This window comes from Ambystoma mexicanum, chromosome 11, assembly GCF_040938575.1.
Source record: "Ambystoma mexicanum isolate Mex_15411 chromosome 11, UKY_AmexF1_1, whole genome shotgun sequence".
Taxonomy (NCBI): Eukaryota; Metazoa; Chordata; class Amphibia; order Caudata; family Ambystomatidae; genus Ambystoma; species Ambystoma mexicanum.
The window spans coordinates 453,062,166-453,350,523 of NC_090934.1; the positions used below are offsets into that span (position 1 = coordinate 453,062,166).

At 45.4% G+C, this 288,358-nt stretch overlaps 1 protein-coding gene and 1 long non-coding RNA gene across 2 annotated transcripts; both read right to left on the reverse strand.

The window, feature by feature from the left end:
- Positions 1-45,568: 45,568 nt before the first annotated feature.
- LOC138505001 (tolloid-like protein 2) lies at positions 45,569-205,718 on the reverse strand. The gene is made up of 22 exons (XM_069625360.1): positions 205,613-205,718; positions 205,331-205,432; positions 195,644-195,745; positions 178,893-178,946; positions 176,731-176,784; positions 175,494-175,547; positions 169,308-169,448; positions 168,004-168,118; positions 155,897-156,075; positions 148,638-148,722; positions 147,486-147,613; positions 120,554-120,669; positions 103,449-103,674; positions 98,554-98,672; positions 97,017-97,236; positions 92,137-92,255; positions 91,692-91,917; positions 77,360-77,475; positions 69,504-69,726; positions 52,680-52,798; positions 52,155-52,377; positions 45,569-47,197 (listed from the first exon to the last, which is right to left on the reverse strand). Exons 1-22 carry the CDS (start codon positions 205,716-205,718, stop codon positions 47,184-47,186), a joined length of 2,841 nt encoding a protein of 946 aa, XP_069481461.1. The 3' UTR covers positions 45,569-47,183.
- Positions 205,719-232,413: 26,695 nt separating this feature from the next.
- On the reverse strand, positions 232,414-260,239 carry LOC138504726 (uncharacterized). Its single transcript, XR_011279929.1, has 3 exons — positions 260,155-260,239; positions 259,723-259,750; positions 232,414-232,518 (listed from the first exon to the last, which is right to left on the reverse strand). It is a non-coding gene; the product is annotated as an uncharacterized lncRNA (long non-coding RNA).
- Positions 260,240-288,358: the final 28,119 nt, after the last annotated feature.

The window sequence follows — 288,358 nt, forward strand, 5'->3', positions numbered from 1 at the left end:
GTGAAACCACTTACTCAGCCCTCACACCTCTACAAACTAACAGTGAGATCAATCATAAAGATAAAACAAACACAGTTAAGAGCTATACCTCCTTTGCCTTTTCAGGTAACGTGGGCCGAAGGAAGGCTATATGGGCTCCTGGAACTTACATTTTCTTCTTAAACATTATCCTCAAAAGCTGTTTTTGGGTTCAGTCTATTAAAGCAACCTTAGTTAATAACTTAAACATTTTCTATAGTCAATCAAACTGTGAAACCTCTTAAATATTTTCTTTTTTTACAAAACTCACTTAAATGAACCAAAGCATGTTCCATTAGTCATTCATCCCATTTTGCAGTACTGAGCCCAATTTATCTATCCCAAAGTCGTCACATTGTTGCAAGAGACAAGGTACATATGCACAATGGTGATCTGGCCTAATCACTTCTAGGAGCTGGAACTTCATTTGAGAAATTTGGTGTCTGTGTTCCACGAAATGATGTACCACTGATGATATCAAGTGTTGAGCTTATAGATTTGTACGTTGTTCGTTGCAGCGAATATTGTCTTTTCTGGGTGTACCCACATAATATTTGCCACATGGGCAACCAATATTAAAAACAATGCTAGTCGAATTACACTTGGCATAATCTCGTTGTTTGATTTGTTTGTCCTGAAATGTTGTCAGACCCTACATTGTTCCATCCCCTTGCAATGAAATTCCTTCAGGGGAGTTTCGGGTGGAGCTGGTAGTATCTACTCTGAGGGCTCAGTGGACAGTCCATTAAGGTCTTTAGAGACTCCTTGGGCTAAGACACCCAGGTCCTGGTAACTAAATTACTGAGGTTTTTTGTTTTCGAAACACAGGGAGTACCCAGGAATTCTTCAGAAGGGCTTGCCCGAGATGCTAAGGGAATTGCAAGCCCCCACCCTTTCAGCTCAGTTTATTAGTTGAAACATCTGACGGGAGAACTTTATTCTTGGTTGCAATTACTTGCGTGTAGGCTTCGGTACATTGGTGAATGGTTATTTTCAGCACCTTTTCGTTGAGGCACTTGCATTCTCAGGTGTGACCCAACGCGCGGAAGGTCTGACAGGCAGGGAACACGCGAGGAAATATTGCAAGTGCGTGCTGGTTGGGAATATGTGACAAGGTCGCAGGTGTGTTTGCCAGCGAGAAACTCCGCTGAGTTGAAGGTCTCGTGCTGTGGCGTTCATTTAGTCCTGGGAGTTAATCGCAGCACTGCATTGCTCGTGAGGGGCTGTCGTTTTGTTAATTCGATGAATAGCTCTCAACTCGTCCTGCAATCATTCGATTCTCCCACCAATCCCACTCTACGCCCATTCACTTCAATGGACTTTCAACCTCCCAAAATGAAATCGTATGAAAAAAACGAAAAAAATAAATCGGGTGTTTTCGCCTTCTTTGGAGAAACACAAGGTTGGGAGCTATGTCAATGTTAGGATGGGAGGCTTCATATTATGCAATATCTTCTTTATTTGCTGGCCAAGCAACAAACAAAAATAACGTTTAAACCGCTTTTTGTGTAACATTTACAGTCCAGTTGGAGACATCTGCATTAGAAACTCTTTAAGGAGCTAGCGTTATGACCACCCAGAACAGCCAATCACAGAAAGACCCAGCACATAAAAGGGCCTAGAAAACAGACCTTCTTCCTTCCTTCTTCTTTTGCTGCTTGTCAGAGGAGATTAGCACTGGCACATTTTTGTCCCTCATCACTTCGTGTGCGTTTTTGTGCTTTGGTAATTTAAGTTAGTTTTATCCTTGAATATACAGGTTATTTTTCTGTCTTACTGCCCCAGAGGGATGCAGAAGCGCCCTGGCACGTGTCTTTCCTTTGAATTTGAAGCAGGTGACCTCAGTTCAATCCACGCACCTGGTCAACATTTATTTAACAAGCGTGAGCCTCCAGCTAAGTGAAAGTTTATGTTTGGTAGCGCAACAAATGAACGAGACCAGTCCTCTTAGTGCTTTAGTCAGCAAGGTTCTGCTTTATTCAACATGTGCCGTTTCTGGTGAACCCTTCATGGGTTGAAATAAACCGCTGCCTAAACCCCCCCCTCCCCACCCGCTGAAATGGCGTGTGGCTGTTTTTGTGTTTTGTTTTACCTCTGTTAAGCAGATGGTAATGTATGTTTATGCTCCTTCTAAACGCATTTTGGAACTGTTTTATAGGGATAGAATGTATTTATTTGGTCATGAAATTAGGTTTATTTTTGTTATATCCTCATACCTTTAGACCCTGTACATTCAGGGTTCCACTGGGATCCTCTTCCTCACCACCGAGCCTTTCTTCCTCCGCTCTCAATGTTTTTGGCTCGCGCTCTGCTTCACTCTTTTCTTCCCCTTACCTTTGGTGAAAGTGTGATGCATTCCTTGTCACTTCTTTGTCCTCTAGTGCTACTGTCACCATGGACTCCTTCTATCCCACCACCTTGGCAGGGTCAGTCAGGTATCAGGGATCTATCTTTCTTATATGTCTTTGCTATACCAGCACCTCATCTCGGATCTCAATGTTTTTGAGGGTTGCCCCTCTTTGCTGACCTGTATATGTTTTGCCACCACCTTCTTCTGGTGATCCTTCTGCCTTATTTCATCATCACTCACATTTGTGGGTCTGATGCAACTTGGTAGCCTTGCTTTGAGAGGTCTTGCCATCATGAATTAAGCAATGCATCTCCTATTGATTCGTGTGGTGTCCTCCTGTATTGTCTCTGTACTTTGCAGAGAGCTTGTTGCAACATTACATTATCAACTTTCACCTCTTGGTCTGTCCTCTTAATTGTCCCCATGGACCTCTCTGCCATTGCATTCACTTGTGGCCACAGCAGCGTGATCATATGAGGTTGAAACCCCAGGTGTACTGCCAGCCTCGCAAACTCATGTCCGTGTAATGGGGACCCATTGTCTGACTTGATGATTACCGGGGTGCCCCACTCACTGAGCAACTCATCCATGGTTTGGGCTGTCAACTTAAATTTCGTAGATGACACGACTCTTGTGATGGGGAATCTGGAGTAATCATCGTTGAATTGTATGACATACAAGGTCTCTTGTGTCGCCCTGTAGAAATCAACTGCTACAGTGCGGCACATGCTGTCTGATAGGTCTATTATTGCTAACAGCACTGGTGTATTTGACCTTGCTGTCCCCTGACAGGCTCTGCAACCTTAGATCATTGACTGCACCATTTCAGCAGTGCCGGGGATCCAAAGGTGATGTCTTAGCCAACTCTCTGTGTTGACTATACCCCTATGGCCCTCATGTGCCATTTCAATGACTGCTTTGCTCGGCGCCACTGGGATGACCAACCGTGTGCCTTTCAGGAGTATTCAGACTGCAGACACACGTATCTCTGTGTAAGCTGCCACTATTTTTTTAAGATCTGCTTCATGAACCCCCTATAGTTGACAACTCTGTTGCTCATATCCTATCCACTTGCCATCCTTCATGAACACAATTACTGCTTGTATGGTGGGCTCATTCCTGAGTTCTATAGAGCCATCCTTCACCGACACAGCAGGCAGTAGGACTTATTCCACTAGATAGCTGACATACGCCTCCCCCACCCTGCCATTTTATGATATGGTATGGCTAATCAGGTTCCTGGAGATGTAACCCACAGGGTCGAGGTATTTCCCCAGCCACTGTATGATGTCATAGTTGTACTCTTGGAGCATTGTGCCCCACCATTCTATTTGAGGGGGCATGCGTGTTCTGGGATTGCCAAACAGCGACATAATGCCTCATGGTCGGCGACAAGCCTAAATCATTTGCCTATAAGGGAATGGTGGACATGCTCAAATTGAGTATTTGTATCTATTCAGCCCTTCATGAGTTGAAAAAGTAGTGATTTGCCTGGAAATGGGTGGAAAGGGAGCTGGTGATACCCCTGATTGAGGTCTAGTTTGGTGAACATTTCCACACTTTTGAGCCAGATGATCATGTCTCTGATATTTTGGCCTCAATGACGTTTGCGTTCAATGGCTGTGTTTGCACGTCGACACAGAGTGTGATGTGCCACCCTCCTTGTTTACCACTACTACTGGTGAAGCCCACGGTGTGAGTCCCGTCACCCTTTTGATGATGCCATCTACTAGGAGGCATCCTAATTCTTCTGACACCATGTGTTGTTACTGAAATCCAACCCTCCTACGGTGTTGTGGCACTGGCCGTACGGCCTCATTGATATGTAGAATAATTGGAAGACCTTTGAGGAGTCCCAGACTTGTCAGCATTTGTGGGAACAACTTTTGGATAGTATCATTCGACAGTCCCTCAGGACATGTCAGTGTTGGCTGATGCTCTTCCATGTGGCATGTAATTTTGATGAGTCCTAGTCGTTTGACCATTTTGAAACACAGAAGGCACCTGCTGAGCCCAGGTGTTCGGGGGATATGGAATACCATATGGAGTTCCATATTTCCATGGTGAAGCACATGAGAGGATTGGCCCATGCATGGCAGTGGCTTTTGGGCGCCCCATTGAATGATGTGGGCAGTGGACGGAGTTAGGCTTTGCCCCACATTGAAGAGACACAATTGTTGTTCATTGATAATATTAACAGTAGCTCCTGTGTCAATCACAAATTGAATATCTTTTACTAGCATCCATAGTGTTATTTCCGGGGAAGTTGTGAGGAATTCGACCATCTGCACGGGGTGAGTGCACTCACCTGGGCTTTTTGATAAATGAAAATGAATGATGGGAGATCAACCTCCAAGGACTGTGTGGGCCATTCCTCACACAGTCCATCTTCTACCCACACAAAACGCATAGTCACATGTACTCTGGGAAGACACAGCCTACAGGTGCTGTCTTCCCCTGTCATATTCAGCTGGAATGTGACAGCCCCGGGTACATCCAAGCATCTCAAGGAGGGGGAAGGCACACCTTCCTCAAGCATGGGCAAATTAATTTAAATTTCAAAGGCTCCATGGATCTCCTTTCCTTTTGCTGGAATAGGCAACCGGAAAGGCGGGGCTAACACCCCTTTGGTATGCAATGTGTCAACTTGAAGCTAATTCCCACCCCTCTGTATGAAAGACAGTGAAATGCATGTCTGGGTCCAATATTTACGGTAGGCAAACACCTGCAGAGCTGACCCCTTTCAGAGGGGAGATGGATGTGGTTTGGGGGCGACAGGAAGTCTGCTCCCAGCACAAACATCAAGGGAAACCTGCACTTTAATCAAGAGTCACAGAGGTGTCAGTTAACCAGATAGACACTTTGATCTACAACAGAAAGGGAGATGGGTGGGACTTAGTTATATGTTGTCACGCCCTTTTCTGTCCTGTTACAGAGCACTCTGGTCCTGACTTCATGCAGAACAGAAGATTTCTGTGGGGACCCAGGATTGGTTCATTAAGGGAGGCTTAGCCTGCACCAATCACTGGGGCCCATTTGGCTTTCACAGAGGGCTGAACCCCTCACTTAGTGGATCATATGAAGACTTCGAAAGGAGTACAAAGAAGTACTTGGACCTGAGCTGAAGGTACAGTCTACCTTACATCATCTGCCAGTAAAGGAAGGCCAGGAGTTCCAAGAGGGAAGCAATATCCCTCCCCTAAACATTTCCCAGGGAACAGAGGGAGATACTGGACTCAGAGGACCCATCCAGCACACAGGGTGCCCTGCTAGGTTCTGCCAGCAAGCTTCCTAGGTGGGAAGTGCCAGAGAGTCTCTGGACAAAGGACAAGGTTGTTGTCTGCAATCACTCTCCTGAGCTTTGGGGTGTCTGCCTTGAAAGGACAAAAGCCCTGTGAAGGAGCTAGGAGGAGTGCCACACAAGCATCATCCACCATCCATCTTTTAAGGACATTTTTGAGACAGTCGAGACGTCGAACTGCATCTGGATGCACTGCTGACTGTTGTCACGCCACAGTCACAAGAGCCATCCGAGCTGCCTCGACCAGCATTCCAGATCCACCAACCAGCACAGAGGCATTGATTCTTGGCCCCAAGCCGGGCGCCGGACAGCCTGCAGGCTTCCGTCCAGCCTTGCCTGACAAACTGCCTGCCGCCTGGTACCAGCAGTTGTCTTCTACCACTAACTCTGTCTCAAGGTCTGAAAAGTTCTCTGGAACCACTTTGATGAAGTCGTGCACCAATAACTTCTTCAGTACCAGGTACATTTTGGTTCTGCTCCTCTGGTCCTTCTCCAAAGGCCCCTAGAGACAGTGATCACCCTTTGCCCCCTTGGTGCTGGACCTGAATAACCTTGAACTGTAAGACTGATTACTTTACCAACTACCCTCCTCTTATTATCCAGAGTGCACCCCTTTCCCATGTGAAACTGTCCTCTGTGTTCCTTTACAGGGTGGGTCATAACTGTAGTGTGCTAGAACTGTCTGTTGTAGTAATAATAAAGTAGATATTTGTATATAACCTTGACTGGACAGTCCCGTTTCTCATTGGGTAATAATTGTGTTTACGCTGTGTTGCAACTAACCAATGATCCATGAACTTGCTGTTCCATCCACCTTACCAACATTGGACAAGGATGTCTTATAATTCACTTGTATTCCAATCTGTTCAGATCCCTTCTTGTTTACTAGAGTTGTGGGGTTGATTGATGGTTTAGAAACCGATATTCATCCCTGGACCACTGGTGCACTGGAGGTTGATTTGTCACATTGGTGGCAAGCGATCAGAGTAGTTGAGCCTTGCGCACAGCTTAGTCACCCAACGATAAAAGTACTGTTGCAAGCAACGTTTAGTCACTGCTCGGTAAGAGTAATAGTCATGGAGCTTTAAAAGCTATAAAAGGCATGACCAAGGATGTATTGCATGTCTTATGGCAAGAGAGGGGACTTCCCATAGCACTAAGGTTAATAAACCTGAGTTGCTGACCAGCCTCCAAGCTTGGGTAGAAGTGAGTGCGGTTGGGGAGAAGACCCCATGGGTCAGGCTACGCCCCATGTACCCGAACAGACAAGACCTTCCAGAGGGGGAAAATGACAAGAACGACTGCATGAGCACTGCCTCTCAACAATCATCCTGACTGGGGGCAAGTGTGCTTTCTCTACACTCAAGAGTGTCAGTGAGGACATGGGTTAGTGCGGCATCCTGCAGGTCCCAGGCCTCAGCACTGTCTCTAATTGGCCCAGTTATTATTCTGGCTGTAAATTAGGTAGTGCCTAGGAAGCTTCTGCTCGAGGAGAGGAGACTAGTGCTAGAAGAACAGAAACAGCAGTACAAGGCCACCACAGAGATGCGCAAGCTGGCGCTTGAAGAGCAGAAATATGCCAACAGGTCCGCCTCTAGCAAGAACAGAAGTAGTGGCTCAAATCAGAGTGCCCGGGATAAGCCCCGACAGCACATCCCAAAAGATTTAGTACAGACTTGTGAGGTGGGGAAGGATATTTTCGACTGGTTTGAAGTGCTCAAGCTGGCATTCCAGCTGTAAGGAGGTGGATGAGGTATTGTGGGGTGCAGCCCTGATGAGTCGCTTACCGACACCAGGGACTGATGCAATTCTTCAGTTAACTCCTGAGGACAGGCCTGTTTATGAGAGCATGAAGGCATCCCTCCCCAGGAAGTTCTGTAAAACCCCAGAACAGTATCCCAAGAGCTTCAGAGTGCTTGGATAGAAAAGTGGGCAGACATTTGAAGCGTTCACACTCTTGTTGTTGAAACTTCTGAGCGGGTGCGTGACAGGTAACAAAGTTGACACATTTAAAGGAATGTCCAATTTGATTGCGGGTGAGCATGTATTGAAAAATTGTGAGGTTGACCTACATCAGCATCTTGTGGACAAGACTATCACAAACCCTAGGGAGCTTGTAAAGGCTGCCGACAGGTTTGTGAGTACTCAAGTCCAGAAAAAGGCTCTGGCCAGAACACCCAAACCGGAAGCGAAATCGACAGACAAAAAAGTAAACATGGGTGGGAAGAAAACATGTCTGGCCCAATCCTTTTCAAAGTCAGGTCCCCAAAAGAACAAAGGGAAACCCCCAAACTCTAGTTCAGCTGTGCACACCAAAAAGAAGAGCGCAGGCGCCCCTAACACTTGGACACCTGCATTCTCACCACCCAAAGGTTGTTTTGTGTGTAAAGAGCTGGGCCATAGGAAAGGGGATCCTGTTTGCAAGGGCTTACCCAAGCAAGCCATAGTGAATGTTGGACTCATGGAGGAGGCCATCATTAGTGTGGGCCTCTCAGAGGGGGATTTCCCGCTATACCAGGGAGTGGCCGAATGTGGATTGGTTACACTGAGTGGGAACGTTACCGGATCTCCAGAGGGGACCCCAGTTCCCAATAATACTCAACTCTATCTAGAGTACATGTACATCAATGGACACCAAACTCCTGCGGCCCGAGACACTGCGGATAGCGTCACCTCTGTCACCCGGCAGTGGGTACAGCCAGTTCAATATATTGATGGGCCTGAGTTGTACGTAGGAGGATTTGATGGTAAAATTAAGTGCCCCTTGGCGATAGTAGAGTTCAGCAGATGAGCTGTAACGACCCAGCACTGTGTAGCAGTGAAAGACTCCATCCCTGTCCCATGTTTGTTGGGTAATGAACTTCCTGATCTCAAAATAGTTGCAGCGGCTACACAATCCAGGGCCAAAGAGAACGCCAGACTGAATGCTCTGAAAGCCATAGGGTCTTCAGTGCTTCCAGAAGGCTTGTTGGAAGGACCGGCATGGACGGAAGTCCCTAGTCCAGTTCCACCCACTACTGAGTTGCCTACATATGCGGGAGAGGGGCTAGTAGCCACGGAGAACCCTAGTTTGGTAGCACGGGACCCAGTGACTTCAGAGTTGCCTGGCGCAGTGAAAGAACCTGAGGTGGAGGACCACGTGGGTGCAGATCTGAATGGTCTACCCAAGCTGGATGAGTTCGCATCAGCTGGGGCCCAGATCAGACTGACTTCTACACAGCACAGAAAGAGTGTCGCACACTGGCGGGTCCATGGAAACAGGCGGAAAAACAGGCTGAAGGCGAGGCCCCTGGACTGTTCGAAGTGAACTGGGAGGATGGACTCCTGCACAGTGAGCAAAAGATTCTGATGGCGAGGACACCAGAAGGTTGGTGGTTCCCCAATGCCACAGAAAAGTCCTATTGGATTTGGCTCACTAAAATCCTTTAGCGGGTCACTTGGGAGTGACTAAGACATCGGACCGGTTGTCTGCGCACTTTTACTGGCCGCAGTTTGGCATAAAAGTTAAGGAATTTGTCTGGTGTTGCCTGACTTGTCAAGCTTCTGGCAAATCAGGAGGTGCCACAAAGGCCCCCTTAATTCCACTACCCATGGTTGGGCAGCCTTTAGAGAGACGAGGCGTGGATATTGTGGATCCTTTGTATCCTCAAACCAGCTCAGGGAACCGATATATGTTAGTGGTGGTGGATCACACCACAAGATACTCTGAGGCTGTCCCTCTGAGGAGCATCAAAGCCCCTGTGGTTGAAAAGGCTCTGATTGGGATATTCTTCCATGTTGGATGCCCAAAGAAAGTTGTTTCTAACAAGGGATCAATCTTCATATCAGCGTATATGAAAGCTATGTGGGAAGAGTGTGGACTCACCTGCCGGTTCTCTGCCTTCTTCCATCCACAAACCAATGGGCTTGTTGAGTGGTCAATAAGACACTGAAAGGCATAATAAGTGGCTTGGAAGAGCACCTGAGGAGAAAATTGTATATTCTCCTGCCATGCCTACAGTTCGCATTCAGGGAGGTGTCACAGAAAGGAGTATGGTTTAGCCCCTTTGAACTTCTGTTTGGACACCCTGTACGAGGTCCCCTCAGTCTAGTGAAGGAGGATGGGAAAGCAAACCCTCATCCCCATCACGAGATGCGGTGGACTATGTACTCGGCCTTCGGTTTACAGTGGCAAAGTACATTGAACAGTCAACAAAGAAGCTAAAGGCCAATCAGAAGCTGATGAGGCACTGGCACGACCAGAAGGCCACGGTGACAGTCTATTTTCCAGGCCAGTGGGTGTGGATTATGGACCCTGCCAAACCCAGTGCCCTTCAGGACAAGCGGACTGGGCCTTACTGTGTGCTGGAAAATGTCATTGAAGTGAATTATCTAAGTGATGTGAAAGGACCTAAACAGATGTGCATGGGCAGGGTCTTTCACGCCAACGGACTAAAACCCCATTATAACCGGGATGACTTGGTCATAGCGTTAGTGGCTGACGGAGAGACTGAGGAGGAGACTGATCACCTCCCAGTCCTCCTGCGCACTGAAGTCACAGAGGGGTCAGTTGAAGGTGTAAACCTTGCAGCAGACCTGTCAGAACAGCAACTGACAGACTGTCGCTGGTTACTGGGACAGTTTGCTGGTCTGTTTTTTCTGACTCCTGGTCATGCAGACTGGTGCACCCGTAATGTGGACCCTGGAGACAGTAAGCCAGTGAAGAGTAGAATCCACTGGATGTCCGATAAGGTCAGGGACACCATTAAGGAGGAAGTTTCCAAGATGTTGTTTCCAAGATGTTGTCCCTAGGAGTGATGGAGCCATCCCACAGCCGCTGGGCTAGCCAGTGGTTGGAAGACTGAAGTTCACTTTTGTGTGGACTAAAGGGGGCTCAATTCTATCATGAAGACAGATGCTCACCCCCTTCCTCGGGCAAATGAGCTCATTGACATGCTTGGCGCTGCCAAGTACATGAGTACTTTTGACCTCACAGCAGGGTATTGGCAGGTTGGTTTGACAGTTTGAGCGAAAGGGAGGTCAGCATTCTCAACACTGGTACGACATTATCAGCACACTGTGATGCCCTTTGGATTGAAGAATGCCCCAGCCACGTTTCAGAGGATGGTTAGCCAGGTTTTGTCTGGACTGGAAAAATTCAGTGTCATCTATTTAGACGACATTGCTATGTTCAGCCAAACCTAGGAGAATTCTGTATCTCACCTGAAACAAGTGTTTCAGGCACAGCAGAATGCAGGCCTGACTATCAATACCACAGAGTGGCAGATAGTGCAGGGTACAGTGACTTACCAAGGACACCTGGTTGGTGGAGGTAAGAAACAACATCTCAAAGTGAAGGTACATGCTGTGAAGGATTGGGACATACCCACCACGCAGGCGCAGTTGATTGCCTTTCCAGGTCTCACCGGGTATTACCAGTCATTCATCAGAGGGAATGGGATCATTGCCATGCTTCTGAAAGATGTAACATCCAAAAATATGCCAAAGAAGGTAACTTGGGCCCCTGCATGTCAAACCTCATTTCAGGATTTAAAGGATGGATTGTGCAGCACCCCAGTTCTGAAAGTGCCAGACTATGGTCAGGAGTTCATTATTCAGATGGACACCTGTGATTTTGGGATTGGAGTAGTGTTAGCGCAGCTGAACTCTGACGGGGTAGAGCAACATGTTGTCTACATTAGCAGGTGGTTGACAAAAAGGGAAAGGAACTGGGCTGTTTTAGAAAAAGAGGCATATGTGGTCGTGTGGGCCGTAAAGAAGCTGAAACCCTACATCTTTGAGTCTCACTTTACGATCCAAATGGACCACAGGGCTCTGAGATGGTTAATGGCCATACGAGGGGAGAACACTAAGCCTTTGTGGTGGGCCATAACCCTACAGGGATTATATATGGACACCAAGCACATGCCGGCCTCCAAGCATGGAAATGCAGATGGCTAAGCCAGCACTTCACCTTGAGGTTGAACCTGATCCTCCGGACAAAGGACAAAGGCAAAGGATAAGGCCATTGCCTGCAATCACTCTCCCGATCTTTGGAGCCTTGAAAGGACACAAGCCACGTAAAGAAGCTTGGAATGCCACACAAGCATCATCCAGTGTCCATCTTTTAAGGACATTTTTGAGACAGTTCAGTCCTCAAACCGCATCCAGCTGCCCTGCTGACTGTTGTCATGCCACTGTCACAAGAGCTATCCATGCCGCATTGACCATCATTCTAGATCTGCCAACGAGTGCAAATACAATGATTCTTGGCCCCAAGCCACTGCGTCGGACAGCCTGCAGACAGCCATCCAGCCTCGCTTACCGAACTGCCTACCGACTGGTACCTGCATTAGTCTCCCACCACTAACTCTGTCTCAAGGGCTGCAAAGCACCTTGGAACCACCTCAACACTGTCGAGCACCAAGAACCTCTTCAGTACCAGGTACATTGGGGTTATGCCCTCCTGGTCCTTCTCTGAAGGCCCCTAGAGACAGTCATGACCCTTTGCCCCCTTGCTGCTGGAACCAAATAACCTTGAACTGTTAGAATGATTAATTTACCAACTACCCTTCTGTCAGTATCCAGAGTGCACCACTTTCCTTCGTGAAACTCTCTGTCCTCGGTGTTCCTTTACAGGGCGGGTCATAATTGTAGTATGCTAGAACTGTCTAGTGTAGTAATAATAAAGTAAATATTTGTATACAACCTTGACTGGACAGTACTGTTAATCATTGGGTAATAATTGTATTTTCGCGCTGCTGCAACTAACCAACAATCCACGACCTTGCAGAGATAAGCCTGCCGTTCCGTCCACATTACCAAAATTGGACAAGGATGTCTTACAATTCACTTTTTTTTAATTGTTGCATTGTTAGTTTACATAAAACATTTTGCACACAATACAAATATACAAATATACAATTCATTTTATAAAACAGCATATAAGATTAAGAAGAAATTTCATTACAATCACAAGCATTATCATAAAATGTTCCTAAAATATCTCTCCCAGCCCTTAATTAATAATGTAATAGTATTCCATTTCGTTTCCATTTTCTGTCCCTTCCTGTTATTCCTCTGTAGAGACCTTACATATAAAGTTCATTTTTCCAATTCCTCCATTATATTTTGAAGCAATACATTTAATGCAAGAATTAAAGAAATATTTAAACCCCACATACAACGACTACAAAACAGATGGATAGACATTTCAAGATCCCTGTTAAGTCTGTCTTTAAGATAGAGCGCTCGTTTAGACTCAAAGTGGGTACAAGTTAAGACCAGGTGCATAAGTGTTTCTAGCATGTCCGTTCCTCCACAGAAGCGACATGTGAAGCTGATTTAATTTTGATTAGGCACCTCTTCTTTATGTCCCCAGTGCCGAATCCTTTCTAAAGTCGGCATCTGATTGAGTCTAAAACGCATATATGTTAATCTTGCCCTATAACAAGGGAATCATTGTATATAAAGGGGAATACATTCCCTTGCATGTCCAAAGTTAGCATACTCCTTATAGTAGAAGTAAGACTCTATGCCATTTACTGTGTCCACCCAATCTGCCTTAAATAGAAGTCTCTTGACTAATCCCGGTCGTTGTACCAGGTCTTCTAAACGAAGACCTAGGGTATCTAATAGAAGATTCATTTTATCACAGAATCCTCTAATAGATTTTACTGACCTGGATTTGATGACCTTATTTAGCAACTCAGATAGGGTGGATCATTCATCTTTCTAAACAAAGATAATTGTCTCCACAGGAATCTTGCTTTCAGAGAGATAAGACATAACTCATGACGGATAATGGCGTTGGGGGCTGCAATGGATAGGCCCAATAATTCTTTCCACATTTTCCCCTGAACCACATTCAGGTATGAGCTCATATCATGGGTACAAATGTCCAGACCATACAAAAGAACCGGCTCACATTTCGCAAGATAAAAGCATCTGATCGGTAAGAGCGAAAATTTACATACCTTAACCTTCAAAGATTTCATTTGAATCTTTAGTTTAGACGCTTTTTCTACTAGGCTCAGTTTCCACATCTTGAGGCTAGATTTATTAGTAAAGTTATAGCCTAAATATGTTATTTTTTTATTTTTTATTTTATTGTTGTTTTGGTCACGAAAATTAATCAGACCTTTCAACATATTTATAGAAAAAAGCATTAAAAGTAGAAAAATAATAGAAAACAGATTATTCTCATAAAAGTTGAATTATACATATAATAACTTCATTTCAATTATATATACATTCATTCAATTAATCTACAAGAAAGATTTATGTCCAGCAATATGAATCACCGTAGTATCACTGTCAACTTCTACATTATTGCCATGGACCTTAATTTTTAAATGATTCAAATAATTCACAACTGCATATCTCATGGACTTTAAATTCCCATTAAACATTTTTGACCATAGTTCTTCAGTACATAACCGTTGTTCAGCTTCAAACAGTGGCTTAAAATAAAAAATTTGCAAAGGCAACAAAATTTGACACTCCACCATAAGATGTTTCAAAGTCTCAAGCATTTGATTACAAAATGGACATGTATTATCATTTTCAGAGATTTTCCCCATTTATACATTATTTCCTTAGTAGGCCATATGTTTAGTCTGAACCTCATAAAATCCTGACGGTGACTCGAATTGGGAGATTGCTGTACGTATTTTTCAACCTGTCCATAAACTTTATGTACAAACAGATTTCCATTGAATTTCTGTAGATTCATACATACTGCCCTTGTCTTTATTCAATCCGATTGCCATAATTCGATTTTAGCCTTGTTTGGGATTTGTATCAACAATGATTCAGGTATGTCTGCGCCTTTTAAAATTTTTCTTGCAAACGCACACCAAGATTTTGCAAATGTTTCATTAGATGTTAGTAGATAATTGGATAGAATCAAGAGTAAGCCATTATTGTTTTCTCTCAGAATACATTTTCTATACAATGTACATATTTTTCATTTGTAAATTGCAAATACTGAGATGACACCCAACTTGTGCCTAATTACCAGCATGGATTCAGACAATGGAAGCAGTAAAGACTTCTTCCAGTATTGATTTTCGTATTTCACCCAATAGGTATAATTTCGACATTTTTTCGATTCAGAACCATACAGGATAGTTGGAATGTACTTCTGTTTATAATATACAATTAGTGGTTCAATGGAGAATTTGCAATATTTGGCTCGAATAAGTCTCATTTGGGATAAAGCTGTATTCTGTTTCAGGTGAAGATAATCTTCATATGGCTTATTCAATTTGCAATTATTCACACATATTCTCAAATAGATACAAGAGTGAACTACTTGCAAATTGGTATTTTGCAAACTCCACTGATTGCATTTTTGTCTGTTTTTTAAATCAAATTGCAATACTTGGTTTTTTTTTAGATTAATGCTAATACAATTTTTAAAGGCATACACATCCAATGCATTCAGCATGTGCTGCAATCCAATTGTCGTTTTTGATATGAGAACGATATCATCTGCATAAAGAAGCTAATTAATTGCTGACCCTTTTAATTTAATTGCATCTGTTATGAGGTTATGAAAGCCAGGGCCAATGTCAAGAATGAAGAAATTAAACAAGGCAGAGGCCAACAAACATCCTTGTTTAAGACCACGTGTGGTTTCAATCGGGTCTGTTAAATATCCATCATTACTCAAGCGAATTTGGATAGAAGTATTAGAATGAAATTCCAGAATCCATTTTAGAATGTGCCAGGGGTAAGCCAAATCAGTTAGTTTTTTTTAATAGTAGTTCCCTAGGGACCAGGTCAAACGCTGCTCTAAAATCAACAAAAGCCATGTATATAGGTTTTTTAGTTTGTCTGCTCTGAGCAATAATCACATTCAGAGCAGTTAAATTGATCGCCGTACCCAGCCCTGGAATAAAACCCGTTTGAAACGGGTCACAATGATTTGATTTATTAAGCCAATTATTAAATTAATTTAGAATCAAACGTGCAAAGATCTTTCCCGGACAATCCAGGAGGGTGATAGGTCTATAAAATATTGGATTGGCACGATCCCCTTTCTTGAAAATCGGAAGAATCACATAGGTTTTCCAAGATTGAGGCAGTTTCCCAGATCTCATAATTTCAGAAAAAATTATATATAATATCTCTGCCCATAGAACTGAATCCTGCTTGATTAATGCATTATGGAGCCCATCGGGGCCAGAGGCGCGAGAGGTACTTAATTTAGCTATACCATGAATGATGTCATCTAGATCAAAATTAACCATATGATCGGCAACAATAACATTCCAATCAAGGCTCAGATCTGGAAAAGGGGTACGGTAGATGTTATCAAAGTGAATTATCCAATCGCGCTCCAAAATGGGATTAATCTGAAAAGATGACTGATATTTGCAACATGCAGAATTCAAAAGTGCCCAGATGCCCCCTGATGATTTGGCAAGGATCTGTTTCAGCATGGCTTCGCCATCACGCTGATATTGTAAGGCACGCCGAACCAAAAGCCATCTTTTGTACGTATACTTTAGCTGTTTTATCTGATCATAATTATCACTCAAATTCGTGGGATGCCTAGACAACATCTTTATATATTCCATTTGAATCACGCTTTTTACCTCCAAGTCAAAACAGTGAAGCTGATTAAGGAAACTAACAAGAGCTTCCATACCTCCAGAAGAAAACATTTGCATTGCATCTATAAAGCAAGTGCTGTCAGACAGATTGGCTCCCCTGTAGCTATCACTCAAAATTTGCTTCTAACAGAGTAGTTTAGCCCTCGACCATTTTATACGACTACCCGCATTATTTACAATTAAGTTTGTTGAATGATAATTTACAGGTCTCGGTTGAGACAGGGGCCAATGACAGGTCAAAGTTACTTGACTGTGGTCACTCATTACTGTAGATTTTACATTAAAAGATAAAATCTTTGAGAAATAGTGGCTATTGACATAAATGTAGTCCAACGTGGAATGACAGCCCTCGCTATGCCATGTACATCTAGGGGGAACATCTCCCTGAATTGCCCCATTCAACATCACATAATCTCTGTTAGCCATTAGCTTAATCCAGCGATGTTCGTCCATAGTTCTAGAAAACACAGATTCAGACAATAAATGTAGATTCAGGTCACCCATAATGAAGGAGTCCACAATAGTTTTGTCCAGTAAAAGCTGATCCAATATACCATTGAATTGATCAAAAAAGTAATCTGAGGTTAGATGTTTCTTACCCCAATAAACATTTACAATGGCACAACAAGTTACACTTCTTCGTATTTTTATAATTTGAAAACATGGCGATGGAGACTTATGCCAAACCACATCGAAATGTGTATCCTTGCGGAATGCCATCATTAGGCCTACCATTGGCCTCGCTATACAAGCTACGATGGCAGGAACTAAGTATGTATCATAGGCATCCCATTCTGGGGTAGTACGCAGTCACGTCTCCTGGAGGACTATAATATCATACTGTAGAAGATCTCTACTTTTGGTGTTAATAAGGTGTTGGAAGCCCCTAGTGTTCCAGGAGATGAGGCTGATAGAGGTAACTACCCGGGATTGTTACGAACTACCACCATAATTATGGTGCATCCAAGCATTGTTGCTGTTTGAACCAACATTTGAAAGTAAGACATTTTTGTCCCCAAAAATACAGATTGAGATACCCTCAATTTTTCCACCAATTGTTCTGGCTCATGCGCATCTTGACTTAAAATAAAGCCCAGATTGTAAAAAGCAGTATGCGCTAGCCATAATGTATTGATTATCACCCCAGATTGAATATACAACCTCACCTCAGATAAATCAGGTGGGTTAACAAATTCCACTAAGTCAATGTCCGTGGAGGTTAGATCTTCTAAGGCCGTTATTCCGGCACAGATGTTGAGAACACTAGCATGATTCATATCATATCTGGCAAAGGGGTGACCACAACATTTAATCAACAATCGATGATGTCTTTTATATTGTGAATGGCTCTTGGTGGTGGAGGGAAAGGAACTAGGTTCACTGTTTTGTCGTAGTATTGACCTACCTTCAGATTTTTGAAGATCAGGTCTAGTAGGATTCATTGATGCCAAGGCGTCGTTATCACCACTAGGCAGCCCCGGTCCTTTCAAAAGCAAATTGGCTTTCGGATTGGCAGTTTGGAGCATCTGACTGACTTTGTTGGATGTCTCTTTCTTAGAGACCAACATCAACTGTTTATTTTATCGTTCTCCTTGTTGTAATTTATAAAGGAGGCACGAATCCCAACACGTAACTCTTGTAGCATGCAGTCTTTAGATGTCACCGAACCTTCAACTATATGAAGACTCTCAGCACGCAAGTTACATTGCAATGGCTCAATTGCAGCCATGACCATAGGTATTGTTAGATTGACTGGGACCATTTGTACTTGTGGATATTTCATTAGGTTTGAGGCTAGAATACAGTCTAACGACTTTGACATTGGAACAGATTTTGCTAGCGATGTTGATGCTGCTGTCGCTACTAGGTCATCAAGAGGTTGATATACTAAAGATGCCTTATTTTGAGACTGAGATTAATGATTTGAAGACAAACGCCTTTTTTTCTTTGCTGCTGTAAGTAGTCTGTTTGCTTTCTTTTTGGCATTAGACCTCTTGTTCACTTCACTAGAAAGCTGATTTACAGTGATAGGGTCAGACTGACCTGGAACACCAAACGAGGCTAGTTTAATGTTAGTAAACAGCTGGGCTAAAGTTGTTATCGGATCTTTCTTAGGTGGTTCTTTGGTCATAGAAGAAGCCTCCATCGAACACACTTGTGGAACTACAGCAGCACCGTCATCAACAACAAGGTTAGAACAGGTAAATGATTTGGGCACATCTGAAGCAGGCTGAATAGAGATAACCTTATCAGATAAACAAGTCTGAGTCCCTTGACTAAAAGCATTAGTCAAGAGTTTAGGTTGTTGATAAAACTTTGTACTAATCTCATGCATGATGTTTGCATGGGATTGCTGAGTAATTTCAATCTGATTTTTTATTTTGTCGTCCAGCATCTCATATAACTTGGCCAAGGAAAGAAGCGCCGTATTCATTGCTGTAAGCGTGTTATTAAGAGCCGGCGCTTCAGGAAAGGAAAATCTATTGTTATTAAATGTCGCCTGGGGGCCCCGAATGAAATATGGATGATTATCCATGGGTGCCTGAAATTGTGTATGCCTAGGTGTAGATGCTAAAAAAGAGAGGGACCTATTGGACATATTGGGTGAAGATTTGTCAAAAAGAACGGGCGATTTATACAGCTCTTGCTTATCTTGATCCTTGTGTTTGTGCTGTTGAGCAGAGGGGCCTTCACTAATTGGCAAACTCTGCCCTCTAGTTCCATCATTGAGGTGTATAAAATCGCCTGAGTTGGAGCAAATATATTGTACCTCAGCGGCAATATGTTCATGATCACTTGATGAGTTCATGAACTCAATTGCTTTATCATCAATTTCACCCATCAATGTCAATTTGTCATGGGCCATTCTTAGCAAATGCTGAGCCTGAACTGAACATAAGGGCAGATTTCCAGGCTCTATGCCGTTTAAGCCTGACAGTAAGCCAATCGTGGCTTCAGGTATTTGAGTTATGCATATATCACCTGATCCACAAGCTAAAGCAATAGAGGCATCAGCTATTTCTTTATTAAGAATGATTGCTGGTGTTTTGTTCTGCTCTGGTGGGTTCCCTTTCACCCGAGCTTCTTGTGTCTGAGCGTCAACTGACAGAGAGCACAATCATTTTAAATCAGGCACACTGGTTGTATCCTTAATAGGAACATTTTTCATGTTGGAGCCGTCTACTTTACAAAAATTACGAATGTCAACATTTAAAGAAATAGAGCGTTGAGTTTTCTTTTCAAGATTCTCTTTAACTCTTTTTGCTAAGAATACCTTTCGAGATTCCAAAGGAGAAAACATTATATAAATCAGCATTCATTTTTGGCATACCAGCGTTTAAAGACATACTGGATTTAGACATAATATGCAGTACTGCTTTATCAAAATGAAGAGAATAAGAGTCAGGTTATCAGTAATCAGACTAGAATGCCACCACTGAAGCGTTGATGAAGTAAATAACACTTTTACCTCTAGGCTTACCCGTGTACATCAACAGCAAGGGGCACGCTAAGAAGATTATTTTGCAGAGCACACCCCACTCCCCGTTCACCGTTAACAGTGTACTTAAATGTACTTCGATGTGCGTGTGCAGGTGTGCTGCACACTGGGTAAAAGTACAAGATGGGAGGAGGGCCAAGGGGCGGGAATTACCCACACACCAATCAGTATGGCTCTACAAAAAGAAAAAGAGAAGGGAGTGTCAGTTTAAACACACGAGATTCAAATATGCAAATTTCAATTAAAAAGACTACAGCTACGGAGTAAGACATAAATAAGGCACACGTGGCCGTAATGAAAAAATGTCTGTGATGAGGAGGTGGCCGTAATGAGGAGGTAGTCACAATGAAAGAGTCTCCAGTTCAAAGTTTCCTAGGTCAGGAAAACACTGGTGCAGCACTTAATGACGTCCTCCTTCAGTGTAGCAGTCCTCTGCTTATTGCAGGTTCACAAGAAAACACACAGAAGTCCTCGCGCGGCGAAAATGCACAACGCGGTAAAGCAGCTCGAACACACTGTCCCCAGTGAACAGTGTACTTAAATGTACTTCGATGTGTGATGTTATAGCCTGGACCTGTTCCACCAAATCATCTCCCATCACCCATCTTCCAAATATATGATTTGCTAGTTCTTTTCTTAGTGACCACAATTGTTCGGGATTTGGAAGCATTAGGGAAGAGATTGTTCACCATTGCATATTGAAAGAAAATATCCATCTTTCTACGTAGGCCACGTGGAGTGCGGTCAAATAAAATAAAATCATCAGCAAAGGCCACCAGTCAATAGTCAAACTCCCCAACCTAACCAGGGAAATGGAAGGACCCTGCCACATGTCCGCCACATCGCTAATGTATAGGTTGAAGAGCGTGGATGCAAGTGAACAGCCCTGCTTGACCCCAACCTTAGTGTAAAAGGCATCGGAAAGCAAGCCTTCCTGAGTCAAGCGGACCCTGACCGAGGTGTTCGTGTGCAACAGAGCCAAGAGTTGGACAATCTTTCGCTGAAAGTTAATTGCTAACATTTTAGTCCACAATCTTGCTCTTACAATTCACTTGTATTCCAATCGGTTCAGATCCCTTCTGGTGTACTAGATGTTTGGGGTTGATTGATGGTTTAAAAACTGATATTCACTGGCCACCAGGGTGTGCAAGGATGAGCAGCTCCTCCATGTGTGCACCGTTCAGCAGCCCCGGAAGGCGGCTTGAGCCCTGTTAGGCAGAATCATATGCAGTACCCTTTGGGAACACTACAGATTAAGATTACAAGTGTCAGTACAAATTCACCTTTGGTACAAGCCTGTACTACACAGTAAAGTGGTAGCGATGGCTGAGCAGCCAGACTTATCTCAAGAGTAAAGTGAGCCGTACAACAGGTTACACAAAGGACTAGAAATTACAGTGATTCAAACAAACACTTACTCAAGGTTTCTTGGTAAAATAATATACATTTATTTACACAATCATTTGGAAAACATTCCACTAGCAAAAGCAGCTCAATATCACAATATGATACACTACAACACACAACCAATCAGTTTCTGAACATGTTCAGCTCCCCTGAAGTGGGAGCAAAATGGCACTTAATTTACTTTAAAAAGTGGTAAAAAGACAAGGTTATAAGAATCAACAGCACAAATACTTTCATAGGCAGGGCAAAGGGGTTTCAGCTCACTACAACCAGCAATTCAACTCAATAGGCCTGTGCCAAAGTCAATGGTTCAGAGTCTTGTATAGGATAGCACAGTTCTGGTGGTAATCTTTGCCACAGATCTTAGAAGAATTTGGTCAGACAAAAGTTAGATGTTGGTTTAGGGAAGGACAAGCCTTCAAAGTCAGGAAAGTTTCACAAACTTTCACCGTGGCCGACCAGAATTCTGCAACACACTTGCACAGTACCTTGGAAGTGAAGAAAAGCTGTTGCTGAGGCAGTTGTTCCTGGCAGTTCCTGAAGATCTTGCTGTTCCTGAGCTTCAGTCATGGGAACAAGAAGGATGACATCGGGAGGTTCCTGCGCTGCCCAGGGAAGAGCCACAATCTTGGCAAAACTTCGGTTTAAGGTGCGAGTGCCTTAAAGACCACAAACTGGTATCCTTCCCACTGGCTATCTGGTTTTCCACCGCACTCTGCAGAAAAATCGACCAGTATGGGGACGGTGTCAAGGCGGTTTATGGGTTGGTTCTTCCCACCAAACTCAAGGGAAGAAGTTAACCTAGAAGGGATTCTCTGTTGATGGAGTTTCAGGCAATTCAGACCTGCAGCAGGGCTTCACCAGTGGAGCAGGAGTTGCAGCAGTCATCTTCCTTCAGCTCTCCTTCCATTCTTTCGTTCCTGTGGTCGACTCTGCTTTCCAAGTCCCAGAGGCCTGTTTTTAAACAGTTTTCCCCCCATTCATTCCAGCCCGTCTGTCACTCACCCAGCAGGGTGGCTGTCCTTGGTGGACAGCCAGCCGGCTAATTATGCCAGAGTGCATTCAGGTCTCCTTGGAGACTAAGCACAGGGAGTTTTGGGCACCTCCCTCACCTCCTGTCCACCCCAGACACTCAGGCACCAGAGGAGGGCTTCAGCACTGAAGCCTGCCAAAGGCCAATGAACAAAGGGACCAAACCTGGTTTGGCACGCAGAGACAAACACAAGAAGGACCTTTCCAAAAAGAAATGGCTAAAAAAGTTGACTGGAGTCTGTTTTTACAGATAGGTCTGGGGCGCCATATTGGAAAACATGGCTGACCCGATTTTTAGCTACCGGTGTTCACGGTTGGGAAAAGAGGGCTGGGCCCAGTGACATCTGCATCCTGTGAGTACAATAGCCCATCATTCCAGACAGTGGGCAGCCTGGCGCACATCAGGGGCTCCTGCCTGTTCGGATCCCCTACTCATACGAGGCTAGAACCATCGAGGGTGGAGCGCCCTGGGGCCGTCCCATAATTGACTGATGTAAAACCTTGGACCCTCTAATATCTAATGGCCAGCTTTGCGGGACAACTGCCCATCTCACTGGACCCCCCCCTCCGTTTGGCCACACCGACCAGGAAGGAACAAGCAGATCCCAGATGAAGGCACCCCGGCGAGGGGAGGTATATTAAAGGACACAAGACAACAAGCAGGTTTTTACCCTCCGAGATGACGCCTGCTCCCCCCTGACTCATGAGGCTGCTCTCCACCCTGCAGCGAACAAGAACATTACGAGCTGAGGTTATTTCACAAGCCGTGAAAGTCAAAACACATGATAATCTCACAGAGCTAAGTTGAAAGTGAGGCAAAAGGTGCCTGTGAATCCCTGCATAAAGAGCACAACAGCAGAGGAAGTGCTTACAGGAAACTACACTATGTGGCGACGAGTTGCAACATAAGAGCTACCCACTGTGACATCCCTAAGTATCATATACCCGGGCTCCTCATAAATAGAAACAAAGGCAGAGGGGCCCCCCGTGACGCATGAAGAGGTGGGATTGAACCCAGAATGGAAAAAGGGAGGTTACCGTAAGATTGCCGTCTGACGAATTTAATGCTTCCAGCGAAAGAACACTAGAAGGACAGGCCTCTGCATAGCAAGCCTCATAGGACTAAGACCTCCTGGAGGGCGGAACACTTCCCTTGCAACACTGACTGCTGTGCATCACCCTGGAGAAGCTTGGGCCCCCGATCCCGGGCCGTGTGCCCTCTTCTCCAGCTGAAGGGACGGCACAAACCCCTTCACCAATGCAGGGTCCACAAAAAGGTAGTAATAGAGGGGTATACTCGAATGAAAGAGCAGTTGCCGCGACTGTATGGACATCAGGGAGAGACTGGCCCCATGCAGGTTCTCCCCACAAGACACCCACGTGGCCAACTCCCCGGACTCCAGAATGACGACTCAGGGAGCAGAGGCAACTGCAACCAAGGCGGATTTGGCAGATCTCCTGAACGAGATGAAAAGCATGAGAGCCAACATAGGAGGGAAAATCGACAAAATAACACAATGAATAGATAAACTGGAGGAGAGACTCGAAGAGGTTGAGCACAATCAATCCTCATTGAGCACCCTGGAAAACCCAAATGGACCAGAGAATAGCAGACAGTGAGGCGAGAGAAGAGGAGTTCCGGCTGAAAATGGATGACCTGGAAAACCATGAGCGACTCAACAACATACGCATCTTCGGCATTCCAGAACGGGAAGAGGAGACCGACATCGACCTGAAAAGAATGCTACACACACTCATGGAGCACCTGTTCCAAGATGACCCTATTGCTGAGCCCAAAATAGACCGCATACATAGAGTGGAGGAGCTGCAGCTGGACCAAAGACAGTGTTGGCTCAGTTCCATAACTACGCGGACAAAGGCAGGGTGCTAGAGAAGTCCAAACACAACCAACAGATCACCATGGAAACGGCGAGGATATCAATATATCAGGACCTGTCAACACTGATGTTAGCCATGAGAAGAAAGTGCGGCCCGCTCACCAGGAGGCTGAAGGAGAGGAGCATACGCTATCGTTGGAGATAGCCCTTCTCGCTAACATTCGAATGGGAGGAGAGTATGATCAGGCTCAAATCTGAAAGAGACATTCAGGGCTGTACGACCAACCTGCTTGATGAGCAAGGAGAAGAAGCGAGTTGGGAGGGAAAAGGGGCAGAAGATAGGGAATGGCGGATCAAAGGCCCGAGATGGAGGCGAATACCTGGATCCAGGAAATTCAGGAGAATGAACGCTCCTCGGACATGGAACATTGAAATCTATAACGGCATGGACACCCAGACCATATGGATGCACATGCACAGATTGGAGTACGTGAAACACTGCATGTTCTTGAAGAAAAACTATGCGACACGCGAGGAAACATACCCAAGATGTCAAAGTGCACGCTCCTCGTGTGAGAGACGATTGACAATGGACACTTGTGACCTCGTTAGATGCTCTTCAGAGATTGGGTCTTGGAGGAGGGAAGTGAGAGCGCTTCCGATCGGAAAATCTGGACGCGGAGATGTATGTGGACAGTGAGACATTTTTATAGCTGAGTGAATTGTTGGGAGATTGTAGTTGAGGGTAGGTGTAACTAGGAGCTCAAGGTTATGATGTATATCATGGGGTGCAAGAAGGGCGGACTCCTCTGGTGGTCTGAGATCTACCGGGCACAGATAACCAGGTGGGATCAGATGCTGGTTTTGGAACACACCTTCTTAATACTAGCGGGTGCGCAGCGAGAAACATTGAACATGATAACAGCATGAGCGCAAGGTCTGAAGGGTATCGGAATCATATAAAGAATGGCGACAATATCAGAACTCTTCGGTGATAGGCCTCTCAGGGTGAGGACACTCAACGTATAGTGCTGGTCTGCAGGGAGTTCAAGAGGGCTCAATTGGATGTGCTTATTCTGCAAGAGACCAAATATATGTGAGGAGAAGAGCGTAGGGCCATGCACCCCAGACTAGGAACAGGATATTGGGGCCCTAGCCCTCTGAGGAAAGCGGGAGTGGGAATATTGGTGAGAAAGGGATTAAAGCTGTTTGTAGCAGCAGTGATGAGACATTGGTACTGTCATCTACGTTTTGCAGCAGCACTTCTGGGAAATGCCGACCGACCAATTTGAGGCCTTAGGGTGTAGCTTTGTTAATGGCTTTGCTCTGAGAAGGTACCCAGAAGACCTGCTTGCTACCCAATTTCCTGGCATGACAACTAATGCCATGGGAAGTGAAGCTCGTGACTGACTTGAAATCGACACCTTGTAGCATTCTGTGCCAAGAGAGAGAAAGAGAGTGAAAGATGTTCAGAAAAAGGAGAAATCGTTTTGTGGGCTGTTTTGTAATCTGCAGCGAGAATAGAATCCATTTGGAAGCCTTACCTTGTGAACCAGAACCAGACACAAGTTTGGGCCTGAGGAAAAGAGAGAAAGGAGAATTATCAGGAAGACACGCTCTGAAAGCATTTGAATTCCTGGTGCTAACCACGTTTGAAAAGCAGTGAAGCTTTGTCTCTTGTGAGAGAGAGAGATCATTGATCTGACACCATTGTGCTTTGAAATCTGCACTTGCATCCAACGTTGGCTGGTCCCTCATGAGAAGAGCAGTGACTAGCATGGCATGAACTGGAATACTGGCAACAACTGGCAACAGCATGACCTGGCAAGGAAGAAGTGAATTTGAATCTGGAGTTTAGCCTATGTGAAGGGCCTATGTGAATTGCATGGTCTAGGGAGCATTATGGGTGTCATACTCTCTTCGAGTGTTCAGCTGAAAATGCATGTGTGTGCGGGCATATTTATATGTTTTCATATATTGTTGAAAGACGGTAGAATATGTTTATTTTCTTGTTTTACCTCAGTCTGAGCCCTATTCTGGAATTGACGGTTGCTTGCGGCCTTGGAAATTTTAACATTTCCTGTTAAGTTATTTATTTGAATTCCATTTACAGAAGCAATGGCTCAGGTGTGGAGCTGCAACAAATCTACCTGGGGGTGGGGGAGGTGAATCACTATGCCCCCCCCCTGCTCTTATATCTCAGGTTCTTTGTGCACTGTGTTACTCCTAGATTACTCCTATGGACACACTAACATAAGACACAAAGAAAACACATGAATCGATTCAACAATAGAAACACTTTTATTCATACATAGCAATGCATGATGCAAATGCTACTATAATGAAAATCTCAAATGTGCACCTTTTATGCTTTTGGTGCAAATCTGCCAGCAATGAAATAACTATAAGCCTTATAGTGTTCTAATGCAAGCAATCTGACAGCAACTCAATTCCAAACCATACTTCACACTCTCTCTCTAAGACAAACAGTGGGCCCCATTACGAGGTATGCCGGTAAGGGAAAAATTATGCCGGAATGTAAATACCAGCATCATTTAACGTTCCGTAGCATTCTGACCCACAAACCCGGTATTAACGGTACCGTTATTTACTGTGCCGCAAATAGCGGCATAGGCGCGTACACGCGCCTCTTCAGGCAGGAAATATCGGCATGCCGGTTATAGGTGCCAATTACAACCCACGCAAACATGCAAATACCGGCATCGCGAACCCGGTAATAACGGGCTGCATGATGCGGCAAAACAAGCATCGCGGACCACCTGCAAACAGCAACCAAGATACAAGGCAGCTGCCACAGGTGCACACAATCACCACAGGTGGAGTCAAAGGAGGCTGTGCCAGTATGAACTGAGCACACTCACACACCACAACCCTCCCCCCACAGGTGTAGGCAATGTAGAGTGGCCCAGTACAAAAGGAGCACACCTACACACCACACCCCTTCCTACACCAAAATGCTACCTCTAGCATTTGCAATCATGGCACAGGAGGACATGCCTATACTGCTACAACTACAGCAACAACAGCAACAACAACAACAACTACATGAGCAAGAACAGGCAGCACAGAGGAGACGCAGGAGGAGAAGGAGGGTGAGACAGGCCCAGCAATTACCACCAGCGCAGCCACCAGCGCCTCGTAGGCAGCCACCAATCCCTCGTACCAGACCCAGCCCATTCAACCTAACCCCTGAGCAGATCCACACCCTGTGCCGGTTGGACCGTGACACCATCACCACCATAGTGGACATGATACAGAACGACATTGCCAGACACATACAAATACGCACTCCCATCCCCCCACTACTAAAGGTGGTGTCTGTGCTACACTTCCTGGCCACAGGCACCTACCAACACACAGTGGGCCAGCTGCACGGCATTTCACAACCACTATTCTCATGCATGCTGAATCAAGTGCTGGATGCCCTCCTGAAGCACGCAAGCACCCACTTATCCCTACCACGGACTGCCCAGGAGATAGCCGAAACCAAAGTGTTGGTGCCATCGACTGCACCCATGTGGAATTGGTAGTCCCCCATGCCATATAGGCGGTATACCGCAATCGCAAGCAATACCACTCCTTCAATGTGCAAATGGTATGTGACTCCAGCAAGATCATCACCCATTGCTGTGCCCGATTTCCTGGATCCACACATGATGCCATGGTACTGCGCAACTCCACGCTACCCCGTCACATGGAGCGACATGCTGGACCATGTGCCTGGCTGCTCGGTGAGTTGCACAACAGGCCCATGGCCATGCTGTGGAGTACTCATGTGTGCGAATGCAAAAGGGGGGGCTACTGCACCCAGGTGGGAAAGGGGGGGATACTTCACCAGGGTGAGAAAGGGGGGGGTTAATAGTACACCTGGGTGGCAATAGCCAGTGAGTGGAGAATGAATGCAGAGCTAAACACTCCTCACCTGACCCAGCCAAACGGAAAATGACACATCACTGGGCCACATATCACAAATAATGCATATGGATGACAACAAGTAAGAGGCAGAACCGGGGCACCATGGTGATGGCAAGCAATGCATGACTGAATAGGATGGCAACTGTGGCAATGCGGCTAGTGTGACCATGCATAGTGAAGAGTATACAGCATGAATTGGAGGCTAAACATTGTCGCACTGCCACAGCACATCTGCCTCAGCCTGCATGAATACACCCTGCATCATCTATTCAACCCCATCCAGTGTTCCGCGTCTCTTTACAGTATACATTCCATATAGGTGACTATTTGGTACACGTACAGGGACATGTGCATGCCCACGCCAAATAGCTGCTGCCATGAACATGCTCCCTGAAGGTGGCAGTTCAGAGTGACACACACCTATTTGTATCTGCTTGCAGGTGATGGTGGATATCCCTTGAGGCCGTGGCTACTTACCCCTGTGCGGAACCCGCAGAACAGCCATGAAGAGGAGTACAATCATGTGCACACTCGTACCCGTGTTGTGATTGAGCAGACCTTTGGCCTGTTGAAGGTGCGGTTCCGCTGCCTAAGCAGGTCTGGGGGGGGCACTCCTATATAGGCCTGAGAAGTTGGCAAAGATCACCATGGCCTGTGTCATGCTGCACAACATGTGCGTCCGAAGGAATGTACCACTGCCACCTGACATTGACATGCATGGGCTGGGTGAGGATGAAGGGGATGGAGACGGAGGCGTAGGATCCCCCCTGCCAGTACATGATGCACGGGACGGCCATGCTGTACGTCAAGCATTAATTGACAAATACTTTTGAAACACAGGGATGATGAATGACTTGTGTCAGTCAGACACTGGGCCAATGTAAACATGCACAAAGGGAATGTTGGTAGTTGGGCACTGAACACCATAACACATTAAATGGATGAACACGAAAAATAACAATGTCCAGCCATGGATTTTTCTCATCACAACTTGTGTATTATTTGTAACAGCAAAACTGTGCCCACTCCCCCCTCCCAGAACCCCCCAACAAACTCCCTCACCCACCCCACATACCCCAGTGAATAGGCCAACAAACTCCCTCACCCACCCCGCAGATCCCAAATGTCCCCATGCGTGCAACAAACAGTGTTGCCTTCACCATTGTAGTTCCTCACATTTTGTCATTTACCATAATGTCATTTCTTTGCGACTTTTAGGTCTGGGGGTGCAATGGCCATGCGCCGTGCGCTCCTTCGCGTTAAGCGCACAGGGCTTGATTGCACCGAGGTGGAAGGGCTTGACGTGGTGGAGGTGTCTATTGTCAGTCCCCTGGCTGGGCCATGGTGTGGCTGCTGCACTTGCGTGATGTTCGCAAGAAGGGCCTGGGTCAGTGACCCCATGCACTCCCTGAATGCACACGTGGATGCCTCCACGGCAGCTGTATTGGCAGCAATGGCCGTGGCTATGGCCTTTATGGCCTCACCACCAGCGACAACCTGTTGTTGCATTATCTGGAACATTTCTTCTTGGCGGGCCTCTACCCTTGCCAGACGGACCTCGAAGGGGGTTTCAGCCGCAGGTGTACTGGTGGCTGGCAGGGTGGTGGAAGGCAGGGTGGTGGAAGGCAGGGTGGTGGCTGGCGGGGTGGTGGAAGGCACCTGTGTGGGGTCGTTGACCTGGGCACTGTCCTCCTCGAAGATGCCAATGTCCGAATCTCCAAGGTCGGAGTCATGGAGACATGGGTCATCCTGGCTCTCAGTCTCCGCAGGTAGGGGGGTGCTGGCAATGGGCGTTGGGCTGGGCGTTCCGGATATTACCTCTGCCTCTTCAGCCACCTCTGTGGACACGACATCCGTGGTGGCCGTTGGAACAGCTACCACTGTTGCAGCAGGTGCCCCCTGCAGGGTTGATGCCTTGCGTGGCACATGGGTGTGGCTGCAGGCAATTTCTTGGACGAGGGGGTGGCGGTGGCCCTGGTCCCCTTGCGTGCACTGGATGTGCTCGCACCCCTGTCCTGTGTTCCACCTTCCTCATCGGTGCCTGGGAGATAGAAGAGATGCAGGTCATCAGTGATGTTGCAAATGGCAGCTGTGATGTTTTGCGGTGTGATATTTTCATACATTCAGGCACAATTTAATTTCTGTTGTGTGGCATTTGGTGTACTGAGGGGACATGTTGGCAATCATTGCATGGCTGGTGGCATTGGATTGTTTTGGTGTCTCTAGGGGGGGCCATGGGCATGGTTGGGTCATGTTGCACCTCTGTTGGGATTGGAATTTTCACTCATCATGCATGTGGTGCAAGGGGTGGCACTCATTATTCTATTGATGTGTTGATGTCGCCTTGGGACATGTATTGGCCAGCCTAATCTGACTTCAACATCACTTGTGTCACATCATGTTTTGTTATACGTGGATGTGATGGTTCACTCACCTTCCTCTGTTGTAGTTGCTGCGCCAAACTCCTGGTCTCCTATCCCCTCTATGGATTCCGGGTCAATATATCCACTTGTGGTCTCCTCCCATGCGGTGAGCTTTACAGGGGAGTGTGTGCCACCGCCTGTCGCCATTGCGGCCCTCCGGTTCTCCGCCTGGATCTTCCGGACCCGGAGGCAGAGGTCGTCCCAGCGCTTTCGGCAATCCCGTACGCTCCTTGGGGTGCTCCCCACTGCCGACACCTTCGTAGCAACCTCGTGCCACACCTCTTTTTTTCGGGTTTGGGCCACGTGCTTAAGGTCTGTGCTTCTGATGATGTCAGCATGCTGTTCTAGGGTGTTTGCCAGCATTGTCAGTTCAGCATCATAAAAACGCTGCTTCCTCTTCCTTTGGGTGCTTTTTCTGGTGGCCTTCGACATCCTGATTGAGTTGTGGTACTCAACAACACGGGTGTAGTGGTGTTTATGGAGGATGGCAATGGATTGTGTTTTTAAAGATGGCCGGCGGCCCATTTCCCCTTCCTGCGCGATGACGTAATTTCCGGATCTGGTTTTTACATACACGGTGATACCATGCCGGCATTACCGTGCCGGTATTCAGGTGTTGGTATGAAGCGGTAACGCTATGGGCGGACCGCGCAATGCCGGTATAAGGGGGTTGGTGGCACTTTACCGGCATGGCGGGATTGCCACTACCGGCATTGGGGAACGCGCATGCTTGCGCACTCGTAATCACCCGCTGTTAGCAGGTTCATACGTGCACGGACACGCTCATTCCGGCATGCCGGAAATGGACCCGCTATTACCGGGCAACTCGTAATGAGGCCCCCTGTCTGATTACCCCATCTATCATGTCAGCCAAAGCTCTGTTTGAGAGTCTGTTCTAATTCCCCATGCACGTGTCTTATTCAGCAATACTCTCCTTTTCTCTGTTTTGCTCTGTCTCTCCTCTCCTGCTAACTCTGCAACCAGCCAGTCAGTCAGGGCCAGGCCTCTCTCTGACAAATCCCTGCCAGATCAATCTCATCAGCTCAGCTCAGAATGTTTCCCCATCTGCATATGAGCCAAAACCGCTTCCGAATTACATCCAATCACTCCCAAATGCCTTTCCAAGTCATCTCTCGATCTCTCAGAGTGTCAGTGTGCCATCTCCAACTTCAACTAGCATCTCAAACTACCAACTCCCTCTCTCCTCAGAGAGCAGACCAGCAGAGAGCAGCAACTGAAATCTCAGAGAACAGCTCTATCCAAAACTCCATCTCCAACAACTACAAACTCCCAAAAGCCTCACCTTTCATTTTACTGGTCAATGACGTATACATATTCATGGTTACATTTGTTCTCCAAGCTAAAATGCCTCTCTTTCTATCCGTCAGCATTTTTAAATGTGAGCAGTGCCTAAATGTCTGTGATGCATGTCTTGTACTTTTCAATCACGGCATGTTCTGGTCATTGTGACATTTTCTACATATCTATGCAATATCTATCTTCTGTCTGCGGTCCATCTTACCATCTACCCATATTTCTCCATTCAAATCCCTCTCTCGTCATGCATGTCTCTGTCTACGCAAGCTCTTCTCTCTCCATGGCGCTGCCTGCCCCACCTTCTCTCTGTCTGCGAAGCACAACCAAGGCTGATAAACCCTCCTTCTCTGTGTCTCTACAAAGGGAAAGGTGACCTCTTATCAACCAAACTGTTTACACATTCCAATCTTTCACAGTGTACCATAACAACGTCTCTGTGGAACGAACAACTTCTGTGTGTGTCTCAATGGAATGGCTTCATGCTTTCTCTATTCTCAAATGTAGTGCCTAAAACATTAATTCATACAGACACTATACTAAAGCTCAATGCATATACTAAGTGCACACTCAATGCGTGTCTCTCTACATGCATACATAATACATAACAACATATCTCTACAAATATAACGTGTCTCTACAAATATAACATGTGTCTCTACATGGCACTTCAAATATAACAGGCCTCATTCTATAGCAAATTGCAAATGCATACAAAGTGGCAGAATAATGTGGATAGTCTAATGTCACTACTTCCTGTCACTACTAAGAATGTATAATGGATAACTGAACAGGATGCAATGATGGATAGCTAATCCCTAAATGGGTAATGATTCTCTGACAATGGGCAATTATTCTGTAATAATGGGTAATGATTCCATAATAATGGGTAATGATTCTATAATGATAACAAACCTAGCTTCTCCATACTATCAGGTTTCACACAGGGGGCTGCTCGCAACACTCTAATACATTTGAATATTTGCTTCCCACAAAGGGAAGGGAGAAGCTCCTTTCACTTGCAGAACACTGTTTTCTCTCTGTGCTCGGGCAAGGTTTATCTGTGCAACAGGGGATAATGACACCATTTCTTAAAAAGGAGGACCTCCTTCTATTTGCTGCTCCCAAATACTATTACTGGAGGGGAAGATGTCTCCTATTATGGTGTCAGGGGCGATATAGTAGTTAGGCACAGCCCAGGTCCAATACTCTGCTCAATCGTTTTTCTCTTGGAAATGTATATACTTCATATGCCTGGTAAAGACTTCACATAGTGTTTTCCAGTGGGGATTTGCCATTATAACGTGCTTCCATTAATGTGCTTGTGGTTGCCTATAGAGAATGTGTCTGAGTATTAATACATTTCCTTTCCTCCCCTTGACCACTCTCCTCTTATCCTGCTAGGGTTACAACCTGTGTTTACCTGTTGACTTCCCATTGGCTATGCTAGAAGTTGGGTTACTGAGGAGCTGTTCGTTTCCCATGAGTACGTGAATGTTGACAAATATCCCTTTGACCTCATAACGTTTTTAGTTTGTGCTATTAGGTGTCGCTTGTGACACCTATAAGCCAAAACTATTGCATTAAAGTACATTTAGGGAGAAATGGCATGTGTGGAGGAACAGAGCTTGTAGGTGTATGGTTATTTGCCTACCCAATGACTGCCCAAGGCATGCTAATCCCTATGGGTATTCCCACCGAGTTCTTGCCCATCGCCACTCAAAACAACTCCTCCTGGGAACTCAATGAGCTCAGTTTACAAACCTTACCATCAAACTTTGTGCTCAAAGTGCCCACCAAAGTTTCTTCAAAGCATTCTTCTGAGAGTAAATGTCTTAATTCGAGTTGTAAACCTACTGCTGGTGTAATAACAATGTCTAACCAGATCTGCCTACAGCCACTCGATTTGTAAGCACTCTGTCTGTCCTTCACTGAAGTCCTGTTAACAATAAGAATTGGTAAAGCCAACAGATTTAGCTTGTGAATAAATATTAGGCCTTTGCCAGGTGCTGCTATTAGATGTCCAGATACTTGCACCATTTTGCACCCGCTACCATCAGTGGCTAGTTATTACCACTAAGGCTGTGCCTGGCTAGTGCCATACCCATGCCTACACAAGAGTCCAGATTATTGGCATTTGCAATTATTTTTTTCTTTTTACAAACAACGTTTACAGACCCATGTCCAGGGCTATTTGGCTTTTACTTGTCATTGTTTGCCCGTGGTCTCTTTCCCATGCGGTAATGCTTCCACTGCACTAGTAACAGGTGCTTTATATATTGGGGTCAGGTTAATAATATCCATGGTGTAACCAGCCACTCAGATGTTGTCCTGGACCTTTTGGACTCCCTTCATGTTTAATTTTACAGATGCTTTACCAGTTTACCAATACTCTTAGTGGCATTACTAACCCAATATTTTTTTAAAGAACTCAAACTACTAATAGTGAGTGTAAATGGAAATCTTTACAAACAATACTCTTGCCCCTTTAATTCTTTCTAGGAGAGGAGTGCGTATGGGGTTTGTCCTTCAAATAGAGTAATGCATGTCCTCAGTGTGCAGGTAACAACTACAAGGAATGTCACCAACGGGGCCTAGTTGTCCAGTAGGAGTATTTAATTCATTTGTTCAAATAGTTTCCAGGAAGGATGTTGGCAGATTATTTGCCTTTGTTTTTTCCTCTGAGAGGGGTTCTCTTACAGCCTGATTTTCCCTTGGCTCTGTTGTTGCCAAACACAAACAAATGTAGTTTTTCGCTATCCTCTCTTGGACAATGGTTAAGTGATGCATGCTGGAAAAAGAATAGTTTGTGGCCCCCTTTTGTAGTTTGGTCCTCAGTAGCAATCCAAAGGGCATAAGACATGTCAAAACCCATGGGTTTTTACTAATACACTTCACTCTCCTCAACCCGTCATTCCTCTCTATTCCCCTTCCCTTTAGATTGTTATTGAACAGAGAGTTTATAATCCGATAATGCATCTTGTCAAGATGGGCAGAAGAACATGAATGTTTTAGATATTACATTTGTGGTGTTTAGTTGTCTGATGTTTATGTTAACTTGGTTTCAAGCATGTCCTTTTAGTAGGCCACAATACACACTCCTCATGTGGCAGGTCAAAGTATTTTCCTATGTTTTAAACGTACATAAAATGAAGCCTCCGGTCTTGACACAGAATGGCTAATCCCCTTCACTATCGCAAGTGGCGGTTTAGATTCAGTTAACTACACAGAGGTGAGTATTTTATCAATCACTCACTCCCTCTCAACCGCCTACTCATTCCATTAGGGATTGCTCCTGAGGAAGACGTGGTAATGTTATGATGGCTTCGAAGTCAAGAGCCTTGACAAAGTTGTGTTTAGGTTCTTTCTTCAGGGCTTCACATTTTCAAGTGAGCACGGCTCAGCTCATTTCAAAGTGTGTAAATTCCTTTCTCTACTTTCATTAAGTCAAATTTGCCTTTGCCTTACTAATATACCCCTGGTATCTGCAATATGGGTAAATTAAAAGGATACAAATGCTAATATGGTCGAATTCCCTCCACCCCACTGCTGTTCCTCTCCCAGATATCAGACACCATGTTTCCCTGTTCCTTACATTGCAAGGCTGGCAAATCCTCAGCATTTCTCAAAATGATTCTGTGGACTTTCCTCCAATGTGCCCTGATTCTGGGGTGTTCCACACTAATGTCTGGCAGAGGGACTCCCTGGATCCCCTTGTTAATTTGTATATTTAAGTAACTTTGGGTCTCACCCTGAGTTACTAGGGGAATCCAGACGTGGACCCCTTGCTCACTATTCTTAGAGAGGTACAGCTCCACCCTACTGATGAGGTCCAACCAGACTGAAACACGTGTCTGGGGTTGTCATTGGGACTTTTGTTCAGAGGAGAATTGCCTAGCATTTTGGAGCTGGACTGCCCCAGGGCAGGACAAAGACTGAGATGTTTGGGATATTTGTTCTCTGTGAAAGATAGTGAGCTAAAGACCCTGGGTAAGTCTCTCATAACCAGGACTAATGTTTGGCAGACAGACTCCCAGTACCCCCCTTGTTAATTTGCATATTGAAGTAACTTTGGGTCTCACCCTGAGTTACCAGGGGAATCCAGACATGCACCCCTTGCTCACTATTCTTAGAGAGGCACAGCTACACCCTACTGATGAGGTGCAACCAGACTGAACCACTTGTCTAGGGATGCTGTTGGTGCTAATGTTCAGCGGAGAATTTCCTAGCATTTTGGTGCTGGACTGCCCCAGGGCAGGACAAAGACTGATATATTGTGGATATTTCTTCTCTGTGAAAGATAGTAAGCTAAAGACTCTGGGTAAGTCTCTCGTAACCAGGACTAATGTCTGGTAGAGGGACTCCCAGGATCCCCCTGGTTAATTTGCATATTTAAGTAATTTTGGGTCTCACCCTAAGTTACTAGGGGAATCCAGATGTGGACCCCTTGCTCACTATTCATAGAGAGGCACAGCTCCACCCTACCGATGTGGTCCAAACAGACCAAAACATATGTCTGTTGTTGCTGTTGGTACTCTTGTTCAGAGGAGAATTGCCTAGCATTTCGGTGCTGGACTGCCCCAGGGCAGGACAAAGACTTATATGTTTGGGATATTTTTTCTCTGTGAAAGATAGTGAGCTAAAGACTCTGTGTAAGCCTCTCATAATCAGGACTAATGTCTGGCAGAGGGACTCCATGGACCCCTCCTTGTTAATTCACTTTTGCATAAGAAACCCCACAGTACTAATGTACACTCACTTGTGTGAGGTTAAGACAATATAATTGCTTGTATCCTTTGAAACTCCCATTAACTTATCTTGTTTTTTCTTGTTTTCAGTTAACAGCAGATGAGATGGATCCAAGTCGTTGGGGACACTTCGAGGAATTCTTACAGGAGATTGTGATTTTTGTCCACCTGATCCCATTTTAATGGGAAGTTCAAGTTGTTTTCGAGTGCCACAGAACAGGAAGAAGGACTGTTTGTAGGACCTTTTATGTGCTGGGCCTTTCTGCGATTGGCTGTTCTGGAGGGTCATGACCCTAGCTCCTTATGGAGCTTCCATTGCAGATTTCTCCTAGCAGAATGTAAATGCTGCTTGACCAGTAAATAATGAAGATAATCCATAATACTAACCTCTGTATCTTTATTAGAATCTAAACCCCAACTCATGATAGTGAGGGTGATTAGCCATTTGTTCTTACCTCTCTAGAGACATCGTTCAAATGGGGTAATATGTATGTGTTAAACTTTTCCACGTGTTACGTAGTGTCATGAACAGAGGGTACACTTTGCAAATTGGTCTTGCTGAAATGGCGGTATTGATAACCAGGGGTCAAAATGGGGGGGGGGGGGGTGGGGGAGCGGTTGTTCCTCTACTTTTTTTAAATTAAGTTTCACTGTTCCTATATTTTTATTTTAAAAAGAAACAATTCCGGAATGGATTAGTTTTAAAAAAAAATTGTAGGAAGAAGTTGAAACTTGCACTTTCAGTTCACTGCAATGAACGTTCCCTTAAATAGCAGGCGCATGTGTTTGGGAGTTTGTATTGTGCGTGTGAGTGGGTATGAAAATGTGTTTTGTGGAGAGTGGGGGCAGGCAATTAGGAAAATAGTTCCTCTACTTCTTTTCGTACACTTCAACAACTGCCGATAACGTAAGTGAGCAAGATTAGTCATTCAGAATAACCATCATATTGTTTACCTACATCATACAAGCCACTGAAGCGGTACTTCCACATTAGATTCAGAAGCAGGGGATTCGCCCACCAATTGAAAGCATTTTATGCTAAGGGGACTTCCAGGCTAGATACCCTATATATATGCTGCCAGCCCCTACACATGGGCTTGCTGTGGTTGCAGTTGCTGAGATCCTGCAAGGGGTACAGGGGGTGTGAGCTATCTGCTGCCCCTGAAATACTCTTTAAAATGCAATGGGTGATAGCTTGACTGAATAGTGTGGAATTCTGGTCTTTGGTCCTTTGATGCTGTATTTTGTGCTTTCAATTGAATATGGTCATTTATGGAAATGCATATGATTGCTTCATTGATTTAATTTGGATTAGAATATGTTTGAATGCCTATACATTGTATTGCTTTTTAGAGACTTGAGCATTGTGATTTTCCTTTAGAAATGTGATGACACTTTATACAATATTGCTCTAGTGAATTTAGTGTGATGTTGACTTTAGCAGAGTTGTGACTTTTCCTTGAGAGAAAGGCTAAGACTGGACAGCATTTGTTTTCGAAATGTGAATTATGCCCCACACTGGGAGGCTGGACAGGGCTTTTGGTATTGGAAACGTGAATGAAGCCCCATGAAGAGGGTATTGATATTAATTGGTGTGGTTAATGAAAGGTGACTTGTTACTTGCCAAAAAGATGAGTTCGATCATTATGTTGAGCAATTAGCGAGATTACTTGAGGATTCATGAATGTAATTATACACTTGTTTTACACATCAGTGGTCATTCTTAACTCTGAGATGTATTGCTACAGTGATTTATAAACAGAACTGCGTTTAGTGTTGCATTTATTGTCTCTCTCCGAAGTCTATCTGTTTGGCATCTCTCTATCTCTATGTGTGCATTAGAGAGCGGCACTAGAATTGATGTGGAACAGTTTCAGAACCCGTGAGTAAGCTATCAGGTTTGAGGGTTGTAAGTAAATGACTGACAGTGAGTTGGGATGGGAAAGATCATTTGAGACCTGAATATTCTAAATATAATCATTGTACCAAGAGCACTAAATCAGCGTTTTACTCGTCCTATGTGATCAGACCAGTTGCTGATAGCTTCGTTCATTGATTTAGAAGAAAACAAGACTTTTCTATGAGCTGAGCTCAGAGAAATGGCAGAGTTTTTACTGGCCAGGTGTGATTGTTAAATATGACAAGTGACACGTCTGGTCAGCACCAGGAGCTGGAGCTCCGTCCATGACTCAGTATGGACTTACCCGACAGTGCTAGAAAAACCTTTGGAGAGGCAACTAAATTAATAGCATATATCTGTGGGATAGCAATGCACTGCGCTTTAGGTCCATGCAGTTTGTTTCCCTTGTATAGTGGTACATGAGCTTTCCATAAAGCATCGAAACTGGCAGAAAACTTGTCATGTAAATACTGCTTAGCTGGCGAGCCCAGTAGGTGTAGGAATGCAATGCAATACGAATAGTTCCAAAGCTGCTGTAATATTATTTTAGAAGGTAATCCTCCTTTTACTATTACGTGTATCCAAAAAGCAGATATCATTTTGCACTGCCCTCTGCTCTAAACCTGTGTGTAAATGTACCCAGGAAAATAATAAAGCTGTCGTATTTACAAGATTTTCATGCATAAAAAGACCTATTACCCACCTTATCTGGAGGCCTGGGTGGACAGGCACCTGGTGCAGGCCTGGAATGGGGTGAAATAGGTGATTGAACATCTGACACATGTGGAGAAGATCTGGAAAGGAATGGGTACCTGGCTGATGGAGTGACATTGGGGGACCTGTCGCCCCAAGCTTACCCTAGGGTATACACTGGCATAGCAGGGTAGGTGTTTTTTATGGGGCTGGTCTGGACAGACTGATTCACACCAGTGATGTGCTGCTAGCATAACAGGCTAGTCGGAGAGTGCTGGTGGATGGTGCGGGCTGGAGATGGGACCATGCTGGCCATCTTGGGCAGCTGACCCGGTAGGTCTGGGGGAGCAGTCCATGGGGGAGTGGGGCAATGGAGTGGCACCATGGGCCAAGTCATGCTAGACTAACTCCGGAGTACACCCTGGTGAGCAGGAACAGGGATGTTTTGGTGTTTGGTCGGGCACACCAGTGGTTGATGTCCAACAGGGAGGTTGCAATATGGTGTGGTGCAGTGGGCTCCTGGGGGCATGCCGGTGGTAGGTGTGGGCTGGGAAGGTGACCAGGCCAGCGTTCCTTGGCAACTGACCTTGTAGTTGCACTGGAGCGCACCATGTTGGGGGATTGGGACTGGGCGACATGAGTAGCATCATGGGTTATGTCACGCAGGATAACCCCCAAGGCAATCCCACAGAAGAGGTTCCCTGGTGGTGTTTGGAGCTTTCTTTGGCACAACAGTGTTTGGTGTGGGCCAGAGAGGTCATCATGAGGGCTGTCTTCCTTTGGGCTTCTAGTTGCATGTCGGTGGTTGGTGCAAGCAGGTGATATGGCCACTCTGGCAGCTGACTTGGTAGGTGCGTGGGAGCAGTCCATGGGTGGGTGGGGACCGGGCGATTGAGTGGCATCATGGGCCAAGTCATGCAGGACCCCCTTTTGCCCCCAGGGTACACCTGGATGAGCAGGTACAGGATGTTTGGTCAGTCACACCATTGGTTGGTGTGGGCCAGTAAGGTCGTCATAAGGCTTGGAGCGGTGGGCTCCTTATTTCATAGAGGTGGTTGGTGCAGGCTGGTGAGGAGTCCATACCAGTGCTCTTTGGCAACTGTACACGGTAGGTGTAGTAGAGCACACTATTGTGGGGGCTGGGCCTGCGTGATAAGAATAGCATCAGGATAATTTCCCTAGTTACAGACGAGAGAACTCAAAATGTTGTATCTCTGAGCATTGCCGCTATTCACAAATATTTGCCTTTTATGTTAAGTTCTTCAACAGTGCTTCATAAGAATCCTCAGTAAGGCTCTTGTTTATTTTTGTGTAGGCTGTGGCGAGGAATGGTGGGTAAAACTATAGGCTGTATTATGTCCCCTTGTATTTCACTTCCTATGTCATGACTACAAGCAGGGCCTTGATAAGGTTTTACCCCCTACTTGGAATCAAATGATTTTTGATGGAGTAAAAAAGTTATTATCTTTACCAATAGGAATTCTTTATGCTTGTTAAAAGATGTTCGTTCTCCTTAAAATTCCTATTGAGATCAAGCAGTAATATTATTAGAGTTTCTTCCTATGCCACTGCTCTGCTGGTCACTGATTCAGAAATATCAATGGAAAATTGTGGATAGAAACGGGTGGTGTTCTTATATGTTCATTGTTTCTCATATTGTTTGGGTACATGTTCCTATTTTAGGGAGCACACATGGGTGGCGTGTATGCCTCTTAGCTGAAAGGCCGGTTTTGAGTTAGTGTTGTCATAGCTCTGTTCGCAGGACAATGTAATATGGATATTAAGTAGAGACATGGAAATTCTGATCATCACATTCTTTCGTGCAGTTATTCTGATGCAATTATCATCCTTACACACATTAAGAGGCATGTTCTCCAGGCCTTGAATTACTTCATTAAAGTGGCAGTTTTCTGACATACTCCTTTTAGTTGCCATTATTCCATACGCAAATATTGCATCCTGTCAGAATTTGTTGCCAGCCACATCATTTATGATAAATGATGTTTGACTACCCACAACTAAACCTTTTGTTTATACAAAGAATGCAGTGCTTCTTTGAAAATACAGGTATTTTTCTCTGCACAGAAGTGCTTGTGCTAGATACTGTGGTAGATCTTGGCGTCTTGGAATGGTTGACGAGTTTTCTTTATAATCACATATCTTTTGTAGCCTTTATCTTTGGAAAAAGTGCTGTAGGAAGCACCTTTTACACTGATTTGTAAAGAATTGCATTGGTTGGGAAAAGGGAAGTTGCCTACCAAACTATTTTGGGGAAGATAGCTCACTAAATATGCATGCTCAGAAGTGGCTAACTTTGTTAGTCAGTTGTGCACTTAGATGTTTTTTTAGAGGGAGCATAAGTAAGTGTGAGGTGGAGTAGTTGAGGACTGTGATGAAAAAGAGTGAGGTGGAACTAATGGGGACTTAAGTGGAAGAGTGAGGAGGGTGTGGTGGGAGACTGTGATGAAGGAAAGTCAGGTGGGAGAAGTGGGGAATTGTGATAAAGAAGAGTGAGTGCGGCTAATGGGGTTTGTGACAAGGAATAGTAAGGTAAGAGTAATGTGGGACTGTGTTGCGGAAGAGTGAAGTGGGGGGAGTGAGGGACTGTGATGTGGAAGAGTGTGTTGGGAGAAATGAGAAACTGTGATGAGGAAGAGTGAGGTGGGAGTAGTGGGTAACTGTGACCACAAAGAGTGATGTGGGAGTAGTGGAGGTCTGTGATCATGGATGAGTGAGCAGGGGTTAATGGGGGCTATGAACAGGAACAGTGAGGAGGGGTAGTGAGGGACTATGCCAAGGATGGGAGAGGTGGAAGTAATGGGGACTGAAGTGGAAGAGTGAGGAGGGTGTGGTGGGAGACTCTGATAAGGAAAAGTCACGTGGGAGTAGTGGTGAATTGTGATAAAAAAAATAGTGAGTGCGGGTAATGGGGTCTGTGAGGAGGAAGAGTAAGGTGAGAGCAGTGAGGGACTGTGTTGAGGAAGAGTGAGGTGGGAGAAGAGAGGAAATATGATGAGGAAGAGTGTGGTGGGTTATTTGGGGACTGCTATTAGGATGAGTGGAGTGGGAGTAAGTGGGGGTTGTGATGAGGAAGAATGAGCTGGGAATAATGGGGGACTATGATGAGGATGTGTGAGGTAGGAGCAATGGGAGACTGTGGCAAGGAAGACTGTGATGGTGATAGGGTGGTGCTGTGGCCAGGCAGAATAAGGTGGGAGTAGTGGGGGACTGTGAAGAGGAAGAGTGATGTGAGGTTTGTGGGGATTGTGATGAGAAAGAGTGATGTGGGCTAGTGGGGGACTATGCCAAGGAAGCATCAGGTAGGGTTAGTGGGAGGCTGTGATGAAGAAGAGTGATGTGGGAATAGTGGGGTACTGTGATGAGAAAGAGAGAGGTGGGTTTGTGGGTGGCTGTGACAAGGAAGAGTGAGGTGGGGGACTGTGATGCAGAAGAGTGAGGTGGGGATAGTGGGGTATTTTTTTGAGTAAATGTGAATTGTTTAGTTGGGTACTGTGACAATGAAGGAGGTGTGAGCAGTGGTAGAGTGTGATGAGCAAGAGTCAGGTGGGGGAGTGGGAGACTGACATTGAAAAGTGAATTGGTGGTGGTAGTAGGTGACTGTGATGAGAGAGTGAGGTGGTAGTAATTATGGGCTGTGGCTAGGAAGTGTGAGTCGGGAATAGTGGGGGATGTAATGAGGAAGAATGGGTTGGGAGAAATGAGGAACTGTGATGAGGAAGAGTGAAGTGGGAGTAATGGGAACTATGACCAGAAAGAGTGATGTGAGAGTAGTGGGGTTTTGTGATCATGGAAGAGTGGGGAGGGGCTTATGGGGGCTATGAACAGGAACAGTGAGGAGGGGTAGTGAGGAACTGTGAAGGTGAAGAGTGAGATGGGGTAATGAGAGACTGTGATGAGCAAACATGAGGTGGGGTTAGTGGGAGAGTGTGACAAGGAAGAGTGAGGTGGGGTAGTGGGGGACAATGACAAGGATGTGTGAGGTGGGGATAGTGGCACATTGTTACGTGGAAGAGTGATGTGTGGGCAGTGGGAGACTGTAATGAAGAAGAATGAGGTTGGGGTAGTTAGGTACTTGAGATGAAGGTGTGGGTAGTGTAGGTCTATGAAAAGGAAGAGTGAGGTGGGGTCAATAAGGGACTGTTAGGTGGATGAGTGATGTGTTGGTAGTGGGGGGCTGTGATGTGGACGAATTAGGTGGTGGTAGTGGGGGTACAGTGATGAGGAAGAGTGAGGTGGGGTAATGGGGACTGTGATGAGGAAGAGTAAGGTGGGAGTAGTTAGACACTGTCACAAAGAAAAGTGAGGTCTGGGTAGTGGGGGACTGTCACAAGGAAGAGTGAGCTGGGGCTATGTGGGACTGTCATGAGAAAATCTCAGGTGCAATAGTAGGACTCTGATGAGGATGAATCAGAAGGGGTTTGTGGGGACTGTGATGAGGAAGAGTATGGTGGGTATAGTGGGAAACTGTCATGAGGAAGAGTGAATTCTAGGTTTATGGGGACTGTTGTGTAAAACGGGGGTTGGGACAGTGGTAGCGTGTGACATGGAAGAGTCCGGTTGGATAATCTGCGAAGGGGAAGAATGATATGGAGATTGAGGAAGACTGTGATGAGGAAGCGTGTTATGCAAATAGTGAAGGATTGTGACTTGAATAGTGAGGTGGGGTAGTGTGGGACTTGGATGAGAGAGTTATGTGGGGGTAGCAATGGACTGTAAGGAGGATGAGGGAAATGGGGGTTAAGGTAAGATTATCATTAGGTACCAAGGCAAGGAAAAGGAAGGTGGGGGAACAGGTAAGATTACCATTGGGTACAGGAACGAGGAAGAGGGATGGGGGCGGTAAAAGTAAGATTACTATTGGGTACTGGCACAAGGAAGATGGATGTAGAGAAAAAGGTGAGATTACTATAGTTTACTGTGATGAGGATGAGGGATCTGGGGGTATAGTTAAGAATACTATTGAGTAATGGGATGGGTAAGAGGGATGTAGTAGTTAGGGTAAGATTACTAATTAGGTATCTTGATGAGGAAAAGCGATGTATGGGCTAAGGTAGGATTGCTAAATAGTTACTCTGACAATGAAGAGGGATGTTGGGAATGTAATAATGTTGCCTAATGACGTATGCTGAAGATCAAGATCTTCAATTTTAAATCACATGACAAGCTTAGCCAATCCAAACAAAGTCTAATGTAAACCTACATCGGCACCACTCATGTTTCAGTTATGCACTTTTATTAAATTTAATTAGGCTTATTAAAGTTTTTAAGTCCCCCAAACACTAATAGCCCTCTAATACCCCCTCCAATACATTTTAGGTTAATTTAAGAAGTGATCCCTGTAATATATTTTATATTAAAAACAGATTGCTTCCTAAATTAACTTAAAATACTCCTCGTCCCTTAACTAGCAATCCCTGTGTATTGCTACATCTGAATATATCCGTTTTGAAGTATTTACTGTTTCTTTTTGCCACTCGATATTCAGATCTCAATCTCAGCAGAACACTAGAGAAAAGAAAAAGAAACAACACTATCCCCAAGCCTAAACCTTCACAAATCATCTATTTTCGTATCCTGTGCTTATGCTCCCCTCATTATAGGGCAGTTAACGAATTTCAAACTGCATAATGACAGAATTTCAGAAATGAAAAGCCTTGGCACCAGCAATGCATCGTGGGAGATAAAGATAACTTTTTGGGTACAGGGGCACCCTGTTCTATGCCAATTTAAAAACAGTACTGGACGGCTTTATGGCAAAATAACAGAGGGTTACCTATGAGTGCTTTGTGCCCAACTTGTTTCTTATTTGGCACAAATCCATCCAGCGTTTTTGGGTTTGGGCTGTGCATTAGAGCATAGAGTGGACATTTTCCTTATGGGAAAAAGAATGGAAAAGTGAAAAACAGCTTTATTTGGCCATTTAAATCTTTTGAAACTTTACACAGATTTGCACAAACATTTGCCTGGACTGCAAATCTTGTTTGTAAAATGTTGTGCTGGTCGGTTCAATGGGCCAAAAGTTATTAGACATAGAATGGATGAAAGGCTCCACCTTAATTATAGGGTGACTAGAATCACCTTTTAATGGGGAGGGAGGGAGGGTGTATGTGTGTGTGTGTGTGTGTGTGTGTGTGTGTTTATCAATTGCTTTAGAAATGTTTACTTTACAATGCTTAGAGATTACAGGCCTAATATACTGTTTATTGTACTTCTGTGTTGCTTGCCATATGTAAGCGCTGTATGTGTGCACTATTATACTACTCTCGTATCTTCTAAGGTCTGCTTTATTGCTCAGTCCTCATTTACCTTGATATCGTTTGTCTAGATTACGCTGTTCATCGACTAGTGTGTCCTACTCTAACCTTCGATAGAGCTGGTTTTGAAAATGTATCTTAACAGCCACTATTATCAGCTTCAATGTTCTAAAATTATTCCCAGTATTAACACCGTACCCTTCTTCTGGTAGAATTTGCAAAAACATTCAAAGTGCTTTAAGTAAATTTTATTTTTTAGTAAAAGGTTTATTCCAAAATGCAGTACACGTGCAGAGGACAAAAATACATTAAATGTGGGTCTAGTTTACCCTTATAAATACATATAGTACAATCACTAGGCATTTCATCACTCTCCATTAGCGCGTGCGCGCACACACACACACAGACACAAACGCACACACGCGATTACCTGTTAAAACTGCATGTAAACGTATAGATGTACTCTTACTGCCTATGGCCCTCATTACGACCCTGGCGGAAAGGGGTTTACGCCGGCGGGAAGCATGGCGTACCTTTCCGCCTGACTACGAGTTCCCGTAGCGCCATGGTGATTTTTACGCCTGCTTTTTGCAGGCGGAAAAATCCATGGCGCTACGGGACTTGTTGTTAATTACGCCACCGTAATTTACGGTGGCGTAATTAACGCCTTCCCCACTCCCATTATACCCTATGGAGCAAAAATGGGAATGGGGAAGGGTAAATGGGGATTGGGGACTTACCGCCCCGCCAAGGTCGGAATGGGCCGGTAAGTCCGCCAACCACCATGGCGGAGTTGGCAGCTTAGCGCCATGGACCATGGTGCAAATTGCACCATGGTCCTCCGCCAGGGTCGTAATGAGGGCCTATGTGTTTACTTTATAATGACTGATATCTTAATTCTCACTGTGGTAACATGCATCATTTCTAAATTAATCCATGATATGGGGGTCACAATTGACCAGCTGTAAGATTTCCTTTAACATTTTCATTGTAATTTGGGCCTTGTAGCATTCCTATACATCAAGTGAAACAATTTGGCAACACTACACGATTGCAATGCTTTACAAAGGGAAACTTTGGGCCTCATTACCAATATGGAGGTAGCCATGCCCTTAATAAGGGCATGGCTGCCTCCATACCGGGTTCCAGTACCGGGATCTGTGAATGAGGAATTACCAGGTCATTCCGACCTTGGAGGTCCCGGTAATTCCCCATGCACAAAACCATTCCCCATTCCCATTTGAGCCCCCATAGGGCTCAATGGGAATGGGGATGGAGCTAATAAAGGGCCCGTTAATAACAGGCACGTTATTAGCTCCTTGGTTTTACCAGATGTCTGTTCCGGGTCCCGATAGGGGATCTCGTAATAATGCATCCCGTAATGAACGGTGCCGGTCCTGTATCAGCACCCTTCATTACGGGAGCGCCTGCCTCGTAATGTGGCCCTTTGTAATTAGATCATCAAATCCCTGGTTTATGAAATCCTATGTTCTTCAGGTTGTAACTTCCTTTTGATACCTTAAGTCACAGAATTTAAGTATATGTACCAGGAGCGTAGTATGAAATGCTCTCCTGAACAGGATTTGACAGTAACCTAGAAAGTCGTATCCATGACCTGTACGCAGCACAGAGATACATAAGTAATATTGTCATCTTTAAGTACTACAGCATGGAGCTGTGCAAGGTCATTTCTCATAACATCCATTTTAAATGTAAAATGTAGGAGTCTTCACGTTATATCCATTCCTGAATGATATACTGAGTCCTCCAGATCAGTGTTTCTTGGAATCATTGCACATTTTTTCACAGGTGGGATTTCATGTCTGTTTTCATTCATTGTGGCTCATATCAGGATGCTAACACTGAAAAAAGTCAAAATAGAATAATTAAAAAGACAAATTGTAACAGTACATTTTCATAAAATAATGTATACTTTACTTAACTAGAACAAAGGTAGGATTTCTTGGGTTTATTAAACTCGTTGACAGTTAGAACGCACATGTTATGTAATGCTATTGTGATTTATACCACGCACCGCTGCCATTTTCTTGGTCACCAGGTGCTTTGGCGGATTTGAAAAGCAAGTGGGTTGGGAGGGGTTAGTGGGATTGAGAGGGAAAGCGCTAGAGAGCTTTCTGATGTGTGCTGTTGGTAGCTTCAGTTTGTGTGGTTTGTTCAGTGTTTGAGGGTGAGCATGCAGACTATTAGAGAGATTTTAGTAGGGTTAGTGGTCAAATGTCTGAGTCATTTTCTGCAGGTTAGGTTGATCCATCGACTTAACATCATTCTACAGTGATTTGCAGTAGTTTGCTTTTTTCTTATCCTTCGATGGCCCTGTTTCGGGCAATTAGTTTTTCATTGTTTCGCTGTTTCTGTTATGCTGGGTTGGCGGTTTCCTTCAATATTTCCCATTTAGCTTGGTGAGTTAAACAACCTTGTTTTTAACAATTTATTAAACTATCATATAATGAAGATGATCTCCATGCAGCATTTTAGATTGTGCTACAACTTTAAAGCAGACATGGTAAACAATAACTTTATTGCAGACATGCTGTTTGGTGAATCAGGGTAGAGTAGGTGGATTATTTCTGCTATGTGTACTATTAAAGCAGGTCAGACAAAAACTCAAATCAAAATGAGTGAAGAAGCGAGCATTTTGACCACTCTAGCACATCCCTTAACTTCTCCCTAAACTACGTACTGTGGCAGATTCGGAAAACCTTTTGGTGCAAATGATGAGATGTGTAAAAAAAAAAAGATGCTCCTCCAGCCTCATGGTCATTTGAAGGTGCGCATCATAGATGCTAAATCATAGATGCACACATTCAAATGCCCTAATGTATCCCCATTGCACATTTTAAAGCTCATCCAGTATCCTGAAAAGAGTTTCACTTTAAAATGCCCGGAAAATAGGACATCCTCCTGCGTCTGTTTGGAACATGCTTTGGGATGAACATTGTATGACATGATCAATCCTAACCTTGTTATGCATTTTCTAAGTGGCACAGTAGCGGGGTGAACCCCTGCTGTCGCACTTTCATTTCCATCCCGTAAGCAGGGACAGAAATGCTTTTATTTTTTGTTTCAGTATCAAATCAGCCCCCACTCCCAATACCTGCCTATAATCACTCTCTCCATCCACCAAGAGTACTGCATTACTGCATAAAATGCAAATCCCAATTCTGGCGCAATCCTGTTGTAAAGCGCTTAGATGCTCTTGATCTAGGTTCACGCTATAAGCAGAAAAAACAAAATATTTGCGCTGCTGCACAGCCCCCAAGCTATACACAGTTCACCATTATGAATAAGGTTATCTGCACATTTGTACAATGCTATGCATATAGGGGCCGATTCTCAAAAATAAATCAATTGAAAAAAGCACAGATGATGCACTTTTTACATTTGCATTCATTTTTGAGAATCAGCCCAGATATATATATATATATATTTCTCTAAGGCTTCATTTGCATACACATAGGCTGCCACATACAGACATCTTCATCGTAAGACCCAACACATCCTCTTCTAAAATTCTGCAAAGCTCCCAAAACCATACAAGAAGCTAGACGAGACCCCAATGGAGAGACAAATGACACAGCCATGTTATTCTCCCACCCAAATGCCAGTCTGCCTGAAAGAGTATACACATTTTATGGTTACAAAGATTATATTGTTTGGGTGAGTATTCTGGAAATGAAATGAGCACCAAGACCATAGTGCATTATATAAATAGTGGTTTAAGCGTATTGGAGACATATTTGTCAAATATAAAAATCTAGGGTCATTCTTATGTTGCCACAATGCTCATTGACTTTATGCAAAGCAGTCAGGGTGTAACATTGATTCTGTTTGTTCCCTTCTCCTTTCCAATAGGGATATTCTCTAAAATTAAAAGTGAATTGTACTAGACTGTCCATCTTGGAATTATTGCCTTCTATCAGAAAATAATTTATATGTTTATCCTGGGATTTTCTAATGTGCTTTGCACACCAAGACAAGTGTAATGTTCTTAATATGACTACAATAAATACTGGAAGTGATCATTAGAAATTAACAATGTAACGTTTGAAAAAGTGCCAGTACACCATGTGACTGCAATCATTTTTATTAAAGCTTCATTTGCAGAGAATACACATTATTGTCTCCCAAAAGCTTTTGAAACGGTCATGCCTTTATTCAAATCATTGGACCTTTCCTAGAACGAGTGCCAAGGGATGTTTGTTTAATTCTAACAATAGTATATCAGCACTCCCCCTCTTTAAAGATCTCTGTGGTTTTTTCTTTATTAATTTGTTTATGACTCGACGAGTCTTTACAAAAGCATAAAAATATCTACAAAACACATTATAAGTCAGTAAGAACAACATTTCAAACGTATCAAATTATAAACTAAAAATTACTTTTCTCTCAAATTGACAATTTAACACTTAACAAAATCTACCTTTTAATCCTCAACCCTTTTCCATTTTTATGGCTACAGATATTAGGCAATGATTTCACAGATTTTCAACACACGTACCACCGCAGATATTAGTGCAGCATTAGAGCCCGATACCAATCTATCCCAAAAAAATTCAGAGACAAGATTTTATTCATATCACACAAACCTCCTGAAGAGTACTAGACGTGGGTTCCATGTCCCTTCACAATCCATCTGCAGGTCCCAGGTCCCAGGTCCCAGAGTGTTTCTTTTGCTGGGTTAGTGCAGACTATATAGAGCTGCTTTGCTCTATCTCCTTGTTTTCTCTTTTCCAGCACTTCTCCACAGTATACCAGGCTTAACCTTATTCTTAAGAAATCATTGCGTATTGAGCTCTCAACAGATTTCATGAGATAACTAGAAAGGCAACCTAGTTTTTTCTCACCCTGTAAAAAGGGATTTGTGGGAGAGACCATTCTTACTTTCTCAACTGTTTCTATCCAATCAATGGATTCAAGCTTCTTCTTAATTTTTAAAGGGTTGCAAATGAGGGTGTCTATATCGAGGTCAATTTTAGAGAGGTATTCTCTGACCTTACTCTCTAATGATGCCAATATTGTGGATCTAGAATTTGACATATGACACCTAATGTCCCCGTAGAGAGTAGTCTTTTTTCCAGTAATGATCTCCCGATATAAGGAGATTAACCTCCAATTTGCCATACATCCCAGTGATTTTAGGCACAGTTCAAATCTAAGGCTTGCACTGGGTGTGCAGGCAGGGACACCTAGTACCCTCTTCCATAGCCTACCCTCGAATACACCCCAGTTAGTGAACCAAAGCCGGGGTCTAACCTCCAGCCCATAAAGAATTAATGGAACTATTTTTGCCAAATAGTATCTGATCAACAGAGAGATAGAGAACTTGCAGAACTTGTGGTTCAGTTTGAGCATTTGTGCTGTGCCCTGTGCTATTTTCACTGTGACCTTGGCCTCAACTTTGTATAGGGCAGGGGAGGCATGGATGTTATAGCCCAGATATTTGACCATCTCTACCCTTTGTATCCTTTGGACATCTAAATCCCAGTTTGAATATTTGACCTTTCTTTGAGGGGGCTTGAAAACCATGATATTTGATTTAGCAGGATTTATAGGAAGCCTATTAGTTCCTGCGTACTCACTTAGCCTGGTTAACAAACGCTGGAGCCCAATTGGTATTCTATGTAGCAGTACCATATCGTCTGCATAGGCCAGCCAGAAGATTTTCCTTCCATTCAACATAGGGCTGGCCAATGCAGGCGATTCCAACGATATGCCTATGTCTGCCAGGAAGAGATTGAAGAATAGTGGGGCCCCTAAACACCCTTGTCTTACCCCCCTTTCTACCTCAATGGTATCTGAGAGGTGCCCCAACTCATCTGTGTTTTTTCTGTAACTGTGCTTCTTTCAGAAATGGCTGAGGTGGCTCTACCAAACACGCACCTGACAATGCAATCATCATCCACATCGAGGCAGAGGTATAGGCATAGGCAGAGCGAGACAGAAAGGGGGTGGCAGCTAGAAAAAGAGAATGAAGCGAGTGAGAGGCAGAGAGAGAGATTGTGAGATTGAAGTCATAGAGAGTGAGAAAGAGAGAGAGAGAGAGAGAGAGAGAGAGAGAGAGAAAGAAAGAGAGAGAGAGAGCATTATCTCAGCTCATGATACCTGGGAACAGCTAGTAGACTGATATTTCTTTTGCAATCCATTACTATTAGTCAAAAAGCTGATTAGAAATGTAAGTTGGTCCTGCTAATGTGCTTAGAGGGATATATTGTATTGCAAAATGTCACACTTCATCCCTATGTCTGTCTCCAAACAGATTGAAGCAGTGACGGGGTTCACACTATAGTGTAGAGAATCTGAGCCTCATCACCTTCCATTATCTTAAAATTACATAGGTCCTTCTAGCAAGGAGACAAACATCCATCTCCTGTAAACTACAAGACCTTGGTCATTGCATTATATTTTTCATTGTGAAAGACTATCTCCCTCCTTTTTTCTGAGCTCCAAAATCTGTTTTGAAAAAATGTGATGTGTCTGGATGGGTCTCCTTTATTTGCAGGATATACACACAACCAGTGATGTATCAGGCTATAAGGAGTTTTGGCAAAGAGTGGTTTGGAGGATGTAGAGTTTGACAATAATCCACTGTACACATTAAGAAGGCCTCTTGAAGAAGGGAGGACCCCCTAAGGAAGAGCCATCAAGAGGTGGACTGTGTGAGGGGGCTTTTTCCTTTTTAAATCTCACAGCAGACTGATTACAATCTGTAAATAGTGTTGTGTGCACAATGTTTGCTACTATAGATCACTCATGCCTTTCAATGATGTTTTCAGGATGAGTGGTGTGAACAATGCTTACCAAATGAGTACTGGGCCATGAAGCCAGACAATGAAACGTTCAAATCGCTGTGGAACTGGATCATCAAGGTGCTCCCAGTGGATGTAAATGCAGCTATCTGGGTAGCTCCACAAAATTTCCCAATCAGGGGGGCGATGGACGATCCTCCATTGTATATCATCAAGTAGTCGTAGATACACATTGGATGGCCCTCCAGGTTGAAAGAAGTCATAGTGAAGAAAATCTGCAGAAGACCAGAAAATGATTACTTTCGGCCTCACCATTATATACTTTTGTGACTTCCAAGTGATTTTTCAAAATACATTTCTGCGAGTGTGTGCATAAATTGACAAAGCATGCTCAGATCTTGGAATTACTTTGCAATTAGCTTGGAATGCCCATCCAGATGTAGTCCATAATTGAAAGAGCGAAAACTAAATAATTGAAGCCGGGACTTGGAAAGTCATGCTTGTGAAAAACTGTGGTCTGAGGAGCCATAATCAGTGACTGGTGCGGTCTTGAGCCATCAGAACAGTTTATTCTTACCTTGTATCTGACCGGGGCTATGATCATCCAGGTACAATCTGTAGAGGCGGGGTAATTGCCAGGAAAGCCTGGTGATGTCAGAGTGCCACTGGTACTGGTGAGTGTGGCACCACAAAGCACTAAAACACAAAAGAAAAACCTGTCAGTAGGTGAATATGGTGTGACCATTTAGCATCCTCATTAATTTTGCAGCATTTATTTTTAAAATTGTGTACATAGTTTATTGCAAACATTACACAAAAAAAGAAAACTAACATTTGAATCATTTACATCCCATCCCATATAACAATACAATATTCTACAATAAAATACATTTGACTCTAAAATCCTGATTTCATTTGGCACAACGTTTTGAGCCAATGTTATTGATGGAAGGACATACCTCTCTATTCCCTTATCCAGTGCCCCAAAAAAAATCCACTGCCTTTTAATCTATACATGAAGAGCATCACTGGTATTATGAGGTTTTTCTCTATGATTTACAATGTTTAGCCCCAGTACATTAAAATGAGATGTTAATGATTGTCCCTCTGATCACACTCATCCCCATTTAACACAATCTTCTAAGCCCACAGCTTACAAATGCAGAGTGAAAACCCACTTCCCCCCTTTACCTTATCAATTCTGAATACCTGAAACTGAAGGGAGTCTGGGTGAGTGCGCAATACATTGAAAGACAGTTGCCCTTATCATTCTGTTGCAATGAATGTCATTACATCCCTCTCACCCCCCTCCTCTCAGTCATTCAGTCCAAAAACATTTACTAGTAGGTGAAAGGTTGCCCATGTAACTATCCTTATTGAGTCGCAAACATTTATTAGTGGACGGGCAAAGCCTACCCCTGTAAGCATCCTTGTTCAATCCCCAAGCCTTTTACTGGCAGATTAAAGCCTGTCACATATTCATCCTTATTCATTCTTAAAGCATTTTACTAGCAGGTACAAGCATGCCTATGTAATATCTTTATAGAATCCCAAAGCCTTTTACTAACGGTTAAAGAAATTCATGTACTCATTCCAATTTAATCGCAAAGTGTTCAACTGGCAGGAGAAAGTTTGCTCCTCTGGCCAAACCAAACTAATCACAATTCCTTTTCCTATAAATGCAATCCTATCTCTTATTTATTTATTTACTGCATTTACATAGGCTTTTATACAAAGCACTTCACAGACTAAAGGAACAGTACAACAATAGAGAATAGTCACAAAACTGAGTTACCAAAAGAGTTCCAAAACATTATTCAGGGAAAAAGAGGTGAAGGAGATGTATTTTTATACATGTTTTGTAGTGTGAGAGATTAGAACAAGAGCTGATGTCCAAAGGTAAAGAATTCCACAGATTGGGAGCAAGCAGTTGAAAAGAATGAAAGCGGGATGCAGCACAAGGAGGATGGGCAACAGAAATAAGGAACCTAGATGCACAGCGAAGATTACTTGGTGAATGGTAAAGTGAAATCAAAGCTCACAGATAAGAGTAAGTACATGAATAGATTTAAAGACCAGACTGAGAAAATGAAATTCACAGTACTGCTGAACCGGTAGACACTTAAGGTGAGCCAAAAATTCACAAATGTGGGAAGACTGGGGAAGATTAAAAATAATCCGAACCTCAGAGTGAAGAAGCAAGCGTAATGTGCAAAAGCAGATTTTGGGAGACCAACATAAAGTGAACAACAATAGTACAATGGGTCAAAGCAAAGGTTTGAAGCAGCGTTTTTGCAGAAGAAAAGGGACACATTTTCTTAATGTTAAATAAATGAAAATGACAAGAGCGATCGGAAAGAGAAGGATCAAATAAGACACCAAGATTACATACCTGAGACGATAAGGGAAGAGACAGAGGAAGAAATAATATCGCCAGAGGCAGAGAGATTTTAGAAGAGAGAAAACATAAGATTTCAGTTTTCTTTTCTTTCAATTTAAACAAAGAAAATGTGAAGACATCCAGGAAGAAATGGCCGCAAGACAGAAAGACAGGTGAGAGTGGATAGAGTCATTAAATTAAGTAGAAGACAAGGAAATCTGGATATCGTCAACATGAAAAGTGCACCTGAAAACCAAAGTCAGTGATAAGAGAAAACAGTCATGCGATATTAAAGCGTGAATAAGAAAGGGTACCAAACGGAACCTTCAGGAACACCATGAGAGAGAGAGAGAAAGAGAGAGAGAGAGAGAGAGAGGAAAAGTAAGAGGTTACACTCATCTAGAAAACAGAAAAAGAATGATTTGCACGATCGGAGGAAAACCATTTTAGAAAAAAAACAGCAACCAAAGGGAAGAAAGAGTTGATAGTAAAGTAGACTGATCCACAGTGTCAAATGTGCCACTGAAGTCAATCAGAATCAGAATGGAAGAGAGTTTACAGTGATGAGCATAAATAATGTAATCAGATACAGAAAGAATAGCAGTTTCAGTAGAATACTGAAAACAGAATGCAGATTGAGTAGAAGGAAGAAGATTAGGTAATGGAAAGGCATCATGAAGCACGACACAGACAAAAGATTCAAGGTTCAAACAAGACACTGTTATTACTTGAATGTCCAGGATGGAGTAAGTCATAACTGTCCCTATGATAGGGTGGGATTTACCTACCTAAAGAAACTAAGTATAGCCTGAGTCAGTAAGTTCAGCTTAAAAGTCTGTGTCGAAAACCTATACTTGCCCTCACAACTAAAGCTAAGCAATGTGTAGGGATGTCAGCAACAAAAGAAACAGTGTTCCAAATAAAGTTGTGAGCTTCCTCCAGCTCCTCTTTCCCAAGTTCAAAGCCGTTCCAAATAACCCTGGGGTTTCTAAGTGTCTCGGAGTTCCCTTCCCCAAAAAGACAACACAGTTCCGAAAAGGCCTCAGGGTTCCATTCCCTAAGGCAATAGCATAACTCACATAGTCTTGGGTGTTTCCCTTACCAAGACGTCAGCTCTTCCACCTTGCAAACCCACAATCTGTTTGTCTCCTGATTCTCAAAACCAGTTCCAGGTCAACCTTTTTAATCCTGCAGGCTCTTCAATAGTTAATAAAGATTGCTATATTTCACATCTTCAGAAATCTAATTCACAAGTGGAGATTCTTTTTGTTTACTTCCTTGGCTTTTCCAGACAAGGTATTTGCGGTCTAGGTGTAGCTATCGGACCAAACTCTCCACCCATTACAGGTCATGCAACCAATAACATTAGGTTTTCTTGCCCACACAGGTTTCTTTCTCATTGCATCTGTGCTTTGGTTCACAGGCTCTGGATTCTCATTGCCAGGCTCTTGGCTTTGCCACAGTGTGTTCTTCCACACGACTCACTCTGTGGTGCTCACTTTCTTCCACCACCTTGCTTTCTCCTTGCCAGTCTCTTGGTTTTGCCACAGTGTGTTATTCCACACAACTCACAATCTTTGTAAGTGCACATCATTCATTCTTTGTCTTTAAATGTTCATTACAAATATTTCACACATGCTTTCATTTCATTCGTAGGCTTATCAAAGTTTTCCGTTAGTTTGGTATTCAATAATGCTTGTAAATCTTTCCTTTAGTTCACCATCAAATACACACAAATTTCAGTTCATCTGGCGTTACCATATGCCCAGTTGTAGCCTTAGGAGTGCCCCAGTATGAGTGTTCCCTTCAATTCACTCACCTGTCCTTGGCTGCCCCTCTGGACATCCTCTCTTGTCTTGTTTCTGAGGTTCTTCGGCTCCTTGCACAATTCTCTGGAGTGCTGCGAGCAGCGCTCGCCTCTTGAGAACCTCACTGGTGGTTGCCGGTAGCTCCGCTCTTCACCCGGGGATGCTACCGGTGGCCTGAAGCACCTGGAAGTCTTCCGTGCCCCACAGCTCCGGATGTGGGCACAAGGCAGTGGAGACTCTGGCATTTCTGCACCTCTCACGTCCTGGTCATGCCCGGCCTCACAGTCTCTCTTCTGCAATCACTGGCTCCCTGGCCTCCAGGCAGGACTCTCTTGGAAGTCCCCTTCTGGGCAGGAATTGTCCCTTCCCAGGCCCCTCTCTCCCAGCCCGGCATCTCTCCTGCTGGCTTCCCCTTCCTTACTGGTGGATCCACCTTGTATGCACCTGTGACCTGTTAACAGGTTGCAGGTGCAAGCCCTCAAGTTCAAGTTCAATTGCCTGACTACAATTACTGGTGTTTTCTGGACATGCTTGACCCTCACAATAGTTTCCAGGCATCCTCCTCATCCCAGTACCAGAGTGGTGTAACTGAATGTTAGTGTGTACCACTCCTAGTCGCCTCTTCCTCGTCACAGTACTAGAGTTGTATGACTGAGGGGAAATAAGAGGGAATGGCTGTCAATAACCTATGAAGGTAGGGAGAGCATAGGGTTTATTATTACAAGGGAAGGGGGTACCATGCCTCACCAAAATACATCCTCTCCCCAGTACTCCACCCAGGTGATCCTTCCTCTCATCTAAACCCCTAGGGTCAGGATCCAAGAGTGATGGCCTTTCCCTGGCCACCTGAGAAGAGGATTCAAGTGGATCAGGTATGCAGATGCCCTCAGGATTCTCACATAACCTTCCCCTTTGCGGGATGGACTGGGAGGTTTCACATGGAAACCTGGAGAGAAAATCCATGTTACCTTGCTCTTGACCCTTCTGTTGTTCCGCTGTGAAGCAATAGGGTTGAAGGTCCAAGAACAACAGCATAACCCGTGGATTGGATTATTTTCTCTGACTAATCCACACTAAACGGAATTCGTCTGTGATTAGTCAAAATCTATGACCCAAGATGTAGTATTTGAGATTTATCATCACCCATTTAATTACCAGTGCCTCAAGTTCGATCACTGAGTAGTTCTTCTCCCTGGCAAACAACTTCTGACTGATGTGCAATATAGGGTGCGCCAGTCCATCATGGTTTTGCGATAAGTCAGCCCCCAGTTTCATTAAGGAAGTGTCAGTTTTTAGGATGAACTCCTTAGAGAAGTCTGCTACTTTTAAAATGGGGCTCTGGCATAGGGCTTGTTTTAAAGTGGTGTAACAAATATAATCTGTCTTATCTCATCTGATCTTTTGAGGCTCAGCATTTTTCATTTTGTCTGTTAATCGAGAGGTTTTGCTTGAAAAGTTTGGAAGGAACCGACAGTAGTAGCCGCTTAATCCCAGAAAGTCTCTCAGGACTTTTTTGGTTTTGTTTGTGTCGGGGTATTGAGGACAGCTCTAACCTTTTCCTGTTGTGGTTGAACAGTACCATTACCCACAAAAAAACCCTAAATATTTAACTGCCGATTGAGCGAGTTTGCATTTTCTGGGGCTTGGGGTTAGCCCTGCTTTTCTTAACCCTCTCATGACTGTGTAAAGGTGATGCAGATGATCTTCCCATGTTTGACTGTGTATCACAATATCATCTATATAGCTTCAGCAAATGTTCAAGTAAGGATGTAAAATGTTATCTATCAATCTCTGAAATGTTGCAGGAGCTCCATACCGACCAAATGACAATACTTTAAACAGAAACAATCCTATGGGAGTAGCAAACACAGTTTTTTCTTTGTCAGGTCAATACAGTGGCATCAGCCAATAACCTTTGTTCACATCTGTTGTTGACAGGTAGACAGCATTACCCAACCAGTGAATAAGATTGTCAATGCATGGCATTGGGTAGGCGTCAAAGGCAGAGATGGCATTTACCTTTTTAAAGTCAATTCAAAACCATCTTCAATCAGGTTTTGCCACTAACATGATAGAGGAGGACCAAGGACTATTATACAGTTCAATGATATTGGCCACAAGCATTTGCTTAACTTCCTGGATAATGGTATCTTTTCGGGACTCGGTTGTTAGTAAGGTTTTAAATGTACCACTTTGCCTTCCAGAGTGCGTATGTGATGGTAAATATCCTACAGTTTTCCAAGCGCTTCTTTAAACACATCAGTGAACTGTCTTATACGATCTTGCTTCTGGTTAGTACTAATATCAGGGGAAATAAAGTCAATATTATCCAAATCCTCTGGTAACAGACAAGATAATTAGATGACATTGAACTCTGACAGGTTTTCCCTTCACTCCTTTGAAAGATTTATATGATAGACCTGTGTTTTTAGGTGACGATCACGCTGGGAATTGTATAGTTACACAGTCCCATTTGTTCCAACACCTCATATGGTCCATGCCACTTAAATATAAGTTTGTACTCAGAGGTGGGCAATACCACTAATACTTTCTGACTTATGGAAAAATATCTCAGAGACTTTTCTGTCATAAGAGGTTTTCTGTTGTTCTTGTGCTTTGGCCATATGGGTTTGTGCCAAAGATCTAACAGCCGACCAGTGTTCATTAAGCCTAGTTGCAGTTTGGGAGACTGGTATTGAGGCTTCTTCTCTCTCCTTCCAAGTTTCCCTCAACATATCCAGTACATCCTGGAGTCCCCCCCCCCCATAGAGTAATTCAAATGGGGAGAATCCTGTGGAGGCCTCAGGGTGTTTTCTAACTTCAAATAAAGCCCAGAGAATCATTTGATTCTAATTTCTGGCATCTTGTTCCACCCATTTTCGCAGGATGGTTTTCAGTGTCTTATTAAATCTTTCTACAAGGTCACCTGTGTGTGGATGATAAACTGATGTTTGGAGTGTGATAATATGCAACAGTTTTTTAACCCCCCCCATGAGTTTGCTCATAAAAATGCAGCCTTGGTCGGTCATTATTTTGGAGGGACTTTTCCTTTTTAATGGATACTGTAGCAGCCAGATCATGTATAAAAGAAGGAGGGTCCCATTATCCAACAAAAAATTGGACATGCAAGTCTTTTCGGGGGACCATCTAAGCGGTTCTTCTAGCAAATGATTGACCACTGACAATAGGGACGCAACATATCGTAGTGTCATAATTGTATTAAAAAGACACACCTATTAATATATTAGGAAGAGATTTGTTAAACAAATTGAATGCCACAGCTTAATTTTCATAGAAAGGGATGGTATGCACCACACCTTGGATGTACCAGCCAGAGAGGCAGTGTTGATAGAAGCTTACTATGCACACAGAACTTTGAGAGGGATACCCACGCACACAGAGATGTTCTTCCATGGAGTGCAAGTACTGCTAGGATGGGTCCAAGGAAAACAGGCAAAGGTCTTGGGACTGTCAAATGAATTTGTATTCAGAACATGGTGCCCCTCAACCATCACACCAGGCACACACACACATACACATACTGCTATACCTAGAGGAAGTAGTAGTGAGAAAAGATATGGTTATACTGGTTGCTACAGATGACAATAACATGGCGTGGTGATCAATACTATGCATCGATCCTATACTAACACTGACAGGAGTAACAGCCACAGATTTGTTTGCTACAAAAGATGAAGAGAAGGTGGAGATAGTGTTTCAGTTGAGCATGCCCTGTCCAGTACAGATAAAGGAAAGAGCAGTGCCCCAGATGACACAATTGGTGAAATAAGAGACATAAAACACACAGGAGGATTTTCCAAAGAATTTATGGACCAAAGGACCCCATGAGGTGGGAATATTTAAGGGGGCAGCAGGAGCAGTGCACGTTAAGATAAAGGAGGGAGCACTGCTGCAGTGAGTGTAGAAATACCCCCTTTTACGAGAAGCAGATGAGGCACTGCAGCCCTTATGGCAGAAAGGTATCATACAGGAATCTACATCACCATAGAATATGGCGATCTCTCAGAAGGACAGGTGGTAAATATATTTTCAGATTCTGCGTACGTAACATCTCCAGTACATTGATGACTAGCAAGATGGGAAAGGATATTGATATTTTATTTGTATTTCGCTCATACACAAGTCTTTCAGAGCGCGACGAGGCAACAGAGCGGAACAAGGGAGAACAAAAACAATGATCTTACTAGGTCCAGTGACATTGAGAATGCGCAAGTGCAGGGGAGAGGGAAGGGGGAAAGTGCAGGGGGGAGAAGTGGAAAGTGCTGAGCAAAGGATTGAAAAACAAGTGGTAGTGCAGCCAGCAAGTGGCAAGTGTTAGGTTTAAGGCACAGACTGATAAGTGCAGAACAAGGGAGGGACTGTAGGGTTACAGATACAGACCCAAGTGCAAGGGTTGCCAGGAGGCAGTGCCGGTGCGTGGCAGGGTGGGAAAGAACCTGGGCCCAAAATCAGAGGGTAACCAGGTGCATGATGCTGAAGCAGAACAGATCAGCAGGGAAGAGGAGGAGGGAAGGCAGAAGTAAAGAGGAAGGTCTTGAAGTGCTTCCGGAATCGGAGATGGTTCTCCTCAAGTTTCAGAGTGGAAGGGAGTCTGTTCTAGAGGGAAGTCCCAGCCAAAGACAGAGATCTACCCCCAGCTTGTTTCTTTAAGAATGACTGACCCTGAGGGAGTTGGAGGTGGAGGAGTGAAGAGCTCAAGAGGGAAGGTATTTACGGAGGGAGGGTTGAAGGTATTTTAGACCCAGGCCCCAGAAAGCCTTGTGGACAATGGAAAGGGTCTTGAATTGAATCCTTGTAGCCACTGGGAGCCAATGAAGAGATTTCAGGGCTGGAGAGATACAATCCCAGGGCTTGAGGCCAAGGACAAGTCTCGCAGTCAGTTCTGGATGAGTTGCAAAGTGTGAAGAGCAGAAGCAGGTAGATTTAGAAAGAGGCTGTCGCAATAATCCAACCTAGAGAGAACGAGGGCTTGAGAGACAGTGAACTTCTGGGGGAAGGAGAGGGAAGGCAGAATACCTCTGAGGAGGTGCAGTTGGAAGATTGACTTTTTAGAGACATCAGAGATGTGGGCAGAAAAACAAAGCGTGGAGTCAAAGATGACCCCAAGGTTCTTAGCCTCGCAGGTGGGGGTAGGAGGAGGGTGAAGGGAGGCCAGCCAGAGAGTGACAGGAAAGGAGGGTGAAGGTGTGCCAATGAGGAGGTTCTCTGCCTTGCTGGTATTAAGGCAGAGATCATTAAACACACCACTCCTGAATAGCAGACAGGCAATCAGAGATGATAGAAGGAGAAGAGGTGGCCGAGGGAAGCCTCAAAATGAGATGAGTGTCATCCGCATAGCAGTGAAAATTAGAGCAGAGAGCATTAATGTGAAAGGCGAGAGTTGCCAGGTATTGGTTGAAGAATCAGTTTGAGAGGTTAGAACCCTAGGGAACACTGCAGGTAGAGAGGGAGATAGAGTAAAGGACAGACCCAAGTTAGACCTGGGAGGGTCAATCAGAGAGGAAAGAAGTCAGCCAGGCCAGATCCTGATCAGTGATACCCAGGTTGTCACAGAGACGGTTGAGCAGGATGGTATGGTTGACTGTGTCGAAAGGCAGAATAGAGATCGAGTAGGATGAGGACAGAAGGGATGTTAGAGTCAAGGTAGGAGAGCAGGTCTTCACGGATGTTCATCAGAACAGGTTCCATGCTTCTGGCAGATATAAAGACAGACAGATGGTCGAGGGTTCAGGATAAGTGATGGCACTAGGTACAACATTCAGCATTTCTGAGTAAATTATTAGAAATGCTACCACACCCAGTAGAATTGGCAATAATAAAGTGTATGACCCATACTGGGGGGAAATATTTTATTTTATTTCATTGGGCAATGAAAGGGCAGACAGAGCAGCAAAAGAAGCAGCATATTTGCCAGAAGGATCACATGTGCTGTTCTCTGGGGAGAAGAAAGAAATACCACTAATAGCATTGATGAAAACAACTAGAGAACCAAATGCACCACCAGATGGCTTCAATGCAACTCCAATAGTGCAGACTAATAGAATTACAGGGAGAAGCACTGAATGATGAGAAAGAGCTTTTGAAGAAAAGGTGGTGCTGTCTGTCTTCAACAGATTTGATTTGGCGGCAAGACAGCACCGGCAAGGTTGTAATGCCAAGAAAGCTGTTGAATGTGGCTCTGGAACAGCTTCACTACCCTGCCCGCATATCCAAAGAGCATGTGGCCAGAGGGATAAGCGAGGATTGGTTTTTGCCAAATTTACATGAATGTGTGTCTGAATTTGTGAAAAATTGTATAATTTGGTAAAAAAAAAATGTCTTGTCACACTTTAATAGTGATACCAGGAACATTACTGTGGCTGGAAAGGCACTTCCGGCACTTCCATATCAACTATATCGATATGCAAGATAGATGTACCTCTTATAGACACATGCTTACTGTAGTGTGTCCGTTTTCACGTTGACTTGAGGCTGGTCCCTGTGCCCGTAATGACTCCTGATCAGTGGCAACATTTTTAGTGAGAGAAGTATATCCGAGGTGGGGGATCCCAGACGAAATTTGCTCCGACAATGATCAGCATTTTGCAAATGATTTGATTGAGGAAATAAGTGCCCTTCTGGGAATATGGCAACATCTACTTGTACCATTAACTGCCCACAGGCCAATGGTAGGACTGAGAAAATGAATGGCTTTCTTAAAGAGTGCTTTGCTAAGCTAGGAAATTGTTACTGGTCAGAGAATGCATGCGCCTATTTCACTGGCACGTACCATTTCTGATGCTAACTCTTCTCACATCTTAGGGGAGGAGTTTCATATGTACCTCACAGAACTTACAAGATTGCTTGCCTATATATCCGAACAGACAAATTCAAGAGTATGGATAGAGCAAGCAGGTGAAATAAACAGTAGCGAGCAGGCAAGGGAATTACCGCAAGCAGCACTTCTCTATCCAGGAGAGAAGATTTGTTTATAAAAAAAAAAACGCATCAGAAAGTGGAAAGAAGAACATTTTACTGGTCCACATACATTGATATACTCAACCCCAAGGTTGAAGGTCGCTGAGGATGGGTTCATCTCACTAATGTGTGCAGGGACAAGAGCACTAGCTCCCCCGGAGAAGAGGGGCAGAGCGCAACATGATGGGGAGCATACACTAGCTCTCATTAACTTTTTCCTCAGTAACGTATAAGTCTTCCAGATTTCCTCAAGGTTTAAATACCTTCTTTTGGATAAACTACTGTTTCCAAGAGCAGTAAAGTGAAATTGACTTTACTTACCTTTGTAACTTTCAAGACCCAGCACATATTATCTTACAATAGGGTGCTGGAGTGGTTACTTAGTATCCCCTCTGTCTAGTTTCTCATGTAACAATTTTATGTTATCCTTTCCATACAGAATGGTTGGTGGCAGTGGTTTAATTTTTACTACCATTATGGGATTTTACTGCGGGCTGCGTTCGCAGCCACGGTAAAGCACCCATGGGAGCCATTTCTGTCAAAATGGCCCGGTCTTCTTTTTTTGCCATTGCCTTGTGGATTGGTCCTTCTTGAGATTTACTCTGCACGTCAAACCAGGTTTGGTCCCTTTGTTCATTTTGTCTTTGCCGGGATTCACGAGTGAAACCCGCTTCTGGCTCCAGGGTGTCTGGCAGGGCAGGAAGCGAGGGAGGTGCTCGAAACTCCATGTGATTAGTCTCCTAGGAGACAGGAATGCACTCTTAGGTGATTGGCTGGCTTGCTCTCCGGTAAGGACAGCCACCCTGCTGGGTGACTGACAGCTACGCTGGAATGAATGGAAGCAAGCTGCATAAAATGCAAGTTTTTATTGGCTTTGAAGGCAGAGTCGACCACTGGATGAAGGAATCTGAAGAAGAACTCGAAGAAGACACCTGTTGCAACTCCTGGACAGTTGGTGTGCCCGGTGAAGCCCTGCTGCTGTGCTGAAACTCCAAATTTGTATCAACAGAGAATCTCCTGCAGGGATGACGTCTCCCTTTGAGTTGGTGGGATCAATCAACTCCAAAGTAAGCCACCTGGACATCCTCTCAACGCTAGTCGAGTATCCACTGCAGTCACTGCTGGAACAGGATCGCCATGGAGAGGAAAGCCAGTTCGTGTGCATTGCTTTTAAGTTGGCCAAGCGCTCCAGGAAGATCCTCCGGACTCCTAGGAAGCAGGACTGGCCGAGACTGAGCACCCTCAACAGAGTGTTGGTCGCAAGAAGCAAGGAAAGCCCATCTCAACAGCCAGGAACCGCGGTGGTGCTATTTGCAGTAGATGCAAGGAGCTGAAACAACAGCCACTTGTTTGAAGATAGCCTGTTGCGAGCAGTGACCATCCCATTGTAGTGCAGGAGTCCCCAGGCATCCTCCCTCTTGTCCCAAAGACAAAGGTCCAGGAACAACGAGATCTGCAGAGCTGCACAGGAACAGAAGCCATCTGCTGCACTTATTCTTTAACCTAAAGGTACTGTACAGTCAAAGAGAACTTACCTCTTGTTGTGTAAGCACTTGTCCTCGTTGGAGACTTGCTTGGTTGCATTTGTATAGTTGCTGCCAGCTTCTTTACCTCATAAGCCTAATCAGTGTGTGGCCCTACTTTGATTTTCTTCTATCCTACAAGACTTTTAAAACATTGGGAAAGACTTTCTACTTACCTGCAAGAAGTGCTTCAGTTCACCTAACTTTTGCTAACTTAACATTGGCTGGCCTGCCTCCCTGAATGACTTTTCTCTCCTCTGTTTAAGTATTTTCTGCCTTCCTCCCAAGAAAGGGTTCACTAACTTTGCATTAGGGGGTTATTGAAAGTACTTACCTAATTGAGAATAACTGTGTGGATATTTGCTTTATTCTAACCCCTCTTTTCTTTGACACTTCCTCTGAGAGCATTCTTAATACAAACAGTGATATATTAATGTCAACAGCACCCTAGCTATTGAAGTCACCTATGGGTGTAGGTAGTGCTTGTATGCCATTCCGAATGGGTATTTGCTGATTTAGAAAGTTAAGAGTGTGTATCTGTGAAGTGTATTTGTGTGGTGTTTTACAGTGTTCCCTCCTGAAGATGGCTTTCATTAACTGACTAGTAAATAAATTAATAATCGTTTTATTAAGAAACCCTGTGCGTAAGTGTTTACTTGAATACTTGTCACTGTGAATCTCTGTCTAACTCCCCTACAGCTCACATTAGCCCCTCTTGAGATAAGCCTGGCTACTCGTCCACACTACCAACCTGTGTAATACAGACTTATACCAAAGGTTAGGTTGCTATTGCCAGGAGGTCAGGATTGTTGTAGTGCACCCAAAGGGTACTGCAAACAGAAAAAGTGGTGCAGCAAATCAAGGAGCAAACAATGCAAGGAGTGCTAAACAGAAAAAGGAGAGCAAATACCTATTGATCTGAGAAAAGTATAGAAAATCTAGCAGCAATTCCTGCTGAGTTTCAACTATTTTTCAAGGAAGCCACTTTTTTCATTTCTTTACTGCTTCCAGGTGTGCAAACTGCAGCTAATGGCAAGTGGCTACAACTCACCAGGTACGAGTTACACCAGTCTGGCCAATTCAACAGCAAATGGCCTAAACACAGTAAAGGAAGAGCTGAGGGCACTACATTTGTTGACACTCTAGAATAGGTACATGTTGGACCTTCTCACTTCCATAGAGGGAGGAGTTTGTGCCAAGATAGGGAGCAGCTGTTGTACCATAGGGTCCGATGGAGAGGCATCAAATGGAACATTGGGTGCAGCCATCAATGAAATACAGATACTCCATGAGAAGATGACAAACAAAGCTAATGGAGTGCAATCGAACAATTGGCTGGACACCCTTTTAGCATGGGTGCCTGCTTGGCTCTCAGAAGTATTTCAAGTTACTGTCCCCACATTGGTCCTCTTGCTCGTCACCTTCTGCATTGGAAAAACTATTTTGAGACTCTGTAACAAAGGGACAGTTTATGTTGCCCCTGAATGTTGACAGGGTAAATGATAAAAATAAGCCCAATAACAAACTAAGGGTGAAAAATGTATGATGAAGTTGACTGGGTTACAATACCACCAGGAGATATAGAGAATTATGATGCCTATTGGATTTCATGTGGCAAATACCTCCCCTCTCGAGCTCTTCACTCCTCTACCTCCAACTCACTCAGGGTCAGTCGTTTTTCTAAGAAACGAGCCGGGGGTAGATCTCTGTCTTCGGCTGGGGCCTCCCTCTGGAACAGCCTCCCTGCCACTCTAAAACTTGAGGAGAACCATCTCCGGTTCCGGAAGCACCTCAAGACCCTCCTCTCTTCTTCTGCCTTCGCTCCCCCTCTCCTCTGCTGATCTGTTCTCTCTTGGCACTGTGCACCTTGCCACCCTCTGTCTTTTGGGCCCAGGCACCTGCTCATCCCGTCAATCTCCCGCACTGCCTCCGGGCCACCCCTTGCACTGGGGTCTGTATCTGTACCCATACAGCCCCCCTTTTTCTTCCTGCACTTATCGGACCTACCCTGTCTGCTGCCTTAAACCTACCACTTGCAAATTGCTGGCTGCATTACCACTGTTTGTCGCCTTTATTATTTATTTATTGTTATTCATCTCTTTCCACCTCTCCCCCCTTCCATGCACTTTTCCTCTCCCCCTTCTCTCATGCACTTGCACGTTCTCAATGTCACTGGGCCTAGTAAGATTGCTGTTTGTTCTCCCCTGTTCCCCTCCCTTGCCTTGTCGCAATCTGAAACACTTGTGTACGAGCGCGATAGAAATAAAATATCAATCAATCAAAAAGGATGGGTAGGGGCGTGTACTGATAGAGGGACCATTGGAAGACTAGGAAGAAGATGGAGGTGACATGAGTAGACTAAAAAGAATATGGATCCCTAAAAAGAAAGCAGCAGAGTGGGGACTGGGAGAAGGAAAAGAGTTAGTTATTGATGGATCAATAAAATGGCAGATAATGTGGTAAAAATGCAAGTTTAGTGTGGTATAAAGTCACAAACATATCAGCTGTGGGATTAGCCCACTAAGATGGGAGAGGGCTTCATTGATAGCCACACAGTTCTATGTACTAGTCTGGAAAATGCTTTAAATAAGCCTCACAGCATGCTTTTCACTAGAAACAAATTCACATTATAATAACTTGTTTAGTAGCCTGAGAGGCTGGCAACACATTGCAAATTATACATTACCAGGATCATAGGGTAAGAAATTAAAAGCCTTTGATCATTTCAACTTCAAGAAGCGAAGCTCATGGGTCCCGCAGAAAGGCAGCAAATGCATAACCATTTTATAATTTGGCATATTATTTATGAAACTGGTTTGCTGATGGTTTTAAAATGTCCCATGGCAGCTTCAAATTGCCCCTTTGCACATGTGTATCTGCAAAGAGGTTTGAAGAGTTCCTAAAATGCAACATTGAAATGGTAACTTGTCAATGGCTCACAGCTCCTCCAGTGTCATGATCAATTGTATTCCCATGAGAAATGGATGGAGATGACCGGCACCAGATGAATGAAGATCCGCTGGTCATCTCAAATGTCTCAATGTTTGCCACTAAGATGTGGGAATTAGCGGTTTTGACATCACAGAAGTGGTCGAGGGTGGTGTGGCAAGGTTTGCAGGACCCAATCATTTCAGGATAATGTATGTCCCACTATAGGGGAATGACATAGCTCTACCAACTAGCCTCACATGAAGGACTAACCAAATGTTTCAATGTGGTTTGATGCTAATTAGTTTGTATGATTATACAAGCTCTTTTCTTAGGGGCGTATCTTCGACAGCACCGTTCATGCAGTTCTGTTCCGCATTCTGTGTGAATTTTGCTTTCCCAGCTGTGCCTGGGCCCAGAATAAATTATGTTACTACTTGCTTGGTGTACACTCCTTTTTGGATTACTTTTGTAATTTGTATTGGTGAGTTCTGAGGCAATCTGCAGTACACTTTTGTCACTGAAGGAAAAAATATGGAATGATCTACCCCTACCATACATTAAAGGTCACAGAACTCTAAGGCGTCTTGCAATATCCTTCATATGTATGTTGGGAGATATTCTATTTCTTATAATACATGACCACACACTGTCATTCCATTTAACACCTTATCTCTTGCTTAATATAATGTAAGAGATTTTCTATTTGTTGATATAATCAATATAGAATCTGTTTGGATTTAAAAAAGCAAAAATGCAGCTCCTAATGTGCTGCAGAAAAATAGTTCAAGCAGTTTAATAAAGGAAGTGACAAAATGTTAATTTTGTGCTTTAAATTAAGTAATAACATGAAGTGTCTTGTTCACATGAGTAAAACTACAACAGTCCTTAAATTAAACATTCTACCATAAACAGTTCTTTGTCAATTACTGGCTGACATGTGTCACAGAAAATTGCTCATTCAGCAAGGAATGTGAAAAAGCTTTTCAAGGCTTTAATAATGTGCTTCATATATGTGCTGGCATTCTCTCTGCTGGCTCAAGGAGGCATAGTGACATCAAAACGAAGCGTGATAACTGATTACAGAGCAATTGTGATGTAATTTTCTTATTTCAGGTCAGTTGTGATGTCACAACTAGCCTGTAACAAGAACATTATTTGTAGGTTTGTATACAGATATTGCAGGCTGCCATGAATTATGAAATAAATACTTCTTACTCTTTTCATTCAATCCCAGAGATTTTCACACAAAAGAGGAGATAGTGCGACCACACCCACTTTACCCAAACACCTTCACTGAGAGGTGGCAAGGTCTCCTTCTCACTCTTAACAGTTAATCCTAGTAGTTTTCACTGGCAGGTGGCGATAATGTATCCTGCCCTCACCAATCAATCTCAGGGACTATCACTTAGTTTTCAATTTCAGTGCTTGTTATTCAATGTTTTAGAATTTTTTCTCTCATCCTTCTCCACGTTGTACAGAATTTAAATGTTTTCTCAATGTCATGGTCTTTACTAAATCTATGCCTAAAACAACAGGCAGCAAATATGGGTTAAATATCTATGCCTAAAACAACAGGTAGCAAATATGGGTTAAATAGAAACAAAAGCTTAAAAGTGAAAGCAATACTATTAGGTATTTTCAATAATTATGCATAGTACTTCTCTGCTGAGGAATCATGGGGTATGAGATATAGAAAGCACAATCCTAAAAGATAAACATTAACACTGTGAAGCTCCATGGGTGGCATGGCATGGATGGCACCGAAGAGGGTTCAGACGTACCTGTGCTGTAGCGAGGACTGAAGCCGAGGGGAAGGATTGGCCCTCTGTTGTTGAACTGCACCAGCATTGAATTCCCAGAAGACACCACTGAGGGGAGCTGTCCAGAGGCACAGGTCCTGTCCAATAAAACGGGTGAAAATGTGCTGCTCCCATCATACACTTTGATGGACTCGGAGATACACGTTAAGGTGGACAGGGCACCAACACTGAAATCTAGGAGTACCTGTAAGAGGCAAATAACAAGTTGCATCTCAATGTATATCTTCACAGCATTTAATTTGCAGATCTGCAAAAATCAGAGTATGAAGTAATGTATGGTTGGACATATTAGTCAAATAAATTGTGAAACAGAAGAACTATTATGGAGATTACGTCTAGTGACCAGCTCACAAATGTTTTTGTGACATAAACAAAGGAATGCACTGTGCCACTGTCGTCAATTGAGTATGAAATGATGTGAATATTCACAAATGTCTTCTGAATGTGCACATCACAGATGCATGCATTCCGATTAATCCAGTCTATTGGAATGCATACAACCCATGTGGTATAAGGGGACGTTTCTATGATTCACAAATAGACTGCACTTTAAAATTCATAACAATAGAACGCATTTGGAAGAGGCACAGAGGGGATGCTTGATGCATTTTTTTTTACCCTTCTCTGCAATCGTTTTTAACCAGGGGGGCAGCCGAAAGAATCACTGCTGTCCAACTAGCAGTTGTATCTCTAAAACAGGATAAGAAACAATGTTTTCTTTGTTTGATATTTCATGATCCTAGACCCTCTAAAAGCATGCCTCTAATTGTGTAAAGTGCTCGAAACACCCATGTGGGTGTCTCAGACACTTTAATACATTAAAGTCGGGCACCTTTGATCAGTGCTTTCTTTGTGCTGGAGCAAAGTGCCCAAGAAAAATGGTGGCACCTTTTTGCATACAGTGACCTGCTCATTTCTCACAAAAAACCAAACCACTCATTGTGAATAGTGTTAGCCATAGCTAGCAAATGTAGAATCAAATGTGTCTGATTAGGAACCATCAACTACCCTCCCTTTGCGTTGCTCACATTATTGTGCCAAGAAGATTATAGGTAATTTCAGATTTTTTTCTACATTGGTGAAGGCGGTAGAAGACATTGGGACTTGTTCCAAGTTTGGCAGTATTTCAGTGGTAAATCTGACAAAATACTGCTGTACAGAATTACTGTCACTGCGACTTGTTCCCAGAGTGTAAGTCCCCATTTCTGGAGTCTATAGGACTCCATGGAGATTTTGGCCGAATTTCTGATGGAAGTACTTTCCTGGTTTTTGCTATTTTTGGTGGTTCGGTGGAGGATTTACCTCCAGCATTTTGCAGGAGGAAAAACTTCCACCTAACCACCAAAGTTGTTGAACGGAGATCTGGTAATGCAGTGGTAACAGGATTGCTGCTGCATTACCACTGTTTTTTCCTGCACCCCCATACTCGTAATGAGCTCCAAGGAGTGGCAGTGTGGGCGACAAAAATATCTTTTGTGTACCCAACCTTGGGCCTGATTTACAAAGAGTTTTTTCAGTGCGATGTTCCCATTGAAAAACGCTTTTGTAATCAGTCCCCATATGACATACATGTGTATAAGTAAAAATCTACATTTGTGCCTAAAGTGAAAGTCCAGCTCTATAGATGCATGTTTTGGGAAGATTTCAAAATACACAAAACATTGGGTGCTTCACAGCGACTGGTATAATTTACTGCAGGCATTTCTGGCTTCAGTTTAATTCAAATGAATTGCTGCAATACAGTTTGCCAGCAAATTTGATTCGTTGCAGATGCAACCCATTGAAAAGTTGGAGTAAGAAAGAAAACATTGGTCTTGGTGCAAATTGATAACACAGTCATGAAACTTTGTAGTTTTACAAAGTAGGGATCAGGAATTAAGCATATATGTAGTAAATCTGTAAGTAAATCAATCTGATATTACTTTTTCGCAACAGTTTACTATGGGCCTCATTACACGGATGGCGGTGAACCATGGCGCTATTAGCGCCATGGTTCATGCCGGTAAAATACCGGCACCGCCTTGGTGGAAAGGGGAATTACCGCCCTATTCCAAGGTTGGCGGGGCGGTAATTCCCCCTTCCACCATTGCCCTTTCCCATTCCCATTTTTGCCCCATAGGGCTATATGGGAATGGGGAAGGCGCTAATTACGGTACCGTAATTAGCTCCCGGGTCCCTTTGCGGGTTGGTTTTTACCGCCTGCAAAAAGCAGGCGTTAAATTCCCCAACCCGCAAAGGGACCTCGTAGTAAGTCGGTAAGGATTTACCGGTACCGGTATTTTAAACCCTTACCGCCATCCGTGTAATGAGGCCCTATGTCTTTAACAATGATTACAGTTGGTCTCTATTTCATAATCAGTCTATAAAAAATATTTTCTATGAATAATTCTTAATTGTAGACATAATTGCCTAAAAACACTGGAACGGTCTGCTTGCCGCGTTTTCACGGAGAGGGCTGTGCACCGGCATCCATGCTTCACAAAGGGATGGGCTCAGAGATGCAGCAGGCCATCCGGCTGTTCTTCATAGAGCATGTTCTACCCCAGAGTAGGTCAGCTGAAGGGGAAAGCGCAATGATGGCTGAGTCTCCACTGAAAATGATGAACCTGGAGATGGTCCCCTAGTACCGTGTGCTCACCAATGGATCAACCAGATCCCTTAAACAATATTTTAAGAATTGTTCCTGGTATTGCATTAAGAGAATTCTTTGTGAACATTTAGTCAAAAAGAATAAATCCCACATAATATCCATGATGATTCAATCATTTAATTCAAAAGCACAGCAAGGACACAGATTGAAAACACAGCCTACCAGTGCATTTCTGACAATGTCCATCATCGGGGCTGAATCTGTGTCAGCATGCACCATGCTTATGAATCATCAAATATGTAATATGGTGACATACCTGTATCACCAGTGAATACTACTGAAGTACTCTCAACTGGTTAAGTGGGGCAAACAGCTCAAATGGCATCCGGCTTGGCCGTCTGGTTGGTTCCCAAACCACATTAAATGAAGGATGGCAATGGCATCCTCCATTTCTTTGTGAGCTTCTATCTTCACAAATAATTCTCTTAATTCAATACCAAAAATAATTCTTAAAATATTGTTCAGAGGGTCTGGTTGACCCAACAGTACTTGGCGGTGGGGGGATCCCAGGGTTCATCATATTCTGATCGGTTCATGTCCTGGTGCCGAGGGCGTTTTCACTGCAGTTTGTTGAGTATGGTGCCCATACTGACACATTGTTTTTGCATTGCTGCACCTGAAACAGGGGGGAAAGTGTCAATGTGCATTTGCAAGCATGGCTCATTTCAAGTCCCTCACTGAAAATACACTCACTGAACATGCATGAAGGTGTCTAGCTGATGGTGCCTGGCACATGCAACCAACCTCTCCCCCTGCACGCAAGTGCCTTCTGGGAATCAGGAGAATTGCATGCAGAGAATTACAACTGTACAATTCAAAGGTTGCTTTGTACATCACCAAATCTATGCCAAATGTATTTTGTGAATTGGCCCCATTGAGCTAAATGTTCAATTGAGGAAAATGTTCTGTGAACCTGCCCTCTCACCCGCTCCCTGGTAAGCCAGAAACCAAAAGGTCATCTGCTGAAAACATCTAAAATGTAAAAATGTAAAATTATGCAGAGATTTATAATTAGCTGAAAATACTCCAAGCTTCAGCACTATTAAGTGCATTGTGGTGTCATATGTTAGGCCCAAACCTCTTATCCGCAGTCTAACCTCATTTTTATGAATATTCAAATTTGTTGCTTGAAACCATATTCCCGTCCTGACGAGAGCAATTTTTTCTTCAGCACACACGCATCAATTAACAGAGTAAGCACAAGTCAACCTATTTAACATCACATACGGATATATTTGACACCACAGAAAGGCTTACTGAGCACAACCTGCACTTATCCCCTACATATTCATCATTCAGAATACACTCCAAAGGTCATGCCACTCTCCTTTATTGGAAATCCCCATTCCCTTCCCTTCCCATTGTTCCCCTGCTCTCTTATCTATCTATCTCCCTCCTAGACCTTGACACATTGTCTCCACCCTCAGTCCTCGTTTCCACTCTCTCTATTTATTGAAGCATATTGACTCTCTTCGGGTTGCTGGATCTTCTTGTCATGCTGTCTTTATAACTATTCACTTGCTTCAGCACCATTGTATGGGCCTGATCCCAACTATATTAGTGTTAGCGCCCATCGGTCTGGCAATATTAGATCACGGGTTGGGCGCTAACTGTTAATCCCCATCCCCCCTTGGGTCCATAGGACCCAATGGGGAATTTTCAGGGGGAATTACCGCACGGTAATACCGCTGGTGGGAATTGCACCGGAAATGGGCATTTCTATGGCAAATTTACACCCAGCTCAGAGCTGGGGGTAAATAAGCTAGACTCGTGATAGGGCCAGCCCTCAAATACGGCGTTAATACCATTACCTCCACATTTAAGGGCTACCTCCCAACTCGCGATGTGGCTCACTGCCCACAACTGCAACATCATCTGCAAAGACCCCCAACCTTTTGTATGGACTGACCATCTCCTCTTATCATTTGACATTCGCATTAACAACCCGAACCACAAACAGTGCCCCCCTGCACCAGCATGTCTGACCAGAAACAAGTGTAACATTACCGCGGAAGCCCTCACTCCACTGGTTCTGCCATCCTAAATACGATCCCCGACACTTCGGACCTTAACTTACAAGTAGACACCTACAATGACGCCATGACCAAAGCCATTGACGCCGTTGCCCCACTAAAATTACGTAAAGGTAAACACAGAGCCCATCTTAACTCCTGGTACACACCTGAACTCAAAATACTCAGAAATAAAAAAAAGAAGATGGAAACCCTATGGAAAACGACTCCATCAGTGGAAAATAAAATCAATCTTACAAATGCCTCCTCCCTTTATAAAAAATAAATAATCTGCACTAAGAAGGAAGCCTACAATGTAAGAATAAATAATGCAGGCTCCAGTGCTAAAGAACTCTTAACTATCATGAAGGAGTTAGAAAACCCTAACCCACCGACGGACATGTCCGTGAAAGACCAACCATGGTGCACGAGCATCCAAGAAGCCCTTACTAATAAAATCACTGGCCTGCAAATGAAAACTGAGAACAAAAGACTACAACTTTCCAGTAGTAACTCCCCTACCCCTAGCTTACCCACTACCCCTAACACCAACCCTGGCTTCACATTCAAAAAGGTCACTATACCAGAAGTCCAAAAAATCATAACCTCCCTCAAACCCTCAAACTGCAAAGGTTATCAAAGATGCAGAAAGAGACCTCTCCCCATTCATCTCCAAGCTAATAAATCTATCATTCTCCACCAACTCAGTACCCAACAATTTGAAACAATCATGGGTCCTCCCTCTTCTAAAAAAACAGCCCCTGGACCCAGCCATTCCTACTAATTACAGGTCTATCACCACTGTTCCCTTCCTGATAAAAATCCTTGACAGAGTTGCTTACCTGCAAATTCAGGATTACTTAGAGTTCAACCAATTACTAGGATTGCGTCAATCTGGCTTTCGACCTCAACATGGAACAGAAACCGCCCTTGTTGACCTCAAAAGTCAGATTGATGACATTAAAGATAAGGGTAAGGCTGCCATCCTACTTCTCGTAGACCTCTCAGCAGCCTTCGACCTGGTCGACCTAAAATACTCGGTAACCACCTCTCCTCTGCTGCCCATTTCTCCTCCTCTGCGGTCACGTGGATACAGTCCTTCTTGGCCAACGGAACCATGAGGGTTTTTTCCTCTGTGACAGCAGCAGACCTCATCCCCATCACCTGTGGTGTCCCACAAGGCTCATGTGTTTCCCCCACTCTATACAATGGGCCTCATTACAACCCAGGAGTTAAGGGTTTAACGGCGCCGTCGCCGCCGTTAACCCTTAACGCCTGATTACCATTTTAACGCCTGCTTTTAGCAGGCGTTAAAATGCAAGGCGCTAACCCGCCTTGGTGCTAATTACGGCACCGTAATTTACGGTGCCGTAATTAGCGCCTTCCCCACTCCCATTATGCCCTATGGGGCAAAAATGGGAATGGGGAAGGGTAAATGGGGAATGGGGATTTACCGACCCACTCACCTTGGAATGGGGCGGTAAATCCGCCATCCACCATGGTATAAACGGAATTTACACCATGGTGGTAAAGTAGGGAACTTACCGCCTGGGTTGTAATGAGGCCCAATATCTTTACAAAGCCTCTTTTTGACAAACTGGACCATCTGGGTGTCACCTACACAAACTACGCGGATGACACCCAGATACTCATCACCATCTCTGGCAACTACAATGCTGATGTCACTAGGATCAACGAAATCTTCTCCGTCATTCAGGCTTGGATGGCCACACATGGCCTCTGCCTGAATGACGAGAAGACTGAACTGCTCCTTGTTGGATCACCTAATAACCTACAAAAACTGAGCTCAGACTACTCCAACATCATCATCGATGGCAACACTATCCCTGTCGCTAAAAATGTGAAAACCCTCGGCTTTTATCTCGATGCCAATATTAATCTCACTAAACAACTCCACTCGACCGCCTCAGCTACCGCTTGCACAGGGAAATTAATTAGAGCCTGCAGACTAATAGCTGCCTCACGCTAGCTAGAACTCTCATACAATCTAAGCTAGACTATTGCAACAGCTTCTACCTAGGTGCCAACCAATCTGTAATCAGTAAACTCCAGGTTCTCCAAAACAATGAGCTACGAGCAGCACTAAACATTCCTAGGCGAGAGCATATATCCGCCACCAGAATCACATGCAAATGGCTCTCCATTCAACAGAAAATCGATTTAAAAACTCTCTGCCTCACTTACAAAGCCCTCAACCACCTAGCCCCTCCCTACCTTACTAACAAATTCACCATGAAACCGGCCATCAGAACCACCAGATCCTCCAACACTCTATGCCTCACGGTACCCAGATTTACTTCTAAAAGAGCCAGTGGCTTGAGCTTCACGATCCTCGCCTCCCAACTCTGGAACACCCTGCCCTTGAACATCAAATCGTCCAAATCCTTCCAGTTATTCAGGAAACTTGTCATTGGGTGGCTACTAACAAAAAAACAACCTTAAGCTAGACCTAGCTACAATCTGTATATATTGTACATGCCTCACCTATGCCATTACTGTAAGCATTAACTACCACTGTCTGTATACACTGTACATAACCTTGCTAATGTACTACTGCAAATTACTATGTACTGTGCCTTGTAACCTGTCCTTAGCGCCCTTTTACTCTCGGGTCCGGAGCGCTATATAAATAAAATAAACAAACAAACAAACAAACTGAAATGCTTGTGGGGCAGGTTTGTGTTATACAAAAGCCAAAAATACGTTCTCTTCTAGTAATACATGCAAAGTCAATTAACAGTCTAACGGGAACACCAAGCAAAGATGTTCTGCCACACAGAGCAATACAGCAATATAGCGATGACTAGACTTAGGGGAAACTGATTTTCAGACCCACCACAGTATTTGGAAGGGCTGACATGTAAAGATTGAAAAGCAGTGAGACAATGTGGCTCAAAAACCTATTTATTCACTTTTTAGTACGGATAAATGTCGCACTGCCTATGTTTGCCCAATCCTTTGCTACGTTATCAATTCAATAGATACATCAGAGAAATTGCAATCATTTTAAAACAAAATCATAATTCAGTTTGAGTAGTCACAAATCTGCTAGCCCTTCTTTGAAGAATCTTTGTCAGACACTAAGATTCGATCACAGCGCCAGAATTATTCTGGATGGAGGAGTGGCTGCTCACCTTATTTGATGGCACTCGGATCATCCAGAGTGAGCCATTGTTGTTCGGGTACAAAATTCGGTAGTTGGCTGGGAAAATATATCCAGTGGCATCAGAAAGTGTAATCCAGGGAACGGCTGAAAGGGAAAATGTATACTTTTGAGATTGGGAATGCAAGGGAGAGGCACAAGGGGTGCATGCCTTCATCAACCTGGTTCTGCTCAATGGCTCAGATCACTTTGCCAGTTTAGGTTCAGAAGTAGCTGTCTCTGTAATTTCCGGCTCAAATGGAGTGAGATAAGGAGTGATTAAGTGAGTAAACAAGGGAATGGAAAAAGAGAGACATAACGTGATGAGAGAAAGATAAAAGTGAGGCAAAGAAGAAGGCTGATTAGACTTATAATACCATCAACTTCAATGCACTTTGGTTTGGTCCTAAGCGTGTGGCCAATCAGTTGATCTGTCTACATGTAATAACTGATTCCTATTGCACAGTAATAGTAATGGGTTAAATAACCCACATAAAAGAGTACAATTGAAGAGATCTGGGTAATCCCTGAAAATGTGACTCCTGTGAGCAGGATCTTTCTTGGAGAATGGTGAGGGTTTTCTTTCTATAGGAAGACATGTGAAATTCATTTCTACAACTTCTCAATAACAATGCTAATTGCATTGAACTTGAACATATCTTCACTCATATTCTGATTTGAAGGCTCCGTTTGCAATGACATTTAAACAATTGGGGTTTGTTTTAATGGTATAAAGCTAGTAAGAAGTGTGAAAAATGTTGAAAATGCTAAACCGCCCATGCGTGCCCAATTAATATTTTCAAGTAATTACGGGGATGGCCTTCAACCCTGCACCTCATTCTTAACCATATGCACCCCAAAACATCCTGATCCTCTGGAACAGGCCGGCCACTGCTCCACATCGCCAGAAACACTGTGGTCATGTCCCCCATTCTGTTACTCTGAATCTCGTGCTTGGGGCCAGGTGTCAAGCATGCCATGTCTATGATAAAAATGATAAAACTCAAAGGTTTCTTATTATAGCACGTACAAGCAGTGATAGCAATATCAAATATGTGTTTCTATTTCTAGTGAAGTAGATTTGCATGCGCTGAAAATACAAAAACACATTTCTAGTGCCAGTGCAGGTGTCCCTGTTCACACACTAAATGGGAGAAGTGTTTTCTATGTTCTGGTATTATTAAATGTTTGTGCTAGAAAAAGAAAACACAAGGCCCTCGGTAGGATGTCATCAAGCTCTCTTCCTCAGGTCCTCTGTCTGCTTGAGCATTCAAACCATATCACCTGTAATGTTTCACATTTTCAGAAGTTTGAATAATTAGTTAACAGAAGGCTAGAAATGTGTAACAGGGTTTCCAACTTTTAAAGAGGAGCTTTTTAACATTTGGATTGTTTGCTAAAGGACAAAAACTTGTTTGCCTGCACATATCCAAAAGACAACTTTCAATATTAGTGATATTAGTAATTGTGAGAATGTTTTGGTTTGGCGATTCTCAAGACTAAGATTTCTTCATGGTGGAAATTACAACCCATATTTTGTATGACATTTGAATGAAGCCTATATATAAAGCTTTAGGCAACAAGCCACAAGGCCTAAAACGATGCCAAATATGAATAATAGATTTTAAAATAAAACTCTAGGTGTCTGTGACAAATCAACTTTCAGTGCAACAGAAGTCTAGGGATGAATATCAGTTTCTAAACATCAATCCGCCCCACACCTCTAGTACATCAGAAGGGATCCAAACAGATTGGAACACAAGTAAATTATAAACCTCCTTGTCCAATTTTTGGTAACGTGGACGGAACCGCAGGCTTATCTCTGAAAGGTTGTGGATCATTGGTTTGTTGCAACACAGCGAAAATACAAATATTTCCCAATGATAAAAATAACTGTCCAGTCAAGTTTGTATTAAAAAATCTACTTTATTATTATTACAACAGATAGATATAGCACACTACAAATTACAACCCACACTGTAGAGGAACATAGAGGACAGAAGTTTCACGAAGGAAAGGGATGCACTTTGGAAACTGACAGGAGGATAGTCGGTAAGGTAATCAGTCTTACTGTTCAAGGTTATTTGGTTTCAGCAGCAAGGGGCAGAGGGTTGTAACTGTGTCTAGGGGCCTTCACATGTACCTGGTGCTTAAGAAGTGCTTAATTCCTGACATCGGCAAGGCGGCTCCAGGGGGCCTGGCAGCTTCTGAGACAGAGTTCGAGGCGGGAGACAGCTGTGGGGATCAGGCGGCAGGCAGGTCAGCAAGCGAGGCTGGATGGATGGACGGCTTCGGGCTGTCCTACACAGCGGCTCGGGGCAAAGAATTGTTGTCTCTGTGCTGGTTTGCAGATCAGGACTGCTGGTCGAGTTGTCTCGGATGGCTCTGGTTACTGCAGCATTACAACAGTCAGCGGTGCAGCCAGTTGTAGTTCGAGGACTTTACTGTCCCGAAAATGTCCTTAAAAGGCAGACACTTGTTGATGATTGTGTGGCACTCCTAGCTTCTTCACATGGCTTCTGTTGTCCTTTCAAGATGGACAGCCAAAAGTTTAGGAGACTGTTTGCAGGCAATGGCCTTGTCCTTAGTTCAGATACTCTCTGGCACTTCCCACCTAGGATGCTTGCTGTCAGAACCTAGAAGAGCATGTTACGTCCTGGCTGGGTACAGTATTGGAACTTGTGGCCTTCCTTCACTGGCAATAGATGTAAGGTACACTGTACCTTCAGCCCAGGTCCAAATGAGTCCTTCTTAATACCTTTGAAGTCGTTGGATGATCTGCTATGTGAGGAGTTCAACCCTCTTTTAAAGTCAAATGGGCCCTAGTGATTGGTGCAAGATAAGCCTACCTTAATGAACCAAAACTGGGTCCCCACCAACAATCTTCTCTTATGCCTGAGGTCAGGACCAGAGTGCTCTGCAACAGGAGAGGTAAGTGGGGACAACATATACCTAAGTCCCACCCATCTTCCTGTCTGTTGTGGATCAAAGTGTCTCTCTGGTTAACCCTCTGTGACTCTTAATTAAAGCACGGGTCTCCCTTTAAGTTTGTGACAAGAGCAGACTTCCTGTCTCCCTCAAATCAAATATTTCTCCCCTCTGAAAGGGGTCCACTCTGCAGGGGTCCCTACGGTAACTGATGGACCCAGACATGTCATTCAATGCCTTTCATACAGAGGGGTGGGAACTAGTTTCAAGATGATACATTGCATACCAAAGGGGTGTTAGCCCCGTTTTCCTGTTGTTTGTCTGGCAACCAAGCCCCTTCCACGCTTGCCTCAATTATCTCTCATTAGCATGCACTGCCACCAGCCGAACTAAACCATACGAAAGCAGAACCATGGAGCCTTTGATATTTTAATTAGACTGCCCATGGCCGGAGGAAGGTGTCCCTTCCCCCTTCATGAGATACTTTGATGTACCCATGGCTGTCACATTCCATCTGCACATGACATGGGAGGATGGTGCCTGTAGGCTGTGTCCTCCCGGATTACACATGACTATGCATTTTGTACGGTGAGCGAAATATATGTGTGCGTAATGGCCTTACACATTTTCAGAGGTTGATATCCCACCAATCATTTTCATTATCAAAAAAACTAAAAAAAAAGCCCAGGCGAGCACACACTCCCAGTGCGGATGGTCGAATTCCTCACAGCAACCCAGAACTTGAGCTGATGTGAGAATATTGACAGTGAGCTGGAAACCCACCATTAGCGATAAACAGACCAGTGAACAGCATCAGTCAAAATATAAAGACTTCTCTCTTATTAGCAAATAGAGATTATTATTGACATCCTCTCAACCAATCAGAATGCTCAGAATGCAGTCAATAGCTAGTTGTAGCAGCTGTATTCTGACTTTAAAAGGAGGCAGGGAACAACAACGACATTTTCCCTGGAAGACTTCTTTCCTTTCTAAGAGGAAGTTTTACTTTACTGCAATATCCTATTTAACACACTAAGGAGAAGGCTAAAAACATGGGAACAGGTTTTCACTTTCTAATAGAGAAACTGTATACTTTGAATCCTAATGCATGCTCATGTTAAACTCACTCCAGTTTAACCAGGTTTGCAATTAAAATGCTTAACTTTTCAAGACAACCTTGTGTTAAGAAGGATTTCTGAACTCTGTCCAGGAGGGGAAGAGATTCTGAAGGCCAGCCTAGTTTCTTGGAACAGGGTAACCTCTGGACAAGCCAAACCAATCAGGGTAGCTATGGCAGGCGGTCAAGACTAAGTCTCAGGAGGGGTGAGGGTGACTGAAGGACCTCAATGAGCACACAGAGCAAGGATACTTACACATTACTCCAGACAGGTGTTATATTAAGGCCTTCGTAACATAGACCATAGCAAAGAATCACAGTAACATTAAGTAAACCAATATATCACACTCAATACAATATATATAAAAGACCAGGGGGATCTAAAAGGGTGACTGCACGAAATATGTTGACAACCTAGATGGGAAGGAAACAGGCAGTGCAGTTAATCTTTAGGCCCAGTTCAACATCAGTTATTCACCTAACTAAGAGGCAGTCCAAGCCCTAAGAAGAGGGGATCCTTGTGCTCAATAGTACATGTATGTAAACGCACGCGGTTGTTCCAATGGGCAAAACAGGGTCTCTTTAGGGGTCTCTAGCAGCTTGGGAAGGTGGATGAGGCGATGAAGAATAAGTTCCCACTATTCAAGAAGGACCTATACTTGAAGGCAGAGGTGGTTCGAGAGTTCGGGATGGAGTTGCTATTGCGTAATAGCAGTGGACAGAAGAGGGGCCGCCAGGGGCCACTTGCGTAAAAATGGGCCACCAGTTGGGGTATTGATTACTCACCGGTCCCTGATGCAAGGAGACCCAAACTTTGGCAGGTTAGTCTAATTTGGTTGCAGGTTCGAATGCGGCAAAAAGGACGTCTCGGCACCTTTTAGTTCCTGAGATCCAGCGATGATTCCCAAACGAGACAGTGGCAATTTCGCCAATCCGGGTGGATGAATCGCCCCAGTTTCACTGCAGCAGGCTTCAGGGGCAAGAGGGTCACAAATGCAGCGGACTAGGAAAGGACATCGCTGCAGCAGGGCAACACAGTAACCGCATTTACTCCGGTCCAGGCGCACTCGTCTCATTTCAGACCTGGGAATGCCAAGCGTACGAAATTCGGTGTGAGGGTGCCGTGGACACAGAGCTAGCAGTATACCAAGTTTCGAGGGCCTCCTCGAAAAGACGGCGGAGACAGAGCAAAAGAGCAAAAGTCCCGCATAAGCTGGTCAGCCCACTGGCTGCCCCAGGGAACCTTCCGAGAAAGCTTACTTACAGGTTTTGGTGAAGGTGCCGAGCATAGTTGGTCCCACTATTCCAATGGGTCGAAGCATCTTTGCAGACCTTCTAGGTCGACCGGATGCAGAGGGGTCCCACGGGACGACAGCGGTCTCAGGGTGCCAAACCTTCCAGCGGGTCACCAGCAGTTCCTCGACTCAACTTTGTAGTTGTAGGATACTTGGATCCTATCCTTTGTTCAGTGAGAACTCAGGAGATCGACCTGGTAGTTGTGTTTCCAGCCTCCTCTTATCCAAAGTTCCCCTTGTGCCAAAATGGAGAGGACCCAATGGAAAATCTGCTCACAAACACTCACTCCATACGTGGACCAATCACAGACCACGGTGGTCTCAGGCATTCAGGACACTCTAGACTCTCTGGCACCCAGGATGTGTATTGAGACCAGACATCCAAGCCCACATCCTGGAGGCACACACATAAGGCATGCAGAAGGCCGCAAAAGCATTGGGATTCACAGGAAAATGCATGACCAAATAAGGACTGGCCTGGATCGACTCGACCTGTAGAAGGTGAAGGGGCAAAATGGCCAAAGTACAGGACAAAGAACCTTGTGGCATGGCGATTTTGGAGCCTGGCCACCTATTTGTGCCAAATGCGGTTAACGCGTTTAATATGGTAGGAAAGGGTTAAAAAATAATGTGAAACGATAGCTGCCACCAGTCCTGTCCATGACACATCTGCGTTGAGGAAAAGCACTTGTGGATTCGTTTGCTGAAGGTGCAGGAGGCAGCTTTCTTCAGCCACATTTTCTTTTTTTTTTTGTTGCAGAACTTACCAGCCTGCTCCCCCTCCGTGTAGCACTGCGAGCACTGGGCTCTTGCTAGTATTGGGAGGCGGGGCCGCTGGGAATCACGTGTCGTGATCACGTGACTGACCTACGATCTTCAAAACTGCACTGCAGCCGCCCGAGCGGCGTTGAGGAAAAGCACTTGTGGATTCGTTTGCTGAAGGTGCAGGAGGCAGCTTTCTTCAGCCACATTTTTTTTTGTTTTTTGTTGCAGAACTTACCAGCCTGCTCCCCCTCCGTGTAGCACTGCGAGCACTGGGCTGTTGCTAGTATTGGGAGGCGGGGCCGCTGGGAATCACGTGTCGTGATCACGTGACTGACCTACGATCTTCAAAACTGCACTGCAGCCACCCTTGCGGCGTAAGCCCTGGTGGCAGAAGGGCTGGAGCCGCTGTTTTGCTGTTTGGCTGTGGCCGTGTACGTGTGCAGTGAGTACTCCAGTTTAGAGGTACTTTGTTCCGTTAGCTACATAAGCCTGCAATTGCCATAAGGGTAAGGGGGAGAGACGGACTCTGGCAGCTCCTTAAGCTGTCGGGCGTTCCTTACCCTGTGGCTGGATAAATTGTGAACCTTTGCTTGAATTCAGAGAACCAAGTGTCTGTTATATTCTATTTTTAAGCGTCCTACTCGAACTTTGAAAGCACCCAATCCAACCACTGTGTGTCTATTGTTGTGATAACATTTTTGTATTTCTTCTCATTTTTAATTTTGAATTGTTGGCTATTTCCAATTTGTTTCATATGGCCTATTTATTAACTTCTGGTATGCCTCAAAATTTACGTCAGAAGGGATTGACAATACCTGTGGCACGACTCCCTTGTCTCTCTCGTAGGATTGTCCATCTTCCTTCCGTTACTATGTTAGGTAGCTCCCATTGCACAAAGATTCCATCAACCCTTGATCACATTAGTGAAGTTCTTCCAGTTTTTGACACTCTGTCTCCCTATGAGCCCTTAACGAAGGAAAACACTAAAAGTGACGCCATGAGAGCGGCTCTTCCACTCTCAGACAACACAATGTTGCATACACCCTTGCCATGTATGACTACGAAAAGAAGAGGCACTAAGCACTTAGATAGACCTTTAACGTCCTCTCCATGTTTCGAGCCTGAACTCTCACTACATGCTAGACACTCTGATTCGAACAATTCGATATTGCAGGATTCTCAGAGCATAATTAATCTTATTTCAGCCAGTTCACGTTTGGAGTGTTCACCAAGTTCCCCTTCAATTTCCTTTGTCTATCCGACTCCTCGCAGAGTCCAAATACAAGTCCCACAGGGACTTTCTTTTCAAAGTGCTGTGGGAAAACTCACTTCTCAGAATCCATCTAACACTTCATTAGCTAATCTGGTGGACAAAACAAACATGCCATCTAAGAGCCCATCTCCTGTCACAACAACATCACCAGTGCGGACTATATTACCAGTTGATTCTCATCTCCCTTTGGCTACCCTCCCAATAGAAGCCAGGGTTGCTCTATCAACATCCGACATTACTTTGGCCGCTATGCAGTTAACTTTACAAAGTCTGTTTAAACTATTTGAATGTCTAGATGCCAAAGTTACTGCTCATTCAGTAGAAGCACACGAAACCTTAGTACTACTCAAGACTTTAGCTGATAATCTGTCATCAAATCCTCGCGATTCTTGTCGAACTAACAATACTCATGATGACGATATTTCAATTGTGACCATCGTATCTACAAGTCCCATGTCCCTTAAGTTTCCGCCTCCGCAGATTATACCGGCAATTGCGGATATTATTACTTCTGAAGGATGGCTGAATCCTGCCACCACTTATGATCTGGTGAATGATGCACATACCACTCTCCCAACTGATTCTTCTACCTTAGTGCTCTCACCCCCCCTATCCCCTATGTCTTCTGCGATTACTGAGAAAGGAAATGATATTCCGTCCTTACCAGCAAGAAGAAACAGAAAAAAGACCTCCAAAATTTCTCACAATACCCAGAAAAAAAACAAGAAAAATTCTAATCTGGTTACTTTGACATTACAGAAGCAAACTATGAAAACTTTCTTTCAAACTTTAATCCCGGTACCTGAGTCTTTGGTAGCACTACAAGCTCCTCAAGATCTAATACAAGCACCAGTGTCTAAACAACTTACACCTACGCTTTTTCCCGATTCAGTTCCTACTATTAGTAGTGCAAATTCTTGTCCCCTGACCCAAGCGACAACTGCTTCTTTGGCAAGTAAGCCAGTTCAAACTTTCAATCCTACACAATCGATAGCAATACCGTCTTCCTTAGTGCCTCCCATCTCTGGTCTGCAGAATCCTAAACCCATTTTAGGACTTCCTACTGTACCTCTGGGTAATATTGTAGCGTCTTCTCCAAACTTGATTTTAATTGCCCCACCTCCGTGTCAGAACCCTTTACAGTCCAATATTGGGTCCTCTATCCCAGTGTTGCCTCCAGTGTCAATTACTACCATGGCCTCTAGCCATCCTCCCTTAGATGCTTTGATTCGTGAACTTGAGTTAGCCTCCACTTGCCAACTTCCAAACAAATGTAAAGGCCAAACAAACTCAGCTGTTAAGTGACAAAATTGTGTCGTCAGCCACCAAAAAGAGCATTGACTCTTCCACCACAGTCTCGGCGGAACAAATACGTGAGGCTGTAGATGCATATTTGGTTTCATGCTCTCAGTCTATCCCTTCTAAGCTTTCCCAAAAACCAAGTGGTCCAAATTCGTCGCTGAGCCAATGGCTCTTACCGAGTTCTATGCCAACATCCATAGTAACTCAACAATCTTCTCTGCGTACTGACAATCGCCCTCACGCCACTCCAGCTCACGCTTCAGATCCATCTAAACCTAATCTAAAGGATCCTTTTCATTCTGTAACCCATAATTCCCGAAATAACATCCCAGTGGTACCCACTTCTCATCCCTTGGCACGGCGCAAATGCCATTCTTTAATTTTGAAGTGTTGAGGAGGAAACTTTGGCACCTATGATTTAAAACGCCGCAGTGTGCTCAACATCTTCTCTGAAGTGGTGGAGCTCGACGACATAAGCTCGAGTGACATTGAGCAGATTGAATTCATCTCTGAGAATACTTGTTCGGTGGTGCATTTGTGGATACCTTCGGGTATCGTTCTAAATACCATCTGGAAATCAAAATTGCAATTATTTTCGATGGGGTTCTTATTAGCACAAGACCCAGCAATTATAAATGGGGACTCTAATGTAAAGCAACCATCTTATCAATCTAGCGCAAGCCTCCCTTCGATGCAGAACATTGGTCGTGCCGAGTCGTATATGTCATAACCATTAGAAACATTTAAAGACCATCTCATTAATGTTGCTAGCTGGAACACTAGAGGTTATTCTCATCTACAAACCTCTATTGCTAACTTCCCAGCTGTCATGGACATAATAGCACTACAGGAAACTTGGCTCCTGCAAACACCTGTATGGAACAATTACGAGATCGTTCTGCTTCCAGCCATTGGGAGTCAAAGACGTCGACCATCATCAGGTTTATTGACAGGAGTAAACATATCCAGTGGTTTCGCCATTGAAGCCTGGGATTCCGTTTCTGCCTTTATCCAACTTGTTAAGATTACAGGTCCAGCACACACCATTGCATTGATCAATATCTATCGCAATCCTCTAGGGTTGACTGATACTGCTTTTTATACAGGTTTGTCTAGACTTTTAGATTTTGTATTCCTTTCCCAAGATATTACGGATACCCTCATCGTAGGTGATCTTAACTTGGACTGTATTAATCCTAAAGTAAAAATCACAATGGAGAAGGTTAAGCGATGGACCTCCTTTATGTCAAATCACCATTTTCACATGACCAATGGTGAAATTCAAGGCGATATTCCGGCTCAGCCCACATGGCATAGAGGTTCCATATCTACTACAATTGACTATATGTATACACATACCAACTTATCTGGACAAATAAGCACTTTTAAAATATTTCCACAAGTACATAGTGATCACCACCTACTAGTGCTTACAATTAAGTGGAATTATTTACCTATCAAAAGGTCATACTATACGAATGACCTAATAGTTAATAATGCTAAAACGCGCCTTCGTTGGTCAAATAGTAACTTGTCCTCTCTGGCTCGTTTAATCATCTTAAATGATAGTTCTACTTAGTTAGTATACTAACCTTCTCCTTACTTTTGATTCTCGTATGAAAAGTAATGAGCTTCTTCCACACAAACATACCTTCAATCCATTAATCAAGGCTAAAAAGACTGAATATCATAGTGAAAAAAGAATGATTCTTAAAACAAATTTGCCTAACTCCATTCAACAGTTGCAAATCGTTAAAAGCAAATTCCATAATTGGATGAAACAACATCGTGCACACATTTTACAATTAGATGGTGAACATATGCTCAAATTAATAGCAAATAAGAATACGGCCGAAACTTGGGCAATTTTCAACCAATGTGCTAATACATCTCAAGGTACTTTACAGGTCTCTAGTGTTACTGAGACCCAATGGATTGAACACTATTCTAGCCTATATGCAGACTCATCTTTTGTGCCTTTGGTCAAACTACCTAGCCACTCCGAGCGTTGGTCTCTTGCTTGTTCCCCACTTATACTAGAAGAATACATCAGACATATTAGCTCTTCTCGGGCTAAAGGCCCTGATGGCCTTAGTAATCATATGTTTAAATTGAACCCTACAAAGTGGGCTGAAATATTAAATAATCTCTTCCAATCTATCATCAGGACTCGCGAGATTCCCAACTCTTGGAAAACATCTATTATCGTCCCTATTCACAAAAAGGGCGACCGCACTTTACCGTGCAATTATAGACCCATTGCCCTTCTTGATGCCCCCGGAAAGCTTTTTTCAAAACTTATTTTGAGGGACTTTAACATCTGGACCAAAGCAGCCCATGCAAGAGACCCGTTTCAAACTGGTTTCCTTTCAGGGCTAGGCACAAACATTAACTTGTTCTGTCTTAACGCTCTCAAATCTCAAGCGCAAAATACCAAACAAGCACTTTATTTTGCCTTTGTGGATCTCCACACGGCATTTGATGCCATCTCTCGTCCGATTCTGTTTGCAAAACTTCCCAGAGATAAGTGTCCGCCCACTCTACAACAAATTATTCAGTTGTTGCATGGAGAAACCTCAGTGCGCATTAGACTGAACCTAGAAGGTATTCTATCTAGAGCAATTCCAACTGCTCGTGGCCTTAAACAAGGCTGCTTTCTTGCGTCAGCAATCTTCAACTACTATATGTATGATGTGCGCAAGGTTTTCGAGGAAATAACATCGGACTCCCCCAGGATAAACAATTGCCAGATCCAAACTTTAATGTATGCCGACGACTTGGTGTTAGTTTCCAAAACTCCAGTTGGATTACAAAAACTTCTTGATGGCTTTAATAGCTATATACTGGCCAATGATTTACATGTGAATACAACCAAAACCCAGGTTGTCGTCTACAGACCACGTAATACAATAAGATCTATTTCATCTTGGTCTATTAATCACATAAATCTGGCGATAGTATCAAGCTATGTTTACCTTGGTATGGTCTTTGATGCCAGTGTCACTACTAATGCTCACCTCGATGCTATTAAGTGTAAGCTTAACTCTGCCATCTCCCAAACCAAAATTATAATGCATCGATACAGTGCTTTTTCAATGCAACCAGCTGTCCTCTTTTGGAAACAAAAAGCCACCCCATGTATTCTATATGGTTTAGAGTCTCAATCACCATGGCTACCAAAAGTCTTTGATAAGCTCGAAGGCAAATTCTGGAAAGCAATTCTTCAGCTGCCTCAATGTATTCCGATTGTTTAGATACGGTATGAATTGGGTCTCACTTCTCTCTATGCCCAGTATCAGTGGAGAACATGTACCTTACTGCGAAAAACTCTCCTACCTCACAGTGAGCACAATCTTTTACAATTTTTATCAAATTATATTTTTCATACTGAACACCCTTTTGTCAAACAGTGGTTGCGGGCAATTTATCGCACTTTGGTAGAGGCAGATGCACCACTTAAATTGCTCTTGACCAATCCAAACAAAGTAAAACAATTAATTTACCGCAATGATTGGATTAACACTCGAAACAAATGCTTGCAATATAAGTCTGCAATTCCTGAAAAATTTCGACATAAGAGATTGGGATGTATTGAACCTTATCTCTTAAAATTTCCCTGTAAGAGAACGCGCTCAGCCATTCTCAGAATGCGCCTGAACTTATGGCACACTCGTGAACTTTTGGCCAAACGGAAGGGCAGTGTGGAGGTGGCCTCCTCTTGTAGATTTTGTGGTGATACTAAAGCCTTAGAAACCTTAGAGCATATACTTTCGCTTTGCCCCGAGCTAATTCAAAAACGCCTAAAATTTTTCTCATGGCATTGTAGCTACCTAGGGAACTTAGGATCAGTAGAAAGATGGTCCACATTATTGCTGACGACCAATGTTTCTCTTCAAATTGCCATTGTCAATTTTCTTTATGGAGTGAACTTAACCTGTTAAATAATTGTTGCTGTTTACTTGAGTCTCCGGTCATTTATCCAGGAATGGCATGTTGAATCTTCTCGTTTTTAGTCTTTCTAGTTAGACGTGTTTTATATGAACTGTATTGAATAACTTCTTTTTCTCCTTTTATTGTTCATGTGAATTGTACATTATCTTAATGCATCAATTGTAATGCCTTAATCAATTATAATGAATTCCTTCTTAATTTCTAAATCTTAATCTTATGTACTTTTTAAGATCAACTGTACGTAATATTTTGTATTGAAAAGTTGATTCATTTCAACTATATCAATAATAAATGAAGACACATCTGCACAGTTTATAAAAAGTCCAGCGAGAGTATCTAGGGCCTTTGGAAATGACTATAGACCCACGTGTGCTGTATGGTAAGATACATTGCTCACTTGTTACATGTTGCACAAAAGTTGCAACATGAGAAAAGGACTAAAGTAAACAAAGTCTCCCAGTACTGACTGTCTTAAGGGCATGTTAGTTTCCCCATAAAAAGTGAGCGAAAGCCCAGAGGAGTGCAGCTGAAGGCTGTGCTTCTCTGGCAAAGTCAGTCAATGGTGTCTAAACAGCAGCAACAAGTTTGGGGGTTGACACATGGAGGGAAAATTACATACACATGTGACATCTTTCCTAACACCTTGTTATATAAACATAGTAAAATTAAACACTTTTCATTTACTAACTCTGTCTCTCTATTTACTATAATACTATTACTAACTCTGTCTCTCTATTTACTATACTACTATTAAATTTGCATGTTTTACTTCACCAAACCTCCAATACAATATGGATTGGGATAATGATCCTTCCCCAACAAATAATTTTCAAATCAGGGGACTCAAAATAGTAATATATGCTGCATTTCAAGACAATACATTTGTAAATTAAATCCATGGCACAAGGTCTTGTCATTCAAGTCAAGTAGATGGACAATATTAATGTAATTTAATCAGAAAAGGAGTCCTAATATAGCCTGGTAGTATTTATTAACTTTGTGTGTAATGTTGAGTTACTAAACAAACTAAATACTCCAATAAACCCAAAGGTTAAAGTGTAAGGCATACGTCCATTCATATACAAAGAAAAAGGAACATTAAAAACAATCATCAGCATGCGTTTACATATTGGGCCTCATCTAGAGTTAGGCGGTAACTAATAGCCCTACCGTCAAACCCCCCGGCGCTATTAGCGCCGGATCACGGGTTTGGCAGAAGGGTTATTGCCCATTCCCCATTGGGCCCATTCGGGAATTCCTCATTCCCCATTGGGCCCAACGGGGAAAATTTGCGCTTTTACCACTGGCGGATTTCAGGCCGGCAGTAATCGTGCCGAAAATCAGCAATTTTGCCGCAGATTTCCACCCAGCTCAGAGCTGGGGGGAAATCCGCCACAGCCATGATCTGGCAGACCCTTAAATGTGGCGGTAATAGCGCTACCACCACATTTAAGGGTTACCACCAGACTCGTGATAAGGCCCATTATTTCCTCTGTGAAAATAGGAAGTAGCTAGAATTTTTTTTATTTAAAAAAGTTAGCACTTTTTAAATTGCTCTTTGTGCAGAGAGATCATTAATAGCGGAATGGATAAGTTAAGGATCATATCATTTGCTAAATAGTTACTTTAAAAGACACACTTCTTACAAGAGGTGAATCTATAGAATGAAATAATGAACAAGAAATATAATTACCGTTGCCATAAGAAGCCTGGAAACCATTTCCTGCAACAAATGAATTGGCGACAAACTCCACCAGCATCTGATTGGATGAGGATGTTATTGCAAGGGGGATGATTTGTCCACAAGTTTTATCCATAAGGACGGGGGCAGTCTGACTGCTTCCATCATAAACCTTGACATAATCTCTGGTGCATCCCGCTGAGGCCTGGATATTAAAGATATTGAACCACAGTGAAACCTGAAAGGGAAGTGTGCAAAAAGAGATTAGTTTACAAATAAAACTCTTTCCCATCATGCGTTTACAATTGTGTTTTATAATGAATAAGTATATAGAACATAAACATTCATTTTCTTCAATGTCTCAAAATGGGCTTTCCAATAGAGAGTACACTCATGCATTAAACTGAGTAAGCAACCATTGTGCCCACATAAATAAACCTGTCACCACCATGGTCACCTTGTTATTAGCTGGAAGTTGAATTTGCCAGAGGGAGGGTGCGTTGTTGTCATACGGGGTCGGGTATCTGGGAGTGGCAATGCTCCCTGTCAGGCTATTCAGTAGGATCGGAAAACGAACTGTAAGGTAATGAAGAACACAATTATATGGGGTGTCACATCATTTACGACATTGGAGCAGCGAGAAGATTAAATAACCCTGAACAGACATGAGCAAAACAGAGATTTATAACAAACTGCTGAGCATTACATGTGCCAGTTCCAGGAGATGTGAGAAGGAACAATGAATTACGTCTGCAAGTTTCAAGAGAAAGATGAAGGAACAATTCCTTACACCAGTTGCTGGTACCCAAAGGATCTGACAGAACTCTAAACAGTACAGCATCTTGCAGTCCCAACAGATGTGTAAAGGCACATTGACCTACCTAGCATCTAACAGGTCCAAGACCTATGAGAGACCAAGAACCTTCATTATTTAAAGTGCTTTGTTAGGTCTCAGGTGCTTCAACAAGGCTGGGACAAAGAATGATGGAATATTGTGGTGGGGGTCCATGTGCTGTAACCTTATCTCCTGTCTGGAAAGTCTGATGTCTGTGAGTTGTGAAAAGAGAGGTGTGGTGTAATAAGTGTGTGGTGTGTGGATGTGAGGAAAAAGGGAAGGGGAACTGGGAGTGAAGGCAGTATGGGAGGGTGGGGAAATCAGTACTACTTGATCAGTTTTTAGGAAACAAAAGATTATTGAGTGCATAACTAGACCTAACCATGAGTAGCCTTACCCAACTCAAATACATGTGTATCATGCTTCTACGCTACTAGGAAAAGATAGTGGGTCACTGACATGAGATGAGGGATGTATGAGCCTTGGCCCGAAGAAGATGAATTATAATCAAGGGTTGGGTCATATGTATACATATTTAGGCACAAAATATAAGCGGAAATAGTTGAAGAATAGGCTGAGCATTTTCGAGTTTTGAAGGATGGTTGAGGATTTGGTTAATGTCCCTGATGACCCTTAAGAAAGCGAAAATGTAATTCCAACACCCTGTGTCACCACTACATTTTATGTTACCCTGCATTTAAACCAATCCCGACTATGTGCTCCTTGCAGCACTGCAACAGGGAGCCCCCGCCATGTATGAAAACATCCCAGAGGCCCCAGCACTGAATATAGCGTGCGCCCCATTAGTGATGGAGACAGAGTACAGGGTGTGGAGGGAATTAGAAAGAGCGCTTCGAAGGACAGAGGCAGAGCTTGTGTGAGTAATGTTGAAACAGGGACGGAGGCGAGGAATGCCAATAGGTACCGATAAATGGAGAGCAGGTGATATTTTATTTCGGATTGATAGTAGAGTGATTGAGGATGTACACGTCCAAGTGAAGGATGATGGGCACAAAGATGAAGGGCATAGAGGGGGTTACCGTGTGCTGACAGTTTAGACTATGAGTCCATTAGAACAGACATAGAAGTGGGAGCAGCAGAGGCAGGGGAATCGACAACAGAGGAGGAGCAGGGGGAAGAGATACCACCTTGGGTGACACCAAGAATAGAGAGTTTATGATGTCCAAGACTTTGCATGCGACCAGGACTTATGGCGGTGGCGAAAGGGGAGAAATGGGGGAGAACGTTAGACATGGATAAAAACAATTTTGTGATGCTGTACGAAGACCCTGCCAAATAGTGCAACAATGATGGTGTTGATAAGAATGGGTAGAGTTCCTCCTCTCAAAAAACAAATGTATACCCAGACTGATAAATGGGATGGGGTCATAAAACCAAGAATGGCGAAAGTAGAGCAGGATTTCACACCACCAGGGACCTTTCCCTTCCCTCTACCTGACCCTGAGAATTATGTGGAGCACTAGGTTGACTTAGCAGGAGATGGGAGGTGTTGTTTAATGATGGGCTCTCCGGATAAATATGCTTGAGGAGAGGGGAGTTTATGCCATTTGTGTAGGGGACTAAGACTGCAAGTGTAAACTGTGGATGATTTAAAAAAAAAAAACGTACTGCTAGAAAACACTGTGGGGCACTAATACAATATTTTTCCATGGCTGTAAAACACAAGCATCCATGCTGGTGAAGACTCAGACTTAGAGGCTCACATGGAATTTCTTTTTTACAGTAAGCAAGTCATTAGCAGTCTAGCAAATATAACATTGCCAGCTGAATATATGTAGGCAATGAGAGTGATAATGGGGGTCATTACGAGTTTGGAGGTAGCCATGGCGCTATTAGCACCATGGCTGCCTCCAAACCCGGGTCTGGTCTGACTGAATGGAGACTTACCAGGTCATTCCGACCTTGGAGGACCCGGTAAGTCCCCATTCAGTAAACCATTACCCATTCCCATTTGAGCCCCTGTAGGGCTCAATGGGAATAGGTAAGGCGCTAATAACGGGCCCGCAAATTTCGGGCCCGTTATTAGCTCCAAGGTCCCTTAACCGAACCCGCAGAAAACGGCTGGTCAGATCAGCCGTTCCTGCTGGGACCCTCTAAGGGACCTCGGAATAGGGTGGTAAGGGTTTACCGGCACCGGCATCCTTACCGGTGCCCGTAAACCCTTACCGCCCAACTCGGAATGACCCCCAATATATTTGTTTGAAATTACCTTACAGGCAATAGACTGCTCTTGGAATGCTACAGTGAAGTGAAATGCATGCAGTAATTTGATAAGAAGTACCTCCCTCAATACATTTATTTATGTGTAGCTAAAAAAGTTGTATACTCCATTAGACAGACATATTGAGTCTGTGCACTGTCATGTCGATAGAATACATCTGTGTGGAGAGAGATAACCCATTAAAAACTATATTCAGCTGTGCAAAACACTAGGTGAGGAAGCACATTCTATTTTTGCCATTGATGGTTTTCAAATAAATGATCAACATATTAATTATGATTTACATTAATTTGGAGAGACCTAGCATGAATCTTTCGATTCTGTCTGGTCTATAGATACTTGAAGCACAGGAAGCCATATGTGTCAGACAAACAAAATGACATTTGTCCTGATGGAGGCCGTGGGAGTGAGACCACTCTACTAATTCATGAGGCCAAAACACATCTTTGTCAACATAGTTTGATAATAACAGTGTCAATATTCATACACTGCACAACGAGCCAAGTGATAAGGCGTAGAAAATTAAGTCAATCCTTTGATCAGTAGGAAGGGTTACAGTCATGGATGAGGAAAATGTTCAATAAGCGATATGTACAATGGTAAGCACTTTAGTCCTGTGTCTATGACAATGTTAAATATCTGTACTGTATATTGACCTGTGTAATGATTTAAAGGTTCTTGATATGTGAATTGAATGAAATAAAAGATGAGTTTTGTACTCAGACAAGTACAGTGGTTCCAGGTCTCTCCAAAATCACCCTGATCAATTTGCTGTTGTATAGATGATAAAATGGCCATCATATGACCAACCAGATTTCTATCTAAGCCCTAAGGTACACACCTATCCCTTTGTACTAGCAATTTACAGTTGGATGTGTATGCATGAATATCAAGCCGTAGACATTTTATTTCACTAACTGTCTGCAAAATGCAGTTGCTCAACCAAGGTTTAGTAATATTCGTTCCAGACTGTTTGCTTTTGTATTTGAGTATACCATTTCTTTTAAATGATGCATTCATCTTTAGGTGGTTCTTTACAGAGTAGAGTTTAATACAGTTAATGTGCAGTGTAGGTCAGTAGGCATCCAATCCAATAGTATTATATCGTCAGCATAAGAAACCGTTTGTATCAGATGATCATAAAATTTGAGGGGGAATGTGACCTGCATATGTGTGCAGTGGCACAAAGACTGTACCTTTTGTTATCCAGCCGAATCGTGATAGGTGTGCTGCGGTGGAGATTACTAAAGCATTTCAAGAAGTTTTTGGGAATAAACAAATGCTGTAGTTTAATCAGGAGACTGTGTCAGAAGGTCAGGAAAATTCAATGACTGCAACATATAAAGACAAGGAGCTCTTACTGTAGGGCATTTAATGTCAATAAACTATGCTTCATGGATCATGCTTTTCTTCAGCCTATCTGGGCATCTGTTAGTATATCATTTGATTTAATGCATGGATTCATTCTTCATAGTAGGATTTTGCAAAATACTTTTCCCAAGTTGTCTAGTAAAGCTATGTATCGATATGACACAGGGTCATCTCTATTTCCTTTTCCATGACGCCGGTATATATCCTGTACTCAACCTTTTGATAAATACGGAATCTGTATAATCAGCCCAAATACATTGTCACTGAATTCTACTTTCAACCATCATGAAATGTCCCAAAACATCAAAAGGTTTTAACTAGCACAACGATTTGAGACCTACCTTCCTAGCCTGTGATGTGCTCCTTGTGATGCCATTGTCCTAACACTATGTCAAGTGATAGTGTCAAGCCACAGACAAGCCAGAGACTCCACTGAGCCATGTAAAAGGCTATTCACCTCAATTTGACTGTCAGAACTATGCAGCCCCAAATTCCTCTGTGCCCAGAGCACTATCATCATTTTCCACCTGTCGTCCAGTGGCTCTCCACCAATTGCCCAAGCCTTATATTGTGACCAGACCTTCCATGGTGAGTTTGTTATAGCTGGTGCTGTCCCTTCAATTGCAGACACACCAGTGGATGGGGGATTCTTCATATACCTTGCTTGTCAGCAGCCCAAATTAGAGATTTATTATAAAAATGCAATTGCTTGTGATGTTTAAAATCTCTCTTTAGAATATATATATATATATATATATTTATACGGTTAAGTTCCATTTAGTCATAGAATTGTACTGTATATACTGTGCATGGGCCCAATCCATATATACATACACAGAAACAGCCATAGAGCTAGCTATATGTTCTATATCATTATGAATATACTTACAGAATGAGTATGTCACTAGGAAGCCAGTGTTCACCCTGGGGTAAGGACTGATAAACACAAGACGTAGCATGTTTCCATAAGAGATCAGGGTCCCGGTAAATTGCGTACAGTATTTTCCCAAAAGACTTGAATCTGGTTTTGCATCATCGTAGATGCTGAGAGAGTCATCCATACAATTCAACTGTGGTGCAAATCTAAGGGTAACCATATTCAGTGCTATCTGTGTGGGAAAAAAGAACGTAGACAGGTTGGTCAGAATGTTTAACTCTAAAACAAGTTGTGTGAAGGTTGTTCAAATAGTTTAAATAAAACACATTGGGCCTCATTACACGGACGGCGGTAAGGGTTAACGGTCACCGTTAATGGCAACGGTGACCGTTAACCCTTACCGCCGTACTACGAGGTCCCTTTGCGGGTTGGAGGAATCAACGCCTGCTTCTTGCAGGCGTTAAGTACCAACCCGCTAAGGGACCTCGGAGCTAATTACGGCACCGCAAAATTGCGGTGCCGTAATTAGCGCCTTCCCCATTCCCATAGAGCCCTATGGGGCAGAAATGGGAATGGGGAAGGGCAATGGCGGAAGGGGGATTTACCGCCCCTCCAACCTTGGAATTGGGCGGTAAATCCCCTTTCCGCCAAGGCGGTGCCGGTAATTTACCGGCATGGTCCAGGGTGCTAATAGCACCCTGGATTACCGCCTTCCGTGTAATGAGGCCCATTGTGCGTAGGAGGTACACATTATTTAAATACACCAAAAACCAAATTCTTCTATTGAAAGTGTGCTCTTACACTAGGCCACACTAGTGGAAGATGTGCACTGTACCAAGGGCAATTAGCACAATATTTGCTGGGGTACACCCAAGTCATCAGGTTGCTGAAGGGGACACAACACATGGGGCAGATAACAGCCCAAGCTGCAAAATGATGGTCAAATGATAATGAGGAGCTGCTTTAAACACTAAAATCAGAAAAGGGGGCTTTCTTGGGAGTGTCCACGGAAGGATTCACCAGGAATTCTATATCTACCTGTAAACACAGACCTAACATAGCTCAAGGCGTATTCTAAGGTCATTCTGAGAGGAGGATGCTTTCCAGTGGTAGGCCGGAAAACTGAAGAAATTCATTTTTATAATTTCCATTGCCTTTCTAGTAACTATTGGTTTGCACAAGTGATGCTAGCAAGTTATGCATAGTTTCTCCTGCACCACCTTTCTTGCAAAGATAGAAAGAGGTTGTCAGAAACTACTTATGTGCAACATCTAAATTACAATCTTAATGAAAACCTGTCACAAATTACAAAGTGTCAATGGGTGATCATACTGAAGAAGTGCTTCTACTAGGAACATAGACAGACAAAAAGATAACAATGAGGGCTACATATGTCACTTGCTGAAAATGTGTTATCACAATTAAAACAACCAGTAATCACAAACACAGCCGGTTGTGGAAAAGGTTAGTGAAGACAGCCAACAAAGTATGATATGGGGTGATAGGAAGCTAACATGGATACATTTTTTCTGCTGTAATGCATCCTAACCTTGAATCCTGCAGGTGCTAGAATGTTCCAAGTGCAGTCAGTTAACATGGGATAATCAAAGGGATAGTTTGGTGAAGTCAAAGTTCCACTTGTTCTGTCAAAGTTTCCTCCACAATTTCCTAGACATAAAAGAAAGAACAAAGGTAATGTCTTCACAACCACCAAACTTGAGGCCATCAGTGATTCCTTCAGCACCAGCACATCCACTAATTCCCCCAACCCCAACAACACTGTCACATCTCACCCCTCTCTTAATGTTGATAATGTCTATTCCTACCACACCCATTTTAGCTGTCTACCACTGGCCATGCTTTCATTGTGCCCACAACACACCTTTTATTGTTACAACCACCACCACCACAAAAATAAAAACACAAACTATGTTTTTGTTTCCTCACATACAAAGATGCTTATCCCACTGAGAATTATTCAAAACAACATATTAGTCTGAATACACTACGTTTAGTTTTGTATTATTATTTTGAATCTAAGCTCTGTCAAGATGATTGACCATCAGGATAACAGGCACACTTCTATTTTGACCCTTAAAACTATCAGGACAATGACGGTTGGTCCTGTAAACACTTCAGAAATCTGTTGATTCTGTCGGATACAGCATACATTCAAAGATTTTACAATGAATTGACTCAATTTCACAAATATTTGGCAGCTGCTCTGGCCAGGTGATAACCAAGCAATACATTGCAAGTGCACAAATGGGCACACGGTATCAGTAATTTGGCTTGTGATTCAGAAGCAAACATGCAAAGCATCCAGGTGCTAGCAAACCAAAAGCAAATGCAATGTGTACTTTGTTAGTTCGGAAGGGATCATTATCAGTTGGGATAATGACCCTTTCCCAATTTATGGCCCAAGGCAAATATAAGGCTATATATTAGTACGCCTGTTCGGGTAGTCTGTAAGGATATCTAGGTTAGTACTGTTTATGAGCTTAGTCTTGTCACATTAAAGAAACCTTTTCCACACTGACAGCTCAGAGACTGTTGTCGTCAATAGCGCTAACTTCTCAATTAGGGGTTGAGGGAGGTTATGAAATGAAAGTCAACTGTTTATGAATGGGAATGGAGTACATAGTTTCTCCCCATCACAACAAATTTAAACTACAATGAGGGTAAGGAAAAGTAAAGGGAGTGAATGGACAGATTTCTACCACCAATCTTTAAATTAAAAAAGAAGGAAGGAGGATGAAGGAGTCTGTAGGTTGACATTGTAGTTGGGCCACTCAACGTGGTTGACATTAGGGCAAAACTATAGATTCTCTAAGAGGTCGATTGTGGTCAATCACAGTTTGTGCATTCTCATGTCAAAAGATGGACATGTGGACATGAGTAGAATGTGAGGTCTTATGCCCTGTGCATTACTTATTTGCTTATTCTTGCATGCTAGTCAAGGTTCTGTTGACATTGACTCACTTCGACTGTCTTCCGTGTGCTTGCTACGGTGCCTTTCTATGTTGTCCCATCATCAGCCTGGCCAAAGTCACATTAATAAGCAGTTAACAATGTACAGATGCATCTGGAGACTTGATACATCCATGTGGTGTGCATAGGTCCAAGCTGCATATTGCTGCTATACTTTCGGTAACCCAAAGAAACAGAAACAGAAAATGTTTCATTGAGTCTGCCCCAACCTCACTTAAGTTATTTCTAAATGACTGAATGCATCATTACTTTTTCTGATGCACAAGATAATTAATATAGCATTATAGACGGAGGAAAGCAGGGAAGTTCACTATCTCAAGCAATATGGACCCTTTCTAATGCCTTTAAGGCTATTCACAAATGGTGCTAAAAGGTTTTGCAATTGTGGTGCTCAAGTAAATACATGGGTTTAACAGCGAGTTAAGTAAATAGAAAAATGCTTTGGTGAATTAAATGGCTTGTTTTACTATTAAAATAACAAGGTTCTGGAATTAAGTTGAAATAATGGATGACACCTTTTTCATTGCTGTTACTGCTGATTCATGTTTTGTATCTATGTTCTTCTTCCCCTTCTTCTTCTGAGGATAATATGAAGAGAAATTATTTATTTTGTTTCCTATCATGTTTAGTTTATCAGGATGCTTGCAATGAAATTAATTATCAGTAGTTATTGCGACTGGATTCCAAGACTTCTGATTGGCTCTGAGGAGGTCAATAATGGCATTCTTGTGATAATTCGTGTGATAATTCAATCAGTGACATTCTCATGCATAGCACAACTTTATACATTGATTTGTAAATTGTAAACTAGCCAGTTTAAATTATTCTTATTTTGGGATGCATGTGATATAATATCACTATTAGCACCATGGCTGCCTCCAAACCGGGCTCCATTACCGGGTTCCTGCAATGAGGACTTACCGGGTCATTCCGACATAGGAGGACCCGGTAATTCCTCCATGCAGGAACCATTCCCCATTCCCATTTGAGCCACCATAGGGCTCAATGGGAATGAGGAGGGAGGTAATAACGGGCACTTTACAACTGGCCCGTTATTACCTCCATCTTCCCCTCGTGGGACCCGGAAAGGATGCCTGGTTTTACCAGGCATCCTTACAGGGTCCCGCAAAGGGAACCTCGTAATCGGCGCTCCCATAATGAAGGGTGCCGGTCCCGTACCGGCACCCTTCTTTATGGGAGCGCCACCCTTGTAATGAGGCGCTATCAGTTACAAGAAGCAGATGCTAAAAGGATGCAATTAAAAAAGGGGTTGTACATGTCCTAAACTGAAGTTGCTTGTACAAACAAATGGCAAACCTCCATGTTTGTTAATGAGAATTAAAATTGAACAGGTACATACAGGGTTTGAGATAAGCTGAAAAATATTTTTTTTCTGGGCAAAGCTGGTGTTCTGTTCTCTTTGGTGAAGGGCAATTGCTTCCATTTTCTCAGATTATTGCAAGACTATATTTACCCAGCTGACAAAGTTATATTGGCTTCAATCTGACAGCAACTAAGAGGACGTTCAGTGGAATGATTAAATGAATGACACCAATTTGTTAGGATTGGATTGGCTAACAGGGAAACACTGGTGGAACAAAGTACCTGAATGGGAGGCCCTAATCCTTAATAATTCGTTTTAAACCAGCTGTCTCAGATGGCAAAGCTCCACTTATCTGAAGAGGATGGAGTCTACATAACTTCAGATCTGAGGGGGCAGATGGTAGAGGACCAGTTGATCCCACAAGACTTGTCTGCCTGGGTAGAAGAGCAAGCAGACAATTTAATGACTAGGCCAGGACTGTAATTCGAATCTATGGGCCTAAATTGGTAAATGACCAATTTTCCAAATTCTCATTTGTAATGCTTACTACAATAATTTGGAGGCAAATCTAAATTTCAAAGTTGAATGCTAAGGAAATAAGAACCAAACAGCATTCAGAGGTAGTGAGTCTATTGCTTGACCAAAGAAATGCGCTTTTTTAGTTTGCTCATTTTTTTGATCCAATTTTAGCACCAAAATGTAGATGGTGGGTTGAGGTAAGGAAATATTGGTGGGGTTAGGGGTAGGAAGTGGTTATGGGGGCAGGGTATAACGGGTCTCATCCTTCATTCTTCATTAAAATATTCGAGCAAAGAAATGAGAAAGAAAATGTAAGCAGTTTCTTTTCAAGCAATAGCCATCCCTTGCTCAGATGCCTCCACCCTGAGCCAGTAAACTGCTAATGTTGGTAAAACCTTGCACTTTGTACGTTTTTCCAAATTCTGATTTTTTTGTGATTGTTTCAACTTATTGGGGCTCAATTAAGCAATTTTTACCCATTTTTGAAACATACAACTTTCTTTTCCATGGTTACACCAGAAAGACGCATAGTAGAATCTTTGTTAGGTAAGCTTTTCAACTTTCCCTGTGCTAGTGAATCACTGAGTTTAGCATGGTACACATTTTGGCACATCATCCAAAGATAGCCTGTGCTGCCCCTCATAGTTCTTTAGCCAGGATAAGTGGCTCCATCAAAGCAAAGAGGAACCATACGAGGAATACTTGCAGAGTTTTTAACCATTTCCACTTAATGGGTTATTTAGGGAATTGTCTGTAAATGTCAACTGTTCCCTGGCCTGCCACTCCACAGCATCACAATTGTAAGTATGATTTCGGTTTTACTGTGTCACAAAGGCTACACGCACATTGTTGGTGAGTTGTAGATAGTTTTAACATTGTAGAGGTAAATAGAATAGTTGGATGCTGGATATTTATTCAAATACTGTATTGCTAATATTAGCAAATGCATATTGTTTGGCAATACCATTGTTAATGCCTATATATTATCTCTAAAGAGAATATATGCATATATGCTAATAAAGAGAGTGTGAGCATCCTTTCTTAATGTGTTTCTATTCATAAATGTAAAATACACTCTATTGCCAGTTTAAATACATGTTGGTTTAGAGATAACACTTTGTAGGGAAACAATTGATAGCATCTACTATTTATCATACACGTAATAAGCACTGGTCATAGATACTCTAGAGGTAGATTCACAACAATTTTGCTGTCCAATAGTAAGTTAGGAACTCAGGTGTAATAGGTCCTCTTTCACTAAGCACACAGAACCAACTTTCCTTCGATCCATGCTTTAGCTACAGCAATATTCTCTGCCCCAAAATGTGGGCAGCCCCATGTGGGCATTTAAAATGCCTTTCAGGTGGAGGCTAGGCCCTGGCTTGGGGGATATGATGGACATCATGACAATGATATGGAGATGTGGGGTAGGGGTGGGGGTTTACGTCAAGTTATAGAATGGAAAAGACTTCTCTTCTGTGATTCCAGATTAACAATATGTGCACAAAGGAGCTCCCTTCCCTGGGTGTCTACTTCTAAGCATATTCGTGACAATATTATTTTGGAGGAAATTTGCCAAAATGACACATAAGGAGATACACTAGTCTCACCTGAATTGTATTTTGCATTAAAGCTGTTTGATGTGCTTGGGTTACTATAGACAAACTCTACCAGCATGGTACTATCACTGGCCAACAGTGAGATGCCAAGACCCTGCCCACAGGTCCTGTCCAATATGATAGGTGAACTCCTGCTGTTGCCATCAAAAACTCGCAGGTAATTGGACTGACAGCCTGTGGAGGACTGGATGTTATAATCATTGATCCACAGGAAAACCTAAATGGAAGAATAGGAAACATGTCATTTCTATTTTGCCTGTTTTAGAACATTGCATTTTAATTTGGATATTTGTAAATTCACATTAATATTGCACAAATTGTCTACAAGAAATACACAAATCAGAATACAATGCCTACAAATTGGTTTCCTTTCTAATCAGAGAGCTCATACAATGTTGATCTGTGTTTTAGAAAGGCTTGGACACAACCTAAAGTACATGTAGGTAGACATTTACGTAGGCAAACTCACAGTTACCAGTAGGGGCACTGGAGGTATACATTTTTGGAGTTGTCTCTTAAAACTTGTTTTAAAAATGGATAGCGACGACTCCAGCAGCCTTTAGATAAATTAAATTTTGGATCCAAATATAACCTTAACAAAATATGCTATAAGAAAGAATTGGTGACCCAGGGAAACATGAATCTCACCCTGAAACTATGAAAACCCAAATAAATGTATGCCAAGCCGCGCCATGAGAATTCTAATTTTCAGGCAGGATGCAGTGTTCTCTTGTTATAAAATCTGCTTTACCCTACTGCCCTGTCCTTATAATCTCTTCCCTGCTTTGCTTAACGTGCTGTTAATAAGTCCAAACTATATATTGATGCTACACTTTCCACTACTCAAAAAGAATGTTGGAAAGTGGGACAACCTTTACGGAAGAGTAAGTGTAAAAGCGACGGACATGTTACAACTCGTGGGTGCCCATTTTTTCCTGTATTTTCTGTGTCATTTGTATGGGGTGCAAGCCACAATAGCCCCGTCTACATCCCTCCACCCCTTCCCCAAGCCCTAAAATTAAAAAGAATATACTCATTCCCTGCACTCCCCCGAATATTATTGCATGAATAAATGCAGCAAAACAGTAGCGATGAGTTGGCCCCTCTGGGTTGGATCTGTACAGAGGAAGAGTGCATACTAGTTGCAAAGGCAAGAGGTAGCAAAAACTTCTTTCATCAATTCCCCTCATGAAGATATCTTTCTGCAGGAACCTGGAGAAGCCGGCTTGGAACAAATGTTCCCCCAAGAAATGAGAGTGGTGTGTGTTCTATGCAACTGTATAAGCCATTCTAACTAGGGGTAGGCCAAGCTGCAGGACTTCACTTTTGCACACTTTGCAAACTGAAGTCTCATAGTTTCGAGACTGAACCCTACAATCTGTATAGGAGATCCATGTAACTCACTGATAATCAAACGATGCATAGATGTAAGCACGCCCATGATAAACCAGATTAACAGCCTTTTTCGGTCATCTACTATCCCAGGCACGTTAAAAGAGGTGTGGGTAACCCCTCTCCTTAAAAAGCATTTATGAATCACCAAACTTTACGGAACTACAGAGCTATCTTAAGTGTCCTTTTTCATTGAAACTGTTGGATGGGCTGCCAAAATTCAACTTCGAGATTACTTGGAAAACGAAATGAGACCTGGAGACAGACAGTCAAGTTTCAGGCCAAATTGATGAACTGAAATGGCCTTAATGATTGTTAAAGATAGCCTTCAAAGATATCCGATAAAAGACATACAGGCATCTTTATGCTTATGGATCTCGCAGCCACATTTGACATTTTAGAGCAAACAATATTTTTTAATCGCCCATTATTAGAGTCCACATTGATATGGTTTACATCCTTCATGTCTGATAAAACATGTAGAGTAAAGGTAAAGGACAATACCTCAGACCCAGAGGTGCAGAGGTGTCTCGCCATTGCTTTTTAATATCTACATCAAGTTGTTTCACAATCTCTTGACTGACCGCGCTTTCAAATCAGGTCAATGATATTGAGATCGTTTTTAAGCCATCAGGTTCATATGACAATACCATTAATTTATTCAGGAGATATTCCAAGACAGTTGAGATAGATTATTGGCTAGGTCTCAACCAATCAAAAACACACATGTTGTTCACTCTATCCTCTTATGCATTATTTAATAGGCTTCCCAGGTTGATAGTCCTACAAGAATCTGGATGTACAGTTTAGGTGTAATGTTTGACTATTCACTTTCTTTAGCTTTTGATATAAGGAGTCTATCAAGCTCTGTACATTACCATCTAATTATCTTGTGAAAGATTAGGCCCCTGATCTCTGAAGACAGTTGTGCTATCCTAGCTAGAGCCATAAAAGGCACAGAATTGGTCTACTGCACCAGTCTATATGCAGCTTTGAAAAAGCAGTCGATCAGCCAGCTAGAGATTCTTCAAAATGCTGTTGCCCGTGTTGCTACAAACACCAACAAGAAGGCACACATGGCCCCTGTTTTGAGGATGTTACATCAGTGCCCGATCCAAGCCATGGTCAAGTTGAAACTTCCATTCCTAATTGTCTTCCAAGGCTGCGAAAGCAGGTATTTCTTCCGATGGATTGGATTTTATTTATAAAGCGCAACGTTTGCCCGGCATCTTGGTGCTCCCTGTGGGACAGCGAAGGAAAAAAGCCTAAAAGAGGAGCATTTTAAGAGATTTGCAAAATGTGTGGTGAGCAGGGGTAGCTCTAAGCGAGAGACCGAGAGAGTTCCAGAGAGTTGCAGCAACCACTGAAAAGGGCTGTACCTGACCGGAGGGACAGTCAGCAGACAGGCATTAGCTGACCACAAAGCTCGGCTTGGGATGTAAGGCAAGAATGTATTACTAAGATATTCTTCCCCCTGGTCATAGAAGGGCCGGTGGACCAAACAGAGTGCCTTGAACTGAATACGTTTAGTCACTGGTAGAAATTGAAGCTTGCGAAGGACAGGAGAAATATGGCGGCCCCGTGGAGTAGAAGTCGCCAGCCGGGCTGCAGAGTTCTGAATAACTTGCAAGCAATAGAGTACATATGTGGGCTGGCCTAAATACAGGGCATTACAATAGTCGAACAGCGATGAGACCAATGCCGAGATATCAGAGGCAAGGAGGTGAGCCGGAATGAAGGGAGTGACCAGTTGCAACAGCCTAAGCTGGAAATGGCTCCGCTAACAGACAGAGCTCACCTGTGGCTCCATCGACAGGTTGATGTGAGTTTAACCCCCAGGTCCTTAACTGTGGAGACTGACTGAGGAAAAGGGCCCAAGGAGACCAGCCGGAAACCAGGTGTCCAGATAGAAGCAGCTGCAGCGGGGCCACCACTAAGACCTCAGTCTTATATCTGTTCAGTTTAAGCCAATTATCAAGCATCCACTCCCCCACGGCCTCCAGACAGGCACGAAATCTGGCAGCTGAACCACAATTTGTATGTTGTCAGCATATGAATAGCAGAGGAAGCCATGGGAGACTATCAACTTGGTCAGAGGCTGAACATAGATATTAAATATGGAGATGGCAATCCCTTGAGGAACACCACAAGTGGGAGCCATAGTCATAGAAAAGAAAGGAGGAAGAGAGAGGATCTGGTGACGATCGGCAAGAAAAGAGTAGAACCAGGCCGGAACAGTACCCGAGAGACCAGCCCCAGCCAGCCGACCCAGCAGGACATTGTGATCGATGGTATCAAAGGTGGCTGACAGGTTCAACAGGATCAGAGCACTGATTTTGCCCTGGTCATGAGTCCAGGTTGTCCATGACCAAGACTAGGACACTCTCAGTACTGTGACCTGGACGGAAACCAGACTGTGAAGGGTGAAAAAAAGAAGATTGATCAAAAAGGTGGGGAGTAAAGGACAGACCAAAGATTCCAAGAGTTTCCTCAGGAAAGGGAGGTGAGAAATAGGCCAAAAATTGGAAGGGACCATTGGATCCAGCAAAGGCTTCTTTAGAGGCAGGATAACTGTAGCCAGCTTCAAAGAAGCCGTGATCACTCCGGTCGAAAGAAACGTATTACTTGCTTCCGACAGCAAATATACAACATGGGGAAGGATGTCCTTAATAAGATGGAGAGGGCTAGGATCAAGAGGGGAGGACGACCTAAGACTAATAACTGCTGTGGTAACCTCTGAAGCAGAAACAGTCAGGAACACAGACAAAAATGCAGTAGAAGAAGATTCAGATGACCTCAGTTCAGCAACGGGAGGTGAGTGAGAAGTCGCAATGTGAGCCTGAATAGAGCTAATTTTGTCCATAAAGAATAAGGACAGGGAATCACATAGAGCCTGGCAGGTGGGAACCGAAACCGGTGAGACGATAGAAAGATTACAAAACACCTTGACGCTTCTCTGGGATGATTCACAGAAGTTGAAATTAGGGATGTGAAATAAACGCATTTGGCGTCGATGATAGCAAGGTAATACTTGGAGGCAACCTGGGAATAAGCTTGTCCCTAGGCACATCGGAACACCTCCACTTACGCTACATCTGCCTGCACTGCAAGCGAAGGGCCCGCAGCTCGTCTGTAAACCACTGCTGGGTGGGGCTTAAGGACAGCCTAGATTATTTAAGGGGGGCGGGTCTGTCAGCGACTTTACCCAGTGTAGCCACAAGTGAACTCATGGCCACAGGAGACGGCACTGAATGATGGGCCTGTATAAGAGAAACCATATCAGTTTTGGATACTGAATGTAACCCGTGCCACAGGATCAATTTGGCCTGCGGGCGGATACCGGCATACTGTGTTCCAAGTAAAGGGGACCACAAAGTGGTCTGATCACGGGACTCGAAAAGCCAGGAAAACAGCAACCTCAGTCCCTGATGAAAAGATTAGGTATAAGGTATTACCTAAGGAGTGGGTCTGCTCACTGACCAGCTGGTCGAGGGAGAGCTCTTTCATAGAGGTCAGGACATTTTGAAACTTTGAGTTCTATACCTCATTCACAATAAGGTTAAATTCACCCAAATGATAAGGTGCACATGCCTCAGCTGTAAATATGCTGCAAGATCAAGGAAAGCATCCACAAATAGGGAATGCCCAGCCAGGGGGCCAGTAAACCACCAATAAGTGGACACAGAGTTTCTATGGGCGTACCAGCATTGCTTCCATGTTGGCATGGTGACAAATAGTAAGAAAGGAGCCACTATAGCAGAACTTAAAAATAATGGCAGTGCCCACTGTGATGCTGGAAATGCATCGGAGGGACAGGGTCTCCGTATCCTTGTCCTTTACTGCCTTTTTATCGTGTGTTCTGTCGTATATTCTGCGCAGGAGTTCATGTGTGACTCCTGGCGGTGCAGCTCTCTCTCTCTTTTGGTTTGGTGAACAGACCCGTGGGATATCCTTACGGCACCCATGGGTGGGGGTACAACCCTGTGCCCCTAGTGTATGTTTTTGAGCACCTGTGGGTGGCCCGCAGAGCAGGGTATGGACTGGTGGCAGCTCCATGCTGAATTTGACAGGTGCTCTGAGTGTCCTCCATTTTGGGATACCCAGACCCTGCCATTGGAATCAGTTGATTTCTGATGGAAAACAAGATGGCCCCTGTGGCCTCTTGCTTTCTATTACCTATTACCTTGTTTTCCCAAAGTCCTGGGAAGCCCCGACTCTGTCCCTTCCCTCTGACCGGCTGTTGGGTGGAAGTTCCATATATGGTGTTGTTGTGAAGTCCAGTCCAGACTGACTGGAGCCTTAACAGTGACTGTATGTTGTGGGTACCTCCTGTGGATGGGACCTGGGTGAATGGAGTGTGTGACCAATATGCACTTCTTGTTGTGGTTGTCTGGTTTCTGGTATGAGAGACAAAGACTGAGACAGCCCTGCCCGAAACTGGCCTGAATGCAGTGTGTAGTGTTGAATGGCTGCGTACTTGTCCCAATCCACATTCCTTGTTGTGAGTGTCTGAGAGGGAGGAGGATGGCCTGAATGCACTGTGTGCCTGATTGGCTGACTGACTGCATGAATGCCCTTCTGTATGATTGGCTGCTGAGAGTGACCCAGCAGTGTGGATGAGAGACAAAATAGTATATCTGGGGACCTCTCACTGGAAATTGTTCAGAAACGTTCAGAAGCTGTGTCTTCACTTTAAGAGTAACTTGAACTGCTGTTCCCTGACGCCCAGCTGGAAGAAGAAGACTTGGTGTTGCATTTGCTTCGACCGATCTGAAAGCTGCCGAATCCGTCGAAGACTGATCCGAGAGAGGACCTGGTAAGGCGCCCTCTTCCCGTGCTCCGAGGAACCATCAAGCACCGCTAAAACCTTTGCCGAAGCTCACTGGAAGTCAGACCCTCGAAAGGCTGCCGACCCGAGACGGGATCGCTGATAAGAACGAAGAAAAGCACCCGGACTTCGCTGCTGTCGAGGTCCATTGCTGTCGACCAGGGTTTGCAGGTTTGTGTAACCGCTGGAGGCCCGTCGAAGTTGCGTTGCCCAGCCATGGGGACCACTTGACACCGTGCCGCTGACGACCGGAGCCGCCCGCTCCTTTGCCTAAGAACATTTGACTCCAAGGACTCCCTTGTCCGCAACGTCGACCTCTTTGTCCCGCCGGTGAAAGTCGAGGACGACCAACGCACCGAGGAGAATCCGCCGGTGGGTTTGCCGCCACCTGAAGGCCACAAAGACTTCGACGACTCGACGCCCTTGTTGGGCCACAGTTCTTCCGAAACTCTTTGCGGTCCTGAACAATTTATCGCCGAGGTGCCTCGCACACCTCATCCTCGCAGGACGTCGCTGACGAGCACCGCCTGGATCGACATCAGGGTCTCGGCACCCTTGAACTGTTCATCGCCGCCGTCGTTGACAAGTTCACCATCTTCCACGCCTCTCGACGATCCGTGGCTCCTGCTTTAAAGGGAGTCACTCAAGAAGGATCCGCCGATGCATCTTCGAAGAACTCTACTCCACCAGGTACATTGGGGGGGGGGGTAAAGGGGTAAAACATTATAGGAGGAAATAAGGCTATTGAAAAATATATGGACTGGGCTTGTGCTATATATCTTTATTTTACAGGTTGCCCAGTGGGGGGATCTCCACACAGAACTGTGTCTATCGGTAGAGGCCACCATTCTGCCTATTGTTTCAACCATCTTACGTTCCTGCCTATCTCTATTGCTGGTTTCCTCGTTATTGATCTGTGTGACATTTTAACCGTACAGTTGATGCACTTTAATGAGATTTGATAACCTTGGTGGTACCACTTTAGAATTGTATATATTTATCATTGTTGATTTCCCAGTACAAAGTGCGTTATTGTGATCGTGTACATACCTTTGAATATTAATTATATAAAGACTGTGTTTTCAGTAATACAGTGTGTGGACATTCCTTTGTGGGGGTTTGGGGATTACACTGTACTTAAGAACCAGCCTGTATCACCTCCTGAGAAGCTAGGCCTTGATTGCTCGACTACTTTACCAATAATAGAGAATCTTGGCTGGGGTCCTCTGTGCCTCTCCTCTTCCATATAGAGAGTGGAAGTACAGACACCCCCCTCCAGTCTTTACACTGGTGGCAGCGGTGGGATGCTTATGGTTTTAGGAATCAGTGTATAACCGTGCCACTTACAAAATATCTGCACTTTATTAAATTAAGGTTTGGTTGTGTACAAAATAACTGCATTACAAGCAATGGAGTCTATTGCAAATGGTAAATTGACTAGGATGAGCTTAGAGGCTCTCCAGAGTGCTTGTGAAGCCAGGGAGTTAGACTTTGTGGATAAGTCTAGGGCTGCGCTGATAGCTGCCCTGGAGGACTACCAGACCGATGGTGAAACTCTTGATGAGGGGGGGAATGCAACCAATGAGGACTCTGCCCCTAGGGGTTCTACTGAATCTGTTTCTGGGAATGCCACCATTCCTGCTGCCTCCGTTCCGAACCCCAGCAGTTCCTTGGAGCTTGAGTTATTAAGGATGAAATTGGCCTTTGAATATCGCAAGTTGGAAATAGATGGTGATCTTAAGAAGGAGGAGTTGGCTCAACAAGTGGAGCTCAAGAATAGGGATCTTTAACTCAAAAATAAGGACCTTGAACTCAAGAACCAGGAGACTGAATATCAGAGAATTCAGCTAGAGAAAGCTAGAGTGGAGACTTTAGAGAAACCCAGTGAGAGGTTCAGGTCCCCAGCAACTAAGTTTATGAAAGATTTGGTTGGTGTGTTTGTGGAGGGTTCTGATATCCTCCAATGGATTGAAGCGTTTGAAATGGCTTGTGCAATTCATGATGTTGACAAAAGAGATTGGGCTAAGTGTTTGTTAAGCAGAGTGCCTCAGACTGGGTATGACTGTATTCTGAAACTGAGTGTGGAAGACAGGGGTCAGTATGAGTGTATGAAGTCTGCTTTAATTGACAAGTTTGGCAAGACACCTACCCAATACCTTAAAAGGTTCAGGGATTTTAAGAAAAGAGAGAATGTGTCTTGGGTTGACTGGGTGAATGCTGCGCACATGAACATGATGGGGTGGATTGATGGTTACAAGGTGAAAACTTGTGTTGAATTGTCCCACCTGTTGTTTTTTGAGCATTTTTCTGAAGCCTGTTCACCGGAGCTGCGTCAGTATGTTGCTGACCAGAACATTTTGGATCCCTTTAAGCTGGCTAGGCTGGCTGCCAAGTGGGTCTCCCATTGGTTGTCCCCTAAGGACTCCAGTGGGAAGGACAAGGACAAAGAAAAGGGGGCCTCTCAGAAAGCTGAGGAGTCCCGAAAGCAGTCAAAGTCGGGTAAACATAAACCCTCCTCTCCGAAGACCCAAAAACCTAGTGGGGATAAGTCATCTGTGGGTGGGAATAAGAATAGTGGTCCACCTGCTGCAAAGCAGGCTCCCAGTGGTTCCAGTACCGTACCCCGCACTCCCGGCACTTGTTGGGATTGTGGGGCTCTGGATCACAAGAGGGGTGACTCCAAGTGCAAAGGTAAGGCACTTGGAGTACAGGCTGTCAGCCTGACCTACCCTTACCCCATGTCTGAGGTGGAGGCCACTGTCCTCCCCTCCTCTACAGGCATCACATTTGGTGCTCCTGTAGAGATTTCCTTTGTGCCCCTTGGGGCCTGGGACCAGTATGCAGAAGTAATGGCGACTATCCCACAGAACACCCGTAGATTTTTGAGAAGTGTCCTCCTGAATGGCCAGCCTTCTACTGGTTTGAGAGACACTGGGACAAGCATGGCAGTGGTGGACAGGACCCTGCTCAAGCCAGAGGACTATGTAGGTGCTCCTCTGAGAACCACCAGGTTAGCTGGTGGGCCTCCCAAATTATCGCCTGTAGCCTTAGTCACACTCGTAATTGGAGACAAGACAGCAAAGCTTCCTGTCCTGGTTCAGGACAATGTCCCTGCTAACATTCTGTTAGGTAATGATCTAGTCGAGTTGGGATTGATCTCGGATGGTCTTCCCATGACTGCTGCTGCGGTCACTAGGTCACAGGTGACCCCGGGTCTGGCTGTGAGTCAGGTACCCGAGCCAAAGGTGCGGCCTAAAGCAAGACGAAGGAAGAACAAGAAGGCCACCTCTGTGGAGGGAGCTCCTTCTCTTCCTGCTGTTCCTACAGCACCCATTAGGATCCATTCTCTGGACAGGCTGGGTCCAGTGGTAAACCCCGTCTCAACTCCTGTGGGAGAAGAGCCAGAAGACTCTCCCATGGGAGAGATTCTCAAACCGGAGGATCATCCCGATCTTCAGTGCTTGTTAGCTGAAGGGGGGACCCTCCCGGCCAGACTTCTGTAAAGGACAGAGAGAGTGCCACTATCTCTCTCGAGGGTCTGAGGAAACAGGTCCTGTCCCAGGCACAAGGAGAAGTGCCTAGGACATTCCGCATTTATTGGGAGGGTGAGCTCCTTGTTAGTAAGCCCACTAAGCCTGAACCTGGTGCCCTCAAGAGGTTGGTGGTACCCCAGGTTTACAGGCCCTTCCTACTGCAGTTGGCGCATGAGGTGCCCTTAGCTGGTCATCTTGGTACCAAGAAGACTAAGCAGAGGCTCTCTGCCCATTTCTACTGGCCTCGGATGGAAGTAGAAGTGGAGTCCCACTGCAGAACCTGCCCAACTTGTCAGTTGTCTGGCAAGACTGGAGGCAGTGTCATTGCCCCACTGCAGCCATTGCCAGTGGTTGGCACACCATTTGAGAGGGTGGGCATCGACATCGTCGGTCCCCTGGACCCTTCCACTTCAGGTGGACATCGGTTCATCCTGGTTTTGGTAGATCATGCCACCAGGTACCCTGAGACTATACCCCTTTGGACTGTAACTGCCAAGGTGGTTGCCAGGGCTCTTCTGGGCATTTTCACCCGTGTTGGATTCCCCAAGGAGGTTGTCTCTGACAGAGGATCCAACTTCATGTCTAGTTACATGAAGACCATGTGGAAAGAGTGCGGAGTGACCTATAAGTTCTCCACCTCTTACTATCCACAGACCAATGGTCTGGTTGAGAGATTTAATAAAACTGTCAAGGGCATGATAGGTGCTTTGGAAGAGCCCCTAGGGAGGAAATGGGATCTCCTCCTGCCATGCCTGCTGTTTGCTTACAGAGAGGTACCTCAAGAGGGTGTTGGTTTCAGCCCCTTTGAGTTACTCTTTGGACACCCCGTGAGGGGGCCCCTTGCCTTGATCAGAGAAGGTTTGGAAGCCACCCCTCCAGGTCCCACCAAGCAAGTGGGGGACTATGTGTTAGGCCTCAGACGGAGGATGACACAAATGATGGGTCAGGCAACAGCGAATCTCAAGGCCAGCCAGGAATTGAACAAATACTGGCATGACCTTAAAGCATCGCAAGTGGATTGGACTCCGGGACAGGAGGTCCTCGTGATGGAGCCTACCAAGCCTCGGGCATTAGCAGATAAATGGACTGGACCCTTCAGGATAATCTCCAAGATGGGCAAGGTCAATTATCTGGTTGACATGGGAATCCCACGGGTAGCCCCTCAGGTATTCCATGTTAATCGGCTCAAGCCTTTCCACAGGCGAGCAGAAGTCTCATGTCTCTTGCTAGCTTCAGAGCAAGAAGAGGATGAGAGGGAGCCCCTTCCTGATTTGCTGTATAGCAACTCTCAGGATAGCTCAGTGGAGGGAGTGCATCTCTCTCCAGATTTGACAACAGAGCTGAAGAGGGACTGCAGGACTTTGCTCCAGCAGTATGCCTCTCTGTTTTTGCTGACGCCAGCCTTACACCGTGGTGTAAGCACCAGATTGACACTGGTGACAGCGTGCCTGTCAAAAGCAGGAGCTACAGTATGTCAGATACTTTTAAGAACCACATCCAGGCTGAGGTCGCCAAGATGTTGGATCTGGGATTTATTGAACCCTCAACCAGCCCCTGGTCCAGTGCTGTGGTCCTTGTCCCCAAGGCAAGTTCCCAGGCAGGTACCCAGGATTGGAGGTTCTGTGTGGACTACAGAGGAGTCAATGCCGTCACCAAAACTGACGCGCATCCATTAACCCGGGCTGATGAGCTCGTGGACACCATAGGTGCTGCCAAATTTGTGAGCACCTTTGACCTCACCTCAGGCTATTCGCAAATAGCTCTGACGAACCATGCCAAGGAAAAGACGGCGTTCTCAACACCAGAGGGACTCTACCAGTTTAGGGTCATGCATTTTGGGTTGAAGAATGCCTCTGCCACCTTCCAGAGATTGGTCAATCTTGCTCTCAGTGGGCTAGAAGCCTTTTGTGTGGCTTATTTAGACGACATTGCCGTCTACAGTTCCACTTGGGAAGAGCATTTGACACATCTGGGTAAAGTGTTGCAGGCCTTGAAAAGGGCTAACCTCACTATCAAGGCCACCAAGTGCCAGATAGCTCAGGGGAAAGTCACATATCTTGGTCATGAGGTAGGAGGGGGTCAAATCCAACCTCTCCCCAGTAAGGTAAAGGATGTATAGGACTGGGAGACTCCCACTACTCAAACCCAGGTGAGAGCCTTTTTGGGGCTCAATGGGTACTATCGCAATTTCATGGCGGACTATGGAACCATAGCTGCACCACTGACAGCTCTGACTTCCCCCAAACAATCTAGGAAGGTTAATTGTTCGGAAGACTGTCAGAGGGCCTTTGATGGCTTGAAAGAGAGTCTGTGTAGGGCACCTGTGTTGTGTGTGCCTGACTACAGCCGACCCTTTATCGTCCAGACGGAAGCCTGCGACACCGGAATTGGAGCTGTCTTGTCCCAGTTAGATGACAAAGGGAGGGAACATCCTATCATCTTCATCAGTAGACAACTTAAGGGTAGAGAACTTAGGTGGGCTACTGTTGAGAAGGAGTGTTTCAGTATCGTTTGGAGCCTTAGGCATTTTAGGTCCTACCTTACGGGGGTCTTCCTTCAAGGTCCAAACAAATCATAAGCCCCTGAAGTGGCTTATGCAGATGAAGGGTGAAAATCCGAAACTGCTCAGGTGGTCCATTAGCCTGCAAGGGCTAGACTTCACCATAGAGCACAGACCAGTGAAGAGTCACGATAATGCAGATGGCCTTTCCAGAAGGCATGTTGACCGTCTGGATGAGGGTGTCTATCCCGTGGGAGATAAGGCACCCTCCACCTCAGTCTGGGGGGGGGCGACTGTGATGCTGGAAATGCATCGGAGGGACAGGGCCTCCTTATCCTTGTCCTTTACTGCCTTTTTATCGTGTGTTCTGTTGTATTTTCCTTGCAGGAGTTCATGTGGGACTCCTGGTGGTGCAGCTCTCTCTCTTTTGGTTTGGTGAACAGACCCATGGGATACCCTTACGGCACCCATGGGTGGGGGTACAACCCTGTGCCCCTAGTGTATGTTTTTGGGCACCTGTGGGTGGCCCGCAGAGCAGGGTATGGGCTGGTGGTAACTCCATGCTGAATTTGACAGGTGCTCTGAATGTCCTCCATTTTGCGATACCCAGGCCCTGCCATTGGAATCAGTTGATTCCTGATGCAAAACAAGATGGCCCTTGTGGCCTCTTGCTTTCTATTACCTATTAACTTGTTTTCCCAAAGTCCTGAGAAGCCCTGACTCTGTCCCTTTTCCCTGACCGGCTGTTGGGTGGAAGTTCCATATATGGTGTTGTTGTGAAGTCCAGCCCATACTGACTGGATCCTTCCCAGTGACTGTATGTTGTGGGTACCTCCTGTGGGTGGGTTTTGGGTGAATGGAGTGTGTGACCAATATGCACTTCTTGTTGTGGTTGTCGGGTTTCTGGTATGAGAGACAAAGGGCCTCATTACACGGACGGCGGTAAGGGTTAACGGTCACCGTTAATGGCAACGGTGACCGTTAACCCTTACCGCCGTACTACGAGGTCCCTTTGCGGGTTGGAGGATTTAACGCCTGCTTCTTGCAGGCGTTAAAATCCAACCCGCTAAGGGACCTCAGAGCTAATTACGGCACCGCAAAATTGCGGTGCCGTAATTAGCGCCTTCCCCATTCCCATAGAGCCCTATGGGGCAGAAATGGGAATGGGGAAGGGCAATGGCGGAAAGGGGATTTACCGCCCCTCCAACCTTGGAATGGGGCGGTAAATCCCCTTTCCGCCAAGGCGGTGCCGGTATTTTACCGGCATGAGCCATGGCGCTAATAGCGCCATGGCTCACCGCCTACCGTGTAATGAGGCCCAAAGACTGAGACAGCCCTGCCCGAAACTGGCCTGAATGCAGTGTGTAGTGTTGAATGTCTCGGTACTTGTCCCAATCCACATTCCTTGTTGTGAGTGTCTGAGAGGGAGGAAGATGGCCTGAATGCACTGTGTGCCTGATTGGCTGACTGACTGCATGAATGCCCTTCTGTATGATTGGCTGCTGAGAGTGACCCAGCAGTGTGGATGAGAGACAAGATAGTATATCTGGGGACCTCTCACCACTGTAAATTGTTCAGAAGCATTCAGAAGCTGTGTCTTCACTTTAAGAGTAACTGGAACTGCTGATCCTCGACACCCAGCTGGAAGAAGAAGACTTGGTGTTGAATTTGCTTCGACCGATCTGAATGCTGCCGAATCCATCGAAGACTGATCCGAGAGAGGACCTGGTAAGGCGCCTTCTTCCCGTGCTCCGAGGGACTATCGAGCACCGCTAAAACCTTCACCGAAGTTCCCTGGAAGTCAGACCCTTGAAAGGCTGCCGACCCGAGACGGGACCGCTGAGGAGAACGAAGAAAAGCACCCAGACTTCGCCACTGTCGAGGTCCATTGCCGTCGACCAGGGTTTGCAGGTTTGTGTAACCACTGGAGGCCCGTCGAAGTTGTGTTGCCCAGCCGTGGGGACCACTAGACGCTGTGCCGCCGCCAACTGGAGCCGCCCGCCCCTTTGCCTAAGAACATTTGACTCCAAGGACTCCCTTGTCCGCAACGTCGACCGCTTTGTCCCGCCGGAGAAAGTCGAGGACGATCAACGCGCCAAGGAGAATCCACCATTGGGTTTCCCGCCACCTGAAGGCCAGAAAGACTTCGACGACTCGACGTCCTTGTTGGGCCACAGTTCTTCCTAAACTCTTTGCGGTCCTAAAAAATCTATCGCCGAGGTGCCCCGCACACCTCATCCTCGCAGGACGTCGCTGACGAGCACCGCCTGGATCGACCTCGGGGTGTCGGCACCCTTGAACTGCTCATCACCGCCGTCGACGACAAGTTCACCATCTTCGACGCCTCTCGACGATCCTTGGCTCCTGCTTTAAAGGGAGTCACTCAAGAAGGATCTGCCGACGTGTCTTCAAAGAACTCTACTCCACCAGGTACATTGGGGGGGTAAAACATTATAGGAGGAAATAAGGCTATTGAACAATATATGGACTGGGCTTGTGCTATTTATCTTTATTTTACAGGTTGCCCAGGTGGGGGGGATCTCCACACAGAACTGTGTCTATCGGTAGAGGCCAGCATTCTGCCTATTGTTTCAACCATCTTATGTTCCTGCCTATCTCTATTGCTGGTTTCCTCGTTATTGATCTGTACAGTTGATGCACTTTAATGAGATTTGATAACATTGGTGGTACCACTTTAGAATTGTATATATTTATCATTGTTGATTTCCGAGTACAAAGTGCGTTATTGTGATCGTGTACATACCTTTGAATATTAATTATATAAAGACTGTGTTTTCAGTAATACAGTGTGTGGACATTCCTTTGGGGGGGTTCGGGGATTACATTGTACTTAAGAACCAGCCTGCATCACCTCCTGAGAAGCTAGGCCTTGATTGCTCGACTACGTTACCAATAATAGAGAATCTTGGCTGGGGTCCTCTGTGCCTCTCCTCTACCATATAGAGAGCGGAAGTACATAACCCCCCCTCCAGTCTTTACACCCACCCCCTTTCGGGGGAAGCCAATCTACATGCAGTATACTGTACTCAGGCAGAAGTAAATGCCCAAGGACCGAGCCTGATGTATCATCAAGCCACGTCTCAGTGATGCACGCAAAGTGAAGGGGAAATCATCAACCAAATCATAGCAATGCGTACATTGTGCCACCAAGGAATGAGCGTTCAGGAATAGACGTCCCCCACATAAGGGAACCTTACTCGTGTAGTAAATCCAGTGGAAAGCACAGTAGATGAAAGTGCTAATTTCAGCAGTTGGCTTTACGTGAAGACTAACAGTGTTGGTGACCCAGACAACGTCCATGGAAAGGAGCCCGCTGAGACGTCCATGGCCCGTATAGGCACAGACGGGCTTAACTTTGGCGTGACTTTGGTGTACATGTTGCGAGCCCGCTGCTCCTGCCTACTGCGTTTCCGGTCAGCCCACTGTTTACATATACACATGTTAGCGCAGAGGCCACTCCCCCATGAGCCAGGTAGCAGCCACTGAAGAGAAACTGCTGCCTGGTGTGTGCAGGCAAGAAATTAATGAAAGACTGACCGCTGGATCGAGCCCCGGGGTGAAGTGAAGGGCAGGCAATCTTTCCCTGTAGTCGCGGCATACAAGGAAAACAAAAATGTCATTCAAATAAGCATGCTTAAATGTAAAATGTTGCTAAAGTGAAAATAAAAGGCGTCCAGTCAAGTGCCACAGTCAAAGACCATTAAAGGAACCAAGCAAACAGTTTAACTAAAGAAGAAAAGGAAAACGGATAGCAGATGAGCTAACTATCCACAATATCAGGAGCACCTCAGTGCCAACGCTAAGCATACAACATTGAGCAGAGGCGAACAAACACTGTACCTGCAGGGAGAAACCCATGTGTGGAACATTAAGGGATTAGCTTTCACCATGCATTAAAAGGCCTTAAACACTCCCGTTTCTCCTCTTTGCACCATTGATCATGCAATAATAATTGGATTCATACCCCTGGTATTATATGGTCATTGTGCATCTTAAATTCAGCTCATCTGTACGTTCTGTGCCCACCTTGGTACCCTTCAGAGTTCCTAATTCTGCTCTTACAAGCCATATATTGTTTGAAATAAAAATAGCAGTGATTCCAGCTGTGGTGAATGAGACCTCAACAGCAAGAAATTGTTCTGAGTGACCCCAACATGTATGAGTTAGATGTGGGATCCTCACAGCCACCAGCCACTTAAACAACATGCGCCAAATTACAGAGTTTTTTCACTGGTGCAATTGCATAGTTGCACGGTATTAGCATTAGGTCAAAGTTTGACTTATTTCTAAAAAACAGTGGAACATATTAGTAAACCATTGCACCATGACACTTGCAGTTTGGCATGTTATTAATATCAGGTCAAAAATTGCCCTAGTGCAAAAAATATATATTTTTGATGCATTTTTGCACCAGGGTAATATTTGTCCTAGTGCTAGTACCGTTCTGTATTATCGCTAGGGCACATTTTACGCGGGTGCAAAAATGCTGTGAAAATGTATCGTTTTTGCAGGAAAAAGGTTTCTGTAATCTGCCAACTCGTGCGTTTTATGAAGCTTGTTCGCCCTTTTTTACATTATCCCTTCCAACCTCTTTAAGAAATATTAGAAGTTATTATTTCATTGTTTACATTTGCAGCTATGAATGAATCAATGAAAAGGCTTGTTTTGTGTAAAACTTTATATAGAATTGCATTGGTACATACGTTTGTTTCATTCAGGTTCTGTCTCATTGCTAAGCACGGTCATGCTAGTAAAATGTGAGAGGAGGACTTCTTTCCACACACAGGCAATACAACTCAATACATTCATTAATGTGTTTTACCTGACCAGCCGTGATGCGGATTAACCAAAGGCAGCTGCCGCCAGTCGCAGGTAACACTGTCCTTGAGTTGACAGTGATAGTTCCACTCGGCTCATTGAGCAAAGTTCTGCAGAGATCTGTAAGAAAAAATGATTGCATTGAGTAGAACTTCCAAGGAATGCATCTACTCTTCCGGAAGCGCATGGGGGATTTCCGTGTGTCTCTGGTAGTAAAGAGCAGGTCTTTAAATAAAGAAGAACGACATAAGGGGAAACATCTGAACTGGAACTAGTGAGCATTTATGCTTGGAAAGAACACTTTCATGGGAGAGGGTTTGTATCATTGCTAAAGATATTTGACACTTTGTCAAAGATTATGCAATAACTATGTGAATGTGTGATGTTTGAAGGCATGTACTGCACAATATCAAAGGTGTAGCTATTTCCACCCGACAAACCAATCTATTTCAATGCTAGAGACCTTCTGTCAGAAGGTGATGAATCCACAATACAAGACAAGGAATGGCAATGACCCCATATTATTTAATACAAAGTCTATTTATCCAGATTTGTATTCTGTCAATTTGGTAATTTGGGATATCATTTACAGTTAATGGTGAAATACTGGTAAGAATTTAAATATTAGCAATTAATTCCAAGAACAGAGAAGTTATAGTTAACCTGCTGGCAACTTATGAAAATAATGCTTCCAATGGCTGACCTCAATCTTTGGTTACGACAAAAATAACAAACCTGATCAGGAATTCTTATCTAACAAGTTAAACAGAGCCTTCATCCAATGACAGGAGAACAACAACTCACAAGGGAAGTCGCTCCCTAAACATTGTCTAGACAATGAATGCCACTATAGATCTACCAATCACACCCTTTATATTTTTCTCATATCATATGCTGATCTCCTCAAAACAGATACCCCTCTTCCACATGACCACAATCTTTCCAAGCAGTTTCCTTATGTGGTTGTCACAGGAAGCTATCTTCACCCCCCACTTGACAATATCCTTACTCCCAAACAAATTATTTTGGAAAGAGTTATGAAAATCCTTCCACCAGAAATGCCTACAAACCTAAAAAAAAAAAAAAAACTTGAATAGCAAAGACTCAACCTAGCCCTACGCGTCATGGAAAGGGGAAGGACATTAGAAAGCAAATGTCAAAGCTAGATCATTGCCCACCAGCAGATTCCTTTCGTTTTCCCAAAGCATGCTTGTGCCTTCAAACCGACCTTTGACCTTGCACATGCAATGCATGTGGTTCATTTTCCTTTACCACATGCTCATTTGGCCTACTTGTTCTGTGATTCATGATTCTTCTAGGCCGTTTCAAAGAATTTCAAGTGGGAATGATCACAAGCTTCCATTAAATCAAAAATCTATTTGTAGGAATAGTGCACATTTAAAAAAAAGGAAGCCTACAAGGCCATGCATACCAGGATTTTTCAGATGATTCCGGATATACTTGCATGGCCTGGAGCTCTGGTTCTACTTTTCCCATGGAAAATACAATAGTACAAAACGTAGAATGCAAAGAAAAAACAAACCTACTCTATGGTGCTCTCTGTCTCTCCTATCTTTTCTATATGCTTCTCTATCGACTATTATGCTCTCTTCACTAAATCTGGTAGGACCAAGTTTGAAAGGATATACTGGTCTTGAACCCAAGCCTCTCTATCGCTGAAACCTATACCAGTGCTTCCTCCAGGCAAACCCTCACCAATATCCTCTTTGTCGTTCCCTCGCCAGACCTATGGACTCAACATATGGTCTCTGTGCTTTCTCCTTTCTCTTCTTCTCCCATTAAAGGTGGCACGCCGTGGGAGGCTCTCTTGGCCTCCTTCCACTCCTCTAAGGTCATCATTAATGTTTACTTGAATGGTACCATCTTGGTCCAAGGCCCTCAGGCCAACCTTCTCCTCTTTGATAGAAGCTTCCTGTGCCTCATCAATTTACTTTCTTCTCCTGCTGTTCCCTCTCTTCCCTCCATGGCTTTCTTGCCCCCTCCTGCTGTCTCCTCCCAGGCTACTTTGCCCTCTCCTCCTTCCTCCTCCCCTCCTTCAGGCTTCTTCTATACCTCTGCAGGGCGTACCTCTGATGTGTACCCCTCCTTTGAAGTCTTTCAAGGACGGCAACCGTCTCCATATTGCCACTCTTGCTCAGCTGTCAAACACTCCTCTGATATCTGCCGCCTCCTCGAAGAACTTGACCTCAATGTTCTCTATCTCACCAAGACATGGTTCACTGCCAGCTCTGTCACAAGCTTTGACACTCTCCTCCCTGATGGCTACAAGATCCTCTGCGTGCCCAGACCCAACCATTCCGGAAGGGGTATAGCCCTGATCTTCCCTGAGTGGATTCCTGCCTCTGTCATTCCTATGCAGGCCTACTCCTCTCTCGAATGCCTCGTCTGCAGGCTCTCTCTCTCGCCTAGCCATTCCCTTACTGTGGCTACCATCTATCAGTCACCTGGTCAAATCTCCTCCTTCCTCTCTGAGTGGGCAGACCTCTCCTCTTCCCTCCTGGCCTTGACCACTCAACTCCTCCTTCTTTGGGACTTTAACATCCACCTCAATGCCTCCGGTTCTTCCTCTGGACTCGTTCACGACCTCTACAACTTTCTCACTCTGGATGTTATGATCTCTACAGACCTTCGCCTTTCTGTCCCTCTCACCACTCCTCTCTCCTGTAGTGATTATTTTCTCCTTTCCTCCCAGCTCACTCTCACCACCCCTCAGGCCAAGCCAACTCCAGTACTTCCACCTACCTTCTCAGTTATCCGACTCATGAAGTGTTTGTCAGATGAGGAATTCGCCAACAATTTCTCATCCTCCCCTCTGCTCCCCCTTCGGCTGACTCACACCCTGACACAGCCCCTTCTCTTCTCAATTTAGCTGTATCTGATACTCTTGATGGTCTTGCCCCTGTCATGAGGATCTGCTTGAAGCCGTACGAATCAGACCTCGTCACCCTTAAACGTGAGTGCAGGGTGGCTGAGAACAAAAATGGCGTGCTTCCTGTACATCTTCTGACAAACTGGCTTGCCGCCTGTTTCAAAGGTAATACCGGCTCTCTGTCTGCACCAAGAAGAGAGCCCTCATCCAAGCCCGCATCTCTGCGGCATCCAACAACTCGGCCGAACTCCTTCAAATCTGCAAGGAGCTGGCCAATCCTGCTGCAATCTATACCTCTCCTGTCCCCTCCCAGGCCCTCTGCATGGTCCTGGCTTCTCATTTCATCTGAAAAACTCATGACATCCTGTGCTCTCTCTCTTCCTCTCCTCCTCCTCCCTCTACTCCCCGCTCTTCCTCTGGCCCTTCTGTGGTGACCTTCCCTCCCTCCTTCTCTGCCTTTCCCCTGTTCACCCCAGACAAGGTTTCTAGACATGTCCGATCTATGAAAGTCTCATCAAAACATGTTCTCCCCTGTTCCTCTAAAACCATCAAGGAACACATTGACACCCTGCTCTTGCTTTGGCTGACTTCTGCAACCACTCCTTCAACACTGGAGTCTTCCCTTCCCCCTGAAGCACTCCCTTGTGAACCCTCTTCTTAAGAAACCCTCAGCCGACCCCTCCTGCCCGGCTAACTACCATCTAATCTCCATCACTCCTTTCCTGGGCAAACTCCTGGAAAAGCTGCCCATCTCCCAGCTTAATCTGCACACTGAATCAGTTGGTTGTCTCCATGACCATCAGTCTGGCTTCAGAGCTGCCAGAAGCACGGAAACTGCTCTCCTGTACATCTGTAAAGACCTGCTCTCCAACCTTGATTCCAATACCCCCTGTGTCCTCATCTTATTTGATCACTCTTCTGCCATTGATACCGTCAACCATGCCATCCTTCTCAGTCATCTCCATGATAACCTGGGTATCACCGATCAAGCCATGGCTTGGCTGACCTCTTTCCTCTCCGATCGACCCTCCGAGGTCCAACTTGGGACCTTCCTTTCCTCTATCTCTCGCTCTACCTGTCGTGTTCCCCAAGGGACTAACCTCTCTCCCTGGCTGTTCAACCAATGCCTGCCACTTCTTGACCACCAAATTTCCACTCACTGCCCCAACTTTCGGTGCTATGCGGATGACAGTCAGCTCATTTTCAGGCTCCCTTCTGCCATCTCCTCTCCTTCTCTCATCTCTGACTGTCTGTCTGCTATCCAGGAGTGGTGTGCCGTCAACAATCTCTGCCTTAATGCCAGTAAGACAGAGATTCTCCTTATCGGCACATCTGCTCCCTCCTTTCCTGTCGCTCTCTGGCCTTCCTCTCTTGGCCCTCTTCCTGCTCCCATGTGTGAAGCTAAAAACCTCAGGGTCACTTTGACTTCACACTCTCTTTCTCTCCTTATATCTACGGCATCTCTAAGAAGTCACACTACCAGCTGCAGAAGATATTCTTCCTTTCCTCTCCTTCGCCCAGAAGCTCACTGTCTCCAGAGCTCTGCTTCTACTTTCTGCCCTCTGCAACTCATCCAGAACAGGACTGCGAGACTTGTCCTTGGCCTCAAACCCAGGGATCGTATGTCTCCAGGACTGAAATCTCTTCACTGGCTCCCAGTGGCTGTGAGGATTAAGTTCAAAACCCATGCATTGTCCACAAGGCCTTCTGGGGCCTCAATACCTTCAACTCTGTTCCTAAATATCTTACATCTCGAGCCATCGCTCATCCGCCTCCAACTCCCTCAGGGTCAGTCGCTTCTCCAAGCAATGAGTTGGTGGTAGATCTCTTTCTTCAACTGGGGCCTCCCTCTGGAACAGCCTTCCTGCCTGCCTGAAACTTGAACCATCTCCGGTTCCGGAAGCACCTCAAGACCTTCCTCTTTGCTTCTGCTTTCACTCCTCCTCTCCCCTGCTGAACTCCTGACTGAAACTGCACTGGTCACATGGTTACCCCCTGATCTCGGGCCCAGGTCCCCTCCCCCACCAGCTGCACTGCCTCCCGGGCATCACCTGCACTTGGGTGCTGTTTCCGTATACCTACAGTCCCCTACCAGCTCTTGACACTTGATGTATGCACTTACCCCTGCACTTGCCACAAGCTGGCCACACATTTCACCTATTCTTATTTATTAAATGTATTTTACTGTTGATCCTAAGTATTGCATTTCCCCGTCCCCCTTTACCCCTCTCACTTTTCCCTTTCCCTTTCCCCTTCCCCTGCACTTGCGCAATCTCAATGTCACCTAGTAAGATTGTTGTCTTTGTATTCTCTCTGTTCCCCCTCCCTTGCCGCATCTCGCCTTGAAACACGTGTGTGTATAGGCACGTTACTAATGCCATATCATATCATAACAGTTTGGGCTTTTGTGTAGGCACAGATAAGGCAGAGTTGTATTAACTGGCCATTGATGATAGCAGGTGCAAAATGGTGCGAGTACCTGCACATGTAATAGCAGTGCCTGGCAAATACCAACACTGTTGGCTTTACCAATGCTGGTTTTTAACAGGATTTCAGTGAAGGACACACACAGTGCTTATAAATCGAGTGGCTGAAGGTAGACCTGGTTAAGGCATTTTTATTACATCAGTAGTGTATTCACAGCTCCAGTTAAGTCATTAACTCTCAGAAAACTGCTTCGAAAAAAACACTGGCAGGCACTTTGAGTGCAATGTTTGTTCATAAGGCTTGATTAGAACGAGCTCAAGAGTTCCCACGCGGAGGTGTTTTGGGCAGAATCAATGGATGGGCAAATACCCAAACAACATCTACAAGTTTTGTTCCCCTCCTCATATGCCAGTTATCTCTATATGTACTATAGTGTAATACTTTGGGTGTAAAAGTATCAAAAGAGCCTCATAATAACCAAAATGAAAATAGGTTCCTTCACCCGAGCCAGCAGTGGTTTAAGTGGGTGGGAAATACATTGTAAAACTAAGTTGTTTTAACTACAGAGAGTGGCAGATATATTTAACAAAGTGCTGCACTCGTTTCACATTGTGGAGGGTGTTTCGCGCTAGACATAGATGGAGACCTGGCGCTGTGGAGGGGCAGCGGCAGGAACATTCTTCTATAGAACTTGTAGACTTGAACTAATGACCATATCAAAATCAAAATGAAATGAAAAGAAAAGAAAACGTTATCAACATTGAGGCAGCCCCAATAGACAGCCTTGTTGAGCTGCCACCTCACAATTTTTACTTGCACAAATAGACAAATCAGAGTCCACTGACACAGTACATTTTCACAAACTATCTACTGATGCACATGCACGACTGTGAATTTCTGCGCATCTATGCTATACTCAAGGGAACTGAACCACATACATACAATTAGTCTTGCGCACTCAGATGTTTATGTTTCTTTCAATTATAAAGCACACTGAAGAACCAACTACGTCTAAGTAGAACCAAAGTAAAGAACGTGCAAAAAAAATACCTCTTTGTTCTTTATGAAGAGTTAGGATTTCAGTTAATCGACTGGTTACTAGGGGTAAAGCATTCTAAAGCCCAGGGGAAACAACTGAAACTCTCTGACCCTCCTAGTTTGGCACAGCTCCTCTTGGAATTCACAAGATCCACCACCATTCTTGCATGATCTTCCTCTGGAGGACGCCATGGGTGCAGCGACACTGGCACAACCCAATGGATGCGCAAATAATAGCGCCTCTCATCAACAGCACTGTAATCGAGTTGTTATTCCTCAGCAACTGCAGTGCCACTTTTTGAACGCTTCGCTGGGAGATGCTGCAAAACAGCTCACACAGGGTGTGAAAGGACAATAGTTGCCTGCTCAAGCCACCAACATAAAGTACAGGCATGGGAATGGCCCTTGCCAGGCACAGCCCCAGTGGTGTTAGCTGGCCATTGTTGGGAGCAGGTGCAAAATAGTGAGAGTACCTGTACATCCAATAACAGTGCCTGGCAAAGGTTTAAAACGAATGCCACAGCAACAAAATGCTGGCTTTGCCAATGCTTGCTTTAAAATGGACTTCAGTGGCTGAAAGCAGGCCTGGTTGACATTTTTATTACAACAGTAGCTTTAGATCTCCAATTAAGTAATTAACTCTCAGAAGACTGATTTGAAAAAACATTGGCAGGCACTTCAAATGCAAAGTTTGATGGTAAGGCTTGAATAAAGCAAGTTCAAAGAGTTCCCACGATGATGTGTTTTGGGGAGGCAGAGGCATGAATGGGTGGGAATGGCCACAGGGATTAGGAAAGCCGTGGGCAACCAATTTGTGGGCACATAACCAAACAACACCTACAGACTCTGTGTCCCTCCTCATATGCCATTCCTCCCTTTCTGTATTCCAATGCAGTAGTTTTGTCTTATGCACCTAATATTCCTAATAGTCCAAACTAACAACAATGGACAACCACATCCTAATTGACTGGGAAACATTGGATGCATGCAAGGTTGCTACAAGGCCCAACCCAAACAAACAATGCAAAGTACGTAAAAACTATATCAAACAAGTGGAAACTGTTTAACAACCTGACTGATGTATTTATAAAGTGTAAAGAAATTGTGTTTAGGGGGCTCTGTGAATTTCTTCCAATATTCTCATGCATTACCGGGGGTCAACTCCAAGTGGATAGTATGAAGGGGTGGGTTTCTCTCGATAAACATTTAACAACATAGGTTATTTGGTTGTAAGGTTCCTGTATTGTGTGGCTAACACACCCTATCTAACAACAATATTATAGGTATAGCATTCGTATTGCTTCAAATTCTGTTCCATGGGATCTCTTTCCACACAAGAAACACATTTCTATCTCGCATCAGAAATATTCAGGCATGGCAAAAACAAGAACAGAGGGACAATACATGCAAATCATGTACAACAAGAATGGTTCATTAAAACATCACTTGCTCTAATCCTCCAAACACACATTAAAACAACATATTCTTTTTTACAGCATCCCTCCTGAATCTTATGAAAATGCAAGTCAGGTTTCACACGGAGCATAGAATTACACAACAAACACAGAAACGCTGGTCATGTAAGGAGCAAGACTCATTTCAAATCAAGACTTCATGAATCTTACCCAAAATGACATGCTGGTGCTAACGAAAACAAATACCCTAGAGTGACGCCAAGAAAAGCCAATACAAAAAGCCTAACACATGTCATGGGGCAATCCAGGAGTGAGGTGACGAAGGGGATATTCAACAGTTAGCGTTTACTACACTCTCAATAGCGCAAGATTATGATATGAGTGGCTGCTTTCATGAAACGATTCTCCAGGGTAAATATCAGAGATGAATGAATGATCACTATTGATCATAGACTTGACCTCAAAAGAAATGACAGAATGCCAAAACATAATAGTCAGGATTATATGGTCAATCATGGTACCATCACTTAAACCGTTGAATGTGGCTTTGCCTCGTATATCTGGTGGTACTCCAGACATCACATGGAGGCAATTTTACATTGTACTTTGTGCACATATGGGCCTAGTTTATCCTTTCTAGGATCGCTTAGGATAGGTGTAGTGATGCGATGCCATATGCTACCTTGTTGGTCGTCAAGTAGTTCTTTTTTAGGGCCTTTCCCTAGTTTTAGGTTGAAGCTACGCCCCATTATACGCAGCGGGCTGTTCCTGAGGAAAGGTACAAAACAAGGTCAATAGATTGAATGTAAGCCAAGAAACGCCCCCCTTTCCTTGTAATTTGGAGCCCAATAAAAATTGATTAACCACAGTGATGGAAAGTTGGTATCATGTTTGACTTCAATTTGGAGATACTCTGTATTACTATGCACTTCGGTTTGAAGACAGATAGGGATATCATGCATCACAACCCTGCAGCTTTTCTGCCATGTCAGCTGGGGATTGCTGAGCTGGCAAATGAAAAAACGACATCTCTGGTGAAGGTGGCTGTGGACCAGGTTTCTTGCATTAAAATAATGTCAATAGAGTCGATTGAGTTGAGAATATCAGCTTCACACATTTTGTTGTTAAAACCAGCCACGTTCCAAGAGATATTTCTAGTTTTGTCTTGGGCATCATTTCATGTTACCAAGTGTTGCACGTCATATACCATGGGCCTCATTAGATATTTGGCTGTAGCCTTGCCAGTAAAACCAGCAGGATTTGCCAAACTTCCGGAAATTTCCGGCGCCCGCGAATGCGCATTTACCGGGTCATTACGGCCCTGCCGGACCCGGTAATTGCCCATTTGCGGGCGCCGGAAAAACAATGCTCCCCATTCCAATTCGGACCCATAGGGCTGAATAGGAATGGGGAGGTTGGATGCGCCGGCACCGTTTATAATGGTGCCGGTGCATCCGACATGCTGTGCTCGCAGGTGCCGTTCTGCTGACCTAGCGGGCAAAAAGGGACCCACAAGCACAACTCATAGTTGGCCGGTCTGGGAACTACGGTACCGGCATCTTTACCGGTACCATAGTTCCCGGACCGGCAAACTTATAATGAGGCCCCATGTCTCGCACATTGGGGTGTGGGCTTGGGTTCACAGACGTTGCAACAGCCAACGCTTGGAGTCCGGCCTACTCGCACCGAGTTGTCGATGGGTAACAGCTTTTGGAACCAGGGGTAGAAAAAGTTACCAGAACAATAAAATGTCTGAGTTGGCAGCGATTCTTCGTTAGATTGGAATTGTTAAAATAGTTAACTATTCCAGATCGCTTTAGAGTAATAATTATACAGTCAGCATTTAGCTATTTGTTTGTTTTTCCAATTCATCCAGTTCTTCTAACAATTTGGGGACCAATGGCTGGTCCTATGATGGAGATATTTATCCACTGAGCCACTTTATTAATCAAAGAGATAGATGGTCCTCGATCAGTGGAGTTTTGTGCTGGTTCATGCTCAATAATAAATGATACAGGAGCAGACACAAGCAACATATCAAACGTGGCAGCCATTTTTGTTTTATCTAAATTTGGGTAGCAATATGGTGGAGAATTCGTTATTTTCCTTGCCCTCTCTAATGGAAGCGTCACACAGGCATCCTGTGTTGTTGCAGCAATCTACTACCAAGGCTACACAGGCATCCTGTGTTGTTGCAGCAATCTACTACCAAAGCCGCAGGTAGTTCTGTTGTACACTCGCTGGCCTTATGAAGAGTGGAGATCTACTTGCCCTTTCTGCTCTCACTAGCTGTAGGGGTGTTGTGGCAAGCAAGGGAACTTGCAATATTGGGCTTGTTAGCCTCTTCTTTGTGCTGTTCACTTGATAGTACCCCCATCTTGCTATGCCTTCATTTTCTCTCCACTGCGTTTTTTGGAGCCTCTAGTTCACCCACGACTTGCCTTAGGTATACATTACGTGTACCTAAATGGTGTGTTTTACCTGGAGCTGCTTTCAGAGGCAGAGAGGCAGTTGCCTTTCTCTTTCCCATATTCAGAGGCCACTGGAACATTCTGGTGAATGATAGCGCTATGGTCTGGTGGTGACAGCAGATGTCCCGTCTCCTTGACCTTGTCTTGTGACTTTTATCGATCGTGGCTGGCCAAGCACCTTCTCGCCTATCTTATGGACTTTGCAGGCCTTGGACACTCTATGGTCTTGCAGGCATTGAGGACATTCAAATAAAAAACTCAGGAGTCTGTTATGGCTGAGAAGACCCATTGGCCAACCAAGTAATGCAAGCAATGCATTTGCACTACCCGTTTCTCCAAAGTAAACAATCAATCATTACACAGGCTGCTACGTGAGCTACTACACAGCCTTAAGACTGTGCCTGAAGATTTAAATTTAAAATGGACAAGTTACCCTTTTCATCTTAGTTTGTTTGTTTGTTTTATTATTTATAATGCGCGAGAGTACCCGGGGGTATCAGCGCGCAGCATTTAAAAGAAATTTCAAAGCTTGGTTAAAATACACAGAAAATATACATGATTACAAAATACAAAATAGGTGCAAAGAGTTATATACAAATCAGCAGTCATATTATAGGACCATAATGTACAAGTAAGCAAGAGGGCGCACATGGTTACAAAGTGTGCAGGTAACGAAGGGCATTTTATTGTCTGAGTGGGACCAGTTTCAGCCAAGAAACCACATTGGACCGGAAGTTCTGGTAAGGTAGGTCTGCTCTGAGGTTAGGAGGCAACGAGTTCCAGAGCTTGGCAGCTTTTACCGGGAAACTGTTGCCCCCTATAGTTGCCCTTTTGTAGTGGGGAACAGATAAACAGTCTTTGTATATAGTTCTAATGGGTCTTAAGGAGGGTTGTCTGTGGAATCTGTTAATCAAGTAGATGGGGGCAGAGTTATTAAGGGACTTGTGGGTGAGTGATACCGTTTTTAAGAGAATGTTGTCTCTAGTGGGGAGCCAGTTGTTCTGTTGGCTGAATCCTGTAATGTGCTCTCTTCTGGAAATGGCCAGGGCTGCTCTGAGAGTGTTGTTCTGGAGGGTTTGCAATTTGCTGGTGGTGGCCTTGGTGGACCCCAAGTACATGGCATTGCAATAGTCAAGTCGAGACAATATGAGGGTTCTGGAAAGTGTCAGACAGCTGGAATCCGATAGGAAGGGTCTGGCTGCGCGGATTAATTTACACGTGTAAGCCGTGGAGGATGCAGGGGAGCTCACTTGTCTTTTAAGGGAAAAAGTGGAGTCTAGGTAGAAACCCAGTGTTTTGACCTCCTGTCCGACTTTGATATTGTTCCCGTCAATCATGAAGGAGTTATAGGCCGGGCCAAGTTTCTTTATGCTGAATGTAGTGCCTAAGATGATGAGCTCTGTTTTATCATCATTCAGGCATAGTCCATGGGTGGCCATCCATGCCTGGATGAGGAACAAGTTACTTACCTGTAACTGATGTTCTCCAGCATGGGTCTGGCATGGATTCACATGCTCATGAATATTCCCCGTCGTCAGGCTGGGAATCCTCGGTAAAGAAAAATCAGTATCAGTTTCGTTTCTGATCTGTCTTTCGTAGTAGTAACCAATCACTGATCTCTGCATCATACTGACCACAGCCAATGACTGTCATCTCCCTAAGCCCCGCCTCTGGCAGCCATCTTCAGATTTGGTAGCACGTGAAGTGCCAGTATGACCAAGTGAAGAGCCGCAGAGGGGTAGGCTGGAGGGTTCGCATGTGAATCCATGCCAGACCCATGCTGGAGAACAACAGTTACAGGTAGGTAACTTGTTCCTTCTCCAGCATGGGGTCTGGCATGGATTCAGATGCTCATGAATAAAAGAATACATAGCAGTACACACATGCACAACCACGGGAGGTGGCAAAGGCTCAACATTAAGCATTACATCCAAAACTCAACATTAAGCAATTCTTACCTCCTCACCAGGCTCACCTTAGGCGAACAGGTTGCGCAGCACTGCTTGGCCGACCCTGGACTCCTCCCTGGAATCCCGATCGATGCAGTAGAATTTCGTGAAGGTGTGCGTCGACCTCCACGTAGCAGCCCTGCAGATGTGCAGCAAGGGCACACCAGATAGGAACGCCGTGGTAGCTGCGATCGCTCTGGTGGAATGGGCTCTCGGACGGCCAGGCAGCGGTCGGTTTGCCAACCGATGACAGTACATGATACAGCCGGAGAGCCATCTGGAAATGGAAGCCTTCGAGAGAGCCTTCCCCTGATTGACAGGTCCAAAGTTCACAAAAAGTTGTGACGTCTTCCGAAAACTCTACGCGGTCCACGTAGAACTTCAGCGCTCTAGCCACATCCAGCGAGTGCAAAGTCCTTTCAGCCGGCGACGAAGGCGACGGGAAGAAAACAGGCAACACCAAGGGTTCGTTGAGGTGGAAGTCCGACGGCACCTTGGGCATGAAGGAGGGGTGCGTCCTGAGCACTACCCTTGTGTCGTGAAAAGTCAAGTACGGGGGCTTGCAGGAAAGGGCCTGGATCTCTCCCACCCGTCGTGCGGAGGTGATGGCCACAAGAAATGCTGTTTTCCACGACAAGAACTTCAACGGAGCTGAGTGCAGAGGCTCGAACGGAGGTCCCATGAGCTTGGTCAGCACCACGTTGAGCTCCCACGCCGGGGCCGGGGCCTTCACCGGCGAGAACGATCTGAGCAGTCCCTTCATGAATTCTTTCACCAGACGATGAGACCACAAAGACATCCGTCCCGTGGTTCTGGTGTATCGGGAGATCGCAGCAAGATGAATCTTGATGGAAGCGTGCGCCAGTCCAGCCTTGGCCAGCGTAAGCAGGTACGGCAGTACTTGAGGAGCCGTAATCCGTAGAGGGTTAATCTTCTGTGCGTGGCACCAGACAGAGAACCTCTTCCATTTGTGTCCGTAGCATTTAAGAGTTGAGGACGCCCTGGCCTTTGCAAGAACCTCTCTGCAGTCGGCTGGTATGTCGTAACCTCAAAACTCTAACGCTGCAGGAGCCAGGCCTGTAAGTTCAGCGACCTCGGGTCGTGATGGAGGATGGCGCCTCCTTCCCTGGAGAGAAGATCCACGTCCACTGGCAGCTTGATTGACGGGGACGCTGACAAGTCCAGAAGGTCCGGGAACCATATCTGCCTTGGCCACGCAGGTGCGACGAGGATCATCCTGCACCGTGACCTCTTGAGCTGGTTGATGAGCCGGATCAGCAGCAGCAATGGAGGGAACGCATATAGGAACAGGCCCTCCCAGGGGAACGAGAAAGCATCGCCCATGCTCCTCGGCTGGGGAAACCTGCTGGCGAACCTCCGGCACTTGGAGTTCGTCGCCGTCGCGAACAGATCGATCTGGGGTGTGCCCCACCGTCGGAAGAGGCGGTCCACTAGATCCTGTCGTAGTTCCCACTCGTGGCACGAGCGCAGCTCTCTGCTGAGCGAGTCGGCGATGGTGTTTTTTATTCCTGCCAGATGAAACGGCACCAGAAACATCCCTTGGGCGAAGGCCCAATGCCACAGGTCCTGCGCCTCCTTGGACAGGGCTGGGGATCTGGTACCGCCCTGCTTCCTGATGTAGAACATGGTGGTGGTGTTGTCGGAGAAGATCCTCACCACCTTGCCCTTGAGGGACGGAAGAAAGGACCCGAGGGCCCAAAACACTGCACGGAGTTCCAGGACGTTGATATGGAGGGACTTCTCCGTCGGGAGCCAAAGGCCCCTTGCGTGCAGATTTTCGGTGTGCGCTCCCCACCCTTCCAGGGAGGCATCCTTGGTCACTGTCTGCTGGTGGCCCGGGGGTCTGGAAGTCCATAGCCGCCGTCAGATGCGCACGGGTGCCCCACCACCGGATCGCTCGTCGGAATCTCTCGTCGAGTGTGATCCTGTCCTCGAAGCTGCCCGTGTCTGAATCCAGCGCGCATCCAGGAACTCCTGTAACGGGCGCATCCGAAGCCTGCACAGAAGACATTATTCCGAAGAGGGATTTGATGGACCTCACCCTGGCCACGTCCGCAACCAGCATCCGCTGCACCTTGCCCAAGATGGCCCTCGTCCTTTCCTCCGACGGAGAGGCCAGAAGCGCCACTGTGTCGAGTTTCGCTCCCAGAAACAGCGCGTCTTGCGCGGGCACCAGGTGGGACTTGGCGTAGTTTATGGAGAATCCCAGGTCCGTGAATAGTTGGACGGTCCTCGCCGTGTGCTCCGCGGCGAGTTCCCTTGCCTTTGCTCGAATGAGCCAGCCGTCCAGGTAGGGGTAGACGTGGATCCCCTCCAGGCGCAGCCGCGCCGCCACCGGTGCGAGGCACTTAGTGAACACCCTGGGTGCCGACCTCAATCCGAAGGGAAGGGCTCTGAACTGGTAGTGACGCCCTTGGACCACGAATCTGAGAAACATTCGGTGTCCCTTTAGGATGGGGATATGGAAGTAAGCATCCTCCAAATCCAACGACGACAGGAAATCGCCCTCCTCCAGCTGACCCAGGACGTGCTGGAGGGTGACCATCCGGAACTTCTGTGCCTTGATGAATTTGTTCAGTTGTCGTAGGTCCAGGATGGGACGCCATCTTCCCGTCTTCTTCTTCACGAGGAAGTATCTTGAGTAAACTCCGGAGCCCCGAAGCCTCTTTGGGACGAGCTCGATGGCGCCTTTCTTGAGCATCGCCTTTACCTCCAAGAGAAGTTGAGGGACGTGATGTTCCTTCCTGGCCATGGGGGGGACGCGTGGGCACTTCTTTAGAAACTCGAGCGCGTGACCCTGGGCCAGGGCGTCCAGCACCCAACAGTCGGTGGAGATGGACTCCCACACGCTGACGAAGCTTGCCAGCCGGCCTCCCACCGGGGTGCTTCGGTGGGGGCCCGACCCCACGGCCGGTTCAGTCCTGATTCAACAAGGCTTTGCCGCCTTGTCCTCCTTGGCGACGACGGCGGGGTCCGCCCGACTTGCCTCGTCCCCTGTAGGCTTCCTGTGACGACGAACGGGCCGCTTGACGATAGGTGGAAAATCCGCCGCCGGAACCTTTGGAGGCACCCTGCTTGCCTCCGCCGCTCCGAAAGGGCGGCAGTCGTTGCTGGAGAACACCAAGAGCCCGGGCCGTCTCCGTGTCCGTCTTGATGGCTTGTAGGGAATCGTCCACTGTTTTCCCAAACAGGTTGCTCCCGTCGAACGGCATGTCCAAGACTCTGGTCTGCACGTCCTGCCGGAGGTCAGTTGCCTTGAGCCATCCACGCCGTCTAAGGCACACGCCGTTGCCCAACTGGCGAAATCCAGTGTCAGCGATGTCCGTCGCTATCGTAATGCCATGGTCCGATGCCACTTCTCCTTCCTGCAAGAACTCTAGGGCATCCGCCCTCTTGTTGTCTGGTAAGAAGTCCAGCAGGGGGGCGATTTTGTACCACAACTCCCTGTCGTAGTGGGCTACGATAGCCAAGGCGTTGGCAGCCTTAATCGTCGTCGCTGCCGATGAGATGACTCTGCGTCCCATCGTGTCCAATTTCTTTCCCTCGCCGTCCGGCGGGGAGGTTGATGTAGAGGCCGAGCCCCCCCCCGCTTTCTTCCTGGCCGCCGCGGAGACGACCGAGTCCGGGGTCGGCTGTGCCCAAAGGCACAAGTGGGCCGTGTCCGGGACCCGGTACTTCTTCTAGTACTGATCCCTTCTCGCAGGCGTTGTGGATGGGTTCTTGAGGAGGGCGAGACCCTCATCCCAGATATCGTCCAGTAGAGGTACAGCGAGGACCGTCTTCCTCTTGGTCTCGCGCCGTTGATAAAGGAAACCTTCCTTCTTCTTCTCTTCCGGGCAGAGCTGGAAAAGTTCGGATGCCCTGGCGATCATGGCATGAAACGATCCAATCTCGTCGGGCGGGGAAGCCCGGGGAGGAGGTGACGACGGGAGATCCTCGTCGTCTGTACCCGTCGCGGCCGTGTCAGTCCCCGTATCATCCCCACGGGTCGTGGACAGGGAGGAGGGCTGAGCAGGGCGCGATGGTTGAAAAGGAGGTGGAGGAGGAATCCTTCTTCTCTTAGGAGGAGGGCTCCCAGAAGGGCCTGGCTCCGGGTCCCCTGTCGGGAGCGGTTCCTCCGTTGGTGGTAACGGCAACCTCGTCCTTATCTCCGAGCATAAGGACTGTATAGCCAACAAAATGGCAGCCGAGTTGTCTTGCGGCACTGGTTGAGGGGATTCCGACGGGCGGTCAGGAGCCCCGTCGGCACCCTCGACGTTATCGTCGTCTCCGACGTCAGGGTCCCTCCCGACGGGCTGGTCTTCTTCCACGCCAACGCCGTGGCTTAAGACTTCGATCAGCTCCTCCTCAGAGGTTGAGGCCGAATCCACAACGACCTCCTGCCCCCCCTTTTTCTTCTCCGTAGGAGGTTTCATGGGGGTCCTGTCGATGGGCATGAAAGAGGACTCCCTCCGCGGTGGCAGGGAGACTCTGGGCCCCGAGGTCGCCACCACTGGTGTAGCCTCCACAGGCTGAGCCAGGGCCGCCGCGACTGTCTCGATAGAGGCCTTGGCCGGGTGGATCAAGGCTTTCACCACCTTAGGTGCGCTCACCGCCTTCTCCTTGGGGGGAGGGTCACCACCTTTCTCCCCCTCCGATGGGGCCTTCGAGCTCGACCGGGGTCTTTCCAGGAGCTTCACCGGGTGCTCGGCCTTCCTCTTACCCGAGCCAGAGCGTTGGCTCGTGGTTGATGGCGCTGGGGAGGTTGCGCCCTGCCTGGCGCCCGTAGAGCCCGACCGTTCGGCGCTCCCGGTGCCAGTGGACTCGCTGTGCTTGGCCTTCTGTTGGGCCCCCGTCGCCAGGGCGCCCTCGAAGGTCTTAGAAGACCGCTCGGACTTCTTCTTCTTTTTCTCGCCTGACGGGCTCTTCCCTTCCAGCCAGTTGGCGAGACGCAGATGGCGGTCCTTCATGGTCCGCTCCGACATATTGCCGCAAAACGCACAGTACTTCTCCACGTGCGTCTTGTCCTCATGCAGGCAGTAGAGGCAAAGGGAGTGTTCATCCTCCTTAAATACATTTTGAAGCTGGCATCCAGGGCAGACCCTGAACAGCTTTCCGGGCGTCGAGCTTCCCTTCTCCTGGGCCATGCAGAGATGGGCCTGAGAAAATTCTGGAGTCCTCCAAAAGCGTGGCTCGACGAAATCTTCACCCTTGAGGGGCGTAGAAGAATCCGACACGGGTACCCGTTGATCGGATAAAGAAACGGTGGAGCTTGAGGCTCTTTTGACTGAAAAAGAGAAACTTTTCCTAAGAAAAAGCGCGAAAAAGGCACTAAAGCTCAAGAGCAATAGCACGAGGATCCCAACACTTGAACGTGCTGTAAAAATCTGAAGATGGCTGCCAGAGGCGGGGCTTAGGGAGATGGCAGTCATTGGCTGTGGTCAGTATTACGCAGAGATCAGTGATTGGTTACTACTACGAAAGACAGATCAGAAACGAAACTGATACTGATTTTTCTTTACCGAGGATTCCCAGCCTGACGACGGGGAATATTCATGAGCATGTGAATCCATGCCAGACCCCATGCTGGAGAATGATGTACACCCTATTTAGCAAGGCCAAATCCTTTTCATAATCTCCTGAAAGCGGAAGGAGGATCTGGGTATCATCTGCATAGTTAGTGTAGGTGATACCAAGATGATCCAAATCATCGAAAAGGGGCTTGGTAAATATGTTGTATAGTGTGGGGGAGACACAGGAGCCCTGAGGAACACTGCAGGTGATGGGTATAGGGTCAGCTGCCGCTGTGGTAGAAAAGACCCTCATGGTCCTACCATTAAGGAAGGATGTGATCCAGGTGATGGCTTCAGTGGAAAAGTGAGCTGAAGTGTGGAGGTGTGAGCATAGGACAGAGTGATCGACCAAATCAAAAGCTGCAGATAGGTCGAGGAGGAGGAGTAGGGCCGCTTGTCCGTTGTCTCTGAGCAGATCAATCTGAGCTTTCAGGTCAATGGGAGCAGTTTCGGTCCCATGTTGGGGACGGAATCCAGATTGTCTCGATCCTAGTAGGTTGTGTTCTTCCAGGTGCTTCTGTATTTGTACATAGGCAACCTTGTCCAGATTTTTTAGTAAAAAGGGAACAGTCGTTATCGGGCGGTAATTTGTGGGTATGGCTGGGTCAAGTGTGGGTTTTTTCAGTAGTGGGAGTACCCAAGATTGTTTTAGATTAGTAGGTATAGATCCAGTAGCAAATTTATCAATTTTGTGATAAAAGGTGAGAGATCACGGGCAGCATCTTTAATGAGCTGTGCAGGGCATAGGTCTCCCTGGCAGTTAGCTGGTTTCAGAGACAGGATAATTTTTTCAACTTCCAAAGTATTGACTTTAGAGAACTGGAAGCGGGTGGGGTTTGTGGACATAAGCTTCTCCGGCATTTTTGAGTTGAGGGTGTCATTCAAGGTGGCTCTTTTGCTGGAGATTTTACTTTGTAGAGGCACATTCTTATTTGCTAGGGCATTTTGGATTTCAGAGCACCAGTTTTTATCTTTGGTGCACGTGTCAAAGGGAGTTATGGGAGTTTCTATTTCTTCAAGGATGGCAAACAGTTCTGTCATGTTGGATTTAGCTTGGGATATGCAAGAGTCAAAGGAGACTCGTTTGGCCAGGTAGATTTCTTTTTTGTAGAGTGCAGTTGGTTTAGAGAGTTCAATTTTGTTGGAGACTGAAAGGGATTTTTTCCAAATGGCCTCACAGCACAACGGATGAGGGTTGAGGTTGTAGTATTAAAAATGATAAATACTAGAGACCCAGAGCTATTCACAGGATCATGGGTCTTGGAGCTAAGTGATGTGTTCGCACCTGAGCTCGGTATAGCTCCAGAATTCATCCAAAGGTTCCCTACTCGGGTACACATCACACCAGCAAAGCTACCCTTGTCACTTTACCACTGCGCTGCTCTCCCTTGCCACTCTGCTTGATACAATTGATAAATGGGTCAAGTCGCACCAGGAAGGGTGCTTCCAATGCAAAAGCCAGTAGTGGCAATAGTAGAGATGGGGATATTCCCAAACCACTTAAATGGATCTTTATGTATATGTCAATGCTATTCTCTCCTCTCTAAACATAATTCATTCTATACCATTACTTTTCACACACACCAATTTGTTAATGTTAATCTCAAAGGTATTTGTATCGTGCACCGTCACCACTGGAGTGGTGCCCCGGCCTTCTGGCGGATCTGAAAAGGATGGGGGGGGGTAGTAGGGTGCAGTTGGAATAGGAAAGTGAGAGTTGTAATGTACTGTTGGCAGCTTCAGTTCGGTTTGCACCATTCACTGAGCTTAAGTGTGATTTTCGGGTCAGTGTGACTTCCCATGTGCGGCTGTAAGGGGTTATGTGTTGTTAGTCTGTTGTTGCAGTGTGGTGAAGTAGGTGCGTATTGCTGTGCAGAGATGTGGTTGTATGGGTTTCTGTATGGGAAGTGTATGTGGAAAGTTCAGGTTTTACAGTTGGGTTAGCAGGTTTTGTCTTTGCGTTTGTGTGCTTAACATCTATGATTATCCTGTGTGTTTGGTATTGTGGTTTGTCCGCTTAGTTAGCGGGCATGTTGAGGGGTGGTAGTTTCCTCTGTGTTACTCTAGTGGTATGTCTACCTGGCTGATGCTGGCGTGTTCTCGCCCCGGGTTGGTGATGATTGGGATAGAGGGTTCAGGTCACTCTCTGCCCGTCCTTTGCAGGTTCCTTACCTACCTAAGTTTCCTATGTGGACATGGGTTGTTGGGGTGCCCTCCCCCCATCCTCCGGTTAGGGAAAATTAAGTTAGGGTCACACCTTAGGTTCTTGTCTTCCGTTGGGTGCATGCTTCCTAATAGTGTCTTCTGGTTCTGGAGCAACAAGCCAGGTTTTGAGCAGTTTCCTGAATTCCAGGTGACCCCTTGTGCTGCATATGTTTTTTGGTAGGTCATTCCAGGTGCTTGCTGCCAGGTGAGAGAAAGATGATCTTCTGAATTTTCTTTTATTTTATGGTTTTGGTTTTAAGCAAATGTTGTTGCTTGATCTGAGTGGTCTTGTCAGACAGTAGATGGTTATTTTCTCATTTAGGGAGTCTGCTCCTTGGCCGTGGATTGTTCTGTGCGCTATGCAAATTGTTTTGAATTTTATTCGCTGTTTTATTGGTTACCAATGTAGCATTTTCAGTACTGGGGTAATGTGTTCTCTTCATGGTAGTTTGAGCAGGAGTCTGGCCGCTGCGTTTTGGATGCGCTGAAGTTTCTTTAACAGTCGTTCTGGCATTCCTAAGGATAGGCTGTCGGCGTAGTCTACTCTGGACATGATGAGTGCGATGATGGTGAGTGTTTTGTGGGTAAAAGAAAGGAATGGTAGGGTCCTTTTTACCATGTTTAGGGGGAAGAAACATTTCTTGATTATGGCGTTTAATTGTGGCTTGAGTGTCAGTTCATTGTCCATCAAGACTCCCAAATTTTTCACTATCGTTGATAGAGTTGGTGTTCCAAGTTCCATTGGCCATGGGATGTAGTGATTGTTTTCCCCGCTTTTGGATATGATAATTATTTTTGTTTTGCCCGGGTTCAGTTTGAGGCTGTTGGTGTTCATCCAGCCGGAGAGTTCTTGTAGGCAGTCTTCCAGCGCTGTGTTTCCTTCCTGTGTATCTTGTATTTTGTAGACAATCTGTGTGTCATCAGCATAGTTGTAGCATGTGAGGCCATATTTTTTTAAAGAGCTTGATTAATGGTGCCAGGTATATGTTGAAAAGCAATGGGGATAAGGAGAATCCTTGTGGTACTCCGCAGGTGCATACTCTTGGGGTGGATTTGAAAGGTTTGATCCATACAGTTTATGTTCTGCTTGTTAAGAAGGATTTTAGCCATAGTAGGGCTAGTTCAGTGATTCCTATTCCTTCCAATCACCCAATTAGGATGTCGTGGTTGACTGTGTCAAATGCTGCGGAGAGATCTCAGATTGAGAGCAGTGCCGTTTCTGTTCCTATCATTGTTCTGAAGCCTACTTGTGCTTGATCCAGCAGTAGGTTTTCTTCTATGAATTCTTGTGTTATTCTGTAGACGTATGTTTCAAGTAGTTTTGCTGGGCACGGGATGTTTGCGATAGGTCTGTAGTTGGAGAGGTCCTCCATGTTTCCTGCTGTGTCCTTGAGTAGTGGCTTGATGTATGCTGATTGGAATGAGCTCTGTACTTTTCCTGTTGAAATTGATTGGTTGAAAAGGTTTCTTTAGTATTCCATGGGTTTTCCTTGTGTGAGGAGTGATTTGTGTATATCTGGTGGGCAGGGATTCATGGGGAAGCCTGCTTTGTTGCTATGGTTTACAAGCTTGCCAAATGTCTCAGCTAATATTTGGGGGACGCTTCGGAGTTTATTCGGGTGATCCTCAGATGGCTGGGTAGGTTGCATGTTGTAGTTGCTTAGTCTGCTTTGTATGATATGTTGGATGGTGGCAATTTTGTTTTTGAAGTAGTCTGCAAGGTTGTTGCATAATTTCAGTGAAGGTGTTGGTGTGTCGCTGTAGCCAGGGGGCTTTCTCATTTTGTTTATGATTTTAAACAGTTCTTTTTGGGTGTTGGCGCTTTGGTGATTCGTTTTCATAGTATTTCTTCTTGGCCTTATGGATTTCCCTTTTGTAGGAGTGGATATGTTGTTGGAATTGTAATAGGTAATTTTGTTTCCTTTGTTCTAGTTCAAGCTTCCTGTTTTTTCTTTTCCTGGTGCTGAGTAGCGGTGTAAACCATTTTGCTGTTGCTCTTTTGCACGGTGGGGTAAAAGGTTTTTCCTTGGCGAGCTCGTCTATTGTTCTGGTGATCCACTTGTGCAGTAGTTCTGTTTTTCTGTTAAGGTGAGGTTCATCCAGAGTCATTGCCGGTGGTTTGTTCGTTTCCAGTAGTTCTACTAGGTTGCTATTTTTAACGGTCCTCCAGTTTCTTTTCATGATAGTCACAAGTTTGTCGGGTTTTTTAGTTGTTGATGTGGCAAGCATGATCACGAAGAGGATGATAAGGCGGTCGCTCCAGAGGATCTGTATTGGTGGCACCATGGTGATGAGGTTTTTGTTTGTGAATATTACATCTAGTGTATGTCCCACTGCATAAGTTGCTCCTTTGACTAGCTGATGTAATTTCATTGTCCTCAGTTGTTTGGCTAGTAATTTCTGTGTGTTATTGGTTTCTTTGTCATACCAGATGTAGAAGTCTCCAAGAGATTATCAGGTGTTCCTGTTCTATGGCTAGGTTGAAGATGGCTTCAGTGAAAGAATCCACAAAGTTTGTATCGAATGTCAGTGGTCTGCATAGCAGGAGGAATTTGAGGTTTGTCTTTGGGTTTGCTGTTAGGAGAAGGCTTAGGGATTTGCAGTTTTTTATGGTTAGTTGTTCTTCAGTTTCAATTCTCAGGTGTTCCTTGTGCCAGTCCTCTTTTGTTTTTCCTGTTTGCTTGTGAGCACTTGAAGTTGCCAGGGAGGCAGTCATGGAAAGTAATTTTGTAGTTGTCGTCTAGCCATGTTTCGATTATGAATAAGATGTAGATACCTTTATCGCACAAAAGGTCGTAGATCTCTGTAGCTTTCTTGGACATTGATCTGGCCTTGCTTAGGTTGCAATGGATCTTTTTGATGAGGTTAGGTTTGTTTTTTGATCATACGGTTCTTTAGTTGGAGTGCTTCTGTGTTGTTGTCATAGATCAGTTGGTGATCCGCTGAGTCTGCTTCATTGTTGAGGCAGTCTGTTAGGTTGATGGTTGGGTTGATGAATTCTTCTTTTTCGTCGTCTTCTATGTTTTGATGGGCTTGCTGGTGGTGACTTGTTGTTTTTGTGATGTAAGGAGTGAGGACTTTGGTTTCATACCTTCCTATTCTGGAGTACTCTCTTCTTTTTGCGGGGTTCCAATTGGTTGTCGGCATGTCTGGATCTGTTGGTGGCATTGGAGTGTCGAGGTGTTGCGGGTGTTGCGAGGTACGGTGTAAGATATAGGGATTTTTCTCCTCTCATGTTGTTTGTTCTGTTGGTTGTAGTATTTGTTGGGGAGTGCTCTGTATTCGTGGTGGTTTCTCCTTGGGGGGTGAGGGGGTGGATCTGGTCTGTTTGTTCCTTGTTCAGATTCCCTTTGGTGGCGTCCAGCTCTGTTTCGGGGCATTTTGTGGTCCTTGGTAGTAGGGTTGGTAAGGTATTGTGGTTACTGGGGCGGTAGCCCACCTGTAGGGCCTTGTGTGGCGTGGCTGGTTTTGACTTTTATCCTCTTATGTGTGTGGTAGCTGGGTGTCCTCTATGGGTGGTTGTCCAATTAGTGGGTTAGGTTTTGGATTTCCTCTATCTATGGGTGGCCTGTCTAGGTGGGGTTCTGGCAGGGTACTATATGTTGAAAGTGGGCAGCGCAGTTGGATATGTGCAGAGGGTGACTGGTTCCTAGTTAACTTGGGGAGTGACCTGGCTACAGGTACTTGCTTTAAGTGATTTTTAGGTGTTCCTGGGTGAAATGCAGGCCTAGGTTTCGCAGATGGCAGGCAGTGGGAGAGCACTCCTAGATTTGAGATCACTAGATAGTGGGAGAAAAGGTCTAGGAGTCACAGTATGGCAGTCAATTGAGATGAAAACACACCTAAGTGTGAGATTTCTAGACAGTGGGAGAAGAGGCCTAGGTGTCACAAAATGGCAGTTAATTGAGACGAAAAACACACCCAGATTCAAGACTCTTAGATAGTGGGAGAAAAGGCCTAGGTTTCGCAAAAAATGGCAGTCAGTTGAGAAATAACACACCTAGATTTGAGATACATAGACAGTGGGAGAAAAGGCCTAGGTGTCACAAAATGGCAGCTAATTGAGACGAAAACACACCTAGATTTGAGACTCTTAGATAGTGGGAGAAAAAGACTTGGTTTCACTATGCAGTGGACGCTTCAATGTGTGCCTGTAAATTGGGTGTACACTGGGCTCCTCAGAGTGTGTCCTAGCTGTATATGTTTAGTGGGTGAAGTACTTATTGCAGTGGTGGTGGTTTAAGATGGGCTGCAAGTAAATGTGGCAATCACTACCAGTAGTTCTCCCTACATTGTCCATTGAGGCAGGTTGACGGCTGCCTGGTCCTCTTTTTCAACTTGTGGGTGCTATCTGATGCTGCTTATGCTGTTCATGGGTGGAATTATGTCTTGGCAACCACCCAAGAGAGTCAAGGTGGGAGCAAGCAAGCTTGTTGGCAGCTGCTTGATGAATAGGTGGGCTTGTCCCTGCAGCTGGATATAAGCTGCTGAGTACTGCTTTACGTGTTGCTTGAGGTCAGCATGGGGTGGATTCGGGCCAGGGTATAGGGGCCAAGTGGGCTCTCTTGTTTGAGTATGTGTGCAGGGCTTAGGTCCGGTGGCAGTGATTTTCGATAGTACTTATTGGTGGGTGGTGGCCTGCTTTCCCTGCTGACACCTGCAGAAACCTCTCTGGGTTGATTCTTGGCAATTGCCCTTTGACTTGGGGTCCTTAGCCGCAGGGGCTGAACCTCCAGAAGGCTGCCCTAGCACTCTCAGTCTTGAGAAGATGTTGGTCCAATCAGGGCAGGGGGGAGCGGTTAGACCTAGGAAGCCACAGGGGAGACTGGGGTGACCAGGGAGCAAAATACAATTTCAAATGCAGAGAAAAAAACAGTCACAGAAATGCAAAAAAATAACTTTTCCTTTCCTTAAAAAAAGGATGCACGGCTAAGGCCACCAGGGACAACAATTATCCCAAGAACCTACAGCTGAGAAATGCTGTTGGTGTTGCAGAGAGGTTCCTACACCCTCTCACAGGACTAACCCCTTGTTCTGCTGGCCAATGGGGCTACTGTGGGTGAGGAGGGAGGAGGGGGCCGGGGGAGCAGGAAGTAGGGAAAGGGGACGGTGGGTTCAGGTGCGCTAGTGCACACAAATGCAAAAATGGGCTAAGGCCACCAGGGACAACACTTACCCCAAGCACCTGCAGTTGTAAAACGCTGCTGGGGCTACAGAGAGGATCCTACACCCTCGCTCAGTACTAAACACTCGGCCTGCTGGCCAATGGGGTTATGCTGGGTGGGGAGGGAGGAGGGGGCAGGAAAGCAGGAAGTGGGGCTATGGGGCAGTGGATTCAGGTGCACTAGTGCGCACAAATGCAACAAAAATACTTTTCTTTCCCTTAAAAAAGGATGCGTGGCTAAGGCCTCCATGGACAAAATTTACCCCAAGCACCAGCTGCTGAAAAACGGTGCTGGGGCTGGAGAGAGGGTCCTACAACCTTGCTCAGGACTAAACCCTCGGCCTACTGACCAATGGCGCTACAGTGGGTGGAGAGGGAAGAGGGAGACGATGGATTCAGTTGAGCTAGGGTGCACAAATGCAAACAATTGCTTTTCTTTGACTTAAAAAAAGGATGCGTGGCTAGCAGCCAGGGACAACACTTACCCCAAGCACCTGCAGCTGAAATTACGCTGCTGGGGCTGCAGAGAGGGTCCTACACCCTCGCTCAGGACTAAACACTTGGCCTGCTGGCCAATGGGGCTACGGTGGGTGGGGAGGGAGGAGAATTAACGTAATTCATTCTATACCATTAGTTTTCACCCACAGTCATTTGGGTTGAAGCACCACCTATATGCCAAAACGAAACTGGACATAGCTATAACAATGTAGTAATGTCAGGCTGTGATACAAAATATGCCTTGAAATATTAAAGTCGCCTGCGTTGGTGAAAGGCAACTTATTGCAAAACATGCTTTAGGTGGTAACTTGGGGCATAGATAAGAGTACATTTGCAGCAAATGCTGTTTTGTGAAGCACACTAATCCAGAAACATTTGTCAAAGCAGTTATGACTTAAATACTGCCAAACTCAAATACCGTTACGGAATTTGGTAAAACCCCAGTGAGAGTAATGGTATGCATGATTTAGAATTAGGCGGTCCCTTCAGTTTCAGAATTTGGAGTCTCATTAGACGCCACTGGGGATTGCATATTAGCATCAGTTTTCCCCAATTTCGACCCTCCTTGGACTCCACTGGGGTTTCCATAATAGCACACACAGTAATGGAGTTGTGTTGTGGAAATGCATTCCACACAAAAGCATGTGGATTTGTCGAGTTTCAAGATTGGAACCCTGAATTTGATGGTGCAGTAAAAGTGTGAGTAATCGCATTACCAGCGCTTTCTTTTTTACCACACTGTCAACCACATACTGAGGCCCTCTGAGTACAGTTTGGAAGAACATGTACAACAGTTTTATGGTGAGAAGGGAGATGTGTGACATAAACTATGGACGCTTGGTTTGCTGAAGTGTTGTCATGGAATGTGCAGGGAGGTTATGTCATCAGTGGAGGTATTGAAGGGGGTCAGTTGATGGGGATATAAAAGATTAGCAGAGCTCATATGGTTGGAGACCTACCGAGTTAAGAATACATGCTGCGTACTCTTTCAGCATGGGACTATCATTACAGAGAGCTTACGTGATTAATTGATAAAGGATTATGAAAGAATGAACTATCAAATGACCGAATGCATGATTGACAGTACAAACAAAACAATTTCTTAACATTTTTGAATCTTGAACCAATTGTGTGAAGTATGTTAGCAGACAAATGCTGGGAGTCTTAACATCTCAGGGGCGCTTTAGATGCCAAGGGCCTAGGATGCAGAGTGGATGCATAACAGTTCTAACAGTTTAAGGAGGGCAGTAAGGGTGGTCTAGCTGAGCCCTCAATTAGTGGCACCGGGCAAGAAAAGGGCACTTACTGCAGCTGTAGAGCTTGTTGATCTTGGCTATATCCAGGTTGCTCATTCCAAACCTTTGACCGATGGGGACATTAGGGTCAGGTTTTGGGATTATTGTGTCTTGTCCAGCCCTATTAGTCAAGGCATTTCTATTGCAAAGAAGAAGATCGATAAGAAAATGCATAAGACTTAAGTGATTAATACCAGTATGTACAAAAAGCTTTGATTATGTAACATTTTATAACTATTAGCATTCTGAGCTATGTCAAGACAAGCAGTAAGGCTGTCTACTTCACTATCATCTTTACTGCCATACCCCCCAGTGTGACGTCATGAAGCCCAGTAAATTTGAGGAAGAGTGACACTTCTAAGGAATATTACCCTGCTTCTATTAGTACAACACCCTTAAAATGCAACATCAACCCCACCCCAAAACCAGATACAGTGGAATGTGTGAATGTGCTAACAGGATTATTTCTAGTTCATTTACATGATCTCTTGCTAATAAACGGAAGCTTACATCATTGATACGCCAACTGCTGACATTATATCTGAGAGAGTTCTAGGATATCCGCCTATGCATAAGGTAAATTACTGTAAAAAGTGCCAGAATCTGAGGGCACTCCTAAAGCTCATGTGATCACTGATGGGTCGTAGATGGATGAATAGGTTGCACAGGCCTGCACCCTGGAAAGGGAAGAAGTAAGCACCAGACATGCCGTTATCACACGTAAGAGGATGGCATACAGGTCTACCAGGACCAAAGAGTGTGCTGTGGCTGTTACAGTGGAACTCCAATTGCCAGAAGAGGAGGCCAGTGCCATAGCATAAGGGCTAGGCCTAGGGATAATCATTCCAGCCTCTATACATTCTACTTCCCTTTCACTAAATATCTAAGATATGCCTCTTCTCTATAGTTCTGTCTACACAGTGACCCCGTAAAAGCCCCGTGTATATTCTCCTTTGCTAAATGCCAACTTTTTATTTTTATAGAGAAACGTCGGTTCCTTGAGTCTGCTCCCTTCGTCACTACTGCCCGAGATGAGAGAGAAAAAGAAACATGCGCCCATCCCTCAAAATGCGTGTACCCTCTCTATCAACATGAGGACCCACCCTGTGATATCTTGCTACACAGTTCTGCGTATTTCACACATCAGCCCTGACTGTCATTACCTGCCATAGTGCATCACTGAACCGTAGTCATAAGCAAGACCCAGGGTGTTGGCGTTCATCTCCTTGTTAAAGTTGGGCTGATCATCTGAAAGGAACAGTAACAATGACTATGATAAACAATTAGAACTCAATGTCTGGCTGCATATATACTTTACTCATTGTTCAGAGATGATTCCATGTTTTCCAAATAAAGAGCAGCATCGCCAGCACACCACCTTGACACACACAGATTTTACTTTTACAAATACTTAGTATCAGTGGCTTAACCTTTTGGAGGACATGCCCTTAGAGCAAAGTAATTGAAAATGATGCCCCGGTTACATGGAATCAACTGATCAGTTTGTGCTTCCGCCTATTTTTTCAAAATGAGACCGTTTCCTAGTCATCCCATAAATGTAATTATGTTGAGCAACCCATGATACTGCAGTGAGCATCTTTTCATGACTCATTGATAAAAATGTACCCTTATTTCTGTTTTAGTGAATCCTATGTTTTCAGAAAGAGGCACTCATAGGCAGTGTGGTGTCCCTTTAAGTGAGACACAAGGCAGAGTGATGTAACTCTGCAATGTATACTGTATAATAAATGGCTTCGCATCAAGGCGCTCGTCAGAGCACGCATGGATCCCGGACGGGAATCAGTGTCTTGTTTGTCATCTGTGGGGGCTGGATGGACTCAAGATGCAGTAGGCCACACACTAGGGGGCCATTCTTACAGCCATTACAAAAATGTGCAGTTTGCATCTGTGTTGTAACCGCTGAAAGGGTGCACAGGCATGTCAGAACATTCATGTGTGGTGTGGACTGCCCACAACACAATGTGAGTGAGCTTTACATGAAAACGTACACCATCATAAACAAAGTGCTGTGTAATAAAATAGACATTGATTAATACCAAGAACTAAATGGAGGAGTTTTCGAGGAAAGGAAGGCTGCACATTATGAGTCAGATGGCAGGACTGGCAGAAAGAATAAGAAGACTATGCAGGAAGTGGGAAAGCATTCCACAGGTTGGGGTCATTAAGCTCTGAACAGAGCACAACTAGCTTGAGGAAAGGAGAAGGAGAATGGAGGGAGAAATTCAGATGAGGGAAAGATTCCAGAGACGACAAAAAGTGGGTTCTAATGCATGAAGATATTTTAAAATAAAAAAGGAGAAAATAAAACGGAAAACATAACTGATAGGGAAGCCAGCAAAGACTGAAGGCAAATTGCAAGTTATGAGAGGACCAGGTAATAGATAAGGGTGAGACTTTTAGATGACTGAAAATTACAGTGGAATTGCTAAATATTATAGTTAAGTTAGAATCAACAAGAGTGGGCAGGTGTGAATAGATAGAATATAATAGATAGTCAAGATGGAGGGACTGAGGCAACAAGTTTGATTTGACAAACACTTCAGGCAAATATGGCATCAAGGAGACATTGAGTGAATAAAGATGAAGAGACAAAGATCTGAGAGTCATTGGCACAATAGGAAGACGAAAGGTGAGCTGAGAGAAAAATGTATTTGGAAACAATAAGGGGACATGCATGAATCCCAAAGAGATCGTGGCGTGTAATCAAAGGCCCCAAATTAACAGAACTGAAGGGCCCACTGGAAAAATGACCTGCCAGCCTTCATACAAAAAAAAAACCTCACACTGAAAATGGGCCAATTTAGGCAGACTGTGGGAGTTCTGCAAGTAACACAAGAAAGTGCAATGTGGAAAAGGCTTATCTGTCATTACTAAAGAAAAATCAGCCTTTTAATTCATGGTGTTGGAAGAAAATCAAAGGCCCGTTCCACATGAAAAGCAGGATTTGCAAATACTGAGACGAAAATGGCTTTACATGTGTGTTTGCAGTTCGAAAGCAAGACATGAGAAAAATGTTCCCCTGCTAACATACAAATGTCAGGCAAAAGACAGTGGGCCTCATTACACGGTAGGCGGTAAGGGTTTACCGGTACCAGTATTTTACCGGTACCGGTAAACCCTTACCGCCTTACTACGAGGTCCCTTTGCGGGTTGGTACATTAACACCTGCCAAAGGGACCGGGGTGCTAATTACAGTACCGCAATTTGCGGTACCGTAATTAGTGCCTTCCCCATTCCCATTATGCCCTATGGGGCAAAAATGGGAATGGGGAAGGGCAATGGAGGAAGGAGGAATTACCGCCTTCCCAGCCTTGGAATAGGGCGGTATTTCCTCTTTCCTCCAAGGCGGTACCGGTAAATTACTGGCATGAACCATGGCGCTAATAGCGCCATGGTTTACCGCCTACCGTGTAATGAGGCCCAGTGTGTGTTAAACAAGATGTAATGTATATCATGCTTCACCTGCAAAATACTGGCAACAAGTGAAATGAAAAACTTGGGTCAAATGAAGATCTAATTTAGGCCAGAGGCAGACCCTTTTGGCTTGTTGTTAGGCAGAATTTGCAAATGGCTTCCCCCACTGCAAGCTTGATTCGTGCATGCCCACTTTTTACAACTGCAATAAAATGTGGCCTGCCTGAAGGGTGTTGAAAACCAAGTTTCCCTAGACCTGCTGTCCTAGCCAGTGTGTGACTGGAATGTGGGGGGGGGGCTCTCTGTGTTGCCAAAGCCTCCCAAGTAGTTACAACTGGCAGCCACCAAATTCAAACAACAAAGAGGCAAATAAAAACACAGTACAGGAAGCATTGGTCACATGCTGGCCAGGAATGGTAAATGGCCTGGGAGAAGGGAATCTCATATTTGCATGTGAGAAAATTCCCCTTTGTTTAAATGGACTATAATGTATGCCTTTTTCTAAGCAACCATAAGTAGTATTGCTTTTATTTCTGTGTCATTTTTTACATGTGATTTTGTTCAAATAAAATGCATCCACCTGCGCCTTAGGGAATTGTAATGACCAATTAAAAGGTGTTCCTGGCTGCTCTGAACATGTTCCGAATTTGAGAGTTGGCGAACTGGTGGAGGGTAAATTAGTAATGTGGGGAGTAAACTATATGTTCCTAATGATTATGCTTTTTGTAAAAAAGGTGGGAAATTGCCAAATGGCCACGCAAAATGGTGTGGACCCAGCTGTTTTATTTCATTCCCCATGATTAGCTGAATCGCAAAACATATACATTATGGCAGTTGTTAGTAAAGCACAAAGTTGTGTCACATAGCAAAGGTGAAACAAAAGGGGATTTAAAATAAATTGCAGTTACCATATGTCTGTTACAGACTCCTAAGCCAATCCTTAGAGGGTGGCTGGATTTGGAAGGAGAGATAAAGGTAACTGTCCAATCCTGGTTGCGAGAACCTTTGCAGGGCACTGCCCAATATTGACATGTTGATGGTGTCATCACTGGTATATAAAGTGGATGCACTATGAGAAAAGGGACAGAGCTGCTGAACATTACCATCTGACAGCTGCAAGGAAGCACCAAAAGGAGATTTTGCTGAGATTGCATTTGGGTGGAGCTGTCTGTTTTTGGGGAGTCCTAAAAGTAGAAGAGCTGGGGGACCATCCTTGAGAGTGGAGTGACCTGACCCCTGTTCTGTCCTCCCATAGGGTCCTGAAGTGCAGCTGGCTTTCCTGAACATTAAACAGAGGATTTCAATATAAGTAGAATTGAGCCCTTTGAACCCAAAAGGTGGGGGAATCAGCTGGCCTTAAATCATTCCCCTTTATAATGGATGGGGGCTGGTGGGGTAAAACGGCGTAGATCCTTAGCCTTTTTAACTAAAAATATTAATTTAATTAATTCCGATTGACAGAATACCACAAGGTGATTTTTGTTAAAATTCAAAATTAACAAAGCTCATTCACAGTGTGCGCTGAAAACTATAGATTGTAAAGTAATTGGCTAATCCTATTTTTTCTGTTAACCCCAACTTCTTTTAGGAAGAGGGGTGTCTTTGCCCCTAAACTAAAACTAAAAAAGATCCCCATTGTTCCCTTCCAGCTTCTCCAACACAGGCCTTTAAGTGGAGGTGGTTCTGAAATCCAAAATTCTTAAATCATCCCAATTCTACTGTCTGACTTCCCCAACACACACCAAAGTGAAGGGGGTCCAAAGAACAAACTGTTGCATCACCCTATGTTTATTTCAAAGCAAAGGTGTGGGTGAAATAATAATTGCCATATGCATTTGTACAAATCTGTAAACTAAACTGATAGCCTTTTTAAGCATACAGGAAAATAGAAATTGTGTAGCGTTGCATATGCAATTGATTGTGTTCATTGACCAGTTTGATTGTTTCTTGAAGTGAAATCTGTACAAAGTAAATAATTGAGATTTGTGTTTTTCCCAACCAACTGTTGTGATTTATTTGTGTAACATGAAGTTTAATTGTAAGCCACAAAGAAGGTGGCATGTGTTCTTTTAGTGTAATCTCCATTGTTTATCATACAAATATATTTCCTGTACACTGGCATGGTTCTTGGCTCATTGGTAGCTCAGGGGGAGGGATCCAAGGGGCATTAGATGCATCAGAAATAGGGCTGAACAAAGAACTGACATGAAACCATTTATTTTGTGACACCTACATTGGGGAGGGAAGGAATGCCCTGTGTGGGGGGAAATATACCGTTACAAGGTGTTGTATGGGAGTAGAAAGGTGCTTAAAAAACTTACGTCCATGAGCCATCAGAGGTGTAGTGAAAGGGATAAGAGGAATACCGGCCACTGGCTACTCCAGGGATGGCAAGTTCAGAGACAGTCTGTGAAGCACAGTACCATGATCTAAAGTATCAAAGCAGAAGAATGGTACACAGATTTCTGAACACCAACGACAGGTGATGATGGAATAGTAAGTAACAGCTTGTGTTCAGTTTGAAGGCCTGCAATCAGACTGTAGTGCAAAAATAAGAATGTAGAGAGGAAGAAGGGGTCAAGGTAGACTGCACATAAGAGTTTATCAAGAAATCATAGTGCTCAGAGTAGTTTTTGTTTTAAAAAGAGCAATATTGACATCATATTTGTAGGTGGATGAAGCAATGGTTGGGATGAATGCAGGTAGGGGAAACCAACACTGTGTTACTATCTAACCCTGTTGGAAGAACACCCTGTCCCTACACAGGGGTGCCTATGCCTAGGCAGCGTATGGTGCAACGCCTGTCTAATAGGGATGGGGTGGGAGAGAAGCTGTCCCTCAATCTACCAAATGTATGGAGGCCCCAACCTGCATTGGTGCTAATTTAACATAATAAACAACGTTTTCTAAAATAGAGCAACCAACAACAACAACATACAACTCCTACGTTTCCTGGTGTGACAGGGCTGGTTATTAGATCACTGTCTGACACAGCTAAGAAAGCTTGCATGAGCATTTAAATAACCATGGGATTTTATATCCGTATTTTATTCACCTTAAGTAAATTTAATTCAACCTCATGTTGGAGTGGTGGATGTTGTTAACATCTAAAAGGGGCAACGGATTACTTGCATCAATGCCCGTTTTTGCAGAACACTACAAAAGGCACACAACGTGTGAGTGATAGACTAGTGTTTGCATTTCTTATGGGATATCACTCCTCATTGTTGGGGATATCTGAGAATGGCCATGGAACCACCCACGACCAATAGGGTTGACCGGTTTTGATGGAGTTGGGTAATTCAAACCATCTTCTTCAGGACCATCTAGTCTATTGTGCAGTAAGTCTGTCTTCCAACCATGCCCGGGTATAGGGGCACGAAATGGATAAGCTGCTCCGTCTCACACGTTGTGAGCCTTTTATAGTGTTCTACAAAAACAGGCATTGATGCATGTAATCTGTTGCCCCTTTTAGATGTTAACAACATCCACAACTCCAACATGAGGTTAAATTAAATCCCATGGTTATTTAAATGCTCAAGCATGCTTTTTTAGCTGTGTCAGACAGTGATCTAATAACCGGCCCTGTCGCACCAGGAAACATAGGAGTTGTATGCTGTTGTTGTTGGTTGCTCTATTTTAGAAAAAGTTGTTCATTTTGTTAAATAAGCAGCAATGAAGGTTGAGGCCTCCATACATATGGTAGATTGAGGGACAGCTTCTCTCACATCCTATCCCTATTAGATCGGCGTTGCACCATACACTGCCTAGGGATAGGCACCCCTGTGTAGGGACAGGGTGTTCTTCCAACAGGGTTAGATAGTAACACAGTGTTGGTTTCCCTTACCTGCATTCATCCCAACAATTGCTTTAAGATATGAGCCTGTATTATTATTTCTCCTAAAGAATCGTTTATATTGTGATACAACACTGTTGATATAACGGTTATAGAATGAAAAATGTCTATTCTTACTTTTGAATTACCCTGATGTTTCATCTTGGATGAAAGGACTGAACAGAAGAACGAGAGGAGGCTGGAGCAGGGGATACATACTGGGAATGCAAGTGAAGGTTAGAGGATCAGCGGGATTGACAGTAGAACTGGCTCACAATTAGTAAACAAAGAGAGAGAGAGAAAGGCTGAACAGAAATAGAGGGGATAGAGGAGCCATGATAGTAGGAGTCAAAGTGGGTGAAGGTGGCCAATTAAAAATAGACAAATGTACAACGCAGCTTGGGAAATGCAGTAGCATTATACAGACTTTCTTACAGACTTTCTTGAAAACAGGCCCAACTATTGATATAGGTCATCTGACATAACACAGGCATCCATTTTGCCAAACTCTACTCATTTCTAGGACTAGGTTAACTAAAATGTACCCTTTTGTACTTTTTCTGTTACCAAACCTACCATAACAAATTGAAAAGGTGTCCATATTTTTTAATTGAGAAAAATGAATCTACCCAATATAGAAGAAATTAAACCTCTGTCCAGAAACCGCTTGATAAAATTAATCCATACTGAAACAGTTGTGTATAGTAACAGTTGATTCTTATTGATTGGTTTTCAGTGGACAAAAACAATAACGATCGCCACACAGCGGAGAATCTGCAGGAAAGCCATGTAAGATATGTCAATATCTGAGTATGCAAGTGGGGTTTCCGGCAAGCACTTTCCAATCTCTGTTTTTGTTCACCAGAGTAAGATGGTCTCATTCATTCTACAATTATGCTGATATAAATGATTCTATTGTGTCGAACCCACATACTCCCTGCGTCCAATCGCTCATTTCACCCTGAGTTGACTTCATTGGGTAGACCATTGAGGTGGGGGCAAAGAACTGGGCGTGGATGTCGCTGGGAGTTGTGGAATGCATCCTCAACATAAAACCCCATGTTTTCCTACTTCAGATACAACTTTTATCTGTGGTCACCAACCGATAATATGAGCCTTCCCAGAGTAGACTGTTAATCCCTGGGGTTTTACCTTGGTTGATGAACTGCCACCTAATGTTGATATAGTTGTCACGATCTTTGCGGCTGTGCTCATGGTACAGGCCAAGGTTGTGCATTAGTTCGTGCTCAATGACTCCAATAGAAAGACATCCGTTCCTAGACAAGGACAATATCTGACTTCCACCGCCTCTTCCTACCGTTGAATAACATCTAGAAATAGAGGAACCATAATGAAATAAGCTCTAAAATATACTGAGACCGCTGGTGAAGAGAATTTGACATTGCTTTACAACAGTTTAAATTACTTTAGATCTAACAATTATGTGCATGTTTATTTGGTTTTACAATTCTCAATTTGTGATTTTAACAAAGGTTGGTATTTTTATTTGGTCAACTTAATTATATACAGTGATATTAACAACATGCCTCAACAATATTTCTCCTTCCAAAGTTCATTAAAATGTTGCCATTAGTCCCATCTAGATTGCATCATCTCTCACATGTTACTAGTTTTCTGAAAGTTTACCTGAAAGCTGCTGTTGGCAATTTTCAACCAACAATGGCAGCTAAAAGAACAGAACACTTGCATCTTGTTAGCCAATGATCAGGGGTTGAGTCTCTTTACTGAATGACCAACGTTGATTGAGTCTACTGTAAAAGCTTAGGCAAGCATCATGCGTTTTTTTCTAAACCTGCTTGTGATATGTTTGAATTTTTGACTTTTGTTTATTAGTAGATCCTTCTGATCTGTGTTTGTTTAGTGCGTTCTTCCTCTGTTCAAACGTTGGAAGTATCGTAAACCAGAACCCAAATTCGCTGCATGCCATGTGAGACAACAAGAGATATAGGGACCTTCGTGAATTTAACAATCTCTGACAGGATTTATATAGTCCTATTTGCTCGAAGTGTCAGTAGTGCATGGTAGCATGGTTGGCAGAACATGCTTGGAGTTCTAGTATGGACTGTTTTTGGGAGCAGTAGCGCACACTGCACATATTCCCAGGTTCTTTGTGTCTGGCATTAGGCACCATGTGTGATGTGAGCGCCCAAGACCTGAGAAGGGCAATGGTGATGAAGACCATGATGCTAATCCATCATCTACCTTTAAAACACAGATCTTTAAAATCCTTAAAATACACCACAATGCCCTCAACATTGTCAGAGGTCCTAAAGGCAATGTACAAAAGGTTGGATTCCAAGGAGGTGTTCAATTCTGCCTACCAGCCTGCAAACCTGGCCTGACAGAGATCACATAAAGTATATGTTTGGGGCAATAGATCACCCCCTCTAGACGACTGGACACATGAGCTAGAGTAGAGACATGCGAGCCGAAGTGAAAAGGGGAACATTACGCACCAATATTAGTCACAGATACTTTCACTACCCCGACCCAGAAATTATATAGAAACAGAGGTAGGATACCCTTTCACTCAAGATACCTCAGGCAAACTGGTATTGGCATTCACCTCTGGTAACATGGATTTTAAACTGGGTCCCTGAATCTCATAGAAGCAAAGTAAGGGTTCATCTTGGAAGATCTTAATATTTGAAGTCGAATGGGATGGGAACCAGGAACACGTCCAATAGGCTGGGCAATGGTAACACTTACTTGCACTTTGGGACATGAGTAAAAGTTGTAAGAAGGGTGAGGGTGTAAAACCAGATAGTATGCTTGCCTGTTATGTTATTATTAGTAATTCATTTAATTCCTATTAGTGACATTAGTTATCCATTATCCATATTATTCTGCCACTTTGACTATGCATTTTGCTAGAGAAATAGGCCTTATTATATGAAGGACCTTGTTTAGACATGTTTACACATATGTTATTATATATGCATTTAGACACACGCATGAATGTGCACTTACTACACATTGAGTCCATTATGTAGTGCTTGGTTGGAGTGAGTGAATGTTGTTAAGCACTATAGAGAATGCATGTAGCTGGCTCTGGAGCCATTCAGAAGCTGTTTGTTCTGCAGAGACATTGTTTTGAGTTACACTGGTACATGGAATGTAAACAGTTTCTTGGCAGGAAGGTCGTAACTTTTCCCAAGTAGTAGGGAATGAGAGGGCATGGCTGATCAGGCCCTAGGCCTGCTCGCAGACAGACAGAAAGGTGGGAGGCAGTGAGTGGGTGCTTTGCACATAGACACAGAGCGTTGTGGAGAGAGAATGGTATTTTTAGCTTGCAAAGAGCTGACAATGGATGGGAGCATGGTTTTCTAACACAGAGGAGAAGGCCATCGGACATGTACAACATATGCTCTGAAATGTCATGATGACGAGAACACACTGAACTGGGGAGTACAAGACTGATGTTAACAGACCTTTAGGCGCTGTCCGCTCTTAGAAATGCTGGTTTGACAGAAAGAGTGAATACTTGATGTTACCATAGAGATATATGACGTGATTTGAAACTATAACTGGGAGCCTGAAATGAGCAGTAGAGAGAAGCTTTTGGAGAAGCGTTTCGGATGCAGCTTGGCAGACCAGCTTGGGAGATCGGAAGCATTCTGGGAAGCAGAGGAGAGAGCAGAGTCGAGATCAATCTGGCAGAGAGACCAGCAGATGCAGATCGGTGGGGGCTGCCTACCGTTCTTGCAAATGGGGAGTATGAGGCCTAACTGATAAGACACGTGCAAATGGGGAATTAGGACATACACTCACACAGAGCTTTTGGTTTGATGGAAGGGGAGATCAGACAGGAATTGTCTTATGAGAGAGAGTGTGAGGTGTGGTGTGGATTGGAGAGGAATGCTGACACTTGCCATATGTATTTTGCTATTAGCAGTTGTTGTTATTAGGCTGCAATGCATTATAGATCCAGCAGGGATAATTGCTATTAAATTGCTTGCATTAGAAGCCTGAAAGGCTTACATTTATTGCAGTTTGCACCCTACCATAAGGGGGGCAAAAATTCAGTTTTGCTACTTCTGTGTATGAATACATGTATTCCATTTTTATGATTGAGACTGACTTGTGTGTTTTCATTTGTATCCATTGTTATCTTATTTCTCGTGTCTATTTCTTAGTGTTGGTATGTGTTTATGTTGCAGAGCAATTTGGCAATAACACAGTGCACAACTGCCCTGAGAGATATCTGTGCAGGGGGCCAGAGTGGTCCACCCCCCTGAGGTAGAGTTGCAGATTGACAAGGGTATATCTGAAGATCTGAATGGGCAGAAGGTCAAAGATCAGCAAGGATGAAAGAGGGGCAGAATGAAGACCAAGTAGTAGGGGGCAAACTATTTGACCTAGATGAGATGCTTCACCCCAGATCATCTTTCACTTGCAGAATGTGTTATGAAGCATCTCAGAATTACTGTGGACATAGAAGCCAGAGAACAGCTGAAGGAAAAATGCCCACAGCCATGTTTTAAGGCCGCGGTATTGTTACACCTGATCAACATCCCTAAATGTACACCTTTTATCAAAAAGAAGTTAATAGCTCAACAAGGGTGTAGATTGCTCATGATGAGTGTGCTAAGAAATAGTGCCTTGTGTTGGTGGCCCATTAGCAAAGATTTTGGTGCTCATAACAAATTTCAGTGAGTCGGGCAACTGATGCATACAGGGGTCGTAGGTCACTGTCGCTAAACCCAGTGCAGATATTGAGACATAATAACTGCACCATTTCCATTAGGTTGTGTGGAAGGATCCTCATGATTGACTCTTACTTGTAGGACTTGCCTACATCAGTAGCTGATTCCCTAGTGTCATTGCTCCTATCTGTCAATTTCTGTGTGAAAGTGATGGTGAAGTTGGTGGGCATCTTTACAGTTTTGGACAAAGCCAAGGTTTCAGTTAAGATGGTACTTCCATCAAAGATTCTCAAAAGCACTTGGCCAGAGCACAACCGCTCAATCAGATGTTTTCAGAATACCTTTCAGAGTTTCCAGGACAGTAGACGTGTATTTTAGCACCAGCAGTACCAGAAGAGGACAAGCCGCTTATTACTAATGAGGGGTTGTACTCCTTGTGACAAAAGCAGGAAAGGAGACACCTAGTAGACAGCTATTGCAGCAGATGAAGGTGCACTGTGAGGCACTGCTGGTGGAGGGGGACGGGACAGCAGGAAAGCTCTGTTATTGGACCATTGAAAGCTGTTTATGGGACTCGTGTTATTCAGATGGTGCTCAGATTTTACTTTGAATTTTACAACTCTACAAACTCCCATGAATTTCTTGCAAGGTAATGGCGTTCTAGTAGACAAGACAAAGGTGTAAAAGTTGAGGAGGAGTGCGTTTGTTGGTCAGGTGATCAGCTACCTTAGGGGCTTTAAGCGTAATCTTCTTCTGGTAAGAGAATCCTCACCTATAGATAAATCTTCCCCAGTTCATCAAGAGGGTATCAATATGTTCGTGTTGTGGCTGTGCGTGTGTGTGCCTACTATGGTTTGCTACTTGCTTAGTCAGTGCGTGTATCTAATATCACATTGAGCACTGGCTTCATTGGAAGTGCTGCTAAATTGGTTCTCTGGCATCATTATTCTACTCCTTCACACCTAAATCTCTCTGTCTCTCTGTCTGTGTGTTGTGGAGCTCCGAGACCCCCCCTCACTCCCGACTCTCCCTCTATTGCTGCGCTGCTCTGCTGAGCTCTTGACGGCATTAATGTGGGTCATCGCATTGCCCTTGCAAGAAGAGATTATGCAAGATACTTCCTCGCTTTGTGATTAGCACACTGTATAATTGCTGTGAGGTTGCGTTATATGTTTTAGCTATGGTTGTACCTTAGCAGTTAAGTGACTGGTATCTGTGCAAAAGTACAGGGAAATACACTGTCACAGTGGCCTCCTATCCTATTTGTATTTGCTTTTGATTCGCATCGAGTGACTTGCATACTTTTACTTTTGATTTACTGTGTTTACCGGCTCTTGCTGGTCTCTGTCTTGGTGTCTTTTTGGAAGTGTGTAGATATAAAGAACTGCCACGCTAATAGGCCTGCGTGCGAATAGTGTTTCCATGTAAAAGTGGCTATGCAATTTGAATTGAAGTGAATGCTCTGATTTGACACAATCTGTGTCACACGTGCCCCATTGGTGTGTAATATTTGTATTGCTTGTAAATCGCTTATAGTTTATAAGTGGGCCAGCTTCTCAAAGATTTGACTGTATTGTTTTTATACGAAACAACTAATCCAGTGGTAAGAGACCAAGTATTCACAATACAGTATCCTAGTATCCTCCCTCTCGTCCTAGAGCAGGTATACCATATTTAACTATTGTGACCTGCTTGCTCAGACTGTTTGCCATTTATACCTTGCTCCAGCCAGGCATCACAATCCTAACCCTGTTAACTGTCTGTCAATCAGACCATTAAACAAGTCTGTCTCTGTGTCGCAGCCACTGCTCACTCACAATCAGTCCTGTAGGTAGTATCCGCATTAGCTGCACAGCCCATGTTCAAACATCAAGAGTGCATTCAAGCGTCCCACGCACCACACCTAATTAGATGCTCTGCTTCTAAAACCTGACCTCATTCTCATTTGTTCCCTCCATTTGCTCCACACTTCTTAATGGTCACTTTTGCGCTCAACTGTTACGCTGTTGCCTTCAGAAATGTACTTTAAATATTTTACAACTTTGTTCTGCCCAATACGTTCTACAATTGTATGTATACCAAACTTGCACGCATACCATAGCGCCAACTATGATGAGTCATTTGTATATGATTACTGTACTGTATTGCTCGCTTGCATATCGGAGCACCTATTGTACTGAGTTTTTGTATACATTTATTGTACTGTATTGCTCCCCATCACCAGTTCGGCACATTAGACCTTCACCCAAACATAGTACTTGTGACTCCATTACCAGTTAAGTCACAGGAAAAACATAATTCTTAGGGTTAAAGGGCTACTGAACACTCCTGCTGCCTGAACAGTACCTGCTGCTCCTCACCTTCTTCTATTACTCTCACTTCATGGCTACCAGAAGACTACCCAAGTCTTTAGACATCCCCCCTACCCGCTTCTTGCCACTTCTCCTCAACACACAACATATCCCTAACCCAAAGGTCATTAATTTCACCACACATAATACAAATTCACTAGCCCGTAGACTTCACAGGCTTAGAAACCGCACAAGACCCCCTGACGTCTGCAAACGCCCTAGATCTATTCACACCAGAAATTCAGATCTCGGGTGTTGCTCCCGACGCACCCTAAAGCACACCGCCTTCAAAACTCATTCTAACTACTCGCACCCCAGTGGACCACCTCCCCAGTCTATCCCCAGTGTCCCAAAAATCACTTTAGCCACTCAGCCGTCCTCACGGTCCAATATCATCAAAGATGTACTTTGTCCCCTACAATGAGCACTCATCAATGCTAGATCACTTCCAGCTCACGCAACTGAGATCCATGACCTCATTACTAACTTGGACCTAGATGTTTTAGCCATCACTGAAACTTGGCTCCATGAAGCCTCAGGACCATCCATCTCTCTTGCTCTTCCTCTAGGGTATACTATGCTCCGCAAAGACAGACCTACTGCCAAGGGTGGGGGAGTAGCCCTTATCCTCAAAGAAAACCTAACAGCCAGACAAACCTTATCGCTGTCATGTGAGAACGTGGACTCCATCTCAGTCAAGCTCTCCATCTCGCCCAACATCACCATAGATATTAAATTAGCCTACCGGCCACCAGGCCCTCTAGCTGACGTTCATGACAACCTAATCCACCCTGTGGGTGGTATCTTAAAAAATTCCACCAAAGCCATCCTTCTAGGTGATTTCAACTTGGGCCTCAATGATCCAAATGATAAAAATGCCAAAGCCTTAGCCAAGGGCTTACTTCAACTAGGCTTCCAGCAAAAAATCGACGATCCAACCCACTGTAAAGGGTGCACCATAGATTGGCTTGCTGACCATAACTGTCGTGTAGACATTAGTTCTAACGTTCCATCCCCACGGACTGATCACCACCTTATCCACATTCTCATTCCCATCACCAATAAAGCTAAAGACATGCCGATGTCCGTCCCACCTGCTTTGGCTAGAAGCACTGGCAACCTAACCAAAGACAGGATCCTCCCATACCTAGACAGCCCGGCCCTCGAGCCCCCACTCTCCTCAGACCCCGCTGTGCTAGAGGAAATTTGCAACACCACTCTCAAAAAAGCTGTCAATGCCATTGCCCCGCTGGAGACCAAGAAAGCGAAAAATAAGAAACACTCCAATTCCTGGTTCTCTGCCGAATTTAAGGAATTTCGTTCCTGCAAACGATCTGCCTTAAGCAACTGGCAAAAGACACCGCAGGCATCTACTCTAGACATCTATAAAAGCCTTGCAAATCAATACAAAAAAGCTATTATTCTAGCTAAGTCGGCATCCTACAATGACAGGGTTTCCAACGCCACCACCGAATCTAAGGAGTTGTTCTCAATATTTAAAGAACTGGCCTCCCCGGTTACCAAAACACAACCAGTCATCAAAGACAAGTCCTGATGCATCAATGTTCAAAAAGCAATGATTAGCAAAATTGAACTCCTGAAAAAGAAAATCAGCAACCACCACAACTACCTCTCCAAAACACAGATGTCCGCCTGCTCTGCTTCCAACACAGTCAGTACAGTTAAAAAGCTATTCTCCTTTAGGGAAGTAACTGAGTCAGAAGTTCTTGACATCATCCAGAAAATCAAACCCTCAAATTGTAAAGGTGATGCCTGCCCAGCCACTTTAGTCAAAGATTGTGTGGATTCCCTAGCCCCATTCTTGACATCCTTCATCAATGCCTCCCTCAAGACTAACACATTCCCTTCCTGCCTTAAAGAAGCTTGGGTTCGCCCATTATTAAAAAATCCCAGTCTAGACCCTAAATCTCCCAACAACTACAGACTTATCACTACAGTCCCATCCCTTATAAACATTTTAGACAAAGTTGCCCACACCCAAATACAACGGTTCCTTGAAGCAAACTACATCCTAGGCAAGAGACAATCAGACTTCCGCCCAGGCCACAGCACTGAGTCCGCCCTATTGGATCTCAAGATTCAACTGTGTAACCTAGTTGACAAAGGCCAACTGGCACTTCTCCTCTTACTGGATTTGTCAGCTGCCTTTGATCTTGTGGACCATGACAGCCTGTGCACATTACAAATGCTGCTTATTTCTCCACCGAAGCCACAGCCTGGATCTCCTCTTTTCTCAAGGGGAGACTCATGAGTGTCTTCTCAGATCAGGCAAGTGCAGCACCCACCACCTTACTCTGTGGTGTCCCGCAAGGTTCTTGTACAGCCCCCATGCTCTACAATATTTTCACCCTTCCCCTCTTCTAGGACTTGGATGATTGTGGCATTTATGCAGCCATACAGACATGGATGTCAGCTAATGGACTATGTCTTAATGGGGACAAAACAGAGATCCTCCTTGTAGGCTCTAAAGAATTGCTTAACAAACTTGACCCGCAATATCAGACGTTCATCATTGACAACACACCTATTAAGGTGTCCCCAGCAGTCAAAACCCTAGGGGTCTATTTTGACTCAACCCTATCCATGACACGCCAGGTGAGTGCTATTGCCTCAGCCTCAGCATTCACCACCAAAATCATTAAGGCTGTGAAACCTTAGCCATCCAATACTAACCATTTAGCAATAGCAGGAGCCACAGTTGGGGCGAAACTTGACTATTGTAATGTCTTACTCCTGGGTACCTCCTCCAAAAACCTCCATAGGTTACAGGTTGCACAAAACAACGCCCTCAGAGCCACACTCAGCATCCCTAAAAGGGAACACCTCTCTCAAACTAGGAGGGATGCAAATTGGCTACCAGTTAAAGAACCCATCCTTTTAAAAACCATGGCCATCACGCATAAATGCCTCTCCCGCACTGCCCCCCCTACCTAGCAGAAAAGATCATTCCCCGCACTGCTGCCAGACCCATCCACTCACAATGTGCCAACATGATGTTTGACCCCACCTTCAATAGAACTAAAGCAAGAGGGGCCAGCTTCCAACATCTAGTGCCTAAACATTGGAATGCCTTGCCCACAACTCTCAGAAATGAAGTATTTTACACCATCTTTCGCAAAGTTCTTAAAACCAAACTGTTTAATTAATTTGCATAAGAATTTCATAAACCCGGTTTCTGTTCCAATGTAATCAAGGGACATACTGTATACCTCGCTTCCTGAAACTTACCAATACTTTGTATTGTACCCTGTACTCAAATGTCTGCATTGTAATTTCTCTGTATTACCTCTGCAACTAAGTACGTTTTCTGCAACAGCGCCACGATGCCTAAGGGCCGATGTGCGCTTTACAAATGGAAATAAATAAATAAATAAATTGCAGGTTTTCGCAATTTCAGTGTGCAAAGTAGGTGAATTTGCAATTCTTCCCTCTTCAGTTGTGTCTGCTCCATTCAATGAAATCCAGATGCCAGTATATACAGCTCTACTCAGGGTGTGGGGAGGATTATTTACCTGGAGAAGTGTTTCAAAAGCAGTAGACCTGCTCCAAGATCCAACATTTCTGAAATGAGAGGATCCAGTGCTGTCTCCAGTTCATCCCATGCAATTTCTAGAATTTAATCGGGCACAGTTTATGCATTTCTAATGTTTGAAATCCAGAAAGGGCACCTGATCAGAAGGGTGTTAAGTGAAGTCATGGGAAACAGTTGTATCTTTGTATGGGAAACAGTGAGACTGTTCAGACCTTTGTCTTCTTTTTCACGTCATGCAGTTAAAGGATGAAGATGAGCCACATCGGTGTGTTGGCCCTTATGTGAGATGCAAGGACATAAGAACAGAGACGGTCAAGCCATATGTCAGTTTAAAAGGGGACAGCTACTTTGCAAATGCTCCTATCTCGTCATAGAGTGTGACACAAGCAGGTGCAGATGGGGAGCCACATGTGGGCTCTATCTGCTGGGTGCAAGCGCTCATCAGAGAAGCTAATGATGCTGTGTTGATTGGAACTTCCGGCGGATTACTTGTTAAATAAATGCTTGACATGGGACAGAATGTCTTGCTGCATGCTCCTGCGGTTAGAAAATAAGCCCACATTGCAGCACATTAATCATGTTGGATTTTGTAACTAAGCTTCTGCTGCAACTGGCAATGGAATTCTGGCTCTGCTGTTTAGGCAGGGGGATCGGGGTGCAGGCTGGCTATCTCCCACAGCTGAACGGTAACACTGAATCTGACTGTGGCTCTAAGAAGGTGTAGGTTATAACTGCTGATTAAGCATTCAGACTCTAGTTTTCTATCATGCCCCTCGTTGGTCTGATTCTTGTGAACATTTCATAACGTTGGTTGTTAAAGTAGTTCCTGGAGATTTCAGTTTTTAGTATCCATGGGGTTGTTTTCGTCTATGGTGAGCTAGCACTAAAGTCCTCCTGTTTCACAAAAGTATTGATTTTTCATTTTTCGCCCAACTAAACCTCCATGGGACTGAATTTCAAGTGCATAACTGTGAAACAGCCCAAAGGACGTTTTCCGTATTTGGCGAGCACCCAGAGCCTACTCAGTGCTGTGGTTTTAGAGAAACTATTCCAAAAGAGACATAGGTAGTGAGCATGTGTGAGTTGGAGAAAACAAAACTATTTTGTTAGAAAATGTAAACTTTGCATTTGATTGGTCAAAAGCTGCTGACATTATATTTTAAAGAAGACATCAGCTTTTGCCAGAACATTACATTCAGAGATAGTGAGAGAGGGGTATATGCAAACAGAGATTGGTAACATGGACAGTGAGTTACTGAGAAGCACACACAGAGAGAAACAGGAAGTCACAAAAGAGGCTGAGAAACATATATAAAAAGAAATGATACACCATATGCAGATAGAGAATAGGACACATGTAATGTTATAGGCAACATATATGGACAGAAAACGTGAGACACGGACATGGAGAGAGTGAGAAACAAATGCAAACGGAGACTGTACAACACATGCATAAAAAGACTGGAGCCACGTTCAGAGTTACTGGAAACGACATACAGAGAGAAGCTGGGAGATACATAGAGAGAGACTGAGAAACACATACCGTGACTGTAAAACACATGCAGACAGATAACACATACAGATAGGTGCTGGGAGACATACAGCGAGAGACTGAGGAATACTGACAGAGACTGTAAAATACAAATAGACAGAACATATGTAGAGTGAAGCTGGGAGACACATATAGTGAGATACTGTGAAACATGCAGACAGAGAACACATATGGGAAGAAGCAGCGAGACACATAGCTAGAGAATAAGAAACGCTTACAGACACTAAAACACACAAAGAAAGAGAACACATGCAATGAGAAGCGGGCGATAAGTATAGCTAGAGAGTGAGAAACAAATGCAGACAGATAACACATACAGATAGGTGCTGGGAGACATATACACAGAGAGACTCAGAAAAACAAACAAATAGAGACTGTACAACATGCACAGATAGAGAGCACATGCAGAGAGAAGCTGGGAGACATATGTAGCGAGAGACTGAGACACACATGAAAACAGAGATTATGTAACACCTGCATGTAGAGGATGAAGGTACATGCACAGTTACTGCAAACCACATGCAGACAGAAGCTGGCGGGGAGACGGGTACAGATAGAGAATGAGAAACACACAGGGACTGTAAAACACATGCAAACAGAGAAAACATACAGAGACTCCGAGAGAAGCTGGCAGATAAATATAGCGAGAGACTGAGAAACGTGTACAGAGACGATAAAACGCAAGAAGAAAACACATCCTGCGAGTAATTGGGAAACACCGACAGATTCAGAGAGACCGTAAACCACATACAGACAGATACTGGGGCACACGTGGAGAGAGACAGACTGTAAAACACTGGGAACACATATAGAGAGTAACGGGGAAGCACATACACATACAAATTGTGAGACACATGACGCAGACAGTAGTAAAATGTAAATCGCATGCATGCAGAAACTGTCAAGCACATACAGAGAGCCTGGGAAACAAATATAGATATCAAATGAGAAAAATGCAGGGAAGCTCTGGGAACCACCATCAGAGGACACGAGTGTTTTAAACATATGCATGATTTGCACTGTTTACCGATTTCAGTAGTGATTACATTAGTAAAATCGGTTCAGAGGTATTTTATCTGTTGTATTTTCAGAAAAAGAACAGTGCCTTTGTAATGAAAAGGATATGTGAGACCTACCCACTCCCTAAGGCGATGTTCACGTAGTCGGTTTCGCGTGTGCGGGGTACAAAATTCACACAGGTCATTGTTTTAAACTCCTCCATTGCAGCAGAGAATAAAAATTGGTAGGCACCTGCGGGAGAAAGCAAGTTAAGACTTTCATTTGAAGCAGCATTTTGATAACTGCTGTAGATTCAACCTTTCGCTCCCAAATTGCCTCAGAAATGACCAGTCGATACCAATGGTAAACTACTTGGAGTTTAGCAAACCGTTACACAATAATTCTGAGATATTTGTGTACTCAAATTTAGTTAAAATGATGTGAGGACAAATCGTCTGTGTATAATTCTCTGTGGAGTGAGCCATTGAATTATATAGAGCACAACCCTTAACTAAATGACCTCTTACTAATGTCTGTTTATTGAGACTGGACATCTGCACAGACATCATTACCTGGAGAACCAGTTTCCCCTCTCAGCCCCACCTCTTCGAACACTTTGCAATTCTCCCACTTTTGGGGAGGTGAACCCCAGTTTCCGGAAACACGGCCGTTGTCCCTCAATGGAGTGACAGACGTTGCAGCCGTTATATCTTGGCATCTGAATTGGAGACTGTCCAAATGATTAAATACGGTTCATGATAACACTTTCATATCCGTGGGGGCGTTGTAAAAAATGTTTTAATGGGAACGAAGCCCAGCGTGCATTATATATTTAGTGATCCAAGCACGCACCTCTTTTATCACAGACATGTTTGTGAGATATAAAGATATGTGGGGTCATGTCCGCAGTGTGATGGCAACATCCCCGCAGGATAAACTCAATAACAATCCATGACCCCAAATTCAAGGCAGTCCCACACTGAGGGGTTCCTCTGTTTCTATTATTCTGAGTCTACTTTTTTACAATTAGAAAACAAGGCCCCACTAAACAAACAGGAGGATTGGGGTGGCTGTAATCCCAGGGGCAGCATGGTAATGAAGACTGAGGAGCTCTGTTGGTGCCCCACCTAGTGGTAACCATTGCCAAAGAGCTACATTGCCACCCATCTGGTGAACCAGCCCAGGATCATGGGCTTTATGTTAGACCACAACTGGTCCCTTCTTCTTCTTCACCACCCTGCATGCCCAAGCCCCTTTGATGGAAGCCAGAGAGGAAACTCCATGAAAACAGCAGGACACGGCAGCCAACATCGCTTCAGGGGACACTTCCGGTATGGAACGAGGAGCTCATTCGTAAGTGAAAGGACCATCATTCCTGGCAAGTTATCCCCAGAAGAGGAGAGAACATTTATTATAGTCTTGATAAAAGTATTGCACTTACCAAAATCAGGAGAGAGGACGTAGGGAACCAGAACTTTACCACCACTGGATTTGGGCCACAGGCAGTTGTTATTTGGACAGGCAATGGCATTGCGGGGATTTATGAGAAGAATATCCACATCCTTCAGTGGGACCCTGGCACCTAAAGAGATTAAAAAGGGTGATTAGTCTTTTATCTGAAATATTGAGATGATTTGTTGGTACAGTTCTTTTAACCACCTTTGCATGAAACACGATGGAAAATAAGCACTGATAAAGCCAAGAGTCATGGCTTTTGCGTAGGCATGGGATTGGCATTTGCTTAGCACTGCTATAATGATATGAGGTGGCAACAGCTGGAAAATGGTGTATCTGGACATATGATGGCAGTCCTTGGGGAATGTTTATCTAGGCTTTAGCAATGCATGTTTTTAACATGATTTAACTGCAAGGATCAGGTGGGAGTAGACACATATTACTTATAAATAAAGTGGTTGAAGGCACACCAGGTTAAGACATGTGTAATACAGTAGGCGCTCAGTTATAGCAGCAATTAAGACATTAACTCTCAGAAGACTGCTTTGAAGTACCACTGGCAGGCATAGACAGCAAACCTTGTGATTGTATTGCATGATAGAGCTAGAGCCTAGGGGAGGGGCAGGTAATGGAGGGTAAATGTAGGGATTAGCATGGCCATGTGCGGTTAGTGTGTGGGTACATAGCCAAACAACACCAACAGGCTACGTGTCCATCCTCAGATCCTACGTCCCTCCTATCTGTACTCCAATACAATCCTTTGACATCAAGGGTGCATCTAAAGTGCGATTTAAGACCCAACCGAAAAAACATAAATAAGGCGCCTCTACTATTATGGTGACTAAGTAGTGGAACTCACTATTCATAAGAATCTGGTCCTTGTATGACATGACATTTCTGCTTCAACAAAGCACTCAAACATGGGTATTTCCGAGAAGAGAAAAATACAAGGAGCCTACGTAACTCAAAGAAGAAATCATGGCACATAGCTCTGAAATGGCGATACTAACAAAAGCATATCAACCAAATGCAATAGGCACCTGTCCCAAATTAAGAAATGCTCATGGTTAGCTCTAGAATCCAAAATGGTGGCAGGCCATATAATAACCTCAAGCAATGTGGGTAACACTCTCACATCCATCCGTTCTCTCCATACCCCACTCTTATTGTGTCCACCACATCCAACTGCCTCGCCTGACAAATCAGTACCCATCGTTAGCATCACCAAACCACCTTGCACTCCAACCAACCAGTTTTCTTCTAAAACCGACAAAGTCTTACCCGAATCACCTGCCAGAATAAAATGCCAGGACGGTCGGTCAGTGGTTAGGGTGTAACATGAGGGGAGGGCCAGTGTGGTTCTGAGGGAAATATTCAAAGAAACAGGACCTCCCCCTCTTATTCCAAATGGGTTCAGCAACAAGGTGCTCTACGATCCAAAGTGCAACAAATCCCAAAGTCTGGTAGCAAGTGCAAGGGTCTGCAGAAAGTGCGTTGGGTAAGAAAAAAAGGGACACAGGGATTTCACCAAAAATTGGGGGAGATCCATGCAATTGGTGGCCGCAGAGAGGCCCACCAGTATTTTGCCATTCAGCAAAGTGGAGCATCCCATTAGACTGCCAGTGGAACTCCATCAGCATTGTGGGACACTGGAGTCGCTCCACCGTAGTTCTCATCTAAGAACCATCTCCTTATCCACTCCCTCTGGTCAGTGAGTCCCAGGGAGCAAGAACACGATAGTGAGATGAGATATAACGCAGAGGAGATTGAAGGTTAAATCCAAGTCACAAATTCCAAACCTTTCAAGTCTAACCCAACCACCTTGCCATCGAAGCACACAACGGGCAGGGGGGTCAAGCTATACAAGGGGGCAGTTTCATCTATTCCCCAACAACCATTTATTTTACAACAGTTTGTGCCTTTTAACCGCCCCTCCCCCCCAGTGAGTGAGAGAGATCTGGACAGAGCAAGAGATAGATTAGGAGGGAGGGGGGTGAACGAGAGCAAGAAGGAAAGTGTAGGAGCCTTGGAAGATGTGCTCCATGGATGGGAGAAGAGAGAAAGGTCTTGGAGGGAAGTGAGAAGTGAGAGTGGTAATAGGGAAGAGAGATATACACAGAAGTAAGAGACAGAAAGAGAAAAGACCAGAGAACATGTATATTTCATCCCATGCATCGGCACGTAGTAGTAGGTGTTCCTGCAGGGAAATAAAAATAAAAGCTTCCTAGCTGACACTATTTCCACCAAAGAGTGTCAACAGAGCCTGCAAATACAAAAAAGACAAGAGACTTGTGGGACTCTTAAGGTCATTTTAGAAGTGTCGAAAATAATTTTTTTCCATGGGTAGGCAGACAAAAATATGGGCCAGATTCTCGTAAAGTGGCACAATGTTAAAAAGTGCATTGGGTGTGAATTCTTTTAAACTTGCGTCAATTTAGGAAATGTGCAGATCACTTTATTCACAAAGGTGGCGTGTCAATTTCTTGGGGGCTGTGTGACAGTGCAAAACTGTCCAGCTCCAGGCATACATTAGAGTGGGAAGCACACTACAAACACTAACGTATAACAGGGTCCCAGCACACCACATTCCACAGTGGCAAGCCCTTAAAAAGCCTGCAATTGTGAAATGTAAGTAAACAAATAAAATCATCTCTATCCTTGTTTTTGGGATAGAAATGCAAGTGTGACAGCAGTATTTCAAACCACTGCTGTCTCACATAAACCAGCCACAACCATGAGAGGGTCACAAATGTTCCTGTCATGTGTTGCACTCTTGTCCGTGTTCCCAGGCACATGGGACTGTGTTTGTTTTCTGTACTCTTGCAATGTGAATCCCATTTATGTATTTAAGTTGTGCATTGAAATGCCCAGACAAATGCTCACTTATTGGGGCAATTGCACAAAGGAGGTGAACATGGCATTTGAATGTGTGGCACATCTTTTGTTGGCACAAGTGGTTAAATGTGCCAGAGAGCCTCCAGCAGCTGGTGCTTCTCACTATTTGCACCAAATATAGTTTGGAGAATCCGACCCTCTGTCGAATGGGACTGGAGAGTTGCTTTAAAAAATGAAAACATGCTTGGAGTTCTGTGTGGTGCTTAACATTCCGTTCTGGAGTTTCAAAAGAATTATTTAGGTGCTAATAAACATTTATTTTAAATATTGCTTGCGGTAGTACAATTAAGGGAAATAGTGTTTTCCATCCTTTTTCTAAGTTCTTGTTGCATAAAGGGACAAGAAAGGACTTTAAAAAAATGTAAAAACCATATATGTCTTAAGCCTATGCACTGCACAGTAATTTTTCGAATGCTGATAAGCATTTATTGCATATTCTGCTCATACAAGTAGAAACCGTGTTTTTTGCTATTTCTATGAGAACGAACAAACAGTCAAATACCTGTTATCAGCGCTTCTGAGATTATTTTGTGGCTCGTGCATGAAAGAAGGACCTCATGGGCACTAGGCATTTTTGGGCTGTGCTATTACGAGGCGCTTACGCGTCACCTACAATCTGACACTAATGCACTGGGGTGATGGTAAGATGGAGATGGCATATTAGGAGGGACACACAGCTGGTTGGTGTTTGGTTATTTACCCACCCATTGACTGTCCATGGTCATGAAATCCCTATGGTCATTTCGACCCACTATGAGCCCCCCACTGCCCAAAACACATCTCCCTGCGATCTCTTTGAGCTTGCTCTTTCAAGCAGTAACAGCAAACGTTAGCCTTCCAGCATTATTTCTAAGCTGTCTGCTGAGAGTTAATGGCTTACTTGCAGGTGTAAATGGCTACTGGTGCACTAGAAATGCCTTTATTCCAAGTGCGCGTTTAGCCACTTGATTTATTTCTCTTCCATACAAACAAGCAGCCACAAAGCCAACAGGTTTGGCGTGATCCATTAGGCATTTGCCCGATACTGCCACTCCATTTTCCAGCTGGTACGATCTAATGGCCAGGTAGTGCCATCATCCTGGTGCCTAGCAAATGCATGTTTCATACCTTTGTCAAAAGCCCAAACTGTTGCCTTTGCCAATGATTGTTTCATTTTCTTTATGAACTTTCACAGTCCCGTTAAATATGGAAAACATAACAATGTGCAATGGGACATGGAATGTCCTTCAGTAAATGTTTTATGTTGCCTCAATCCCTGTCTAGAACTTCTCCCTGTGCAGAAGCATCCTAATTATTTAAACATATTAAAAGTGCAGATGATGGCATTGTTTGGAAATTTGAGGCAACACCTGTCGTATTATAACAGCACCTGCACAGGAGGGCACATACAGTGTTGGTGAGTATACCAGCTATATGATGGATTATTGGGGCATTTGAGGGTGCACTTGGTATATTGAGTCCAACTTGTTTCTATCTGTGAGGTCGATCCGTTCGGTTCGGTCCGGCATACCCATCCAGACTTCCGGTGCTGAGAGTGATGGAGAGTGCAACGCATGTCTTTGTGATCATTCTAGACAAGTGTGTCTTTCCGTGACATATGTGAGAGTGTGTGTCTTTGTGTCTGATCAATTCTGAGGGAAATACTGCACCTTATTTGTAAATATGCATGAGGATACGACTGGCCAAAGTGTATATTTATTGATCTCCCAAAGCCGCATCCACACCCATTCTCATGTAGTTACCCAAACAACCATGCCGCAGCCTCCACTGGCGCAATGTGTGATCTTGTGCATGTGGCACGTGAGACTCTACTAGTTTTAGAATATCCTTAGATGCGCCGAAATGCACCTGGATTGACCTAGCATTTTTACAGGTGTCTTTGCACATAGCCGGACCATATCCCCCTTCTGCTAAGGTTTCTCCCCTTACATCTCTCCCTCTTCCCTCACGCACTACCAGTTGAAAATATTGCTCACACGCAGTTTTAACTTGGAATGTTTACACCAGTTCAGCCCTGCCACAGAGACGAATCTGCCGCCCCGCCACACCCGCCGATATTACAGGACTTTTAAATGGCATCAGTGGATGATTGATTACAGGACGATGACACAATATCGCTAATTGAAGATTCGTGACTTCCTGCGAAACTGCTATTTTAATGTGTCAGACAAGCAGAGGGGGCCGAAGATGCACGAGGGTCCACTTCAACGTGGTGTTTGGAATCCTCTCGTCTATGGCTAGAAAAACCTGCCTGTCCTGCATAAGTTAACAACAAAAATGCACTGATCAGGTGCAGCTGAAGGTTTCCACATGTAAAGGGGCTGCGGAAAATGGTCAATATTTTTTTAGGCATCGGCAGTCTTAGTCCGGAGCACATATCTGATCAAAGCGTAATATACTACAAGGAATGGGGAGACTGCATTCAGTGTAACCTAGGTACATGAGTTCAGTTTGGGGAAGCAGCCGTGTGGGCCGTGCATTGAAGTGGCATAACGCGAGCCACACCTAGCACTCCATTAATCTCTAAAATGATTCACATCCCCACAGCAAAGAGCAGAAGGAGAGTAAATCATTTCCTTGCCAACAACATTTTTGGAGAGGTCGGTCTTTGACCAGTAAATGCACACTTAAAATGACACAGCCCTTACTTTGTGAGACTGACAGGAATATGTGCCCACCATCAGCCTCCCTTTATGGTTTCTTTCTGTGGTAAAAGTCCAGCTAAAGTAGCAGTGGTGTAGGTTAATAGCTGCAGATTATCACGGGCAGGCGTGTGGGTCTCTGCACAGCAAAATAAAGGAAGTCGGCGAAGGGGGTTGTGGGTGGAGCCAAAACCCCAAATGGCTACTTAAAAGTTACTGAGCTTTCTTTTTCAGAGCCACAAAGCCCCCCTGCCCCAAGTAGCACGAGTCTATTTTAACTGAAAAAATGTAAGACCCTAATACTGGGCCTGCAAATTGCTTTTGTGGGTGCCAGGACTCCTTGCAACATGGAGGTCTCAGTTCATAATATCCCAGCCATGAGCACATCAGCCGGTAATGTCGTCATATGCCCTGTGCTCCATGATTGGGGCAGAGGCTTCACTCGCAGGATGCGCAGGTATGACGACATGTACACCTGGTTCTGAATCACTCTCCTTAGTACCTTTTGCAGGGATCATGATGAGCCTACTGCACAAGTCACACTCGCTGGATGAAATGTACTACACAGTCCCAGTATCACACTCCTTCCCAACTCCTTCTAGTTTGTATTGGGGTTTTAACCTCAACTTCCTCACCTCTATTTGCTGCTATAATCCTAGCGAGGACGTCCTCAGTTTCACTTCCAGCTCCTGAAAGAGAAAACAAAGGGTTACATTCCTGACACATTTACGTTGCAGAGATGGGCTTAGCCCCCCTTGAAGAAAGCAGCCAGGCTTGGCACTTACAAGTATGGGAATACGCAGGGCTTTGTGTGGGCCGGGGCTAATCAGGGGTGAGCCCTGACATTCTCAAAAAAACTGCCCTTGAGCTGGGTTTCCTTCACTCTGCCATGCATATTACCCAGCATGATGTTCTCTGAATAAGTCCCCCACACACTGTGCAACTGAGTGTATGGCAGGGAGGCCACACTGGGAAAGAAGTGTGTTCAGGGTACCCGCCTGGCTGCTAAAGCAGAAAATCTGGCACCTGACCGTGAAGTACAACTCTCTCCAAATGTGTAGCCATGATCCGTAGTTTGCTGTCCATTTACTGGTAGAGTGCTATCATAAAGCAGAAAGGCCCGTGTTTATTATGTGCTCAGAAGGGGCGAAGGCTTGAATCACTGTCATTGATTTGTCATATATAAATATCTGTGCTCCTTATGTTCCCAAAATGCTCTTGGATTTTATGCAAAGCACCAAGTAGTTTACATTGGTGATACTTGTTCTTCTCCCCTTTCTCACAGTTGCCCCTTGGATATTTCAGGGCCGGCTGAAGATGTCAAGGATAGGTTAGCACCTTGAGGCCAGCATAACCAACACGTTTAAGTAACACAAATTAAATTTGAGAAGACAGGTTCCTCCCTGGGGAATATGTGCACATTATCAGGCCTTATTTGCAGGGGGTTCATAGTTAATGGGGGCACTCGCACAGTGCTCCTGTAATGGGAGCATGGGTGGCGCTCATAGGAGGGGCAGGATGTGACATGGGCACCTGTCTTTACGTCACATTCATTAGTGGCTTTAATGTGCAGCGCTGTATTGGCCTATAGGGAACGCTAGATAGTTCCCGGGAGGCCGCTGCACTCTGTGCCTCTTGTGTAGTAACCTGTTTTACTTCCAAATGTTCCAATAGGAAAGGGGTTGGACTTGCTGAAAATGTGTAATATGGGGTCACTTTGAAAGTTATTTCCAGGGCCTCTTTTTTGATATGTGGCTACTCAAGAAGTCACGCTCACTGGGAAAATGAAAGGTAATAAGCAGCCCCAGTATTCACCCCAATTGCCACATTCCTCTCTAGCAGGTACTGGGGTCTGCAGCACACCCTCCTCACCTGTGTCCACTGCTACAGTTGCAGCAAGGAAATCCTCGGTTTCATTCCCAGCTCCTGAAAGAGAAAACAAATGGTTACATTCTGGGCTGGCCTTAGAAGTCCCAGAGCCACGGGCAGCAAAACAAAAACGTGGCACCCCTACCTTCCCCCACCTGCCCTGAGAGCGGAGCACATTTAATTTCAATAGGGCGCTCCCGTTCCTGTCCCACTGTGCCAGCTAGGGGTAGCCCGTGAAATATTCCGCCGACATGGTGTGGCTGGGGTTAATGGCAGGGAGCCTGCGAAGTCGCCTGGCCGGCCTTGCCATAAGATTACCTTCCTTGGAAATGTACTCTGGAGAGTTCAGTTCAGTGCGCCTTGAAGTATGGGAACGAGTAATCACAACTCCATACCACGACCACACAGAAGGCCCATTAATCCAGATCCTGTCTGGTCTCCAGCTCTTCCATCAGTGCTTTAAGTGGGCCGGGGCTGGGCCCCGGCATTCTTCAGAAAGTGGGGCTGAGCCGGGGCCCTGCCGGGGCCCCCAGTCCCACACAACATTGGCGGGACGCATTATTCCGCCGCGGCCACAGCCGCGACGGGAGATGCGCCCGCCATTATGTCAGGCAAGCTGACAGAAGTGCCAGACAGCCACAGAGACCTGAGGCTGGCTGGCACTTCTGTCAGTCAGTGTAACTTCCTCTGATGACCCCTCATCAGGGTCATCAGAGGAAGTTACTGTCCCTTTGTTTGCCCTTCCCAGGTCACTGACCCCGAGGGCTCTGTGATCTAATATGCAGATTAGATCACTGAGCCCACGGGTTTGCAGAGGGTGAAAGGTGCCTCAGGCTCAGTGATCTCTGCTCAGAGCAAATAGATCACAGAGCCCGCGCCGTCTATCTCCGCTGGCAAAGCTTTATAAAAGATGCCTTGAATTGTGTACGTTTCAAGCCATCTTTTATAAACGTAGAAATATTTCTATGTTTATAAAAGACGGCTTGAAACATACACAATTCAAGGCATCTTTTATAAAGCTTTATTGATGGACAAAGCCACCTTGAGTTTTGTCCTTCATCAACGCTCTTTAAAAGATGCCTTGAATTGTTTACGTGTCAAGCCATCTTTTAGAAACAAATAATTATGTTACAAATGTCTGTTTATAAAAGGTGGCTTGAAAAGTACACAAACCATAGTAAGGTAAGCACACAAGTGTGTGTAACTTTTTATGGTTTGTGCACTTTTCAAACCACCCTTTATAAACATAGAAATATGTAACATTGCTACGTTTATAAACGATGGCTTGAAAAGTACACAAACCATAGTAGTACGCATACAAACATATAAATGCTCACATACATTTATATGTCTGTTTGCGCACCTTACTATGAGTTGTGCACTTTTAGGCCACGCCCACAATGAAAGCCACGCCCACAATGAAAGCCACGCCCCCAAATGAGGCCCCCCCCTCAATATCTTATCCCACTTAAAGCACTGTCTATCATCCTGCACTTTAGGAGTCGCACATGCCACATTCAAAAGGTGTTGGAACTCGGGAGCCAAAGTAAGGGCAATAGATCGGAAAAACACCACAGAACCATGAGTCCAGCATTTGTACAATTTTCTTTGCACATAATAAGAGCAGTGTCCCCTCCCGTCTTGGTTTCCCCCTCTTTACAGCTTACACTTTCACCCCTCGCCCTTTCCTCATCAACATCGGTCTTAGAACCTGACCAAACACCAGCTACTTTGAATGCATGTAACTGATCTCCTAATAATCTATTTGCCTATTGGTTAGGTTTGCTCATTACAAATGCTCACATAAAGTGACACCAAGGGCCTGATTTGCAAACCGGAAATCCCATTGAGAAAGACTTTGTAAATCAGGTCCACAGCATAATATATAACAGACCTGGTGCCCTCTTTATTTTTGGGAAGCACTGTCAGAAAGCCCCCCTCTGCTTCCCGCCCTGTGTCTCTGATCACAGGACTTTTAGGTGGTATCAGTGAATGATTGATCACAGGACCTTGACACAATATCACTGGTTGCAGCTTCGTTTTCTTCACAGCCTTTCAGGGCCAGGCCGTCAAAAGAAGGGTGTCCCCCAATTTCCATATGTAATGACATCACAGAAAATAACGTCTTCTCTGGATGGCACTGGAGTTTTGACCACCCTCCTCACCTGTGTCCACTGCTGCAGTTGCAGCAAAGAAGTCCTCGGTTTCATTCCAAGCGCCTGAAAGAGTAAACACGGGGTTAAATTTCTGACACAGTTACTCCGGAGAGATGGGTTTAGCGCACCTGGGGGACGCCGAGCTTGGTAATCATTGGCACGGGAATGAGTAACTGTTAACCCTATCGCGACGACCCTACACAAAGCCCACTGACCCATACATTTCTGCTTCACAAGTACCATATAGATTAAGGAGGCAGTGTAGGGAAAGAAGCTGACAAGTGGACAGTGTTTGTTTTCAGTCCAATACCAAGTTGCATTTGATTTGTGGTACAAACATTTACGAAAAGCGAATCTACAAGTCCCTGAATGCAAACCGAAGTTTAATGAACAGCCAGTGTGTGGTAAGAGGTGTCTGCCACGTTATGGGAACACTTCTCAATGCTTTAGGCTTTCTTGGAATGTAGTCCCCTCTCTGCAGATCTATAAAGCTAATCAAGTGAGAGTTACACCATTATACTTTACAGTTTATAAGTTGCTAGCTACGAAGTGGGTTATTTATTATTCTGCTTTCACCAAAGCGCTTTACACAGAACATATTCACATACAATATCGTCCATCTGAAGTTGGTACTCGTATCGATCTCAGAATCATGAAAGGCTGGGTTGGCCTTTCAGGGCTTCAAACCTGCAGTTCACACACAGATCGCAGCATTGAGCAATGAACCTGCTGAGCTATTTTACCAGCATTCATGGCTTAAATGCCTGCATCCAACTTCAAGTCTGCTACTTGTGGATATGCATTTCATTAGGAAACTTTAAACTTCACTGTTGTGTAAGGGAGCGAGATGTCGATAATATTGCTCTATCATATGCCTAACAAGTTCCATAACAAAGATAAAATGAGGATATTTAATAACAGACCAGTTTCTGCAAAAGGCTAGAAGGAACTGGAAAAATCAGTCATAAGTCAGTGTAACTGGCTATGCCTCTAAAAATGGCAAATTATTGGTGTGCGCTTTATAAAACTGTCAGAGACATTTTAGCCATGTGACTTCATTTTGGAATGTTTGCTTGGTGGGTTAATGTGCCAGTTGCAGTGATTTATGTGAAACCTGCAGCTAGATTTGTGCTGCAAGTTCTTAAACCACTTCCAATGATTCAATAGCATTCAAAGATTGAAATAAAGCTTCTAGCAAGGTTTTTACAGCTGTTTTTAAAACTAATAACATTTTTAGAAATTAAATGATCATTATAATTTATTCATCTGCCAAGAAGGACAAAGCTGGTTAATTTACATGCTGTTAAAATATGAGCAATAGCACAGTCACTGGATCCAATTTTTTCAGAATACTTATTTAAGTGATACTAAACATTTATTTGAAATGCTGTTTGTGCAAGTACAAATAAAGGAACAAGTGTTTTTTGTGCCTTTTTTCTAAGTTCTTCTTGCATAAAGGAAAAGGAAAGGTCTTTCAAAAAAATGTAAAAATGCCGTCTTAAACCTGCAAGGGCCTTCATAGCATATATTACATATTTTGCTCATATTAGTAGCAACAGTTATTTGGCTATTTCTATGAGAATGAGGAAACAGTATATTATGAGGCACTCATGCGTCACCTACAATCTGACACTAATGCACTGGGGTAACGGTAAGGTAGAGATGGCATAGTAGGAGGGACACACAGCTTGTTGCTGTTGTTTGGACATTTAACCACCCATTCACTGCCCATGGTCATGCAAATCCCTATAGCCATTCCCCCCACTACGAGCACCTCCCCGCCCAAAACACATCCGCCTGCAATCTCTTTGAGTTTGCTTTATCAAGCAGTACCAAACATTAGCATGCCACCGTTATTTCTAAGCAGTCTGTTGAGAGTTAGTTGCTTAATTGCAGCTGTAGATGGCTACTGGTGCACTAGAAATGCCTTTATTCTAAGTGCGCTTTTAGCCACTTGATTTATTTCTCATCCATGCACTGAAGTCCTGTTAAAAACAGGCAACACAAATGCAATAGTTTTTGCTTGATGAATTTGCCAAGTAATGCAATCATATGCCCAGGTAATCACTCACTTTTCCAGCTGTTACGATCTAATGAACAGGTAGTACCATTATCTTAGTGCCTAACAAATGCAGTTTCCTTACCTGCACCAAAAGCCCAAACTGTTGGCTTGTTTCATTTTGCTTTATGCGCTGTCACAGTCCCGTTAAATATAGAAAAATAACAATGTGTAATGGGGCATGGAAGGTCCTTCTAAAAATGTTTTAAAATGGCTTAATCTCTGTCTAGAACTTCTCCCCGTGCAGAAGCATCATAATTATTTAAACATTTTGAAAATGCAGATGATGGCATTGTTGTTTTTTTTTTGAGGCTACACATGTCATATTATAACAGCACCTGCACAGGAGGGCACATATACGCTTGGTGATTATACCAGCCATATGTTATGTTATGTTGATTTGCACCGCGCACTGCTACCACCCAGGCGCAGTCTCCATGGACTTACTAGGGCATTTGAGGATGCACTTGGCATATGGTGGTAATATTTGTGTAGCCGAACTGCCCTTTGCCCCACCTCTTTCCCCTCCCTTTCCCTCATCCCAGCCAAGTCCAGAGTCCCAAAATACCATATACCCAAATCATCCAAAAAATAAACATTAGCAAATCATTGAAATATCTAAAAAGAGATTATACAATTTTGCACTTCACAAATATTAATTTCCACATAATATTACACTTTCAAAACACACAATTCAAATTCTAATAATATATATCAAAACAGTTTCTATTATTAATATCCTAAAAATTCGAAATTTAAGATCATCTTCAATTAATTATCTGATACTTTACAATCAATTGCCAGACATAAAATATTGCATAGTTCAATTTTAAATAATCCCATGAAAATATTTGTCACCAAAATTGATAATTTTGTATGTTCATAAAGTTGGTAACAACATTAGAGTAACCTTAAACATTTATCTTACTTATCCTACTTAGGGCCTAATCACGAGTTGGGCGGTAACGCCGGCGCTAATAGCGCTGATGCTATTAGCCCTACCACCAAACCCACACGGGTTTGGCGGAACAGGTATTGCCCATTCCCCATTGAGCCCATTCAGGAATTCCCCATTCCCCATTGGGCTCAATGGGAAAATTTTGCGCTTTTACCGCCAGCGGATTTCCTGCCGGCGGTGAAAGCGTCAAAAATCGTCAAAATCTCATCGGATTTCCCCCCAGCTCACAGCTGGGGGGAAATCAGCCCAAGCCGTCATTTGGCAGACCCTTAAATCCGGCGATAACAGTGCTACCGCCGGATTTAAGGGCTACCGCCAAACTCGTGATGAGGCCCTTAGTCTAGTGCAAGAGGTTATTAAGTGTCTGGCAGTCTCAATATTCATGTAACAAATGTGGCATAATCTGTCCTCATAAGGGACATTAATCCATGAACCCCTTCATTCAAGAGTGGAAAGTTGGTCAAAATGCAATCTCATTAGAACTCATCTAAATTCCGAATTTGATATAAAATATTTAAACAAAACTTTAATAGTAAAACCTTGTTAGAGCAATAACTCCGATATCAGAATGAAATGTCCTAATATCTTGCAACCAGCAAGACATTACCTTATTACTATTCTCCAAGGAAAGAATCAGGTCTAATTTGAAATAAATTGATCCATGGCACTTGCTTTGATCCATCATCTGAAAATAATAGAGGCTGCAGCGAGTTTTACATCGAGTGAGAGCGGTGGTAAAGCCAAGCTCGAGACATAGTTTCAATAGGGGTAGATGGTGACAATCCCAATACACCTCGCAATATTTTTTCTTCAATTTTTAACCAGTTAATTTCCCTATCTATGAATATTTCTAGCCCACTTAGGGTGCACAGGATTATTGCAGAATTATAGATTTGAATCAACCCTTCCATTGAATACCCACCGCTGTCTGATATAAAAGCTTGAATGGCATTAAACTTCCTCTTTACCTTATTTTTAACATCATTAGCTAAAAGTTTCATATCTAAGGAGTCAAAAATCGGAAATCCTCAAATACGTGTAATTCTTAACTATTTCAATATTCTTGTCTTCTAGTTTCCATGTTTAATTTTTGTATTTATTCTTTTTTGCCATTGAGCACCACAATCTTTGTTTTTTCCAGATTCAGACAAATATAATTAGTTCTGGAATACTGATAAGGGGAGGTCAATCTATATTTGAACCGAATCAGCGTATGGTCAGAAATGACCTTATTGTCGGCATAGGATAGCCATCCTATAGTTTTCTGCCTCATCTTTGGAGGATTATTCTTGCAGTTACTCAAAACATCTTCTAAGTCGCTATATATATGTTAAACAGTACTGAGGCCACAGTGCACCCCTGCTTCAAGCCGTAATTAGTTTGAATGAGTTCACTCAACTCACCATCCATATTCATTCTCGCTTGGGAAGATACAGTGCCTTGATAAAGTGCAAAGTGACTGAATTTAACCCCCAACAGTGTAACTTACGCCACAACCTTTGCCTATTCAAATATAAACAGCTTTGGAGTAATCAGCGTAGCAAATATATAAAGCTTCCTTCTTGTGGTATTAGGTGGAGCGTATTAAATAGCTCAAACAACATAAATTAGCCAATGTGTAAGCACCTTTTCTGAATCCTGTTTTTGTTTTTTCTGGATCCTGTTTCCTTTTAACCAATTGATAATTCTATTTAATAAGAAATGGCAACATATTTTAGCCAGTGAATCAATCATGGCGGGCAACCTATAGTTATCTGGAAGTTCACATGGGCCTTTTTTATGTATTGGGACCAGAATAGATCTCCACCAGCTATGAGGAATTTCACCTGTTTTAATTATCTGTTTAAAAAATGTTTCAATAATTACAGCCTATGCTAGAGGATCTCTTTTGAGTACTATATTAGCAATTTGGTACAATGTAGCAGCTCTCAAATATCTTAATTTTAGAATTACTTCCATGATATCTTCAATGAAAATGTTGAATCCCTCCCCATTATACTTTCAGCACCATTTATTTATTCAAACAATCTCTTGCATACATAATTTTGGTATATTTCAACCAACAATCTGCTAAAAGAGGCTTAATTTCTTTTTTAACAATTAACTGAGAGGTATGTTGCTTATACATAGACCAAAATCATTGTTACATTGGAGCAGTGCATAGCATTATATATAATTTGCCATTGGGCAGTGGTTATAGAGTTTTCATGTTGCTGGAGTTTATTTTTGTAGGCGGTTCTTAATTAAGTAATTGCTTCATGTGTTTCTTTATCAATCTCTATTTGGGGAAATATTTCATACATTAGATCTAAATTGTCTCTTCATATGTGCTATGACTACATCAATATTCTTCCAGTGCTCGGAGCATCAAAATATTTTTAGTAGCATACTTAGCCATAGTGTCAAGTATGATATCCATCTGTTCATAATATACTCCAAGATTAAAATCATCATTACTTTCAATATTTACAAATGTAATCATGGCAGCCTCATTTATCATTAGCACCTTTTTCTCCATCCAAGTTAACCTGTTAGTAGCATCATTCACCGAAATGTTCCCTGCCAAATAACCCCCACCCTATTGTTGGTGGATTGAATCATAAATGTAATAGTGCTATGGTCAGTAGCTTGCTCTGAATTAATACATAATCTATCAAGGATTCAAATATACTATTTGATCAAGTAAACGGGAGAGGGTGATCAAGCTTAACTTCTGGATACAATTACATAAGATCCTGGCTGGGGATAATAGCCTCCCAATCATTCAACTTAACATTTCCTGTGTTACCTTCCACTTCAAACTCTAATGCATTAACACAATAGCAATTTTTTCGAATTTTAAGGCAGTCATCGTTGTCCATATTCACTGGTCTGGGTGGATATCTTTGGATGTTCAAAACCCCCATGACAATATATAGCCATAAGGGATTGCACAGTATCCATTGATTAGTCAGAAATTCCACATATTGAACAACATTAACAGTTTCTAGGCCTCCGGGGCAGGGGGGTGGTCATAGATTGTAATTATGAGCAGTTCTCGTGACCTGCCTCCCAATTGGATTGTTAAGATTGTGGCCAGTCCGTTACAAATTGCATGATTTGGCACATATTCAACCATGCCTAATGAAGAGCTAGCTTCTATAAATAATCCTCCCGAATGTCTACCAAGCACTCTATATCTTGCCAATCTCAGGACAACCTGATAGACAGCCAGACTATATTTACTGGTGAGCCAGTTTTCTTGCATTACAAAGACATTAGCCTCTATCAATATTCTGAGGCCAATAGGGTTATTAATAAATTAATTGAATCCCCTAGAATTTCACATGACTATAGATAACCTCACTGCACCATCATTTACTGGTCAGTCCATGTAATTCTCTTTGCCCTCCTGCTGATTTCATTACTTTGTGGCCGGGGTCAATGTATTTTCCCAGTGCTGTTGCCAAGTTGCCAATAATAGTTTTAAATTATTTTAAGGCGTGATTGTCCTGTGCACCCTTGGGAGCCTTATTTGCCTGAAAGATATTAAGTTCTTGTTTACCTAATACTTGTCTCAGGAATTCCCAATTATCTAAGTATACAAGGTCTAATACTATGGGTGAGGCAAATTGGACAATCCACCAATGTTTCTCAGATAAACCCTGAAGTAAGTCAACAAGTTCCAAATCCTTTGACAAAATAAAATGCAATTGTGGTATACAGTGCAGAATTTCTAATATTCTCTTGCAATTAATAAAATGACTAGTGTCAGTAGGTGTAAAGATGGGAGGGGGGAATCTGTATTTCTGCTTTCTATATGGTAGGTTAAAGGAACAGAACACCCCTGCCAGTGCTCTCAATTTGGAAGCAATGGATGAGAAGCCAAGCTAAGGCTTTCAGGAGGTGATGCCGGCTAGTTTTTAAGTACAGTGAATCCCCAAAGCCCCCACAAAGGAATGTCCACACACTATGTTAGGTGATATAACAGCTTCTTATAAAAACAAGATTCAGCAATATATATATATATATATATATATATATATATATATATATATATATATATATATATATATATATATATATATATATATATGGGATACATTACTCACCGTAATCGTATTTCTGATGCTTGTATCTGCTTAGATTCACATGCTGTGCATAGGCCGACATCTGGTGGAAGCTGCGGAGTATTACAGTTTATTTTTTGAAACCGAAAATTGGGCGTCGACACAGGGCGTGCCAGTAATACTATCCCTAGTGTGACGTCCACTGTACCCATGATCCCTCACGCGTCTAGGACCCTCAGATTGTTTTTTTCCGCCATGCTGGTCGGAAGCACTGAGCGGAGTTCCCTGACTTAGTCAGATTTTGCTAATATTGTTATATATTTCCCCGTTTATTCCACCTCTACGTCGAGTCTCCGAACATCGACACTCGACGCCGGATCGGAGAAAATTCAACCGTCGGACTACAGCGATGGATTTGGGCCTCGGAAGGCCTCTGGCCTCGGGCCGGTCCTCGGAAGTCCTCTGGACTCGGCCCTGCAAGTAGGGAGAGTAGGGGGTGGCACATATCCTACACTCTGTTTAATATAGGTACATTACTTATATTCCTACACTCCCAGCCCGCTGCCATAGGGTGCGTATGGAGGGTACCCCCTTTCAATTTTGCCCCAAGTGCAACCGCAAGTATCCTTGGGTTGACAGACACGCCACGTGTAACCTCTGCTTGCCGAGGGACCACCCCGAGGCGAATTGCAGAGCGTGCAGTCGGATTAAACCGAAGACCCTTAAGGACCGTTCGAAAAAGCGTTGGGCCCACCACGCCAGGCGACAATTCAGTAATAGATACACTAACTGCAGACAGTTTGAAATAGGCATGTGAATTCTTAAGTGAGGTGTATCAGCATAGAATAGGGAAGAAAGTCAGGTTAGTTGTGAACAGTTGCAGAATACCAGAATGCTTTCTTTCAATGAGATATACATGAGATATACAATTCTGTGTGAAGAACCCCCGCCCACCACCTAGGCAACCTGTAATGGAAAAGTTAGGGAGTAACATAGCTTGTCATTTACAGCCCCATCCAATAATGTTCAATGACCTTCTGCTTTCTTTAAAAGGTTCTACCTCCCCAAGGTACCTAAGAGGCCACAGGAGAACAGGATCCAAGATGAATCTGGGACCCCTGGACGACTCCTGAGGCTAGAAGATGCTCTTCCACGTCACAGTACCTTTGGTGCCTTGGCAGGCAAAGTTGCAGAGTTTCCTGGTGTCACTCAATGATTCACTCCGAGGATGGACCCCCCTTGGAAGAAGGAGTCACTGTGAAGCTGAGTCCAAGAAGAAAAATTGAACCAAAGTCTTTCTGAAGTGCAGCAGTTTTACTCTTTGCGGTGGTCTCCTTTGGTCGACAATTTCTCCGACTGTAGAAGTTCTGTCCTGTGAAGATGAACTTGCTGTGGGCTCCTTAAAGGCTTGGCAGATTAGAGTAAGAACCCTGGGACCTTTAGGTCGTTTTTGGTGTCGGGTTTTGGAATATCATGGTTTTTTGACTTTGGTGCTGCAGCCGCAGCATGGACCTCTGGACAGCTTCTGGCAACCTGGACTTGACCACTGTAGTGGACCACAGACCCTCACCAAGATCCTCGGGACATCTTTGTTAAGCTTCTGGTGGCGGGAAACCCACTGAGAGACCTTACTCTTTATTCAGCCACTCTGGACACTTACCGGTGGGAGAATGTGGGCAGTATTGATGGCAAGGATGTCCCTTGAAATGTTCTTAGGCAGTTTGGAACTTTCACAGCTCCAGGTAAATCAGCAGCAGTATGCCAGAGTACCCCATCTTCTGGGCGGTAGACAGAATCAGCTTTCAGCAGTCACAAACGCACCTCTGGACCCTGGGTGACACCAATGGACTTCTTTGACCCGAGATGTCCGGTCACTCATCTTCAGGATGCACAAAGACCCCTTCTCCAGACAAAAGACGCACAGGACTGGCTGCCAGGGTACCTCTGATGAAGAGTTGCAGGTTGCAGGATGGTCCCTCGTAGCTCGGTGAGAGGTCTCCTTTGCAAGTCCTCTCTAGATCAGTCCTTGGAAGAACACAGCAGCTTTTGGATTACATGAAGAAAATGCAGCTGCTGACTTCTCATCCAGCTGGGCTTCAAGAAACAGCTTCTTCTTGCTTCAGCTATGACTTCAGCATCTGAAAAACTTCAAGATCAGCTTCTGAACAAATTGGTAAGTGAGAGGTCCCAGATATACACATACGTTCCCCAGTCACACAGGCGGAGCCAAGTTCAGTCAGCCTATCATGAAGAAAGGCATTCAGGCAGGCAGCGAATTAGGCTCATAGGCAATCAGGCCATTCACTCCACCCAGACACCCATAACAAAGAATGTGGATTGGGACAAATAGCCAGCCTTTCAGCATACTACACCGTATTCATGTCAGTTTCAGTCAGGGCTGTCTCGTTCATCGTGTCACACACACAGAAACCAGACACCCAGAACAGAGAATGTGAGTTCACTTCAGACTCCATTCATACAGGTCCCAACACTAGGGTGTACCCACAACACACAGCTCCTGAGAATACTCCAGTCAGACTGACAGGAGTCACCCCAGAGCCATATACGGTATTTCCACCCAACAGCCAGTTAGGACGAAAAGAAACAGAAACATATATGGTGTTTCAACTCAACAGCCATTCAGGTGGAAGGGACCGAGTCAGGGCTTCCTAGGACTTTAGGAAACAAGGTAACAGGCAATAGAAAACAAGAGGCCACAGTGGCCATCTTCCCTTTGTGTAGGAATCTATTGATTCCTATGGCAGGGCCTGGGTGTCCCAAAATGGAGGATGCTCAGAGCCACTTGCAAGTCATCATGTAGCTGCCACCAGCCCATACCCTGCTCTATAGGCAACACACAGGTGCCCAAAACACATACATAGGAGGTATGAGGGTGTACCCCCACCCATGGTTGCCATAAGGGTATCCCATGGGTGTTGTCCACCAAAAGATAAAAGGAAGAGCTGCACTGCCAGAGGTCCAGGCTGGACCTCAGTGGCAGAAATCATAGAGAAACACACACAGAGGAGTGGTAGGACAAGGACAGGAGGCCATGTCCCCCCATTAGGCATTTCCAGCATCACAGTAGGACACAGTTCTATCAATCTAATCTTGTCACAAACTAAACTTTTATCTATCTTCGAATTTCTTGATGTTTGAGTTAAGATTTCAAGCCCTTTGTTTTTGATTTCCCATGATAGACTGGAAAAGATGTGGAAGTCAATTTCAGCAATGTCCTGCTCCCTCTCCACCCGGTTTTCCTGGGAAGGTTCATTTAATAGTGGAGCTTCCAAGTTAGTGTGTTTAACCCAATTGTCCCGTGTTCCCGGTTAATTCTTTTTTGACGGGACATTGCTGATAGGTTTGGGTATTGATGAGTCCAATCAATTAGTAGTTTCTAAACTGAACAAATTAGATTTAATCACACCATTCGTCAGCAATAATTGGTATTTTAAACTCATCTGAATACTGTTAGATTCCGACGCATAAGCACAAGCTTTTTCTTTCCTAGTTAATGCTCTGTGCATCTTAAGTCAAGCTTTTTTTGATTGGCCATGATTTAAGTAAACTCCATGGTTTGGACTATGGGCTTTAGTCAATCGTATGGTAGCTGCTACTGCAATTTCACCGACATCATTAATTTCAGTCTCTAAATCAACAATCTGTGGGGGAGTGTTCATCATGTCTATGAACTCATTACTCTGATCACCTGGTTCTACTTTGGGATCCTCTCCCATTGATGTCTGCCGATTATTAAGCAAACCTTGATGCTCAGTATGTGCAAACAGAACTACAACTACCTATTTGATTATGCCCATTTTTAGAACCTGATGATCTTTGTATAGGTTGTTGCACAAAGTGAATTGCACTTTCAGAATAGTTAGTGCCTCCAAATCGGATTGTTCATTTTCCTCTGAAGATACTGATTAACTGAAGGAGTCATCAAAAGCAGGCGAGGAGGCATATAAGATTTCCCCTATTTGCTCGAGATCCAGAGATTTCGACATATTCATCCCGCTCATGGCTGCAATACTAATTATATTTCCCAAGGTATGGTCATCATTGATGTTTCTAGGGTTATTTACCTGAACAGAATCACCTAGTGAATTACACTGCAAACTTAGAGCCATGATTAAATGAGAATTATTATCAACTGGTGCCAACATCAATGAGTCCTCAGTTATTGGCACAAATTGCTCCTACGATTGCACCGTAACTGATGTCTCAATTGGCAGGTTTGTTGGAGGGAGTCAATAGAACCTTGGTTTGAGAAATGCTGCTTTTTCACTCTGTTCCATTCGCTAAGTGTTCTTCACATGTTTTTCCTCCACCGTTGTCACTATTCCCTGAGCAGATGAGTTAGCATGCAGTTTACTGGTAACACGTTTTTAAAGTTTCTGCTCGTGTCTGTGACGTGTTTCTTTCCAGTATTGCTTGCGCTTCTCAATTGGTACAATTTACGAGTTGCTGGCATGATTAAACTTGTCTATAATTGTTTGACAACTCACACTCAAATCTGCTTTCCAACTGCCACAACTGCACTCCAAGCGTGTAGCAGTTTTTAAGGTGAGCCATGCCTCCAGCTTAGTAGAAACAATGAAAAGACTTCCCAGCTCTGAATACAATGTTGCAGCATCTCCTGCCGCAACTGCCCTTGCACTCTGGGCATTCACTACTCCAACTTGTTTCTATCTGTGATGTCAATCTGTTTGGTTCGGTCCAGCATACCCATCGAGACTTCTTGTGCTGGGAGTGATGGAGTGTGCAACGCATGTCTTTGGTGATAGGATGAACAACTAATACTTGAGAAGTGTGTCTTTCTGTGGCATTTGTGACATATGTGAGTGTGTGGGTGTCTTTGTGTCTGATCAATTCTGAGACAAATACTGCACCTTATTTGTAAATATGCATGAGGATACGATTGGCCAGAGTGAATATTTATTGATCTCCCAAAGCCCCAGTCACACCCATTTTCATGTAGTTAATCAAACAACCATGCTGCAGCCTCCACTGGTCCAATGTGTGATCTTGTGCATGTGGCATGTACGACTCTACTAGTTCTAAAATACCCATGGATAATTCAAAATGCATCTGGATTGGCCTCCTAGCATTTGTACTGGTTTCTTTGCACATAGCCGGACCGTATTACCCTCCTGCTTCGGTTTCTCCCCCTTACATCTTCTCCCTCTTCCCTCTCCCACAAGCCAGTATTTCCAGTTGGAATGTTTACACAAGTTCACCCCTGCCAGAAAGACACCTCTGCTTCCACCCTCCCTAGTCCTAATCACACTACTTTTAAGTGGTATCAGTGAATGATTGATTACAGGACCTTGACACAATATTGCTAATTGAAGACTAGTGACTTCCTACCAAACTTCAATTTTAATGTGACAGACAAGTAGAGCTGGCAGAAGTTGCAGGAGGCCCCACTTCAAAGCGATGTTTGGAATCCTCTCGTCTATGGCTAGAAAAACCTGCCTGTCCCGCATAAATTAACAACAAAAATGCATTGATCTGGTGCAGCTAAAGGTTTACAGATGCAAAGGGGCTGCGGGAAAAGGTAAACACTTTTTTGAGGCACCAGCAGTTTTAGTTAACGCACCAGAGACGTATTTACAACAAAGACGAATAGGCCCGACCTATTTCAATTTACTGTTTTTTATTTTTTAAATATAAAGCCAATTTTGTTTTCCCGAGTCTGACTGATCCACAACACTGCCAGAGTAATTTTGAGCTTTTAGCAGTCAATCCACTCTGGCAGCAGAAGTCTTTCCTACCCAAAATGATATATGCTCGATATTTACACAAGCTGTATTGTTAGTGTGAGCTTTGTGTTAAACAAATTAAAACAAGGAAAGACATACCAAACCAAGTGTGCGTAAGGTATTTGGTGATTCAGTCATACAACTATCACAGACATATGACAGATATAAAGCTCTTTGGTAATTCCATTTTGCCCCCTGCTAACACCAGCGCTGTAACTATGAGAAGGGGGTTGGGTTCTTTTCATTCAACATTTGTATCAGCTGTGCTCGTACAACTTGCTTATATTTCATATGTAAACTGTACCATTTGACAAGACCGGATGTAGAAATTTAGTAATGTTGCATTATTAGTACTGACCACTCTAGGTGCTTCTCAGAGTGACAGCAGGCAATTTGTGAGAGAAAGCAGATATTAGCATCGAAACCACAATTCCTCATTCCTAACTTCTCTCACTTGTGTCCAGTTGGCAGACAGCTTGTGCTCTAATTGTTTCCTCTAAAAGATGTCTTTCTGGGCTAACTGAATGACAATTTACTGTAACAAGTAACTGTAGTGCACTCAGCTGTAGAACACATTGCCTTCTCCAAATCTTGGGCAGCAGGGATCTGAAAACACTCTTTCGACTAACATAACATAGAAGATCTCAGGCTTGAATTAATAGAGAGGAAATAATCATGTTCTAAACCCTGCAACCTTAAAAACATCCTTATAATGTTATGGAGCCAAAATGAGGGACAAAAAGGGGGTGAAGTTGTGTAGTTTGGGCAACGCAGAGTTTGTTGAAGGGGCGGAATCTACTGAAGGTGCAAAGTCTGGCAGAGGTGGAGTAAAGTTGGGGGGCAGACGCACTTATTTGGGCCTAGGGCAGCTGAAAGCCTAAATACGCCACTGGCGCACCTTTGTATCTCCGGAGCACATATCTGATCAAAAGCACAATATACTATAAGGAATGGGGAGAATGCATTCAGTGTAACCTAGGTATATGACTTCTGTTTGGAGAAGAAGCCATGTGTTGCATAGATTTTAATAGTTAATATGTTTTGCAAGGTAATTCGCAATACGTGATTTCCCACTTTTTGTTATTGAGGTTGCATAACATGAGCTACACCTCAAACTTCATTATTCTCTAAAATGATTCACATCCCCACACCAAAGAGCAGAAGGGGAGTAAATCATGTCCTTGCTAACAACAGTTTTGTAGAGGTCTGCTTTTTTTGACCAGCAAATGTGCACTTAAAATGACACAGGCTTCAGTTTGTGAGGACTGATGCTCCTTGTGGGAATATGTTCACACAATAGCCCCACTTTATTGTTTCTTTCTGCAGGTAAAATACCAGTTATAGAATAGAATAGGATGGAAAAAGTTAATAGCTGTAGATTATCAGGGGGCAGGTTTGTTGGCCTCTGCACAGCAGAATAAAGAAAGTCAGGCCAGCAAAGGGAGTGGGGAGTGGAGCCAAAACCACAAATGGCCACGTAAAAGTTACTGAACTTTCTTTTTCAGAGTCACAAGGGGCCTCCGAAGTAGCAGGGATCAATTTTTAACTGAAACAATGAAAGGCCCTAATGCTGGCCTGAAAATTACATTCCAGATTGTCACCATTGCTTTTGTAGGTGTCAGGTTTCCTTGGAACATGTGGAGGTCCCAGGTCATAATATCCCAACCATGAGCACATCAGCCGGTAATGGGGTCATATGCCCTACACTCCATAATTGGAGCACAGGCTGCACTCAGAGGAGGTGCAGGTATGGTGACATGAACACCTGGTTTTGAATCACTCTCATTTGTACCTTTTGCAGTGATCATCATTAGCCTACTGCACAAGTCAGACTCGCTGGATGAATGAAACGTAATACGCATTATAATCCTAGCGAGGACGTCCTCAGTTTCATTTCTAACCCCACGAAAGTGAAAACAAGGGGATGAATTTTTGACACATTTGTGTCACATAGATGGGCTTAGGCTTCCTTGAAGACAGAAGACAGCTTTGGCACTTACAAACATGGGCAAAAGCAGGGCTTTATGTTGGCTGGGGCTAGCCGGGGCAGAGCGCTGAGAATCTCCAAAAACGGCCCTTTTCACTCTGTCATGCATAATACCCAGCATGGTGTTCGCTGAATAAGTCCCCCACACACTGTTGCAACGGATTGTTTGGTAGGGAGACCACTGGGAAAGAAGTCCATTCAAGACAGGCAAGCTGCCTGCTAAAGCAGAAAAGCTTGCACCTGACCCATGAAAGAAAACTCTCTCCAAATTTGCATACGTGGTTTCTAGTTTGATGCTCCTTTACTGGTAGGACGTTATCATAAATTAAATAAGCAGAAACGCCAGTGTGTATTATGTGCTCAGAAGGGATGAAGGCTTGAATTACTGTTACATATATCTCATATATAAAAATCTGTGTTCTTTTTTATGTTCCCAAAATGCTCTTGAATTTTATGCAAAGCACCAAGCAGTTTACATTGGTGATACTTGTTCTTCTCCCCTTTCTCACAGGCGCCGTCCTGGATATTTCAGGGCCAGCTAAAAATGTCATGGATAAGTTATCACCTTGAGGTCTGTCGTTAGGCAGCATTACCACATTTCAAATAATACAACCTTAATATTGAGAAGGCAGGTTCCTCCCTGGAGAATATGTGCCCATTATTAGACCTTATTACTATTATGATTATTATATTTATTGAGCGTGGACCTAGCTTCCAGAAGCAACAGAGTGCTTCACAAAGGTATAAAACACTACAGATACTCAACTGATTGCTTTACAGAGGTATACAAGAGTACAGATGCATAACGGAATGCTTTTCAGAGGTAAAAACAGAACAGATATAAAGTGGGGGTAGAATACAGAGGGTCACAGAGGAGGGGTAGAGCTCTACAGGGTGGCGTGGAGGAGAGGGGCTATCGCGTCTAGCAAGCCAGGTGGCATAGGAGCGACGTGATGGCCTAGCTGTTCAGGAGGCGAGACTCCTTGATGAGGTGGGTCTTGAATTATTTTCTGAATTGTAGGAACATGCGGGCGAATCTGATGTAACAGGGAGGAGGTTCCATAGTTTTGGGGCATAGGCAGAGAAAGCATGTTTTCTGGTCCTTTCCTTTTTGCAGCAGCGCATTTCAAGTTTGCATGTGTCCTGGCTTCTGGTGGAGGCCTTATTTGCAGGTGATTAATAGCTGTAGATTATCACAGGACAAACAGGTGAGTTGAAATCCTGAATTAGATCTTTAGAGCTATTAAGCACGCTGGGCCTTGGCCATTTATTTACGAAATTAAGGGAATTTACTTGCTGATTGACTAGATTACATGAGGAGAATCATTTACAAAAGGAGTTTAATTCACACTATGCAGACTGGATGCAAACAAGACCACCTGAGACCTTACGGGTGGCTCAAAGTCACTAAAAGGTCCTAAAACTTGGCTTCCAGACAAGATTTCAAACTTTTAAAACTCCTTTAGAAGAAGCCAATGAAGGACTCAGCCCATTAGTTCCCTACCATGAGCACAGCCTCCTATTGGGGGCACTGGCACTGTGCTTCTGTAATGGGAGCACTGGCGGCACTCACTGGAGGTGCCGGAGGTGACATTGGCACCTGTCTTTACGTCACTTTCATTAGTGCCTTTTAATTGGCAGCGGTGTATTGGCCTATAGGGAATGGTAGATATTTCCCGGGAGGCCCCTGCACTTTGGGCCTCTTTTGTGTAGTAACCTGTTTTACTTCCAAATGTTCCAATAGGAAAGGGTTGGGCTTGCTGAAAATGTGTAATATGGGGTCACTTTGAAAGTTATTTCCAGGGCCTCTTTTTTCATATGTGGCTACTCGAGAAGTGACGATCACTGGAAAAATTAAACATAATAAGCAGCCCCAGGTATTCACCCCAATTGCCACATTCCTCTCTAGCAGGTAGTGGGGTCTTCAGCACACCTTTCTCACCTGTGTCCACTGTTACAGTTGCAGCAAGGAAGTCCTCGGTTTCATCCCCACCTGTATTCTGAGCTACAGTCGCAGCGAGGATTTCAGCCTCTTTCCCAGCACCTGAAAGAGTAAACAAGTGGTTAAATTGTTGACACAGTTTCTGCGGAGAGATGGGTTTAGCGCACCTCAGAGATGTCAAGCTTGGTAATCATTGACACAGGAATGAGTAACTGTTAAACCCTACCGGGATGATCCTACAAAAAACCCACTGACCCAGATCCTATTGGTTGTATTTCATACGAAAGGTGCTGGAACTCAGTGCTGAGGCAGCCAAGTGAAGAGCATTAGAAAGTCGGCAGCAGACAGAATTGGACTGGCTTATTAGGTTATTGGCCACCAGCCGATTCAAATTTGATTCATGTCGGCCGGTTTTGTAAACCACAAAGAGGGGCCGCCGAAATGTAAAATACACACTTCAGGTCAATGAAGATGCTGCATCATGTGTGTATGTGTTACTCAACAACTTTTTTTCCAGTGTTTGAGTCGAGCACCTCTCTAGACAGCATTTAGACTCAGGTCCCGAGGCAGGGTGCGCAAAGGGAAATTAGAACTGGACATTTTATTCACTTCGTTGTTACTTCACTGTAAGTTCTGACAGTTACATTTGAATTAAACAAAAGAACCAATCGCAATAAGCATACAGGCCCGGGGGGGGGGGTTTGTTTCCACGTTCCAGATCTGGCTGGCACCCGCCGATGTGGTGTCACAGGCATCCCGCTCGACTGTTCATGTTGATTAGACATGTGATGTGAGTGACATCACGCAACTTTTCTTGGGGGCTGCCTAGGCCTCTGGGTGGCTGTCTAGTACTTTCTACTGCTCTGGGTGTGGCCAGAAGCAAGCCACACACCCGGGAGAGCAGATCTATTTGGAGCAGAACTTGAGATGAGCACGGTAGCAGAGCATGAGTATGACGACGAGACAAGTGTGTGAGGAGCGCATGGGCAAGCCTGGAACGTGGCCTTCTTGAGGAGAGTGGAGACACACTGGGTCGCATTACAACTGTGTCGGTTTGGGAACAATGGTGCCGGTAAGCCTACCGGTACTGTTGTTTCTGTATCGGCACAGTACAACTCTGCGGGCAGGTGCCGACCCGCCCGCCAGGGTCAGACCTGTCGGGCGGGACGGCACCCACTCGCAAAGTTCTCACGGGAGCACCAGCACCGTTGTTAATGTGCTGGTGCACCTGTGTCCCCATTCCCATGGAGTCCCAAAGGATTCCATGGGAATGGGGACTAACAAAATTGCCGGCAGCTGACTTCCCGGCCACCATTCTTGGAATATCCCAGTGGCACCAGGAAGTCAGGCGCTGGTAATTCTTTACAGGTCCAGCGGCTACCTGCTGGTTTTCCAGCGCGGTTACCGGCAGACCTGTAATCAGGCCCAGTGTGTGCATGTGGGCCGACGTGCTCTGCTCTGCTGCTGACTATTTGACTCACTGAGTCAGTCAGAATCAGTGTAGAGAGCGAAAAAAAGAAGTGAATCACAAAAGGTTGCTTTAATATGACAGGCCAAAGCTCACAAATAACCGCTAACCTGGCTCCCTGGCCTTACAGACTAACACAACATTTTTTAACAATCAATTTAATAATGCAACACTTTCAATTCCCCCCAACAAATAAATAATGAATTTGTTCCACTTCCTCCATACCTATCATCCCTTTGTCCCTACCATCTCCTTACCATCTTCTCAAGGCGTCCCACTTTCTCCCCGGGGCCATGCCCCTCCATCTTTAATACCTGTTCCCCGGGGTAGCCTGTTTGTGCAAACAGCACCACCCCCATCATTTCCCATGCTATTCCCCCATTGTGCTTCAGTCCCCCCTCATCTAATGGGACCATGCCCCCGGCAAGCAACAACCTCAATACCCTAGGACTCCCCTCTACACCAAACTCCTTCCTCCTATGACCTGCAGCCAGGCTGACCTGCTACATCAGCAACGAAAACTTTACATCACAACTTCCCCAACTAATACCCCAACCTTTCACAAGAAAACTGTCCACAAAAACCCTCTACGGCCCTTCAACTCTAAGCATAAAACCCATGAACCTCTTGGGGGGGGACCAACCATAAATTCCTAATTAAAACCCCCACCTCCCCTGGAATTTGAACCCTTGCCGTCCTAGAAAAAGAGGGTGAGGGCGGGGACAAACGCTCTTCCTAACTGTCACCTGCTTCCGAACCTTCGCTGCCCCTTTAAATACCCCTGGGGAGCGATATGCGCAGGCCAGCTCGTTGGCTTGTGCAGTGCCAAAAATAACCCCGGGGGAACACTTTGCGTTCCCCCTGTATCCCCCCTTTGGGCTTACTGCACAAAAACACCCAGACTCGCTTGTAGTGGAAAAGGTTGCTTTAATGTGACAGGCTAAAGCTCACAAATAACCGCTAACCTGGCTCCCTGGCCTTACAGACTAACACAAAATGTTTTAACAACCAATTTAATAATTCAACACTTTCAGTTCCCCCAACAAATAAATAATAAATTAGTTCCACTTCCTCCCTACCTATCCCTTGGTCCCTACCGTCTCCTCACCATTTTCTCAAGGCGTCCCGCTTTCTCCCCGAGGCCATGAGATCCTAAATTAGATCTTTTAAGCTATTAAGCACACTGGGCCTTGGCCATTTATTCACGGAATGAAGGGAATTTACTTGCTTATTCACTACATTACATCAGGAGGCATGAGCGGATTCATTTACAAAAGGATTTTAATTCACACTATGCAGACTAGATGCAAACAAGACCACCTGAGACCTTACGGGTCGCTCAAAGTACCTAAAAGGTCCTAAAACTCGGCTTCCAAAACAAGATTTCAGACTTTCACAACTGCTTTAGAAGAAGCCAATGCTGGGGTGTCGCTGTGGAGCAGCCCAAGATGGCTGCCTAGCCTTTCAGCTCCGTGCGGCCTCGGCATTCATCTGCTCCCATCTGCGGTTCCCGATATTGTGAAGGACTATCGGCTGGCCGAGTTGTTTCTGCCACTGCACTGGACATTTTGTGCGATTTTGGTCTCGATCGGCCCACCTGGGACCTGGCTGGCGGCCCTGTCGGATTTGGGCCTAGCACTTCATCCGGCCCCTGCGGTTGCCTAACATCCGCCCCTCCCTCCTGCCTGACTCCTGCGTCCCCTCCCCGCTCCCGCTTCCCTCCGCTCTGTGAAATCACGGCGGGTGCCTGGGGGGTCCTGCTGCAGACTCCGCCACACTGTGGGTGCCACCTGCTGCGTCAGTGATCATCGCGACCTCCCCGGCGCCGACGACACGGAGGATCCTATCGCCCCGCTGCCGCCGCGGACCAGGTGAGCGGGGGCTGGAGCGGTGGGCGTCGAGACCTCTGCCCGCTGTCTGTGACACTACTGGCCTGTACTATCATAAGGAAGCGGCCCTCACCATACTGTCTGCCCACTTTCCCGCTGACAGTGTCGCCGCCTCTGCCCGCGCCCCCCTAAGAAAGATCCCGCTGGCACCCCCATGCAACCTGTACACATAAGGAGGCCGCGATCGCTCGCCATCACAGCCTTGCCGCTCCACTGCTGACTCTCTGCTATCCACGGCAGTCCCCCACCTGCCTCTAACCGCCTACCACCACCGAAGGACACTGCATTTGAGCCTGCCGGTCGCGGCCCATCTCAGCTCTCCATCCTACCCATAAGTGGGCCCTCAATGCAACCGAGCCCACCACAACGACAATGCCTAGCAGAAATAAGGCGGGGGCCCAAGGAGGTACAATGGACAAGTCCCTCGAGATGAGCCAGCCAGCACATCATCGCCACAGGACGAGCCAGACTTAACCCTGCACAGTGCGGTCGAGGACCCTGACCTCACCCTACTAATGTAATCCATGGCTAAAAACGTTGCCTCCTTCCATGAAAAATTAGACGACATCAATGCTAACGTCGCCTCGCTTAAGGCTCGAGTGGACCAGGCAGGATCGAGGATCACTGAGGCGGAAAATAGGATCTCAGTGAACGAAGATGGCATCACCGCGCTCCAGGACACTGTGGCCTCCCTAACGCGTGACATGAAAGGAGTCAAGGCAAAGTGTGACGATCTGGAGTCGCGCTCCCATAGGAACAACTTGCGCATCATCGGGGTCCCTGAAAATGCCCTCAAGGGGCGGATGGAGGACGCAGTGGAGAAACTCCTCAAGGCTAGTTTTTTCTTACCGGCTAGTACCTAACTGAAGAGTGTAGTCCTTCCTTAGTGTTCACTAGGAAAATTGCATGTAAAAGATGGCCGCTGTATTTTCTTGCCGGCCAGTATTTAATCGAAAAGTATAGTCCTTTCTTAGTGTTTACTAGGAAGTGATGAGCGTTTTGCTGCACTTGGTGAAAACACATGCTGGTGCTGCACGGTCTTCTTTCAAACCCCGCGAGTCATTAGCGAGGAGTTTGTTTCTCCTAATCTAGAGGAGAGCATGTTGTTCTTGAACTTTAGTAGCTACATTACTTTTAGTGATGTTGGTGGCTATTATCCCTTTTCCGCAGTTTTTTACTTACTGAACGTTGAGGTGTTGTGTACTATCTCTCACTACTTGGTCACGTTCAGCATGTTTTTACACATTTAATGGCTGTGAAGACCGCTGGTGTATGACACTACTGTTTGGAATCATGAGCTCTAATGCACAACCTAGGCTGGGCTTGAAATGGTTTCTTTTCTTCCCTTTTTTTACACATTTGGGAGCCGTGGTGTATCGGTGCATTTTAATGCTCTTTGAGATGGTTGGTGACCGCCCTTCTTATATTACAGATTGGTTCTGCGTCCTCTTTTTTCCTCTTTTGTAATTATCTGCAGACTTGGTTGTCACTTGCGTGAAGGTAATTTTTATTTAATATATCCTGAACAATTCATGACTGTTGTCCTGTTGTGATCTGTGGCTCATTGGTAGTGTGATGTGTCCTTTCTAGGTGTGACGATATTTTCGGCGGATTGAGACGCCTTTTGAAGTATCTTGGTTTTTCAATGAAGAAAAATTAGCCTATCTGTCATTTACAGACGTGCGTTGAAGATTCACCACATTAAGGTAAATCTAATTGGTTTAATTTCTAAACCTTTTTGTGGAATTGTTCTCTTGACTGAGTCAACTCCACTTTTACATTTGGTAATGCCCCATCCCCTGGGGATTTGATTAGTTTCCTCTGTTTCTCTTCTTTGCAGGCTGGTTGCCTGAAACTACCCATTCAACACGGTGTTGAGAAGAATAGTGGATGTTTTAAAGGTTCCCCTGAAGAATGTTCACCCGAAAGGGGCTTTAAAGAACAGAAACATGTTGGGATTATATGTTGTTTTAGTGACACATTTAGGTTTTTTCTATGTACTGTGATATGTGATTTCGTCTGTGTCCATTTGTAAGTGGTTTATTTGAAATTTAGCTTTTTAGATTTTGTAGGTTTTAGTGGTAGTTTTGTACACTGTGTTAGGTGTGGGTAGTATCTTATGTTTTAATTTAAATATTCTGTATTAAACAAAAATGTTTTTTGAAATTTGGAATGTTGCACGCAGTCTATGTTGTCAAGACCTGTAGTGCCGGAGAATCTGTCAGAGGTGTCTAATTGTTGGGGGAGAAGGAGGGGTGGAAGTAGAGAAAGTTTACCATCTTATCCTTCTTTTATAATAGAAACTCCTCAAGGACCTACTGGACGACCCTGCCCTCTCTCCGTATTTCACGGTCGAGCGGGCTCATCGGGCCCTGGCTCCACGCCCCAGACCCGGCGGCATCCCCAGACCCATTATCGCCAAGATTCTCAACTACCGTGACAGAGATCTCATCCTCTGCCTGTCGCGGGAAAAGGGAGACCTGCGATTTGAAGCCCATATGGTAAGAATCTTCCCGGACTTCTCGCTGGCGGTGCAGCAGGAAAGGCGCCAGTTCCTATGCGTCAAAAAGCTGCTCAGGGAGCGCAACGCCCCTACACCATCCTGTTCCCGGCACGACTAAAGATTACCCATGATGGTAAGATCTTCTTCTTCACTGTCCCTGACGAAGCGGTGAAGTTCATTGAACTACATATAGCTCTCCCCGGGCCACGAGCCGACCACACGCCATAGACTACACAGCCTAGAATGTTATTAAAATGTCCACGGATCCATGACTTTTGATGTGTTGATGGCAACCCCACCATGTCCACTCAATAACTGCGGCCTCTTGCCATGTGTATGCGGGCCACAGGCTAGCTCCTTCACTGCTTCTTTGCCTTTTTCGAGTGTAACAACAGGCATGACACCTCCGATGGAGTGCGCTGGGAGGCATTCAAGGTCTTCATCAGTGGGATGTGCATATCTAGAGAGGCTGGGGTCCTCAAGGCCATAAAAAATAGCTTGCAACAGTCAGAAGCGAAATTAAAAGAGCTTGAGAGGGCATATGCCACCTCCCCTTCCCCGACTGCACTGGCACAGATTAGAGCGGAATTAGAAACGTTCGAGTCCCACGCCCTAAGAGAAGTTTGGTACTTCGCCCGCCCTGTGGCGGCCAGGAAGTATAGTGAGGGGGATAGGCCGGGTAGAACACTGTCCAGACTGGTCCGAACTGAGGGGGGCAGGAACCGCATTGATTGCGTCAAGGACACACGTGGCACCATGTGCTGGTCCGACCAGGATATCCTCGGGACATTCACCACATTCTATACGACCCTGTATGGCCCCCAGCAAGAACACAGCCTGCAAGACACTGACGCCCTGTTAGATCAGATCCCCATGACCCTCCTCTCCCGCGCGACCTCCTTCAGGCCCCTATCACCCTCGATGAAACAACCACGGTCATCTTGAACTGCCCCAGGGGGAAAGCGCCAGGCCCCGACGGCCTCACCTCGGAGTTTTATCGGGAGCATGTAGCCATTCTGGCACCCAGACTCCTGGAGGTGTGGAACGAATCCCTAGAGTCAAACATCCTACCCCAATCCATGCGTGAGGCGCTTATAACTGTATTACCGAAGCCAGGTAAACCGTTGGACGAATGTGGGTCTTATAGGCCCCTTTCTCTGATCAACACTGACACAAAAATATTTGCCAAGATCATTTCCAATAGGTTTCTACCCATTATGCCCCACCTAGTCCACCCCGACCAGAGTGGCTTCGTGCCCGGCAGATCCACCGCCCTAAATATCCGCCGCCTGTTCAATGTTCTGGCTAGAATTGACCCCAACGCACAGGCCGTGGCGGTCACCCTCGATGCCCAGAAGGCATTTGATATGGTGTCCTGGCAATACATGTGGGCGGTGCTCCACAAAATGGGAATTGGCCCACGCATGAGATCGTACATCAAACTCCTCTACACAAGCCCCGCAGCCAGAGTCCTGGTCAACTCCAGGGCCTAGGCCCCCTTTGCTCTCCACAGAGGTAGAGACCCGGCTGCCCACCTAGATCCGATATTGAGAGACTTAACCAAAAGCGGCACCTTCTCGGGCTTCACCATAAATTATTCCAAATCTGAAATCTTCCAGCTCACCCCGTCCACTACACAACCGTCCTGTGAATTCCCCCTTCGATGGTCACCGAGAGGCATCAGGTACCTTGGAGTGCAGGTGTCCCTCACTAAAGATTCACTGTTGGCTGACAACTATGCGGCTGTGGCGCAGCTTGCTGAGGCTCAAATGTTGAAATGGCGCAGTCTCCCACTCTATTTGTCGGGTAGACTATCTCTAATCAAAATGATTATGGTACCTAAATTCCTCTACGTCTTCACAAATGTGCCGATCTGGCCCAGAAAGCGATATTTCAGGAACTTACACGCTGCGTGTGCCCAATTTCTGTGGCACTCGGGCGCGGTTCGTAAGAAATGGCAACACATTACTCTTCCCTATGGTAACGGGGGTTTCACCGCCCCCGATTTTGCCAAATATTGGACAGCTGCGCAGGCCCAACACGCCACATACTGGTACATGTTCTCTGACCCCCTCCCCCGCTCGTGAAGCTCGAGAAACTAGCAAGCGAGAGCGTTAACACCCTTATCCTCCAACACACATATCACGCCAACGCCCCGGCAGACCCTGTAGCGGCCACTGTTAGGGCCTGGAAATATATCTTGCAGATACAACCTGACCACCACCCGTACTACAAATGGCTGCCCATCTGGCAGTTCCCGGGCCTCAGCCCTACACATGATAAGCTTTTAATGAAACACTGGCATGATCTAGGCTATCGGGCCCTGACCGACTTTTACCCTGACGGGAAGTTTATCACTCCGCAGACGTGGCGCCCGGAACACCTATGTACTGCATTGGAACTGCTACAATGCTACAGGGTGAGGGTGGCGTTCCGCGACTGGTGGCCCTTATACCCAGATGAGCCTCCGACTCACCTGAGATCCAGTATATATCAAACTCAGCTGGTGCTAGGGGGATAGTGTCTGCGCTGTACAAACTGTTGATGGCCGACCCCACAGACATGCCAGTCAAGGCGCGAGATACGTGGAGTGAGGAGCTGGGCCTCCCCATCATGGACGCAATGTGGGGGACAATGTGCACACACACTCGGACCACCTCTCTGAATGCCAGGCATAGGTGCATGCAATACAAGCTCCTTAACAGACTATATTACACACCTCAAAGACTGGACAGGTTTGAACACACCCAAGCCCGCACGTGCCCTAAGTGCGGTTCTCCTGGTGCAGATCATACTCATATGTTCTGGTCCTGTGACGCGCTGGGCCCATACTGGAAGGACATAATTGAAGCTCTCTCAGACATCACAGCATCCCGTATCCCTGCAGAACCCCTAGCTGTACTGTTCGGCCTGTGGGATAGCCCGGAGTTGAGGAAAATGTCTAGATTTCTCAATGTTGCCACCATAAAAGCCAAAAAATGCATATTACAATGTTGGAAGCGCCGATCCACCCCCTCGTTTGAGATGTGGATGAGGGCCCTCACCTGGACTCAAACGTGCGAGGAGGACTACATCAATACCCTCCCGCTGGCCTCCCGCCCCAGAAATGTGTAGACGGAATTTTGTACATATTTAAATAACAAAGACGACCTAGAACTATTGTCCTCCCCTCCTCCTGGTGATCTAATCTAATCCACTGGTGTGCCGCTTGGAGCTGGGCAATGGCCCCACCGGTACCTACCTAACATTCCCATGTATTGCACTACTATGTATATATCTGTCACTCTTGCTATGCTGTACAGTGTGTTGATTGTCTGTTCTCTCACCATGCCAATAAAGAAAAGTAAAAAAAAAAAAGAAGAAGCCAATGCAGGACTCAGCTCATTAGTTCCCTACCATGAGCACAGCCTCCTATTGGGGGCACTGGCACTGTGCACCTGTAATGAGAGCACTGGCGGCTCTCACTGGAGGTGCCGGAGGTGACATGGGCACCTGTCTTTACGTCACTTTCATTAGTGCCTTTTAATGGGCAGCGGTGTATTGGCCTATAGGGAATGCTAGATATTTCCCGGGAAGCCTCTGCACTCTGGGACTCTTTTGTGTAGTAACCTGTTTTACTTCCAAATGGTCCAATAAGAAAGGATTGGACTTGCTGAAAATGTGTTATACGGGGTCACTTTGAAAGTTATTTCTAGGGCCTCTTTTTTGATATGCGGCTACTCGAGAAGTCACACTCACTGGAAAAATGAAACGTAATAAGCAGCCCCAGGTATTCACCCCATTTGCCACATTACTCTCTAGCTGGTTCTTCAGGACACCTTCCTCACCTGTATCCACTATTACAGTTGCAGCAAGGAAGTCCTCGGTTTCATCCCCACCTGTATTCTGTGCTACAGTCACAGCGAGGATTTCCGCCTCTTTCCCAGCACCTGAAAGAGTAAACAAGGGGTTAAATTGCTGACACAGTTTCTGCAGAGAGATGGGTTTAGCGCACCTCATAGACGCCAAGCTTGGTAATCATTGACACAGGAATGAGTAACTGTTAAGCCCTACCGTCATGACCCTATAAAAAACCCACTGACCCAGATCCTATTGGTTGTATTTCATACGAAAGGTGCTGGAACTCAGTGCTGAGGCAGCCAAGTGAAGAGCATTAGAAAGTCGGCAGCAGACAGAATTGGACTTGCTTATAAGGCTATCGGTCCCTACACGCATGCGTAGCGTTTCGAATTTATAATTAGTTTGGAACGAAGAGATTAACATCTGTTCTCCCTTTTGCTGGTCAATTTCATTATACGGCAACCGTTCTGCAGTGATCCGCAGACGGCGTTGAATGCTCAGGCTAAGTTGTCAGCGTGACTGGCCACACTACAGCTAGGTTTTCATCAGAATGGTAACACCCACCTCCTGAGGAAGACGTTCAGTTAACCACCGCTACACGTCGAAACCGGTCGAGAGATAAATTCTACAGGGATGTGATCTTTGTATCTGTTCTTCCTATCCACCCTGACAGTAGATTGTCTGTGAATTATTTCTATTGTTTGTAAACACGCAATAATGTGTGTCATTATGGGGACTAGTTATGAATTCCTTTTCCCCATTGGTTCTTAGCATGTTTGTTGTGTCTTTTAGTACTTTGGATGTATGCCACGGTATGATGAGTTGTGTGTGAATGAATGCATCATGTATGTTGAGTATGAGTGATGATGTTTTAGCCAATTTTTGGCATATTGTTGCTGCTGTTTTGAAATGTTAAAATGATCAGTGAATAATCATTTTCTGTGATTTCTTCACTAGTCTTCCATTTTTGTATCAATTTAAATACATTTGGATACATTTTTTCTAAATATACTTTTCTCTGGACATATCTTTTCTGTTTTTTGATGTTATTATAATACTCTGGTCCAGAGGCTAGAGTCACCCTGCTCTTTTCATTATTAGGCTATCGGCCCCCGACCAATTCAAATTTGATTCATGTCGACCGGTTTTGTAAGCCACAAAGAGGGGCGGCTGAAAGGGGTGCAAGAGGGCAAGAGGTCGGGGGGAAAACTGGCTGGGTGAGACTGTTGACATGTTTTGTCCCGGCAGCAGTAGCCCAGTAAGGAAGGAGATGAGGAACATCGGAGTGGAGGCCAGGCTGCAGACGGGTGATTGCAGGGCAGAAAGAGGTGAGCGAGAAGGGTACTGGCCAGCGGCTTGGCAGAGGGGGGACACAGGGTTGGGGCCAAGAAGGGAAGAGTCAGGGTTGCAAGGGGCGAGGAGAGAGATTGGCGGTCAGGCTATGGGAGCCTTGGTGGGGGAGAAGGAGATTTCTGCGGTGGAGGTGCAGACAGATAGGGTGATTGTGCCCTTGGCACCCGAGATACAGGTTACAAATGAGAAAGTTGCAGAAGGAAAGGGCAAGGAGAAAAAGCTGCCATACATTGGTATTGCGAAACCACTGGGAGCACATTTGATGACAACAACGAAGGATAAGATCTGGGCAGGGGAATTTGTGGACGTGTTCAAGCTGCTTCATAGGGAGTTGAGAGCGAAAGAGGGTTCTAAAGAGGAGGAGATGGAGCTGGCCTTGAGTCCAAAGGTGCCGGTGACAATCGAGAATTGGACATTGGCTTTTATTGTCTTTGCGAGTGTCTATTGTGAGAAATGTCCAGAGAGATGTGTGGCTCTTTTGAAATACATGGACGTGATTAGAAAGGCATTCATGAGTTTCGGGGGCTTCGCATGGGTGCGTTATGATGAAGAATTTAGGGCAAGGATGGCAGAGGACTGACAGGCGGTCTGGGGTGAGATAGATATGGATCTCTGGCTGCAGTGGATGGCACCAACGAGGCCAGCCCTGACATTGCACACTGCGAGTGGTTTGCCCGTGCCTTTCTGGCCCTTTCTTGGTCGCCCCGTCCACCAGGGGGCAGAGGGAGGAGGCAGAGGGCAGCCCTCAGTGGCATGCTGGGCCTTTAATAAGGACGGTTGCACAAGGACGGAATGTAGGTTTAGACATGAATGCAGTAAGTGTGTGGGGAGGCACCCAATTACTCAATGTTTCCATCAGAGAGACAGGGGGAGAGGGCAAGGAGCAGGGAGGGCGGTTGTGGGGAAAGGCTTTTGCTCCAATTAAATTGGAGCTGTTGGAGAAGTGGCTTGATTTTCTCCGGACAGGGAGGGGGTCAGAGATTTTGGGAGATGATTTTCGTTATGGCTTTAGGTTGGGTTATCAGGATACAAGGGTGCAGCGCTGGGCTGAGAATTTGAAGTCCGCTAGGGAAAATGTGGAAGTGGTAAGAGAAATATTGGGCAAGCAGATAAGAGCAGGTAGGGTGGTAGGGCCATTTGCTGATCTGCCAGGGGATTTAGTGGTATCCCCACTGGGTGTTGTATCCAAGAAGGTCCTGGGGGGATTTAGGTTAATACACCATTTGTCATGGCCAGAGGGCATGTCAGTAAACGATTTTATTGCTCCGGAGGAGTGTGGGGTTGTATACGCAAGTGTGGATCAGACAGTGGGTTTGGTGAGGAAGGCTGGTGCGGGGCCTTCATGGCCAAGTGCGACATTAAGGTGGCTTTCAGGTGGTTGCAGGTGCATCCGGAGGATTTTTAGCTGCTGGGAATGCAATTTGAGGACTGCATCTACATTGACAAGGCCTTGCCGATGGGGTGCGCAATTTCTTGCGCCTTGTTCGAGCGTTTCATTTTTGCAGTGGGTTTTTTCAGATAGTTATGGATCGGAAGGGGTATTGCATTACCTAGATGACTTTCTGTTCATTAGTGGGGCGGGCAAAGAAAAGGAGTGCGGGGAGATGCTAGGGATGTTTCAGGAACTGATGGGAGAGTTGGGGGTGCCGTTGGCAGAAGACAAAAAGGAAGGACCGGCAGTAGTGTTGACCTTTTTAGGGATTGAATTGGACTCAGTGGCCATGACCTCACGCTTGCCGCACAACAAGGTGAGCAGACTGATAGGTTTGTTTGAGAAAGCGGTGGAAACTCGGAAGATTACACTAGTGGAGATACAGAGGCTGGTGGGGCATTTAAATTTTGCATGCAAGGTGGTGGCCCCAGGGCGGACTTTTTGTAGGAACATGGCATGGTCTATGGCGGGAGCAAAGTGCCCACACCATCGGATGAGGGTGTCAGGGGCAGTTCGGGAAGACTGTAGGATTTGGTCGCGTTTTCTGGAGAGTTTTAACTGTGTGTCCGTGTGGCTACAAGGGGATCCGGTGTCATGGGAAGTACAGATATTCTCAGTTGCAGCAGGTGCGGGGGGGGTTTGGAGTGTTTTGGGGAGGAAAATGGTGAGCCGAGAAGTGGCCATCGCGTTGGTTGAAGGAAGGAAGAAGCATAGCATTTCTGGAATTCTTTGCTTTGTTGGTTGCGATGGAGTTGTGGGGGAAGGAGTTGAAGAACAGGAAAGTGAACTTCAACATTGACAATGAATGCGTGGTTCATGTAGTGAACAGGCAGTCGGCATGGGTTCAGAGGGTGGCGAGGTTAATGAGGGAGTTTGTCTTGCGTTGCATGGAATGGAATGTGATGTTTAGGGCAACACATGTGCCGGGGAAGGATAATGGCATCGCTGATGCATTATCTCGTTTTCAATGTCAGAGATTCTGTGGATTGGCTCCAGGAGCAGAACAGGAGGGGTAGCGGATTCCAGAGGAGCTGTGGAAGATAGGAAGTTGAAAGCGCTGTCTTTGGTGGAGAGTTCGCTCCCCGGCATCTAGGGAGGCATACAGGAGAGCATGGTAGGATTTCATGAAAGGGGGAGCTTGTAGTTGGAATGGCAGGGGGATGCGGAAGAGCAGAGAAGTGATGATGTGGTCAATTTCCTCTTGAGGTGCATGGATAAGGGTTGGTCCAAGGCAACTATAGCAGGGAAGATGGGGGGGTTCGCTTTCTATGGGAAATGGTTTTGGGGTTTCCAGCCGAGCGTTGGAGAAATGGCGAGCAGAATGTTAGAGGCATGGGCCAGGGAGAGTAAGAGGGGAAAGGATAGTCGGAAGCCGGTATCGCGGCTCTTTTGGTCAGGTTGTGTCGGGCTGAGGAGGGGGTCTGATGGTCACTTTGGGAGGGAGTGATGTTTGCAACTTGCTTTACATGGTTGTTCTTTGGGGCATTTAGGGTGTCTGAGCTGGTGGGAGGAAAGAGTGGAGTAGGTGGCCTGAATGGGGAAGATATTTATTTTTCGGAGTTGGGCCTGGGCATCAGGATTAAGAGGTCAAAGACGGATCAAAAAGGAAAGGGCTGTTGGGTGTTGCTGGTTGGGGCAGTAAGGAGTTGTGCCCTGTGAGGACATATTTGGCGTGGAATGAACTATGTGGGGAAGGACGGGTTTGGTTTTTCGGCATTAGGATGGGGCGGCAGTATCAGCAGCACAAGTTTTGGGGGTTCTAAGGAAGGTGTTGGTAGGGGTTGGGGAAAAGGCAGAGGAGTTTGGAACTCAGCCGTTTAGGATGGGTGCGGCATCTGAAGGTAGTCAGTTGGGATTATCGGAGGATAAGGTGAAAAGTTTGTGAAGGTGGAGGTCCGGGAAGTAAAAAGGGTATATTAGAGACTTTGGTAAAGGGGCTGTTTGAAATAAGGACAGGGGGCGTAGGGGAGGGCTTAATGGTGGGTGGTCGTGACTGAAAAGTGACAATGTAATTTCTTTTTCAGATGCAGTGCGGAGGCCGGGGGAGATGCTGCAGATTTGAATTGTGGGCCACTCTATTGTTAAGTGGGTGGGGAAGGAGGTGGAGAAAAGGGTTTTTGGCACCCAATTGGGGTGCAGCTACAAAGTGGCGCTGGTAAGGTGGTCAGGTTTAGGGGGGCTTCGTTGGAATCAGCTGCTGCCTTTGTTGACAGGGATGAAGGAGTGCTATGTGTCTCCAGAGCGGATGATAATTCATGCAGGGGAGAATGACCTAGTAAGAGACTCAGGCGTGGCGCAGCTGAGAAATATGAAGAGGGATTTGGTATGGGTCCGGGAAATGTGGCCCAAGGAAAGTGTAGAGTGGACTAAGCGTTGCCGTGGAGAGTATGAAGGGGAGCGAGAAGTGTGGGAGCAATAGAGCGGGTGAGGAAGGGAATAAATAGAGAGATGGTGAAATGTTGTGCCTTGGCAGCAGTGAAGGTTATCAAGCACAAAGAAATAATATATGAGGGCTTCAAGAGTTTCAGGGAGGATGGTGTTCACATGTCAATTTATGGAAACAGTTATTACCTTTTGAATTTGACTTTGCAGGTGCAAGAGATAATAAGGAGTTGGAAGTAGAAGGAAGTTGGTAGGGGTGGGGCAGAAAGAACACCTTGGTGGAGGGTTTTTCTGTTGCCGGGGGCATGGCCCCTTTAGATGAGGGAGGAGTGAAGTACAATTGGGGAATAGCGCAGGAAATGATGGGGGTGGTGCTGTTTGCACAAACAGGCTACCCCGGGGGAACGGGTATTGAAGTTGGAGGGGCATGGCCCCGAAGAGAAAGCGGGACGCCTTGAGAAGATGGTAAGGAGACGGTAGGGACCAAGGGATAGGTAGGGAGGAATTGGAATTAATTAATTATTTATGTGTTGGGGGGAACTGAAAGTGTTGGATTATTAAATTGGTTGTTAAAACATTTTGTGTTAGTCTGTAAGGCCAGGGAACCAGGTTAGCGGCTATTTGTGAGCTTTGGCCTGTCACATTGAAGCAACCTATTCCACTACCAGCAAGTCTGGGTGTTTTTGTGCAGTAAGCCCAAAGGGGAGCACGGGGGAATGTGAAGAGCTGGCCTGCGCATAGCGTGTCCTCAGAGGTATTAAAGGGGGCAGGGAAGGTTCGGGAGCAGGCGACGGTTGGATGAGCATTTGTCCCCGCCCTCCCACCCACTTTTTCTAGGACGGCGAGGGTTAAAATTTCAGGGGAGGTGAGGGTTTTTAATTAGGAATTTTTGGTTGGTTCTCCCCCCCCCCCCAAGAGGTTCATGGGTTTTAGTTGGGGAAGTTGTGATGTAAAGTTTTCGTTGCTGATGTGGCAGGTCAGCCTGGCTGCAGGTCATAGGAGGAAGGAGTTTGGTGTAGAGGGGAGTCCTAAGGTATTGAGGTTGTTGGTTGCCGGGGGCATGGCCCCTTTAGATGAGGGGGGAGTGAAGCACAATGGGGGAATAGCGCTGGAAATGATGGGGGTGATGCTGTTTGCACAAACGGGCTGCCCCAGGGGAACAGGTACTGAACATGGAGGGGCATGGCCCCGGGGAGAAAGTGGGACGCCTTGAGAAGATGGTAACGAGATGGTAGGGACCAAGGGATAGGTAGGGAGGAAGTGGAAATAATTAATTATTTATTTGTTGGAGGGAACTCAAAGTGTTGAATTATTGGTTGTTAGAAATGTTGTGTTAGTCTGTAAATCCAGGGAGTCAGGTTAGCGGTTATTTGTGAGCTTTGGCCTGTCACATTAAAGCAACCTTTTCCAATCCAAGCACGTCTGGGTGTTTTTGTGCAGTAAGCCCAAATGTAAAATACACACTTCAGGTCCGTGAAGATGCCGCGTTGTGTGTGTATGTGTTACTCAATCAACAACTTTTTTTTCAGTGCTTGAGTCGAGCACCTCTCTAGCCAGCATTTAGACTCAGGTCCCGAGGCGGGGTGCGCAAAGGGAAATTGGAACTGGACATTTTATTCACTTCGTTGTTACTTCACTGTAAGTTCAGACCGTTACTTTTGAATTAAACAAAACAACCAATCGCAATAGGCATCCAGGCCCTGGGGAGTTTGTTTCCATGTTCCAGATCTGGCTGTCACCCGCCGGTGTGGTGTCACAGGCATCCCGCTCGAATATTCATGTTAATAGACATGTGATGTGAGTGACATCGCACAACATTTCCTGGGGGGCTGCCTGGGCCTCTGGGTGGCTGTCTTGTACTTTCTGCTGCTCTGGGTGTGGCCAGAAGCAAGCGACACAGGAATGCAGATCTATTTGGAGCAGAACTTGAGATGAGCATGGTAGCAGAGCATGAGTCTAACGACGAGACAAGTGTGTGAGGAGCGCATGGGCAAGCCCAAGACGAGGCCTTCTTGAGGAGAGTGGAGGCACACTGGGCCTCATTACAACTGTGCCGGTTCAGGAACAACGGTGCTGGTAGGCCTACCAGTACTGTTGTTTCTGTATCGGCACAATACAACTCTGCGGGCGGGAGCCGTCCCGCCCGCCAGGGTCAGACCTGTCGGGCAGGACGGCACCCGCTCGCAAACTTCTCACGGGAGCACAAGCACCATTGTTAACGTGCTGGTGCTCCTGTGTCCCCATTCCCATGGAGTTCCAAAGGATTCCATGGGAATGGGACTAACAAAATTGCCGGCACCTGACTTCCCGGCCACCGGCCTTGGAATAGCCTGATGGCACCAGGAAGTCAGGCGCTGGTTATTCATTACAGGTCCAGCGGCTACCTGCCGGTTTTACCAGCACGGTTACTGCTGGACATGTAATGAGGTCCAGTGTGTGCATGCGGGCCGACGTGCTCTGCTCTGTTGCTGACTATTTGACTCACTGAGTCAGTCAGAGTCAGTGTAGAGAGCGAAAAAAGAAGTGAATGACAATTCACACACAACATAATTTCAACAAGTAAGATAAGATCATTAAGAACTGAAGTGAAATTAATGTAATGAAGATGCTGATTCAGCGCCAGACAGGGGGTTCACCTACCAACTGAGAGAATAAATGAATAAATGGGGCAATAAGAGAAGCCTCCTAGGGGGGAGAAAATTAGGGACTCTGGGGGCTGAAGTTATCTCTCTCTCGCTCCCTCTCTCTCTCTCTCTCTCTCTCTCTCTCTCTCTCTCTCTCTCTCTCTCTCTCTCTTTCTCTCTCTCTCTCTCTCTCTGCATTCAACCTAGAGAGGGATCCCTTGTTTATAACAATGAGATGAGTGCACTTGTAGGTACCAGCATGAGGTAAGTGAAACCACAGGTAAACACACACTACGGAGGACTCCAGGTCAGGACCAGAGTAGCTGAAATAGCACTGGGGGATGTGATCAAGGCTGGCAAACCAGTCTAACGGTTGCTAACAGGAGCTGGGGAAGTTGACTCGATTCATACACACAAGACCACCACCGTCTTCATTTCCTATTAGTTAGTGGGCATGGGAACAGCCAGGTGGTCTGGAGCTGCTTGCCTTGAACAACCAATCAGACGGTAAGTTCCAACGTCCCTGGGAAGTAACTAGTCCTCACATAGTACTTTACAATGTTTATGAAGGTCGCTATCTTTAAGATGCGGTGTGAATGTCTCCCTTCCCACTAGTTCAGGGTGTCTTGTGTTCCATCCGCTGTGGTGCTGACCAATTTCAGGTTAATAAAGAACCTAAGGTCAGCACAAATTTTTCTTACTAATTGCAAACCGTTTGCGAGAAGAGTGGGAAACCAATGTGGCATCGCATGGGGAGGAAATAAACCAAGCAAGGGCAGAACTGTTTGCTCCAATAATATTTCACTAACATATGTTTAGTTGTAAGGAAATTACATAACTCAATAGTGTTCATCTGAACTGCAAAACAAGAAGCTCGAAGTGCAACAGTTTCTAACATTATAAACATTGTATTACGTGTATACAAACAATATTCAATGTGTTGACAGTTGTCAGCTCTCATCAATCAGTTCTGGTCCACGTTGGCCCAGCTGTAATAAACAGCGTTACTTCTTGGCTGGTGTGATCTCCTTTTTGGACTTGCTGTGGTAATAATTTATTAGGAGTTTCGGAGGACCCATGGTAGATTTTTTGGAGGCGCCAGCGAGATCCTCAGTTGTATCAGTTCGTCGAGGATATTGCGGTTGCCCTCCCTTGGGGGCACAGGTCCAGCCACCTCAGACCTGATTCCCACACATCACTGAGGAGGTCCTGCAGACACCACAAGTTCACAAAGGTCTGTTGGGTCCCGTGCACCGCCTGCGCTCACAAGGAGAGCGAGCACACACGGGAGGCTCGGTGCCGAGGGGATCCAAGGATCTCAAGGACGTGAGTGTAACCATGCAAGAAAGCACTGCATTGCGGTTGCATGCCCGCAGCAAGGGAGGGATAGAATGTTTTGGTGCTTAGGATGCATCCTCAAGGTGGGATGACGATCGGCCCTAATAGTAGTAGTGTTTCGCACAAACCACCCTGAGTGGACATGCCTGTATTAGAACAGGAGAGGTGTGTAGTAAGTGGCGGACTCCCTTAGATGGTAGATGCGTGTAGCTTTGGTGATTTTCGATTGTATAGTTGCGTAATTAGGGGTAGACAGGCGTTGTTTCTTTCATATTGTTGTCTTGGAGGCATATCGAGGGACGTGCGTGTGGTAGCAAGTTTTGTTCATGTGGTGTTGATTCTTGGTGTATGGCTCAGCATCGAGGGGTACCTCTTGTATAATATAGATGCCATGAGCACTATCATTATTATTCTGTTGCTTATTAACTTGGAGTGAGTGGTCGGGTCTGAGGAGAAGGTCAGTGTGTCAGGTGAGCGTGAGTGGGTGGGCCCGAGGAGAAGGCCGGAGTGAGAGAGGAAAGGAGTGATAGGGGTTTGGGGGTGAATATTGTAGAAAAAGGTGGGTAAAGAAAAGGGGGAAGAGGGCCTAGAGCAGGGGTCTGCAACCTGTGGCTCTCCAGATGTTTCGGACTACAACTCCCATGATCTCCTGACATTGACTATGCTGTACAGGCCGGATGGGAATGGTAGTCCAAACACATCTGGGAGCCAAAGGTTGCAGACCCCTGGCCTAGAGTAATTGGGACATAGGGGAAAGAGAGTTGGAGGACAGGGGATAATGGCCTATTTAGACTTTCCCCTCGATCATATGTGCAGAAACTTGCCCCAGTATTGTGATAAAATATTGAAATATAATTTTCTGTGAGGCCAGGAGACTGCAGGTCAGTGCTTCCATGAGTGGCCCGGGGAAGGAACGTTTCACAGTAGAATAAAAAAAACATGTTCTCATACTTGTTAACAAAATACAAGGGCTCCAAGCTAAAAAGCAGACAGAATATATTGGGGCTCTAGAAATTAGACGATGAAAACAAAAGAGGAACAAATGTAAAAAGGGTGAGAAGGGACAAAAGAAGGGGATGGGCGCAGTGCTTCGCTCCCACCCTACGGTGTCTATCTGACATTACAACTTGTGGCGGGATATACAAGCCCACAGTCAGAAGGAGATAAAGAAACAACAGAGATAAAAGTGGAACAGGGACGCATGAGAAGAGGAAGTACATAGAGCGTGACAAAAAAAGTACGTAGCAGACATTGGAAAGAACACACGATTACAGATGGATGCCATATTTAATGAAGCGGAGAGGGTAATACAGGAGGAGGTGCAGAGAAAAACAAAAGGGGACAAGGGGAAATGGCTGTCAGGGAGGATCAAATTCAAATTGGTTGACGGGGAGGAAGAAGAGAAGGAGGAAGAAACTGAATAAGGCGGCGAGGATAGTGCAGCTTCAGATGAGGGAGGAGTAGGGGGAGAATGGAGTAACAGAGATGGCAGTAAATAGACACCAGACAAAGACAGAAGAAGGGGACGAAAGCAAAAATGATGACTTGATAGTAGGGAGAGTGGATGGGACTGGTCAACCTTCCTTCTGCAGTAGAACAGGGAAGATAAATGTGGGTAAGGCCCAGGCCACCAAGGTAATGGGGGAACAGGAACAAGAAGTAGTCACATGCCACTATAACAAAAGCAAAAAGGGGATGCACATTATGTCCATGGCAGACTATGGACCGAGAAAATCTAATATGTAGCCTGCCCTCCCTTGTGGCAGGGTCCAGTATATGGATATAGGCGCTCAAATAAAAGACAGCAGTGGTGACACTGTCCATAAGGGATAAGAAGAGCTTAAATGTGATAATCATAGGGGAGCAGGGAGGCAAAATATGGGAGCAGGCAAGGTGTAAGGGGGTACAATTAAGAACACATGCCAACAATGGGGCTCCATTTAACAACTGCCAAGCTCACGTGTGGGAAGTACTGAGGAGCATGTATCTCGATCGCTATGATCTATGGATAGTGATTGCACATAAAATGAAGTGTGATGATGACCCCGTAAATTACATAAAGCAGGTGCAGGATCTCTTGACACAGGAGACACAAAGGTCCTGGGACGAGTGCATACCTTCATTTTACCACATATTGGCCAAGGGGTTGCAAGCAAAGGTTCAGTCATCACTAGATAAGATTGTGGGAATAGAAGGGATGGCTGTAAATAAAGCCAACAATAGTAAATTACTGCACATGGAATCAGGAGAGAGAGAGAGAGACAGGCAGCAGAAAACATTGCCAAAGCAGAAAACAAACTGGTACAAAAGAAACTGGCAAAGTACACAAGGGGCAATGCTCGTGCCTGACAACGCTGCAGTGGCCCCTGCCCAACAGGGTGGGTTACCTGTGCAGAACATGCCGCAGCATGGGAGTTACTTGTGGCCGCAATGTATGCTACAATGGGGAAGCCTGCAACAGGGGAATTATATGCACAGGGATTTTTTACTATGGGAAGAGGGTACCTGCAACGAGGAAGAAGAGGATACAGAGGGTCAGGTTACAGTATCTTCGGTCTTTGTTATATGTGCCAGAACATGGGGCATCTTGCGTGCACCTGCTCTTTTGTACAGCAAGCACAGGAACAAGCGATATAAGCGGCACAGCAATAGGGGTTCACACATTACTGCTTCAGTGGCAGCAGAGGCAGTTCCTGCCAGTCCAGTCACAGCAGGGACAGATGTCTGCACAGCAAGGAGGGACACAGACACAAGGGCAGACAACGTATGGTTGAATAGCAACTTCAACCATGACACAACTCCCAGCAGTAGCGACAAGAAGTGCAGTGGTGTTAGGGCAGAATGCTGTACCCCACTAAACCCAGAGTAGCATTGTGGGATAAAATCCTTTCCCTTTCCCACAGGGTAAAAAGCAGCAATAGGGGGGCCCACAGAAAGCCTGAGTGTGTGCAGTCCTAGCAGTAATTGATGGCCCCTAAGAGGAACCCAAGGTAGCATTGAAAATAGGACCAAAATAATTCTCCTTTCTTATAGACACAGGAGCCACCAAATCCTACATTAGGGATGGGGGATTCCTGTTATCAAACAAGGTGATGGATGTGCCCTGCTTCTTTGGGGCAGTCAAAACGGTTCCAGTAACAAAAGATTTACCACTAACCAAAGGAACACAGCCCATCGTAGCACCACTAATGTATTCCAAAGACACTCCTATCAATATACAAGGGAGAGATTTGCTCAGCAAGCTTAACGCAACAATCTCATTCACAGAGAAAGGGATGGTGTGCACACCAGGTATTTACTACAAATGAGTGGTCGCGCTCAGAGCACCCTGTGAGCCTAGCCCCTATACCCGAGTATGTTCCTATAAAGGGGTCGAGATCCTGTTGGGATGGGTCCCGGGAATACAGGGAATGGTGTTACAACTGGCATCCGAATTTCTGTTCAGACCACAGTGCCAGAAGGATGATATGAAGGGAACCACGCTTGTGCTACAGCTAGAGGATGTGGTGGTATGCAAGGATATGGTGATCCTATGTGGGACAGATGACCACAGCATGGAATGGAACACAGTGCTATGCATCGACCCAACACTAAAATGACAGGAGTATCAGATGAACAGGTGTTCTCCAATGAAGAGGAGAAGGGATAGATGATATTCCATCTACAGATACCCTGTCCAGTTCAAGTAAAGAAAATATGGTACCCGTCTTAACAAAGTTAGTGACAAAAATGGAACAAACACACAAAGAAAGATCTAAATAAAAGTGCCAGAGAAGTTATGGACCAAGGGACCCCATGATGTAGAGGTACTAAAGGAGCGGGGGCGGTGAAGATAAAATTAAAAGAAGGGGCACTATTGACGCGTGCAAAACAATACCCTTTGTCCAGGGAAGCAGATGAGGGGATATACTTGACTCTAAATGCATTATAGCAGCAGGGCATCATATAGACATCCACATTGCCATGCAACACTGTGATATACCCAATAAAGAAATCAAAGGGTTGGTCATGGAGATTCATACAGGATTTATGCCCTCTAAACAATGTGGTTGAGGCCGAATTTCCCTTGGTACCGAACCCTGCTACAATATTGTGCAACATCCCGACAAAGGCGAAGTTCTTCACAGTCACTGACTTGAAGAAGGCCTTCTTTTCTCTACCATTGCACCCAGATTCAAGATACCTGACAGCGTTTACATATCGTGGAACCGGATTCGAGCACACTAGGTTGCCCCAAGGGTACTGTGAGTCAACTAGCATCTACAACAGGGTGATCCAAATGGACCTGAGTAATTTACAAATGCCAAGCACAGTGATTCAGTATGTTGACGATTTGCTGATATGCAGTGAGACAGAGGAAGAGTGTACTGCAGATTCAGTGCACCTTCTAACAATGCTAGCAGACAAGGTGGACAAAGCAAAATTGCAATATTGCCAGGAAGAGGTTGTGTACCTGGGACAGATAATATCCAATGACGTGTGCAGGATAACACCAGAAAGGGTACAGGGAGTTCACTTCACAGCATGCCCACGCACAGTGAAAGAAATGCAGAAGTTCCTGGGGCTATGCAACTACTGCAGGGCATGGGTGTTTCATTATTCTACATTCACCAAACCTTTATTGCAGGCCCTTAAGGACGCACAAAAGGAGAAGAGGGAATTCAAATGGACATCAGAAATGAATGAGAGTTTCACAGTGCTAAAAGAAGCGCTGGCCCACGCATCAGTTCTGGCCACACCTAACTACAGAGAAAAATTCTACCTGTTCTCACACTCAGATGGCTCAGTGATGACGACTGTCCTCACACAAAAGAAGCCACAGGGAGACAAGCCATTGGCATATTACAGTGGTATTCTAGACCCAGTGATGCAAGGACAATTTCCCTGCAAACAAGCAATTGTGGCTGCTGCGTTTGCAAAAGAGAAGGCAGCGACAATCACCATGCGGTGTCCCACAGTACTTAACATGGAGCACTCGCTTTTTGCCATTCTGGAAAAATCAAAAAGCACACTCACAACACAGAGGGCATCAGGGTTTGAGGTCATACTGACAAACCCTGCCATTGAGGTGGTGAGGTGTTGTGTAGTGAAGCCAGCTACCTACATAGCAGAACCTGCAGAGGAAGGGGATTATATTCATGATTGTGCAGCACATATGCAAAGAATGGAATGGAACATACAGGTAAAAGAAGATGAAATAGAAGGGCAGACATGGTTTACATTGACGGGTCATCAAGCATAGACCCTGATACTGGAAGGAGATACACTGGAGCAGCGGTAGTAGGTAACAATAATGGGGAGTATGTAATAGCATCTCAACAGTGATTACCATCACATTACTCGGCAGAGGAAGCACAATTGGTAGCTATGATTAGTGCGCTGAATATGATGGAAGGACATGCAGCTAACATTTTCTCTGATTCGGCCTATGTAACATCAACAATACATTTGGGATTGGCACAGTGGGAAAGAAGAGGTTTCAGGAGAAATGACGGGTCACCAGTACAACATGCAGAGATGCTTGCACAATTGATTGAGGCACTGAAAGTGCCAGTGGAGGTGGCCATAATAAAAGGTGCCGCCCATACAGGAAAACAAGACCGAATTTCAATAGGAAACGAAATGGCAGACAAAGCAGCAAAAGTAGCAGCCTATTTACCAGAAGGAAGCAAAAGGTGGTACCCAGGGGCAAAAGAAAATGCCCAATGTATGGCAGCAGAAAGAAGGATGGTTCAGGAGGAAGAAAAAAGGGAGAGTTTTAACACAATACCAATCATCCAAATAATAGAGCTTCAAGGAGAGGCCCCAAAAGAAGAGAAAGACGTATGGGTACAGCATGGGTGCTCACTTTCACCAACTGACCCGATCTGGAGAAAGAATAACACAGTAAAACCTCTAATGCCCAAAACACTGTTAAATGTAGCACTAGAACAGTTGCAATTCCCAGCCCATCCATCTAAAGAAGTATAACGGCTGATATAAGTGAAGGATGGTACATACCAAATTTGCATGAGATGGTGGCAGAATTCATGGGGAATCGTATAGCATGTCAACAATTTCAGTCTGCTTAAACTCTAAAGACTTGATATCAAGGAACAATATTGCAGCCGAAAGGGCCCTTCCGGCACTTGCATCTCGACTATGGCTCCATCCCCGGTGGACAGAAAGCTGCTCCTTGAATTCCTGCAGGAGTACCCGAGCTTGGGGGATATGGAATTGCTGTGGGGAGGGTTTTCTGAGGTATGTATTCAGGATCCCTTACGAAGGTCCCTTGACCGGGCGGATGGCAAGGAATCTCCCTTCTTCACTCCACCAACCCCTGCTGGTAACCCAGAAGATTGCTAAGGAAGTGGAGCTTGGTAGGGTGGCGGGACCCTTTTCCACCCCCATGCTTCCAAACTGCATTGTCTCCCCACTTGGTATTGTGCCCAAGAAAGAGAAGGGCAAGTTTAGGTTAATCCACCACCTTTCCTTCCCTAAATGGGATTCAGTGAATGACTTGCTGGACCAGGACCGGTGCTCGGTGCACTACGCCTCGTTTGATCAGGCCATGCTGATGGTTGCCGCCACGGGGCGACGGGCCCTCTTGGCCAGGGTGGACATTGAGTCTGCATTTAGACTCCTGCCAGTCCACCCAGAAGGTTTTCACCTGTTAGGTTTCCATTGGGAGGGCCTTTTTTACATGGGCAAATGCATGCTAATGGGTTTCTCAGTTTCTTGTGCATATTTTGAGGCTTTCAACACATTTCTCGAGTGGGCGGCCCGCAGGGTGGAACAAAAGGGAGATATGATCCATTACCTGGATGACTTCATGATTATGGGGCAAGAGGGATCAGAGGATTGTATGCAGGCACTGTCCTCATTTGAAACATTGATGGATAGGGTGGGTGCCCCACTGGCGCCAGAGAAGACACAGGGACTCACTTAGGTGTTGACTTTCCTAGGGATTGAAATAGACACCATAAAAGGGTCTTGCAGGCTGCCCCAAGAGAAGGTAGCTGAACTGATAGAGTAAATAGAGGCTACAGTGGAAAAAGACAGGACCACGCTGGAAAGTGTCCAGCAACTACTGGGGAAGTTGAATTTTGCAGCAAAAGTCATCCGGGCAGGGAGGGGATTCCTCTGCACGTTAGTCAGGGCGACAGCGGGGGTGACACTGGCCCACCATCATATCTGCCTTAGGGGTGGGTTTGAAGGAAGATTTGCACATGTGGCAAGCATTTCTCAAAGATTTCAATGAGGTACTATTATGGAGGGCCCTTGGCAGACCAATGAAGAACTGCAGTTATACTCTGGCGCCTCAGGGAGTGAATGTTTTGGGTCATACTTGGCTGGGAGTGGTGCAACCAGAAATGGCCAGGGCAGTGGCACAAGAAGGGGAGGACCAAGAATATCATGGCTCTGGAGCTATTTCACATTGTACTGGCACTCACACTATGGCCCGGGGAATTGGGCAACAGGAGGGTGCGTTTCTGGTGCGACAATAAGGCAGTGGTTCAGGCCATCAACTTGCAGTCAGCATTCTGCAGTTTTGCGCCTGCTCAGAAGGTTGGTGGGGGTGTGCTTAAGAGGGAATATTGAGTTCAGGGCACGACATGTACAAGCGGATGCTCTTTCTCATTTTCAATGGCGCAAGTTCCATGCGGCACATCGGGAAGCAAGGCAGGAGGGGATGGCCTTCAGCAGCGATTGTTGGCAGCTGGTGACGTGGACCAGGCGCTCTGGAAATTGGGGGTGTGATCGCTCAAACCCGGTGTCAGATCCCGGTACTGGCAGGGCTACAGTAAGTTTGTCCACATTATTGAGAACCAGCACATAGGGGGAGGTTCTATGGAGGAACATGTACAGGCATTTGTTGTCTGGGCCATTGTAACGGTAAGAACAGAAGCTGGGCGAGTGGTCACCTGGCCGCCATTGCATTCCATTGCAAATTCAAGGGATTGGGGGATCCAACCAAAGGGTTTGGGGTTTGCATGGCTTTGAAGGGGTGAGGGCATGCAGAGGGGCACAGGCGGGACACCCGGAAACCCATTGACTTTGAATAATTAGGGAAATTGCTGCATGCATTGCCTGGGATATGCTTTGAAGGTTTTGAGGTGGCACTTTTCAGGGCAACATTTTCATTGACATTTTTTGAGGCCTTTAGGATCAGCAAACTGGTGGCAGCAGGGAAATGAGATCTTTCTGGCAGGGCTAAAGCTATGGGTGATATACAGATCTGTTATAATACAGACAGGGTGGTCCTAACAATAAAATTACACCTATGTAAGATTATGGGCACAGATCCAGGTGGGTCAGCGCACACTGGCTCAGGAATTACCTGGCACAGAAGTTATTTGGTCCGAAATGGTGCCCAGGCTGCAATGGCGAGGGGGGGTACTCGCACGCGGCCATGGAGAAGTCCAGACGCAGGCTCAACAAAGGAATAGAAAGATTTACGTAAGCAGATGGTTTTGGTTTTTTAAGGCACACTTTACTAAATGTGCTCCCTTCCCACTATGCGACTGACTGCGTGCCTATGTCAGAGAAAGGGAACAACCTGTTCCTCACAGCCATCCTAGGGGCACTCTTGAAGGCCGGGTGCAGATAAGAGCGATGGTAAATTGTTAGCGCATGGGGCATTGGGGGTACCGGGGGGCCCTCCCCCAAAGCATGGCAGAGTTTGGGGCAGTCCTAGCCGGAGAGGAGTAATGCTGCGGCTTGAACCGTGGGCTGGTTTCCCGATGGCCGCACTTGAGCCAAACTCGGATGACGGGCACCAGGGGAGTTGCTAGGTCTGGAAAAGACCCGGGGCTAAGCTGATGTCAGTACTGTTGGGACTGGGGGCTAGCTAGTCTTTTGGCTGTAGCTCCTGAGATTCTATCCGGGGCTACAACCAAAAGATCAGGGGCTATAGCCCCCTTAGCCCCCCCCTAGCAATGCCCCTGACGGGCACTGAGTCCCTTATGGACACTGGAGATTCATCACCTTCAAGTTTCAGTGACCCGAGGTGGAAGTACTCTGTGCAGTACAAATCTGGAGCATATGTCCGGTGCCTTGCGACCTGCATGGAGACGGCAAGGGGACACCGAGAACATTCAGATGTTTTGCCCTGTTTTTTGGGCTATTTTTGAAAAGTATGGTTGTGAACCATGATGCTTTAGTGCTGGGACTGCCCCCTGTGTTGTATGCTCCAAAAAAATTGTGACCGTTTTTTCCAAAAATATAAACTAATGTCTGGCTATTATTTATTAGCAAGTTATGCTCTCAGGGTATGTTACCTCTCCCACGACAGAGGGGTGGGTGGGCCAATGGGGGCTGACACCGCTATGGGCCTTATGTTGAAGCAAATTGTTACTCTATCAAGGCTTTGGTCCCTAGTGTCACTGCGCTGAAAGGCATAGGTTTATGTTTTGTTCACACGCAGCTGCATGATTCTTCCGTATGATTAGTGCAGGCCCACTGAGCAAATATATTCAGACAGGGTCCTTGGTTCAAGATCCATTTGACACCTGTGACTTTATTAAATATGGATATCAATTCACCAGGACGTCCCACTGCTTCTATTGCATGCCCTACCTCGCACATGCTCCAGTTTAAAGGCCATGCATGATTATATTCTTACAGCAAACAGTTGAGGGGCAGAGGAGGTGACAGAGAAAGGGGTAAAAGAGAGAAGAGCGAGAGACAGAGTGACCCATCGGAAGGGCTATAGAACGAAAAGAAGGGGTGAGAAAATGGTGAACAACACAATGCAAGAGAACAAAGAGGAGGTGTAAGCGAGAGGATGGAGAACATTGGGGAATGAAAGGATGAAGTAGGACGGATTCATCCATAGAAGGCTGACAGGCAGGAGCAATCAAAGAGGGAGAGGTATGGGACACCATGGCGGGAGAAGGCGGACAAGATGCTATGCAGGAAAATGGGAATTGCAGGCGTCCAGAAACTGGGGCAAAGGGAGCCGTGAAGAAGGAAAGTAAGGAGTAGAGCAGAAAACAGCGTGACTATGTAAGAACGAGACATGGGAATCAATGAAGGAGAACATAGGAAGTTGAACAGAGAAAGCAAGTCTAAGGAGCAAACGAATGATGAAGCCAGTGGCAGCCCATTGTTTGTATTCGCTCTGCTGCCTGTGTTCCTCTTCCCCTTTCTAAGGAATTTGGAGCCTTGACTGCAATGCAGTTGGTCCCTTGTTTCGGGAAAAGGAAATTGTCAGGCCAGCGATACATGCAGTGTTTCGCGCCTTGAAACACTTGCATATTGGCGCTTTATAAATGCCATATCATTTCATGTTCCACCCGACTTAATTTTACAAGTGGCTGAGGCTCTGCTATACCTACGGCCTGGCTGCTCCCTAATGGTAATCAGGTTGTGTAGTATATTTGTTTGCAGTGCTGAGTAACACCCTGAGTTATACGCATAGCGTTACGTTGTGCTAAACTAATTCCTGCTTCCGAGTCCCTTGCCGCTCTCTGTTAACTACCAGAAAAAGAAACTCACCAGGGACCTTACAGATTATCTATAATTTATGATTACAGCTGGTTACTGATTACTGGTGACATGTTTACCCTTCCGTTTCTTACCCCTGCGTTGTGTGTTTCTCCAAGGTTCCGCCCTTCTCCTTCCTCTGGAGAAGATACCTAACGATTTCAGACGCGTTCGTGTTCGTGGCCAGGCCCCTCTTCCCCTTAAACTCCCCCCCCCCCCCCCCCGCGGGCAAAGGTGCTCTACTCGACCCTGCTGTAATGTGCATGAACGAAGATTGTGCACTGCAGGACAGCAAGCAGCACTGCACCTCACCATGCCACTGTTGACAGCATCACCGAGTGTGCATTATAATAACACGTGTTTTAAATAGCCCATTTTAAACACAGGAATGCACCTTTGATACATACTAGGTAACAGGTGTCATCATTGACTTTACTCGGCACGCTCATTTTATTGTCAATAGAGGAAAGACAAGAAGTTGCGTGGACCTCAACATACTCAACAGAATGTGTGCCTGAAAATGTCAGGCTGCACATATATCTAAACAGCAGGCACTCAACCGACTGGGCTAGCTTGTGGCGAGCTGCCACATAACATAAGCTTCAGGTTTTGTTTTTGTGAGCCGAGGCCCAGTCACCCAAGCTCTGAGTGTCGGCCCTTTCGCCATTTTACAATCTCAACATGGAGCAGCACGATCGGCTCACTCTGAGTGCATGCTCGGCCTGGGTAATAGCATTCTGAAAGTTGCTTCTCTGTCACTGTGTGTTGAATATTAAAACGTTGTGCCTCATTTTGATGAGTGTCTGAAAAACTCAAATTGCACTTTGAATACAGGACACTTTTCATGTGTTTCACTGCAATGACATTTGTTCATGTGGTTTAAAATGCTGCATGAATGTGACGGCATTGCAGCATGAAGAAAACACGGGGTCAGGAGCAGGATTTACAAAGCCTTTTTCAATGAGATGTGTCATCGGGCCCTCAGCATTATTTGGGAAAGATCTGAGCGTAATGACTGCATGGCGTTGTTTTACATTCTGGCTGTGAGTACATAAAAAAGGAAGTGTGAGGAGGCTCGGGTTTTCTTCCTGGTACTGAACACGTCTGCACTCTGCAGCTAGCCCAAACATCACAGAAAGGCCACCAGCACTTACTTGCCCCTTTATCAGGCCCTACATTAAAACTACCCAGCTCTGTCATACTTCGTGTTCCTATATTTAGCTACCCGCCTCTTAAAGTTGCCTTTCTTTATCTGACCCTGCCTCCCCTCTCTGACTATTGGCTGCTGTGAGGGTGCCCCCTGGCTCTGGCAGTCACACTGCACTCATGGTGCGCTTGTTGTCTTTCTCTTTTAAACACGTGTACGGGTTAACATGCAAATCCAGGCGTAACGATCTCCATTAGAGAGAGTACATGGCCATTTTCTTTTGACGTCCTGGGTGGAAAGGAGGAATTATGTTATGTTGGCTTTACAATATGAATACATTGTGATCTGAGGGTCTCCATTTATTAATATTGTAAAGCCAAAAGATAATGTGAGTATTTCATCTTAATCGTTTGCTTTCATTTGAATGCCGAGCTCATGCTTTAGGAGTTTCTTGTCTTCTTTATGTTACACTGAGAGATGGCAATCTCAGTGACCTCTTTTCACATGGCCCAGAGCCCAACATTCCATAATGCCATTCTGATTCGTCCCCTGGCTCCATTCCTTGACTTACATTGTTTTAAAAGCCCTGTTCCATCCACATTTGCAGGTGACATTTCAGTACATGTCACACAATGGGGGAAGCACAATGAGTACTTTCTATAGAGGAAAATACATAAGTGATTGGCAGGAATGGTCCAAAGCTGCAGGTAGCAGCCCCTCACTTTTATTGCAGCCCTGAAAAGGGTAGCATGGTACTAAGGCTAGACATGTGTGTTGCCATCACTGGTTTTCTCAAGTGTTTTTCACAAAACATTGCATGCAACAAACACCGTTATCCCTCCATATGTAGCATTTTCTGTAAAGTCCTGAATTGGTGCAATTCATGGATGAGGTTTGATGGTCACTTTTCTGCACTGAGGGCCACTTTTTTTATGTTCCAGGGACTATTTTTTGTCCCATGTGCAGGGCACTAAGTCTGTGTGTGCTTGACAGAGGCACACCACGAGGGGGCAGCTGCATGGCCCCCCTAATTGTTGACATGTGCCCCCCTCCTCTCTGGCAGATAACTCTTTTCAATAGTCATAAAGGTGCTCATTTGCACAGCTGTCATTCGCGCGTTTGCAGGTGCTTTGCTTCGCCTGCATACTTTCTGGAATCAATAGGCCAGGAATATCACTGGGCTGGGGGCCCTGCTGGGCACACCATAGTTTTCCAAATGTGCAGCTTATACTTTCATAGATAAAAACAAAAAAAGACATTTCCAAACTGAAACTTGCATCTGAAACTTACATCCACTAGTTTTCTTTAAACTGTGCTTTGTTTTTTTGTTCGACTATGACACAAATATCCTGTGATGTTTGTTCTCCTTCCTGTTTGTTTTATCACATGATACATTGCAAAATATGTTCTATGCTTTTCAAACTGCTTAATCACAAATAAATGCTTCTATTGTGCTGGCAGCAGTTATTAGGAAACTACACTGTGTGCTTATGGGTGCCAGCATTTGATTTTCACTACAGGGGCAGTATACACCCACCCGGGCAGTAAATATAAGCAAGCAACCAACCCAACCCATCCCTTGGCTGGCCACACTTCATAGCACTTGTTTTTTTATACGGAATTGCAAAAAGTCATAAGATTCACAGCCACTTTTAAATATATAATGTATCTCAGCAACAGGTCCTCAACCTACTGATCTACCCCTGTAGCCTTCCACAGTAAGGCGTGTCTCTGGATCCCTTAATGTACTCAAAATCACTGCATTACCAGCACTGCTGTTCATGTAAATGACTTCATAGTCAACAGTACTTCATCTCCAGCCAAACTGACCTTGGACATGCATTAATTGAGGATATGCCAGTGGCTGCTTGTCCATAATGGGTGAGTATGCGCTGACCCACAGGCACCCTGGCCCATTATGGAGGAGCTGAGGAGCCAGCCAGTGAAAACAATGGGTGCTCCCTCAGCTATTTTTTGCAGCTGAAGGAGCACTCCTGGGCTCGAGTCAACTGTCAAAGGGAAACCCGGTTTCCGACAGTTCTGGTCCCCAATCACACATGTCCAATAGGCCATGCAAAGACGGGGGCATTTTTCTTCTACAGCCTTGAATGGCCCTTTGGGGATGCTGGTTAGGGTTGCCACCTTCTCGGGTTCATTCCGGACACCCCATATTTTGAGAGCTTTGTCCGGTTATCCGGTTAACAGACAATACGCCTGGATTTTATCCGTGTCCTGAGATGGCATTCAGAGTTTGAAGGCACATAAGCCTGTGCAAGCGACTGGGGTTTTAAGGTGTGTCAGCCAGAGCTGAAAGGGCTTTCTGCAGTATTCCTTCGAGCTATGATTTACAGCTCTGTTAGATAAAGGCCGCCCAGTAGACATTAACTAATGTAAAATTGGGTATTTTGGGAAGTTTACCTTAAGTGACGCTTTCATGCGCAAAGCTCCAACTCTTCATGCAAAGCAGTAACGTTGGGGCTGTTATGTTTCACAGCCCATATGCAGACACCAGGTCTCCCAAGCTATTTGATTCATTTGTGAAATAGAAGGCCCGCTTTATATGTAAAGCAATTTACAAAGATGTCTGCTTGTTGGAAAGCAAAACCACCGTCAAAAAGCTGCTCAGGGAGCGCAACGCCCCTACACCATCCTGTTCCCGGCACGACTAAAGATTACCCATGATGGTAAGATCTTCTTCTTCACTGTCCCTGACGAAGCGGTGAAGTTCATTGAACTACATATAGCTCTCCCCGGGCCACGAGCCGACCACACGCCATAGACTACACAGCCTAGAATGTTATTAAAATGTCCACGGATCCATGACTTTTGATGTGTTGATGGCAACCCCACCATGTCCACTCAATAACTGCGGCCTCTTGCCATGTGTATGCGGGCCACAGGCTAGCTCCTTCACTGCTTCTTTGCCTTTTTCGAGTGTAACAACAGGCATGACACCTCCGATGGAGTGCGCTGGGAGGCATTCAAGGTCTTCATCAGTGGGATGTGCATATCTAGAGAGGCTGGGGTCCTCAAGGCCATAAAAAATAGCTTGCAACAGTCAGAAGCGAAATTAAAAGAGCTTGAGAGGGCATATGCCACCTCCCCTTCCCCGACTGCACTGGCACAGATTAGAGCGGAATTAGAAACGTTCGAGTCCCACGCCCTAAGAGAAGTTTGGTACTTCGCCCGCCCTGTGGCGGCCAGGAAGTATAGTGAGGGGGATAGGCCGGGTAGAACACTGTCCAGACTGGTCCGAACTGAGGGGGGCAGGAACCGCATTGATTGCGTCAAGGACACACGTGGCACCATGTGCTGGTCCGACCAGGATATCCTCGGGACATTCACCACATTCTATACGACCCTGTATGGCCCCCAGCAAGAACACAGCCTGCAAGACACTGACGCCCTGTTAGATCAGATCCCCATGACCCTCCTCTCCCGCGCGACCTCCTTCAGGCCCCTATCACCCTCGATGAAACAACCACGGTCATCTTGAACTGCCCCAGGGGGAAAGCGCCAGGCCCCGACGGCCTCACCTCGGAGTTTTATCGGGAGCATGTAGCCATTCTGGCACCCAGACTCCTGGAGGTGTGGAACGAATCCCTAGAGTCAAACATCCTACCCCAATCCATGCGTGAGGCGCTTATAACTGTATTACCGAAGCCAGGTAAACCGTTGGACGAATGTGGGTCTTATAGGCCCCTTTCTCTGATCAACACTGACACAAAAATATTTGCCAAGATCATTTCCAATAGGTTTCTCCCCATTATGCCCCACCTAGTCCACCCCGACCAGAGTGGCTTCGTGCCCGGCAGATCCACCACCCTAAATATCCGCCGCCTGTTCAATGTTCTGGCTAGAATTTACCCCAACGCACAGGCCGTGGCGGTCACCCTCGATGTCCACAAAATGGGAATTGGCCCACGCATGAGATCGTACATCAAACTCCTCTACACAAGCCCCGCAGCCAGAGTCCTGGTCAACTCCAGGGCCTAGGCCCCCTTTGCTCTCCACAGAGGTAGAGACCCGGCTGCCCACCTAGATCCGATATTGAGAGACTTAACCAAAAGCGGCACCTTCTCGGGCTTCACCATAAATTATTCCAAATCTGAAATCTTCCAGCTCACCCCGTCCACTACACAACCGTCCTGTGAATTCCCCCTTCGATGGTCACCGAGAGGCATCAGGTACCTTGGAGTGCAGGTGTCCCTCACTAAAGATTCACTGTTGGCTGACAACTATGCGGCTGTGGCGCAGCTTGCTGAGGCTCAAATGTTGAAATGGCGCAGTCTCCCACTCTATTTGTCGGGTAGACTATCTCTAATCAAAATGATTATGGTACCTAAATTCCTCTACGTCTTCACAAATGTGCCGATCTGGCCCAGAAAGCGATATTTCAGGAACTTACACGCTGCGTGTGCCCAATTTCTGTGGCACTCGGGCGCGGTTCGTAAGAAATGGCAACACATTACTCTTCCCTATGGTAACGGGGGTTTCACCGCCCCCGATTTTGCCAAATATTGGACAGCTGCGCAGGCCCAACACGCCACATACTGGTACATGTTCTCTGACCCCCTCCCCCGCTCGTGAAGCTCGAGAAACTAGCAAGCGAGAGCGTTAACACCCTTATCCTCCAACACACATATCACGCCAACGCCCCGGCAGACCCTGTAGCGGCCACTGTTAGGGCCTGGAAATATATCTTGCAGATACAACCTGACCACCACCCGTACTACAAATGGCTGCCCATCTGGCAGTTCCCGGGCCTCAGCCCTACACATGATAAGCTTTTAATGAAACACTGGCATGATCTAGGCTATCGGGCCCTGACCGACTTTTACCCTGACGGGAAGTTTATCACTCCGCAGACGTGGCGCCCGGAACACCTATGTACTGCATTGGAACTGCTACAATGCTACAGGGTGAGGGTGGCGTTCCGCGACTGGTGGCCCTTATACCCAGATGAGCCTCCGACTCACCTGAGATCCAGTATATATCAAACTCAGCTGGTGCTAGGGGGATAGTGTCTGCGCTGTACAAACTGTTGATGGCCGACCCCACAGACATGCCAGTCAAGGCGCGAGATACGTGGAGTGAGGAGCTGGGCCTCCCCATCATGGACGCAATGTGGGGGACAATGTGCACACACACTCGGACCACCTCTCTGAATGCCAGGCATAGGTGCATGCAATACAAGCTCCTTAACAGACTATATTACACACCTCAAAGACTGGACAGGTTTGAACACACCCAAGCCCGCACGTGCCCTAAGTGCGGTTCTCCTGGTGCAGATCATACTCATATGTTCTGGTCCTGTGACGCGCTGGGCCCATACTGGAAGGACATAATTGAAGCTCTCTCAGACATCACAGCATCCCGTATCCCTGCAGAACCCCTAGCTGTACTGTTCGGCCTGTGGGATAGCCCGGAGTTGAGGAAAATGTCTAGATTTCTCAATGTTGCCACCATAAAAGCCAAAAAATGCATATTACAATGTTGGAAGCGCCGATCCACCCCCTCGTTTGAGATGTGGATGAGGGCCCTCACCTGGACTCAAACGTGCGAGGAGGACTACATCAATACCCTCCCGCTGGCCTCCCGCCCCAGAAATGTGTAGACGGAATTTTGTACATATTTAAATAACAAAGACGACCTAGAACTATTGTCCTCCCCTCCTCCTGGTGATCTAATCTAATCCACTGGTGTGCCGCTTGGAGCTGGGCAATGGCCCCACCGGTACCTACCTAACATTCCCATGTATTGCACTACTATGTATATATCTGTCACTCTTGCTATGCTGTACAGTGTGTTGATTGTCTGTTCTCTCACCATGCCAATAAAGAAAAGTAAAAAAAAAAAAGAAGAAGCCAATGCAGGACTCAGCTCATTAGTTCCCTACCATGAGCACAGCCTCCTATTGGGGGCACTGGCACTGTGCACCTGTAATGAGAGCACTGGCGGCTCTCACTGGAGGTGCCGGAGGTGACATGGGCACCTGTCTTTACGTCACTTTCATTAGTGCCTTTTAATGGGCAGCGGTGTATTGGCCTATAGGGAATGCTAGATATTTCCCGGGAAGCCTCTGCACTCTGGGACTCTTTTGTGTAGTAACCTGTTTTACTTCCAAATGGTCCAATAAGAAAGGATTGGACTTGCTGAAAATGTGTTATACGGGGTCACTTTGAAAGTTATTTCTAGGGCCTCTTTTTTGATATGCGGCTACTCGAGAAGTCACACTCACTGGAAAAATGAAACGTAATAAGCAGCCCCAGGTATTCACCCCATTTGCCACATTACTCTCTAGCTGGTTCTTCAGGACACCTTCCTCACCTGTATCCACTATTACAGTTGCAGCAAGGAAGTCCTCGGTTTCATCCCCACCTGTATTCTGTGCTACAGTCACAGCGAGGATTTCCGCCTCTTTCCCAGCACCTGAAAGAGTAAACAAGGGGTTAAATTGCTGACACAGTTTCTGCAGAGAGATGGGTTTAGCGCACCTCATAGACGCCAAGCTTGGTAATCATTGACACAGGAATGAGTAACTGTTAAGCCCTACCGTCATGACCCTATAAAAAACCCACTGACCCAGATCCTATTGGTTGTATTTCATACGAAAGGTGCTGGAACTCAGTGCTGAGGCAGCCAAGTGAAGAGCATTAGAAAGTCGGCAGCAGACAGAATTGGACTTGCTTATAAGGCTATCGGTCCCTACACGCATGCGTAGCGTTTCGAATTTATAATTAGTTTGGAACGAAGAGATTAACATCTGTTCTCCCTTTTGCTGGTCAATTTCATTATACGGCAACCGTTCTGCAGTGATCCGCAGACGGCGTTGAATGCTCAGGCTAAGTTGTCAGCGTGACTGGCCACACTACAGCTAGGTTTTCATCAGAATGGTAACACCCACCTCCTGAGGAAGACGTTCAGTTAACCACCGCTACACGTCGAAACCGGTCGAGAGATAAATTCTACAGGGATGTGATCTTTGTATCTGTTCTTCCTATCCACCCTGACAGTAGATTGTCTGTGAATTATTTCTATTGTTTGTAAACACGCAATAATGTGTGTCATTATGGGGACTAGTTATGAATTCCTTTTCCCCATTGGTTCTTAGCATGTTTGTTGTGTCTTTTAGTACTTTGGATGTATGCCACGGTATGATGAGTTGTGTGTGAATGAATGCATCATGTATGTTGAGTATGAGTGATGATGTTTTAGCCAATTTTTGGCATATTGTTGCTGCTGTTTTGAAATGTTAAAATGATCAGTGAATAATCATTTTCTGTGATTTCTTCACTAGTCTTCCATTTTTGTATCAATTTAAATACATTTGGATACATTTTTTCTAAATATACTTTTCTCTGGACATATCTTTTCTGTTTTTTGATGTTATTATAATACTCTGGTCCAGAGGCTAGAGTCACCCTGCTCTTTTCATTATTAGGCTATCGGCCCCCGACCAATTCAAATTTGATTCATGTCGACCGGTTTTGTAAGCCACAATGAGGGGCGGCTGAAAGGGGTGCAAGAGGGCAAGAGGTCGGGGGGAAAACTGGCTGGGTGAGACTGTTGACATGTTTTGTCCCGGCAGCAGTAGCCCAGTAAGGAAGGAGATGAGGAACATCGGAGTGGAGGCCAGGCTGCAGACGGGCGATTGCAGGGCAGAAAGAGGTGAGCGAGAAGGGTACTGGCCAGCGGCTTGGCAGAGGGGGGACACAGGGTTGGGGCCAAGAAGGGAAGAGTCAGGGTTGCAAGGGGCGAGGAGAGAGATTGGCGGTCAGGCTATGGGAGCCTTGGTGGGGGAGAAGGAGATTTCTGCGGTGGAGGTGCAGACAGATAGGGTGATTGTGCCCTTGGCACCCGAGATACAGGTTACAAATGAGAAAGTTGCAGAAGGAAAGGGCAAGGAGAAAAAGCTGCCATACATTGGTATTGCGAAACCACTGGGAGCACATTTGATGACAACAACGAAGGATAAGATCTGGGCAGGGGAATTTGTGGACGTGTTCAAGCTGCTTCATAGGGAGTTGAGAGCGAAAGAGGGTTCTAAAGAGGAGGAGATGGAGCTGGCCTTGAGTCCAAAGGTGCCGGTGACAATCGAGAATTGGACATTGGCTTTTATTGTCTTTGCGAGTGTCTATTGTGAGAAATGTCCAGAGAGATGTGTGGCTCTTTTGAAATACATGGACGTGATTAGAAAGGCATTCATGAGTTTCGGGGGCTTCGCATGGGTGCGTTATGATGAAGAATTTAGGGCAAGGATGGCAGAGGACTGACAGGCGGTCTGGGGTGAGATAGATATGGATCTCTGGCTGCAGTGGATGGCACCAACGAGGCCAGCCCTGACATTGCACACTGCGAGTGGTTTGCCCGTGCCTTTCTGGCCCTTTCTTGGTCGCCCCGTCCACCAGGGGGCAGAGGGAGGAGGCAGAGGGCAGCCCTCAGTGGCATGCTGGGCCTTTAATAAGGACGGTTGCACAAGGACGGAATGTAGGTTTAGACATGAATGCAGTAAGTGTGTGGGGAGGCACCCAATTACTCAATGTTTCCATCAGAGAGACAGGGGGAGAGGGCAAGGAGCAGGGAGGGCGGTTGTGGGGAAAGGCTTTTGCTCCAATTAAATTGGAGCTGTTGGAGAAGTGGCTTGATTTTCTCCGGACAGGGAGGGGGTCAGAGATTTTGGGAGATGATTTTCGTTATGGCTTTAGGTTGGGTTATCAGGATACAAGGGTGCAGCGCTGGGCTGAGAATTTGAAGTCCGCTAGGGAAAATGTGGAAGTGGTAAGAGAAATATTGGGCAAGCAGATAAGAGCAGGTAGGGTGGTAGGGCCATTTGCTGATCTGCCAGGGGATTTAGTGGTATCCCCACTGGGTGTTGTATCCAAGAAGGTCCTGGGGGGATTTAGGTTAATACACCATTTGTCATGGCCAGAGGGCATGTCAGTAAACGATTTTATTGCTCCGGAGGAGTGTGGGGTTGTATACGCAAGTGTGGATCAGACAGTGGGTTTGGTGAGGAAGGCTGGTGCGGGGCCTTCATGGCCAAGTGCGACATTAAGGTGGCTTTCAGGTGGTTGCAGGTGCATCCGGAGGATTTTTAGCTGCTGGGAATGCAATTTGAGGACTGCATCTACATTGACAAGGCCTTGCCGATGGGGTGCGCAATTTCTTGCGCCTTGTTCGAGCGTTTCATTTTTGCAGTGGGTTTTTTCAGATAGTTATGGATCGGAAGGGGTATTGCATTACCTAGATGACTTTCTGTTCATTAGTGGGGCGGGCAAAGAAAAGGAGTGCGGGGAGATGCTAGGGATGTTTCAGGAACTGATGGGAGAGTTGGGGGTGCCGTTGGCAGAAGACAAAAAGGAAGGACCGGCAGTAGTGTTGACCTTTTTAGGGATTGAATTGGACTCAGTGGCCATGACCTCACGCTTGCCGCACAACAAGGTGAGCAGACTGATAGGTTTGTTTGAGAAAGCGGTGGAAACTCGGAAGATTACACTAGTGGAGATACAGAGGCTGGTGGGGCATTTAAATTTTGCATGCAAGGTGGTGGCCCCAGGGCGGACTTTTTGTAGGAACATGGCATGGTCTATGGCGGGAGCAAAATGCCCACACCATCGGATGAGGGTGTCAGGGGCAGTTCGGGAAGACTGTAGGATTTGGTCGCGTTTTCTGGAGAGTTTTAACTGTGTGTCCGTGTGGCTACAAGGGGATCCGGTGTCATGGGAAGTACAGATATTCTCAGTTGCAGCAGGTGCGGGGGGGGTTTGGAGTGTTTTGGGGAGGAAAATGGTGAGCCGAGAAGTGGCCATCGCGTTGGTTGAAGGAAGGAAGAAGCATAGCATTTCTGGAATTCTTTGCTTTGTTGGTTGCGATGGAGTTGTGGGGGAAGGAGTTGAAGAACAGGAAAGTGAACTTCAACATTGACAATGAATGCGTGGTTCATGTAGTGAACAGGCAGTCGGCATGGGTTCAGAGGGTGGCGAGGTTAATGAGGGAGTTTGTCTTGCGTTGCATGGAATGGAATGTGATGTTTAGGGCAACACATGTGCCGGGGAAGGATAATGGCATCGCTGATGCATTATCTCGTTTTCAATGTCAGAGATTCTGTGGATTGGCTCCAGGAGCAGAACAGGAGGGGTAGCGGATTCCAGAGGAGCTGTGGAAGATAGGAAGTTGAAAGCGCTGTCTTTGGTGGAGAGTTCGCTCCCCGGCATCTAGGGAGGCATACAGGAGAGCATGGTAGGATTTCATGAAAGGGGGAGCTTGTAGTTGGAATGGCAGGGGGATGCGGAAGAGCAGAGAAGTGATGATGTGGTCAATTTCCTCTTGAGGTGCATGGATAAGGGTTGGTCCAAGGCAACTATAGCAGGGAAGATGGGGGGGTTCGCTTTCTATGGGAAATGGTTTTGGGGTTTCCAGCCGAGCGTTGGAGAAATGGCGAGCAGAATGTTAGAGGCATGGGCCAGGGAGAGTAAGAGGGGAAAGGATAGTCGGAAGCCGGTATCGCGGCTCTTTTGGTCAGGTTGTGTCGGGCTGAGGAGGGGGTCTGATGGTCACTTTGGGAGGGAGTGATGTTTGCAACTTGCTTTACATGGTTGTTCTTTGGGGCATTTAGGGTGTCTGAGCTGGTGGGAGGAAAGAGTGGAGTAGGTGGCCTGAATGGGGAAGATATTTATTTTTCGGAGTTGGGCCTGGGCATCAGGATTAAGAGGTCAAAGACGGATCAAAAAGGAAAGGGCTGTTGGGTGTTGCTGGTTGGGGCAGTAAGGAGTTGTGCCCTGTGAGGACATATTTGGCGTGGAATGAACTATGTGGGGAAGGACGGGTTTGGTTTTTCGGCATTAGGATGGGGCGGCAGTATCAGCAGCACAAGTTTTGGGGGTTCTAAGGAAGGTGTTGGTAGGGGTTGGGGAAAAGGCAGAGGAGTTTGGAACTCAGCCGTTTAGGATGGGTGCGGCATCTGAAGGTAGTCAGTTGGGATTATCGGAGGATAAGGTGAAAAGTTTGTGAAGGTGGAGGTCCGGGAAGTAAAAAGGGTATATTAGAGACTTTGGTAAAGGGGCTGTTTGAAATAAGGACAGGGGGCGTAGGGGAGGGCTTAATGGTGGGTGGTCGTGACTGAAAAGTGACAATGTAATTTCTTTTTCAGATGCAGTGCGGAGGCCGGGGGAGATGCTGCAGATTTGAATTGTGGGCCACTCTATTGTTAAGTGGGTGGGGAAGGAGGTGGAGAAAAGGGTTTTTGGCACCCAATTGGGGTGCAGCTACAAAGTGGCGCTGGTAAGGTGGTCAGGTTTAGGGGGGCTTCGTTGGAATCAGCTGCTGCCTTTGTTGACAGGGATGAAGGAGTGCTATGTGTCTCCAGAGCGGATGATAATTCATGCAGGGGAGAATGACCTAGTAAGAGACTCAGGCGTGGCGCAGCTGAGAAATATGAAGAGGGATTTGGTATGGGTCCGGGAAATGTGGCCCAAGGAAAGTGTAGAGTGGACTAAGCGTTGCCGTGGAGAGTATGAAGGGGAGCGAGAAGTGTGGGAGCAATAGAGCGGGTGAGGAAGGGAATAAATAGAGAGATGGTGAAATGTTGTGCCTTGGCAGCAGTGAAGGTTATCAAGCACAAAGAAATAATATATGAGGGCTTCAAGAGTTTCAGGGAGGATGGTGTTCACATGTCAATTTATGGAAACAGTTATTACCTTTTGAATTTGACTTTGCAGGTGCAAGAGATAATAAGGAGTTGGAAGTAGAAGGAAGTTGGTAGGGGTGGGGCAGAAAGAACACCTTGGTGGAGGGTTTTTCTGTTGCCGGGGGCATGGCCCCTTTAGATGAGGGAGGAGTGAAGTACAATTGGGGAATAGCGCAGGAAATGATGGGGGTGGTGCTGTTTGCACAAACAGGCTACCCCGGGGGAACAGGTATTGAAGTTGGAGGGGCATGGCCCCGAAGAGAAAGCGGGACGCCTTGAGAAGATGGTAAGGAGACGGTAGGGACCAAGGGATAGGTAGGGAGGAATTGGAATTAATTAATTATTTATGTGTTGGGGGGAACTGAAAGTGTTGGATTATTAAATTGGTTGTTAAAACATTTTGTGTTAGTCTGTAAGGCCAGGGAACCAGGTTAGCGGTTATTTGTGAGCTTTGGCCTGTCACATTGAAGCAACCTATTCCACTACCAGCAAGTCTGGGTGTTTTTGTGCAGTAAGCCCAAAGGGGAGCACGGGGGAATGTGAAGAGCTGGCCTGCGCATAGCGTGTCCTCAGAGGTATTAAAGGGGGCAGGGAAGGTTCGGGAGCAGGCGACGGTTGGATGAGCATTTGTCCCCGCCCTCCCACCCACTTTTTCTAGGACGGCGAGGGTTAAAATTTCAGGGGAGGTGAGGGTTTTTAATTAGGAATTTTTGGTTGGTTCTCCCCCCCCCCCCAAGAGGTTCATGGGTTTTATGCTTAGAGTTGAAGGGCCGTATGTGGTTTTGTGGGTAGTTTTCGTGTGACAGACTGGGGCATTAGTTGGGGAAGTTGTGATGTAAAGTTTTCGTTGCTGATGTGGCAGGTCAGCCTGGCTGCAGGTCATAGGAGGAAGGAGTTTGGTGTAGAGGGGAGTCCTAAGGTATTGAGGTTGTTGGTTGCCGGGGGCATGGCCCCTTTAGATGAGGGGGGAGTGAAGCACAATGGGGGAATAGCGCTGGAAATGATGGGGGTGATGCTGTTTGCACAAACGGGCTGCCCCAGGGGAACAGGTACTGAACATGGAGGGGCATGGCCCCGGGGAGAAAGTGGGACGCCTTGAGAAGATGGTAACGAGATGGTAGGGACCAAGGGATAGGTAGGGAGGAAGTGGAAATAATTAATTATTTATTTGTTGGAGGGAACTCAAAGTGTTGAATTATTGGTTGTTAGAAATGTTGTGTTAGTCTGTAAATCCAGGGAGTCAGGTTAGCGGTTATTTGTGAGCTTTGGCCTGTCACATTAAAGCAACCTTTTCCAATCCAAGCACGTCTGGGTGTTTTTGTGCAGTAAGCCCAAATGTAAAATACACACTTCAGGTCCGTGAAGATGCCGCGTTGTGTGTGTATGTGTTACTCAATCAACAACTTTTTTTTCAGTGCTTGAGTCGAGCACCTCTCTAGCCAGCATTTAGACTCAGGTCCCGAGGCGGGGTGCGCAAAGGGAAATTGGAACTGGACATTTTATTCACTTCGTTGTTACTTCACTGTAAGTTCAGACCGTTACTTTTGAATTAAACAAAACAACCAATCGCAATAGGCATCCAGGCCCTGGGGAGTTTGTTTCCATGTTCCAGATCTGGCTGTCACCCGCCGGTGTGGTGTCACAGGCATCCCGCTCGAATATTCATGTTAATAGACATGTGATGTGAGTGACATCGCACAACATTTCCTGGGGGGCTGCCTGGGCCTCTGGGTGGCTGTCTTGTACTTTCTGCTGCTCTGGGTGTGGCCAGAAGCAAGCGACACAGGAATGCAGATCTATTTGGAGCAGAACTTGAGATGAGCATGGTAGCAGAGCATGAGTCTAACGACGAGACAAGTGTGTGAGGAGCGCATGGGCAAGCCCAAGACGAGGCCTTCTTGAGGAGAGTGGAGGCACACTGGGCCTCATTACAACTGTGCCGGTTCAGGAACAACGGTGCTGGTAGGCCTACCAGTACTGTTGTTTCTGTATCGGCACAATACAACTCTGCGGGCGGGAGCCGTCCCGCCCGCCAGGGTCAGACCTGTCGGGCAGGACGGCACCCGCTCGCAAACTTCTCACGGGAGCACAAGCACCATTGTTAACGTGCTGGTGCTCCTGTGTCCCCATTCCCATGGAGTTCCAAAGGATTCCATGGGAATGGGACTAACAAAATTGCCGGCACCTGACTTCCCGGCCACCGGCCTTGGAATAGCCTGATGGCACCAGGAAGTCAGGCGCTGGTTATTCATTACAGGTCCAGCGGCTACCTGCCGGTTTTACCAGCACGGTTACTGCTGGACATGTAATGAGGTCCAGTGTGTGCATGCGGGCCGACGTGCTCTGCTCTGTTGCTGACTATTTGACTCACTGAGTCAGTCAGAGTCAGTGTAGAGAGCGAAAAAAGAAGTGAATGACAATTCACACACAACATAATTTCAACAAGTAAGATAAGATCATTAAGAACTGAAGTGAAATTAATGTAATGAAGATGCTGATTCAGCGCCAGACAGGGGGTTCACCTACCAACTGAGAGAATAAATGAATAAATGGGGCAATAAGAGAAGCCTCCTAGGGGGGAGAAAATTAGGGACTCTGGGGGCTGAAGTTATCTCTCTCTCTCTCTCTCTCTCTCTCTCTCTCTCTCTCTCTCTCTCTCTCTCTCTCTCTCTCTCTCTCTCTCTCTCTCTCTCTCTCTCTCTCTCTCTCTCTCTCTCTCTCTCTCTCTCTCTCTCTCTCTCTCTCTCTCTCTCTCTCCATTCAACCTAGAGAGGGATCCCTTGTTTATAACAATGAGATGAGTGCACTTGTAGGTACCAGCATGAGGTAAGTGAAACCACAGGTAAACACACACTACGGAGGACTCCAGGTCAGGACCAGAGTAGCTGAAATAGCACTGGGGGATGTGATCAAGGCTGGCAAACCAGTCTAACGGTTGCTAACAGGAGCTGGGGAAGTTGACTCGATTCATACACACAAGACCACCACCGTCTTCATTTCCTATTAGTTAGTGGGCATGGGAACAGCCAGGTGGTCTGGAGCTGCTTGCCTTGAACAACCAATCAGACGGTAAGTTCCAACGTCCCTGGGAAGTAACTAGTCCTCACATAGTACTTTACAATGTTTATGAAGGTCGCTATCTTTAAGATGCGGTGTGAATGTCTCCCTTCCCACTAGTTCAGGGTGTCTTGTGTTCCATCCGCTGTGGTGCTGACCAATTTCAGGTTAATAAAGAACCTAAGGTCAGCACAAATTTTTCTTACTAATTGCAAACCGTTTGCGAGAAGAGTGGGAAACCAATGTGGCATCGCATGGGGAGGAAATAAACCAAGCAAGGGCAGAACTGTTTGCTCCAATAATATTTCACTAACATATGTTTAGTTGTAAGGAAATTACATAACTCAATAGTGTTCATCTGAACTGCAAAACAAGAAGCTCGAAGTGCAACAGTTTCTAACATTATAAACATTGTATTACGTGTATACAAACAATATTCAATGTGTTGACAGTTGTCAGCTCTCATCAATCAGTTCTGGTCCACGTTGGCCCAGCTGTAATAAACAGCGTTACTTCTTGGCTGGTGTGATCTCCTTTTTGGACTTGCTGTGGTAATAATTTATTAGGAGTTTCGGAGGACCCATGGTAGATTTTTTGGAGGCGCCAGCGAGATCCTCAGTTGTATCAGTTCGTCGAGGATATTGCGGTTGCCCTCCCTTGGGGGCACAGGTCCAGCCACCTCAGACCTGATTCCCACACATCACTGAGGAGGTCCTGCAGACACCACAAGTTCACAAAGGTCTGTTGGGTCCCGTGCACCGCCTGCGCTCACAAGGAGAGCGAGCACACACGGGAGGCTCGGTGCCGAGGGGATCCAAGGATCTCAAGGACGTGAGTGTAACCATGCAAGAAAGCACTGCATTGCGGTTGCATGCCCGCAGCAAGGGAGGGATAGAATGTTTTGGTGCTTAGGATGCATCCTCAAGGTGGGATGACGATCGGCCCTAATAGTAGTAGTGTTTCGCACAAACCACCCTGAGTGGACATGCCTGTATTAGAACAGGAGAGGTGTGTAGTAAGTGGCGGACTCCCTTAGATGGTAGATGCGTGTAGCTTTGGTGATTTTCGATTGTATAGTTGCGTAATTAGGGGTAGACAGGCGTTGTTTCTTTCATATTGTTGTCTTGGAGGCATATCGAGGGACGTGCGTGTGGTAGCAAGTTTTGTTCATGTGGTGTTGATTCTTGGTGTATGGCTCAGCATCGAGGGGTACCTCTTGTATAATATAGATGCCATGAGCACTATCATTATTATTCTGTTGCTTATTAACTTGGAGTGAGTGGTCGGGTCTGAGGAGAAGGTCAGTGTGTCAGGTGAGCGTGAGTGGGTGGGCCCGAGGAGAAGGCCGGAGTGAGAGAGGAAAGGAGTGATAGGGGTTTGGGGGTGAATATTGTAGAAAAAGGTGGGTAAAGAAAAGGGGGAAGAGGGCCTAGAGCAGGGGTCTGCAACCTGTGGCTCTCCAGATGTTTCGGACTACAACTCCCATGATCTCCTGACATTGACTATGCTGTACAGGCCGGATGGGAATGGTAGTCCAAACACATCTGGGAGCCAAAGGTTGCAGACCCCTGGCCTAGAGTAATTGGGACATAGGGGAAAGAGAGTTGGAGGACAGGGGATAATGGCCTATTTAGACTTTCCCCTCGATCATATGTGCAGAAACTTGCCCCAGTATTGTGATAAAATATTGAAATATAATTTTCTGTGAGGCCAGGAGACTGCAGGTCAGTGCTTCCATGAGTGGCCCGGGGAAGGAACGTTTCACAGTAGAATAAAAAAAACATGTTCTCATACTTGTTAACAAAATACAAGGGCTCCAAGCTAAAAAGCAGACAGAATATATTGGGGCTCTAGAAATTAGACGATGAAAACAAAAGAGGAACAAATGTAAAAAGGGTGAGAAGGGACAAAAGAAGGGGATGGGCGCAGTGCTTCGCCCCCACCCTACGGTGTCTATCTGACATTACAACTTGTGGCGGGATATACAAGCCCACAGTCAGAAGGAGATAAAGAAACAACAGAGATAAAAGTGGAACAGGGACGCATGAGAAGAGGAAGTACATAGAGCGTGACAAAAAAAGTACGTAGCAGACATTGGAAAGAACACACGATTACAGATGGATGCCATATTTAATGAAGCGGAGAGGGTAATACAGGAGGAGGTGCAGAGAAAAACAAAAGGGGACAAGGGGAAATGGCTGTCAGGGAGGATCAAATTCAAATTGGTTGACGGGGAGGAAGAAGAGAAGGAGGAAGAAACTGAATAAGGCGGCGAGGATAGTGCAGCTTCAGATGAGGGAGGAGTAGGGGGAGAATGGAGTAACAGAGATGGCAGTAAATAGACACCAGACAAAGACAGAAGAAGGGGACGAAAGCAAAAATGATGACTTGATAGTAGGGAGAGTGGATGGGACTGGTCAACCTTCCTTCTGCAGTAGAACAGGGAAGATAAATGTGGGTAAGGCCCAGGCCACCAAGGTAATGGGGGAACAGGAACAAGAAGTAGTCACATGCCACTATAACAAAAGCAAAAAGGGGATGCACATTATGTCCATGGCAGACTATGGACCGAGAAAATCTAATATGTAGCCTGCCCTCCCTTGTGGCAGGGTCCAGTATATGGATATAGGCGCTCAAATAAAAGACAGCAGTGGTGACACTGTCCATAAGGGATAAGAAGAGCTTAAATGTGATAATCATAGGGGAGCAGGGAGACAAAATATGGGAGCAGGCAAGGTGTAAGGGGGTACAATTAAGAACACATGCCAACAATGGGGCTCCATTTAACAACTGCCAAGCTCACGTGTGGGAAGTACTGAGGAGCATGTATCTCGATCGCTATGATCTATGGATAGTGATTGCACATAAAATGAAGTGTGATGATGACCCCGTAAATTACATAAAGCAGGTGCAGGATCTCTTGACACAGGAGACACAAAGGTCCTGGGACGAGTGCATACCTTCATTTTACCACATATTGGCCAAGGGGTTGCAAGCAAAGGTTCAGTCATCACTAGATAAGATTGTGGGAATAGAAGGGATGGCTGTAAATAAAGCCAACAATAGTAAATTACTGCACATGGAATCAGGAGAGAGAGAGAGAGACAGGCAGCAGAAAACATTGCCAAAGCAGAAAACAAACTGGTACAAAAGAAACTGGCAAAGTACACAAGGGGCAATGCTCGTGCCTGACAACGCTGCAGTGGCCCCTGCCCAACAGGGTGGGTTACCTGTGCAGAACATGCCGCAGCATGGGAGTTACTTGTGGCCGCAATGTATGCTACAATGGGGAAGCCTGCAACAGGGGAATTATATGCACAGGGATTTTTTACTATGGGAAGAGGGTACCTGCAACGAGGAAGAAGAGGATACAGAGGGTCAGGTTACAGTATCTTCGGTCTTTGTTATATGTGCCAGAACATGGGGCATCTTGCGTGCACCTGCCCTTTTGTACAGCAAGCACAGGAACAAGCGATATAAGCGGCACAGCAATAGGGGTTCACACATTACTGCTTCAGTGGCAGCAGAGGCAGTTCCTGCCAGTCCAGTCACAGCAGGGACAGATGTCTGCACAGCAAGGAGGGACACAGACACAAGGGCAGACAACGTATGGTTGAATAGCAACTTCAACCATGACACAACTCCCAGCAGTAGCGACAAGAAGTGCAGTGGTGTTAGGGCAGAATGCTGTACCCCACTAAACCCAGAGTAGCATTGTGGGATAAAATCCTTTCCCTTTCCCACAGGGTAAAAAGCAGCAATAGGGGGGCCCACAGAAAGCCTGAGTGTGTGCAGTCCTAGCAGTAATTGATGGCCCCTAAGAGGAACCCAAGGTAGCATTGAAAATAGGACCAAAATAATTCTCCTTTCTTATAGACACAGGAGCCACCAAATCCTACATTAGGGATGGGGGATTCCTGTTATCAAACAAGGTGATGGATGTGCCCTGCTTCTTTGGGGCAGTCAAAACGGTTCCAGTAACAAAAGATTTACCACTAACCAAAGGAACACAGCCCATCGTAGCACCACTAATGTATTCCAAAGACACTCCTATCAATATACAAGGGAGAGATTTGCTCAGCAAGCTTAACGCAACAATCTCATTCACAGAGAAAGGGATGGTGTGCACACCAGGTATTTACTACAAATGAGTGGTCGCGCTCAGAGCACCCTGTGAGCCTAGCCCCTATACCCGAGTATGTTCCTATAAAGGGGTCGAGATCCTGTTGGGATGGGTCCCGGGAATACAGGGAATGGTGTTACAACTGGCATCCGAATTTCTGTTCAGACCACAGTGCCAGAAGGATGATATGAAGGGAACCACGCTTGTGCTACAGCTAGAGGATGTGGTGGTATGCAAGGATATGGTGATCCTATGTGGGACAGATGACCACAGCATGGAATGGAACACAGTGCTATGCATCGACCCAACACTAAAATGACAGGAGTATCAGATGAACAGGTGTTCTCCAATGAAGAGGAGAAGGGATAGATGATATTCCATCTACAGATACCCTGTCCAGTTCAAGTAAAGAAAATATGGTACCCGTCTTAACAAAGTTAGTGACAAAAATGGAACAAACACACAAAGAAAGATCTAAATAAAAGTGCCAGAGAAGTTATGGACCAAGGGACCCCATGATGTAGAGGTACTAAAGGAGCGGGGGCGGTGAAGATAAAATTAAAAGAAGGGGCACTATTGACGCGTGCAAAACAATACCCTTTGTCCAGGGAAGCAGATGAGGGGATATACTTGACTCTAAATGCATTATAGCAGCAGGGCATCATATAGACATCCACATTGCCATGCAACACTGTGATATACCCAATAAAGAAATCAAAGGGTTGGTCATGGAGATTCATACAGGATTTATGCCCTCTAAACAATGTGGTTGAGGCCGAATTTCCCTTGGTACCGAACCCTGCTACAATATTGTGCAACATCCCGACAAAGGCGAAGTTCTTCACAGTCACTGACTTGAAGAAGGCCTTCTTTTCTCTACCATTGCACCCAGATTCAAGATACCTGACAGCGTTTACATATCGTGGAACCGGATTCGAGCACACTAGGTTGCCCCAAGGGTACTGTGAGTCAACTAGCATCTACAACAGGGTGATCCAAATGGACCTGAGTAATTTACAAATGCCAAGCACAGTGATTCAGTATGTTGACGATTTGCTGATATGCAGTGAGACAGAGGAAGAGTGTACTGCAGATTCAGTGCACCTTCTAACAATGCTAGCAGACAAGGTGGACAAAGCAAAATTGCAATATTGCCAGGAAGAGGTTGTGTACCTGGGACAGATAATATCCAATGACGTGTGCAGGATAACACCAGAAAGGGTACAGGGAGTTCACTTCACAGCATGCCCACGCACAGTGAAAGAAATGCAGAAGTTCCTGGGGCTATGCAACTACTGCAGGGCATGGGTGTTTCATTATTCTACATTCACCAAACCTTTATTGCAGGCCCTTAAGGACGCACAAAAGGAGAAGAGGGAATTCAAATGGACATCAGAAATGAATGAGAGTTTCACAGTGCTAAAAGAAGCGCTGGCCCACGCATCAGTTCTGGCCACACCTAACTACAGAGAAAAATTCTACCTGTTCTCACACTCAGATGGCTCAGTGATGACGACTGTCCTCACACAAAAGAAGCCACAGGGAGACAAGCCATTGGCATATTACAGTGGTATTCTAGACCCAGTGATGCAAGGACAATTTCCCTGCAAACAAGCAATTGTGGCTGCTGCGTTTGCAAAAGAGAAGGCAGCGACAATCACCATGCGGTGTCCCACAGTACTTAACATGGAGCACTCGCTTTTTGCCATTCTGGAAAAATCAAAAAGCACACTCACAACACAGAGGGCATCAGGGTTTGAGGTCATACTGACAAACCCTGCCATTGAGGTGGTGAGGTGTTGTGTAGTGAAGCCAGCTACCTACATAGCAGAACCTGCAGAGGAAGGGGATTATATTCATGATTGTGCAGCACATATGCAAAGAATGGAATGGAACATACAGGTAAAAGAAGATGAAATAGAAGGGCAGACATGGTTTACATTGACGGGTCATCAAGCATAGACCCTGATACTGGAAGGAGATACACTGGAGCAGCGGTAGTAGGTAACAATAATGGGGAGTATGTAATAGCATCTCAACAGTGATTACCATCACATTACTCGGCAGAGGAAGCACAATTGGTAGCTATGATTAGTGCGCTGAATATGATGGAAGGACATGCAGCTAACATTTTCTCTGATTCGGCCTATGTAACATCAACAATACATTTGGGATTGGCACAGTGGGAAAGAAGAGGTTTCAGGAGAAATGACGGGTCACCAGTACAACATGCAGAGATGCTTGCACAATTGATTGAGGCACTGAAAGTGCCAGTGGAGGTGGCCATAATAAAAGGTGCCGCCCATACAGGAAAACAAGACCGAATTTCAATAGGAAACGAAATGGCAGACAAAGCAGCAAAAGTAGCAGCCTATTTACCAGAAGGAAGCAAAAGGTGGTACCCAGGGGCAAAAGAAAATGCCCAATGTATGGCAGCAGAAAGAAGGATGGTTCAGGAGGAAGAAAAAAGGGAGAGTTTTAACACAATACCAATCATCCAAATAATAGAGCTTCAAGGAGAGGCCCCAAAAGAAGAGAAAGACGTATGGGTACAGCATGGGTGCTCACTTTCACCAACTGACCCGATCTGGAGAAAGAATAACACAGTAAAACCTCTAATGCCCAAAACACTGTTAAATGTAGCACTAGAACAGTTGCAATTCCCAGCCCATCCATCTAAAGAAGTATAACGGCTGATATAAGTGAAGGATGGTACATACCAAATTTGCATGAGATGGTGGCAGAATTCATGGGGAATCGTATAGCATGTCAACAATTTCAGTCTGCTTAAACTCTAAAGACTTGATATCAAGGAACAATATTGCAGCCGAAAGGGCCCTTCCGGCACTTGCATCTCGACTATGGCTCCATCCCCGGTGGACAGAAAGCTGCTCCTTGAATTCCTGCAGGAGTACCCGAGCTTGGGGGATATGGAATTGCTGTGGGGAGGGTTTTCTGAGGTATGTATTCAGGATCCCTTACGAAGGTCCCTTGACCGGGCGGATGGCAAGGAATCTCCCTTCTTCACTCCACCAACCCCTGCTGGTAACCCAGAAGATTGCTAAGGAAGTGGAGCTTGGTAGGGTGGCGGGACCCTTTTCCACCCCCATGCTTCCAAACTGCATTGTCTCCCCACTTGGTATTGTGCCCAAGAAAGAGAAGGGCAAGTTTAGGTTAATCCACCACCTTTCCTTCCCTAAATGGGATTCAGTGAATGACTTGCTGGACCAGGACCGGTGCTCGGTGCACTACGCCTCGTTTGATCAGGCCATGCTGATGGTTGCCGCCACGGGGCGACGGGCCCTCTTGGCCAGGGTGGACATTGAGTCTGCATTTAGACTCCTGCCAGTCCACCCAGAAGGTTTTCACCTGTTAGGTTTCCATTGGGAGGGCCTTTTTTACATGGGCAAATGCATGCTAATGGGTTTCTCAGTTTCTTGTGCATATTTTGAGGCTTTCAACACATTTCTCGAGTGGGCGGCCCGCAGGGTGGAACAAAAGGGAGATATGGTCCATTACCTGGATGACTTCATGATTATGGGGCAAGAGGGATCAGAGGATTGTATGCAGGCACTGTCCTCATTTGAAACATTGATGGATAGGGTGGGTGCCCCACTGGCGCCAGAGAAGACACAGGGACTCACTTAGGTGTTGACTTTCCTAGGGATTGAAATAGACACCATAAAAGGGTCTTGCAGGCTGCCCCAAGAGAAGGTAGCTGAACTGATAGAGTAAATAGAGGCTACAGTGGAAAAAGACAGGACCACGCTGGAAAGTGTCCAGCAACTACTGGGGAAGTTGAATTTTGCAGCAAAAGTCATCCGGGCAGGGAGGGGATTCCTCTGCACGTTAGTCAGGGCGACAGCGGGGGTGACACTGGCCCACCATCATATCTGCCTTAGGGGTGGGTTTGAAGGAAGATTTGCACATGTGGCAAGCATTTCTCAAAGATTTCAATGAGGTACTATTATGGAGGGCCCTTGGCAGACCAATGAAGAACTGCAGTTATACTCTGGCGCCTCAGGGAGTGAATGTTTTGGGTCATACTTGGCTGGGAGTGGTGCAACCAGAAATGGCCAGGGCAGTGGCACAAGAAGGGGAGGACCAAGAATATCATGGCTCTGGAGCTATTTCACATTGTACTGGCACTCACACTATGGCCCGGGGAATTGGGCAACAGGAGGGTGCGTTTCTGGTGCGACAATAAGGCAGTGGTTCAGGCCATCAACTTGCAGTCAGCATTCTGCAGTTTTGCGCCTGCTCAGAAGGTTGGTGGGGGTGTGCTTAAGAGGGAATATTGAGTTCAGGGCACGACATGTACAAGCGGATGCTCTTTCTCATTTTCAATGGCGCAAGTTCCATGCGGCACATCGGGAAGCAAGGCAGGAGGGGATGGCCTTCAGCAGCGATTGTTGGCAGCTGGTGACGTGGACCAGGCGCTCTGGAAATTGGGGGTGTGATCGCTCAAACCCGGTGTCAGATCCCGGTACTGGCAGGGCTACAGTAAGTTTGTCCACATTATTGAGAACCAGCACATAGGGGGAGGTTCTATGGAGGAACATGTACAGGCATTTGTTGTCTGGGCCATTGTAACGGTAAGAACAGAAGCTGGGCGAGTGGTCACCTGGCCGCCATTGCATTCCATTGCAAATTCAAGGGATTGGGGGATCCAACCAAAGGGTTTGGGGTTTGCATGGCTTTGAAGGGGTGAGGGCATGCAGAGGGGCACAGGCGGGACACCCGGAAACCCATTGACTTTGAATAATTAGGGAAATTGCTGCATGCATTGCCTGGGATATGCTTTGAAGGTTTTGAGGTGGCACTTTTCAGGGCAACATTTTCATTGACATTTTTTGAGGCCTTTAGGATCAGCGAACTGGTGGCAGCAGGGAAATGAGATCTTTCTGGCAGGGCTAAAGCTATGGGTGATATACAGATCTGTTATAATACAGACAGGGTGGTCCTAACAATAAAATTACACCTATGTAAGATTATGGGCACAGATCCAGGTGGGTCAGCGCACACTGGCTCAGGAATTACCTGGCACAGAAGTTATTTGGTCCGAAATGGTGCCCAGGCTGCAATGGCGAGGGGGGGTACTCGCACGCGGCCATGGAGAAGTCCAGACGCAGGCTCAACAAAGGAATAGAAAGATTTACGTAAGCAGATGGTTTTGGTTTTTTAAGGCACACTTTACTAAATGTGCTCCCTTCCCACTATGCGACTGACTGCGTGCCTCTGTCAGAGAAAGGGAACAACCTGTTCCTCACAGCCATCCTAGGGGCACTCTTGAAGGCCGGGTGCAGATAAGAGCGATGGTAAATTGTTAGCGCATGGGGCATTGGGGGTACCGGGGGGCCCTCCCCCAAAGCATGGCAGAGTTTGGGGCAGTCCTAGCCGGAGAGGAGTAATGCTGCGGCTTGAACCGTGGGCTGGTTTCCCGATGGCCGCACTTGAGCCAAACTCGGATGACGGGCACCAGGGGAGTTGCTAGGTCTGGAAAAGACCCGGGGCTAAGCTGATGTCAGTACTGTTGGGACTGGGGGCTAGCTAGTCTTTTGGCTGTAGCTCCTGAGATTCTATCCGGGGCTACAACCAAAAGATCAGGGGCTATAGCCCCCTTAGCCCCCCCCTAGCAATGCCCCTGACGGGCACTGAGTCCCTTATGGACACTGGAGATTCATCACCTTCAAGTTTCAGTGACCCGAGGTGGAAGTACTCTGTGCAGTACAAATCTGGAGCATATGTCCGGTGCCTTGCGACCTGCATGGAGACGGCAAGGGGACACCGAGAACATTCAGATGTTTTGCCCTGTTTTTTGGGCTATTTTTGAAAAGTATGGTTGTGAACCATGATGCTTTAGTGCTGGGACTGCCCCCTGTGTTGTATGCTCCAAAAAAATTGTGACCGTTTTTTCCAAAAATATAAACTAATGTCTGGCTATTATTTATTAGCAAGTTATGCTCTCAGGGTATGTTACCTCTCCCACGACAGAGGGGTGGGTGGGCCAATGGGGGCTGACACCGCTATGGGCCTTATGTTGAAGCAAATTGTTACTCTATCAAGGCTTTGGTCCCTAGTGTCACTGCGCTGAAAGGCATAGGTTTATGTTTTGTTCACACGCAGCTGCATGATTCTTCCGTATGATTAGTGCAGGCCCACTGAGCAAATATATTCAGACAGGGTCCTTGGTTCAAGATCCATTTGACACCTGTGACTTTATTAAATATGGATATCAATTCACCAGGACGTCCCACTGCTTCTATTGCATGCCCTACCTCGCACATGCTCCAGTTTAAAGGCCATGCATGATTATATTCTTACAGCAAACAGTTGAGGGGCAGAGGAGGTGACAGAGAAAGGGGTAAAAGAGAGAAGAGCGAGAGACAGAGTGACCCATCGGAAGGGCTATAGAACGAAAAGAAGGGGTGAGAAAATGGTGAACAACACAATGCAAGAGAACAAAGAGGAGGTGTAAGCGAGAGGATGGAGAACATTGGGGAATGAAAGGATGAAGTAGGACGGATTCATCCATAGAAGGCTGACAGGCAGGAGCAATCAAAGAGGGAGAGGTATGGGACACCATGGCGGGAGAAGGCGGACAAGATGCTATGCAGGAAAATGGGAATTGCAGGCGTCCAGAAACTGGGGCAAAGGGAGCCGTGAAGAAGGAAAGTAAGGAGTAGAGCAGAAAACAGCGTGACTATGTAAGAACGAGACATGGGAATCAATGAAGGAGAACATAGGAAGTTGAACAGAGAAAGCAAGTCTAAGGAGCAAACGAATGATGAAGCCAGTGGCAGCCCATTGTTTGTATTCGCTCTGCTGCCTGTGTTCCTCTTCCCCTTTCTAAGGAATTTGGAGCCTTGACTGCAATGCAGTTGGTCCCTTGTTTCGGGAAAAGGAAATTGTCAGGCCAGCGATACATGCAGTGTTTCGCGCCTTGAAACACTTGCATATTGGCGCTTTATAAATGCCATATCATTTCATGTTCCACCCGACTTAATTTTACAAGTGGCTGAGGCTCTGCTATACCTACGGCCTGGCTGCTCCCTAATGGTAATCAGGTTGTGTAGTATATTTGTTTGCAGTGCTGAGTAACACCCTGAGTTATACGCATAGCGTTACGTTGTGCTAAACTAATTCCTGCTTCCGAGTCCCTTGCCGCTCTCTGTTAACTACCAGAAAAAGAAACTCACCAGGGACCTTACAGATTATCTATAATTTATGATTACAGCTGGTTACTGATTACTGGTGACATGTTTACCCTTCCGTTTCTTACCCCTGCGTTGTGTGTTTCTCCAAGGTTCCGCCCTTCTCCTTCCTCTGGAGAAGATACCTAACGATTTCAGACGCGTTCGTGTTCGTGGCCAGGCCCCTCTTCCCCTTAAACTCCCCCCCCCCCCCGCGGGCAAAGGTGCTCTACTCGACCCTGCTGTAATGTGCATGAACGAAGATTGTGCACTGCAGGACAGCAAGCAGCACTGCACCTCACCATGCCACTGTTGACAGCATCACCGAGTGTGCATTATAATAACACGTGTTTTAAATAGCCCATTTTAAACACAGGAATGCACCTTTGATACATACTAGGTAACAGGTGTCATCATTGACTTTACTCGGCACGCTCATTTTATTGTCAATAGAGGAAAGACAAGAAGTTGCGTGGACCTCAACATACTCAACAGAATGTGTGCCTGAAAATGTCAGGCTGCACATATATCTAAACAGCAGGCACTCAACCGACTGGGCTAGCTTGTGGCGAGCTGCCACATAACATAAGCTTCAGGTTTTGTTTTTGTGAGCCGAGGCCCAGTCACCCAAGCTCTGAGTGTCGGCCCTTTCGCCATTTTACAATCTCAACATGGAGCAGCACGATCGGCTCACTCTGAGTGCATGCTCGGCCTGGGTAATAGCATTCTGAAAGTTGCTTCTCTGTCACTGTGTGTTGAATATTAAAACGTTGTGCCTCATTTTGATGAGTGTCTGAAAAACTCAAATTGCACTTTGAATACAGGACACTTTTCATGTGTTTCACTGCAATGACATTTGTTCATGTGGTTTAAAATGCTGCATGAATGTGACGGCATTGCAGCATGAAGAAAACACGGGGTCAGGAGCAGGATTTACAAAGCCTTTTTCAATGAGATGTGTCATCGGGCCCTCAGCATTATTTGGGAAAGATCTGAGCGTAATGACTGCATGGCGTTGTTTTACATTCTGGCTGTGAGTACATAAAAAAGGAAGTGTGAGGAGGCTCGGGTTTTCTTCCTGGTACTGAACACGTCTGCACTCTGCAGCTAGCCCAAACATCACAGAAAGGCCACCAGCACTTACTTGCCCCTTTATCAGGCCCTACATTAAAACTACCCAGCTCTGTCATACTTCGTGTTCCTATATTTAGCTACCCGCCTCTTAAAGTTGCCTTTCTTTATCTGACCCTGCCTCCCCTCTCTGACTATTGGCTGCTGTGAGGGTGCCCCCTGGCTCTGGCAGTCACACTGCACTCATGGTGCGCTTGTTGTCTTTCTCTTTTAAACACGTGTACGGGTTAACATGCAAATCCAGGCGTAACGATCTCCATTAGAGAGAGTACATGGCCATTTTCTTTTGACGTCCTGGGTGGAAAGGAGGAATTATGTTATGTTGGCTTTACAATATGAATACATTGTGATCTGAGGGTCTCCATTTATTAATATTGTAAAGCCAAAAGATAATGTGAGTATTTCATCTTAATCGTTTGCTTTCATTTGAATGCCGAGCTCATGCTTTAGGAGTTTCTTGTCTTCTTTATGTTACACTGAGAGATGGCAATCTCAGTGACCTCTTTTCACATGGCCCAGAGCCCAACATTCCATAATGCCATTCTGATTCGTCCCCTGGCTCCATTCCTTGACTTACATTGTTTTAAAAGCCCTGTTCCATCCACATTTGCAGGTGACATTTCAGTACATGTCACACAATGGGGGAAGCACAATGAGTACTTTCTATAGAGGAAAATACATAAGTAATTGGCAGGAATAGTCCAAAGCTGCAGGTAGCAGCCCCTCACTTTTATTGCAGCCCTGGAAAGGGTAGCATGGTACTAAGGCTAGACATGTGTCTTGCCATCACTGGTTTTCTCAAGTGTTTTTCACAAAACATTGCATGCAACAAACACCGTTATCCCTCCCTATGTAGCATTTTCTGTAAAGTCCTGAATTGGTGCAATTCATGGATGAGGTTTGATGGTCACTTTTCTGCACTGAGGGCCACTTTTTTTATGTTCCAGGGACTATTTTTTGTCCCATGTGCAGGGCACTAAGTCTGTGTGTGCTTGACAGAGGCACACCACGAGGGGGCAGCTGCATGGCCCCCCTAATTGTTGACATGTGCCCCCCTCCTCTCTGGCAGATAACTCTTTTCAATAGTCATAAAGGTGCTCATTTGCACAGCTGTCATTCGCGCGTTTGCAGGTGCTTTGCTTCGCCTGCATACTTTCTGGAATCAATAGGCCAGGAATATCACTGGGCTGGGGGCCCTGCTGGGCACACCATAGTTTTCCAAATGTGCAGCTTATACTTTCATAGATAAAAACAAAAAAAGACATTTCCAAACTGAAACTTGCATCTGAAACTTACATCCACTAGTTTTCTTTAAACTGTGCTTTGTTTTTTTGTTCGACTATGACACAAATATCCTGTGATGTTTGTTCTCCTTCCTGTTTGTTTTATCACATGATACATTGCAAAATATGTTCTATGCTTTTCAAACTGCTTAATCACAAATAAATGCTTCTATTGTGCTGGCAGCAGTTATTAGGAAACTACACTGTGTGCTTATGGGTGCCAGCATTTGATTTTCACTACAGGGGCAGTATACACCCACCCGGGCAGTAAATATAAGCAAGCAACCAACCCAACCCATCCCTTGGCTGGCCACACTTCATAGCACTTGTTTTTTTATACGGAATTGCAAAAAGTCATAAGATTCACAGCCACTTTTAAATATATAATGTATCTCAGCAACAGGTCCTCAACCTACTGATCTACCCCTGTAGCCTTCCACAGTAAGGCGTGTCTCTGGATCCCTTAATGTACTCAAAATCACTGCATTACCAGCACTGCTGTTCATGTAAATGACTTCATAGTCAACAGTACTTCATCTCCAGCCAAACTGACCTTGGACATGCATTAATTGAGGATATGCCAGTGGCTGCTTGTCCATAATGGGTGAGTATGCGCTGACCCACAGGCACCCTGGCCCATTATGGAGGAGCTGAGGAGCCAGCCAGTGAAAACAATGGGTGCTCCCTCAGCTATTTTTTGCAGCTGAAGGAGCACTCCTGGGCTCGAGTCAACTGTCAAAGGGAAACCCGGTTTCCGACAGTTCTGGTCCCCAATCACACATGTCCAATAGGCCATGCAAAGACGGGGGCATTTTTCTTCTACAGCCTTGAATGGCCCTTTGGGGATGCTGGTTAGGGTTGCCACCTTCTCGGGTTCATTCCGGACACCCCATATTTTGAGAGCTTTGTCCGGTTATCCGGTTAACAGACAATACGCCTGGATTTTATCCGTGTCCTGAGATGGCATTCAGAGTTTGAAGGCACATAAGCCTGTGCAAGCGACTGGGGTTTTAAGGTGTGTCAGCCAGAGCTGAAAGGGCTTTCTGCAGTGTTCCTTCGAGCTATGATTTACAGCTCTGTTAGATAAAGGCCGCCCAGTAGACATTAACTAATGTAAAATTGGGTATTTTGGGAAGTTTACCTTAAGTGACGCTTTCATGCGCAAAGCTCCAACTCTTCATGCAAAGCAGTAACGTTGGGGCTGTTATGTTTCACAGCCCATATGCAGACACCAGGTCTCCCAAGCTATTTGATTCATTTGTGAAATAGAAGGCCCGCTTTATATGTAAAGCAATTTACAAAGATGTCTGCTTGTTGGAAAGCAACACCACTGTGTTTTTCTTCTTCAGAACTGCACAATGTATTTACAGATATGCAAGACAATGTGGTGGATGCCTTTTTTCAATAATGCAAAAAGCAAACAACGCTCATTAAAATACATTTCTGCTTCACAACCACCATGTAAAGGAGGCAGTGAAGGGAAAGAAGCCGACAAGTGGACAGGGTTTGCTTTTAGTCCAATATCAATATGAATTTGATTTGTGGTACAAACATTTACGAAAAGCTAATCTACAAGTCCCAGAATGCAAACCGAAGTTTAATGAACAGCCAGTGCGTGGTAAGAGGTGTCAGCCACTTTATGGGACCACTTCTCAATGCTTTAGGCTTTCTTGGAATGTAGTCTCTTCTCTGCAGATCTATAAAGCTAAACAACAGCAACTGAGAGTTGCACCATTATTATTCACAGTTTATAAGTTGCTAGCTAGGAAATGGGTTATGTATTATTGCGCTTTTTTCACTAAGGCACTTTTCATAGAACATGCACATACAATATCATCCATCTGGGGCCAGATTACAGAAACTGTGCCAGTTGACCTGCAGATCACACAAAGATGGCAGCAGAGAGCAGATAACAATGAACCTGCCTAACTGTCTTACCGTCAAAATATATGTAATATAATTTATATAATTTAGTGAAATGTAATTTTCTGCCTTACTTAATTCATCTTTATTTCAATAATGTAGATTACTTTTAAAAACTAATTTAGTATGTTAAAAAATACAAGCATGTTGCTTTCACTCCCATTGCGATTGCACTATAGATTTCAAATCTATAAAAGGGGCCTGCAAAGGGAGTGTGGCTTCTAAAAGTGTAGGCGGGGCTCCAAGTATGGTTTATGCTTCAAACAAAGGTGGGTCACCCTAATGCTTGCTGTGGAACTGCATGTTTCCACGTGTGAGGGGGTGCTCCTGCACCTCGCCGCACATACAAACGGAGCGGGGCTCTTCATCATCAGCGCTCCGGCCCTTGCTCATGTGCAGGAACCAGGAAGCACTCTTTGCTTTGCTTTCCTGTTCGTCCTACATGGGAGCTAGAGCCCTGGAAGGAAGCTTCAGGACTGGGGCAGAAGGTAAATTAATTTAAATGTGTGTGCATGCGTGCATGCTTGTGTTGTGTGGAATCAGTCTCGGGTGGATAGCTCAGTGGCAATGTAATTGTCTTGAAAGCAAGACGATGAGGGGCAACACAGGCTCAATCCCCGGTTCCGCGCTTAGCAACCTCTGGGTAGTAAGCGCGTTATAAATAACCCATTACAATGAGTAACTGGATGATGATGGGTGTGTGTGTACATGAGCAAGTCTATGTTGTGTGAATGTGTTTGTGCTGGGCTTCAGCTGATTTTGACCGGTGCAGGGTCGGGGGGTTATGCAAATATGCAAATGCCATTGTTCCACAACATCCCTCCCCACTGGCCAGTCAGCTACCCTTTTGAAGCACTGGGGGCATCAGGTGGCAGGCACAGCATGTTTCTACTGGGCATAGATGATCGAGTAGAATATACCATGATTCACATTGATTGTGTGTGTGCGAGGTGCTGAGGGGCTACAGGGTGGCATGTCATTTTCTACTGGGCATCTATAAAAAAGCATGCATGATAAGTGTTATTTTGTAGCTAAACTGACATTTTCATGCAGCCAGTCTATCAATTTCTAACTGTAGCTTGGCATTTTGTATTGGGCATCTTTGATAAAGAAAGCATGAGTATTATTACTTGGCTAGACTGGCATTTTGGTGCAAGCAGTCTAGCCATTTCTTACTGTGACATGATCATTTGTATTGGGAAACTTTGATGAAGCAAGCATGATAAGTGTTACTAAATGGCTAGACTGGCGTGTTGATGCAGCCAGTTTGCACATGGTTTTATACTGTGGCATGTAATTTTGTAACAGTAAAACCAACTGGATTATGTTCTTATGTGGGATACAGCATATACTGGCAGAACAAGCATGGGCATGTTTTCTTATACTATCATTACTGGCATTATGTGCAAAGCAAATAGAAGTATGTTCTTATATGGGAATACTGACATATATTGGTGCAGCCAGCATGGAAATGTATGGGAACAGCCAGGATGAAAATGTTTTTATACTGGCATATATTGTGGGCAAAGACATCATGAAAATGTGTTGGGGAAATGTTCCTGTCCACTGTCAGTGACTTGCATCTATTGGATTTTTTAATGAGTTACCCTACAAAACAAATTGCAAACTGTTTGGCTTTTTAGCCAGTTTTTCATTAAAAAAAATGTGCTCTAAAGTGCACAATTTGAAGCCATTATATAAAAACATTCTCGGGTGTGGGGGAGAAATCCCACGCGACGCCTCTTGAATGGTTTTCACTTCATCGCTTCACTTAGTCGCTCTGGTATTTTTGGGGGAAAAATTTACACCACTCCAATCAAAAAATGTACCCGCTGCCACTGGGATGTATAGCCAGAAACTGAAAACTGTAAACAATTCTAAAGAGCAATATGAGATACCGGCAACCATTGCTAAAGAAGAAAGGGAGCAGTTGCCTCCTTTCCAGGGTCGGCCTTAGCGGCGGCAGCACCCTTGGTGGTTTAAGAAAAATGTGTCTGCCTACACCGTGCTCCCCTGTTCAATGCAGGGGAGAGGGGTCTCATTTTATTAAAACTCCATGCTCCTGAGCCTCAGCAGGGAGTTCATCACTGGAATAGGGCTCTCATGCTAAGGCATGAGCGCCCTATTCTAATGGAAACGGCCTTGCTCCCTCGTCGGATTGGGGAGGTAATCATCTCAATAGGGTGCTGATGCTTTTGCCTTCTCTCACCAGGCCAGCTTTGGAGAGCGCTTGAAAGACTCCCCTAAACTGGTGTGGTGGGGGGGGGCTAATGGTGCCGGGGTGGTCGCCCGGCCCGCCCTGCCCTAAGGCCGGCCCTGCTCCTTTCCCCCTGTAGTAGGAGACTGTAAATGATATTTGATCTGTTAAAGAGACTGTTCTTTACTATCATTTAAAACTGAGATATGAGTGATATCTCTTGTGTTAAAATTGCTCTTTTTGACTCGCTATTATTTAAAGCGGAGCTGTGCTGGAGCGATGTCTGCTTGAGTTAAAGAATACAGTCTCTCGCTGAGTGGATTGTACGTTTTTGCAACTCTTAAACATGAGTTAACTTTTTAGGATGTATGTTAACTTGATGCAACACTTTTACTATCTTAACCCTACTATGAACATATGTCAACATATAGGTACGCCACTAGTGCTTCATAGTGATAATTGTACAGTGTATGCACCGAGTGTAAGCGTTGGAGAAAGAAATATGAAAATAAAAAATAAGACAGAAACAGGAACAGGAAGGAAGGGGAGAGAGAGGGACAGTAGCAGAAAGAGTACATGAGAGAGCAAAGAAAGAAAAGTGAAAAAATAGGACTAGGAAGGGAGAATAACTGAAGAGGGGTAGGGGCGGGGAAAGAAATAAACAAGGAAAGAAATGCTAGGCAAATGAAGAGAAAAAGATGCTGAGTGGGGGAACGAGAAGAAGAGAGATGGAGACAGGCAGGGGTGTTGCGCGTGTGAGAGTGTGCGTGATGGGGCGTGAGTGAGACATATTATAAAATGGGAGCAGCGAAGCTTTGCATTGCACTCCCCAAGTCCCATTAGCTAAAGGTGGCTTCAGCTGCCCGCACCCACAGGTGCCACTTGCAAAATGTAAAGCCAGCTGCACACACTTGCGTATCCCAGAGAATCACATGAGCACATACATGCAGAAATTCGTACTTGGAGTCATGATGCAGGCAAATCCAGTATGGCCCTAACCTAACGATAGCTGTGTATAATAACAACAATGTCGCACAAACCTGTTGTGTTGCTGGTCGTCTCGGTGACCTGTAAGAGAAACACAGAACAGCTCGTGTTATTTCTATACCTTACAGAGTGACATTGAAGGTGGCAACACCGGAAAAACACCCCCTCCCCCACACGCTTGCATTGCGTGCTTAACTGCACGTTCCCCTTCCCCTGCCCCCTGGCGCTTCTCCCCTTCTCTCTTCCCCCACTTGCGCAAACTGAATGACACAAGGCCTAGTTAGAAAGATCGTTATTTTTTCCTCCTTCCTTGTTGCGCCTAGAAACAGGTGTGCAAGAGCGCTTTATAAATGCAACATCATATCATATCATTCATCTTCGTCACGCTCCAGACCCGAGAGACGGCGCAAGTTCTGGCAAGAAGGTCGCAGGGGGGTTACATTGTCAGAAGAAAGGTGAAGCGGTTAAGCAGCCCAGACACTCACCGATAGCGGAAAGGCCAAGGCACAGCCCAGCAAGCAGGCGAAGGCCACGAGTCCCGTCCCCAGCTCCATGGTTGGAAGATGTGTGTGTTTTGTTAATGCAACGAGTTCGCTCGCCCCTTCATATTTTCGGAGGGAAGAGGGTGGGCCCAGTCTGTCCAATGACCGTCCACCCCAACAAAGAGACAGAACGTCACGACTACAACGAGAAGTGCCGGCGGCTGAAAGATGTCAGAGTGGAGATTCCGGCCGAAAGCGACACCAATTAGTATTTTGGGTCAGGGCTCTCGTCAGCTGGAAAGTCCCGCTCAAGGGAGCAAATGACGCAAGCATTACGTCTACGAGGCAGCAGGGGATGCCGTTGGCGGCAGAGGGCTCAATGGTCAGGAGGTCGAACGCACTACCCTTGTCTATGCAGGAACAGTAATGTGCCTTCTAGGCGGCAGCAGGAGGCCTTGTTCATATGGCAGAAGGGAGCACCCTTGTCTGCACGTACCTGTAAAGAACACACTTCTGTGAAGTTTTCATCATTTGCTTAGGCATTGTCGGATTTTCAAATCTTGAAATTAGAACACTCATGGAGGTTCAAAATCAGAACAATATGTATAGATGTGAATATTACAATAACACTAAACACTATTTAAACAGTAGACAGCACCAACTGAGTGGCTCTTGGGCGATTTAGGCAGCAGGGCCAGTGAGTGACACAATGTTCATTGTTGGAAGGCATAGGTCACATTTATAATATATCTTACATTACCAAAATGCGACAAGGCCATTCATAAATTGCATCATCAGACAGGTATGTCATCAATTGCATCATCAATTGCATCATCATTACATCATCAATTACGTTATCATTACATAACAGAGAGTGGGGAAATGTCTGTGGCCATCGCCCCCCCACGCTCCAGGATGGGCCTTAGTGAAATATGGGAGCCCTTACACCGACCAGACCCCCAGACCCACTCTCCGCTTGCAGGGACCATTGAGGACTGCTCTAAAAGCCCCTGGCCTGACACCTCACTGTTCCGCGCCGAACCAAGGACCCTAACATAAACCATCAAGACATCTCCCTTCCAATGACCCAAAACGTTGAACCCCTGCTCAATCCAATGCAATGTGCTCCAACCTACTGCAACACATTCTCTACCTGCTGATCAAAATGGTATGTGGGAAAAGAAAAATACTGCCTAAGCAGCACACCGGTCCCTGGCGGATAAAAGAGAGGGGGGGCGCTATCTAGCGGGTGCAGAATAATCGCATCGACCACCTGCACAGTCTTCCTGGAGTACCATGTTGACAAGCCAGCACTTCCTCTCGCTGCACCTCTTTGTGCCATCGCTAGAGAAGCCCAGGGCCATAAACAGTCACGCTACATCCTGTGCACATGAGCACGCACCAATGTCATACTTCTTCGTCCCAGTAGACAAAACAAACCGTAGGTCGTTCGTAAAAGGAATTATTTTGTAGGGTGAATGCCTTAAACTATCCAAATTTGATTTCAAATGACCTGCTGGTTAGTTGGGCATCTGACTAACCCATTGTACTTGAAAGGCGGAGAGAGAGCCCTGCCTTGTTATAATAGCCCATTCCATGTCCGACTCCAGCCTTAACTGAAATGCACGGCCAATTGATAGTCAGCTTCACTTCCATGTGTTAATATCCCCACAAAAATATCGCCATACAAAATTATCGCCATATGTTTGCGGCGATATTAAGGCATGGAACCTGCGGAGGACACCCCTGCATTATTTTTAAAGGAGCGGAGGACACCCCCACAACACCCACTTCCAAATACCCCAAAAATGATCCCCCCCAAAAATATCACCTATTGCCGTTCCAGACGACCATATATACGGCGATATTTTTGGTGGGGATAATATGTAGTGATACCTCAGCTTCTACACTCTTTAACTGCTAAACCGAACATATCTACCCTAAAACAGAACAAAACTATGTTTGGAACCCTTTTCTTCTCATAGACATTATGTTATGCTGATTTATAGCGCATGCTGCTACCACTCAAGGGCAGTCTCCAGGCACTCGCATGGTTCTGCAAGAGGGGTGTGTGGAGGTTAGTGAAAAAATGGTTAGAGGCTAGGTTCAGAACCAGGAGAAACTGGCGTCTGTAAGTCTTGTTTTGCATGTGAGAGTTTGTGCGGAGGCCACGTGTGTTGTAACGGTATGGGCAAAATTCAGTGCCTCGGCTGTGTGATAGTGTTTTGTGTTGGTGTTAGTGTGTTGAGTGGGGTTGTGATGGATTTGGTTGTGCGCACTGGTTAGATAGTGTCCATAAGGGATACAGAGTCACGGGTGGTCGTGGCTGTATGGGTATACTGTGTCTTTGTGAGTAATTGTGTTGTTGATGGTTTTATGGACTATATGGGTGAATCACTCTAGGTGTGTTTCAGCACCTATATATGCTGCATGTGAACATAGAATGGGCAATGCTGCAGGGCCTCCCAAAGCGAGGCAGGGTAACCAGTGTCCCATAGCTGGCTAGGCAGGGGAGAGGGGGAGCAGCAGCCCAACAAATGGGCCAGCACTTCCCCCTCTCTACCATAATACTACAAAGGCGAGCACAGTCGCTGCACCAGGAAACACAGAGGGAAGGGCAGGGTGTTAATCAACACCCTGCCCTACCCACACAGGGATGCAAAACATCAGGGCCCACCAAAGGCAGGAAGTGGGCAGGGGAGCTAGGCTCAGGCACCATAAGGTGTAATTAGCTGTCAGCAGATGCTGGCCAGGGGCTGGCACCACAGCCCCCACCACACAGAATGACCCAAGGGACAGCCCCTGGGTCCTATATAATGGCTGCTGCAGCCAAAGACAAATCAGTTTGTGGACCCTGCACGGGGACCCAAACCAAAGAGTACTCGGTTCACTCAGAGTCTCTTCTTCTTTTTTATTGGTCAGGAGGCTCGCTGTTCACTCAGCGTCCTCCACTCTTCTTCTTCTGCTTTACTCTGAAACCAAAGTCCACTGCAACCGCAGCAGAGCCTTTGTGGAAACAGAAAAATAATATGAGGCCGGGAAGCCCAGAAAGAAACACACCAACACAGGTTACAAAGAACATACAAGTGCTTTATTTAAAAGCTACAACAGTTAACAAGTCAATTGACAAACGGATAGCTATTCGGCTCTCAGAGTAACATAAAGAACTTCAACAAGGGTTCGATGTGTTAGTGAGAGACCGTACATTGGAATACTTGGGCCTTTTATACAGTTTGTCCAGCCCTTGGCCAACCCTCTCGCGGGTTAACCATTCTATGAGCCGGGCCTATGGGTTCCTTGCCAGGTCAATCCTGTAACATATGCATTTCGATTAGTTTCACTGATATAGTTGTACATTTACATATAGGTCAACGGTAGGACAAGGTCTCAGCTCGCGACCCCGACAGGTGGCCTGCAGGCATATTAATTATTCATGTGTATGGAGGTCACAACGGCCAGAATCTTACTCAGAAAGTCATTCGGCCTCCATTTTGATATTCAGGGTGACTTCCATATAACAAGAGAACCTAAAATGGCGGCTTAATCCAAGATGGCGACTTACATTGCTTTCTCTAAGGTCCAGACCTTGCCATGGAGTTTGTTCGCATATGATGTTTAGACAACTTGGCGTAGGCCAATACACATGCAATTGTTACGATAGGAGGCATAATATTGTTTCAATTCCGACAAACCCTCCTTTTGGCCTATGCCAAGTGCTAACATCATTTCTAATATCTTTGTAAATAACGCCATGCATTGTCGTCCATACATCCTGAATCATTATCCGTAATATCTATAGCCATTAGGTCGTTCATCAGAACCTCTTGTAACACAAACTCTTTAGATGCTGTATCTGGGGCATACATTTTGTGCCCTACTGTGCTCACTGCCTGAGCACAACATCCCCCTAGCATTGCACATATACTAGGTAGACTTTGGAAACAGCAACAAAGGAATAGCAGGATTCCCAAAATAACCAGTATAACAGAAAGCACCTTCCAACCCCAGGATCGTAGAGAATCCCAGAACCAAGCACTAATACTCCAATCTCCCACAGGAACATGCACTTCTGAACTAAGGATGCGCAAGTTCTGAATTGCTTTGAAAATTGTCGGTGAGGAATCTGGTACGAAAACACAGCATGCGGACCCCACTAATTTGCATACTCTCACCACGTTCTGCCAGGATGACATCTAATGCCATCCGATTTTGGTGTGCTACCAATCTTATTGCTTTCTGTTCTAGTGTCATATTGTATAGTATATCCGTGGTCCGGTTGATGGTTCCCTCCAGTACCCTTGCTAGCCCCCTAATATTTTCAGAATTTGCTATCTGTCCCCAAAATGGCACAACTGATTTTGCTATATCCCCCAATACTTGCCCAGGGGTATCTCCGTTCTCGTCCCGCCGTGGGCGAGCCTTAGAAACTTCCAATGTACTAGCTATAAATACCCCAGGTAACAGGATTCCTAAATAACAGGTTCCCTGCCAATCCTTGGGCAACCAGGGAAATGCTGAACTACCACAAACGAAATAGACAGGCCCCCCTACATACAGAGGCCTGTTCTCCCCAGTCAAATTTACAATATTCACACAACCTTCAAAATCTCCCATTGACCGAGTGCCATTTCTTTGTACACAAAAGGGGACTGAATCGGGGCTATGATTAATAGAGTAGGAAGGAGGCACAGCGTCCTTATTGCCTATCAGAGCCATTTTAAAGGAAATTAGAGTTTGAAAAGGAAGAGATAGTTTATCAGATGGCCTAATAGAAGCAACATTAGGTTTACTTCTATTTGCAAAAAGCAAGCATCCCAGGGGAATCAATTCACGTTTCTCAAAATCATTTAAATTAGTTCCATCAAAGTTCCCTGAGATGCTATCATTCCAACGGCCAAACAATAGTGCTCTAAGAGAGGCATAGCAAGCAGTCGTTAAAGGTAAAGGGTGAATATACCATCCTAGCCCCTTGTTCCCATGTTGCGGTAAATGGGTGCACATCCAGCAATTACTCTTATTAAAAATGGCATGCGTTGAATTCATTATTATCATTAAAGTGTTATTATGGTACTTTCGTCTATGCTGGGAGTCTCTAGGTGACAAAGTGTGAAGGTGTACAGAGGGAGTCAAAGCAGTAGGTACAATCTCAATTGGCAGTAGAGGTTTTAGAGGGTAAATTTCTTCGAAGTACCAAAGTCCCACAGCAGTAACTATACAAATTCCAATTATTATTAACACAACACAGCAATACGTTTTCGGGGCCCAGGCACATTGTTCGTTGTCCGAGTTGGTCACCCCCTTATTTACAAGTCCAATGCGAGCAGCAGCGGTGGAGGTGGCAGGCATCGTAGTTTCTCAATCGACGACCCCAATGTTTGTTGCTGGCGACACTACGGTCGCGCGACTTCTTAGTCCTTCCCCAACCCTAGTCAGCAGAATCCCTTTTTTCCTTTTTTTCAAAAAACTTCCTTTTGCAAGAGAAAAAACTCTCAATAACTTTTTCTTTCCAGATGCACAGGCAAAACCTGTGCCGTAGTTCTCTTTTCTTCGTCGAAGGTCGTACCTGGTGGTAACCAGTACTGTTTGATCCGGAAATAGGGTAACGTCACTTCCTGAGGGAAGCAACGTATCAGAGGCAACGGAAGTCACAGAACTTGAAACAGTGTTTTCCGGAAGTGACCTTTTCAAAGAGTGTGGAGACGAAATGGACTGTTCCCCAAGCTCCACGGGCTCAGAGAAATTCTCCGACACACTCACAGCGCTTTTTGCTACTCCAGGATCAGAGATTGTAGCATCAGCGAGGGGTTCTGCTTCTTCTGTAACGTGTGGCGTCGGGTGAGGAAGTTTCTTGACATGCGTCGCGTGGATCCAATGCTTCTTTCCAGCCACCCGCACTGCTGTCTGGGTGACCAACAGCACCTGGTAGGGTCCCCGCCAGCGAGGCGCGAGACAGGAAGACCTTTCGTAGGCCTTCACTAGGACCCAACTTCCAGGCTGAATGTTGTGCCCTGGGCCCATAAACCGTACAGGTAAAGCTGATTGGACCTGATGATAAATGAGATACAGATTTTTAGTCAACTGGTTACAGTAGTCTACAATCAATACATTTTTGACCTCCCTCAGAGTTTTGGGCTTCGGAAGGCCCCAAATGTTAGCAGGTCTCCCCATCACTACCTCAAATGGAGAGAGGCCAGTCTTAGTTTGAGGTGTGGTACGCATGGCTAACAATACAATAGGTAAGGCATCTGGCCATTTCAGTTTGGTGCCGGCACATGTTTTTGCAAGCTTATTCTTTAGGATACCATTATGTCTCTCTACCAACCCAGCACTTTGAGGATGTCTAGCCGAGTGAAATCGCTTTTCAATGCGTAACGCTGTGCATATCTGCAAAATTACTGCTGCAACAAAATGGGGACCGTTGTCCGACCAAATTACCCTAGGTAGCCCAAATCGTGGAAAGAATTCCTTTACCATAGTCTTTGCAGTGGTCATGGCAGTAGCATCCTTAAGGGGGAAAGCCTCAACCCATTTACTAAAGGCACAAATAATCACAAGAACATATTTTAGATTGTTACACCGTTCCATCTCAATAAAATCAAAGTGGATGACCTCGAAGGGAACAGAAAGGGGCCCAAAGCTACCCCTTGGAGTTACTGTCCCCTTCCCCACATTGTGCTGTAAGCAAATCATACAATTCTGAACATGTCGCTGCGCAATCTTCAAAATTTTATCATTCACCCAGACTTGTTCTAACATTTTCGTGATCTGTTGAGCACAGACTTCCGTAGGACCGTGTGCCATCGTAACCATTGCCAGCACATATGAATCAGGGAGCAACCATTTCCCTTCAGATGTATCCACCCAACACCCATCGTCATCCAGTTTCCCCATCCCTTCGGCCCACCTTTTAGATTCTTCTATTGTGGCATCAGTTTGGATATCTCGCACAGACCCAATACCCTCATCCATTACATAGGCATCTTTTGTTTCCCTTAGAGCATACATGTCTGCGCTAAGGTCTGTGGCCGTTTGCCTGGCTATCTGGTCAGCAAAAGCGTTCCCTTTTCCCACATCATCTACGACCTTACGATGTGCTGCACATTTCATGATTGCTAACTGCCTAGGGAGTGAGAGTGCCGAGAGCAATTGTACTATCAGGGGACCATGCTGAATCTTGGTCCCATGTGAGGTTAGGAACCCTCTTTCCGACCAGAGCCTCCCAAAGTTGTGAGCCACCCCAAAGGCGTACTGGCTATCAGTATATATGTTTACTGTATGCCCTTCGGAGAGTTCACAAGCTCGGGTCAACGCTATAATCTCTGCGGCCTGCGCGGAGTTATGCGGAATTCTCTTAGTTTCAACAACCGTACTCAACGTAGTAACTGCATAGCCAGCTGTAGATGTACCATCTGGGAGTTTGAAGCAGGAGCCATCACAAAACAGCTCCCCTTCCGCATTGCCCAAAGGAGTATCTATAAGGTCTATCCTGCCCTTCGTTTCCTGTTCAGTAGTATACAGGCAGTCATGTAATTCTTCGTCACCGCAAACTGTATTTTGCGGGAGAGGTAGGAGTTCAGCCGGATTAAGAACACAACACCTCTTAATTTGAATGTGAGGGGCAAACAGAATTAATTCATACCTTGTCCGCCGTGCAGAGGTGAGGTGTTGCGTTTGGGTTTTATTCAATAGGACATCTACAGAGTGAGGTACCATCAAAATTAAATCATGGCCTAGGACCATTCCCTCACTCTGTTTTACAGACGCGGCAGCAGCAGTGACAGCTCGCAAACATCTTGGCAAAGCGCATGCAACAGGATCAAGGGCGGAAGAGTAGTAGCCGCACGGCCTATTCTTCCATCTGTGTTCCTGTGTTAACACAGCCAAAGCACATCAATCACATTCATGCACAAACAACACAAAGGCCTTGTCATAATTTGGAGTACCCAGAACCGGTGCAGAGCATAACGCGGTTTTGAGAAGCTCAAATGATCGTTGATGTTCCGATTTCCATGGCAGCGGCAAAGAAATGCCCTTCTTTGTCAAAGCCAACATCGGTTTTATCACTAGTGAAAAGTTCGGGATCCACAACCTACAGTAAGAAGCCATACCTATTAAGGCTCTGACTTCCTTCTGTGTATTTGGAACAGACATGCCAGAAATGTGTTTTATTCTTTCAGGTGTCAATCTTCTCCCCTCCTTTGACAGGAGGTAGCCTAAATAGGCGACCTCCTGACAACAATATTGACATTTTTTGAGCGAAGCTTTATGACCGTTTTCAGCCAGATGAATAAGCAACAATACAGTGCCTTCTTTACAAGCACTTTCAGAATCTGCAGCTAAAAGTAAGTCATCGACATACTGAAGCAATGTACAAGTAGGTGGCAATTCAAGGGTATCAAGCTGCTCTATCAAAGCCCTACTATTAATGCTTGGACTTTCAGTATACCCTTGAGGTGCACGAGTAAATGTGAACGAACGACCTCCCAAGGTGAACGCGAACAAATATCTACTCTCCTTGTGTATAGGAATACTAAAGAAAGCATTCTTTAGATCCACAACACTAAAGTGAGTAGCTGTAGCAGGGATCATTGTTAGTATCGTTGTTACATCAGGCACAATTGGAAAATGTGGGGCGACAACTTTGTTAATAGCACGAAGATCAATTATGAAACGGTATGGGATTGCATTGTCACCTTTCTTGTATACAGGCAAAATTGGGCTGTTCCATAAACTACCTGCAATCTCTTCAATCACTCCTCGATGCACAAAATCGGAGACAATGCACTTCAAAGCACGCTCGCCCTCAACTGATATTTTATATTGCGGAATGCGTGGTAGTTTAACTCCATGTTTCAAAACTATTTTAACGGGTTCGATCTGTAGCACCCGACATCATTGTCGTCAACCGCCCACAAACATTCCGGAACAACGCTAAACTCAGGAGGCAATGGTCAAGTCAGAAACTTAGAATTGGGAAGTTGCTGTGGTGAAATCGTCAGTCGCACTCCGTCAGAGGAACAATGAATTACTGCATTCAGTTTCTTCAACAAATTTAACCCCAGCAAATTCTCTCCACAGTTCGAAGTCAGGAGGAAGGGACAATGGTCCGTGAAGGGACCCAGAGAAACAGACACCGGGCAAGCAATTGGTATGCCAGAAAACCCTACAGAAACATTTGTTTGCCCTGACAGTGGAATGTTTGGAACCCGGGAATGATCAATGGAGCACTTCTGTGCTCCAGTGTCTATCAAAAACTGATGGTTCCTATTCCCCACTAACAATTCAACGTAGGCACCTTTCTGATTAACGGGAATAGGTGAAGGTTCCAAACCCTGCTTCGGGCAGTCCTAACGAAATAAAATGTCGTCGGAAGGAAGCTCTTCAGAAAGGTAGGCAGCAGAAGGGTGATCAAATATGTTTCTCGTGTCCACACTCGAACTCTGATTTTCCCGTGAAAAAGGTTGCTGAGGATCTTGCGAGAACTGACCTCTATCAGGGCCCCCCGCTCCGGGGCGACCTCTAGGTCGTCTACCCATACTCCCAAATGCATTGTTTGACCTTTGGCGAAGGACGGGGCACTGTGCTCGCCAATGACCTTCCTGGCGGCAATAGGCACATTGATTAACATTCACAGGACCCAAAGGAGCGTTTCCTTTTGGGACATACTGACCTCTGGTCTGTGAAGTACCTCCTCTGGGATTTCTAACAATTTGTTGTAACAATACTTTAGTCTTCAAATCTCCTTTCCTCTTCTCTATTTTTTTCTTTTTCATTATTAACACGGTTCTCATAATACTGAGCCATGTGCAAAACTTCAGATTGGGATTTCGCCTGCCAAGCGCTCTCAGCGGACATAATCTGTGACTGGATGTCGGGCAACAATCCACGTACAAATTTGTCCACAAACAACCTTTTCCCAGACTTTGTGCCCAAGTCTTGTCCACTGAAGTCAGAGAATACTTGTTCGAATCTATTAAAGAACTTGGTGGCACCTTCAGTTTTTCCTTTAACACAGGCCGTAAGCTTGTCCCAAATAATTCTTTTCTCAGGAATTATGGTTTTCAATTTTGCGGCAATTCTATCAGGCAAAGTAAGTATTACCTGAGGTGGTTTCTCACTAGCTGGTCTTTCCCCATCAAACCTAGTCATGTTAGCCCACGTATCTCCCAACCCTGGCACATCGTCTATTGTTCGAACCTGCTTTCATAAATCTACGGGCAGGAGTACAGGGAATAGCAAGTCAATATCACTTAAGGTGAACACAGAGGACTGCAAAACGGACTCTATCTCTTTGTAGAATCCTGTCGGGTTTTTTCTAATATCGGGAATTGATTGTCTAATAGTGTTCACTTCTTGTCATGAAAACGGGACGTGAACAAATTGCGATACATAATGTACAGGGATGTCCACAGCGGGTGCACCAGTCCCAACGTTAGCAGGAATCTCTACCTTTGGGACAAATGTCGGAGGAACCTCTCTCATAGGCAACTGAGATATAGGTAACTCTGACCGCTTACTAAGCAACAGAGCCAGGTCGAGCGTTAAGGCAGCTGAAGAAGTGTCGGGCGAAAAAGCCCTCTTACAAATACCCAATAACTGTATAGGACAACTAACCTTCTTCCTTGCACATTCATCCTGTAGGCACTGTACCATTACCTGAATCACCTTCCTCTGCATTTCTACTGTATACTGACTATACGTGTCATATACTTCATCCGGCGGTATCGATGAATCTGAGATCCATCGAATCGCATCTTCGGTACAAATTCGTACTTCCTCAGATGCCAATCTATGACACGGAAGGAACCGTTTCTGTACATACATACTGTCGTCTTCACCATCCTCATCCCGTAATTTTTCAAAGTCCCTCCTATACTCAAACAATCTCTCAACATGACCATGTACTTTCTCCTCTGTGTCCCTCGTAAGTGCTAAAGTATTTAGATCCCTCACCCCTTGTGGGAGATCCGTATTATGTAATCTACCCCACATTACACATAAATGAGTCCCCAAACCTTCGATAAAATCATTTTTCTCGGGAAAATTGCCCATATTTGATAATGTGGAAAAAACGTTAACTTGATCACCTCTCTCCATACAGTGCTTAGCCCATGCAAATAATTCCCATTTCTTGTCTGCAGAAACAGTATTTCGAGTGACAATCTTTGACCCCGCCCCCCGATCAACTTCAGTCAATAAAGAACCACTCGGGAGCGGAGGTGTGGGCAAATTCAATGAGGGTGCAACTATCGGCACAAGAGGAAGGGGTGGTAGGATAGGTGGAGGAACAACAACTAGAGGAATAGGAACAGCAGGTTGTACAGGGGGAACAGGAATAACAGCAGAAATAACAACAGGAATGGGCAGAGCACCAGGGAGAGGATCATACAGAGGTGGCGCTGAGGCACCAGGCCTGCGTTCGTTTAACAAGTTTTCAATAAATTCCTCAGAAGCATGAAAATCTTTAGAGGGATACATTTTCTGGATACCGAGTGAGAAAGTCCTATCCATATTTTTGACTGACTCCGAATGTTTTTCCTTATCATATAACAACGTCTTTTCGGCATTTGTTTTATGACGGCGTGCATGTTTATCCCTACTTTTAAGCTGCTGCAACGCTTCTTTTTTCCAATTCTGCAAAACATCAAATGCTGCAGGTCTGGCCTTCTTTTTTAGCAAGACCGATTCTAGGTATTCAATACGGGGTATCTCGAAACTACCATTGATTGGCCACTGAAATTTGGAGGCATGTCTGGTTTGTCTGTGCCAAATATCATTAAATACTATACTTCCAATGCCATACTTACAGTACATAGTACATGCCGGCGACCCCTCCTGTGGTGCCGGGCAGCTAAATTCCAAAGATTGTCGATCGCTGCGGAACAGAGCCCTAAGGCAGCTAGACAATTTCCCGGGCATTTCACAAAAAAATGGTGTTACCTGGTCAATAATTGTGTCTGCATATACAATACGCCAAATTCAAATTGTCAAGGTTAAATTAAGAGTCGGGTCACGACTGCACCTGACCAGACCTAAGGAGGACCGTATGGTTTACCAAAGAACTTACCTAACGAATTTTACCTTGTGTTTGTTGGTTTCGACAAATCTGCCCGCCTCAAAAATGGACCCTCGTCAAGATGCCGTGTCAGACTACACGACTATCGTCCAAGGATCGGATCGTGCAGCGCTGCCGAGGTATCGCGTCTCGTTCGGTCGGGCCCGCAGTATCACACCGTCCGATCCCGGTTCGATAGTCTGCGTCAACCTTCAATGATCCGGCATCAATCTTGAAGGTCCCTGTTCGGGCGCCAAATGTGGAAACAGAAAAATAATATGAGGCTGGGAAGCCCAGAAAGAAACACACCAACACAGGTTACAAAGAACATACAAGTGCTTTATTTAAAAGCTACAACAGTTACCAAGTCAATTGACAAACGGATAGCTATTCGGCTCTCAGAGTAACATAAAGAACTTCAACGAGGGTTCGATGTGTTAGTGAGAGACCGTACATTGGAATACCTGGGCCTTTTATACAGTTTGTCCAGCCCTTGGCCAACCCTCTCGCGGGTTAACCATTCTATGAGCCGGGCCTATGGGTTCCTTGCCAGGTCAATCCTGTAATATATGCATTTCGATTAGTTTCACTGATATAGTTGTACATTTACATATAGGTCAACAGTAGGACAAGGTCTCAGTTCGCGACCCCGACAGGTGGCCTGCAGGCATATTAATTATTCATGTGTACAGAGGTCACAACGGCCAGAATCTTACTCAGAATGTCATTCGGCCTCCATTTTGATATTCAGGGTGACTTCCACATAACAAGAGAACCTAAAATGGCGGCTTAATCCAAGATGGCGACTTACATTGCTTTCTCTAAGGTCAAGACCTTGCCGTGGAGTTTGTTCGCATATGATGTTTAGACAACTTGGCGTAGACCAATACACATACAATTGTTACGATAGGAGGCATAATATTGTTTCAATTCCGACACCTTTGCTAACTTTCCTTGAGCATTGTACTGTTCGAAAATTAAGCTGTCCCTGGACACAAGAACGGCAAAATTGACGAACAAAGAGAGTCTCAGAGGAACTCAGGGCCCATGTGCAGACGTGGGGTACGGCTTAACGAGCGGAAGAAATCAAAGCATCCCCGACGCAGGCGGCGTTTTCTGTTTCACCTTATCAAGTAAGTGAGCTCCCGCAACGGGCTGCGAGGCAAAGGGAAACGCTTTCAGGCCAGTGCGTTTTAAATAAACATCACTTTGGCAGCCGACCAAAACAAAGAGTGAGCGAAAGAAAAGCAACCTCGCGTTTCAGTTTCCAGCACTCGGCAAATGTGTACTTGGGGATTTAAGGATTCGTAAAAGACACCTTAAAGCTAATCTTAAAAATCCATCGGCATTATGTTAACATGCAGTTGAAACCAATTTTGAAAAAATACATGCTTAAATTGAAATGACCTGTTTTGTTCGAGCGCTCCTCATGCAAGGCGGTCGAAGTAAAATGCATGCATGGAAATTACCTGCTTGTTTTTCGATCGTTTCCCTCGTCCTGCTCGAAAGCTCAATTATATTATATTAGCATGCCCTAAGCAAACTCTCCCACACAAAAAGCACACCTCAGCGCACGTGCAAAGCAGGCAATCAGAGGATGAGAACATTTTTAAGAAAATAAATTAACTTTTTAGACTTTGTTAAGTCATTTAAAATGACTGTGCTGTAAGTTAATGAGCATGCAAAAGCACAGTCAAAACAATATAAACAAACATTTGCGCAAAGAACATAGAGGCAAGCTATACATGAAGCATCGACAAAATACATTACACGTGCGAGGCAAATTAAAGGTTTCTTAAACATCCTGAGGGCTACCTCACAAAAGCATTAAGCTCTGCAGCCGCTGAACCCGCTCTGGCTTTTCCAGCTACAAGGGACGAAAGTAGCACTTGTTTAGTTAAAGTCAATGTAGCCGGTCAAGTGGCACAGCGAGTCGAGCGCTCACTTTAACATCCGTGGCCAAACTCAGCATTTCATCCTTCCAAGGTCGATAAGTGAGCACCACACACTGTGGGTAATCATAAGCAGCAATCAGATACCCGAAGGTTTATACCACTATATAAATGCCAAATTATTATTGAGTGGAACTAAACGGTACATCGTCTATTTTAGTGTCGGTATAGAACTAATCAGCAAATAACAGAGGGCAGCATATTTTCACAAAGCCATGTATCATGAGCCCAGGCACCAACAATTTAGTTTACACAAGCTAGAGATGACAAAGAACCGTGCGGGTAGCTCAGCAGCCGGGCTGACAGCACAGTGAGTAGAGCGCCGGCAGGGACATCGGAGCTGGGCCTGCTGAAGGAGGTTCAAATCCCGGCAGGGCCAAACCACCCCCCCTGGGAATAAGACAAATGCAGGAACAATAGCTTCCAAATACCACAACCGCACAGTGCAAACATTACAAATATAAATCCCAGATTATGTGGGACAGCCAAGGCGCCCAAACTGAATGGTCATTTTCTTTTTCCCGTTAGGCAGAGCGAAACAAGGGGCAAATAAAATTGACAAAGCAGTCATACCTTGCCAGGCTACGGGGTAACAAAGATGAAGCTCATGTAAATACAATTTTAACACTCTGCACAAAGAACAGAAACCCCAAAGCTCCCCAGGCACAACATCAACCAGTTGCCCAAAACAGGCAACAACATAACAATTCTACCCACACACTGTGGGTAATAATAAGCAGCGCTCAGATATCAGAGGGTTTGTAGCGCTATATAAATGCCAAATCAGTGTAACCAGTCATGAGACAAAGGGTAGCAAGAACTCAGTAACCGGATATGGGGTACAACAAGGCGTGGAACATGCCACCCAAAACAGGGGCAGGCCACGAACACCACGCAACAAGTCAAATTACCATTAAAACTTGCACAAGCACTACAAATCAAGGTAAACAGCCAGGGGTCAAGTTATAGCTCCAGCACAGTACCCTGACACGGGGCACAACAGGCGTGGAGCATGCCACCCAACAACAGGGGCAGGCCAAGGACAGCACCCAACAAACCAGATTACCAACAAACAGAGCAGTTTCTCCTCCAACTAAAAACAGCTACCCAAAATGGAGCGGGCCAAATATTTCTGTATACACAGAATAAACATGGAACCCTGAAACAGGGTCAGCTTGAAACAAAGGCCATAAGAAGGAGAACCCGTTGAAAGGGATCGCCAGCTAAATACAGTTATCCAAAAATGGAGCTGGCCAAATATTTCTGTATACGCAGAATAAACACAGAACCCTGAAACAGGATCAGCCTGAAGCAAAGGCCACAAGAAAGAGAACCCGATGAAAGGGATCTCCAACTAAATACGGCTATCCAAAAAATGGAGCTGCCCAAATATTTCTGTATATGCAGAATAAACACAGAACCCTGAAACGGGGTCTAAAAACAACACACAACTAAGGAAAACCTGTACTCAGGGGACCCAGTTGCAACAGCACTGCTGAAGTAGTGCAACAGATCCAGAACACAGGCACGGAAGGGGGCAACGACAATACAACAAAAGAACACGGAAGCATCCAGGACATCAGGGGCCAGCGCTGAGATGCCAGGTGAAGAAGGGGCTACGACACCAAAGCCAAACGGTAAGGTAAGTAATATAGCACCCACACAAGGCACCATACGACACAGATCCCACACACCTTCCAATGATACAATCAGCCAGGACCCTGAAAGTCACACACATGCAGGCAAACGAACGTCGAGCCAGCCCCACAAACAGTTCAAAGAACTGAAACAAACAGCTAGGACAGGGCAGACAACCTAACAGTCAGGTATCACAGCAAGCAGAGCACCTTGCAGCCACAACTCGCATAGAGGGTGGTCCCAGAGTCCAGTCCAGTTCATACCAAACACAGCCCAACAGACCCCAAACATCAAAAGATGTACGGTCTAACATGAAAAACCCGCTCAGAAAAGCAGAGCCGGGCCAGTTAGCACAACCACCGGCACACCTCAGGGGCAATAATAAATATGCAGAGCCATAGTGAGAGCCGAACGATTATGTCAAAATCCAGAAACCATGGCAACAACAAGCGGGAAGTGTTCCAGACCAACAAGACCCCCGCAACATGCAGGTAGTACCCAAGCGGATGACCAGTTTCGCCAGTGGTTCGAGGTGGCCGAGATTGGAACAGAGCAGCATCAACACAGGTGACAGAACAGACAAACACAAATCAGGGGCCAGAATAAAAACCCCAGGCTTGTGGCTAGGGGCAGCCAAAGTAACAGATAGAAGATATATCCCCAAAACATAGCCGCACCTTCCAACATGGTACAGCGAGTCAGATAGCACAACAAATAGAGCGTGCACCCTGACATCAAAGCTGGGCCTGCTGAAACAGGGCAGAACCCCGGCAGGGCCGAACTCAGCCTTTCAATTTTCTCTCAGGTCGAGAAAAGAGCACCACACACCACAGAAAATTAGCAGCTCTCAGATACCTGAGGGTCTGTAGGGCCACATAAGTAACAAAAACACAACATGTGATGCACAGGTGTCCAGAACAGAATAGAGAAGGAAATCAAAAGAGGTAGCGGGATATACACAAAAATATGGTATATTTGGTAAAAGAAAGGCCATTAACACATGACAAGTCAGGTTGACAGTACACCAAGATGTTTGAGAACTGGGTCACAGCCTACTAGGCAGCAAAAATAAGCGGAGGAAAATACAAGCAAGAAACAGAAGAAGACAAAAAACCAAAAACCGAAGCCGGGGGCTTGAAAAATTCAAGTAGCACTGAACCCAAAAACAGGGTCTACAAAAATAAAAAGCAGTGAGGTTTAAACACAGCACAACACAACCGGCCAACGCCAGAAGGCCGGGGCCAGGGTGCTACAAACAGCACCAAACCTGAAACCAGGTTCAACAAAATTAAGATGCAGTGGGGAACAAACACCACATAGCACAACAGGCCAATGCCTTGGTGCTACAAACAGCATCAAACCTGAAACCAGGTTCAACAAAATTAAGATGCAGTGGGGAACAAACATCCCATAGCACAACATGCCAACGCCTGAAGGCCGGGGCCAGGGTGCTACAAACAGCACCGAACCTGAAAACAGGTTCAACAAAATGAAGATGCAGTGGGGTACAAACATCACATAGCACAAAAGGCCAATGCCAGAAGGGCGGGGCAGGGGCGCTACCAACAGCACCAAACCTGAAACAGGTTTCCAAAATTAAGATGCGGTGGGGTACAAACATCACATAGCACAACAGGCCAACGCCAGATGGTCGGGTCAGGGTTCGACAAACAGCACCAAACCTGAAACAGGTTCAACATATTTAATAAGCAGTGCAGAATGATCACCGCTCAGCACAACAGGTCAACGCCAGAAGGCCGGGGCCAGGGTATTACAAACAGCACCGAACCCGCTAACAGGTTCAACATAATTAATAAGCAGTGCAAAATAAACACCGCACAGCACAACAGGCCAAACGCCCGGTGTGGGGGCTAGTGTGCTACAATGTAGCAAGGAACCGGGAAACAGGTTCAACAAATATTAATAAGCAGTGGGGGGGGGGTGCCTGGGTGGACAAACACCACACAGCACAGACGAGCAGGCCAACCCCGCAAAGGGCCAAGGCCTGCGCTTCTAAAAAGTATAAATAACTCAATAATGTTCTAAGATTAATAATCAGGCCAACGCCACAAAGGGCCGGGGCCACGATTCTAGAAGCCTCAAACTACAAAGTTTGTTAAAAATAGACAAACAGGCCAACGCCACAAGGGCCGGGGCCAGAATGCAGCTAAACTACAGATTAATTTAAACTGTTAGGTTTTATGAACTAACACTGGAAAACCGGGGAACCTAGCCTTGATTGTTCCACTAAAAAGAGAAACAAACTGAGAGCAGCCGTACAAAGGGAAACCAGAGGCCAGCACACAATGCCGGCCCACACAAGCCAAAACCCCTACAGGGGTCAGCGCCAGGTGCGTCAAAAGAAAATAGCCTGAATTAAATGGGAACAGAAAATACAGCTGGGAAAAAACAACCAACAACTTTTGGGGGAAACCTGGACAGCCGGTAACCCATCCAGGTTGTGGCGGCACGGGCCAGAGGGGGTAACCTCGGGACCCGATGCCCAAAAGTACTACATATTATGGTTACTGTAATTATGATTATGTTCTGTTATGACCATAACTGTGCAATAAAATCCCACTGCCTTTTATTGCCAACACCTACACAATGTCTTGCGTACTACCTGGGGGGCAGGGAATAAGCATGGGGACTGGGCTCAGTGTCACCCAGGACATCTTACCTCCCTGAAGGCATATGGGTCCACTGGTTATGGGCAATGCTGCAGGGCCTCCCAAAGCGAGGCAGGGTAACTAGTGCCCCATGGATGGCTAGGCAGGGGAGAGGGGGAGCAGCAGCCCAACAAATGGGCCAGTACTTACCCTCTTCCCCATAATAATACAAAGGCGAGCACAGTCGCTGCACCAGGAAACACAGAGGGAGGGGCAGGGTGTTAACCAACACCCTGCCCTACCCACATAGGGATGCGAAACATCAGGGCCCACCGTAGGCAGGAAGTGGGCGGGGGAGCTAGGCTCAGGCACCATAAGGTGCAATTATCTGTCAGCAGATGCTGACCGGGTGCTGGCACCACAGCCCCCACCACACAGAACAACCCAAGGGACAGCCCCTGGGTCCTATATAATGGCTGCTGCAGCCAAAGACAAATCAGTTTGTGGACCCTGCATGGGGACCCAAACCAAAGAGTACTCTGTTCACTCAGAGTATTTTCTTCTTTTTCCCAGAACCCCCCCACCCCAAGAAAAAGGATGAGAAGAGGAGAAAGAAGACAGGTCACCGTACGGTGACCACACTGTTGTGGTACAAGAATGGCGGCATGGGCCAGAGGGGTTAACCTCGGGACCCGATGCTCAAAAGTACTACATATTATGGTTACTGTAATTATGATTATGTTCTGTTATGACCATAACTGTTCAATAAAATCCCACAGCCTTTTATTGCCAACACCGACCCAATGTCTTGCGTACTACCTGGGGGCAGGGAATAAGCATGGGGACCGGGCTCAGTGTCCCCCAGGACATGTTACCTTCCTGAAGGCATATGGGTCCACTGTTTATTGATTCTCGGTTTGCTTATGTGTAGTGTGGCTAGTCCAAGGTCTGGTAAGGAGTCAGTTAGTTCAGAGGAGCAGGAAGGGGACAATGGGTTAGTATGTTTGTCCGTTTGTTGGAGCCTATGGCACAGCAGTTATGTAAACTAATACTGGGGAAAATCGCTGTTTAAACCTCAAGCAATATTTACATTTAAGTTGACAATAAAGTACTTCTATTGCAGCTACAAAACGCCTCTTGGAGCATCCCAATGTGACAGAATGCAGCGGAAATGGAAAGGCAGCCAGGGAGCACTGCCCTAAGATGGAAATCCCCCAGGCAACTAACAACCCAATGTCAAGCAAAACGTTTGATGATGCAGCTGCCGAAGAAGCTGCTCGGATAGGGTCGGCATCTGCCGTACACGACCCCACCAATCCCATCATTCCTCATGCCAGCGGTGAACTAGAGCAAAATCAAAATTCTCCCAAAGTGCCCAGACGGAAAAAACAACAATATCCTTCACATTTGTAATTGCATGCAATGCCAATCCCATGTCAAAGGCTTCCCACAGAAAACATACATTTCTTCCCATTTTAAATCACTTGCAAAGCCACTCTCCCCTGAACACCGGGTTAGTCTCCCGACCAACACAGCAACAATCACCTTGCTGCTCGTCACCCTACCCTCTTCTGCTTCACTCTTAGCCATCCCTGGCATAGGGAGGTTGCATCAAAACAGAAGCTAAGCTAACAATACATAAAACGGCATAACCATAATAGGTCAATTTCAACAATTCATAACACACATATTTACAGTGGTTCCTCCTTGTGACAGGCAGTTCCAGGTGGAACCGCCAACTCTGCCCCCTTTCGGCTTTGTAAGCGGTGACGTCCCCACTACGCAGTCACGGACCTCCCCGCCATACCCTATGTTGGGGGGTGATCCCAGGAGGTACTCTTCACTTGTGCGGCACCTTCTGCCTCCTGGCCCCACCCCCCCATTTATCTGTCCACCTTCCCACCAGACCCCCCTGCCAGGCCGAAGCCATCCCAGTGAGAGGCAGACCATTCCCTCGCCACTGCACCTAACCAGCCTCAGGGTCCCCCCGGGAGTGGCAAATCACTGACCAAATTGTCCACCCCCGCCTGCCATTCGACCAACCAGTCTGGGGTACACTCCCTCGCTTGGGCTGTGCGTATCACAGCCAAAATGTTTTCAAAGAGCAAGTCTGTTCCTTAGTCTGACAAAAGCACTCCATCATGAAGTACATTTTCTGTCCCTCTCACCAATCCATTGGCCACTATTCATAGTCACCCCCCTGCTAGACTAGCTATCTCATTGTTCAATTTCCTTGCCAAGATGTTTAGGGGCCTGGCTGACCCAGGAAATCCCCCACCTTGTTCTTTGGATTATTTGAGACCAGGCATCACTGCCCGAGGGCAAAAGTTGCCAACCATCTGAACAGGGAGACCAGTGCCAGTCTAAGTCCTTAACCCAATAGGCACTAGGTCATTCCCGCCAATGTGCAGGACAACCAAATCCAGCTCAGGCAGCCAAAGTTTCGCCTTGTGCTCTACCATGAGGCTGTGCACCTGGCCTATTTGCATGCCCCCTTTTACAATCCAGTGTATTGATGTCTCTGTGGGTCTGAGCACCCTATGCCGATCTCTTACTCTCCTCTCCATCAGTCTAATGAAGTTTTGGCTGATCACCCATACCACCTGCGTCTGTGGCATCCTCTATGAATAATAGAAGAGTTGGGCACATTATACACGGTACAACAGTAAATGTCTTTTTGTCCACGTTATTGATGATTCCTTTCCCCCTCAACCCCATTCTCCCTTCTTGTTCCCCTTCATCTCTTCCTTGACTATACCCTAGCCTGGCCGCTAGCAGGCCAACTGGTGGCTTATGTATCACTTGTAGGCCCGAACGTCCCGTCCATCTTCCTAGTTTCATGATATCCCCCTCTTGCATACAGAGCAGCAGTAGTGGCTGCCCATATTTGGAAGGAATGTGGTGTAAACCCTACCCCCCCCCCAAACCTGCTGCCACAATGCACCTCTGAAAGATTACCCTGAATTAAAATTTTGAGGTTCAGGAACCATCCTGGTGTCTGAACTATGGTCCTCTGGGTCCCCTCTGAACGTGATAAAATACCTCAGTCCTGCTACCGGACAAATTATTCTGTTCCCATTGTAAGTGATTTCAACCAGGCACTCCACCTAAGTCAATGCTTAGTGTGTAATGCACAGCTGGAACCCTAAATTATTTATTTATGTCAATAAGTTCTTTTATTTCTGAATGATATACCCTTAGGATTTGTTTTATGTATTTCACAATATATATGTATCACACTATTTAATATTTATGCAATGATCACCAATGGGGTGATGTCACAATAAAGCTCTTTAATCACACAGAGTATTGGTAGGAAAAATAATGCAGCATAGAATAATACTTTTGTGTGGGTTCAATCAAAATGCAAGTGATCACTCTTTCCCCTTGCGCACTACTCAATCCCCCTAATATGCAGTATGAAGAGATGGAAGGAGAGAAGACAGGTTTCAGGAATACACACTCAACAAATACAGTATCAATCCAAATTTTCCCCCAGCAAACACAGAGAAAAACAGGAATGATTGCAACTTGTCAAAATGGTTTTGAATGTGGCTTTGAATGGAACGGTAAAAACACTAAAAATTGATTTAATTCATGAAAATGGATTCAATACTAGTGGGAGCCGCTTTGTATAGTTTCAGATAAACACTGCCAATGATTATTGAGTAACCAGCAGGTTGAAAACTTAATTCTGAGGTCGGATGCAATGTACAGCTGTTTCACATGTGATGGATTTGAGCCAAACGGAAAATTTGCTGCAAACCTTTCCGTGTGCGGTAAGCGGGATTGCGGAATAACTATAAGGAGACGGAATGCAGTTTTAGGTTCATTAGAAAGCTGAGAATGTTAGCTTCAAGTGCAATTTCGTTTCTATCATAAACGGTGAAGAAGTTATGAAGGTTTTTGTAGAGGTTGGGTTTTTTCAGAAAGAGTCAAAATTTGTAAAATAAAGTTGCGCTTTTTAAAATTACAAACAAGGCTTCTTACACTAGGGAGTCTATGAAGCCAAAAACTACACGACAGCACAGCCACCAGTCCAGCGACGCCTCTGGCTGGTTTCTTTCCCGCCGAGATGCTTGTCTTTCTTCAGCAAATATATTAGCGCAAAGATGATTTTAACACTACTATTATCAAAGGAATATAGGGATGAGAGAAAGATTCAGGTAAGACAAAAGATTTTCTACAATGCAGTTCTGGATATAAGAGAGTGGGTTTGGATAGGGATGACTTGTGGATAATACATATGCTAGAGACAATCCTATGCTATGGATACTCACTACCACTGTTTGGAATGGACCCCCCAGGGATCTGGTCAAAGATTGCTAGACTGGAATTCTGCTAACACACTGGACTGGATTCAAGGCGCTCTGGTTCGGCACTCAGCACGACACTCTGGACACTGCACGGCGGAATTGGACTGGATCTGACGGGTTGGTTCTGGTTCGCTGCTATCTGGTCACAGCTCTGCTCTACTGGGTCTGATCTCTGGATTCTGGCAAGAACCCTTAACGAGAAAGCAGCACAGCTCAGCCAGACTGTTCTTTTTGTTGTTCCCCTTGGAAGTCAGGGGTAAAATCTGGTTTCAGGATTTTAAAAGGCCAAGCTGAGAATGGTTCAGCTTTGGAAATAGGCCGTTCTGCTTTCAAAGTTCTGGAGTCTGGAATATGGACTTCTCTTGCAAAGTGCTTCACCAGCAATCAAATGGTGGGTGAATGTGTCTGTGTAGGTCCTAAGAAGCCTCTATTTATGTATTTTCTAAAAGGGTGGGTATGCTGACTTCTACTAGGTACACCCACTGGTATTCTATTGGTTAGGGTCTTTCCTCTCCCCTGATTTGAGAGGAAAACATGGTGTCATGATGACGCTGTATTTTGTAATCCAGGGAGTACCTCCCCTTTGTTTCTGCACATGAAATCTATTTTTCATACACGACATATTTACAATTTTACAAACTTGCTAGCAACAGCATATTGATATCACAGATTTGGTGGAGCAAGTATTCATCTGAGCCCCATCACGGTAAGAGCTTGGGTCTAGATGTGGCAATTATTCACACTTTTGGTCTGGCACCCAATGTCAGATTTGTCCACATTTTTAGACATATGTGCGCATGACATCTGGGCATAATCATGTGAAAATTCATGTTTCTGGCATCACCACAATCGCTACAAAACCACAAAGTCTGTAGTTATGTCCCTGAACCCAGCACAGAGTTCTGAGTAGTTTTAAAACGTGACCAGAATTTTCATATTAATAATACTGTTTTTTTACACATTTTTACAATTTTGCACAGTCCTCTGTGAGTCCTTTTCAAAAGTATACTTTCTTGTGCTTTAAGAATACACATAACTGTCTGTCCCGCCTCCGAAGTTTTGGTGGGTCAAGAGCAATCCCCTCCTCTGTCCTTTGGCAGGAGTTTCTGTTGACAGTTGCATCTGCATATCTTTTCAGTCAAGGGAGTCTTTTGTCTCTCTCCAGAGCAGCATAGCGAAATCTCCGCCCCTCTCAATCAACACCTGAATGTGAGCTCCTGTCCTTTTGGTGGGAAGCAGAAGGGTGGTGTGTTTCCCAGTGGGGGAAGTTTCTTTGAAGTTTTACTGAATCAGGTTACTTTAAAGTAAATTATTACATTGTTCTTTTATTGAAATTAAAGTTACAATTTTTAAAACAGGCAAACATATCTCCAATTCCAGTCTTTTTAAACATAGAAATTAAACAGTGGCAACCTATATTGCATTTGATAGCAAGTCACTTCATTTCATCCATTAGATTTTACTGTACAAGTTTAAGCTTCCAGTGTAATTAAATGACAGCTTTCATACAGGCGGCAAGCGGTACTGCGCCCATATCTGACAGATTTTCCCAGGCAAGCACCTTTTTTAATGTGGACATTCTCGTGATGAAATCTGCTTCTCCTGACATTGTGTGCTTATGTGGATTCCTTAAATAAAGTGACGGGTAACAACCAGCAAGGATGTTGGATCTTTTCTGATGTCTGGGAACCATTATTTTGTAATTTCAGCAACCAAGGACAAACGGATTTCAGAGCACTTCTGGGTTTCCTTGCAATGAAGCACTGCCTTTCATTTACTTTCCCTTTTCACTCTGTGGTCAGCCCAATGACAGGTTTTAGCAGTGTGGTCTCCTGTTCCACTACTGACACAGGCAAAGTAGATTGGCAGCCAACTTTCTGGTTTCACTGCGCAATTCTCAGAGGTTTAGCGTGCATAGGGCTTTTGCGGCCATTTTGTTGGTTCTGGTGCCACCAGCACACAGTGATGTCACAGGGCAGAGCCAGTGGGTCAGGACATCCCCCAAGCCCCCACTCGCTATTTGGCTTTGACCGTCCGTAAAGGGAAATCGCGAGATTGGGATGATCAGTTTCTTTTCTTTCTGGTTCAAATGTCAAAATTCATCAGCTTCTCCCATCAGTGGTGGATCGACCGGTTCTCCTTACCAATTCCTGATGAGAGTATGGCGCGATACCCCGGCCCCTTGATCTTTCCTTCTGGTCCCTGGGTGGTCCTCCCTGGTTTTAGTCTCCATGGTTTCCAATTCTAGGATGACAAAGCAAAAGCATATTTGTAGACATGTCCCCACCACTATTTATGTAGTGGGGCGGACACATACATGTTTACAAATCAGGACACTTTTTTTCTATTGGCAATTTATTGATTATATAGATGGAATATTTTTATAGTTGGAGTTCTAGGGAGCTGGAGTGACCCCCTCTGAGGTCTCAGAAGAATTCTCTAGTTGCTGCAGAGTGTGCCTAGGATGGCAACACTTCAGTTGGTTGATATGGACCCACTTATCTTCCCCCTCTGCCAAACTGCCTTTGGGGATACAGATTTTGTAGGCGACTGGTGAGATTTTATCTACAATTTCACAAGGACCCCTCCAGCTAGGCAAACATTTGCACTGTTTGGCCTAGTTCCTTTGGAAATTGTATAAGTAGACCCGGTCTCCTACATGGTGTTCTTTTGTAGTAGTCTTTAAGCATAGTGGGTCTTCATGCTGTCTGCAGATCTCTCTAGATTTCTCTGAGCATAGGCAAAAGCATGTTGAAGGTGTTTTCTCAGATTTTCAACATACTCATGAGTTGTGGAGGCATTGATCAATGTCTGCTCTTGGGTTCTGTAGAGCAGATGCTGGGGAAGCACCATCCTTTGTGCAGTCATCAGCTCAAATGGTGACATTTTAGTTGCAGATGAAGGGGTAGATCTGATGGCCATCAGGACAAGAGGTAATTGAATATCCCAACTTGGCCCAGAATCTGCCACAAACATTTTTAATATGCTCACAATCGTCTTGTTGTATCTCTCCATTGCACCACTAGAGGCAGCCGGTAGGCAATGTGTAATTTCCTTTTGACCCCAAGTATCTCCCACATCTTTGTCATCACTTCGCTAGTGAAGTGGCTACCTCGGTCTGACTCGATCTTTTGGGGTAGTCCAAAACACGAGAATATGTGGTTGATCATCAGGGCCGCTGCTGTTTCTGCCTTGCAATTTGGGGCCGGGCGACATTCCGCCCATTTAGTGAACAAGCATGTCACGGTCAACATGTACTTGTTCCCCCTAGAGGAGCGAATCACGGGCCCCATAAAATCGACTTGCAAATCTGACCATGGCAGTGTCATCCCCCTCTTTTGGAGAGGTGCACGGTGTGTGAGGGATGTTGGCTGAAATTGTGCACACACAAGACACCCCTTCAAGTACTGGAAGAGGTCCTGCCCCATGTGTGGCCAGTATTCAACCTCTCTTAAGATTTCAAGTGTTGTATGAAACCCCCTATGACTGGCTGTGGCCGCATCATGGGGGTGACTTAACATCAGGCTTCGGAATGAGGTAGGGACCACCCACTGATCATGGCCAGCTAGGGATCTCCTTACCAACAAACTGTCTTGGATTCTGAACATTTTTGGACATTTCATCAACACTCTGAGGTCCTCTTTCCCTATGTAATCAGTATCCATCATGGGAAAGTTCTCAGGGTCCTCAATGTGTTGATAAAACTTAACAATTATTGGATCCCCTTTTTGAGCTGTAATCAAATCAGCATCTGGGGTCTCCTCACTCCATTGTGCAGTTGAGAGTTCATTGTGAACATTTGTCTGGGACCTAGTGATAGCAGTGACCTGTATTTCCCCCAACAGGGACTCGATCTCAAGTAGATCCCCTTGGATGGCTGCGGTTTTGGCCAGCTGATCAGCTAGGTCATTTCCAGTTTTGTCTGGTCCCACTACCTTAGAATGACCCTTGATCTTTTTCCAGTAGATGGTCATCCCATTCGTGGTGACCAGATCATCCGTGTTTTGAATTAATTTCCCATGTTTCAATGGTTTGTTGTTAGCACATAGCATGCCTCCGGTTTTCTAGTTAACCAGGTGCTCCACGAACCCGTTCCGTACATAATCCGAATCTGTGATTATGACCAGTTCGTGGAGTTGATGTTGGACAGCAGTGGGGATGGCTTGATGCATAGCCATCAACTCTGCCACTTGACTACTTCAGGGACCAATCCTGTACCCAGCAGAGGGTTCTGGGGCATCGTTCACCCATGCATTCCCCACGCCAGCTACAAGTTCTTTTTCCCCGTTGTTGTCAACATGGTAGGAGCATCCATCCACATAGACAGTGGGCATTCCCTCACACTTGTCTTCTTCAAAGACTTTGTGTGGGGAATTAAGGTATGCCTCCATGTTGTCCTTGATTTTTAGACTTTCGTCCTCAAGACAGTTTTCTCTGGCAGAATCATGCAAGTGAGCCAGACCGGAGCGAGGGGACTCTTCTTGTTTTGGCCATAACTGACCTCCAAAGGAAAGCCTTGCATTGACAGAATCCAGGAAGTAATTCCGGAATTACTCACGTTTCCGGCACGGATTCTGTCACTTTGGAGATATTGCAGAGGCTGGTGTGGAGTCTCCACTATGATGTGTTCCCCCTGGATAAACGGGCAGTAATTCTTCAATGCCCACACCGTTGCCAGGAGTGCCTTCTAATAATCATTGAATTTTTCCTCCACAGAGGATAAAGTTTTACTCGCATAGGAGATTACTTTATTGACTTTGTCATGCTTTTGGTATAATACTGCAGTCAAGCATGTATTTGAGAACCCTATCTCCAAGAAGAACTCCTTGTTTTTGACAGGGTAAACTAGTCAAGGCGCTTGTGAGAGGCTTCTTTTGAGTTGTCTTACTGCCTCGGCTTGTTCTGGGCCCCACTCCCACTTGACCACCCCCCTTCAACAGATTAATCAGGGGTCTTGTGATCTCTGCGTAGCCCTCAATTAACTTTCTACTGTAATTAGTTAGTCCAAGGAGGCGCCTTAGTTCCCGCAGAGGTGTGGAGTCTTTTCATTTCCGGAGTGCTTCCACTTTCTTTTCCTGGGGACAGAGACCCTGAGGAGTAATCTCATACCCCAAGAAATTGACACAGGTTCAACACCACTGTGCCTTTTGAAAGGAGAGTTTTGCTCCGGCAGCCCTCAACTGTGTCAGAACATAACAGATCTCTGCCATGTGTTCCTCCACAATTGAGCTTTTGACTAAAACATCATCTACATAGGCCAGGTTGCCCCTTTCACCCATGTCGGGCATGGCCTTATGTACAAAAATGTTAAATTCATTGCCGGAGTTGATGTATCCGAAGGGAGTCCGGGTCCATGTGTACTGCTGCCCCCCGAAGGTAAAGGCCAGCTTATATTGGTCCTCCCTACTGACAGGAACAGTCCAGTACCCATTGGTGAGGTCTATTGCAGTGAATACCTGTAACCCCTGGATCTGGGCCAGCCCTTGGTCTATGTAAGGAAGAGGCCATCGGGAAGTATGGACCCGTTTGTTGAGCTCCCTAAGGTCGGCACAGATTCTCCACTGGCCGTTTGGCTTCAAAATCCCCAGCACCGGATTATTGAAGGTGCTGTGAACTGGACGGATTATCCCACAGGAC

What these genes read in the sequence shown, in the direction of transcription:
- LOC138505001 (XM_069625360.1), bottom strand. Translation starts at nt 205,718, where the DNA reads ATGCGTGTAGGGACCGATAGCCTTATAAGCAAGTCCAATTCTGTCTGC. An exon ending in AACTGTAGCAGTGGACACAG is followed by an intron (nt 175,548 to 176,730) that starts GTGAGGAGGGTG and finishes TTTCTCTTTCAG; the next exon opens with GAGCTGGAAGTGAAACTGAG. An exon ending in AACATCGCCTTAGGGAGTGG is followed by an intron (nt 156,076 to 168,003) that starts GTAGGTCTCACA and finishes CTCTATTTCTAG; the next exon opens with ATGTTATTCAACGGTAGGAA.